The sequence below is a fragment of the Dromiciops gliroides genome, chromosome 2 (assembly GCF_019393635.1).
Source record: "Dromiciops gliroides isolate mDroGli1 chromosome 2, mDroGli1.pri, whole genome shotgun sequence".
NCBI classification, from domain to species: Eukaryota; Metazoa; Chordata; class Mammalia; order Microbiotheria; family Microbiotheriidae; genus Dromiciops; species Dromiciops gliroides.
In genome coordinates this window covers 460,017,480-460,260,033 of record NC_057862.1, presented here as the reverse complement: position 1 = coordinate 460,260,033, position 242,554 = coordinate 460,017,480, and the positions used below count along the sequence as shown (strand labels likewise).

The 242,554-nt window shown below is 43.0% G+C and overlaps 2 protein-coding genes across 3 annotated transcripts; both read right to left on the bottom strand.

Annotated features, from left to right (window-relative positions):
- Window positions 1-28,000: 28,000 nt before the first annotated feature.
- KCNB1 (potassium voltage-gated channel subfamily B member 1) lies at window positions 28,001-163,008 on the bottom strand. 2 transcript variants are annotated; one of them, XM_043984334.1, is made up of 3 exons: window positions 162,528-163,008; window positions 160,125-160,873; window positions 28,001-34,685 (listed from the first exon to the last, which is right to left on the bottom strand). In XM_043984334.1, the coding sequence occupies exons 2-3, from the start codon at window positions 160,689-160,691 to the stop codon at window positions 32,631-32,633; spliced, it is 2,622 nt and encodes an 873-aa protein (XP_043840269.1). In that variant the 5' UTR covers window positions 160,692-160,873; window positions 162,528-163,008; the 3' UTR covers window positions 28,001-32,630. The 2 variants fall into 2 exon arrangements, with proteins under 2 accessions (XP_043840269.1, XP_043840270.1); XM_043984335.1 differs by lacking the exon at window positions 162,528-163,008 and adding an exon at window positions 161,788-161,845.
- An 18,417-nt stretch (window positions 163,009-181,425) lies between these two features.
- On the bottom strand, window positions 181,426-241,800 carry PTGIS (prostaglandin I2 synthase). Its single transcript, XM_043980864.1, has 10 exons — window positions 241,641-241,800; window positions 233,015-233,138; window positions 228,629-228,807; window positions 228,021-228,164; window positions 227,032-227,177; window positions 217,536-217,717; window positions 196,828-196,996; window positions 193,342-193,523; window positions 190,502-190,653; window positions 181,426-185,924 (listed from the first exon to the last, which is right to left on the bottom strand). The coding sequence occupies exons 1-10, from the start codon at window positions 241,712-241,714 to the stop codon at window positions 185,720-185,722; spliced, it is 1,557 nt and encodes a 518-aa protein (XP_043836799.1). The 5' UTR covers window positions 241,715-241,800; the 3' UTR covers window positions 181,426-185,719.
- Window positions 241,801-242,554: the final 754 nt, after the last annotated feature.

Genomic DNA, 242,554 nt, shown 5'->3' with positions numbered 1-242,554 from the left:
GTTCTAGGACTTCTTGTTCTTACCTTCTCTATTCTAATTCTAAGGTTCCTCCTAGCTCTGCCATTCTCCATTTGAAGGTCCCTTCATTCTCTATTCTCAGGTCCCTTCTAGCTCTGACCATCTTTGATTCAACCCATGAATGCATATTGATTCAGTCTAGCCAGTCCTACTCAGGTTTGTAGGGTCAGAGTTCCTTGTGATGGATCTGCTACTTTTGCAAATTTCTGAGCTAGCTGTCAGACAGCAGACCGTCCCTCCCTGCCTCACGTACAGTACAGCATGTGATGAGAGATCAGGACCTGATGGCTTCCTTGTACATTACAAGCATGCACAGTCTATAATTGGCTCCAAGTGAAATGATCTCATCTCTGAGTACCAAAGAGGGAGTGGCAGGGCTGGGGGGATGGTGCCTTGTAGCTTGCCTTGCTGCATCTAACATAATTTGTGACTAACATATCTTTGAGAGAGAGAGAGAGAGAGAGAGAGAGAGAGAGAGAGAGAGAGAGAGAGAGAGAGAGAGAGAGAGAGAGAGAGAGAGAGTCAGCTCTCTGGAAGACAGCTTCAAAGTTCCAAGAATGGCCTATTAATAAGTAACGAGGCTCCAGTGTCTTGGGTTTGGGAAGGAGGCATTCTGGCAGGGTCCAAGGCCCTTTGGATTCTTCAGGGACTCGGAACGTGGTCCCACCACATCTTAAAACTTGCAACCCTAACCCCAAATGATTAATTCTCCCAAACCCCACTGTCAAACCCAGCAGAGGGAGATGAGTGTTTGACCAATCCTTCAGGAGGTTGGCCATTTATGGATTCTTGATCAAGTTATGTGGTCAGCTCCTGCTCTGCCAGCGACCAGCTCAGCTCTGCTAAATGCCCATACATTAATTTTACACTATATCTCCTAATCATCTCCAAAAAGCTTGTCACGGCACCATCTGTGCAGCATTCGTCACTGCTGCATTACATAAGAGTCAAGACATTTTTAAAGAATGCAGCTACATTTAGGAATTGGAGCGCAGGAGATATTGGAGACTGTCACTCATAGGGTTCTTGAGTTCTGGGAGATCACTGTTCATTCCTGTGGGGCTGGATTCCCAGGCATCTTTGGAAGGGATCCAAGAGTCAGAGTTCCCTGGTGGGTCCTATATAGGGGTGTGCTCACCCTCTTGGCTTTCTCTCCCTCTTTCAGCCTCCCCCTCTTTTCTTCCCTTGCCCCCATTGCCTGCTTCCCTTCTTTTATTTTTATTTTCTTTCTTTGCACTTCCCTCTATTGCCCTTTGATTTTCTCCTGTCTGTTTTCTTCTCCTATTACTCCCCTCTCAATTTCCTCTTCAACCTTTCACCCATCTTTTTTTTTTTTTTTTTTTTTGGTGAGGCAATTGGGGTTAAGTGACTTGCCCAGGGTCACACAGCTAGTAAGTATTAAGTGTCTGAGGCTGGATTTGAACTCAGGTCCTCTTGACTCTATCCACTGCGCCACCTAGCTGCCCCCAGCCATCTCCTTTTTAACTTCTTATCCTTTTCTTCTTTTTAACTCCTTGTTCTTCCTCCCCTGATTTGCTTTCTAGCTCTAGTCCCTCTCTCTGTTATCTCCCATCACCCTTCTTCCTTCTCCCTTTAAACACAGATTCATAGAATATCCCATCTGGAAGGGGGTTTTGAATATAGAAAGAGCTAGAAGCGACTTTGGAACATAGAAAGTCACAGAGAGAAGGGACCTTAGACCATAGAATGTCAGAACAACAAACGGACTCCGTATTATTGCATCCAGCTACTTCATTTTTTTTTTTTTTTTTTTTTTTTTTTTAGTGAGGCAATTGGGGTTAAGTGACTTGCCCAGGGTCACACAGCTAGTAAGTGTTAAGTGTCTGAGGCCGGATTTGAACTCAGGTACTCCTGACTCCAGGGCCGGTGCTCTATCCACTGCGCCACCTAGCTGCCCCCAGCTACTTCATTTTTAAAAATGAGGGGACTGTGACCCAAAGAAAGGAAAATGACTTGTCTAAGGTTGCATAGCTAGCAAGTAGATGACCTGGGACTGGATTCCATGTCTCATAACTTCCAGTTTAGTGGGCATGTATTTAATCATCCTTGTTACCTTGTCTCCCTCTTTCTTCCTCTTAATAATTTTCTTTTCTCCATCCTGTCTCCCTTCTTCCATTCCCTTTCCCCTCTCCTTTCTGTTCCTTTTCCCTGTTCTTTTGTCTTCCACTGTCTTCCCTCTATCTTGTTGATTCTCCATCTCTCTACTCCCACATTCTGTCCTACCTCTCTCCCCTTTTTCCCTTTCTCTGGAAGATGAAGAGGTTCAATAATTTGAGATCCAGGTCCAAGGGTTGTGACAGTGAGACTTATAGTCTCTTCTGGGCCTAAGAATCTGGACTAGCAGAAATTATCTGGGCAGCTGTTTTCTCATACTTTCTGCCAATCTCAGATATTTCAGAACAGAGTTAAATGACTGTCTCTCTCCTGCACTCTTAGCCTTTCCATCTGTAGCCTCTACCTTCAGGACAGAACTTGAGCCTTCTTGCTAGTTACAGGAATCAAAATGGACAAAGCTCTTTGCCCTCCAACTTGGGTAAAACTCACTTGAATAAACATGAGGCAGCAGGAGCCAGCTGCCTTTAGGCACGGATATTCTCTTTTAAACATCCATTCCAGCTTTCAGAACTCTGTATTTTGTGCTCCAAGGCTACTTCTGGGTCCAACATTCTATGTTCTATGTTCCGAGGACCTTTGAAGATCTGATGTTCTATACTGTATGTTCTAAAATCCCTTTTGCCTCCAATATTCTATGTTCTAAGAACCTTTCTAGTTCTGACATTCTATGTTCTAAGGTCCCTTCCAGTTTTGGCAATTAATGTTTCTTCAGATGGATTCAGTTTGGCTGTTTAGGCTTATAGGATCAGAGCCATTTTTATGTTTTTGTTTTTGTTTTTGTTTTTTTTTTGGTGAGGCAATTGGGGTTAAGTGACTTGCCCAGGTTGACACAGCTAGTAAGTGTCAAGTTTCTGAGGCTGGAATTGAACTCAGGTCCTCCTGAATCCAGGGCTGTTGCTCTATCCACTGCGCCACCTAGCTGCCCCTCATTTTTATGGATCTACACATTTTTGACTAGGTGTCAAATACCAAGCAATCCTTTTCTATCTCCTGGGGGAAAACAGTTGCCTCCAGACCTGTTGGTCTCCTCTTGTTGTTGTTGTTGTTGTTGTTTTTTTGTTACTTTGGTCTCCTCTTGACCATACAAGTTGACTCCACAAAAAAATGATCACCCCAATCACCACTTTCCTTCATTTCTGTGGGCACTATCCTCTGAACACATCTCCTGCGGACAGTGGTCTTTTTCCATGCCATGAAGGAGAACATACCGTTTTCTTGTCTTCTCCAGGGCCTTCATTGGATTCCTATTACTTGGAATACAACTTCCTTTGAGTGAGCTCTTCGTTTATATTGTTGTAAGCATTGTGCGTATTGCTCTCTTGGTTCTGCTTACTTCTTCCTGCATCAGTTCATACAAATCTTCCTATATTTCTCCAAGGTAGCTGTCACTTCTTATTTCATTTTTCAGTTCTTCCTCAATTGATGGGTACCTACTTTGTTTTTAGTTTTTCCTACTATAAAGAGTATTGCTACGAACATGTTGCTATATATTTGACCTTTGTTTCTAACTCTGACTTCATGTCCTTTCTTTTGAATGGAATTCCTCCCTTCTTCTCACTGAAATCCTCTCTATCCTGCAAGGTCGAGCTCAGCGTCTGCATCTTTCAGGAAACCCTCACTGGTCCCCACTAGCCCATGCTGATCTTTTCTTTCTTTGAATTTCTCTAACTCTTGTTTCTATCATTCCTTAGAGCACGTGGATTTTATCATGTTATTTTTTCATGCTCGTGTGTCTTATCTCCTTAAGAAGGCCAAGCTTCCTGGAGGTCAGAGATATTTTATGTTTCTCTGTCTCTTCCTCTGGACTTAGCACACCCCTTGAAAATAGTGGATAGGGGCAGCTAGGTGGCGCAGTGGATAGAGCACTGGCCCTGGATTCAGGAGGACCTGAGTTCAAATCCAGCCTCAGACACTTAATACTTACTAGCTGTGTGACCCTGGGCAAGTCACTTAACCCCAATTGCCTCACCAAAAAAAAAAAAAAGAAAAGAAAATAGTAGATGCTTGGTGATTGTTCATGGATTGACTGAGGCATGGAATTTTATAACCTTGGATGCTAATATATGGGGGTGAAGTCAGTGGTGTGCTGGTAAATGTTTAGCAACTGGCTCTTTAAAATTATTAACTTTTTCTTGATCACTTTCTTAAGTCTGGACAACAAATGATGTGTAGTGTTTGCCAGGGTAAGTGCATACTGATAATTTAACAACTGACTCTCTAGAGCCAATATGAGCTGGCTCTAGCACACCCCTGGATAGACTAGAAGCAGCTGGTGGTATAGTGGATAGAGCACCGGGCCTGGAGTCAGGAAGATCTGAGTTCAAATCCAGCCTCTGACACTTAGCTGTGTGACCCTGTGTAGCACTTATCTCCCAGGGTTGTTGGGAGGATCAAGAGAGATAATATTCATAAAACCCTTAGTCCAGTGCCTGGCACATAGTAGATACTGTATAAATGCTTCCCCCCTCCCCTGTGAGATGATAGCGTTGGAGGGGAAGGAACTAGCTATTCATAGAGGAATAGAATGTCACAGATAGAAGAGGCTGTAAAACACAGAGTGTCAGAGTTGGAAGGGGCTTTAGAATGTAGAATATCAGAGCTGAAAGAGACCTCTGAATATAGAAGGTCAAAGCTGGGAAATTACTTCAGGAATTATCCAGTTTGCTCCTTTTCCATCTCATTTTTGAAGTGAAATGACCTATCCAAGGTCAAACAATGATTTGGTGGCAGAGCGGGGATTAAAAGCCTGGGTCTCAGGACACCTGGCCGGGTTCTCCTTAGAGGATGCCTTTCCTTTTGTTCCCTCTGCTCACTGAAGCTCCTCTGATACGAACAAAGGCCACCCTCTCCAGGTGAGGGGGAACGGAACCTGGAATCCATACCACTGTCTAGAACAGGTTCTTGTAGGAGCCCCAGGGCTCATCTTGGGGTGAGCACAGGAGGAGTTGAGCTGAAAGGAGGCCTGGGACTGTAAACAAGCCAGCCAGCTGGGTGCTATGGCCCTGAACCAGGGACTGTTTACGAGAGATGACAGCTGTTCCCATGGCAACCTTCTGGGCCTTTCACCAGCCAATGTCAACACGAGGAACAGCTGCCTTCCTGGACCGGGGCAGCCAGAGCCGTGGGGTATCTTGGGAGTTACTCTGTCAGAGCAAGTCCCTTCCTCTTACCCCAAGGGCCTCGTGGGCTCTACTATGTGGGGAGTGGTCTTCTGGAAAGCTAGCCTTGAGGGGGAGAGGGCCACAGGCCTCTAAATACCCAGACTCAAAGGTCAAATCTCAGCTGGAGGTCACCAAGAGAAGGAGATAAATGAAGTTCTAGGCAGCGGTTGTCCCTGTGGGTGGTCTTGGGATGGCGGGGGGCGGGGGCAAGAAGGGGCGTGCTGTCATTTAGCCTGGTGTGTTGGGAGGGGGAGGGGATTTGTCTGGGCCACTGGCATAGATCATGTTACTGTGAGCTGCCTGAAATCTTGATGTATGTGTATTTCTGCAAATCTGTGCGTGTATGTATGTATACAACACTTTATCCACTGTATCACTTAGTTGCCTCATTATATAGCTCTATGACCTTCAGTTTCCTCATCTGTAAAATGGGCATATCAATACTTATTCTATATTATAGTGTGATAGAAATGAGCTATTGTTGTAATTATATATATGTATGTGAGTATACACAGACACAGACACACACACACACACAGACATGCACACAGAGTTAGGTGGCCCAGTGGATAGAGGGTTGGGTCTGGAGTCAGGTGGTTCAAATTTGACCTCAGGCTCTTCCTAGTTGTGTGACTTGGGCAAGCTGTTTAGACTCTGTTTGCCTTAGTTTCCTCATCTATAAGATGGGAGTAATAATAGCACCTACCTCCTAGGATTGTTGTGGGGATCAAATAAGATAATCATTGCTTAGCACAATGCCTTGCACATACTAAGGGTTATACAAATGTTTTATTATTATTATTATTGTTAATTATATGTTCAAGGAAATGTATGTTCATGACTGCCAGTAGGAAGGATAGCCTCCTGAGTAGGCTAGTCATTTTCCCAGGATGCCAAGCGCTTGATCATTTTCAGGGGCTCAGGATCCATCAGCTTCTTCCCTCAGGACTTGGGGCAGACAGTCCAGGCTTCTCTGAGCTAGCCCCAGGCTAGTATTTTTTAATATTATTTTATTTTTCTCAATGATATGAAAAAAACCTATTTTTAACATTTTTCTTATTTATTTTTATTTTATTTTTACTTTTTGTAGGGCAATGAGGGTTAAATGACTTGCCCAGGGTCACTCAGCTAGTATGTGTCAAGTGTCTGAGGTCAGATTTGAACTCACGTCCTCCTGAATCCAGGGCTAGTGCTTTATCCACTGCACCACCCAGCTGCCCTCTAATTTTTAACATTTTAAAAAATGTTGAGTTCTAAATCCTCTTTCTCTTTCCTCTCCTTGTGAAGGCAAGCAGTTTGATATAGATTATACATATGCAGTTATGCAAAACATATTTCCATATTAGCCATGTTGCAAAAGAAAACACAGACCAAAAAAAAAACCCCAAGAAAAATATAGTTTAAAAAAGTATGCTTCGATTTGCATTCAGACTCCATCAGTTCTTTTTCTGGGGGTGGATAGCCCTGGCTAATATCTTGAATGAGTCAGGACCTTGAGAAGCGAGCTGGAGAGAACTGGTACCTGACCTCCTCCCTGTCCTAGAGAGATGGGCCCAACTGGCCCCCTCTCTCATTTGACTTTTCTACTGTCGTCCTCTAACACGTCATCCCAGCCTGGGTTCTGGCTGGCGTCTAGCTCCCCTCCCTCCAAGATTCCCCTCTGAAACGGAATGGAGGGGAAAGTTATTTTGTATGTGCCAGAAGATAAGGTCTCCTTCAGCTAGAATTGAGGAGACACAGGGATCCAAGTGGGTGCTGGCCAGCTGAGAGTGATGGGCTGTTTCTGTCTCAGGGACACAACCTCATGCTGGAGAACTGGGTTGGACTTCTGCCATATCCAGGATCTTCTTTTGTCCTTCCTAACCCAGCTGCTAAGGCTTAATGCACAGAAGGCAGAAGGGACCTCAGTTTCTCTATCTATAAAATGATGACATTGGATTAGGTTGTGTAAACAAAAATTAACTATATCTACTAATCTAAAAAATTATATAACTGGGCTTGTATTAAAATTATATCTTTATGAAAAATTATAAATTTAGCTGAAACATTATAACTATAGAAAAATTATAATTGGGTCACAAGTCCCTTCGTGGTTGCCATTCAAATGTGAGAATATATTTTTTTTAACTGACTAGGGGGGACTAATCTGAATGGGGGCTTTTGACTGGCTGGCTATCTGACTGCTATTGATTTCCTAAGCCAATCTGTTAGGGCCGTTTAAAACTTTCTCCACACTGCTCCACTCCCAAATTGATAGGCAAATGATTAAGAAGCCTTTTTTTTTTTTTCGGGCCAATGGGGGTTAAGTGATTTGCCCAGGGTCACACAGCTAGTAAGTGCCAAGTGTCTGAGGGCAGATTTGAACTCAGGTACTCCTGAATCCAAAGCCAGTGCTTTATCCACTACGCCACCTAGCCGCTCCCCCCCCCTTTTTTTTTTTTTTTGTGAAGAAGCCTCTTAATTAAATAATCAAAGTAGGGTTTATTTATAAAAATAAATGTAAGAGATAAGAAATGCAAAGTTATACTAGACCTGACTGCTTTTAATAAAATAAGAGCCATTGCTGCCTCTTGCCTGAGGGTATGCTGCTTGGACCGGTTTGCCTCCAATCCTTTCACTCTTTTTCACCTTCACTCCAGCTCCCCTGCTTTGCTTTCACTGCTCCACTCCTTTCTTCTAACTCCAAGCCCTTTGCTTCACTCTTTAACTTCTCTCTCACTACCGTAGCCTCAGTCTCCTTAGCAAACCCCCTTTCTGTACTGTCGTGATGAACCCCCAAGTACTTCTTCTCTCACTGACCTCCTTGTGTCCTCTTAGTCCTCTGGTGTCCTGCTTCCTAACCCACTAAAAAAAGCCCTTTCTCCATACTGCTCTTTGTCTGTCCATCCTTTTTCTGTCTGTCCTCTCTTACTGTCTTCTCCATCCCCCTTCACTGTCTAGCTCCCCAGTATATATCTTCCTTCTTTCCCCTCAAACCTCAGGCTCCCTGAGCCCCTGCACATGCCAAGCTAATCCCCTGGCCATGCTAGGGCTGTCACCAGGGGGGCTCTAGTGTCCTGTGCATACCACACCCAGGGCTCGAGGGGACCATGCCCCATGCTGCTCGCCCAGGGCCTGGCAGGACAAGCCTGGGATCTCCTGGCAAGCTCCCCTCAGGGTAGAGGTAGCTGGGGCTTTACCCAGCTGTCCACCTAGCCGGCGTTCTCTAAGGTCCATGGGGCTTTTCAGCTCGGCTGAAGTGGAGGGGGATGGGCCCCAGCCCCTCTTACACAGAAAAAACCTCTGAGGGTCAAAACTTTTTAATCTCAGTACAAAGACAGGGTCCCCAAATCACAATAAATTCCCACGAGGTAATAATAATAGCTGATATTTACATAGTACTTGGCTACATGTCAGGCATTGTGCTAAGCACTTTATAATTATTGTGTTATTTTACCCATACAACACCCCTGGGAAGTAGGTGATATTATCACCCCCATTTTACAGATGGGGAAACTGAGGTTAAGTGACTTCCCCAGGGTCACCCAGTTAGTGAGTGTCTGAGGCTGGATTTGAACTCAAGTTTTCTTGACTCTATCCACTTCACTACCTAGCTGCCCAGGTACCTTAGATGCCCCCTAAGATTCCTTCCAGTTCTGATAATCAGCATTTTATGCTTTAAGATCCCTTCTAGCTGTGAAATTCTATGTTCTTCATGACAGTCCTTCATTACTCTCATTTCTCTTTCCATTTTTCCTTCTACCTCTTTTACCTTATCTTCAAAGTCCCTTTTGAGAGCTTCTATGGCCTGAGACCAATTCATATTTTTCTTGGAAGTTTTGGATGTAGGAGCCCTTATGTTGCTGTCCTTTTCTGAGGGTATACCTTGATCTTCCTTGTCACTAAAGAAACTTTCCATGGTCTTCATCTTTCTCTGTCTACTCATCTTGCCCCTCTTTTACTTGACTTTTAACTCCTTCTGAAAGTGGGGCACTATTTCCAGGATGTATTGTCCCAAGCTTCAGGGGGTCCCAGGTGGTATGATTTAAGGAAGGGCAGGTTCTTCACTCACCTGGACTATTCTCTGGTCCATAGATAACCCCAGGCCAACTTGCTAATTAACCAGGCAGCGAAACTTTGTGTGCTGTGGCTGTTAGCTTCGATGAGCCTGCTCTCCTTCCCCACCTGGGCCACTGCCACTCAAGACTACTTCCTGGTTCCCAGCATGGGTGAAACACCCAAGTTTCACCTCAGCACCAGCAGAGACCCCTGTAATCTCCCCATAGCTAACTGCTCAGCTTTCTCACCAGACTATGAGTTTAGTTCCAGACAACACTGGAACTGCTGATTCAGAGGCTCTGGGGGTCTCTTTCTCTGTTGAGGCCTGCCTGTGATTGGATCTGTGTCAGTATGACCTTGGAGTTGGTTCCACTCCCATCTGGGCACAGCAGTTCCCTCCTGCTGACCTTCTAAGCTGTCTTTGGTTGGAAAATTATCTCAGCCCATTCTTCTGTGGGTTCTGCTGCTCCAGGAATTGTCCTTTGGCATTATTTGGAGTTTTTTTGGAGTGATTTTGTCATGAGTTCTGAGAGCTTACTGCCTTTTCTCCCCCATCATGGCTCCGCCCAAAATTCTATGTTCTAAGCCCCTTCTAGCTCTGAAATTCTATGTTCTAATTTCTTTTCTTGTTCTGACATTCAATGTTTTGTTACTGTTTCACAAACTCCTTGCCTTCAAGAGTTCCTTACTGTTTAGAATTTCAAAATGGAGGTTGAAATGAAATAGCTCTGGAAATAGTAGTGAGACAGCTTAGTTTAGTGGGAAGAATGGAGGAGTTGGAGCTAGAAATCCTGAGTTAGTAACCTTTGCTGGCTGTGTGACTATGGGCAAGCCACTTTAATAATAATAATAACTAGTATTTAAATAGAGCTATACAATATTAAATAATGAGCAGGAGGATTTCAGAAAAACCTGGAAAGACTTATAGGAACTGATGCTGAGTGAAGGGAGCAGAACCAGGAGAACATTGTACACAATAACAGAAACATTGTATGATAAACTGTGAATGACAGCTCTTCTCAGCAACACAGTGATCCAAGACAACTCCAAAGGACTCGTGATGGAAAATGCTCTCCACATCCAGAGAAAGAACTATGGAGTTTGAATGTAGATCAAAGCATAGTATCTTCATTTTTGTTGTTTTTCTCTTTTGTTCTGATTCTTCTTTTGAAAAATGACTAATGTGGAAACATGCTTAACATGATTGTACATGTATAACCTATATCGGATCGCTTGCTGTGTTGGGGGGAAGGGAGGGAGCAAAATTTGGAACTGAAAATTGTACAAAAGTGAATGTGTAAAACTATATGTGTAATTGGAAAAAATATTATTAAGGGAAAATCCCCAATATTAATTTCATTTTAACTTCACAAAAATCTTGGGAAGTAGGTGATAATATTGTTCCCATTTTATAGATGAGGAAATTAAGGCAGATAGCAGTTAAGAAACTTGCCCAGGCTTACACAGAGTGTCTGAGTTAAAGATTTGAACTCAGGTCTTCCTGATGCCAGGTCCAGCAGCTCTATCCACTGCACCACAATTATTAGCTCTGTGACCTTCAGTTTCCTCATTTGTAAATTGGGGGTATTAACACTTGCTCTACCTTATAAAGTATGACAGAAACATGAGCTGCTGTTGGGATCATTATTCTTAGTAGTACAAGTAATAGTGTTCCCAGTGGGGCTGAGTGATAAGGTTTTCTGCCTAGAAGCTACTGTGGTTCCTTCCCAGAGCCTTCATGGTAAGGAGGATATAGGAAAAAAAGTCTTTAACTCTGCTTTGGGCCTTGCTGACTTTCCTTTCTCCAGGTGCCCTTTTAAGGCTACCACAGGAGTGTGTTGGAACCAGCTCAGTCCAGGTCTGGAGATCCAATTGTTAAATTTTCAGTGTGGGCATTTATATCTTGGAAATCAGCAGATGCTACAAATCAAGGCTTAATTTATTGTTTTGTTGATTGTCTAGACTTAAGAAAGTGATGTAGAAAATGTCAATGATGTATATTGAACTTAAAAGTGTGTCAGGCAGACTTTTTTTTTTTTTTACCATAGAACTGGTTGTTAAATATTTATCAGCACCCCACTGCACCTGTCCCATTTCCATGGCTCCTATTCTCAAGTGGAAGACTCTATTCTGCATCTGGAGAGACCCCTCTCAAGTTTGGGGCTTCAGCTGCTACATTCCCAGCATGTCCAGGCTGTCTGCGTCCCCCAGCTGCTATCTCTGTCTCATCTTGCAGCCCTCAATGTCTGCTTTGTTTAGATTCCAGGGCAATGGTGAAGCATGGGTTACCATTGTTAATCAGGTAAATGCTAGAAGCAGGAGAGTCAGGTGATAGTAAGGAAGCCTACATTTTCCAGAGCTCAGAAGAGGAAGGAAGTCAGGAATCCATATATAAAGCCAAGTTTCAGGGAAAAGCAGGTTATTAGAGCTAAGGATGGAAAAAATCTGAAATCTGAGTTAGCGAGGCACCAGGTCTGGTTAGACCAATAATTTTTTTTTTTTTTGCAGGGCAATGAAGGTTAAGTGACTTGCCCAGGGTCACACAGCTAGTAAGTGTCAAGTGTCTGAGGCCAGATTTGAACTTAGGTCCTCCTGAATCCAAGGCCAGTGCTTTATCCACCGTACCACCTAGCTGCCCCTAGACCAATAATTTTGATGCTGGGGATATGAACCTCACTTTGAGGTCAAATCAGGCTATAAGTTGAGGTTTCTTATATATTTCCTGTCAGGACAGGACCCTGACCATGGACCACTGATTGAGGATGTGGTTGGACCTGGCTAGAGAGGGGTTACCAGGTGGTTGATTGGAAGTAAGGGCTAATCAGTGGAGGTGATGGCCTGTGCCAGAGACTGAGGTATTGGCAGTCCTTGAGAGAGCGAAGGGCCAAAGACTGAAGAATGTCAATAGTAAATAAAAAGATGCATTGCTTGTGAACTAGAAAGGTAAAGTGATTTCCCTAACACCACATAGCCAAGTAGTATCAGAGAGAACTGGAATGTGAGTCTTCAGACTGTCATACTTCTCTACAGGGGAATGGGAGAGAAGATAAATCTTAGAATCCTAGATCTAGAAATAACCTCCAAGGTTATTTAATCCAATCCTCCCTCCCTCCCTCCCTCAATAATATCCTTTCTGGCATCTCAGGCAAGTGGTTGTCAAATCTTTGAATATTTCCAGTGATGGTGAACTCATTATTCCTCCAGGTCATCCACTGCATTCTTTGTTGCTGTTATTTGCCCTTCATTTTTTAAAAAAACTTTTTTTTAATGGGGCAATGAGGGTTAAGTGACTTGCCCAGGGTCACACAGCTAGTAAGTGTCAAGTGTCTGAGGCTGGATTTGAACTCAGGTCCTCCTGAATCCAGGGCCAGTGCTTTATCCACTGCGCTACCTAGTTGTCCCCTGTTTGCCCTTCATTCTTTTTTTTTTTTTAGTGAGGCAATTGGGGTCAAGTGACTTGCCCAGGGTCACACAGCTAGTAAGTGTTAAGTGTCTGAGGCTGGATTTGAACTCAGGTACTCCTGAATCCAGGGCCAGTGCTCCATCCACTGTGCCACCTAGCTGCCCCTGTCCTTCATTCTTGAAGAGGACCATGACATCGGGTGATACCATGACTTGCAGAGAATTGGAATTAAGTGAGGGAGGGCTATGCAAGGTCATCAGCCTCACTCTTTCAGAGCCATCTGGGTCCAGTGGCAAGCTATAAATCAGGATGATTGGAGATGGTCCCAGATGTTTGAGGTAAGTGACTTGCCCAGGGCCACATAGTGTCTGAGGTGAGATTTGAACTCAGATCCTTCCAACTACAGGGCCAGTGCTCTATCCACTGTGTCACTAACTGCCTTTCTTTTCTGCATTCTTTGACAGTTTTAATTGTTATTCTTATTCTTGCTACTCCTAGGATCGTTGAATTCAGAACTAAAAGGGACCTTGGGAGTCTCTTAGCCAAAGTCCTTCATTTTATAGATAAGAATACTAAGGGGGCAGCTAGGTGGTGTAGTGGATAGAGCACCGGCCCCGGATTCAGGAGGACCTGAGTTCAAATCTGACCTCAGACACTTGACACTTACTAGCTGTGTGACCCTGGGCAAGTCATTTAACCCCAACTGCCTCACCAAAACAAAACAAAACAAACAGAATACTAAGATCCAGAGAAAAGACAGTCACACAGGTAGTCTAGTTGAGGAGCTTGAGATTCTAATCCAGGTCCTCGGACTCGTTCTAATACCAATAGTATTTTATATTCCCATACTATTTTACTCACAACAGCCCAATTAGAGTATTATTTTACCCATTTGATAGATGAGGAAATTGAGGTACAGAGAGGGAATTGCAGCTACCTAGTCAGAACAGGAACTGGGGCTTGTACCCAGGTCTTCCATTTCCTGGTTGATGTTTTTTCCCCTCCAGCAGTTAAGACAACCCTTTACATTCAATTATGATAAACCAAAAAATAGGACTGCCTCTCTTAGAGGAGAAGGGTGAGGACAGATCTAAGGCTGTAGACAAGGCAGTAGGCCTTGTTCTAGCCCCAGCCAAGTCAAAAGGGCTGTGCCTCTGGTCAGACACCAGCTCACTGTGGTCCTGAGTGAAGATACCTGTCACAACTCATTCATTTTCTGGAGACAGAATGGCTTAAATGTTTCCAAAGAAAGCACCATTGTTTATCAGAGCAGGCAGCATTGGCTGCCTAAGATATACAGTTCAAGGGGGACTTGACAGGAGACCAAACAGAGATGGGGCCCAGGAATCTCCTCTAGCTTGGGAGGGAGGGAAGATGGAGTGAGTCCTTAGTGAGTGGAAGAGAACATGGGGCTGGGTTTCTAGGAAGGCTGATTTTTCAGCTTGTGAGCTCAGCTATAAGCTGTTTAGCTCCTCCAGTGGCCTGGTGACCTCTGGAAATTCCCTTGGGAGAGGAAGGGTATCCTGGAAGAGGAAAAGGGTCCAGTTAGGCAAAAACCACCATTAGAATTCAGTAAACATGAGGTTTTTTTTTTTTGTTGTTGTTGTTGTTGCTTTGCATTTTCCAGTTTTTCCCATCCATATTAATTACTACCTTACGTACCTAATGGGGAGCTGGACCCTTTGATACTTACCTTTGAGGAAAGCTAGAGAAACCTAAATTTTATTTTGGAGATTTTTTTTCCTGGAATAACTCCCGGTGGAGGCAATGAACCAAGAGAGAAAGTAATCCTTTGGGACCAGTCCCAGGCTCCAACCTGGTCTGTGTATGGAGTCAGGAAGACCTGAGATCAAATCCCTCCTTCGGACACTTATCAGAGTTATTTTGCAGGGTTATTGTGAGGATCAAATGAGTTAATATTTGTAAGGGTGCTTGGCAAGTAGCAGGTACTTATGAAATTTTTGTTTCCTGGCCCTGAGAAAAATCACTTAACCTCCATAGGCCTTTGTTTCTTCGTTTGTAAAATAAGGATGTTAGACCTGATGGCTTCTATAAGGTCCCTTCCAGCTCTAAATCTAGGATTCCATAATCCTAGGCCCTCAGATGAGGTGGGCCCCTGGGCTACAGATCACATCTATCATCTATCTATCTATCTATCTATCTATCTATCTATCTATCTATCTATCTATCTATCTATCTATCTATCTATCCATCTATCTATCTATCTCCATTCATTAATCTATTTATTTATTTATTCATTTATTTTTGCGGGGCAATGAGGGTTAAGTGACTTGCCCAGGGTCACACAGCTAGTTAAGTGTCAAGTGTCTGAGGCCCCATTTGAACTCAGGTTGTCCTGAATCCAGGGCCGGTGCCCTGTCCACTGGGCCACCTAGCTGCCCCCCTACAGATTACATGTAAAGAGAAACTTCACATCCATTAACTCACTGGAGCCTGTGAGGTAAATGGATAAAGGTCATTAGTCTCATTTTTACAGATAAGGAATCTGAGGCTCAGCAGTCCAGCAGGTAAATGGTAAAGTAAGGGTTTGAACCTAGGCTTTTGGCCTGGCTCCTTCTCCAGGACATTTTTTTATAATGCCATGCCTCTGTGGTCACTGGATCTGCTGTCTGGTGATTGTCTCTCCAGGCCCTTGCTCACACCCTCATTTGTCTTCCATGCCATCTGGAGACCTAGAGCACTTAGCTAGAAATTGGGCACTTATGATTTCCTTCCCCCATTTTCCTTTTAATTTTTGTTACATAAATTTCATCTTTCCAGAAGTGGAGACTTTGAACTGCCGAACTCATTTGGAAATCAAGCCAGTGCCAGCCCCTCATCTATATTAATACGGACTTGATTCTCTCTCACATTAGAAGGCGGAGATGGGGATGGATGACTTTAGATTCAGTCCTTGCTCCTTAGCTTTTTTTTTTTTTTTGAATCACCTCATCACTTTGGTGTGTTCTGCCACAAATGGACACCTCAAAGGGACAACAGGAACACCATGGCAGAGAGACATCATGGTAGCCCAGTCTACTAACCTCAAAGTCTGGTAGGCCTGGGTTCTAGTCTTCCTCTAACTAACCACTACTTAGCTGAGTGATTTGGGCTAAGTTGATGCTCCTCTCTCAGCCTCAGTCTTCTTTTCTGTAAAATTAGAACCTTTCTGCCTGGCCCCAGAGAACAGGTGAGAAAATGTATCTCCCTCCTTCCTTTGCAGAGCTGGGGGACTATGGGTGTGGAATGTTGCATTTACTGTCAGATTTGAATGATATGTTGGTAGTTAATTTTGCCGAATTTTTTTTTCTTAAAAAAAGTTCTTTCTTATAAGGGATGGGGAGGAATAGATGAGAAGGAAGGAAACAAACATTTATAAATACCTACTATTTGTGTTAAGTGCTTTACAAATAACCCTACAATATAGGTGCTATTATTATCTCCACTTTTACAAATGAGGAAACTGAGAAAGATAGAAGTGAAGTGACTTGCCCAGGGTTACACAGCTGGTAAGTTGATAAGCAGGATCTTCCTAAAATCATCAGCAAAGATTATTATGTAATGGGTATAAGTTAGAGGCATTCCCAATAATATCAGGGGTGAAACAGGGATGTCCATTATCACCTCTATTATTTAATATTGTACTAGAAATGTTAGCTTTAGCAATAAGAGAAGAAAAAGGAACTGAAGGAATTAGAATAGGTGAGGAGGAAACAAAACTATCACTCTTTGCAGATGATATGATGGTACACTTAGACAATCCTAGAGAATCAACAAAAAACTATTTCAAACAGTTAACAACTTTAGCAAAGTTGCAGGATATAAAATAAATCCATATACACAGCTAGTAAGTATCTGAAGTCATATTTGAATTCAGGTCTTCCTAATTCAAGCCCCAAAGCTCTATCCACTGATCTTCCTTAGCTGCCAAGGGAGGAGAAATATATTTGGAGATTAAGGTGATTAAAAAAAACAGATATTAATATAAAACCTTAAAAGAGGGGTTTGGACCCTAAGGTTACAGCATGGAGATCCACAGATTTCTTTCTAAGCTTTGATGTTTTATGTCCTAATGGTCCTTCCAGCTTCTGTTTCTAACATTCTGAGTTTGCTTCTGACTTTAAAAGAACAGGAGGGCACGAGTTGATTGAGTTCATCTAGTCTCCTTCATTTGTTAAATTGCCCTGTGTGGGTAGCTCAGCCCTTGGCAAACAGATGAGAAGGGCTTGGTAATAACAAACCAAAGAGACCACATAAGTGCAATGGGGGCAGCGGGAAGGGCCAATTACAGAAGGGAGCCGTCTGGCTTCACTACCTGCTTCATGCTCATTAGCACAAAGCTAATTTCAAATGCTTCTGCTGATTAAGTGATTGGCTCCCTCCCTGTGTTTTCATGGTACCAATTACAGGGCCACTTGGGAGCCCAGAGTGTGCTTTATTGTAGAATATTTCTCTCCCTGCAACTCAACCCAGAGCCCCAAAGGGGGATATTTTGAACCCTCTCTTTCAATTTCCAGAATGGGGCTAGAGAAATCAGAATAACTCTCTTTTTGACTTTTTTTTTTTTTGTGTGGGGGGCAATGAGGGTTAAGTGACTTGCCCAGGATCACACAGCTAGTAAGTATCAAGTGTCTGAGGCTGGATTTGAACTCAGGTCCTCCTGACTCCAGGGCCAGTGCTCTATCCACTGTACCATCTAGCTGCCCCCTTTTTGACTTTTTTTCTTATATTCCTTGGAGATGAGGTAAAAGAAAGAGACCTGAGATGGAAGAGAGAAGGGTTGAATTTAAGTCTTAGCTCTGCTACTCACTCTGGGGGAAGTCACTTCTCTCAAGATCTCAGGTTTCACATCTATAAATCTATAGGGATAAGTAGTGCAATGGAGACTTTGAGTCAGGAAGACCTGTGTTCAAATCCTGAATTAGATACTTACTAGCTATGTGACCTTTGGCAAGTCACTTGACTGCTGTCTGATTCACTTTCTTCATCCATAAAATGATAATAATAACAATAGCATTTACCTCCCAAATATTCTCATTTGATTAAAATTTGTTTATAATAACACCACCTATCTCCCAAATATGATCTCATTTGATCTTCACAATTTGATAGACCTTAAAATGCTATACAAATACTAGCTATTATTATTTATTATAAGCATTTATAATTTATTATTATTATTATTATTAGCATGGAGGTAATGCAGTATAATGGCTATTTGTCTATCTGATCTTCCCCCCATTTATACTGTAAGATCATTGAGAGCAGTGACTATGTCATCTTTGCATCCCCAGGACAAAGCACAAGACCTTGTACATGGATGTTAGTTGGATTGATTGGACTGGAAGGTACCGGATTTGGAGTTCTAAGACCTAATTTTGAGCCTTAACTCATGAAAAATTTATATGATTGAATTAAAAAAGGAGTCTTGCCATTGGCTGAACAAAAGATTAGCCACCTCCCAGTTGGCCCTTAAGACAGTCAAGAGTTGAACAGTTTGAGAGTTTGTCTGTTTAGAGAGAATTTGAGGCATAATTGAGACGTATTCAGCCAGAAGGAAAGACACACATGCCATATGGAGACCCAGACCCAGTGAGGGGAAGTATTGTAGGCAGGAAACAGACTCAGTGAGTGAAACCTCTGGCAGCAGGGAAAGGAGATGACTATGGATCCATGAGAGAACTGGTTCTGTTAGTCAAGAGTTTAGCTACGCACAGGAACAGATCAAGGGAACCCACCTGATTGAGCTACTTAGTGGTAATGCTGCCCCTAAAGAAGAACAATGTGAGAACTCCATGCAGAAAGAAAGGATAACAAACCCTATAGTACCAGTGGTGTAAACTGCCATCTGCATTGGCACATGCATGGCCACATGCTTTTCTTACATATATACTTACATAGATGCTCTACTACCACATCACCCTAAGTTTATGGTCACTTTTCCCATGAATTCTATGTATGTTTATGGAAAAGTGCAACTCAAGTTTATGTGAGGAATGTTTTGTATAAGTTAATCAGCAAACAATAAGTGTCTACTAAATGTCAGATACTGTGTAGTCACTCTTCATATTATACCATTTTAGTAAGTGCTTCTGCTTTGAGCCAGATGTATCTATTGGCTGACTATTATGGCGAAGCTCACCAGTGGGGGCTTGTGAGTTATGCTTTTAAGACTGTAGACACACAGGGTACCCTAGTATCTGGGAGCAGCAGCCTCACACTAGGGACCCAAAATGTGAATGTGAGTGCTGAGTTGGGAAGCTAATATAGAGAAAATGCTACAGATATAATTTATTTTTTGTTTTGTTTTGTGGGGCAATGGGGTTTAAATGACTTGCCCAGGGTCACACAGCTAGTAAGTGTCAAGTGTCTGAGGCCGGATTTGAACTCAGGGCCTCCTGAATCCAGGGCCGGTGCTTTATCCACTGTGCTACCTTCTCCCCCGATATAATTTATTATATGCCTATGAGCTAGTTTTATAATCAAGATGACCATAGTCCCCTCAAGCTCTAAAATCTTCTGTTTTTTAATCCAATCCAGTACAATCCAGCAAGAATTTATGAAATGCTTATTATATGCAAGGTAAAAGAGAAAATTAGACAATCCTTGCCTCCAAGGAGTTTGCATTCTCCTGTAGGAGAGTGGGGGGGTGGGGTGGGGGAATGGATTTTCTTATTGGTGGTAGTTTGATTAGCCATGAACCTGATTCACTAAGATTAAATGCTGTTATTACCCCTCTTTACTTACTGAGTGCCTATTTATCCTTTAAAGTCCATCTCAATGCTACTTCCTCCAGGAAACTTTAAGTGATCTGTAAAGACCTGTCTCCTCTAAGATAAGTGAGGACCTCACCTATCACCATCCCTCTTGTGTGTCAACTTGCATATTAGAGCTGTCTGTGTTTGTGTCTTATAGCTCTACTAGAGTATAAGGTCCCTGAAGGCAGAGGCCGTGTCTTATGCAAGCTCTGAACTCCCTTCTGCACTTTGAGTAGCCCCTCGCACACAGTAAGTGTTCTCTAAATGTCGGTTATTTGAATGAATGAACCTTAGCATTGAGTAGCTACCGAGTTGACTGGTGCTGGCTGTTCAAATACTCGATATCCTAATATGTGTAGTGGGGGATTGAGATGAGAGGCCGTACGGCCAGCAGGAGAGAAGGAAATACAAAGATAGACCATGAGCTACAGAGTACATCTATTTGTACACCTGCTCTTCTCTGCTTAGATCCACTGGAGAGGGAGAGACAGCTGTGCAGGCCACTCCAGGGGCCTGACGGCATGGCCCCTTTTAGACCTTCAACTCTGTTCATGTAATTGAGAAGGGACCAGAAGCAGGCAATGGGAGGATCATGACAGGCCAGACAGATGAGTGTTGGGCAGGGGGATGGAACCAGGGCAGTAAAATGGAATTTTAAAAGTCATATTAAAAACAGATCCTATTTCTACAGGCCTTTAAGATTTACAAAGAGCTCTCCTCATGATAGTCCCAAGGGAGTATAGTGTTATTAAACCCATTTTATAGATGAAGAAATTGAGGTTCAGACTGTTTAAGGGGCTCTCTCAAGGTCATGTACATAGCTACTAAGTGTTAGAGCTGGGATTAGAATGCAGGTTTCCTGACTGTAAGCCTAGCATTCTTTTTTTTTTTTTTTTGGTGGGGCAATTGGGGTTAAGTGACTTGCCCAGGGTCACACAGCTAGTAAGTGTTAAGTGTCTGAGGCCAGATTTGAACTCAGGTCCTCCTGAATCCAGGACCAGTGCTCTATCCACTGCGCCACCTAGCTGCCCCAAAGGTCCAACTAACTCTCTTTTTTTTTTTGGTAGGGCAATGGGGGTAAAGCGACTTGCCCAGGTCACACAGCTAGTAAGTGTCAAGTGTCTGAGGCTGGATTTGAATTCAGGTACTCTTGACTCCAAGGCCAGTGCCTTATCCACTGTGTCACCTAGCTGCCCCAAGCCTAGCATTCTTTTCACTGTGCCATGCTGTCTAGTGAATCTGTAAAAAAATAGTTATATGCAAAAATCCAGAACTCCAGAACTCTTCTGTCCTTTTGAGGCTCCGATGATTCTAAGTAGCACCCCACCTTGGTGGTCTTTCCTGGAGGGTGATGGATCTTGTCCCTCCATGGATGGGATCAGGTAGTCTATGAAGGAATCCAGTAGGACCTTTGGGGGGGGCAGGGTAGGCAGCTGAAAGAGCTCCAACACATTCCCCTGTGACCTTCTAGGGTTTGACCTTGCCAGCTTTGGAGAAATAACCTTACCCTAGTGGGGAGGGGGGAGGGTATATCCTTGCTTAACATTCTCAGGCCTCACTCCAGAGTAAGAGCTCTCAACCTGGCATCTGTGAAACTTCTGTTTTAAAATATCTATTTGTAACTATTTCAATATAATTGATTTCCTTTCTAACCTGATGTAGTTTATTGTATCCACATAGAAACCTTGTTCTGAGAAGGGATCCATAGACTGCCAGAGGCATTTCTCTCTCTCTCTCTCTCTCTCTCTCTCTCTCTCTCTCTCTCTCTCTCTCTCTCTCTCTCTCTCTCTCTTTCTCTCTCTCTCTTTCACACACACACACACACACACACAGAAAAGTTGACAATTCCTGGGCTAAATTTTGGAACCATCTTTGTCTCTCTTGGGAAGATGGACATGGGTCCAGGTTAAGCAGGTGTGCAGGTTGGGGCTGTTCAGTTTCTCAGAAGTATAAGGCCGAGAGCCTTCCATGAGTGAAACAGGAAATCTGGGTTTAAATCCTGTCCCCACCAGTTGCTGGTTGGTATGATTTTGGGCAAATGATATCTCTATTTAGAGCCTCAATTTGTCTTCTATAAAATGAGAAAAATTATCTTTGCTCTGACTATATGACAAGGTTATTATGGGGAATTGTGAGAATCAGAGGAGATAATGAATGGAAGAGCCCTTTCAATAAATGTATTGTTTTTGATGTTATATCCCCAACCCAATTCAGGGGGAGGTTGGCCTCACTGACCATTTGCCCTCCTACGGACTGCAAGCAGCTGGGCTGAATGGCACAGTGAATCAGAGGACGATGGAAGCCAGGGCAGACACAGAGCAGGCTATCCATTACAGGGATTTCTCAGCTTCAACATCAGGCAAGAAATACCATGCCAAGGGGAGGGGCAGGATGACCTCGACCACGGGTTCAGCATAATGATAACGTTAGAATAGAAAGAGGGACAGAACTTGAGATTTTACTGCTATAGGGAACTCTCTTGTGAGGAAACTCCTCCAGTTCAGCACCTTCTTTTCAACTTAGTTTTAGAGAATTGCCTGGAGCACCTAGAGGTGAAGTGACTTCCTGAAGAACACAGCCAGGATGTCTCCAAGTGGCACCTGAACTCACTCTGAGGCTGACCCTCTATCCACCAAGCCAGACCATCCCTGCTACACATGAAGTACTATCTAAATGTACTAGAATTGCATTGATTGACTGAACAGAGGCCCTGCCCTGTTTCCTGCACCTTGTCTCTGACATATACTTCCACCCCTCATATTGTGGATTTCCCTAATGCTGTTTGTCTTATAGGTGCATGTACCAAAGATGCCCCAGACTCCCCTCATCTCTTGCTTCCAAATTTCCATGACCTCTCTTTTCTTTCTTTCTTTCTTTCTTTCTTTCTTTCTTTCTTTCTTTCTTTCTTTCTTTCTTTCTTTCTTTCTTTCTTTCTAGTGAGGCAATTGGGGTTAAGTGACTTGCCCAGGGTCACACAGCTAGTAAGTGTTAAAGTGTCTGAGGCCGGATTTGAACTCAGGTACTCCTGTCTCCAGGGCCGGTGCTCTATCCACTGCACCATCTAGCTGCCCCCATGACCTCTCTTTAATGAGAGGCAATGACATATAGGGGTTAGCCCATGGACTTCAGTGTCTGAGTCCAGATCTCCTATCCATGTGACTGTGCAAGTTACTTAAAGGCCTTTATGAGCATTGCTTTTCAATAGTGCATTAAGGTTTGTTTAAATAATATTTTATTTTTTCCTAATAAAGAAAAATTTTAGTACTTCTTTTCTGACTCACTGTGGCTATATCCCCAAGGTTTTCTCCTGGTCCCTTTTCTCTTTCTTTCTTTATACCCTCTCACTTGGTGATCTCACCAGCTCTTGTTTGTTTGTTTGTTTTTTAGTGAGGCAATTGGGGTTAAGTGACTTGCCCAGGGTCACACAGCTAGTAAGTGTTAAGTGTCTGAGGTCGGATTTGAACTCAGTTCCTCCTGACTCCAGGGCCGGTGCTCTATCCACTGCGCCACCTAGCTGCCCCTTAGTACTTTTTTTCACATCAAGGTTTTGAGGTCTTGCTTCACAACCCTGTGAGACAGGTTGAATAAATATTCTTGTACTGATCCTCAGTTTCCCTGTCTATGAAATGGGGGATAATAACATTGTACTGAGCCTCAGAAGTGGGGGATAATAACATCACTCAGCTCATCAGGTTGTTCTGAGGATCCAGTGAGATAACATATAAACCTTGAAGTGCCATACCTATGTGGACTTCCACTGTTTATATGAGAGGGGCCGTGATATCCTATCTCCAGCCCTTGGTTTGGTCAGTATATTTCCAGTCCAGAAATGTTTCATGGCGAAAGGAATTTGGGAAACCGTGCCTTAAAGCTTGCTAATTTCTGTGCCATCAAGAACAAAGCAAAGGAGATCGAAATCATTTTCTCCATTCCTTTTTATTTAATTCCGCGGATTGCAGTAAGGGACCATTGCTTGAAAACCCTTAGACGTTTGGACACAATTTACAAGACAATAAGTACAGTATCTGAATGTCACACAATGATCACAGTTTCATCTCACTACATGCATATAAAGACATCGAGTTTCTTTTCCTCTGTGTGTGAGTGTGTGTGACATTTGTTTTTCTCTTTACGGAAATGATTGGAGAGGTCAGTAAACTTGGAACAAAGAAGGACTAGATGAATGTTACCCAAAGAAAACAGACACCAAATGCTCTCATCAATATGGCTAATGTTGGTGGCTCACTCCCTGTCCCAGTCAGAGTGGCATCGGATGGCTTAGGAGGCAAAAGTAACACAGTAGCCCACAGGGGAGAGATAGGAAGCTGAGGAGCACTTGCCCAGTGGAGGAGAGAGCCTCATGCTGCAGTGTTAGCAGGGGATGGGAAGAAGGACCACTCATTCCATGGGGAGGGACAGGGCAGTTGGCCTACAAGCTAGGGGTCCTGCTCCTGCCTGGGCCTCCCATCCATGCAAACAGGTTTTCCAGTTTGGGGCTCAGAGCTTCCCTCTTTCCTTTGCTCTTGGTTTTTTTTTGGGGGGGGTTGGTGGGTGGGTTGCAAAGAAGAGTTACAAGAAAGAGCACTAGCCTGGGATACAGGGGTCCTGGGTTTGAGTCTCAGTTCTGCCAATTCTCATCTCTGACCTTCCTTTTCCTCATCTATAAAATGGGGACCAGGAGACTCCAACTCATTACTTGTATGTACAACATGAAGAAAGAACTTTGTGATCTGTGAAACCATGATTTTAACGGTTTTCTTCAGTGGGTCTCTTGAGAACAGGGTGATGGGCGGGGGGAGTCTTAAAATGCTGGTTTTCCCTTATTTGAAGACTCTCTCCCTTGGGGGATAGGGTGCACTTCTGGGTGTGTGTAGTATGTGTGCTTGCCCATAAAGTAGGAGGCCAGAGAGAAAGGTTGAGACAATCCATCTTTGGCCTCCCAGTAAGTGCAGCTCTGATTCTGGATTTGGAAGGAGCACTCACTTCCCCGACAGCAGCTGGTTGCTGCCACTCCTGGTTCCTCTGCTAGAAGGTCCTGCATTGCCCTGGCTCCAATTTGAGTCTGGGCTAAAGCCCTCCTGCAGATAATTTGGCTCAAGGGCATCAGGGAGTGACACAGTCCACCACCCCCATCCTCCGTGCCCTTTCCTGGTGGTCACTGGCTCAACTAAGGTCAAGTTTCATTTGTTTGATCCCCAGAATATTTTGAGTATCTAATGAGAAAAGCAGACTCTGGGGAGGGGGGAGGGAGGCTGGTGAATGCTGCAGGGGGAGGGGAATGCTCACCATTGAGTTCCCAGCATGGTTTTGGTGCTGAGCAAATTCACCTGGGGTCAGAGGTCCCCTGCTGCTAACCCAACTCAGAGTCCTTCTGAATAGGCTGGTTAATGATGAAGATAATTTTCATGTTAGCAGAGACTCCTTCTGGAATGAGTGTCTAGAACTTGGGGTGGTCTTCCTCTCGTTCCTCATGAACCAATATTTACAAGGACTTCAGTGTTACCTGCTCCATTCCAAAGAAGCCTTTAGAACTTTGAGTAACAACTGGAAACCCAATGCCAAATTTTGGGTTTCTGGGAAAGTTCTAGGGCTGTGTACTAAGGTTTCTAACAAGAAGCCCAGTGACTCTAGGGACACTGTACTTCTCTTCCACCTGTGTTCCCTTTAATGATTCTCTTTTCCTGTGCTGCCAAACATGCCGGGTCCTCGGGGTGAAAGATACTCGTAGGTTCCTAATACAGACATGAGTGGCTCTGAGAGCACTGACAACATGGAAAGGATGCTGGACCTGGCGTCAGAATAAACCTGTTTGAATACTGGCTCTCTCTGATTTACTAACTCTGTGATTCTAGACAAGTGACTCTACGTCAGCTTCCTCATCTGGGCCTGAGGGTGTGCTATGTTCTATAGCCCAAAGGGAGGAAGGAACAGAGGTGTCTGGTGCCCCGACTCATCCTCTCTCCATCCTCAAGCTGCCCACTAGGGACATAAGATAAGAGGAAGTATTAGATGTGCAAGGTCCCTTTAAACACAGAATATGAGAGATGGAAGAGACTTGAGAGGCCATCTCTACTGAGGCCCAGAAGCAGCAAGCCTCTTGGACAGTGTTAATAGAAGGAGTCAGATTCAAACCTTTTGACTCCAGTTGACTCCAGATACAGGCCTCTTCCCACTATTCCAAGTCTCTTTAATGAGGCTTTGAGCTCTGGGAGGGCCGGGAACAAGATCTTTTCCTGTCTCCTACAATACCTCACACAGCTAGAACATATGCTTGAAAATATGAACTAGAGTATGACCAATCCCCAGGATGTAAGTTCTACCCCCTAAATAAGACCCTACAATTTTGAATCAGAACTTGGAACCAAATAAAAGATGTTGGAATGGAAAAGTTCTAAAGCTTGGTTCTAAGTCATTTCCAGGCAACTAAGGGGAAGTCCCTTGACCGTCCATTAATAACTTTGGCTACCCTCCTTGGAAGGGAGAAGACACTGTGTGTGTGTGTAGTCATATTACAATGGGACTGTTCCAAAAACCAATCCTGGTTCAAACTGGTATTTGGGGAGCTTTGGGGAAATTTCTCAAGCAAGTAGTGTCTGGGACTAAAACCAAGCCTTTATGTAGGTATTTGTATGTAAAGCTGGATGGCTCAATTCCTGCGAGAAAAGGTTTTGGATGTCTCTGTGTTGTAATGGTTCAATAGTCTTAGACTCAAAGGAAGTCAGAGCTGGAAGAGATTTTAGAACAGAAAATGTCAGAGTTAGAAGGGATCTCGGAACATAGAATGCCGGAGTGTGAGGGATCTCAGAACATAATTGATGATTGTCATTGCTGGAAAGGAACTTAGGACACAAGAACATAGAATGTCAGAGCTGGAAGGGAACTTTAAACATAGAATACAAAATTTCAGAGCTGAAAAAGAACCTTAGTGAATAGAACATAGAATTTCAAAGCTGGAAGCAACCTTAGAACACAGAATACCAGAGCTGGAAGGAAACTTACAGATAACTGAGTCAAATCCCCTCATTTTACAAAGGAGGAAACTGAGGCCCAGGGAAGGGAAGAGACACACTTTGAATCAACCTGGGAAGTTGGTGGCAGAATTTTGTTCTCCTGGTTTCTACCACATCGTAACAGACAATGCATTTGGCTCTCTTAGAACTAGTTGACTAGAATTTGCATGGGAAAGATCTTTGGTTCAGTTCACTATTCACTATGGAAACTGAAATTTAGCTATTGTTCCATTCAGGGTCCAGAATTATTATTATTATCACTATTATTATTTTTTAGGGTACAGAATTATTAATGTGTTCCATTCCAGTTTCCCATTCACAGTTTGGTTCCAGTCCCTACATATATACATCCATGTACAGTGTAGAGTATTACATATTGCCATTGATAGAAACCAGGTAAGAAAATTCAGATAGTCTGGAGATGCTCTCAAAAAAGAGAAGGGCCAGAGAAAGCTTTTGCCCCTAAGGACTGACCCCCAAGGACCCTCTCCCCATCCCCTCCCTTGGTTGTTACTAAGACATAGTGTGATACACTATGGCATAGAGGCAGAAGACCAGGGTTCAGTTCTTCTACCAAATACCTTTATGACTGTGGTCAAGTCACTTTGGTTTTCCAAGACTTAGTTTCCTCATTGGTAAATTGTGGAAAATAATTTTCAAATCACATGCCTCTTAGGGTTATTGTGGATAGAGTTCCTTATAAAGTGCTATGGAAATGTGATCTCTGATTTGAATTGTTCCACAGAGAGAAGCTTGCTGCCCTGAGGGAGATGAAGTGCCCTTGGACAAGCTCAGCAGAAAAATCAAGGGGGCCACAAGATATGGACAGGTGAGGGCTGTATAGACACAGTTATACCGTCTCTCCATCCATTTTGCTACATATCTGGGCAGCCTTCAAGGAAAGGAAGTTTGGACAGTACACCCTGGGAAGTAGTTTCTCTTTCCAGGTGTGGGTGAGGCATGCTGGTCTTGGGTGATGTTTCTAGAAATAGGCTAGTGGAAGGCCTTCGGTCTGGAAACATTGATAACTTTCCATTTTGTTTGGTAATGTCATGGGGCTGGGTGATAGGGTTTCAGACTGACTGAGAACAGCCAATTTGGAGTTAATAGGAATCTTAGAACATAAAAGATTGATTGAATTTTGAATGGGAAGAGAATTTTGGTTCCAAAAATTCTTGGTAAATACAGGATGTCTAGAAGGACAGTTCTGGTCAGGTCAACCTTTCCAGATTTCCATGTTGGGTAAATTGCATTTGACAGATCACACCTTTCTCCCTCCTTCTCTTCCTCCCTCTCTTCTGCTTTCGGTCCCTGCTTTATGAGCACTAAACAGGAACAACAGAGACAGGTTATGTGAAATGACAATACCAGACAGTTGGCAGACATTTCCACAAAGGAATCAGACATCGAAACTTTGGATGGGATTTTCTGTGCCCCTCCCTACCCCCACCCCCCACCCCTACTCCCCTAGGAGCAACAAAAACCAAGGAAGGGAGGAATAAAATAAAAAGACCAGAAGAAATCAGATATAGAAATGACCATAAATAAGTCTCCTAATATATTATTCTGTAATACAAAAGAAGAAATTTGACTCAATTTCCCTATTATAAATTTGCTAAAAATACATATATATATTTTTTATCTGAACAGAAAAATAGACTATTCTGAGATGCACGAAAGTCTTGTGACATTTCCATACATCAGATACTTAAAGGGCCAGCGCAAAGGTAAACACCGAGGTAATTCCAACTTTTGTACCTTTTCAGGAACTAATTAAAGCCATCTTCTCCCTGACTGAGGGTAACCCAAAACATTCTGTGGTTGTATGAGGTTAGTTTTGGTTTCCTTAGCACAAGGACTTGAGAGGCTATGCAACTTCTAAAGAAGGGAAACCTCTGGTTCTACTTGGTCAGTTCTGGAAGGGTGGCTATGGATGGTGGCTCCTCCTCCTCCCACTTGTGTGGCCACTTGTAGCCATTGACCAAAGTGCTTCAGCACAGCGGTCCTGCTGGTCCAGGCCTAGATTCCAGAGTTTGGTTATTTTCTCAAGTTCTTGGTTAGATGTCTTGGATAATGTGATGTGAGACTTGGTGGCAGAGAGAGAACCTGGCTTTAGCAACCTGGTTGGTTTTAAGTCTTAAATTACCCCCTGTTCATCAATTAGAAACTGTACCAGCCATAATTCAGTCAAGACAGAAATATACAATAGATACAAATATTAACAGTACATTACAATTTTACAGAAGAGAATACTGTTTTGTTTTGCTCCTTATAAACAGGTACCTTATTAGCTGCAAGGGAAGAGAAGGCTTAGAGTCACCAGATACTCATAGGATGTGTTGATAGTTCAAAGAAGTTTGCATCGCCTGTGATTCCCAGGGGTTGGGCTGCACCAGTCAAAAGGGAATCTTTTTTTTTTTCTTCTGAATTCTTTATTCCCTAACTCTTCTAGGAAAGTGGGAGTCACAGGAATAGATGTATCTTTTTTTCTTCCTCCTTCTTTTGTGTCCCTTTTCCCCTTTAAGTGTGCTTAGATGAAATTCCTAAGAGAGAAAGGCACTGAGAAATCTACTGCCGGGAAGTACTGTTACTCTTCTTTGTTCAAAGTTTAAAAGTTCAAGAAACCGTCTCCTCCCAGGGTTAGCACTCCACCCACAACTGGCCACAGTTTTGTCTCTGGAGTGTGGCACTGGGGTGGCCAACCGGCCAGTATTTGACTGGCTTGGCCAGAGTTTTGTCACAGAATCCAGTTGTTGGTTTGGGATCCATGAGTGGATTAAAATGAATTAGTCATTGGGATATGTCATCGTTACAACAAATTGGTTAGGGATTGGCAATGGGAATGACATGGAGATGCTCTTATTGATGTGATCTGTTCTGATCCTTTGGGGAAGAAATGGATTTTGTTGTCCCTAAACTGTAGCGAGGCAGCATAGAAGTTGCCCCTACTTGCTTTCTTAGGGAGGAGCTGTGGAAGTTTGGGTCTATTCTCTGTTGAGATCCAGTTGACAGGCGGGTTTTGCTGAATTGATTGCCCAAAGAGAAGGGAACCCTGGGGTCACCTCTAATCCCTCTCTGCCAACCTCCATTCATAGCTGTACAAACCACTGCCTGTGGGTTTGTATGTGTCTATTTTTCTTCCACTTGCTTTTTGTTGACTCCTGGACAAAAACACAATGGGAACTTTTGAATGGCCTTCTTCTTCAGATACCTGTGGGATTGGGGCAGGGTGGAGAGGGGAGGGGTGGCAGCACTCTATGGATCCAAATAAGTGCTCTTCTCTACCAAGGACATTTGAGTCTCACCGTTTAGTAACACCTAAGTAGATTTCCCAGTGTATATGTACATATGTGTACCTATGTACAAGACTGCATGTGCATGCACATAACATCCACTTGTAAAAATTTGGATTCATTATGTTTTTATTTGGAACTGGGCACACGGTAAGAGCTACATTTCCCATAATACATACACACAAAAGTGAAAAATAAAAAAAAGAAATCAAAACATCCTTCAAGCATAGTATATGCTGGGTCTCCGTGATTCTGTTTCTATAAGAAATCTATAGGGTTTGGGCTTTGATGCCACAAAAGGTAGGTTTTTAAGGATACTTCTGAATTCATCCTTCAAAAGTGACTCAAAATGCTACTTTAAAGTGAGACAAAATAGGCGAGCTAAGGGTTGAGTCCTAAGTGACCACACAAGGCAGACAGGGCCTTTGGTTACAAGGAGAGTTGCACCAATTGATTTCAGTTTTAAAAACCAAACCAAAACATGACATGTTACTGATCTAGACACCTCTTATCAACATAACCTGCAAATAAGATGCATCGATTTAAAGTAGGGTTGGTGAGTTCCCTTGGTATATGGCTATATTTAAATGTGTTCACTTTCCTGATATGTAAAATATGCAATGTCATTTTTTTAAACATAATAGATTAGCATCAGCTCTAAAAATTTCTCAATTGGAAATCACTATTATTTACTTTTATATATATAATATATATGTAAAAAAAGCTATTTTTCCCTGAATTTTCACATTTGTGCTGATGACGGACATGAATGGCGACCCAAACAAAGAGAAGATGCTAAGAACGGCGGACGTTGTGTTGGACTACCTCCCGTTGCCTCCCACAGGCAGATAGGCCACCCCAGATGGCTTGCCAGAGAAAGCCTCCTTGATAGATAGTTGCCATCAAGTGTCTACACTCCCAGGCTGACACAAGGATCCCGGGAATACTCTGCAGCAAGTCCTCTAAGTACACTTGCATCTGCTGCACACGCACTGTGAATAGACCTTGGCAAATACTTCCAGTTGCTATTTTTCTCTGTCACAGGGGCCAAGGACAGAGCCCACCCAGGGCCCACCCTGACTCAGTGTATATTCATCTCCCCCAGCATGCTGAGGTGGGAGGAGAGCCAGGTGTATATGCAGCATAGAAGTCATTGGACTGAGGACGGAAGAACCAACCATGGAGTTACAGACCACAACCACTGACGATGTACATGTGAACTTATTGCTCTTGTCCGTACAGGCTGCTCTAATATGAGAGGACAGCATTATGTACAGACAGTTACACCGAAAACAAACCCAAGACTAGTTTACAAGAAAGGAACGGAGACACCTGACTCCAGACTCTTGACTGTCTTCCTCAGCGGTGCAGGCATGGTGTCCCTTGGACAGGTTGATCATGAATTGCCCAGGTCACCTACACTGTCATTGGGGTGCTAGAAGCCTTTTCTTTGAAGACTTATGGGGATTAAGAGGTTAGCTTCATGGGGATGGGGGTGGGGAAGGGGAGCCCACAGACATAGACACAACACAGAGTGGTAACAGCAAGCAGGTCACATGACCCACCTTGGCCACTGACTGATGTCTTAATGACAACCTTGCCAGTCACAATAGGTGGCCCCCATGAATATAGTGCTTGTTTTAAAGTGCTAGATGTTTATGCTGTCCTTGGTAGATCCCACCTTTGAGAGACCATAAAGTGCTTTTTGTTTATAGCATTTTGTTTGCTTTTTTTTAGCGTGAAAATATCGCAGAAACAAGTTAATCCCTTTACAGTTGCTATAACCTGTCATGGAAGGATGTATTGAAGAGTCTAAACTGGGTGTTGCAAGTGGGGCTCGGTTTCCTTTTGAATTTCGCAGTTTTTTTTTCCTGTTTTAAACCAATTAGGTTTCGTTGTGGCTCACTCGTGGTCTCTGATCATAGTATTTCTTTTGCATATCTAACACTTGCATATCATTTGATTCTATGCTAATTAAGTCTCCAAAAATATTCTTGTTTTCTCCCACAACATTCTATTGGTGTCCGAGTTCATTGCATTGGGTAAATGTCAGAGTTACCAACCCCTCCCCAGGAGGTAAGGAGTCAATTTAAATCAGATACAAGTGGTGCAACTCACCCTGCTTTGACCTCAACACATAAGCTCAGGTTTCTACGAAATACTGAAGTAGGTGAAGGGTCTGCAATCAGTTTTTCAGGCCAGAACCTTGGCCTGTACAAGTGCTCACATTTCCATGGTGTAAGCATCCCCTGCTACCTTGAAACACCGTCTCCATCCAGGAGGCAGAGGACAAGGGTGCCCCATGGTCGCGATGCAGGGCCCCAGACTGGGCTTCTCCTCCCCCCATCCCTTCCTTTCCCATGTTTGCTCCTGTCCCCTGCTCTGTTCTTCCCTGGGAGGGATGGAGGCATCCCCATCCAAGGCTGGAGCATTTGAGGTTGGAGTGTCCTGACGGAGGTATGGGGCACAAGGATGTGGGGAGAGGAGAGTGTGTCGGAGGGAGGGGGGAACGTGGACTTCTGTGAACATCGTTCCCAGCCCCTCCAGAGAAGGATGCTAGGAGAGATCCAAGGAGATACCGTAGCCTGGCCAACCTCACTCTGATGGGTGGTTTTCTGGACTGGGAAGTATGATCCTTCCAGAGCAGGGCTTGTGGGGCCGCTCTGGGCATTTCCTTGGATATCCTTCATTCTGTATTTTATTTAGAAACAAGTGGCTTGTTTCATTTGTAAAGTTCATGCAGAAAAGCTCGGTGGTGGGGGAGCGGACAGCATCCCTGGGAACGTGCCAACGGGTCTCCTGCCTAGGGCTTTTCAGATGCTTGGATCCTTTGTGCTTCCCTGTCCTCCGCCCCCTGGCAGCACGTGGACCTCTGGGGATATGTGATTATCTAGTTTGCCCTTTTCTTGACCTCTCTGATTCTTTCCAGTCAATGCTTCCATGGAATAAACACAGTTCTGCCCTAGAAACTTGGGCGAGGTGGGGCAGGGGGAGAGCTCCTGGTGGTTCTTGTCCGTCCTGTGCACACTGTCTCTCTGCCTGAGGAACCCGCTGTTGGTGATGCTGTACTTTGGACTGGTGTTGCTGTGAAGGCTCTTCGGGGGGCTGGAGTCCACACTGTAGAGCAGCTGCCCTTCGTCGTCGGTGTCTGCGTCGATGTATTGATGGATGCTGGCGTCGTGGAAGTTGAATGCTATTGCTGCGTGCTTCTCTGGGGACTTGGGCGGCGTCCTGGCGCTTGCCGTGGTGTAGACGGAGGACTCCGGGCTCAGCAAAGACCGATCTGGGAGCACAGCGCTCTCGAGGCCCGTGATGGTGGCACCGCCCCGGCTTCTGAGAGGATCTGAATATAGCCCCAGGAGGCTGCCCATGGGTAACGGCGAGCCTTGGTCCCCCCCCTCCATGAAGTTGACTTTCAGCGACCGAAGTTTCAAGGGGTTGTTCGTCTTCATGGAACTCTTGGGACTCTCAATGAAGAAGCTGGAGCGTTGGCTGCCATCTGGGGTCGGGTTGGAGTCTGACATCCTACTCCCCCCCGAGTCTGGAGGACCCCGCCAGCCGAGTTCTTGGGCCACGGGGCCACTTGTCTTGCTAGAGAGGGATGCCAGCGGGCTGTGGGAGAACCTGCTGGATTCCGGAAAGTCTGTCGCACAGCTGATGAAACTATCGATGCTGGACATGCTGCGCATGTCGATCACCCCTTCTGTGCGCGTGGGCAGGAGGGGCACCACGGGACCGGGGACGCTGTCCATTTCAAGTTCTTCCTGGTGTTTGCCCTGCTGAGCCGACTCCTTGGTGTTAAGGTTTGGCTGAGACTGAGTCTTGGCCATTTTGTTGTACATGTCTTCCAGCTGCTGAACATTCAGGTGCTGGGGGCTACAGGACGATCGGGCCTTTTCTGGAGACCCCTGCTCTTTTGTTTCAAAGGACTTGCTGGAGCTAGTTTCAGACAGAGTCCTCTTCGTCCACTTCCACTTGCTAGGAGACAAGTGGTTATCTTGGACCTTGTCTTTCTTCCCAAGGGTCTCCCCGTTCTTTTCCACAACAATGTCCATCATTTCTATGCTTCGGGCAAAAGCATCCTTCATGTTCATGGAAACGATGCTGCCATTTCTCTTGGCTCTCTCCAGGGCTTCCCGGCGCTTGATGGCCTTCTCTTGTCTCTTCTGCTCCTTGTAGAACTCAGAGAAGTTGTTGACGATGATGGGGATGGGAAGAGCGATCACCAGGACACCAGCGATGCAGCACAACCCCCCTACGATTTTACCCAAGAGGGTTTTGGGGTAGATGTCTCCGTAGCCCACGGTAGTCATGGTGATTGTAGCCCACCAGAAAGAGGCTGGGATGCTCTTGAACTTGGTATCATCCTCATCCTTCTCAGCAAAGAAAACCAGGCTGGAGAAGATCATGATGCCCATGGCTAGGAAGAGAATGAGTAGGCCAAGCTCATTGTAGCTCCGCCTGAGGGTGAACCCCAAAGACTGCAGGCCGGTTGAGTGCCGGGCAAGTTTGAGAATCCTAAGGATTCTCATGATTCGGAAAATTTGCACGACCCTGCGCACGTTTTGAAACTGTAGCACGCTCTTGTTGGACTCGGTTAGGAATATGGTGACATAGTAGGGCAAGATGGCCAGCAAGTCAATAGCATTGAGCGGGCCCTTGAAGAACTTCCACTTCTTCGGGGAGGACAGGAATCGGAGGAGGTATTCCATGGTGAACCAGGCGATGCACACAGCCTCCACATGGGCCAGCTGCGGGTTATCAGTGCTCTGTCCAAACTCATCAAGGCTTTGAAGCTCAGGAAGTGTATTGAGCGACAAGGCAATGGTAGAGAGGACAATGAACATGATGGAGATAATGGCCAGGATCTGTGAAGAGAAGAGAGCTGGATTTAGTCAACAATAATAATAGTAACAGGATAATTATTTTATATTTTTATATTTATTTTGAGAGGGAATGTGGTATTGCAGAATATAATTAGAATAGCTAGAATTCATATAGAACTTTAAGGCTTGCAAAGTGCTTTACGTATGTTATCTCATTTGGTATTATTCCTATTTTATAGATGAAGAAAAACTGAGTCCGAAAGAAGTTAAATGACTTGCATAGTGTTCCATGCTAGTAGAATAAGGCAAGATTTGAACTTAGGTCTCCTATCTCTGTCTCTCTCTCTCTCTCTGTGTTTCTCTATCTCTCTCTCATGCTGGAGCCAGCTAGATGGCTCAGTGGATAGAATGCTGGGCCTCGAGTCAGGAAGACCTGAATTCAAATCCAGCCTCAGACATGGATTAGCTGTGTGACCCTGGGGAAGTCACTGTTAAGAGAAAGAAAGGGCAAACCACTTCAGTATCTTTGCCAAGAAAACCCCACAGACTATATGGTCCATTCGATAGCGGAGAGCTGACCTGGAAGACTTGTCTAAGAGTTCTGCTTCTGACACATGCTGACTGTATGATCTAGCCAAGTCACTTAATCTCTCTTATGATTCTGAATTTCAGAGAAGGTGCCATCTGGTGTTAATGGAGGAAATTTCCTCACCCAAGGTGTTCCTCATACCAATGAGATCACAGGCCTAGTCCCTATCCCTAGGAACTAGATCTTTATATCTTACTTCATAATCTTCAGGTTACTTTCACTTTAGAAATCAGGTGTGGTATAGGGGAAAGAATTCTGGATTTGGAATCAGGAAGTTTGGTTTGTAATCTTTTTTTTTTTTTAAATTAAATTAAATTTTTTTTTGTGGGGCAATTGGGGTTCAGTGACTTGCCCAGGGTCACACAGCTAGTAAGTGTTAAGTGTCTGAGGCCAGATTTGAACTCAGGTTCTCCTGAATCCAGGGCCAGTGTTCTATCCACTGTGCCACCTAGCTGCCCCCTTTTTTTTTTAATTTAAAAAAATTTTTAAATTTTTTTAGTGAGGCAATTGGGGCCACGTGACTTGCCCAGGGTCACACAGCTAGTTAGTGTTAAGTGTCTGAGGTCGGATCTGAACTCAGGTACTCCTGAATCCAGGGCTGGTGCTCCATCCACTGCGCGACCTAGCTGCCCCCTGGTTTGTAATCTAACGTGACTCTCACTAGCCCTGTGACTGTAGCCAAGTCATTGAACCTAACAAGGAGTAAATCTTCTAATCTGTGAAATGGGGACAACAGTGCATTAACTCACCACATTGTGTGAAGAGAGGACTTTTTAAACCTTAAATAGCCGTAGAAAAGTGAGCTGTCCATTAGTATGAGCTCGTTTTACTCTGGGTTTGCAGAATGCTAGAACTGGAAACAACAGGGATGTCAGGAGGCTCAAATGAGAGAATTTTGGCAATTTTGCAAACCTCGAAGGACTATATAAATGCTGGTTATTTATTATTATTGATGTGGTTATTGTTATTATTACTATTAGCCTTGAGTCACCGGGTCTCAAAGCAAATGACTTCATTCTCTCAGCCTTCTACTGGGCTCCTGCTGAGCTGAGCCAGTATTTATAGAAGTATTGAGGGCTGTGCGGGTAAATGTTTAACAATCAAGTTCTCAAAAAAAAAATATAAGGTTGCAATCCACTTTTTTTTTTTTTTTGTGGGGCAATGGGGGTTAAGTGACTTGCCCAGGGTCACACAGCTAGTAAGTGTTAAGTGTCTGAGGCCGGATTTGAACTCAGGTACTCCTGACTCCAGGGCCGGTGCTCTATCCACTCCACCACCTAGCTGCCCCCCTGCAATCCACTTTTAAGTTTATTCTGCATTATTAACACTAAGGTCTAGACAATCAACAAAACAGTAACTTGACCATTGAACCGCAGTGATTGCCGATTTTGGAGGTGGAAGTGCTCGCTGGAAATTTAACAATGGGTTTTGCAAGCTGGTTAGAACTAGCTCCAGCACACTCCCGGCTGAGAGGGACCTTAGAACACAGCATGTTAGTTTAGCAGTAAGCATTTATTATTAATTAATATCACATATTGACCACATGTTTCCCTGACTTCCCCATTAGTCACAGGCTTACAGGACTAAACAATTACATACCCAGCTTGTAGAGTAAGTCCCAGGAAGAAGGGCTAAATTCTATTTTTTTTTTTCATTTTTGCTAACAATTTGATTTTTCTTTTTTTCCCCTTTTTTCTTTCTTTCTTTTTTTTGTGGGGCAATGAGGGTTAAGTGACTTGCCCAGGGTCACACAGCTAGTAAGTCTCAAGTGTCTGAGGTCGAATTTGAACTCAGGTCCTCCTGAACCCAGGGCCAGTGCTTTATCCACTGTGCCACTTAGCTGCTCCTGAACACCAGCATATTATAACCCAGAACACATAGGAAAGTTGGCACATAGGCATAAAATACTAGAGCTGAAAAGGTTGTTATATAGAGATTATCTTGTCCAACCATCTCATTTTGCTGAGTAATAAACCAAGGCCCAGAGCGGGGAGGTGACTTGTCCCAGAGGAACAAAGTAAGTTAGGAGCAGCTTTGGGACTGTACCTCAGGTCTTCTGACTATGGGTCCAATGTTCTTATCATCCAGGATACTACCACCATGTAATAGTACCATGAATCCCATGGGACAGATGGGGAAGTTGTAGTATCGTGAGAATAATGGGTTTGGAATTAGTAGACCCAGGCTCAAATCTCAGCTCTGCAGTTTACTACCTGTGTGACTCTGGGCAATTCACCTAGCCTTTCTAAGCCTCTTTTCTCATGGGCAAAATGACAAGAGTTGGACTTTCTCCCTAAGGCTCCTTCTAGGTTTGTGTTCTCTGGTCCTAACTACACACACACACGATTATATTTTGTTATATTGATTATATATGATAGAACATATGTTATATATCACACACATTACACACAACATGTATTATACAGCACACATCACATGTTATATATAATAGATGTGCTGGTATATGTCTATGTATACACACATGTGTATTTACACAGATACATACATTTATACATATGTTGTTAAAAATTTACCAGCACACCCTGAGTCTGTATGTATGTGTGCATGTGTGTGTGCATGTATATATATGTGTGTGTGTGTGTGTGTGTGTGTGTGTGATTTTCAGTGTTAGGGAATGAGTATTCTCAAAGCAATGGGGGATAATGCAAACACTTCACTGGGAGAGTGCTTCTTGGAGTTTTGATCCATATACCGTATTTTCAACCTGCAGAAAACCCAGGCCTTATCAAAGTGTGTGGAATACTCATAATTGATGTGTTGCAGAGGCAGACACATAAATTATGCACCAGCTATTGTCTGTTTAACCTTGGTGGTTGTTTAGGTGGCTCTCCCCTTTGCACCTGGGAATGTGCCCTTGCAGAGAGGAGGAAAGAAATATCCTTCTCATAGGAAGGAGAGAACATCATCTCCCTTCCTCCTCTATTTTCCCAAAGTGGTGTAAGGGAACTTCTGGTGGGCACCGTGTAGCAATCAATCAGTCCATCAATAAGCATTTACAAAGCACCTACTGTGTGTTAGGTACTGTGCTGGACACTGAGGATACAAAGATAAAAACCAGTTCTTGCTTTTCAGGATGTTATGTTCTATCAGGAGAAGCAACATGCGCTAAGAAGATAAAGAATAAGTACAAATTAGATACTAAGAAATATGGGAGTCCTAGACTCAGTCGAGGCTAGATTTGAGTTCTGCCTTAATTGATGGTGTGACTTTGGGCAACATGCCCATCTCCTCTTTGGGCCTTGGATTTCTTCCTTTAATTATAAATAATAATAATAATAATAGCCAGAATTTATATACTAGCTATTAGCTAACAGTTATATAGCACCTACTATGTACCAGGCACTATGCTTTACACATATTGTTTCATTTGATCCTCACAGACAACCTGGGCAGGTAGGTATTGTCATTATCTTTACTTTTTTTTGATGGGGCAATGAGGGTTAAGTGAAGATATTGTCATTATTACTCCCATTTTACAGTTGAGGAAACGGAGGCAGGCAGAGGTGAACTGACTTGCCCAGGGTCACACAGCTAGGAAGTATCTGAGACCAGATTTGAACACAGGTTCTTCTGACTCCAGGCCCAGCACTGAACCACCTGGTGCCTCCTATAAAATGAGGTGCTTGGACTGGGTGGTCTAACAAGTCCCTTCCATCTCTAACATTCCATGTTCTAAGGTATTTTTTACTTCTTATGTTTATCTGAGTAGATAAAGGCTTCTTGAGTAGGGATCCTAACTTCCATCTCCTCTCATTCTGTCTTCCTACATTCCATAAACCTGTCTCATAGACTCTCAGAGCTGGAAAAGATCTTAAATTAATTTTTAAATAATAAGAAAGATGAAAAATTTAAATTTTTTAAAGAAGAAAGGATCTCAAAGTTCATTTGGCCTCTAACCTAATCTTCTGAATAATGCAAGAATTCTAGGAGTTCCAGCATCCTTGGTATGTGACCATTCAGCTTCTGCCTTAAGACTTTAGTGACAGGGAACTCACTACCTCTCAAAGCAGCCCTCTCCATTGTTGGATACTTCTTACTGCTGGGAAGCATTTTCTAAAACTGTAACTTCCACCCAAGTAGTCATCCAGGTTGTGCAATGGATGAAGTGTCAGACCTGGAGGCAGTAAGACCTGAGTCCAAATCTGCCTTCAGACACTCCCTAGCTGTGTGAACCTGGTCAAGTCAATGTAACTAACCTCTGTCTGCCTCAGTTTCCTTAACTGTAAAATGGGAATGATAAATAATAGCACCTACCTCTCTGAGTTGTTGTGAGGATCCAATGAGATAATTGCGAAGTGCTTAGCATAGGTCTTGGCACATAGTAAATACTATATAAAATTCATTATTATTAGTGCTATTAGTTTTGCCCTCTGGATCAAAAAACGTCTTATCCCTATTCCACAGGACAGCTCTTCAGAAACTGAGGACAGTGTTCATGTACACAATGAATCTCCTCTACTCAAGGCTCGATTTCCTCAACTCTACTCTAGGCCAGTTTCCTCATAGATCATGGTTTTTGAACGTCTTCCCATTCTTCTCTAATACACTTCAGCTTTTCTAAGTCCTTCCCATGATCCAATCCCCATAATTGGACAAAATGTCTCAGATGGGACTTGATCACCCTCCTCTCCTTGTTTTGAATATTCTACCCTAGATGGGGTCGGACAAGATAGCATATTCCAGATGTGAACTCAGAGAGAAGGAAGCTGGGAGCTGCATCTTCACATTCTTTTATATCCCTGAGGCTTAGCACAATGCCTGGCACATAGTAAGAGCTTGATAAAGGCTTTTTGATTGACTAATTGCAGATCACTCACTGGGTTTAGAGTCCAAAGACCTGGTTTATTTCTGCAATTTAGCTGTAAGTCACTTCCCCTTTCAGGGTCTTAATTTTTACCTTAATAAAATGGAGAATACTTGGCCTGCCTCCTTTATGGCAACATGGGGAGGAAATGCTGTGTCACCTGTATTAAACTCTTATAGACATATGTTCTGTGGTGATTATTTTTTTAATAAAGTATTTTATTTTTTTCCTGTTACATGTAAAGATAGTTCTCAACTTTTGTTTATACAAGCTTTCCAATTTCAGATTTTTTTCCCTCCCTCCCCCCTCCCCTAGATATTGGTTTTATATATATATATATATATATATGTATATATATTTATCTATCTATCTATCTATATCTGTGGTGATTATTACAGAAACCATGGTCTCTTCCCATTTCACCAGAGGAAGGACTTTTTCAGGAAATGTCCCAGAATGAACCCTTGGTCCTTAGTGGGAGGAGCCCTTAGTTGACCCTTAGGAATGAATGGGACCATTTGGCTTACCCAGCCTTGTCCTTTCTCACAGAGTTGAGAGCTGGAAGGGGTCTTTGTACAATTTTGATTGTACAGGATAACGGAGCAAGAGCTAGAAGGGGTATTGGAGGCCATTTTGTCTAATCCCCTCATTTTTTTTTTAATTTTAGTGAGGCAATTGGGGTCAAGTGATTTGCCCAGGGTCACACAGCCAGCAAGTGTCAAGTGTCTGAGGTTGGATCCGAACTCAGGCCCCCCTGACTCCAGGGCCGGCACTCCATCCACTGAGCCACCTAGCTGCCTCTAATCCCCTCATTTTATGGATGGAGAAATTAAGACGACAAAAGCTCAGGTCCTTTATCTCCAGAACTGATGCTACTGATGCTCTTTCCACTGTACCAGGTCTTGTGACCTTGAAGAAGTGATTGAATTTCACAGAAAAGGAAAGTGAGTTCTAGAGAGGGACCCAAGGTCACAAGTCACAATAAATGCCAGATATGGATATAGATCTTGGGACTCTTTCTATTTTGCTTCAGTGTTTCCTCCAAGTCCTATTTAGAGGGGGACTTAGATCCTGTCACCAAGATAAGATTTGGGGGTGGGGATTGGATATCTGGACTTTGGTTATTAGAGTCTTTGTAGGACATTCTTTGGGATACGTGATCCTTTTCTGGAATTGGTTTCCTCTAAGAATCAGTGGTTTTTAGAGGAAAGCAGGCAAAGACTGGGCATGATGGTACATGCCTGTAATCTCAGCTCCTGGGGAGCATGGGGCTTTTGAGCTGTGGTGGGCTAAGCTGAGTGGGGGCTGAACTGAGTCCAGAAGCAATATGCTGAGCCAGAGCCATAGGGTCATTAGGTTGCCTAAAGAGGCATGAACCAGCCTAGGTCAGGGATGGAGCAGGTCAACGCTCCTGTACCAATTAGTAATGTGATAGAGTCTCTGAGTAGCCCATGCATTTCTAGCCTGGGAGAGAAGGAAGAAGAAAGAAAAAAAGAAAGAAAGAAAGAAAGAAAGAAAGAAAGAAAGAAAGAAAGAAAGAAAGAAAGAAAGAAAGAAAGAAAGAAAGAAAGGAAGGAAGGAAGGAAGGAAGGAAGGAAGGAAGGAAGGAAGGAAGGAAGGAAGGAAGGAAGGAAAAAAAGAAGAAAGGGAGGGAGGGAGAGAGGGAAAGAAAGGAAGACAGAAAGTTATGAAGGAAGATAGAAAAAAAAGGATGGAAAGAAAGAAAAGAAAGCATTTATAGCTATCTGAAAATGGCCACTACTGACCCAGGCCCTAAAGGAATAACCTCTTTCTAGTTCTCCTTTAAATCAGATCAACCAACTGTGAGATGGTCCAGCCATTCTACAAAATAATTTTGAATTATTTGAGAAAAATGCCTAAACTTTTCATATTCTATGGCGTATATATGTGTATATTTCAGGGCCACAGAATATGAAAAGTTTAGGCATTTTTCTCAAATAATTCAAAATTACACATATATGTGTGTGTGTGTATATGGGACCTTTCTGTCTTTGATCTCTTTGTATATGACTAACATACCATCCTCCATAGTATATCTGTATGTATACTCCATATATACAATACATACATGTATTTCATATATATATATATATATATATATGTACACACACACTAAGATATTGGTAGTAATACTTTTTGTAGCAGAAAAATCACCGGAGTAAAGTGGATGCTTATTTCCTGGGAAATGGCTGAACAAACTGTGATATATGAATACAATAGAATATTATTAGGCAGGTGATTGTGAGGTAAGAAATTACTTATATGATGAATTTTACAAAGATATGGGAAGACTTGTGTGGACTGATGCAGAGTGAAGTGAGCAGAACCAGGAAAACAATGAATAGCAAAATGTGAATGAATGATAACACAAAGATGACCATTTGGTCATTATAACAAGCAATCTTGGCTGCGGGGAAGAGATAAGTACATGTACTTCCTTCCTTTCATTGGAGAGGTGGGGTAGGGGAGTTTTTGGCTGTGGAATGTTGCATATGTTTCAGACATAGTACATGTTGGTTAGTTTTGTTTAAAGGTTTTTGTCATTGTTATAAAGGAGGGCTCAGTGGGAGAAGGGACCGAAGAACAGTATAGCAAAATTACTGTGAGGCCAAAACAAAAGGTATCAAACCCACCCTCCCCAATAAAATGAAGTGAGAGCCACCAATTTTATTCACAGATTTAGACTTAGAAGAGATCTCAGAGGCCCTCCAGGCCAACTCCTCCATTTTACAGTCAAGGAAATCGAGGTAATGAGGTGACTCACTCTAAGTCACTCACATGAAAAGTGGTAAAGCCAAGATTCAAATCCAAGTCTCTTTACTCCAAATGTAGGAGTCTTTCTACTGTTGTTTCTCAATTCCATTTATGGAGTCACTGGATCTCAGTGCCAGGAGGGAGCTCCCAGGTCTCTAGCCCAACTTGTACCTGACAGGTGTACCTTTTCTTAGAGACTTCTGGTTAATGGAATCTGCTCATTACCTTCCATGTCAACTTGCTCACTTTTAAATAACTCTACTGGGTAGGATGTTTTTTCCTTATATTGAGCTGAAGTTTAAAAAATTATCATTTACTGTGCTCATGGCCTTTTGCTAGGCCATTGGGAAGACAGAATGTTAGGCAATATACATGTTTTCTAGTTTCATGGACTTTATAGTCTAGTAGGACCAATTATGAGTCTACAGAATGATTCCCTATTGCACTCTCCATAGCCCCACCCACAGGGACTCACATGTAGAAGTTGCTCAGTCAGTGCTGTTTTCTGAGTTGCTTTGTAAAAAACATGGGGAATCAAGCTGGTGATTTGGCCTTTGTTGGAGTCTTTGTGTCTGATGGGTTTTAATATGCCAGAGGTGACTGGGGACAGTCCTCTTTGGAGGGGAGATGGCATAAGGGCAAGGAGAAGGGTAGAAGGATAAATATTCAATGTGTCTTTTAAATGTGAAATTAGCATTGGAAAGTAGAAAGAATAGTAGACTTGGAATCAGGGAACCTGGGTTTGAATCCTGCCCATTGCTTTCTAGTTGTATGACTTTAAGTAATTTACTTAGTTTTTCTAGGTGTCAGTTTCCTTTTCTGTAAAATTAGAGGTGGGGTTAAACTAGATCCTAGCTTTTTTTTTTTTACTTATTTAAAATTTGTTTTTAGATCCTAGCTTCTTAAACTGTGGGTTGTGACCCCATATAGGGTCGCATAACTGAATGTGAGGGTTGAGAAAAATTTGGTAAAAGTAAAAGGTTATGTATACTTACTTTATACAGCTATATACCTAGGGTTGCCTAAAAATTGCTGGGGCAAAAAGGGGTCACAAGTGGAAAAAGTTTAAGAAGCCCTAGGCTAGATGATCTCTAGAGTCCCCTTCCAGCTCTAAATTTTATGATTAAGGAGGCATTGTCAGGGTTCTCATCCAGTTTCAAGCCCAGGAAAGAACTGTCCCCAGCTGAATTTCCAGAAGTTTTTTCTCACTTGAAAAGAAGAATTAATAATAATAGGGATAGGACCCATGATTTCATAGATATAGGGAGGAGGAAATTCCTTCTACCAATGCAGGTTGGTAAGTCCTCTGCAACTTAGAGTCATAGAGTTGCTTCTAGTATTGAGAGGTGAAGTGACTCGCTAGTATCTGTCAGAGGGAGGACATGAATTCTTTCCTCCTTCAGAAGCCAGCTTTCTAGCCAGCATCCTATAGGTGCTGATTAAAAACCGGTGAATTATTTAACATGAAAATTATAACTATTTGATAGGTGAGAAAAGAGACTTGTAGAAATGAAATGATTTGCCTAGGGTCACACAGCTATTAAGTGTGGTGCTGAGAGTCGGACCCCGCTCTACCCATCCACAAGCACACATTAGGCGCTCACTGTATGCCGTGCATTGTGCCTGGCAAAAATGAAACACTTCCTGTCCTTAAGGAGCTTATATTCCTGACTTTAAGCATGCTCCTATTCTTTCCACTGCATTATGCTATCTCAAGAAAATGTGATTTGCCTTTCCCCCTCCTCTTCCCTCCCCACCGCCCCTTTAAAATACAGAAGGTATGTGCGGGAGCTGTCCAGCTATTTCCAGAGCATCCGTTCGTCTCTATTTCCAACTACTCAGGTGTCCCTGGCCTCTGGGGAATTAGTGTTCCCCGGTTTTAATCAGATGAATCATGGGAGCCAATCTGGTTAAGAGGATTGGGGGCAGTCTGTTGGCCTCAAGGGATTTTATTACACTCTTCCAACTTTCAGGTGGGAGGGAGATGACTGGGTTGGGGTAATGAGAGGGGAAACTCGGGGTCATTTGGATTCAATTAAGTTCAATTTAGAAAACAGCTCCTAGCTCCAAAGAGACCAATGGGAAATAATAGCCAAATGTCTTCTGTTTTCAGAGACATTAGGTGGCCCAGGCTAAGGAAGGGGGGGAGTTATTGGGGGAAGGAGAGGGGAGGGAAAGTAAAAATAGAAGGAAAGGAAAGGGATCGGGTATAAAGAGTGGGTAGGCTGTGGCCACCAGACACCAGTGAGAACCACAGTCATAATCTTTGGAGTAGAGTCTTTGTGCCTCTATCTGGGTAGGTGATTAATGAAGGGGAGAAAATGTGGTGAGATTGAGTTAAGTTTGGGGGATCCCATTAGCTATGCATCAGAAATTGTCTAAATGTTGCCTTGAGCAGTTGCTGTGTAAGCTAAAACAGGACTGGGGATAGCAAGACAGAACTGTGGGTTCCAGTCACTGCTCAGCCCCTTGTCTCACTTTCAGGCAGCATGGTTCAGTGGGAAGAGCTCTAGTTTGGGACTAGGAAAACTTGGTTCTAGTCCTGGACCCATGACTAATTTATTGCCTGACCCTAGGCAAATCATTTCTTTCTCTAGGCTTTATTTTTCTCATCTGTAAAATGAAGGGGGTCCATGGAGGGCAATGTCTGTGAATACATTTCAGGGAGTCTATAAATGTTTTTTTTAATTATTTTGCACTTTTCTATTTTAATTCATTGCATATTTTGCATACTTTGTATTTTTAGTTTACAATATTGACTATATTTTAATAAGCTTCTCTTTTGTTATCCTTTGAATTTTACTTTATGTTTTAAAAAATATTATTCTTTAATGACAAGCAGGATGATTTCAGAAAAACCTGGAAAGACTTACATGAACTGATACAAAGTGAAGTGAGCACAACCAGGAGAATGTTGTACACAGTAACAGCAACATTGTACAATGATCGACTTTGTTCACTATTCTCAGCAATACAATGGTCCAAGAAAATCTCAAAGGACTAATGATGAAGCAAACTATTCACCTCCAAAGAAAGAACTGATATTGAATGAACACAGACTGAAGCATTCTATTTTTTACTTTCTTTCATTTTTTCTTTAATTCAAGTCTTCTTGTGCAAAATAACTAATATAGAAATGTTTTACATAATTGCATGTTGTGAGATTTAAAATTGGATACTAGAGCATTAACCTCTCGTTTCTAACCTTTCCCTTCTTTATCTCCCAGACTAGTAAATGGAAGAAGCCTCTGGTCTCTAGATGAGCTTTAAGTTCCCTCCCAGATCTGGCCAATGTTCTCTGATATAAGGTTGGCCACCCCCACTTCCCCAACCTTATTTGGACCCAGGTACAAATCTCACCACCTTCTACTAAACTCCGTTATAGTCAAACTACTTTCCTCCCAACTCAGCATTCCACTTTCCACCTTCCTGCATTTGTACAAACCCATGCCTACAATGCGCTTCCTCCTTATCTTCACTTCTCACAAAACTTCTCTTCAAGGCTTCCATCTCAACCACTTGCCATTCCTCCAACATGACACTCCATTTTCTGCCTTCGTGCCTGGAATTCTCTCCCTCCTCGCTTTTTGCTTCTTCAGGAGGGTCTCCCCTTCCTGATCCCTCCTCCCCAGCTGTTAGAACCTTTCTTTCCAAGGGCCCATACATGGTATTAGAAGCAGGAGTAAGTCTTTCTGACTCCAAGGCCAGTTCTCTACCTAGGTCAGGTATCCACTAGGATCTGGCCTCCTGATGTATGTGTTATATTACCCCAAAGAGCTCCTTAACTGCAGGGATTGTATCTTTTTTTGGTCTCAATTCCCTAGCACTTAGCTCAGAGTAGATGCTTAATGAATGTTTGGTGAATTGAACTTGTTAGATTAGAAATTTATTGGATTGTTGGAAGGTCACTGGGAGTCCTGAGCTGAGAAGACCAGTCCCTGGGTGTGAAGGCAACTCTGCTACACCCTGAGACTCTTGCTATGTGTCTGGGATTGGACTACCCCTGTGTGATCAGGGAGGCACATTCTGGGGATGCCTAGCTCCAAAGTAAAGCCTCCAAGGACAGAGATTTCAGGTCCAGAGATGTCATTAAGGGAGAAGACTGGGACCTCAATCCCATCTGTTAAATGTAGGCACTTATAGACCAGTGTGGGAGTTCTTAACCAGGAGTCCGTGGCCTTGTTTATATTTTGTTGTCCTTCAATATAATTGATCTCCTTTATAATCTCATGTATTTTCAAATGCATCTTTTAAATTTTATTTAAATTTAATTTTTTTTGGTGGGACAATGAGGGTTAAGTGACTTGCCCAGGGTCACACAGCCAGTAAGTAAGTGTCAAGTGTCTGAGGCCAGATCTGAACTCAGGTCCTCCTGAATCCAGGGCTGATGCTTTATCCACTGAGCCACCTAGCTGCCCCCTCAAATGCATTTGAAAATACATTTGAAAACATTATTATGAGAAAGGGTCCATAGGTTTTACCAGATTCCCAAAAGGGTCCATGTAACTTGGGGAATGTAACATCTTTGGGCCTCAGCTTCCTCCTCTATAAAATGAGCTGTTTGTATTAGCCTAGCTATAAATCTCAGGATCTTTTGGTGCTATAGTGATTAGGATACCCCTCAATACTCGAATTTGCTCATTCCTTAACGCATTGAGGACAAGGTAAGCCTTGGGAGGGAGTGTCAGGCTGCTTTTGGTGATTGATGTCCTCAAGGCCTTCCTCTGACCATAACCAGAAGGAGTTGGAGGCAAAGGGCTGTCCAGAAGATATAAATAATGGAAAGCAAATATAAAAGTTTTGGAGACAAGCAGTCTCCTGCCCCTGTGTAAAGGTGCCTGGAGCATTCCCTCAGTGGGTCAATGGGCAGAGAGTCAGGAAGAGAGCAGAGTTCTGGGTTCTAATCCTCCCTTCCAGAGCACTGAGTTACTGTGAGACCTTGGACAAGTGGAGGTTGGACTAAATGATCTCTCAGGAATCTTCTAAACCTGACCTCTGTTGTTGTTGTAAGGTCATTCCCAATTCTGACAGTCTATGTTCTAGTACTCTTTCCATTTGTGAAACAGTAAATGTTGTCATTGAAGGTCCTTTCTAGCACTAATATTCTGTGACCTAAAGATGCTTTGTGTGTAAAAATGGCCATTTTTCATCTGAACCTTGGCTAATGCTGAGATGAGCCAGTTATCACCAATCTCATTTTAGTTGATTAATCTTCAACATATGATCAGAAAGTGAGCATTTTAATGGCTCAGGAATAGATCTTTTCCCTATAGTCTTTTAGTTTGAGACTGCTCTGCTCTGATCTCCCCTCTGAGACCCAGTGTCAAGAACACTGAGATGTGAGTCCTGGTTCTTCCCAGACTTGCTTTGGGACTTCAGACAAGTCACTTTCTTACCCTAGGCTTCACTTTCCTTGTTTGTAAGGCAAGGTGGACAATGCTCTCCTTGTTTCCTTCCCAGGACTATTGTATGTATTAAGTGAGAGTTCTCTCTCTCCAATCATATCTCACTCTCCTCGTAAATGGGGGTAAGGATCCTAGCATCGGAAATCTTGCAGGATCGTTGTGACAAAGGGCTTTGCAAATGTCATAGTGTGATAGATTTTATTATTGTTATTACTAACAACAAAATATATTATTCGTGTTGTTGCTAGTAAGGATAGGGACTAGACTTGTGATTTGGTGGGCGTAGGAAACTCCTGGATAAGGCTAGGTAGTGGATTAGTTATAGTACTGGACCGGACAACAAAAAGACCTGAGTTTGAATCTTGCCTCAGATAGACACTTGGTAGCTGTGTGACCCTGGGTAAGTCTCTTTATTACTCAATTTCCACTATAAAATGAGAATTATAATAGCACCTACCTCCCAGGGTTATTGCAAGAGTCAAATAAGAGTATTTGTAAAGCACGTTGTAAACCTTTACAATGCTATATAAATAGTAGCTACTATTATTACTACCAATCAATGCAAGTCAGCATTTCCTTTCCAATGCATAGTTGTTTTTTAAGCAACCTGGGTTAAGTGATTTGCCCAGGGTCACACAAGCTAGTAAGTATCTGAGGTCAAATTTGAACTTGGGTCCTCTTGACCTCAGGGCCTGTGCTCTATCCACTGCACCACCTAGCTATCTAAGAGGATAGTCTTAGAGCCTTTCTTAGAGAACTGAGAGAGATTAAATGACTTGCCTGGGGTCAAACAACCAGTATGTATGGGGCTGGGGGGGGGGCAGGCAGGCTGGGGAATTTGTGCTCAGGTCTTCCCAACTCCAAAGCTGGCTTGTTATCATGCTGCTTCTAATTATTTTGTAATTAATTCTAATAATATTTTTTCCTTAACTCCATTATTATCACCAATGCTGGAATACCAAGGTACAGTATTTTCATCCTTAGCTGACTGAGATTGACATCAGGCACTTTCAGACTTTGAGGCATATCTGCACTCACTGAGGTTCTACTTCCTGGTCAGTCTGTCTTGGGTAAAGGGGACAGCTGTTCCAGGCTTGTCAGATGTCTGTCAGTCCCATGAGAACCGCTCAACAAGGCTATGGAAATCAGAGGCTCTCAGCTCAGTTGCTGAACCAGGTTCTACCTTATGAATATGCAAGAGACCAATAGATATTAATTGCCGGGAATACAAGAGTATGTCAGTCAGGAGCTTTGGGACCCTGTCATTTTCTAGGGGAGTTTGGAGCTGATGAGAAGAGTTGTGCTTTTGTTCTATGGCCAATGGGGAACTCCCAAACTTATTCCTGAAGACACAAAGTATAGCCTTTGTACAACCAATGGCCTATGGATGAATCCCTTTAAAACCCAGGGGATTGGTTTAGTAGAGGGGGTCAGTGGAGGAAGTCTTGGGTTTCTTCTATAGTCTAGTCTCCAACTCTGGCTATATGACCTGGGGTAAGTCATTTACCTTCTTTGTGTCTCTTCTTTTTCATCTACTTTCTTCTCTGACAGAAGAAGAAAGAGTACTGAACTTGGACTCTGGAGGAGCTGGTTTCAAATCCTGCTCTTGATACTCACTAGCTGTGACCCTAGTCAAATTACTTAACCTCTCTGAGCCTCAGTTTCTTTATCTGTAAAACAGGAATAATCATCATCATTTCTACCTCACAAGGTTGTTGTGACAAATCAAAGACCAATGATGACAATGTATATGATGCACTTTGCCGATCTTAAAGTGCTGCATGAATGTTAGCAATTATTATTATTTTATTATTATTCCCATGCTTTCTATAGAGGTAAAAAAAACTAATAGGAGTGGGGTCAGGCCCTATAAACTGATAATAATCCTTACTCTTAACATTGTAGGGTTTAGAATTAGAATGTATCTTTGAGGCATGTAAACCAACTTCCTCATTTTATAGATGTGGAAAGTGAGAGCCAGAGAAATTAATTAAGTTGAAGGTCACAACAGTAGTTAAAAAGTAAAGCTGGGAATTGAATTCAAGCCTCCTGACTCTAAATCTAGTGCTTGGTTAATTACACTAAGCTGCCTGTGGACTGTTAGCCCATTTCTCAGATAGAGACACTAAGGTAGGGAGGCGACTTGCCCATCCTCGCCTAGCAGCGGGCTTGGAAATTTGATGTTGTGATCCCAGCTCAGCTAACTCAGGAAACAGGAAAATGAAAATGCTAATAGCCTCTGATATTTCTATAGACCTTCCTGGTTTACATAGTGTTTTCCTAGAGGCTATTTTATTTGGTTCTGGCTAAACTTTGCTTGCGCTTTAAGGAAGTTTCTAGGTTTGACCCTGGGGTTTAGAAAGGAGAAATGACTTTCCTAAAGCCATACAGCCAGCTAATGGCAGAGTGGAGACTAGAGATCGGGTCTTCTGGTCCCCCCCATCTAAGGCTCTTTCTATTATACCTATTTTTCCCATGGCATGATTTGACTAAGACTACATATACCAAGATCTGCTGGGGAACCCTTAAATCCTCACAAATAGCTTGTCTCCCAGCTTTCTTTCCCTCTCTAGTGCCCTATCTCCGATGCTTAGCAGGCTCTCCATTTCCTTTTGGGGAAGCAAAATGGAGGCAGTTGAGTTTGAGAAGGCTGGGCTGGGCCTCCACTGGTCTAGCTCTTTGGGATAATCTTATAGACAAAGGACTTAGAGGGACAAACCTTACAGGCAAAGCTCCTCCCTCCTGGGTGAAGTTATTGAGACTGGAGCTTTTGTGGGGCCTTCATTTGTAAATGCACATGACAGGGCTGGAAGAGGGGTGTCTAGGGTGTCCAACTTGGTTAGGCTACTAATAAATCCCTGTGGATGGAGTGACTGATCATGATATATGAGATTTGTTTGATGGAAATGGGGAGTTAGCACAGTGGACAGAGATCTGGGCCTGGAGTTAAAATCTAGCATCAGGGGGGCAACTAGGTGGTGTAGTGGATAAAGCACTGGCCTTGGATTCAGGAGTACCCGAGTTCAAATCCAGCCTCAGACATTTACTATCTGTGTGACTCTGGGCAAGTCACTTAACCCCCATTGCCCGCCTCCCCTGCCCCCCCCCAAAAATCTAGCATCAGACACACACTATTAGTTGTGTGACCTTGGGCACTTAACTAACCTCAGTTTGCCTCATTTTCCTCAACTGTAAAATGGGGATAAGAATAGTGCCTACTGGGGCAGCTAGGTGGCGCAGTGGATAGAGCACTGACCCTGGAGTCAGGAGGACCTGAGTTCAAATCCGGTCTCAGACACTTAACACCTACTAGCTGTGTGACCCTAGGCAAGTCACAACCCCAATTGCCTCACTAAAAAAAAAATAATAAAAAAAAAAGAATAGTGCCTACTTCACAGAGTTGTGAGGATCAAATGAGGATAATATTTGTAAAGTACTTTGCAAAAACCATTACACGGATGCTATTATTGTTGTTGTTATTATCCAGAGGGGAGAAAAGGGAAAGATTTTTAATGTTTTCGGCAGCTAATTAGCTAGGAAACGATGATCTTCTATTGAAAAAGCCCAGTTCCTGGCTAAGTTTCCAGTCCCATGTTGTTCCCCAGGGCTGAGGTAGCAGCCTTGGCCCAGGGTCAGATAAATTGTTTTAACTGCAGGTGACCCTGGGGTTGACCGTGAAGAGTCCCAAGAGGAGGGCCAAGCTGAGCTGAAGTCCAGTCTCCTAGCCTAGGGTGGCCCCCCAGACTCCAACAGACTTCAAGTTCATTTACTATCAGTCAGGGAGCTAAGGGTGTGCTTATAGGCCCCCTAAACATAAATTATATCTCTGAAGCCATAGAGGGCCCTGAAACTAGGGTATAGGTTTCCTTTCTGGAGATAGCACATTCTGTTCCGTACATACACATAAATGCTCTGGTAGAGGTTCAGCTAAAGAGGCAACAAGACAACGAGGTGGCGCAGTGGATAGAGCTCTGGGCTAGGAATCAGGAAGACTCATCTTCCAGAGTTCAAATCTGACCTCAGACATTTACTAGTTGTGTGTGACCCTGTTTGCCTCAGTTTCCTCACGTGTAAAATGAGCTGGAGAAGGAAATGGCAAACCACTCCAGTATCTCTGCCAAGAAGACCAAAAAATGGGGTCACAATGAGTGGGATGTGAATGAAACAACGTAATGACAACAACAGGGCTTCAAAGCATTTGTGGTGTACAAAACTCCACATATGCGGTACACTGGAATAGATACAAAGTTTAGGCAAGACACAGTCCTTAAAATCTCAAAGCCCCTAACCTAGTAGGGGGATATGAAATAAACCTAGATACTGATAACATAAAATATGACATGAGACGTACTTCAGAGAGCTACAAGAAAAAGTTATATAGGAGGTGTCTGGGGATCCAGAAACCATTTCCAGAGAACTTGAGCTGGGCTTTCAAGGGTGGAAAAGAACTCCACAGTTGAAGGGAGGAAAAGAAGACATGTCAGGTTCACACATGGAACGGTCTAAGCAAAGACCCAGGCAAGGGGCACGGCTGGAAGACTGAGGAGTCCTCCTAGGCTTGGGCATAGAGAAGAATCCTAAGAAGCAGGGCTAAAAAGGGATGGAGGCAGATGGCTGTGGAGGGTCTCTCCGGGTGGGAGAGGGGAGAGGAAAGGAGCAGCAGATATGTATGTAGTTCACTCTGCCCATGGTACCTCTGCGCGCGCGCGCGCGCGCGTGTGTGTGTGTGTGTGTGTGTGTGTGTGTGTAAGGGGAGTGATTTAATCAGTGTTTTGTAGAGCTAGGCCAGACCCCTTCCTTTACCTCTGTGGGGTATTCCCCACCCAGCTGTTGCCTACCTACTGATACACCTTGTCTCTAGGCTTTGATTCTCTGTCATCACCAATTGTGAGCCCCAGAGGTAAAAGAGACTTGGAAAGATCATCTTGGAATCATAGACTTTTTTTTTTTTTAAGGCAATGGGGGTTAAGTGACTTGCCCAGGGTCACACAGCTAGTAAGTGTCAAGTGTCTGAGGCCGGATTTGAACTCAGGTACTCCTGAATCCAGGGCCAGTGCTTTAACTGCTGCGCCATCTAGCTACCCGGAATCATAGACTTTTAGAGCTTGGAGGTACTTTAGAGATTCTCCAGTCCAGCCCCCTTATTTTATAGATGGGGAAACTGAGGCAGGGAGGGGGGGGCTGGGCTTGTGAGTACAGAGTCAGATCTATGGCCCAGATCCCCTGGCATGGGTTCTCACCACATTGCTTCCCTTTATCCAATCTCTTCCACCTGTTGACAGATTAATCCTTCTAAAATGGTGTTTTCTTTGCATTGTCCTACTCAAAAACTTTACATGACTGTTTTGTCTTATGGCCAGACTTTTGCCTTTGACCTTCAAGGCCCTCCACCACCTGGTGCCACCCAACCTCAGGTCCTGCCAGTCCCTATTCTCAGTTTTCTCATTGCTCTGCTCACTGATCAGACTTATTCCTTGCCCTGACCCTACACCCCTGCCATGTCCCCCTTTTCAAATACTGTTGTTGTTCAGTCATTCAGTCATATCCAATTCCTCCTGACCCTGTGGGCCACAGCATGCCAATATTGTCCATGGAGTTTTCTTGGCAAAGATACCGGAGTGGTTTGCTATTTCCTTCTCCAGTGAATTAAGGCAAAAAGAGGTTAATGACTTACCCGGGGGTCACACAGCTAGGAAGTATCTGAGGTCAGATTTGAACTCAGGTCTTCCTGAGGTCAGGCCCAGTGCTCTATTCTCTGAGCCATCTAGCTGTCTCTTCCAAATACTACTCATCCTTGAATGTCCAACTTAAGCACCATCACCCCTTCCAAGAAGTCTTCTCTGATCACATCCAGCCCACATCCTTTCTCTTCTCCAAACTCCCATAGTCTTGAGTATACACACAAACTACTGCCTGATATTGTTATTGAACTCCTTTTTAAGGGTAGTGGGAAGGACAGATTAATTACAAAACAAAAGATATTAAATTTGTAAAAAATACCAATCAGAAGGAAATATATTTAGAGATAATAGGGGGTTTTAGGGGGTCACCTCGTCTGGAGGTATCAAACTCCCAGGCTGCAAAACTCCCAAGTGCAGCTGCAGCTAGCTTAAAACGTAATTGGAGGGGCAGCTAGATGGCGCAGTGGCTAGAGCACCGGCCCTGGAGTCAGGAGTACCTGAGTTCAAATCCGGCCTCAGATACTTAACACTTACTAGCTGTGTGACCCTGGGCAAGTCACTTAACTCCAATTGCCTCACTAAAAGGAAAAGGAAAAAAAAATGTAATTGGAAAATGTTTAATGAACAAAAATACAGTACAACATAGACAATATATTAATTTGTGGTTTTCTAAGTCACTGTGCTGCTTACAGGGATATTTCTATTTGAATTTGACATAACTGTGGACTAAATTCTAGACCAACTTTCTCATTTTACAGATAAAGAAATATGACCCAATGAGGTGAGACTTGAACTTTGGTCTTCTGACCTCAAATTCAGGGTTCTTTCCACCAACTGCTTCCCCTTTATTGAACTGAAGTGACTTATATGGTCTGTCTCTCTTAAGAGTGTAAACCCCTTGAAGGCAGGATGTAGATCTTCTCTTTTCTTTCCTACAATGCCTAGCGGATACTCAGTGAAGGCTTGTTGATCTGAATGCAAAAATGACCTGAATTGAAATGTGTCTTGGAGATATAGATGCAGATGCAGATACAGTTGCAGATATAGATGATATAGAAATAGGTATAGATATAGATAGATAGGATATATAGATGTAGAGGTAGAGATAGAGATATAGTAGGAGTTTAATCAAGCACAGGCCATACTGTACATCTCTTTGGCTGGGCTCCTCCCTCCTAGCCCACCCATAGTACTATCTCCCCAACCCTTCTGTCTCTGTCTTTCTGCTGCTCTTGGCCTGGGGCCTTTTGGTAGCATTTGAGCTTGGGCAGCAGAGGGAAGGCTGCAGCTCCAGTGGAGGGGCCCTCCTGATGGATGGATTGACTTTTACGTCTTCAATAAATAATAACCAAAAGGCAACACCAGGAATCTTCCTGAGTCCCTCGCTTGCCTGCCTCAGCAGAGAGGGGGGAGACAGGCCCATTCACCAAAATCCAGCACTGCTGAGTCCAGGGTACAGGGGGCTGTAGGCAAACCAACTTTTTGGTCATCATGATATAGAAAACACATCTGATTGACAAACCAAAATTCTAGAAAAAATGTTTTGACTGACATGTGATTTCATCAGTACAGGGGGCTCTTGGAGAAGAACTCCTACCCATGCAGCTTAGCTTTGTAGCCTTAGAAGCTTCCTGTGGCACCACAGAGGTTGCCGTTTACCTGGGGTCACACAGCCAGTACGTGTGCTTAAACCTTCTTGACTCACGGCAGCTTTCTATCCATCACATCAAGCTGCCTTTGGAAGTATCAAAAGTCAAAAAAAATCTGTGGGGAGGTGAGTTCAAAGCAGATCTGAAACAGATCCCCAAGTCCCAAGACTTCAGATCAAGGATTTTACAACTGAAAGGGCCCTCCCTCAGAACATCACAGAATGTGAGAGGCCAGCTAGGCGGCATCATGGATAGCCTTTTGGTCTCCATTGCATTTCACAACTCATTCCTTAGATCTACCATGTGACTCTGGGTGGGGTCCACGTAACTTTTTCTTAGTCTGGTTCCTCAGCTGTAAAATGGCGATGATAATAGCACCTACCTCCCCAGGGTTGTAGTGAGACCAATGAAGATGACATATGGTAAAGCTCTTTTGTGTGAATATAACAATTGCTAGCTATCATTATTGTGGTCATCCTTGTTGTTAGGGATGAGCAGAGCCGGAAGTGGGGCTCAAAACCATCTATCTAATGCTCTCATTATTATAGAGAGGTCTAGTGACTTGACAATGTCTGGCACACAGTAGGCGCTTAATAAATTCCTATAATAATAAATCACAATTATATAGCACTTTAAAGTTTACAAAGCACTTTGCAACTGAGGCACAGAGTTAAATGACTTGCCTAGGTCACACAGCTAGTGAGTAAGATGAGTCCAAATTTGAACTCCGGTCTTCTAGGTTAGGTCTTCTAACCATTGTACTCTGTGAAAGAACCACAACAGATAGTGACAGAGCTGGGACTATCAGTACTCTTGTATTGTTCCCTTGACTCCTAGGCTCAATTTCTTTTGTGACCTCTCCTTCCTTTTTTTCTTCTCCCTCCAGACTGTTCTCCATGTTTCTTTCTTTCTTTCTTTTTCTTTTCTTTTTTCTTTTTTTTTGCAGGGCAATGAGGGTTAAGTGACTTGCCCAGGGTCACACAGCTAGTAAGTGTCAAGTGTCTGAGGTTGGATTTGAACTCAGGTCCCCCTGAATCCAGGGCTAGTGCTTTATCCACTTTGCCACCTAGCTGCCCCATCCCCCATGTTTCTTTTTCAGCTCATTTCACCTGGAATTTCTTGGTGCATGTAGAGGGGACACACTGGGTGCTGCTGGGGTCTCTCTGCCACCCATGGGCCTGCTTTGCCTTTAGTCATCATTGGCTACTCTGAGGTGGAGGAGGTGCTCTTAATATGGAGGGTGAGGAGAAAGGGGGATGGCAGGTGAGGAAGGCCGCTGGCTTCCAGTCACATTTTAAGCTTGCTATAATCGGGGGGGCGGGGTGGGTGGGGGGAGCTAGGTGGCACAGTGGATAGAGCACCGGCCCTGGATTCAGGAGGATCTGAGTTCAAATCTGGCCTCGGACCCCTGACACTTACTAGCTGTGTGAACCTGAGCAAGTCACTTAACCCCAATTGCCTCACCAAAAAAAAAAAAAAAATCATCATCATGATCATGATCGGGAGACCCAGAGAAAAAATAATCCTGTTAGCAGAATTCAGAGCAGTTCCCAGTTTTCCTGAAGGAATTTCTTCAGCTGGCATAATGGGATTTCTTTGGTCAGTATCCATCCGGCACAAATTTAGTTTAAGAAATTTAGCATTCCCTCCACCTAGAAACATTTTCACTTGGGATTCCCTTGAGAAACTATCTCTAAGCTTCACAGGGTCATGGTGTTAGTTAGAAAGAGACCTTAGAGGTCACAGAACCACAGGATTTGAGAGCTGGAAGAGACTTGAGTGCCCAGCCAGCCTCATCCATACATGAAAAGAACTGTAAAGAGAGGGAACTGCTCTCCTCCACCACCACCCCCCACCCCAACTGGAGGTAGCTCATTCTACTTCTGTTGTTGTCTGACTCTTTGTCACACCATGTTACTCTGTCCATGGGTTTTCTTGCAAAGATACTGGCATGGGTTTGCCTTTTCCTTCTCTGGTGGATTAAGGCAAGCGGTGGTTAAGTGACCCGCCCAGGGTCACACAGCTAAGTGAATGTCTGAGGCCAGATTTGAACTCAGGCCTTCCTGCTTTCAGGCCTGGTGTACTATCCACTGAACCATACGGCTGCCTCTTCATTCTACTTTGGGACAGCTCTAATTGTCCAGAAGTTTTTCTGATGGTGAGTCTCAATTGGTCTTTTTGCAACTGCTGCCCATCCATTGCTTCTGGTTCTGCTCTCTAGGTCAGAGAGAAGTCAGATTCTTTTTCCACAATAACAAATGCTTGAACATGGCCATCAGTTCTTCCCTGAGTCCTCTGGAACTGGAAGAACCTTAGAACCCATTTAAAAGATGAGGAGACTGAGGCACGGAGATGCACCTGACTAGTGCATGGAGAGCCACGATTTGGGCCCAAGTTCTCTGGACTTCAAATCCAGCCCTCTTTCCACCCATGCTGTGTGTTCCCAAGTATTCATATCCTCATTTTGCAGATGAGGAAACTGGGTCTCAGAGAGCCTGGAAAACTTGCCCACTAGTCCCAAACTAGGAAGTGGAAGGTTTGTACAAATTCTCCAGCCCTTTGGGAGCTCAGCAGTGACCTGCTCAATGTCCTCATCCTGGATCAACTGTTAGGCCTTGGATTGCATTCTATTTCCCCACAGTTACTGACGAGTCCATTTCCCTCTCTACTTCCGCTAGAAGGGTCTCTGTAGGCTTTGGGGTAATTTCTTCTTCTCTCCCTCTTACCATAGGCCTCATCCCAGTGGTTCTGGTCCTTGGCCATGCTAGCAAAGTAAAGGAGGTGGGTGATGGGGAGGATAGGAAGCTGAGGCATGGGCATGTGCCAAGTTTCATCCTATCAAAGATAGAGTTTGGTGTCTCTGGGACTTAGGGAGCTACCTCTAACCAAGGAAGCCTGAGCCCAGGCACAGTGTGACCTGGCCATGTGCTCTAGCCCCAGGCATTTCTATCAGGGTCTCCCTTCTCTTCCTGGAGAGGAAGGCAGCTCTTTAAGCCTTCTTGCTTTCATCTACAGGCCCTTTCTTTGCTGGTGAAAACTGCCAAGTTCCAAATTAGACCCATGGGACTAGAGTAGGGGACCTTTCAATTTAGTGAGAGCTAGGAGAGATCTTGGAGTACAAAGAACAGCCCCTTAGAGCTGTTAAAGACCTTAGGACATAGAATGTGAGAGTCAGAAAGGACCCTTTTGTTGTTCAGTTGTTTCAGTCATGTCCAATTCTCTGTGACCCCATTTGGGTTTTTTTTTTTTTGGCAAAGATACTGGAATGGTTTGCCATTTCCTTTTCCAGTTTATTTTACAGATGAGGAAACTGAGGCTAACAGGATTAAGTGACTTGCCCAAGGTCACACAGCGAGTAAGTATCTGAGACCAGATTTGAATTCAGGTCTTCCTGATTCCAGACCCAGCATTCTATCCACTAGCTAGCTGCCCCCAAAAGGGTCTTGGAACACACCATATGAGAGCTGGAAAGGACCTTAGACAATACAATGTGAGAGCTGGAAGAGATGTTAGAATATAGACTAGGAAATATTTTAGATGGGGGAGGCAGTGTTACCTAATGACTAGAGCACTGCCTTTGACATCAAGAAGAACTGGTTTCAAGACTGCCTTAGATATTTGCTATCTGTGTGATCCTGGGCAAGTCACTTAACCTCTTTCTCAGCTTCAGTTTCTCCAGCTTTGAAATTGGGATAATAATAGCACCTACCTCATAGCGCTGTGTAAGGTTCAAATGAGATAACATATGTAAACTGCTTTGCGAACCTGAAAGCTCTATATGTTATTATTCCTATATCAAGTAATGAGCAATCTCTAAATTTCCTTTTAACTTCATATTCTGTGGTTTAGTCCTTTGAACCAAAAGAGACTTCAGAACATATGACGTTACAGCCTCAAGGCCCTAGGCGATCATTCTACCTCAACTCTCTCATTTTGCTTCGGAGGAAACTGAAGCCAGGAAAAGGGAAGTGACACTGTAAGTTAGCTGATGGAGCTGCCTCTAAATGTAGGTCTCCTCAGGCCAAAGGCACAAGCTCTTTCCACTTTACGGTCCTTCAACTCAAGGGAAGCAGGATGTGCCAGGAGGAGCGAGGAGGACTTTTTTTTTGCTGGCTCTGGCCTCCTGTGGGAGCCTGGACAACAGAGGGGCCTGGCCTGAAGGGTCATCGCTGGGTTTATTAGCTTAAATCTGGGAGGGTGCAGGTCAGGGGAGAATCATAGCGCCCATGGCACAAGCAATCCCAGGCAAGGTCAGGCCAAAGCCACCTGTGAGGGCAGATTAAGAACAGACTCCCATCAGACTGAATTAGGTCTAATGACAAGAGACAACCATTTCCTTCTCCGCTCAGGCCAATATGTTTGGCTCAGGGCAAGATACTCTCCCTAAGCTGGGAGGGCTTGTCCTACATAATTCTAGGCTTGGGACACAGGGTCCTGCCTCGGCCCCTGGTCCTCCTTTTCCTTAGGGCATGGGGGCCATGGGGTGGGGTTCCCTCATATTCCCCCCAATCTGGCTCCTCTAGGGGAATTTCCATCTGCTCCCAAGAGCATGGGGTATAATAGGAAAGAATATTAATATTAACATTTTAGATCACTGTGGGGATGGGGATGGGGTTGGGAATTGGGATGGGAATGGGGAGGGGGATGGAGATGGAGATGAGGATGGAAATGGGGAGGGGGAGGGGATTGGGATGGGGATAAGGATGGGGATGGGGATCTATGGGGAGGGGCAGGGGGATGGGATCAGGCTGGTTGAATCCATCCCACCTCCTCATCTCTTCATTCCTGGATTCCTGCATTGATTTTCTGTCCTCTACTCTCTGCTCTCCCATTCATCCTGGGCACTTGGGCCTCTTCACCAACCTCGAGAACAGCTCCAAGTTGAATTTGTCCCTGTCTAACTGCTTTCCATGGCTCCTCATTACCTACAGGGCAAATGTGAAACTCTTTTGCCTGACATTCCTGGTCCTCCACAGTCTGACGGGGAGACACTGTTCTAGATGTGTGTAAAATCTCCCCTCCAACCAGACTGATGTGTCTCCTAAACATTTCATATGCCTCCCCACCCATGTATCTTTGCTTACACTGCTACCTTAGTTACCCCATCCTATCCAGAATGTCCCCTGGCTTCTCTGCCCCACCTAATAATATAAGCTTGCCCATTCATAAAGCCAATCTATGTCTTGTTTCAGTTAGTAAGATGCCCGCATTGAGCTCTCCCTCCTCCTAGCTCCCACGTTACTGACTGTATCCTCACAGTATACACTCACTGAGATTGTTAGGAACTTGTTTTTCTCTGTTTCATGTCTCCAGTTAGACTGGAAGCCCCCTGGGGGCAAGAATCATGTCCTGTCATAATCCCCTCCAAATTCTAGCATCCTCGATGCTCAAGAAATACTTTTCAATCAATCATTTATCATTTATTAAGCACCTACTATGTGCCAGGCACTGGACCAGGCAATGGAAATCCAAAGACAAAAATGACAGTCTTTACTTTCAAGGATCTTATGTTCTTCAGGGAAGACAACGTGTACAACTATGAGTGCATACGGAATAAAAAACACCAAGTGAATGCAAAGTAAGTTAGGGAGGGCAGGCTCTGATAGCTGGGGGATTGGGAAAGGTTTCATTCAGAAGGTAATGCTTGGGCTTGATCCAACATAGCCTCCCTGCCCGAATTCCATCTCTCTTCTCCCTTTCTGGCTGATCTCCTAGAGAAGGCTGTCTATAATAGGTGCCTTGACTTCTCTCACTCTCTTCTTAATTCTCTGTAGTTTGGCTTCTGACCTCATCATACAGCTAAACCTGCTCTCATTAAAGGTACCAATGATCTTTTTTTTTTTTTTTTGGCAGGGCAATGAGGGTTAAGTGACTTGCCCAGGGTCACAGAGCTAGTAAGTGTCAAGTGTCTGAGGTTGGATTTGAACTCAGGTCCTCCTGAATCCAGGGCCAGTGCTTTGTTCACTGTGCCACCTAACTGCCCCCACCAATGATCTCTTAGTTGCCAAGTCTAAAACCCTTTCTCAAGCCCGATTCCTCTTGGCTCCTCGTGGCTTTTGATATTGCTGATAGCCCTCTTCTTCTGGATACTCTGCTTTCTATTTGGTCACACAGTTCTCTCCTGATTCTCCTTCCAACCGTCTCATTGCCCCTTCCAGTTTCCTTGGTTGGCTCATTTCCCAGGTCAAGACGACTAAGAGTAGGTATCCCCGATGCTGTATCCTGGGTCCTATTCTCTTCTCCCTTTTTATGTTATTTTGCCTGATGATGTCATCAGCTCCTGTGGATTCAATGATCATGTCTAAGCAGATGAATTTCAAATCTATCCATCCAGCTTTAATCTGGATAATTTAAGGCTTTGATCTCTCTGAATTCCAGTCTTGCATCACTATCTATTGGACATCTCAAACTGAACCCTTTATAGACTTCTTAAACTCAACATGTTGATTTCACACAACAAATTATGTTTTCCTCTAAACCCTCTCCTCCTCTGAACACTATCCTCCCAGTCACTGATGCTTGAAATTCAGATGTCATCTTCAGCTCTTCACTCAGATTTGCCCAAGATATCCAATCTGTTGCCAAGTCCTGTTGTTTTGGTCTTCCAACATCTGCCACCACCTGGTTACAGGCCCTGGTCACATCTTGCCTAGGCTATTGCAATAGGCTGCTGGTTGCTCTCCCTGCCTCTTCTTACTTCCATTCATCCTCCCCTTAGCTATCAAAGTGATTTTCCTAAACTGCAGGTCTGACCGCATCACTCCCCTACTTATAATTTCCAGTGACTCCCTATTATCTCTAAGATCACATATAAAATCCTCTGTTTGGTTTTGAAGGCCCTTCATCTTCTTTCGCCCTATCCCTCCTCAAGTATTTTCCTTCTGACTGCCCCATCCCCCAATCTGCCCTCCCTTCCTTCAGCCCTCCCCCCTTAACCCCTTCCCCTCCCACTTTCCCACAGGGCAAGATATATTACTCTGCCCAATTGAGTGTATATGTTATTTTTTAAGGCCCTTCATGACCTGGACCTTTTAATCTTTCCAGTCTTATACTTCACTCAAAAGGGCATCGCCTCAGACAAACTGAGGCCTGGGAAAGATCTTAATTTAGAAAGGCCACTGTCATCTACTACATCCTGGGCCATCACTAGTCCTCTTGACTTTTGCCTTCCCACTAGACTCTGATGACTCTGGAGGAGGGAGTGAGGCTGACTACTGCAAAGCTCAATTGACTGGCAAGTCAAGACATCACCTTCATGATATCATTGGTCCTCTTTGAGAATGAAGGACGAACAACAACTTGACTGACCTCCACATATTCTAAAATCCTGTGACAGTGGCTTTCTTATTGTTCCTTGCATAAGACTTGGCATCTCCTGGCCCTGTTTTTTTTCCACTGGTCGTCCCCCAAGCCTGGGACACTCTCCCTTCTTCCTTTTCTCTTTTAGCTTCCCTGACTTACTTTAAGACAAAGCTTAAAACGAACCTTCCACAAGAGGACTTTTCTGCCTCCTCCTTCCCACTACTGATGCTTTTCCTCTGAAATTCTCTTCTATATACTCTGTATAACCTGTTTCCACATGAAAATGATTCCTAAGATTTCCAAAATTCATCCAGTCGAGCAGGACTTTAAAAATGTGGGATGCATATATAAAAAAATCTTGTATGCATAGTAAGCAATTAATAAGTACTTGCTGATTAACTGAAAACAGAAGTGAAGATTTCTATTTGGTGATTATGGGAGGAGCAACTAGGTGTTGCAACGGATACAGCACTGGGATGGAAGTCAGGAAGAGGTGAGTTCAAATCCGACTTCAGACACTTACTAGCTATGTGACCCTGGGCAATTCACTCAATCCTGTTTGTCTCACTTTCCTTATCTATAAAATGAGTGGGGGGAAAATGGTAAACCATTCTAATATCCTTGCCAGGAAAACCCCGAATGGGGTCATAAAGAGTCAGACACAAGTGAACAACAGAAAAACCAAGCATTAAGCCTTGGTTATTCTTTGTTTTGTTTCCATTCCACTCCATGATTTTTACTGGTTTTTACCGATTGCTTTGTTATCTGTCCCCGTACCTGAGCGCTTCTGGGGATATAAATATGACTAGCTTTTGAATCATCCCGGGGTTACCAAAATCATAACAATAGCAATAAAACTAGTAAGTGATGTCAAATTTGAACCTGGGTCTTCCTGACTCCAGGTCCAGTGCTCTATCCCTTGTGTTGTACAGCTGTCTATTTGGTGTGACCAGGGGTATCTGTACCCTTGTTCTGGACATTTGCTTCTATTACTGTAGTCTAAGATCATCTCACATATTTTTTTTTTTTGCTTACTGTATTATACTTTAAACTCATGCTGAACTTGTGGTCTACTAAAATCCTTGGATTATTTTCTTTTAATGGTTTTATTGATGTATTCTATTTTAAGGCCACAATAATTTCTGATTATATCCACTCCTTTCTCCTCTTTCTTCTTCTCCTATAGAGTATGGACCTTAGAACTTACTTAGTTTAACTCACTCATTTTACAAAAGAGGAAACTGAAGTGCAGGGAGGAAGAAAAAATTTGTCTAAAAGCACATAATGATATAGAACCAGGACTAGAATCTAGGTCTTTTGACTTCTAGGTCAGTGCTTTCTACTTTCTCTAAAGCTGTCTCCCCTTATTGAATTGAAAATGATCAGTCAATAAAACCAAGAAGATTAAATACCCCTACTCTCCCTTGGTTTTGATGCAACTTGTTAAATTATAGACCCGGGAAAGTCAGCATTTGTAAAGGGGAAGTCTGACATGTTCTTTTTTTTTTTTTTTTTAGTGAGGCAATTGGGGTTAAGTGACTAGCCCAGGGTCACACAGCTAGTAAGTGTTAATTGCCTGAGGTCGGATCTGAACTCAGGTACTCCTGAATCCAGGGCCGGTGCTTTACCACTGCGCCATCTAGCTGCCCCTGACATGTTCTTAATCACAGCCAGGCTGGTGGGTGGCTGGCTAATACTAGGTTCCTTAATAAATTCTGTATTTTAAAATTCCTGCTTGATTGGATAAATTTTGGAGATTTTCTTGGGAATCCTTTTCCTATGGAAACAGGTTAAACAGCTTTTTGTAACCTGAGCAGAAAAACCCACATTTCACCTGATGACTATGGCCCCAAAACTCAAGGTCAGTTCATGTCTTCCCAGTGGTCCCCGGCATACTTAATCTTGGTCTAGATAAGTCAGAAAGCATGTTTGACTCTCCCATCTCTGGAGGAGAGAATGAGGCTGACAAGGGCAGCTCTGTCAAGATATTACCCTCATAATGTCATTGGTCCTTTTTGAGAAAAAAAGGAAGAACAACAAAAACAACAAACACCCAGCAGCTATGCCTGTGTTACATAGAATGTCCATAAACCAGTAGATTGAGTCTGTGGTGACAACTCTGTCCTCCAATTATTTGACTGAGGGCTGCCGTTCTTATACACTGTTAGCATATCATATCAGTGCCAACTGAGACTGACACAGATAATTTGTCCTTGTGTTTACTCTTTTATTTCCTAGGTTAATCGCTACTTAATTGCAATTACTGGGGAGAAAACATAAACACTACCAACCTTTGGATGTGCTAAGAATCCCTAACAAGGATTAATAAATAAGCAAATAAATCATTAGGTTGGGAATAGAAATGTCAATGTAGACATAATCTCTTCGTTTGCTGATTGCTGATGGATATTAGCTGGTGTTGGCTGGATGTCAGCTGTAATATATTTGTAATATATTTTCAATGCAGAGAGGCCCCATGACTTAATGAACAGAGAGCCAGCCTCCAAGTCAGGAAGACCTGAATTTCAGTCTGATCTCTGTCCTGTGTGGCCAGTGTCACTGTGGCAATTTACTTAACCTTTCAGTGTCATAGGGAATTTCTTCAAACTATAAATTGTAACAGGGGCAGCTAGGTGGCGCAGTGGATAGAGCACTGACCTGGGAGTCAGGAAGACCTAAGTTCAAATCTGGCCTCAGACACTTGATACTTACTAGCTGTGTGACCCTGGGCAAATCACTTAACCCCAATTGCCTCACCAAAAACAATCCAACAAAATAAATAAATTAAAAAAATAAAATCGTAACAGTTGACTATTCACATTGGTAGGGTGAGTGTTTATGTATGTATATACATGCACACACATGTATATATCTGTGTAATACATACATGTATATTTACATGTGCATACACTATGTATATATGTTCATAATGGGTGTGTATATATGATTTCATCATTCACCTATGATTTCATCCATGTAGGAAATTCTTCTATAAGAAAAAAAAGTATGTATACATACATATATGATGCACCCCCATATATATATGTGTGTGTATGTGTGTGTATATATATATATATGTATGTATGTATGTACACATATATATGTACTTTTTAACTAATGAAAAACTCAGTCATCTTAGTTTGGGCTCATGGTCCAAATTTATAATCCCACAGTTCCCTGGGGACATAGAGATTCTAGCTGCTGAGTTAGTAGAGAGAACACTAGGCTTCCATTAGCATGATGGGAAGAAGAAGAGAGGGGCTTATTTTATTCATCTACAAAATGAATGATTTGGTCTAAATTATCTCAGGGGGCCCTTTCAACTCTGACATTCTCCATTCTATGTTCTATGGTCTGTTGCCCCACGATCATTCGACATCCTGCATTTTAAGGTCCTTAGCCAACTCTAACATTCTATAATTCATTGTGGAAAGACGAGCATGCGTGTGTGTATGTGTGGGTGGCCTGTGACAGTTTTAGCTAGGAAGCAGAAGAAGCCGCCCCAACGAGGCAGAATGTAGCCACTTGTTCTGGATTGGGACTTTGAGGGGGAGAAGTCTCTGGCGGGCTTTTGCAGGATCATTTCCGGGAGATGTCAGGTGATGTCTTTGAGGGTGTTGTTCCCCGCCCCCCCCCACGCCTCCTCCTGCTGGTGATACCATGGGGGGCTGGGGAACATGGATAAGATAATAATAACTATATATAAATGTACATAAATGAAAATACACATGCTTATACAAATAAATATAAATGTAAACTATTATTAGGTAGGCTTTATAGTTTACAAAGTACTTTCACATCTGGGAAAGAGATGTAATATGCTGTACCAGATGGAGAGCTAGCCTTAGAGCCGGGTTCAAGCCCTCACTTTGACACCTATTAGCTGTATGACCTTGGACAAGTCACTTAAACTCTTAGTTACTCAAATAGAAATATAACACTGCAGGCTGCAAATTAACTTAGAAAACCACAAATTAACATTATCTGTGCTGTGTTGTATTGTATCTTTATTTATTTTGTCAAACATTTCCTAATTTATCTATATCTATATATCTATCTCTATATTTTGCAGGGCAATGAGGGTTAAGTGACTTGCCCAGGGTCACACACCTAGTAAGTGTCAAGTGTCTGAGGCTGGATTTGGACTCAGGTCCTCCTGAATCCAGGGCCAGTGCTTTATCCACTGTGCCACCTCCTAATTACATTTTAACCTGATTCTTGCCTTACTCAGGAGCTGGCTGGACATTGGAGGAGGACTGACCTCCCTGAGAGTGTGACACTTCTGTATAGGCAGCTCTCTCTGTTGTAGAGATGCCCACCTGCATTAGTAGAGGATGTTTCCTCACTGGAAATACGCTATATTGATGAAATCACATGTCTAGTCTCTGCCCCATATCCCTCCACATTAATTATATTTTATTTGATTCCCACAGTGGTCCTGTGGGGTAGTTACAATATTGTTATCTTCACTTTACAGATGGGGAAATTGTCTCTGAGAAGTAGAGTATTACCCAACATCATATAGTTTGTTGTGGTTTAGTTGTGTCTGACTCTTTGTGACCCCATTTGGGGTTTTCTTGGCAAAGACACTGGAGTGGTTTGCCATTTTCTTCTCCAGCTCTTTTTACAGATGAGGAAACTGAGGCAAACAGGGTTAAGTGACTTGCCCAGGGTCACAGAGCTAGTGTCTGAGGTCTGATTAGAACTCAGAAAGGTGAGTCTTCTTGACTCTAGGCCCAGTACTCTATCCACTGGGCCACCTACTTGCCTGTATATGATGATAACCTGTAAGGCGCTAAAATCCTAGGTAGTCTGTCTAAAATATCTAATAAGTGGTCGCCAATAAATTATAAGCTTTAGCAAGAATATTTAAGTATTTAAATATTTATTAAAGAGCATTAGGATCTAATGATCAGAGAGAAAGGTAAAAATTTAACTATTTCTAAGAGACCCCAGCATCCGACCCACCATGGCAAGATCAGGAACCAAAAAGGAAGAACCCCTCCGCCAGCGTCTGCTTCCTACTGTGAGATTTAAAATTGGATACTAGAGCATTAACCTCCCCTTTTAACCTTTCCCTTATTTATCTCCCAGACTAGTAAGTGGAAGAAACCTCTGGTCTCTAGTTAGAGCTTTTATTGTTTGGAAATTACAAGGTGATGTTGATTAGAGGGATAGGAAAGTAGAAATATAAAACAACTAGTCTTAAGTCTAAGCTTAGTCTATATTCCATATAAAACTCACCAAAAACTCATAGGGCTCACCAAAAAACCCAAGACCACCTCTGAAGCTGAGAGCCGCATCAAGCACGTGCTGTTACGGCAAACCGGCTGAGTCACACTTCAGTCAGCGTCTATGTGTGCAGCGCAAACAGCGGACAAGGAGAGCGGACAAGAGAGCCCACTTCCATTCTCTCCTTGCCTTTTAAGCTTGCACCCCGGAAGTGGAGTGCTTAGCAGACGGACCTGGCGGTTCATCACGATCTCCTCCCCGAAAGGGTGGTCCTTCAGTTTTCGCTAACCAACAGTTAAAAACTTTCACTTTTTTACCACACTACTTTGTGTCCTCCTCCCAGAAATGGGAGGCTCCTCAAGTTGATTGGCTGGTAGCTTTGATAGACAGTACCTACGAGCAAACGTTACTTCCTGACGCCAAGGAACTGACCACATGGCTTGCCCTCAGATGCCTTCTCTTCATGGTGGAGCTTTCCTACAGTAGTTCTCCAGCAGGTGGCGTCATTCCAATCGTTACAAAACTAATAAGTGGCATAATTAGAATTCAAAACCAGGTCTCCTGAATCTCAGGCCAGGGTACTTTCCACCATAGCACCTGACCTCTAATCCTTATAAAATCTTAGATAGGGGGCCTTAGAGGTCACGCCTCAGCTTAGCTCACATTCCATCTCAAAGGCCACCGGGCATGAGGCCTTTCCTAATTACTCCAGCTGGTAGGATTTCCCCCCTCAGATGACCAATTATTTATTTTATATAAATCCTATATATGCTTTTACAGGGCATTCCAGAGTCATAGTGCAGTTTAAAGTTTTAGTAGTTCATATAGGGTATATTTGCCCCCACAGGCTCCTTTAGTAGAATGTAAGTTCCTTGAGGTCAGGGACCTTCATTTTTGTTTTTGAATCCCTAGCACAGTCCTTTGTTCATAGTATGTGCTTAACAAGCACTAACTCATCCATGTATCTCATCCACATCTCCACCTCTATCCTATACCCAGTGCCCTCTTGTACTTTAATTATTAGCTCCTTCTTAGGTCTGATCCTCTCCTCGAGTGCACTCTGGACTCCAAAGGGCATCATTGCCTCCTCCCCTTATAGTCACATCGTTATTATTTTTGTCCTTCATTTTTGAAGAGGACCAATGACATCACAGGGTGATGTCTTTACTTGTGGGCAAACTGGATTTAAGTAAGGCAGACTTGGATAGTCATCAGCCTCACTCTCTCTTCCAGAGTTGTCAAAGTCTAGTGGCAAGACAAAAGTCAAGATGACTGGAGATGCCATCATGCATTTTCTCTAGCAGGGCCTCCATGCCTGGAATGTGTTCCCCGATGTCCCTCCCTTTTCAAGTTACCTTATCTTTTTTTTTTTTAATTTTTTTTAATATTTTTTTTTTTTTTGCTGGGCAATGGGGGTTAAGTGACTTGCCCAGGGTCACACAGCTAGTAAGTCAAGTGTCTGAGGCCAGATTTGAACTCAGGTACTCCTGAATCCAAGGCCGGTGCTTTATCCACTACGCCACCTAGCCGCCCCTGAGTTACCTTATCTTTTTACTTATTTATGTGCACATTATATTCCTGTATCCCGTTGCCCTACCTTCAAAGTAGAGTGCAATCTCATTTAGGGCAGGGAACATTTCCTTTTTGCCTTGGTATTCCCAACACCTACCACAAGGCCCCAGACATAAGGGAAAGGGAATGGTTCTATGGTTTTATTGATGCAGGTTGCTTCTGGTGAGGAGCTTCCTCTATTAATGCAGGTTTAGTGTGTTACCTCAAGAACTTAGAGAGTAAGAGACTTGCTCAGGGTCACACAACCAGTATATGTCAGAGGTGAGTCTTAAACCCAGGTGTTCTAGACTGCAAGGCTGCCTCGGTTAGAACATAGGTTTTCTGATTCCAAACCCAATTCTGGTACCCCTTGTCTTAAATTTACATTTATTCTACTTATATTTATTTTCTATCTATTCAGCTCTAGGTAGATAGATAGACAAACAGATAGAGACAGATAGATGAATGGATATGGAGAGATAATAGATAGAAACCTCCATAAATCTCCTTATTGTCACCCTGATAAAAATGCAAGTTGATTGCAAATAGGCATTGTTTCATTCTTTTTATTTGCATTCCTAGCATCTAACACAGTGCCAGGCACAAAGTAGGCACTTAATCGATGCTTGCTGATTGACTGATTGATTGATAGAGTGTCAGAGCTGGACAAGGCCTAGGAACAACATTCCATTTGGTTTGTTTAGGTCTGTCCGAAGTGCCCTTGGGACAGAATCTTTCTGCTTCTGGCCAGCTGCCTTTTGCATCACTTGCCAAGCAGGGGGAGGTCCCTTGACAAGACCATCCGGTGGCCTGAAGGCCCATGAGTAGGCTTAGACAGCTGTATATAGCAGCAGTTGATCCTATTATCCCGATCCCCAACTGTCCTTCAGCAGCCCCAGAGCAAGGAGGTAGGAAGAGATGAACTCTGTAGAACTTGGTAAGATTAATTAATTAAGTCCCTTGGCCCCGTGGAAGGGGGAGTGGGGCACTGGTCTTTCAGGATCAGGCTACACAGCATGCAAGTTGAAGGGGTAGGGAGGGAAATGGTGGAATGGAAAGAGTTCCCGATGGGAAGTCAGGAGTCTTGGGGTCAAGTCCCTTGACCTTGATTGGCAGGGTGACCTTGGACGATCAGATACTTGATGCTCTCTGGGCCTCAGTTTTCTCATGTGTAGAATGAGTCCATTAGACTACATGACCTCTAAGGCCCCTTCCAATGTTAGTGTACTAGTATTTCCTCATTCGCCTCTTTGTTATCTCTGCGCAAGGAAAATGGGTATTTTTAGTCAGAGACAGTACAATGCAGAGAAGTGAGGACAGAGGAAGGAATGATCCTAAGGTAACCCAGATAGCCACCCTGAGAAAGCAACTGGGTCACCCAAAAGAATTTTGCACATTTGCCCCATTTGAGAGCAGTCGACTAGGTAGGTACTGGTTGGGGGAGCAGGGGGATTGTTTGGAACTGAGCAGGATTCAGTGGGGCTGGCTTACTCATAGCTCTGGGGAGGATGAGAAGGCATATAATTAGAAGAATATAAAGGCTGGAAGGGCTATGAGAACATAGGATATTAGAGCACTTTAGAATATAGAACATGGATTATTAGTGCTAAAAGGTACATTAGGATCATTGATTTAGAGCTGAAAGGGATATTAAAGGTCCCAGCATCCAGGAGTATACAGGTAAATGTTTTATAACTGGTTCAGCCAAAAAAAAAAAGTATCCACAACACTTTGTTAACATTTTCTCCAGCACTTACTTAAGTCAAGGCAATCAACAGAACTATAAATCAAGTCTTGATTTGTAGTATTTGCCAATTCTGGAGGGATAAATGCTCACACTTGAAATTTAACCATTGATCGGTTGGAGCTGGCTTGAGCACACCCCTGACCAAGTCCAACCTCTCATTTTACAGATGAAGAAATTGGGGCACAAATAGGTTAAGTGACTTGTCCAAGGTCATATAGCTAATTACTGTCTGGGCTGAAATTCAAACCTAGGTTTTTCTGACTGCAATGTCAGTGTTTTAACCATCATTCACTAGCCTGTGCTGCCCCTCACTAGAGTATGTGTGTTTAACACTCTCATTTTGAAGGTAAGGAAACTGACACTCAGAGAAATTAACCCCAAATCATATTGGCTTCCTAGAAGAAGAGGTAGAATTCGAACTCATGTCTTCTTACTCTAGACCCTTTTCCACAATGCTCTTTGACTCTTCCAATGACATTTGTTATAAACTCTAAGGGATGGAGGTTAGCTAGGTGTTGCAATGGGTAAAGCACTAGGCCTGGAGTCAGGAAGATTTGAGTGCAAATCCAACCACAGACACTTCCTAGCTATGTGTCTCTGGACAAGTCACTTAACCCCGTTTGCCTCAGTTTCCTCATCTGTAAGGTGAGGTGGAGAAGGAAATGGCAAACCACTCTAGTATCTCTGCCAAGAAAACCCCAGATGGGGTCATGAAAAGTCAGTCACAGCTGAAACGACTGAACAGCAACAATAAAAGTCTTCATTTCCTACCCTCCCACCCCCAGCACTTAGCCTATATAGGGTCATTGCCACAACAGCCACACCCTTAATAGCTCTGATTTTAAATCCCTGCTTCGAAGGAAGCCAAATTTAGCTCAGGACCCAGTAGAAAAGTATGCTCTTTGGTATACTCTGTCTTTCGGGCATGGCTTCCTCAGTCTCTTGTCATAAAGGGGGAGAGAGAGCAGCTTCCAGGAAGGAACTGAGAATCTTTACGGATGAAAGAGGTTAGAGTTTAGTGAAGATCAGACACTGGGGACTTGGGCCAAGCACTGGTGCTGAGCCAGCTTCCAGCCCTGCCAAAGCCTGTGGAAGCCTGCAGAGTTGCCTCCAGCAACTGACTGACAGATTCTGTGGCTGCCCAGTTCCTGTGAGCCCTCATTATCCTATTACCAATGGGGTGTTTATCTACCATGTCAATTTTCCAATGTTAGAATCACAGGCTGCCCAGGCTGGAGGGGGGCCTCTGGCCCAGGGTGAGGAGGGGTAGAGGTTGAGGAGGGGGTGGTATTCCTTAGGGCAGACATCCAAACGAGTGACCTTGAAATAAGTGGACTAGATTTGAAAGAAATTATGATGAAATATAGGAAGGATCTTTATCCAAGAGGGTTTTTTAATTACGACATGGTATAGTGAGATGAACACCTGATTTGGAAGCAGAAGATCTGGGTTCAAATCTCAGATCTGTTTTTTACTACTTGTATGACTGAGTAAGTCATTTAACTTTCTGGGTCTCAGGGTCCTCCTTTGTAAGATGAGAGGGTCACACCAGATGACTTTTAAATTTTCTTCTGACTAAAATTATAAATTATAAAAATTATAAATTATAAAGCTCATGCTTTATTATCTCTAAACTTTTCTGGGCCTTAGTTTCCTCTTCTTTCAAAAGAGGAGGGTGGGGGCAGCTAGGTGGCGCAGTGGATAGAGCACCGGCCCTAGAGTCAGGAGTACCTGAGTTCAAATCCGGCCTCAGACACTTAACACTTACTAGCTGTGTGACCCTGGGCAAGTCACTTAACCCCAATTGCCTCACAAAAAAAAAAAAAAAGAGGAGGGTGGACTGGATGATCTTTATGGTCACTTTCAGGTCTAAATACTATCCCTAAATACAACTTCCTCTGATATGTTCAGTGAGGGGTAGGAGGAGAATAAAACACTGGTCTTCCAGGACCATCAACACTCCAGTGTGGTTCAACTCTTCATTGTAGAGCTGAGGAAACTACCATCCAGAAAGGGAAGACATATGCCCAAGTTCACACAGTAGGATTAGAACCCAGGTCCCCCACTTCCCAATTTAATACTCTTTGTGTTTTTGTGCCTACTATCGCAGGGCCTGGTATGACTCCAAGTCACTCTTTCCCCAAGAGCTTCCAGTGCCTTGGAGAACTGGAGCCATTACCTGGACAAATCAGTAAGTCTACAAACCCGAGTGACGGACTCAGGGAGAACTCCTGTGGAAATCCTCACTATGATACACTCAACAAGTGCTTGTCCAGCTGGAACTTCTCCAACGAGGGGGGAAAGCTGCATTCTTTCTAGGTAGCCCATTTCACTTTTGGATAGCATTTAATTGGTAGAAAGTTTTTTTCTTGACAGCAAGTTGAAAATTTACCTCTTTGCCGGTTCCACCCCTTGCCCCTAAATCTTTCCTTTGTGTCCAGATAGAACAAATCGAATCCCTCTTCCATATGACAGACCTTCAGATAGTTGAAGATAATGATCATGTTCCCTCCCCTCCACCCCCATCCCCAGTCTTCTCTTCTCCAGGCAAAACATGTCCCATCCTTCCCCACCCCCAAAACTGTCCTCATTTAACACAGAAATAAGGCTCTTGACCATACAGATTGTCCTCCTCTGGAAACTCCTCAGCTCATTAATATCCTTTTTAAACTGTGGCACTCAGAATGGAATAATGCACTCCAGATATGGTCTGTTCAGGGTATCATCCAATGGGACTAACACCTTCTTATTTCTGGAAGCTATGCTTCTCTTAATGCAGCCCCAAAATCACATCAGCTTTTTGGCGACTGTAACACTCCACTGACTCATGCTCAACTTTTAGTTGGAAACTGAAACTTGTAGTTGAAAACCTGCAGGCTTTATTTAGATGAGCCATGTGCCCCTTACTCTGAACTTGTAAAATTGATTCTTGAACCTGTGTCAGAGTTTACATTTATTCCTATTGAATTTCATCTTACTACATTCAGAACGTTGCTCCTAGTTGTCAAAAACTTTTTGGATCCCGGCCCTATCAACAAGAGGAAGAGCTCACCCTCCCAGCTTTGTGTCATCTTCAAATGATAAGCCCGGCATCTCTCCTTTTACCCAATCCATTGATACAAATGTTAATGAGCACCCTGGGGTAAGCACAGATACATGAGACACCTCATTGGAAACCTGCCAAGTTGACTGAACCATTAATGACTACTCTGTGAGTAGGGTCATTCAACCAGTTCCAAATCCATTTAGCTGTATTATGGTTAAGCCCACATCTCTCCATCTTTCCCACAAAAGTAGTAGGAGATACTTTATTAAGTGCTTCGATAAAATTTAGCAAACCAAATTATCTAAATTTTTTCCTGATTTACTAATTTAGGGTTTTTTGTTTTTTAAGACAGAACTGCTGATTTAATTGCTATAGGAAGCTCATGGTAAGGAACTTTATAATGGCAGGTTGGTCTATTTTTAGACTTCTATTTTTAGTTTTCTGAGGCCCAGAGAGGTAAGTGACTTGCCCCGGGTCAAATAGACAGCAGGTATCAAAGGCAGGGCTTGAACTTTGAGTCTTCCTGACTGAGGCTAACATTCAATCTAAACTGTGTCTTCCTGTATGTAATCTCCCTGAGGGCAAAAATTCTTTTCTTTTCTTTCTTTCTTTTTTTGGGGGGTATCCCTAGCATTTAACACAGTGTCAGGCACATGGTAAGTGCTTAACACAAGAAGGCCCAGGGAGATTAATTTTATCAGTTGACACTAAAATTTTAAAAATAATTAAAAATAATTTATTATAATTTCTCCTGTCTGTGCAAATGAACTTTAAATAGAAATCATTAATAAAAATATATAAATATACAACATATAAATATATAATCATAAATCAAGCAGATATTATCATTTTATTTTGAAATAAAAATTTTCTCCTGCTTCCTCTAGTATATACAAATGCATTGCATAGATATACAAATGCATTGCATAGATGTGATTCAGCTTGGTCCTTCCAGGTATTCCTAAATTCTGGTCATTTTTAAATGCTTGTTAACTAATTGATCTATCCATTACACCATACTTCCAATAGGAAGGAATAAGGTCTATTCTTGAGGAAGCTTGATGAAGCCATGTTGTTGTTTCTGTAATCATCACTTCCTTTTTCTTGATGTTCTAGAATTTTCTTAGTAATCTAAATCATGCTCATTGGCCTATAGTTTGTGAGTTTTCAAACTCTATTCTCGGGGCAGCTAAGTGGTGCAGTGGATAGAGCACTGGCCCTGGAGTCAGGAGGACCTGAGTTCAAATCCAGCCTCAGACACGGGACACTAGCTGTATGACCCTGGGCAAGTCACTTACCCTCAATTGCCTCACCACAAACAAACTCTGTTCTTTTTCCTTTTTTTCTAGAAACTGGGATGACACATGCCCTTCTCCTGCATTACATCTTTCTCTTTCCATGACCTTTCAAATACCATTGACATTGGCTCTGCCATCATACTTGCCAGTCCTTTCAGTTCTTGAGGATGTGATTCACAGGGGCCAAGTGATTTGAATTTATCTAGGGCGGGGAGGGACCTCTCTAACTACCCTCTTCCTTATCTTGGGTATCAATACCTCATTAGCCATTTCTGTTCTGACCTTTCCAGAGAAAAGATTGTTCATCTTGGAGAACACAGACAAAACAAAAATTGAGCATCTTCTCTTTGTTGTGAGTTAATACCTTTTTATTTACCCCAAGCAGAGCACCTATGCTTTCTTCATAGCTAGGTGACTCAATGGAAAGAGGCCTGGACCTGGAGTCAGGAAGACCTGAGTTCAAATGTGACCTTAGACACTTAGTAGCTGTGTGATCCTGGGCAAGTCAAGTATTCTCTCAGAGCCTCAGGATCTTCATCTGTAAAATGCACATACTAATGCCAACCCTGGACAGTCACTTAACTGCTCTCTGCCTTATTTTCCTCATCTGCAAGATGAGAATAATAATGGCACTTATTTCACCAGGTTGTCTGGAGGGTCAAATGAGATATTTGTGAATCACTCTGCAAACCTTAAAGCTCTTTTTAAGTGCTAGCTAACCTCCTCTTTCTCCTCCTTCTCCTCCTCCTCCTTCCCCATTCCTCCTCTTTCTCCCCCCTCCTTTTCCTCCTTCTCCTCCTCCTCTTCCTCTTTCTCACATGCCATTTTGTGGTTCTTGGCTTTCCGCTTGCCTCAGCTCATTTTCAACTTTATTGCTCCTGCCACTGCTTTTCTAGGGCCCTGCCAAGTGAGGGGATTTGACTGCATTGTCTCTGTGGCCCCTTCCAGCTCTGATAATCAATGAAAGGTTCATCAGTGTCCTAAGGCTCCTTCTAGGACAACTGGAATATGGTAGAAAGAATACTGGGGGGCGGCTAGGTGGCGCAGTGGATAAAGCACCGGCCCTGAATTCAGGAGTACCTGAGTTCAAATCCGGCCTCAGACACTTGACACTTACTAGCTGTGTGACCCTGGGCAAGTCACTTAACCCCCATTGCCCTGCCAAAAAAAAAAAAAAAAAAGAATACTGGATTAGTAGTCAGGAGCCCCAGGTTTGAATCCTTCCTCCACCGTTAATTAAGTGTAAACTTGAGCAAGTCATGTGCTCCAACACTTGGGCTCTACATCTGCAAAATTCACATAATAATGGCTGCCCCCTAAAATGCAGGGTTGTGATGACAAAATGAAATAACTTATAATAAAGCACTTTGAAAACCTTAAAGTGATACATAAATGACGACTATTATAATTAAGACCAATAGTCTATGGTCTAGGCGCCTTTCAGTGGACATTCATTGTTCTGGCCTCTTCCAGGGCTGACAGCCTCCCATCCTGTGGTTTCTTACAGAGTGGTTCCCTGAGGGCTCCCAAGGTTTATCTGTAGAGGTGCTTAGGGGTAACTTGGCTGATTTTTCAACACTCTCCGTTTGCCACCCCTAGTGATCCCCAACATGTCCCTGAGATAGTTCTGGCACTGCCCTAGAGTAGCCTGTCCAAAACAGGGGTCCTGAGCAATCCACTCATCAAGACCCTCCACTTACTAGCAATGAAAGTTCAGTCCAGTTACTTTCTTTTTCTGAGCCTCAGTTTTCCTTGCTGTTAAATGGAGGTCATGACAACTGCCTTGCTTCCCACATGAAACTGTTATGAGGCTTAAAAGAGATACAGATATGAAAGGGCTTTGGAAAGTTCAGTGCAATGGAAGAATATAAAGGGTAATTATATCTCTGCTTTCCTGCCCAGAAGGCCTGGTTGGGGCCAAGGGCATAAAATGGGGGCCTTTGGGGAATTGGAAGCAGATATTTTAGTCCTAACCCACCTCAGTTCCAGAATTTTCCCATCCTCCTTAAAATAATTTTGGCCTCTGGCATCTTTGGCTCTCTGAAGAGCTGAAGCCTGAATAAAATGAAGCTATTAGGTAATTTTTTCATCCCATAATGGGAAATGCTGCCCAAGAAGGTTGTCTCCTCACTCTTTTCCCTATATTCAGAGGGAGGAAGCCACCCTCTTGAAAAGTCTACAGAACTCCCTAAAGAAAATATAGTCCATCCTTCTAAGAGGTAGAAGAGATGAGGCTGTCTCTGCCTTCAGGATTTCATAATTTATTGGTTTCAAAATAGCCTGAGGTAGACTAACATTGTTTATCCACCAAACTAAAACAATCAGCTAAATTCTTTTCCTATACCAAGTGAGGATTTCCCAAAGTTCTAGAATCTTCCCTCTAGAAGCATCTCTCCTTGTTTCTTCTCTCCTGCTTAGCAGTGTCAGGGTTAAAGACCAAACAAATGAAAGATAACAGGGAACAAGCAGCCAATTAATTAACCGGTGTCTGCTTTACTCTTCTGTCACAGTTAATCATCTGGCTTTCATTTATTGGTATTTGTGTATGCAAATAAATAAAAGTGTGTTTGTATTTCCACAAGTATGTTTGAATTTCATACATTTTTGGATTTCACAACAGGGATTTGGGCTCTGATAGAACTTATCTTCCTTCTCTTTTCTCTTTTTTTTTTCCCCGTCTCTCCTTTTCTTCAAAAATATATTAAACATTTCTTATGTTCCAAACATTGCTAGACACTGGAGCAGATTCAAAGACAGAAAAGAAACAATTCCTGACCTCTAACGTCTTTCTTGTATTGATACAGGGTCAATGCTTAACTTTAATTGACAAATGATTATCTTTCACAATAGAAGTGCATAGAGATCCCTGGTTCATTAATTTGTCAACTTGTCTCTACCATGGATATTAACCATTGCCATATTAATCATAACAAACTTCACAATTGATCTTCTTCATTATGATTCCTCTTCTCTTTCTCTCTGTTTCCTTCCATTGCCTCTTAGTGGTCTTGAGTGCTAGTATTCTCCAATAAATCCCACATGTTTTTAAAAAATATTTTTGATCTTTGACATATCATGGAAGTAAACTTATGTTCATGTATTGTTCTGAAAAGCATTACCCAAGTAGATGGACTGACTCTATGGTATTAAGGGTAATACTATACATGTTTTTTGGTAGCACTTTCTAATTTACAAACTATTTTCCTTATAAGAGTCCTATGGGGTAAGTAGTTCAAGAGTGATTATCTTCATTTTCCAGAGAGAGAAACTGAAGCACAAAAGGGATAATTGTATTTAGTGTTAGAAAGGACCTTATTGATCATTTGCCCAAGCAGCTCCTCCTGGGTATTGTGCTCTTCTTTTTATATATATATATATATATATATATATATATATATATAAATTTTTTTTGCTGGCCTATTTGCTGTTACTCACACACAACGCTCCATGCCTTTGCATGGGCTGTCTCCCATAATGACTCTCCCTTCCTCTTTACCTCTGTCCTCTGGCTACCCTGCTTTCTTTCAAGGTTTAGCTGAAATGCCACCTTCTTCAGGGGGTCTTTCCTGGTCTCTCTTCTCTCTTTCAACCCCTCCCCCGCAAGTGCTTTTACTCTGTGATTCGCTCCAAATTATCCTGTATATGTACTCATACGTATAATGTGACTGTCTCAATGTGGCTTAAGAGAGGCAAGAATAAATATCTCTGCTGTCTCCTCTCCTTACCCTTTTCCAAGGGCCACTTTTATTCTTGCCTGGAAGGGAAGCAGGAGGTTGGATCCAGAAGTTGGGCCACTCTTCTCTGTTCTCCTCAGAGGAGGTGCTTAGATAGAATTATATCTATTTGTTTCCTTAAATATTATGAGTATAGGAAAAGCAGTTTTAGGTCCACTCCTGATTATTATTCCACTATGGGAAATGAGAACCCTAGGCTCTATATCTAAGGCTTCTCACCTGACCTCCCAAATACCAGTTCTGCAATGACCACATGTATCAAGTAACAAAGAAGCCCATTTATATAGGTTGATAGGAAAGCAGAAAGCAGAGAAAGTAGACATATGAGAATATATACCAAACAATATAGATTGAAAGATTCTCCCATTGGGAGAGAGAGAGAGAGAGAGAGAGAGAGAGAGAGAGAGAGAGAGAGTGTGAGTGCATGATCGCCAGATTTCATCCAAGGGGAAAATTCCCCAAAGTCTTTAATGTAACAAGCTGAGGCTAGGGACATGATGGAGACTACCAGTTCCTCTCATTTCAGCTTCTTCCTTCAGCAACCTTAAGAAAGATTGGCATTGTTCATATTCTCTTTCAAAGCTGGCAGGAAGAAAAACCTAGGATCTTTCTTTCCTATTGCTCTCAAAAATTCATCTGCCCCTCATTCAGGCACAGGGGACTGAATAATCTCTGCCAAATAGGAGAGAGTCCCATACCAATGGACTCTGAGGCTCAGGTTTCATATGCTCATATTTATTAACATTGTCTCCCCCATTAGAATATGAACACCTTGGGGGCAGGGGCCATATTTTAGCTTTTTTGGTATACCCAGTGCCTGGTACATAGTAGGTGCTTAATAAATTCTTGTTGACTCATTTGTTGACAAAGGTAGTGAGTAGGAGAATCAGGCTTAGTTCCTCTAACTTTGAATCCAAGAGCAGAAGATCTGGAATTCAAACCCAGATCTTCTGACTCTAAGTCTGATGTTTTTTCTACCATACTAGACAGGTCAAGTGGTTTGCTTGGTGGGGTGTGGGACTAAGGTGGTGGTGGTATGATTATACAGGTAGGAAGTGTTAATGCTGGGTCTGGGATCTAGGTCTTCTGATTCCAAAGGCTTAGCACATGGTGGGCACTAAATAAATGCTTGTTCCCTCTTTCCTAAGTCCAGTGCTCTTCCCATTGTACCACATTACTTCTCTTGAATACTTGTGCAAGTATGTGCATGTGCATATATGTACAGAGGTGGCCCAGAAGGTCAGATAATGGACTCTCTCCAGGGACCTGAGGGAGTAATTCCTGAGGGTTCTAGTCAATCCTGAGCCTGCTTCTCTCTTCCCCAGTCCAGCCTCCACACATGTTCCTTCAGCCTCAATAGGAACACAGGTTGTACCCTGTGCTGCCCTTGCTGGCTGGGAATTCCTTCTAATTCAAGTTCACAAAGAACCATGTTCCACAGTAAAAACAACTTGCTCTCTGCCCAGGGAACTTCTCTGGCCCATCCCAGGGGAAGATTAAATATTGAGGCTTTGAGCAACTGGCCTTGGCTAATAAATAGGCTTAGCTGTTGAGATCATGCATGGGGTTGTGATGGAAAGAGACCCAAGTCTTTTCCCATACTGGTTCATTCTCCCCTCAAGCTGTCAAAGTGATTTTTCTAAATCACAGAGCTGACCAAGGCAGCTCTTCCCTGCCTCTGCCCACACTCAATATACTCCAGTGACTCCCTGTTACCTCTGGGATCAAATCTAAGATCCTCTGTTGAGCTTTTGAAGCTCTTCCTAAGGCGGCCCCTTTCTACCTTTCCAGCTTCTCATTTTCTGATATTTTATTCCCTTTCATGTACTGTAAGATCCAGCTCCACCGGCCTCCTGACAAGACAGCCTCTCTCCTGACGCTGAGCCTTTTTATGGGCTGTCCCCCATGCTTGGAATAATCTCCCTTCTCATCTTCACTTCATGGCTTTCCCAGCCTCTTTCAAAACCCAGCTCCAGACTCACCTTCTGCAGACCTTTCCCATCTCCGCTTAATGTTGGTGCCTGTTCTCTGAGGTTGCCTCCAGTTTCTATCATCTATATTTTGTTCAGAGATATCTCCCCCATTAGAACGTAGGTTCCTTAAGGGCAAAGACTCTTATCTTTGTCTTTCTTTGGATCCTCAGAACTTAGCACAAAGGCTGGCACACAGTAGGCCCTTGATAAATGCTTATTGACTTGGCTTAAGGGGAGAGGCCCTAGCTTTAAATAAAGGTTCTTCCACTGACTGGCTGTGTGACCCTAGATATGTCATGTCCCCTTATGAGTCTCAGTTTCCTCATCTGCAAAATGGCAATAATGACACTTGCTCTGACCGAAATTAACTAGATTGTTGTAAGGAAAGCACTTTGAAGGGCACCATTGGCACATTAGCTGTCATTACCACTATCCTGTTCCTTCATTCTTTTTTTTTTTTTTTAGTGAGGCAATTGGGGTTAAGTGACTTGCCCAGGGTCACACAGCTAGTAAGTGTTAAGTGTCTGAGGCCAGATTTGAACTCAGGTACTACTGACTCCAGGGCTGGTGCTCTATCCACTGCGCCATCTAACTGCCCCATTCCTTCATTCTTATAGAGGGCAGTTCTGAGCAGGGAGGTGGGCCTGCTGAGGGGCTGTTACTGAGATCTTCCTGGTTTGCTTCTCCAAGGAGATTTGAGAATTCTGTTGTTTGCTATCACTATTTCAAGGGTCTGTGATTTCATGCAGCATCAATCATTCCTCCCAAGGACAAAATGGGTAGCTAGGTGGTAAAGTGGATAGAGTGCTGGGTCTGGAGTTAGAAAGACTCCTTAAATTCAAATCTAGCCTCAGACACTTAGCAGCTGTGTGACCCTGGGCGAGTCACTTAACTTGTTTGCCTTAGTTTCCTCACCTGCCAAATGAGCTGGAGAAGGAAACAGCAAACCACTCCAGTATCTTTGTTTGTTTATGGGTTTTTTTGGGGGGGGGGCAGGGCAATGAGGGTTAAGTGACTTGCCCAGGGTCACACAGCTAGTAAGTGTCAAGTGTCTAAGGCCAGATTTGAACTCAGGTCCTCCTGAATCCAGGGCTGGTGCTTTATCTACTGCACCACCTTGCTGCCCCCACCACTCCAGTATCTTTGCCAAGAAAACTCCAAATGAGGTCATGGAGAATCAGATATGAATGAAATGCCTCAACAACAACAACAAGAAGGAGAAGGTGCTCATGAACTACTACTATGGCCAAAAAGCCCTAAGCCCCTGCATCCAAGCAGTACTCAGAGGATAGATTTATGGGTGGGAAGCAAAAGGAATTAAAAGCATAAAAAGTCTATGACCCGAGTCATAGGATTTTAGAATTGGAAGGGACTGAGGACCTGATTTCAAATCTGGCCTTAGACATTTACTAGCTGTGTGACCTTGGGCAAGTCAAGCTTCTTTGCCTCAGTTTCCTCATCCTTAAAATGAGCTGGAGAAGGACAGGGCAAATCACTCCAGTAACTTTGTCAAGAAAACCCCAAATCAGGTCATGGAGAGTCAGGCACAATTGAAACAAGTCAACAACAACAACAACAACAACAAAAAGATTATCTAGTTCAACTGTCTCATTTTATAGATGGGTAAAACTGAGGCACAGAGAGGAGTAATTTGCCCAAGATCACATAGGTAGGATATAGTGGACCTGAAGATCAAACTCAAGAAGCAGGATCGTAGATCTAGAGCTGAAAGAGACCTCAGAGGTCATCCAGTCCAACCCCTTCATTTTACAGATGAAGAAACTGAAGCCTAGGAAGGTTGCCCAAGATCTCACAGGTGGGAAGAGGTGGGACCTGAACCCAGGTCCTCTGACTTCAGGACTAGTGCTCCTCGCTGGTGCTCTACCACACTCTACTCATTCCGTTACAACCTGCTGCTTTATTTCTCTTCTCTCTTTCTGGCTCCCTGCTCTAGACCAGGTCCCTCTCTGCTTTCCCACCTCTACCCCTTTGTTCAGGCCATGCACCCTGACCCCAGTGAGGACCTGCTTACATATTCCTGGGCTGGCTCCTCCTCCCTGTGGCCCCCCGACTTTCAAGTTAACCACTTTATGTCAGCACCTTCAGCCCACCTGCTTCCCCCAGGGCCTGGACTGGGATACGATTGAAAGCCAAAATATAGCTTGGCAGCCATGTCTGGCAAATAGGAAGCTGGTGATGGCTCGCTCTGGATTCATTTACAGATGATAAGTAAGAAGTATGGCATAGTTGTATGTACCCTGGACTTGGAGCCAGGAGATCTGTGTTTGAATTCTATTTCTAACAAATGAATGAACAAGGGATACAGGGAACAAAAGAATAGGGGGACACAACACACATGGAAGGGGGGGCAGCTAGGTGGCGCAGTGGATAGAGCACCGGCCCTAGAGTCAAGAGGACCTGGGTTCAAATCTGACCTCAGACACTTAACACTTACTAGCTGTGTGACCCTGGGCAAGTCACTTAACCCCAATTGCCTCACTAAAACAAAACAAAACAAAACAAAACAAAACAAACAACACACATGGAAGGTTTCTGCAGCAAGTCAGATACAAAGGTCCCATGATCCTCAGGGTGCAGCAGCAAAGCAGATGGGAATGCATCCCCTTCAATGCCAGTTCTACCAATGATACCATATCCATTTCAGATATTGAACCATTTGACAGTGTCAAGGATTTGGAGGTGAGAACTTTCTTTTCTGAATCTTCAGTAGCTGTGGCTGTGGGGCAGGGGAGGCCTTCCACCTATAGAGCAGTTAACAGGTTGCTCCCCTGGGCAAATAATTTAATTTCTCTTAGTGCCAGTTTCCTCATCTATAAAATGAGCCTTCTAATATGTGCATTTGAGGGAAGAACTTTGAAAATTGTAAATCTCTATAGACAAGTGTTTTTGTCGTTATGGGTTTCCTAGTATCTCTCACAATGCCTGGTAAGAAGTAGGTGCTTAAAAATGCTTATTGATTGATTGATTAGGACTCTTTGTATGCACCTGCCTGCAAATGATTTTATGATGTAATATAATCAGTGGAAATGACATGAAATCAGAGCATTATCACCTACTTTGCCCCTGTACCCTAAAGGCCATGAGATCTTTCCAACTGAGTTGCAGCATTAGAATATGGGCTCCTTAAAAGCAAGAACTGTCTTACTTTCCTGCCTATATCCTCAGCACTTAACACAGTGCTTTGTATACAGTAAGAACTTAAAAATGCTTTATTCACTCCACCCATCCATTCATTCATCTGCTCCTCCTCCTTGGGTGGGTGCGGTAGGATTATTGCAGCATGGATTTCTTCCAGGACTCTCTTTCCCACAACACGAGAGCCTCAGATCCCATTCTCTGGGCAGATTCCAGAACTGAGTTGTTCCAAATCTATCCAACAATATTTCAAGGATTCATGATTTCATTGGCATAGGGCCTCCCTCCAGTACCTGAGATTGCAACCCCTCCACATCTTGTTAAGAGTTGCATCATGCCATTGTGACCAGCCTTCTTGTTCTGTTGAAACCCTCTGCTCTTAGGCCGATCCCTAGAAGATGGACTAACTTCCTTCCTTCCCAACTTCTCCCCACAGATTACCTTCCATTTGCGCCATATCTATCTTGTACGTACCTAGTATCCCACATCAGAATGTGAGCTCCTTGAGGGCAGGGACCATATTTGCTTTTCTTTGGATTCCCAGCACTTAATGTGGTCAGTGTCTGGCACAAAGTAAATGTTTAATAAATGCTTGTTAACTCAAAATCCTTCCAGTTTGGTAAGAACTGATTTGCCTGGCAAATGACTGTTTATCCAGAGGCCAAGCAACCAGAGAGTTTCCAGACTCAGTCCAGATCCCACAGCCTGCTGGAAATCTTTCTTGACCAATAGCCCATAGGGGTCTATCACCCCCCCACCCCCCACTGATCTCCCAAAGCCCCCACTCTCTGCCACTCACATGACATTTAGCAGAAACTGTCTTACATTCGTCTTTAATGACTTTCTAAATCTTTTCTCCTCACAAGACAGTGAGCCCTGTGAGATCAAAGATCAGGTCTTGCCCCTCCTTCTATCCTTCTCCCTAGCAATACCCAGTACAAGATACAAAGCACAATATAATGAATCCAATGAAGAAAGCACTTTATAACTCCAGGACTAAAGAGATGCTGGTCATGCAAAAGGCAGATACCACCGGCTAATCTATGGATTCCTGGTGATACAAGGTCAGCAGAGCAGCAAACCAGGCCAGTGTCCTTGACAATCAAACCAACTAGATCAGGTTGATTTCAAGCTCACAGATCAATTCCTAAAGTAAAATTCTACAGACTCCTGGCTCTCAGGCCATGAGATCATAAAACCATAGAGTCTCAGCACTAGAAAGGACCTCAGAAGACAAGGAGCATGGCTCCTACCAGAGTAAGAATACACTCTATGCCATTCCCAACAAGAGGCCATTCAGCCTCCCCTTAAAGACACCTATTACTGTCTTTGGAAAGAAACAAGGGCAAAGAAATTTATGTACAAGTGTTAAGGATACAAAACAAAAACAAGTCCTGCCCAGGAAGAGCTTACATTTGCCTGGATAGCTAGTTCTATTTTGGTCAGCTCTGGGCCTTGGGAAGTTTTATTTACATGGAGCCTAGATCTGCCTCTCTACAACCTGCTCTCACTGCTCCTTACTCTGCCTTCTGAAGTCAGGCAGAACAAAGTTAATCCCCTTTCCAGGGGATGACTTTTTTTTTTTGGGTGGGGCAATGGGGGTTAAGTGACTTGCCCAGGGTCACATAGCCAGTAAGTGTCAAGTGTCTGAGGCTGGATTTGAACTCAGGTACTCCTGAATCCAGGGCCGGTGCTTTATCCACTGCACCACCTAGCTGCCCCCTTAGGTGATGACTTTTTAAATACTTAAAGAGAGTTATCAAGTTCCTCTATGCCTTCTTCAACTAATTTTTACATGACATGGTCTCTGAAACCTTCCCCATGTCCCAGAGGACCCAGGTCAGATGTATGCTATACAGGTCTGCCTAGCCAGGTCTTTTTGCCCTTTGCCCTCAATCATAAGCCCTCTCACATATGGACTTGCATGTTCTTTTGCAGTCTTGCATCCTGCATCTTGACTTGCATGCTTTCCATTATGCCAACCTCTTCTCAAATGATGCACAGTCACAGGATGTTCAATACTCTCATTTTACAACTAAGCTGTAAAACTAAGTGGAAAGTAAAGGTTTATTTGCCCAAGGTCACAAAATGAGCTAATAATAATAATAATGAATCATTTATTTGGATAGTACTTTAAAGGGTTCAAAGTGCTTTCTCATCAGTTCTCTCATTAGATTCTCATAGTAACCCCATAACCTGGGCTGGGGAGTCTTGACTCAGATAGGTTAAGTAATCTGTCCAAGTGTACACAGCAAGTCCATGGAGTAGCTGGGACTGGGATCTGGCTCTTCACATTTTGTTCTATGCTCCCCAAGCAAAGGAAATAAAAAATGTCTTAGCCAAGATCTCCAAAGGGTCCTAGCTTGTTAAGGCAGCTGACCACACAGATAAACACAGGTCCACAATTCTGCCACTGGAGAGGCAGAAAGCTGGATCATGATGGGCATTTCTGTGCTAGACAACAGTCAACAGTTGGTGACAGCCAGCAGTGGTGACCTGTGGGGGAGACTTGTGCCATGCTTGTGGATCACAGCTATGTCTCATTTCACATGGTCAATGTGTTCCTTCTTGGAAGGTCTCCAGACCTTGAGGCCTGCATTCTTGGGCTCTCGTAAAAACAGAAGTCTCAAAGGCTTGTGAACCTTTGCCTGAGCTGTGCACAAATGAATCATGCCAGGCTCCCTTGAGACTAGGAAGTGGGCTTTTCGAGGAAACCACTCTCTCAAAGAAATTGGTGGCTTTGGTTATGACACATGACTTATGTGGCCAACAACTAACTGGGGAATGGTAATGGCATACCAACATTATGGAACATTATCATGTTGCAAGAAATGGTAAGAGGCAGTAAGGTATAGTGGATAGAGAGCTGGTCTTACAGCCAGGAAAACCTGGGTTCAAGTACAGTCTCTGACACATGTTGGTTATGTGACCCTAGACAAGTCACTTAACCTCTTAGGGCTCTAGGCAACTTCTAGGACTAAAGATTCTGTAGAGAGGGTATCAGCCTGCATTGATAGAGGAAGATTCCTCATTGGGGAGTTCCCTTTACCGATGATATCAAAGGTCTAATCACTATCTCCATCCCTAGCAAATGACAAATATGAGGACTACAAAGAAAGAAGGAAAGTCATATGATAGGATTCCGAGCTGGAATAGACTTTAGAAGCCACTCAGTCTTTGTACAATTGAGGAAACTGAGGCCCCAAAAGGGGGTGATTTGGCCAAATCACAGAGGTAGTTAATAGCAAGGCCAGGATTTGAGCCTAGTTTTTCTGACTATAAAGCGTTCCTCCTACTTCACTATGGGGATTCAGAGAGTACTTTAAATATAAGGGAGCTCATATAAAAGAAGGGGAAACCCTTAGGTGATATGCGTGTGTATGTATGTGTGACTGCAGGCATGTACATATGTATGTATGTATACAACTCAACATTCCATTGGATCTAAGTAAGGTGGGTATTCCCTCCAACAATGCAGATAGCAATTCGTCCTTGTTTACTGCTACCCTGTAGCACCGCTCCGTATCTTCCCATAGATTCATAAGAGAGGTCCACGTGATATGTTGGAGGCCTTCTTTTCATGCTTTTGATATTGTGTGGATAACATTGAAGCATGTGGGCTACCCCATGGTTACCCCCTCGCTTTCATCACATGACAGGTCCATTTAAAAACATTATATATCTCCTCCCAGCAAACTATAAATGGTTTATAGTTTATGGCCTTATGTGTGATTTTCTTTCTTTTAATTGATTGCTTCTGTTGAGATGATTAAATTTACGATAGAAATCATTTAAAAAACACACCAGTGACTTTTAGAGAATACTTTTCCAGTCATTCCCATGCTCAAGGTCCTTCATTGGCCCAGTGGATAAAGTCCAAACTCCTCAACCAAGCAGTTAAGACTCTCTACAATCTTGGGCCACCTTACCTTTCTAACCTTATCTCAAATCCAGATTGTACGAGTTATCATTCCTTAGCTACTCCTCTATTAACCTCTGCTTCTTATAATCCAAAGTAGGCCCTCATGTCTTAGCTCATTCATTATTTATGCTTGGCTTCTTACCAACCCCTATTGAAATTCTACTCATCCTTCAAGGCTCAACTCCAATAGCAGCTCTTTCAGGAAGTCTTTCTGGGTCCTCTTCATAGGAAACGACCTTTCTTTTCTTTTTTCTTTTCTTTTTTTTTTTTTTAGTGAGGCAATTGGGGTTAAGTGACTTGCCCAGGGTCACACAGCTAGTAAGTGTGTGTTAAGTGTCTGAGGCCGGATTTGAACTCAGGTACTCCTGACTCCAGGGCCGGTGCTCTATCCACTGTGCCACCTAGCTGCCCCACGACCTTTCTTTTCTTGGACTCCTCATAAATATTTGGTAGCTCTTGTGCCTTTACCATAGTCTATTTTTCATTATGGTTATTTGTGTATATATTGTCTTCTTCCAACCAGATTGTGAGCTCCAGACCAGGGCAGGTGCTGAGTCTCATACTTCACTGTATCTTACCCATAGCCAAATGTGGGCCTTGGCACGTGGTAGGTGACTCATAGAATTATAGACCCAGACCTGGAAGGAATCTCAGAGGGCACCGAGTCCAACCTACTCATTTGGTAAAGTAGGAAACTGAAGCTAAACAATGTTAAGTGACTTGCCCAGGCTCATATAGCTAGTACATATCTACGGTAGGGTGCTCTATTTCTTGTACCACCCATTTGCCTCGCTGGTGCTTAATAAATGCTTGGTAAACTGAAAATCACTGATCTTGTTGGAAATTTTTCTTTGAAATCTTTCCAACCCTGAAGGATCTTTGGAGTGGGTCAGGGACCTGGCTCTGCCAATGACTTCTTGTATGAGCAGTATTGGTGTTAGTCATAGCTATGGCCACAAGCAGATTACATTTCTATGGTGCCTTAAGGTTTGCAAAGTGCTTTCCCCCTGTGAGGTGCATAGTGAATGGAACGTGGAGTTGGTTTTTTAAAGATGGGACTTTGTGTAGGGGGCTCCTGGTGAGGAATTTTGTACACCAATGCAGGTTAGTATCTTTTCAGCAGTCTATAGTCTTAGAGAGCTGCATGAGGCACCAAAAAGTTAGGTGACTTGCCCAGAGTCTCATAACCAGAATGTATCACAAACAAGACTTGAACCCTATTCTACTTGACTTGAGGCTGGCTCTCTATTGACAACCTTTTGGGTGAATATTATTTTATTACCATTTTACACATGAAGAAGCTGAGGCAGAGAGGGCTTAAATGACTTGACAGGGTTTCATAGCTAATAAGTATTAGGGCCGGAAATGAAACTGAGATCTCCTAACTCTTAATTCCAGAGACCCATACTTTCTCTCTTCTACCATGTTACTTTGTGTGTGTGTGTGTGTGTGTGTGTGTGTGTGTGAGAGAGAGAGAGAGAGAGAGAGAGAGGCATTTGGGGTTAAGTGACTTGCCCAGGGTCACACAGCTAGTAATTGTTAAGTGTCTGAGGCTGGATTTGAACTCAGGTCCTCCTGACTCCAGGGCTAGTGCTCTATCCACTGTGCCACCTAGCTGCTCCCTTACCATGTTACTTCTGAAAGTAGTCTTTGGGCAAGTCACTTGCTTTCTTTGGACTCTTGTAGTTGCCTCATCTGTAAAATGAAGGGGTTGGACCACCAGTGTTAATGAACCTCTTTGTGTGGTCTGAGATTTAAAATTGTCTTGGTAGGCTCTGCCCTCAAAGGATCTTGCAGTCTCACAAGGAAACATACACTTGGTAAAGGCAGGTCTGACCTGAAGGGGCTTGGAGCAGAAAGTGACCACTGTAGGCTGGAATGATGTGGAATTAGGATTCTTGGAAAAGATGGAAAGATCTCTTTGATCTGTGCCTTGACAAGGGGGTGGGAGTGGGAGGTTTGATCTGAGCCTTGATGAGGGGGTGGGAGGGAACCATAAGTTTCCTTGGCCAGGGATGTCCCATCTCCTAATTCAGTCCAGGACCCCTTTTCTCCACTCATAAGGCCCCCACATTAATTCAGGGATCTCTTCCCTAGGCCCCTAATTGGTCTCCCTGCCTCAAGTCTCTCTCCATGTAGTCTGTCCTCCACATAGCTGCCACAGTGATTTTCCAAAAACATAGGTCTGACCACCTCACTGCCCTACTCACTCAACTCCTGTAGCTTTCTGTTGCCTCTAAAATCAAGTATACATTCTGGTGGTTAAAGCCCTTCACAATGTAACCCCCAAGCTGTCTTTCCAGATTCGTTACACCATACTCCATACCCTACACTTTGTGATCCAAGCTGGCCCCTCCTCTGTGCCCCCATCTCCTTCCTCCACAGCTTTGCTCTAGTTGTTCCCCATCATCCCATCCAACACATTCCTTCCTCACCTCTACCTCTGGATCCTTTATTCCCTTCAAGATAAAGCTCAACCATAGTCTTCTACATGAAATCTTTCTTGTTCTCCCAACTACTGACACCCTCCCTCCCTAACCCCCTTGTGTTTATTCTTTATATACTCACTGCACCTAGTTGTTGTTGTTGTTCAGTCCAGTCCAACTCTTCATGACCCCATTTTGGGGTTTTCTTGGCAAACATACTGGAGTGATGTGCAACTTCCTTCTCCAGCTCATTTTACAGATGAGGAAACTGAAGCAAATAGGGGTTAAGTGATTTGCCCAGGGTCACCCAGCTAGTAAGTATCTGAGGCCAAATTTGAACTCAGATCTTCCTCACTCCAGGTGTGGTGCTCTATCTGATGTGCCACCTACTTGTTCCTATTGCACCTAGTAGGCACTTAATAAACACTTATTGATTGATTGATTTTATAGGCAGGGAAACTGAGGCCTAAGAAGTGGTAAATTGTCCAAAGTCACATTTGTGGTGAATAGCAAAAGTAAGATTTGAACCCAGATCCTCTGACTCTCTCTGGATCCAGTGTTCCTTCCATCACACCACAGTGCATTCCTTCTTCTTCTCTGCTCCAGAGGGCAGGACTAACACCAACGGGTAAGCCTAGCTGAGAGGCAGATATCAGCTTAGCATGATTTAGAAATTTTGATCAATCAGAGCCATCCAACAATGGAACCCAGGTAATGATAACAGAGAATGGTAACAAGGATAATAATAACAAATTGCATTTCCAACATGGTCTAAAGATTAGAAATCACTTTCTTTATAACAACTCTGTGATTGGGGAGAATATATGTTCTGCTCCCAGGGACCTTGTCTGAGCAGACCATGTAGCAGACTGCAGCTGTTTTATAACCTCTGAATTATGGTGGGTCTCACCTTCCTGTGATATCCCCAGGACTGTTTGCATAAGTAATGGTGCCAGATTCCCTAGCTACGATTAGCTGAGACTTCATCTATGCTGCAGTTCTTATTAGATTAGACTATTCTCAGGTATTGGGAGTCTGAGAGAAAACTCAGACCAGTAATCACTCCCCCTTTGGCAACCGAGTCAGCCAAGCCTCATGGTCTGGGTCCCAAGTGATGCCCTAAGGGAACAAGCATTTATTAAATACCTATTCTATGCCAGGCACTGTACTAAATGCTTTACAATTACCTTGTTTGATCCTCACAAGTATCCTGAGAAGTAGGTACTATTATTATTCCCATTTTATAGTTGAACAAACTGAGGCAGTCTGAGGTTGAATGACTTGCCCAGGGTCACATAACTAAGAGGTGTCTGAGGCTGGGTTTGAACTTGGGTCTTCCTGTTTCTAGGCCCAGCATTCTATCCACTGTGTCACCCAGCTTCCTACCTGGGTGATTTTTTGGTTGGCATAAACTCCAATAATACATGTGTCATCGTGTACGTCATATTTTAGGAGTGTTGGGACTTTGGGGTTAGGGTGAGGGTTACTTTGGGCAAAAAGTGGCATATTTGTTCCTGTGTATATACATTACCCAATAAAACAGCTGGTTTTAACTGTTCTCACGTGAGCATTCCCTGTTAGCATGTTGGTCAGCTCTACTCCCTGGACACAGAGAGGCCTAGTGAGTTAGTTGATACTATTGCTTAGCATAGTCTGCAGGCTACTGATTCAGACAGACCACTGGTTCAGAGGACATCAAAGAAAGCATTATCGCCATTTCACAGATAGACCAACTGAGGCTCCATTAAGTTATTCCCCCAAGTTCATACAACAAATCAACCAAAGGAATTAATTGGCTTTGAAAGGGAGATGGGGGACAATAGTTTGGGGGATTGTAGTGTCAGATGAGGAGTTTTTCAAGGAACGGGGTCACCTAGAGAGGTTTATAGATAGCAGAGTGGGAGCCAGTGGAGATAGAAGATTAGTAAGAGAGACGAGATGACTGTGGGAGCAGTCAATCAAGGATAGGTGTAGAGAGATCGACTCTGGCAGAGAAAGGTTACCTCTTCATCTGAGGCTAAAATAAAGACGTAAATAAGAAGAGGATAGGGGATGATATCTAGAGGTTTGGAGATGTGGAGAAGAGAAGCAGTGGGAGCTCATGAAAACTACCTCCATTTCCTCAGTAAACTATGAGGCAAGGGCCTCAGCTGAGAGGGATGGATGGGGGTGGGTAGTGTGGGAGGTTGGAAGGGAAAAGAAAGTTTGAAACAGCCACTGTGGGAAGTGCAAATAGAGAATCAATTAGGGAGGAGAAAAAGGATTACCTTGCTGTAGTGACAACTGGGTTGAGATTAGATAACATACATTTGTAGTGAATCCAGTCTGCAGATGATTACGTGACTTCCTCTAGCTAAGTTCAGCAGCATGGGAGTAGGAGTAGCGGAGGCAGATGGTAGGAGTAATCTGGGTTGGGATTTGGTAAAGCATGAATGGCAATGGGACAAAGGGGTAAGAGATTAAAGGGGTAAGAGAATAAAGGGCATCTCAGAGCTGAATTGATTAGCTGTAGGGTCAAGATTAAGGGGCAGGTAGGTGGTTCAGTGGATAGAGCTTGGAATAGTGCTTGGAATCAGGAGACTCATCTTCCTGAGTTCAAATCACATCTACTGTGTGACCCTGGGCAAGTCACTTAACTCCATTTGCCTCAGTTTCCTCATCCGTAAAGAGAGCTGGAGAAGGAAATAGCAAACCATTTCAGTATTTCTGTCTAGAACACCACAAAGGGGTCATGAAGAATCAGCCATGACTGAACAAGAAAAGGGGTTGAGATGGGAAGAAATGTGAAGCCAGAGAAGGGGTGATGGCCTGGGAGAATACTGAAGGATGAAGGGACTGGAAACCATGGTGAGGACTGAGAATAGGGTTAGGAGTAAGGCATGGGGAGAAATGGAATGGTAAGAATCTATGGTGAGGGGCAACTAGATGGCACAGTGGATAGAGCACCGGCCCTGGAGTTAGGAGTACTTGAGTTCAAATCCGGCCTCAGACACTTAACACTTACTGGCTGTGTGACCCTGGGCAAATCACTTAACCCCAATTGCCTAACCAAAAAAAAAGAAGAAAAAAGAATCTATGGTGAGATAGGGGTATTTCAGAATTCTTGATCTTAGAAGTGGGACATTTGTGGGCAATGTTGAGATCAAGGGTGTGACCAATCCTATGTCTTACCCGAGGTAGAGCAGCTGAGGACACCAAGGAACTGGGAAGCTACGGTATGTGATGGAACATCTACAGGTATGTTGAAATCCCCTAGAACAGTGTTTCTTAAACTTTTTGGTCTCAGGACCCATTTATACTCTTAAAAACTGTTAAGGACCTACTCCAAAATGCTTTTGTTTATGCAGGTTATAGCTATCAATATTTACCAAATTAGAAATTGGGAAAATCACTTACCATATTAGAAATTTGCCCAAGTAGAGGTTAGAAAATCTAATTAGAAATTCCAATCGGAAATCAGAAACACCTTGCTATTATTGTGAGAATAATTTTGACTCTCTAGATGACGCTTTGAGAACCTTTGCCCTAGGATGAGGGCGGTGCTCAAGGGAGGGGAGAAAGACCGTGAGCCAAGGACTGAAGCCCTTGAGGAAGGAAGGAGAAGGACCTGAGTCGTGGCAAATAACTGCTCCCCGAATCTGGACTGAGTCATAAGTAAACAACCAATGAAAGAGGCTGAGCCAGGTCTTTGGCCCCCAGGATCAGAGCTCTTACCTCTATAGCTCTTTAGGAGGGTTTCAAGCAGAGACTGAGTATACATGTGCAAGGATTATAATCATGAGCGTTCACCATTTTAGAAAGCGTCAAGGCTTACAAAATGCTTTGATCACAACCCTGTGAGGTAAGGGGTGCAAATATCCTTATTACCAAATTCCTGTTGGATATTACAACATGGGTAGACATCTCAAGCTCAATAAATCCAAAGTGGAACCTGTTATATTCCTGTCCCCCTTCCAAACCATTCCGCCATCAAATGGGCCCACCTTCATCGAGGGTATTGTCATCCTTCTAGTCACCGGGGAAATCATCACCCTCACTTACCCCCCCCCATTTGATCAGATGACAAGTCTTATTGATTCTACTTCTTTTTAAAAATTTTTTTGCAGGGCAATGAGGGTTAAGTGACTTGCCCAGGGTCACACAGCTAGTAAGTATCAAGTGTCTGAGGCCGGATTTGAACTCAGGTCCTCCTGAATCCAGAGCTGGTGCTCTGTCCATTGCGCTACCCATCTGCCCTGATTCTACTTCCACAAAATCTCTTACAACTGCTCCCTTCTCTCTATTCATATGGCCGCTATCCCAGAGAAGGCCTTCATTGCCTTTTGACCATACTACTTCAATAGCCTCCCTACTGGTCTGACTGCCTCCAGTTTCTGCTCTCTCCAAGCCATTCTCTACCAAGCTGCCAAAATGATATTCCTAAACCCCAGACCTGTTCCCGTCACTCCCTACTCAAAAATCTTCTTGGCTCCCTGTTACCTCTAGAACAAAATTTAAAAAATTCTCAGCCTGGATTGAACGCTGACTTCTACCTCACTAGCCTGACTTAGTTTGCATCATTCCTTTTCATGTATTCGCTCTTTCCCACACATGACATCTCATTTCCTGCCTTGGTGCCTTTGCATAGTTGGTACTATATGCCGGCAATGTACTTTCTCTTTACCTCTGCCTCTCAGAAGTGCCATCTTCCTCCAGAGCACAGCTCAGGCAGCTCCTCTTGCATGAGACTTTTCCAGATCCCTCATTTGTTCATCCTTGCCTTCTTTACTTTGTATTGTCCAACTTTTCATGATCCCATTGGTTAACTGTCCATGGGGTTTTCTTGGCAAGGAGTCTGGAGTGGTTTGCCATTTCCTTCTCCAGTGAATGAAGGGGTCCAGGTTCCCACCGCTAATTAGTGTCTGAGGCTGGATTTGAATTCAGGTCTTCCTGACTCCAGGCCTAGCATTCTATCCACTGAGCCACCTCACTGCCCCTTGGTACTTATTTATCTGTATGTGTGCTGTATCTCCCAGCAAAACATAAATCTCCTTGAAAGAAGGCACTGCCTTGTTTGGGTCATTGTATGCAGCACCTAGCAAAGTACCTGGCATACAACAGGTGTTTTATAAATATCCAGTAAATTGTCTTCAAGGCTTCAAAGCTAAGCATCCTCACAGAGATTCCTGCTCAGGGGTCTTTTGAGATCCCTTTCAGTTTCAAGATTATATAACTCCATAATCAGGATCCTAGGATCACAGATTTAGGTCTAGAAGGACCCTTAGAGGCCACATAGCTCAATCTCTTTATTTTACAGATGAGGAAACTGAGGAAAGGCACTGAGAGTTGTGATTCACCCAAGGTCACGCTAATGATAGTTAATGAACAGCCAAGGAGGCATTAATTCAATCCACGCCAAAGCTTGGGATCCTGTTGATTTGGGAGACCCAGAGCCAGCCCTCCTGCAGAAGGCCAAAGGGAAAGTGATGAGACATTTGAAGCTTTGGGCCCCAAGACCCCCCCCCCAAAGTTTCCCCCATATCCATGTCCTGCTGCTGGGGAACAGCAAACATTTTGGGAGGCCAGGCGATATATTTAACGATGAGTCACTCTTTTAGGAGGATCAGCTGGGAAAGGCTTGCGCTCCACCAGGGATAATGCAGGGATGTGTCTTGGGGAATCAGTGTCCGGGTCTCACCATGGCAACCCCAACCTAGCAGTTTTCCTGCAGCTGGGGTGATGGAGCCTAAGACAGTGGCAGAAAATAGCCCGGCGTGCTGAATTCCGGGTGATTCACACAGGCGTGTGGCCTCCAGTGGGTCTGAATGGCATGTTTTGAGACTTTGTCTGAATATAGCTATCAGCCATAAAGCCCTATGCCCCTGTTCCCCTGTTCCCAGTGATGGTTTCTTTGTCACTAGAGGCCAAGGGACAGAGCAGGCCTCATTCGTCTAGGTTTCAAAAGGCAAATGAGGGGCCTATTCATCCAAACTGGTAGGCTGGCCCTGCGGGGAGGGGGGAAATCCAGTTCCTGAGAACCCTTCATCCAGCACATCTCCATTATTATTGAGCCAATGGTACCTGGTGTCCCTGGGCTCACTGGTACCCTTGGCCTCACCAGAGTGCTGAATGTCAATTTGCTGAGAGTTCTAGCCTTGGGTAGATTCTTCTAAATAGCTCCAGAATTCATACAAACACACATGCAAAATACACACCCACACAGGTACGTATAAACACAATACACAATTAAACATATGTGTAACGCACACCGTATAATGCAAACATGTCACATATAATCACGTGTCCATATATGATATGTATGTGCATGTATATAATCATATACATACTCTCCTGTAACTGTATATTCATATGTACAGTTACATTCACAAAGTAGGGTGGTATAATGGAAAAGAATGCTGGATTTGGAGCCAGGAGGACTGAGGTCAAGTTTTGGCTCTGTCCCTTAGTGCCTTTGTGATGATTATTTAGCCTCTCTGGCCTCAGGCTCCTCATCTTTATTTTATTTTAAAATTTTTTTTATTTTTATTGTGGGACAATGGGGGTTAAGTGACTTGCCCAGGGTCACACAGCTAGTAAGTGTTAAGTGTCTGAGGCCGGATTTGAACTCAGGTCCTCCTGACTCCAGGGCCGGGTGCTCTATCTACTGCGCCACCTAGCTGTCCCTTGGCTCCTCATCTTTAAAATGAAAGGTTTAGACTTGGTGACCTCTGAAGTCCCTAACATCTCTAAAAAACATCTCTTAAAAAAACCACTGACACTACATATACACAGACAAGTAGGTGGTGCAGTAGGTAGAGTACCAGCCCTGTAGTCAGGAGGACCTGAGTTCAAATATGACCTTGGAGCCTTACTTGCTCTGTGACTTTGGGCAAGTCACTTAACCCTGTTTGTCTCAGTTTCCTCATCTATAAAATGAGCTGGGGAAGGAAATGGCAAACCACTCCAGTATCTCTGCCAAGAAAACTCCCAATGGGGTCCCAAGGAGTCAGACATGACTGAAATGACTCAACATTTCTCATGTATGTAATGGATTTTTATTTTTACTGGACCTGCAGTTCAATTAGTATAGGGCACTCCCAGTGAGGAAGCTCTACCGGGGTGATCGGCATGTACCCTGCAGTACTGATCTTACAGTCTTTAGGAGAATGCCTGGGCAACTGAGAGGTTAAGTGACGGAAGCTCACACAACCATATTCATCTGAGGCAGAGCTTAAATTCAGGCCTCCTGAGCCCGAAGCCAGCTCCCTATCCACTCTAGCATGTTGCCTTTCATATACAATATCTTGATATCCATGTGCATATATATATACACATGCACACAGAGTTGCATCTAACCAGGGGCTCATATGTACATACTCATACCCACGTGCCCTTTGTAGCCCAGTACTAAATGCAGTCAGAGATGTCTGAGGTGGTGTGATCTCTGGCTCTTTTTTTTTTTTTTTTTTGGTGAGGCAATTGGGGTTAAGTGACTTACCCAGGGTCACACAGCTAGTAAGTGTTAAGTGTCTGAGGTCAAATTTGAACTCAGGTCCTCCTGACTCCAGGGCTGGTGCTCTATCCACTGTACCACCTAGCTGCCCTGTGATGTCTGGCTCTTAACCATGTAACCAATAGCCAATGCCATCCCAGAGGGTTTGGTCCTTGATGTGTACATGTCTTCCTTGTCTAGACTCATTAGATTTCTCCTCCTAAGGGTTTGTGGGGGTGGAAGGGGGTGTCTAAATTTGACAAGTTAGAGATGGAAAAACCAAGTTAGAACAAAGTGTCATGGAGGAAATGTATCAAGGGTGTAGGTAGGGGTGGGCATAGAAAATTTGCCTTAGGAACTCTTTCCTGGAAAGTAGGGAGAGGGTGAGTCAGAGGCCTGGGCCTTTGTCCCATGGCCTGGACACTGTGGCCTATGGGACCCCAGGATCTTCAGGTTATGAACCACCAATCCCAGCTGTCTGGATGAGACTGGGAGGGGTGGTGCTCCAGCCAGCCTCCTCAGTTCCTTTCCCAGCCTCTTCCTTCACTTAGCCATCTCCCTACCTCTTAATCATAGCTTATCAATAAAGACAGTCCTGGCCCCCTACTGAGGATCACTCAGCCACCCTTCCCAAGGAAACAAAAAAGAGGTGTTTTTCCACTTCTATTTTTGCCTCCTGCCTACAGTTTCATTCTCTGGGAACACACCCTCCCAAAAAGGCCCTCTCAGATGCTCTGCCTCCCCAGAGAGGTCCTACCAGTTGGCTGGGTTTGGTTATGTTAATAGCATCAAAGAAATTGAATCTTTCCAATTAGAAAAGCAGGATTTCGTGGGGCCAGATTTCAATTTGTCTCCCCAAAACATGTATAATGAGGTTGGTTAAACTGGAATGCCTATTAGCATGTGCTAACCCCAAATGATGGATATGTTGACATCCTCAGAACCATTCTGATAACCATGAAGGGAACTTGGACCTTACATAGGACATAAGACATGGAAGGGACTTAAGAACCTGGAATGTCAGAACTGGAAGGGATCTTAGCTGACATAGAATAGAATCAGACCTAGAAGAGAGCTTAGAACATGGCTCTGGAAAAAAAACACCTTCAAACGTGTAACATTAGAAAGTTAAAAGTGGAGGAAATCTTAAAACATAAAAGATAGCTCGTCACGGGTTAGAAGGAACAGTAGAACCCAATTGAATGTCAAGGATAGAAAGGCCCTTGGCACATCTGACAGCTAGAGGGGAGTTTAAAACATGGAATAACAGCCCTGAAAAAAGACCCTAAAACACAGAAAATCATATTAGAACTATATAGTTGTTTTTCAGTTGTGTCTGATTATTTGTGATCCCATTTGGGGTTTTCTTGGCAAAGATGCTAGAGTGGTCTGTCATTTCCTTCTCCAGCTCATTTGACAGATGAGGAAATTGAGACAAACAGAGTTAAGTGACTTGTCCAGGGTCACACAACTAGTAAGTGTCTGAGGCTGGATTTGAACTCAGGAAGATAAGTCTTCCTGACTCCAGACCTAACATTCTATGCACTGCACCACTAGTACTAGAAGAAATCATTTAGTCCAACCTCCCAGTTTTACAGATGGGGAAACAAATGCTGATAGAAAAATGCTTTGCCTAAGGTACCTTGTAAAATAAGATTATAAAAGAAATATGAGGGGCAGTTAGGTGGTGCAGTGATAGAGCACCAGCCCTGGATTCAGGAGGACCTGAGTTCAAATCCGGCCTCAGACACTTGACACTAGCTGTGTGACCCTGGGCAAGTCACTTAACCCCAATTGCCTCACCTCCTCCCCCAAGTGAGACAAAGTCCCTGCTCTTTGGAGTTTACTTACTGGTCGGGGATATAAGATCAACAGACAATGAACAATTAGAGAACAGCAAGATGGTATGATGGAAATTGTGAGGAACTGAGAAAAGACCAAGATGAGGGCATTTTCCTTCATGTGGAACCAAGGTGAAGTAGTCTTCAGTCATGAGCCAGGGCCAGATAGAGCTCTTAGTGGTGGAGGGGGATAGGAAGCCAGGAAGAAGGCTGATCCCTAGGGACAAAGAGCTTATCCAAAAATAATTGAACAGATGTTCTCATATCAGATGAATATCGAGGTCTGTATAACCAAGTGCAGGGGGTCTGAATGAATAGATCTCCTAGGAAAGCATAGATTTATTGAATCTTGTTCTTTGAAAATCCAACTTCCTCTATTTCTAAAGAATATATGATCTTGGGGCAGCTAGATGGCGCAGTGGATAGAGCACCGGCCCTGGAGTCAGGAGTACCTGAGTTCAAATCTGGCCTCAGACACTTAACACTTACTAGCTGTGTGACCCTGGGCAAGTCACTTAACCCCAATTGCCTCACTAAAAAAAAAAGAATATATGATCTTGAAAATTTCACTGATCTACAGAGTCAGGAATTGAGTAATTCATCCTTCTATAATGCTTTAAGGTGTCAGGATATAGAGATAATTGGCAGTTATTTAGTTCTGTAAGGTTCGCAAAGTGCTTTAAATATGATACCCCAAAATATATACATGAATGAATGAATGAATAAACAAATAAACAAACAAACAAATAAATAAATAAATAAATATGTTATCTCACTTGGTCCTCACAACAGTCCTGAGAGGTAGTTGCTATTATTATCTTTATTTTACAGGTGAGGAAACTGAGGCTCAGAGAGATTAAATGACTTGTCCAGAGTCACATAGCTGGTGAATATCTGAGGTAGAATTTGAACCTAAGTCTTCCTCACTTTAGGTATAGCACTCTATCTACTACACCATGCTGAATGTATGAGTGGCACTTAAAAGAATACATAAATGTTAATTATAATTGTCAGAGCTAGGGGGTACCTTGGAGATCATAGTACAGTCCCTTCATTTTACAGATGAGGAAGCTGATGCCAAAGACAGGGAAATGACTTGTCCAAGATCATTCAGTAAGGAGCAGGTATTCAAACTCAGATCCCTTGGACTCCAAAATCTAGCATTCTTTCTCCTTTACCACAGAGCCTTCTCACAAAACGCTTTCCTTACAAAAGCTCTGTTAGCTGTAGGTAAGTAGTAATTATTCCCCAGGTTATAGATGGGTAGCTGAGGCTCAGAGAGTTTAAGTGATATCCCTAAGGTCACAGTAATAGTTAATTAGAGGGGCAGCTAGGTGGCGCAGTGCATAGAGCACCGGCCCTGCAGTCAGGAGGACCCGAGTTCAAATCCAGTCTCAGACACTTAACACTTACTAGCTGTGTGACCCTGGGCAAGTCACAACCCCAATTGCCTCACTAAAAAAAAAAAAAGTTAATTAGATCTGGGGCCAGGATTTAAACTTAGATTTTCTGTTTCCATGCTTGGATCTATTTTGACTTACCAGCAGGGAATGTGAGATCATATACCACAATGAGTACCTGAAGGTGATTCCTTTTCTTGAATCTTTTCTGGAGTGACCTGGCCCTTTCTTCAAATCAGTCTCAGATCTATCCTTTTCCCACCTTGGACTTGGATCATGAATGAATGAATGAATGAATGAATGAATGAATGAAATTTATTAAACACGAATTTTGTTCCAAGCATTGTGCTAGGTTACAGGGATACAAATTGAGCAAACGAGACAGCCTTGTCCTCAAGGACCTTACATTCTAACAGGAGAGGGCCATATATAAAGGGGAGGTATAAAGGGGCGGGGGTAGAGGCATGTTTTGGAAATTGTTAGAAGTTGGTGTTGTGGCCTGGTTCTGGGCAAGGTGAAGCAAAGGTGATCTTATCAGAACCCTAAATCTGAGGGGGAAGTCTGATTTCCAGCGGGAGAGGAATAGGATGGACAGAGCATAGGCATGGGTTGGAAATGGACAGGAATTTTATAATGATATAGCAGCTAGGTTTGGTGACAGGAGGGGACAAGGTTGCTCATGCTATTGGGGAACTTGGTCCCAGACCCTTCTTATATGATAGGTCTGTGACCCTTTGTCCTCTAAGAATCTCCTTGAAAGAATAGTTGTGAGATCAATGTGGTTTCTGTCCACAGGGATAACACCGTCTTGTCTTTTCAGCAAGGAAGCCCCAAGGAGGAGCCTATTAACTTCATTCCAGAAAAGAGATGGCGAAGAGTTTCCATGACAACAAGAGGCTTTCAGATCCAAGATGCAAGCATGTAGGGCCTGAGCCAGGACAGCTAAGAGTATCCATGCCCAGAAAATGAGGGAGTATTCCTGGTGACCAGAACAGGGGAAAAAAAAAAACCTCTGCTCCTAGTCCTGATTTACTAGGATTCAAGTGAGGACGTGTTCCTAGAGAACTGAAATCCTAAAAGACACATCCTCCGAGAAGCCTTCCCAGATTAATCTAGCTTATTCGTAAACAAACTTGGACGTCTTGTTTCCTCTTGAGTGCCAGAGTTCATGGGAAAAAGTGAGTTGGAGCCAAAGGGAATGGAGGGTCGGATTCACTCAGGGGATGTGTCTGGGCCCGGGAAAGGCTAACTAGCTGTGTAACCTTGGGAAGATCCCTTCTCTGGATTTGTTTCCATCTAGATAAAGTAAGAGAGATTTGGACGAGATAACTTCAAGGTTCCTCCAACTCAGAGATTCTATGTTATATAATTTGCGATCCTGCCAAATTGCTCAGGCCCCCTCTTTTCCCCCGCCTCGGTAGAGTTTTGTATTGTCTAACTTCCCAGAGTTTCTTTTTGGCATGGGGACTTATTTTTCCCCAGCCTGCTGTTGAGAGAGGTCAGCCTTCTGTCCTGAGTCCCTTCCCCACAGTCTACAAAGGGCTCTGAGTTGAGCTCAACTCACAGTTGCTATTTGGGGTCCTGTTCTCTTCTGGGATGGGCCAGGGCTCTGTCCTCAGCAGGCCCTCAGGTCATAGGGAATAGCCTGTCAGAGGTGGTACCCAGTGGGACCAGAAGCGGCTTCTGCGGCAGCGAGTGTGAGTGTCAGGGCAGCAGGCACCAAGGCCCAGCCGGGATGCCTGGGCTGCTCCAAAGCTCCACGGTTACCATGGCAACAAGCTGCCGGGTTGTAACACATTCTAAATCTGAAGTGGGGAGGGGGAAGGGAGGGAAGAGAAAGGATGAAAGCATCTCTCTGCAGCAACAGCCCCTCCAGCAATTCTATGGAGACCTTGGGAGAAGACAGGAGAAAAGACTAAAATTGTCTCCTCATATATCAGGGGGCCCCAGTCCTTTCCCAAAGGAAATAAAAGAGATAAATCAAAATATTCTATTTCATGACACTAGGGGTGTTCAGTTTAGATTTAAACTCATCTTTAAAAAAAAAAGGTTAGCTATTGCAGAAGGCGTGGGCGTCTCAAACTTGTCTCCATTTCTGTGCAAACGTGGAAATCCACCACTGCCTCCCTTCCCCCTCCTCTTGTGGTGGGAGGCTGTCACTGCCTGATTCCTGTTCAACTGAATCCCAATTGGCAATTGGCATTCTTCTCCTATTCTCTCCAAAGATACTGACCCCCCAGCAGCTGAGCTCTGCTAGGAAAAACTAGTCCTAAAACATAAGGATAGTTTGCATACAGGGTGTCCCAAAAGTCTTAGTGCAGTTTTTAGGGCCATCCTGTGTTATTTCCTCATCAGCGTATTATTATTACAACCAATGACCTTTGAAGTCCCTTCCAACTCTGACATTCTATGATTCACAGATCATTGCACTGTAGGATTCCAACATTCTGTGATTCTAATATTTTATCTTTCTATGATTCTAGCACTCTGTGATTTTTTTTTTGGTGGGTGAGGCAATTGGGGTTAAGTGACTTGCCCAGGGTCACACAGCTAGTAAGTGTCAAGTGTCTGAGGCTAGACTTGAACTCAGATCCTCCTGACTCCAGGGTTGGTACTCTATCCACCTAAGCTGTCCCTCTGATTTTTAAAAAACATTTCTGACCAATGTTCCATGATCCTAACTTCTTTATGCCAACATTCTAGGATTCTAACATTCTCTGTTCTATGATTTTAATGTCCTTTCTGTGATTTCAACATTCTCTTTACCCTAAGATAATAATTTTAATGGGTGGCTTTAAAAAAATGAAGGGAAACAGAGTCACCATCTTCCTTTATAACCATCAGATCTAGAGCAGAGATAGAGGCAGAAAGATTTATCCAGCCAGTTTTCACCAGTTCTGAATATTAATTAGCACCCAGGGTCTCTTGGTGTAAACCTGGCTATAAATATTAATGGAGTAATCATCAGGCATTAGTAATAATGTTTTGCAAATTAAGGTCACTTTACTCAGGAGTAAATAGTAGCACTAATGGGGGAATATCAGACTATAGTAGCAAGGCTGGTCCCATGCCACAGGAGAACCTGTGAAGGTGAAGATATAAATCAGAAGATAATACAATCCAAACTCCAAGTCATTGGGATCATAAACCGCACAAGTGTGGCTGGGTCTATGTGGATGGGTAGCTAAGATTCTCACGACCACAAACACGTCATCAGGCAAGGCCTGGATTCCTCTTCCAGCTGCTTCCTCTCCCAACTGCATCACATGTTCATCCAGGTGAATTCTGATTAAGAGGAACACCAAGGGCAGCCTTGATCATGGGGCTTAGATGGTAACATTGGGATCAGTAGCCAGGAGGCAGAGGTGGAGTCATTTAATCAGCCAGTCAACTAGCATTTGTTAAGGGACTCCTAGGTGCCAGAGAATATACTAGTTGGGGACATCCAGTTCCTACCCTCAAGAGGTTCACATTCTAATGGACACTCATATTGTAATAGGAAAGACATAAAAATAACAAGATACAGAGAAGATATATATGTGTATATATACAGGTATATATATGTATATATGTTCATATATATACACACACATAAATGTATATGACTTTCTAAAGAAAGTGGGATTTGGGCTAAGACTGGAAAGAAGCCAGGGAGTGAGAGCCACAGAATGTTAGACAGCAAAATAATCTAGAATATAGAACACAGAATGTTAGAGGTGGTAGAAGGGACCTTAGAACAAAGAGTATTAGAGGTGGTGGAAGAGACTTTAGAACATAGAATGTTAGAGGTGGTGGAAGGGATCTTAGAACATAGAATATTAGATGTAGTGAAAGGGCCCATAGAACATAGAATGTTAGAGGTGGTGGAAGGGACTTTAGAACATAGAATGTTAGAGGTGGCAGAAGGGATCTTAGAACATGGAATGTTAGAGGTGATAAAAGGGACCTTAGAACATATAATGATAGAGGAAGTAGAAGGATCTTAGAACATAGAATATTAGAGGTAGTAAAAGGGCCCATAGAACATAGAATGTTAGAAGTGGTTGAAGGGACCTTAGAACATAGATTGTCAGAGCTAGAAGGGTTCTTAAGAGATTATCAACCCTAAATATCTCATTTTATAGATCCAGAGATGTGAAGTAACCACCAAAGTCACACGTTTGTCCAAAATCACATAGAAAGTTAACTGGCATAACTGAGACCTGAACAAGAACTCTTGGCTCTCTGCAATACCACCTTAACAAAGTCCAGTTGGATATGGGGCTTTAGCCCAAAGGAGAGACTGCAATAGCAGAACTTTGAAGGAAGGATGCAAGTATCTAGGGAGCAGAGGCTGGAAGATTGGGATATCTTTGGGCAGGGAGACCTTTGGTAAACATCTCCCTCGTACCTTTTTGGGTACTTGTGTCCTTACCTTTTTCAGGGATCATTCCTAGATTTTGTATGTGTGTGTGTGTGTGTGTGTGTATTTTATAATCAAATCCACATGATGGGGAGAAGCAAGGTTAGGGACCGCACTCTTCTCTCAAAGCCTCACTTGGAAAACTGGTCTGTGGACAACAGGGTCAGGCCTTGGCTATGTGTGGAAAGAAAACTCAAGAAACCCCAAAGTCCTCTCTCCTGGAAAGCAGGAAAGAGCCTGCCCTGTTATATCCCACCATCCCCTCTGAAAGAGAAATACTTCCATTTTTCCTTTGAGGAAACTTGAAACGATGAAACATCCAGACTAATTAGACCAAATAATACCTCTTATCCCAAATAGAAAGAATGCATCTGTTATGTCTGGCTCCCCCGAGGAGAGAGAGAACATTGTCATTCTCCCATCAGAATTTGTTTCCTTGATGCCCAGCTATGCTTCTGAAACTTCCACCTGGGCTGTGGCAGTCAAATGACCCCTCCAGTCAAGTGCCAAGGGCAGCCATCATTCCTATTCAACAAACACTCGCTTAACACCTATATTCTGGGCCCTGAAGAAGGTTTTACAGAGGAGTAAACTGAGGCTCAGAGAGGGGTTATATGGTCTTGGCTTAAATAACCCCAAATGAGGGGGGTAGGGCTTGGAGGGAGCCTACTTCTACCTCTGGAGGTGGCTCATTCTGCTTTGGGGAAGCTTTAATTGTTAATTATTTCTGGCTTCCTTAAAGACTCAGTTCTGGCTTTCTCTTCTACAGGAAGCCTTTCCTGATTCTCCTTAGTTGTAACTGCTCTCTTTTGGCTCCATTTACTTTTTTTTTTTTTTTTGTGGGGCAATGGGGGTTAAGTGACTTGCCCAGGATCACACAGCTAGTAAGTGTCCAGTGTCTGAGGCTGGATTTGAACTCAGGTACTCCTGAATCCAGGGCCGGTGCTTTATCCACTGCGCCACCTAGCGGCCCCCTCCATTTACTTTTTAATTAACAACAACAACAACAACGATATCTAGATTTGCAAAATGCTTTACAAATATTACCTCATTTGATCCTCACAATATTCCCCACTTTTACAGATGAGGAATCTGAGGCAGATAGAGGTTAAGTGACTTGCCCAAGGTCACACACCTAGTAAGCATCCGAGTTTGGATCTGAACTCTGGTCTTTCCTGACTCCAGGCCTAGCACTCTACTCACTCCCTAGAACAATTCAAGGGCTGTTTCTACACAAAGGAGCATAGAATCATAGAGTTGGAGCTGGAAGGGACCTTAGGTCATCTAATCCAATTCTCTCATTTTTACAGATGAGGAAACTGATGTCCAGGGAGGTGAAGCAACTTGTCCAATATCACAAAATGGCAGGATTTGAATTCAGGTCCTCTGACTTCAAGTCCATTGCCTCTTTTTTTTTTTTTCTTGGCTACATTATCTTCTTTTTTGTGGAGTGGTTTGAGGCAAAGATGGAATAATATCATAGACTTACAGAACCTCACAGGTCATATGGTCCAAACTGCACCTGAATGGGAACCCTTTCTTATACCATTCCCATCAAGTGGTCAAAGTGGCCATCCAGTCTCTTATTAAAGGTCCCCATGATGGAGAATCAAAATAATAATACTATTAAAACTTGTATTTCCATCACAGTAAAGGTTTACACAATATTTTGCTCCAAATAGTCCTGAAGGTCACATAAACTCTACTCATTTTACAGATGAGGAAACTGAGAGTCTCATCACATAGGCAGGAGGTGTGAATGCCAAGATCCAGCAGGTCCTGGTCTGCCTCCTCAGGCATCCTCCTGAAGTGACCTATCACGCTTCTGAACAGCTCTAATGGTTACAAAATTCTTCTATGAAGCCCAAATCTCTTTCTCTCTGCCTTTTCTTTTCTGGTCCTAGCTTGGTCCTCTAGGGCCAGACAGAAAAAGCCTAGTTCCTCTTTCCCCACGACAGCCAAACTTTAGATGAAGATGCAGGAGAAGGTGGGAGGAGGATATGGGGCGTCTGAGCAGATAGCAGTTTGTCAGAATGAAGTGGGAAGAACCCTCACATGGGAATCAGGCATTCTAATATGGATGCTGCCCACTGATTCCCTCAGTGATCTTGGACAATCTTTGACCTCTCAGGCCTCAGGTGTTTTTTTAAAATCTGTAATATGGGGATAGTTGTTCCTATGTGACAAAAGGTACCATGGTGTGGAAGAAGAGATTGATCTGGAATCACAGGATCTATTCCTTACCAGTGGTGAGATCCCCTCTCTGGCATCGAGTTTTCCTGATTGGTAGAATAAGTGAATTGGAAGAAATTATTTTTAGGGTCCTTCCTAGTTCTCGATCTATGATCTAATGACAACCTTTCTGGCCTACTTCTCAGAGGGTGCTTAGAGATGGTCACTGCTTTGTAAAGTACGGCAACCCATCCAAAGATAAAGGGAGGCTGGATGTGCCAGGATTTTGGATTCCAACCAGGAGAAGAGAATGGGGAGATCAGGGATGACCACAGAGATTTCTCCCAAAGCTAGGGTTTAATTACTTAGCCAAACACCTGAGTTCTTAACACCTCATTAACCTGCCCAGCTAATGTAGCTTCAGGGACCTGACAGAGCCAGAGTGAAACTGTTTACCCACCAGGCAGGTCTGAGAGCAAGGGGAGGTCAAGGGTCCATGATCCTGGCCTGTTTTAGCCCCATGCTGTGATATTCAAAGAGATATAGGATGCTGCCTGGCATAGTGGACAGGGCACCGGGCTTAGAGCCAGGAAGCCTAGCTTTCAGTCTTGGCTCTCCACATGCTAGCTATGTGTGACCTTTAGCAAATAGCTTCTCTTCCCTCCCCCGCCCCCTTCAGGTTTTTTTCATCTACAACACGAGGGAGCCGGCCTGATTGATCTCAAAGGTCTCTTACGTTCTAAATCCCATATTCTTTGTTCCCAGGTCCTCTCTAGCTCCAACAATCTGTGATTCTCAGGTTCACTCCATGATTCATCAGAAAGCCTCTCTGATGGTACTTTTCAGTCTTTCCCCGCCCCAGAAATGGAAACAGGCATCTGGTGCTATTTTTCCTCCTTCCCTATACTGAACGAGGGTCAGAAGAATCCTAGGGATTCTATTTCTGTCTTCCCCATGGGAGGGGCGGATCCCACAACCTCAGCTGTACAGATGGGGGATGGCCTTGTCCTCTGGCTCTCTTTTCAAAACCTCCCACCTCCCTTGGGCAGGCTGGATTCTCAGGCCAAGGACTACGAGTCCCAATGGGTGAGCTTTATTCTACACCGGTCATCAAGGTCAGCTTATTTGCCCAGTGGGGGACCTTCCCTAAGCTAGCTGGCCCCGTCCCCAAGAGACCAGACCAAAGGCCAGAATGACATAGGAGGCTCATTCCTCTTATGTGATCCTCCCACCTTGGCGCTCCTCTTCTAGACCGGGCCTGGGGCAATAGGCTCAGGCTCATTTTGCTTCTGGTCCCAGCCTACCTTAATAATGAAACCTAACCATGAAACCATTAATTTTTAGAGCTGGGATGGACCTTAGAATATGGAATGGCAGAGACAGAAGCAACATGAGAATAGACTATTTGAACTGGAAGAGGCTTGAAAAGATAGAGTGTCATAGCTGGAAAGGATCTTAGAACATAGATGATCAGAGTTGTAAGAGACCTTAAAATAACACCACCAACAATGGTAATCGACATTGGATCTGGCACTTAACAATTTGCAAAGTATTTCACATCCCTTATCTGATCCTAGGTATAGGAGAGGTTATTGCCATCATTTCACAGATGAGGAAACTGAAGAAAGATTAAGTGACTTGCTCACAGTGGTGGCATACTTGGAAAAAATCTAGAACATAATATGTCCAAGCTGGAAGGGATTCTAGACATGCATCTAACTCTACCCTCTAATTGGACTGAAGAAGGAAATAGTTGCATTAATAGCTAGATTTTGGGGTCTGTGAAACACTTTACAAATATTATCTCATTTGATTGTCTCAACAGCCCTGGAAGGTAGGTGCTATTGTTATCCCCATTTAACAGATAGAAAGCTGAGGCAGACAGAGGTTAAGGTCACACAGCTAATAAGTATCTGAAGTCTGATTTGAACCCAGGTATTTCTGATTCCAGGCCTAGCGCTCTATTCACTGTGCCTCCTTTGCCCCAGAGAGGGGAAGGGACTTCAAGTCCTTCAATATTAACTTTTCTTTTCTTTTCTTTTTTTTTTTTGGCCAGGCAATGGGGGTTAAGTGACTTGCCCAGGGTCACACAGCTAGGAAGTGTCAAGTCTCTGAGGCTGGATTTGAATGCAGGTCCTCCTGAATTCAGGGCCGGTACTTTATACACTGAGCAATCTATCTGCCCCTTTCAATAGTAACTTAATGAAAAATCTGGAAACTGAACCAGGTCCCCTAACTCCCAGTGCAAGGGTTTTGTCCCCACTGGGCCATGTGTCATTGCACCCTTAGTGTCTGTAAGAGCTTTTGTATAATTGAAGTCTGGGTTCTGGATGAGGACAAGCCATCTTTCCCTACTTGGAAAAGGACCAGACTTTCTGACTGCCCATGTATGTCCCCAAGGGAGACGCTATCAGCTGCCCACATCAGCTTTGCACAACTCTAGTCACAAAGTGTCTCTGAGCAATTGGATCTCTTTGTTCCAGCCAGGAACCAAAGCTTGGGACCTGAACCCACCCCCTCTCCTTTGAGAGCCTGGAAGGAACCTGATCTTAGCTAGTTGGGAAATCAAACAGATGAGGCAGCTGGATGAGGCATGGGGGCAGGAGGGCAGGTTGTTAACATGATCATAATTTTTATTATTATCACCATTATTATTATTATTACCTTTCAGTTTCTGAAATTCTTGTCCTATACATTATCTCATCCAGTGCTCACTATGGTCCCCAGGGGGAAGCAAGGCAGGAATATTTTTCCCCATATGTGGAAACCCAGGCCTAGAGGATGGGAAATGACTTGCCCAAAGTCACCCAACAAGGAAGCAGTGGAGCCGAGTTTAGTATCCTAGGAAAAAACAGTACAAGGTAGGGAATATTTTCCCCTTCTTGCAGATTAGGAACACTGAGGCCCAGGAAGAGGGAAACATAGGTTAGGAAGACAAGGTTAGGAAGTTATTCTCCTGACATCCCACTAGGCTTCCATTCCCCTTCAGGTTGTGACATCTCTCACACATATTATTTGCTGGGGGCTTCTAGGAAGGCAAAGGAGGAAGCTTCAGTATTTTTCCCCAGATTGCTCAAGATCCAATAGAAAAATTCCCACCCATTCTTCATGTGGAATTAATTGTCGGAGAATGGGACTAAATTCCCTTGCCAGTCTGATGGATTTGCAGTAGTGTGAACCAATAAATATCGAGGATGAATGGTGAAGTCCCCCCAGCAGACGTTTCCAGCTTATTACCATCATCACTTATCTTCTTCAGCTACTGGCAAAATCAGCTGACTTCAGAGCCAAGATGCTGGGGGAGCCTGCCCAGAGTGCCTTCTGCCTACGTCAGAAGTGGAGACCCTGCCATGGCTCCTTCTTGTAAAACCTAGCTCTTTTATTGTTCAGCCATTTTCAGTCACATCTGACTCTTTGTGACCCCATTTGGGGTTTTCTTGGCACAGATACTGGAGTGGTTTGTCATTTTCTTCTCCAGCTCATTTGACAGATGAGGAAACTGAGGCAAATAGTGTTAAGTGACCTGTCCAGGGTCACACAACTAGTAAGTATCGATTTGATTTGAACTCAGGGAAGATGAGTCTTCCTGACTTCGGGCCTGGCACTCTATCCACTGTATCACCTGAGTACCCTCCACAAAGATCCAAGGGGATTGGTAGAATGAGATAATGAGATAATGGATGCTGAAATACTTTGGAAACTTTAAAATGCTATGTGAGCCTAATACGTGAGCCACTTTTAAATGTGGAAAAAAAAGGTCCTCACTGCAGAAATTCATCACCAGCTTGTGGAAATTTATGGAGAGGTTGCTTTTTTTTTTTAAACTGGATGGGCACCTTCTGGGGACATTGTAGAGGGAATTCCTCTATATTGGGGGGTGGGGTGCAGCTTGCCTTCCTTTCTAACTCTGAAATTCTAAGATTCAAGGGGTTTGGTATCCTAAATGAGCATAGAACAGTGTCAGGATAGGCCATTTGTTCCTGTGGTGACTGATTAGATTCAACTACTTCTTGTCTCCCTCTTAGAACCTCAAGGAAATAGCCCACCCCGAATATAAGGGGAAGGGATGTGCTATTTTTAGCCTCCGTGATGGGTGTTGGGAGGATGAATGAAGGATGTTAGCCTGACCCTGGTGACGGTGAAGGATCCCCAGCAATCAGTGTCTAACTGGAGGCATGCTGAGCTAGCGTCACTGGTTCACAGAGAGGCTGACAGGCCAAGAGGCGTCACTGAGTAACTGCCGTCGCTTCCCCTCCACTGGGGGTGGGGGGGTCACTAACATCACAGATGCTCTGCATGCACCATCTCCCTATACTTAGTTCTCACACAAGACCAGGTCTGGAAAATGACACAGTAAGTGGTCAAAGGATCATCAGAGAGATAGCTGGCAGGGAGGATTGATGGAGGGTTTAAATCCTGGGCATTTCCCCTCATGCAGGATTTCCAGAGTAATTCTCTTTCCTCTCCAGCCTCCTCCTTCTCCTCTTGCCCCTTCCTCCCTCTCTCCCTCCCTCTCCTTTCTTCTTCTCTTTCTCTACCTCCCTTTGCCCCATTCTCTCTCTCCTTCCCTCTCCTTCCCTTCCTCCCACTCTCTCCCTCCCTCTCTCCTTCATCTCTCTCTTAATGTCTCCCCCCTAATACCCAGATACTGGCACACCAAAGCTAGCCCTGGGAGGGACACTAGATTTGGAGTTTTAGCAACTCTTGGCTACCAACGGATTGTTGACTAGATCTACAGAGGATCACGGGAATGATAGGAAGAAGAGACTTTAAAGTTCATTTAGTCTACATCTCTCCACTTTTTTCAGAGAAATAAATTGAGGCCTAGAGAGGGAGGGAAATTATACTATCTTAGAATTTCAAAATTGAGCAGGTACTCAGAGGTTGCCTAGCCCTCTCTGTCAACTTGCCCAAGGTCCTTAGTAAAGCAACCGGGCAGAGGTTTCAGTCCAGGTTTTTTGACCTGACAGGCTAAGATATGTCCCTGATTTATTACTGTCACTCTCTCTCTCCTGATGATGGGGTCAATAGCATCATATCAGCTTTGCACGCCAGGACTGAATGTATTAGGTAACAATCTGGTGTGCTCTCCACTGGGCCACACAGTCTTCTCTCTGTGTCAGAATCCTAGTTCTGCCACTTACTGCCCATGTGACCTTGAATTAAACACTTCCCTTCTCTGGTGTCTGTTTCTTTCTCTGAAAATGGGAGAAGGGGAGGGAGGGGAGAGAAAGATGAATTAGATCAGTGGTATCAAACACAAATAGAAACTGATCCTTATGGGCTGCATAGTGACTTAGAAAACCACAAATTAGCATTATCTAGGCTGAGTTGTATTTTTATATCATCTGTTAAACATTTCCCAATGACATTTTTTGATCTGGTTCAAGCCTTACTTGGCAGCCTTTCATCCAGTGATTCTAACACCTCTGGATTTGATGATCCCTAAATTTTCTCTTCTGGGTCTAGATCCGGTGATGATGACAACAACTGACATTTATATAGTGCTTTAAGGTTTGAAAACACCTTTTCTTGCAACAGCTCTCCCAGGTAGGTAGTACCACATTTTATAGAAGAGGAAGCCAAGGCTGTGGGAATTCATTCACCTCATTATCACACAACTAGCTGGTGTCTGAGGTGCTGCTATTCAATACCAGACCTCCTGACTGCAGAGTCTTCCTAGGCCACACTTTGCTTTTCCTGAATGGGAGATCAGACTGTGGCCTAAATGGACTATATTATTGGGAGGAAGCATCTCCCAATCAATCAGCAGAGATTTAATGTTCCTCTTCCATCCTGGCCAAGTGTAATGACAACTCTAGCTGAGCCCGGCAGAGCTCAGCTGGTGTGATGGGAAATTAACCTACCTTTGCCCATTTGACCAGCTGGAATCATCGGTTCCACTGGACTGGCTGAGAGGGTAGGGTGTATGTGTTCAGTCATTTCATTTGCGTCCGACTCTTCATGACCCCGTTTTGGGGTTTTGTTGGTAAAGATACTGTAGTGGTTTGCCATTTCCTTTTCTAGCTCATTTTATAGATGAGGAAACTGAGGCAAACAGGGTTAAGTGAGTTGCCCAGGGTCACACAGCTAGTAAGTTTCTGAGGCCAGATTTGAACTCAGGTCCTCCCAACTCTAGGCCTGGGGCACTATCCACTGCATATATGTATGCTGTACCAGTATGTCACAATAGTGACCCTTGTATGAGTTGACTTTGAGAAACGATCTAGAACTGATAGTTATGAATATAGTAATAAGGGTAGTGCCCATTTCTATATGGCATTTTACCAGTCCTTTAGGTCCATTATCCTATTTGAGCCTCATAATAGTGAATACTTCATGGTCACCATCTGGATAGTTGCTGTCTGTGAGGTGGCTAAAATCCTAGATATACTGTCTAAAAATCTAATGAGCGGGAGCCAATGAATTAGAAGCTTTAGCAAGAGTTTAGACTTTTAAGCATTTTTTAAGGAGCATAAGAATTTGGTGAGGAGAGAGAAAGAGGCCAAGGTGCCTACATCTATCTATCTCAGGGAGCCAGCATCTCCAGCCCCATTCCCCACAAAGTCCTAGCAAAAGAGCAAGAGAGCGAGAGGGAGAGAGAGAGAGAGAGAGAGAGAGAGAGAGAGAGAGAGAGAGAGAGAGAGAGAGAGAGAGAGAGACCCTCGCCCCTTCTTCATCCCACAAGCCTCCTCTGGAAACCAGAAACATCCCATTCACACGTGCACGCGTGCGCACACACACACACACACACACCCCTCCAAGCTAATTGGCTGGTAGCTTTGATCGATAGTACCCACGAGCAAATGTCACTTCCTGATGCCAAGGAACTGACCTTCCAAGCCACATGGCTTGCCCTCAGACGCCTTCTCCTCATGGCGGAGCTTTCCTACAGTATCTCTCCAGCAGGGGGCGTCACTCCAATTGTCACAATAGGTCAGTGTAGTAGGAAATCTTATAGAGGGAAAAACTGGGGAGTAGGGAGAAGTACATTGCTTAAGAGTTTACTGGGCAGTTAGACAGATCTGAGTTCAAATGTGGCCTGAAACATGTATTAACTGTGTGATCCTGGATGAGTCACTTAACCTTTGTTTGCCTCAGTTTCTTCATCTGTAAAATAGATAACAATAGCACCTACCTCCTAGGGCTGTTGTGAGAGTCAAATAAGGTAATAATTGTTAAGTGCTCAGCACAGTGTCTGGCACATAGTAAGTGATGTATAGATGTTAACTAGATCAGAATTTTTTAACCTGGGGTCTAGGGACTTAAAAAAATACAGAGAGATAGACTGATAGATAATTGTATTTCTATATAATCAGTTTCATTTTTAATCCTATGTAGTTTATTTTATGCCTTTAAAATCTGGATCTGAGGAGTCCACAGGCTGCATCAGACTGTCCAAGAGGCCCATCACACACAAGAAGATTAAGAAGCCTCCACCTAGATGTCCTCCAAGCTGGCATTCAACCCCAGACCTAATTTTCTTTTGTTCAGCTCTTATTTGCTAATTAATTATAGAGGCAATGTGCTGTAGAGGAAAGAAAATCAGAAGATATGTGTTCCAGTCGGCCACTTCCCAGCTAACTCCTATATTTTCTATGGTGAAGAAGCTGAGGCCCAGAAAAGGGAAGCAATTTGCCTAAAGTCATAGACTACATGACTAGTGGAATTGAGATTCAAAGCTAGGTCCTCCAAGTCCAAATCCAGCACTCTTTCTAATGCGCTATGAATTTTCAAGGAGCACCTACTACGCGCCAGTTTCTGTGGAGACAAAAAGAAAAACTCCTCCCTCAGCAGTGAGTGGGAGAGGCCCAACTCACACTTGGAAGCACCCAATATATATAGGACAATATAGGGACTTTGAGGGCAGAGGCTGTGTCTCATTCATCTTTCTCCCCTCCTAGTCTCAAATGCCAGCCTGGACCCATATTGGGCATTCAGGAAATGTTTGTTGAATTGAATTGTTATTAAATTATTAAGTTCTAGAAGAATTACATAATCAGCAATACAGGAGAACAGAGAAGAGATGGGTGTGGGCTGCAATAGTTCAAAGATGCTTCTCAGGAGAGGCGGGGCTTCGGCTGGACCTTGAAGAGAGGGTAAGATTTGCATAAATTGAGTAGGGAGATGGATAAGTAGGAGGCAGCCTAATAGAGTGGAAAGAACAAAGGGCTGATTGTCGGGAGAATTGGGTTCTAGTCTTGGCCTCACCTTTTACTGGCTTTAAAATCTTGAGCGAGTCATTTAATCTCTGTGGGCCCCAGTTCCTCTATTTGTCAAGTGTGGGAATTGGACTAGATGACTTCTTCTTTTTTTTTTTTAAAGTGAGGCAATTGGGGTTAAGTGACTTGCCCAGGGTCACACAGCTAGTAAGTGTTAAGTGTCTGCGGCCAGATTTGAACTCAGGTACTCCTGACTCCAGGGCCGGTGCTCTATCCACTGCGCCACCTAGCCGCCCCGACTAAAGTCCTTTCCATGATCCACAACCTATAATCTGACCTCAGTGGGTCTCAGTTTCTTCATCTGTCAAGGTAGGAGTTGGGCTAGATTATCTCTAGGGGAGGGAGGAGCCTGTAATGAATTGAAATGGACTTTCCCTTCCCCCATTTCTCAGGGCATTATCAGGAAAAAGGAGATGCCAGACCCCTAATGGCTCACTTTGGCACTGACTGTTGCCAAAGCCTGTCTAGTGAAATCTGTTCCTTCCCCTTCTTCCTCCCAGGCCAAAAGGCATTGCACAATGTACTGAATCAAGGACAAAATCTCCTGAGAGAAGTATAACCAAATCTTGTTTCCTCCGACCTGCTCCTGAGGCCCTTGGCCTTTGGGGTCTAAGTGGGTGTCTGGGCCAGTGTGAGTGAGAGGCTGTTCACGCCATTATAGTTTGGGGATAGAGAGAGGAGAGGAGAAATTTGCCTATTATTGGCATAGTGAACATGGCTTGTAGGTTTCAACCTACATCTCACAGCGTCCAAGAGCTCAGGAGTTAGGTAAAAAAGGACATTTTATCTGTGAACGACTGACTGGAGGGGCCAGGAAGAGAGAGAAAAGGAGCCCAAAGGAAAACGTTTGCTTATGCTATTCACTACACCCACCACACTCTCCAGCCCATCTCTGCCTGTTTACATCCTATCCATCCTTCAAGGCCAAGCTCAAGTATTAACTCTGCCTTGATACTTTACCCTAGTCAGAAATAATTATAGTTCACATTTATAGCGGAAAGTTTTACAAAGAACTCTCTTCACAACAACCCCATCAGGAGGTAGGTTCTCATTTTATACATGAGGAAATGGAGGTGAGGTGACTCACCCAGGGTCACACAGTTAGTCTAGGATCTGGGCCTTGGACATGAGTCCTTCCATTACCCTAGCCTGCCATCCTCTATACTCCCAGAGTCTGTAATGTACACTTTGCTTATCCACATATCATATTCTAACTACATTGTGGTACAGCTGCTATAACTCTCCAAGATACATCAGATAGAGTACTAGACCTGGAGTCAGGAAGACCTGAATTCAAATCTGTCCTCAGACACTTACTAGCTGTGTAACTATGGGCAAAACCACTTAACTTCTGAATTTTCTCATCTGCAAAATGGGGACAATTAACAACTCTTACTTAATCCCCTGTGTTGTTATGAGCATAAAATGAGATATTTGTAAAGAGCTTTGTAAACCTCAAAGTGCTATACGAATTCTAGTTAATACTGTTATTATTATTAAACTCAGGGTTTTGTGAGGGCAGAGAAATCGTCATGAATCTCTGCTTCTCTCTCAGCAACCAGCCCAGGGCCCTGCACATAGTAGTTGCCTACATGGTATTGGTTGAATTGAACGGACAGAGGAGATAACATGTGTAATACACTTGGCAAACCTTAAAACACTCTATAAAGGCTGTTGTAGGATAATAGATTTCAGAGCTGGAAGAGGTCTTAGGGGTTGTCTAATCCAACTCCCTCCTTTTACAGCTGAGTCAAATGAAGCCCAGAGAAGTTAAGTGCCTGCCCTTGGTCACACAGGGAGCAAGCACCAGAGCCAGGATTTGATCTCTGCTCTTCCATCCGTCTCTGGAGCCCAGGAGCATTCCCCTGAATCATCATGTCTCCAAGCCCTAGGGGTGAAGCCTTAGCAAGTCCACCGTCTACTTGTGTCTAGTCTAGTGGAAACTATTAGAGCCAGGAGGAAGCAAGTTTGGTTTCGAGGCTAGCTAGTTCAATATCGTTTTATCAAGGAGCAGACTCTGTAAATGCCCAAAGAGGTAGGGCAGAGGAGGAAAATCTCGGGCTTCGGAGTCAAGAGATGAGAGTCCCTTCTTTGCCGCTACTTTTTGGTATGACTTTGGGCAAGTCTCTCGGCCACCTTTGGAAAATAATGGGGTTAAAGGATCTCTAAGTCCCCGTCTGGCTCAGACATTGCTATATAGTGGCTTGTGCCATGTCACATGGACAATTAGTGGCAGAAGTGGGACTATAACCCAGATCTCTGGGACTCCTAGCCCAGTGCTCTTTACATTCTAGTAGCTACTTCCTTACTAGTTTTTGTTTTGTTTTGGTTTGTTTGTTTAGTGAGGCAATTGGGGTTAAGTGACTTGCCCAGGGTCACACAGCTAGTAAGTGTTAAGTGTCTGAGGCCGGATTTGAACTCAGGTACTCCTGACTCCAGGGCCAGTGCTCTATCCACTGGCCACCGAGCTGCCCCCTCCTTTCTAGTTTTAAAGTAGACTTGCAAATTTGACAGGAAAGAAATTAACTCAGACTCTTGGTGTCTCCAATCTCTTTCTCTCTGTAGTCCCTCAAATCTGCTATTCTTTTCCCCTGGCAACAGAGTTCTGTGGATTAAGTACAGCTGCCTTCACAAGTGGTCATGAATTTGAGTGAGTATCCTTTTGACCCAGAGTGAAGAGTTACATTTCCCATTATGTCTGGTCTCAGTCTTTAAAAAAAAAATCAGATGGTAGATTGGGATCTTGGTCTAGGCAAGAGATGGGGGAGATAGATGGAAGAGACTGGGGAGGTCTAGGAAGGATAATGGGGAAAGGAAAGGAGGAGGGGCAAGAAAGGAGAAAGGGTACAAGGAGGGAGGAACCTGAGGCAGAACATTGGGAGGTTTTTTTCCCTCCTCAGATCCTAAGCATTTGAAGACAAAGAAATCTCTGCAGCAGCCAGGGTATCCTGCCTTGACCTCAGCATCCTCTGGATGGAAAAACACCCTTGTTATTCTAGGCAAGCAAATGATACTAACGAAAGGCAACAAGCAGTGTAGGAGGCTCTCAAAAGTCCCAAGAAACCCTCCAGTTCTGGCCTCTTCCAACTTTGTCACTTTATGTTTTGTGATCCCTTCCAACCTCGAGACTCTCTATTCTCTGTTCTAAGGTTCTTTTCAACTCTCCATGTTATATTCTATGGTCTAAAGTCTCTTCCACTGTTGACATTCTGTGTGTTAAGATGCTTCCAACCAGTGACCAAATGAGATAATATTTGTAAAGCACTTAGTACAATGCCTGGCACATAGTAGGTGCTATATAAATATAATTAGCAGTGGTAGCTCTGGATTTGCTATTCTAAGGTCTCTTCTAGGTAGACGACACTTCCAACTTTGACATTCTTTGTTCTCTGTCCTAAGGTCCTTTCCAACTCAGAAATGAGCGCTTCTGTATGTTGAGGTTCCTTCCATCTCTGGCATTGTGTGAACCCATCATTTTATGAAATGATAAGGGGCCAGCAGGGTCCCTGCTGGGGGTGGGGCAAACTCAGTTTCCTCATCAGTCGGTCATTCAGAAAGCCCAACAGTCAGATTCATCCCCTGAACTCGGCATTCTTTTTTTCCCCCCTTTCATATAATATCAGATCTGGAGGGACTTTGGAGATAATTTAGCCCAACTTTCTCATTTAAAAGATGGGAAAAGAGAGGCATAGAGATACTAAGTACCTTTTTTCAATATCACATAGGTAGCAGAGCCAGAATTTCAACCCAGACCTTCTCATTCCAAATCTAGTGCTCTTTCCACTGAACGAGAGGCAGGCTTGAGTGGATGATAGAATACTATATACAGAGTCAGGAAGATATGTGTTTGAATATTGCTTCTTATACTTGTTGTCTCTGTGACAATGGTAAATCACAACTTCTCTGAACTTCAGATTCTTAATCTGTAAAATAGGTGTATGAATAGGGTTGTTGGGAAGATCAGATGAAGTCATTTGTGCAAAGCACTATACAAATGTCAGTCATTATGATCATACAAAGCTTCCTCTTCTGATAAAGGGGACACGAGGACAACTTGTTCCTGAGCTTACAGTCTAATGGGACCCATTAGACAAGCTCATAACTGCCTGAAAAATGCATGGGCTTAGAGGATCATAGATTTAGACCTGGAAGGGACTTGGGGAACATTGAGTCCAACCTTGTCATTTTACAGATGAAGAAACTCAGGTGCAGAGATAGTAAGTGATGTGCTAACTGCGCAGCTGGCACATTTCTGAGGCAGGATTTGAACCCAGATCTTCCTGACTCTACGATTCTCCAGGGTCTTGTATTTGAAAGTCAAATTTTCTATTCAGTTCAGTTCTTTTCATCACAAATGCCTGAAAGTTCTCTTTTTCATTGAAGTCCCATTTTTTCTTCTGAAAGATTATACCCAGTTTTGCTGGGTATGTGATTCTTGGCTGTAGTCCTAGTTCCTTTGCCTTCTGGAATACCATATCCCATGCCCTCTGGTCCTATAATGTAGATGCTGCTAGATCTTGTTTTATCCTTATTGGAGCTCCACTCTTCCTGACTCTAAAAGCATCATTCTATCCCCCACTCCACAAGATGAAAAAAAATATTTTTCCCCCCATTTGTTTTTTGTTTTTTGTTTTTGTTTTTTTTAGTGAGGCAATTGGAGTTAAGTGACTTGCCCAGGGTCACACAGCTAGTAAGTGTTAAGTGTCTGAGGCCAGATTTGAACTCAGGTACTCCTGACTCCAGGGCCGGTGCTCTATCCACTGCACCACCTAGCTGCCCCCCCCCCATTTTGTTTTGAAGGAATAGAGAGGGACATGAGATCACTGAATGTCAAGATTGGAAGAGACTTCAGGACATAGAATATCAGAACTGCAAGCAACCTTAGAGATCACGGGCTCCAACCCCTTGATTTTTCAGATGAGAAAAATGAGGCCCAGAGAGGGTAGTAGTAAGTGGAAGAGGAAGGAAGGACACAAACATTTATCAAGTGTCTATTGTGTGTTAGACATTGTGCCAACTTCTTCACAAATATTTTCTCATTTGATCCTCACGACAACCCTGGGAAGTAAGTGGCTATTATTATCTCCATTTCGAAGATGAGGAAAATAGAAATGAAATGGTTCACTAAGGGTTACAAAACTAAGTGTCAGATCAGATTTGAACTTGGGCCCAGTGCTCTAGCTACTTCACCACCTACCCCCTTTTCAGACTCCCTTCCTCTGACTTCAAATGCAGCCTGCTTTGTTTGCACCATCCCACCCTCTACGCTCCCTTCCTCCTTTCAGTCTAGACTTGACAATAACCTTTCCCCTTAACACAGGGGCTCTTAACATCGGGTCTTTAGAACTTGTTTTCTTACTATGTGGATAACTATATTTCAATAGAATTTGTTTCTTTTGTAATCCTGTGCAGTTTGTTTTATGCATTTAAAAACATTGCTCTAGAATGGGTTGGTTCATGGGCTTTGCCAGGCTGCCCGAGGGGAGCCCCTACACAAAGAAGGTTAAGAACCCTGGCCTTATAGGGTAAATTCCTTCTGCCAGAGCCAGTCAGGTCTCTCTCCCACCATCCTGACTTTTAGGGACTCAGGGTCTCTTGAACTGATCCCAAAGTCTGTGAACCTGGCCCCATCCTGCTCCTCTCACCAATCTAAGCCCAGAGATGGAGGGGTAGACAGAATCAGGGAAAAGGTTGTTGGGGGGACAAGAGAAAGTACATTCGTTTTAGGAACCTCTGGATTGTTGTTATTGTTTTTTTCTTTTCTCTTTCTTATATATGCTCCTTAGCCTCTCCCCAGTCTCTGGTGGAACTGCTGGGGGTTGGGTCTGTCCGAAGCTTTACCCTGCCCCCCCCCTTTAGATCTCCCAGGGCTCAGCCACTGTTTCCCATTTTGGGCATCAAGGTTCAGAACTATGCATGAGACAGAAATAATTCCTTTTTGGAGCTAGCCAGGCTCTGAGGGCGGGCTCGTCTGGGCCCCTGCCAGCAAAAAAAAAAAAAAAAAAAAAAAAGGCAAGCTTTGCTTGGGGCTGACTGTGGCTGCAGGGAGTGAGGGGGAAGGAAGAGGAGGAGAGCTCAAGGTGATGAAGGGATTATTGTCTTCTAAGGGGATTCCTTCCTTCCTCCCTCCCTCCCTCCGCCCCTCCCCAGGCCCTTTGGATACAGTGGATGGGAAGGGGAAGAGAAGCCCAGGGCCTATCTCCTGGTGCTGTGAGGAGCAAGGAGGCCCCTTTACTGGAATGGAAATTATAAGGGAAAGACCCATGGTTGGCATGGGCAGCCACTTCCCAGTGGGAGAAAGGGCAAGGATGACTGCAATGCCTGAGGAACACTAATACTACTCAGCAGGTACATGTGAACAGCCATTCACGGACTGCAAAGGTCCTTAAATTACCAGAGACTACAAAGTGCTTTCAAAATGACTCTGTGGGCCAGGAAGGGTAAATATAACCTCCCTGGCTTCCTTTAAATCCCAACTAAAATCCCACCTTCTACAGGAAGCCTTCTCAAACCTCTCTTTTTTTCTGGTGAGGCAATGAGGGTTAAGTGACTTACCCAGGGTCACACAGCTAGTACGGGTCAAGTGTCTGAGGCTGGATTTGAACTCAGGTCCTCCTGAATTCAGGGCCAGTGCTTTATTCACTGCGCCACCTAGCTGCCCCTTCCAACCTCTCTTAATCCCAGTGTTTTCCCTCTTTTAATGATTTCCTACTTGTCCTTTACATATTTTGCCTTGTATACATTTATTTGCTTGTTGTCTTCCCCATTAGACTGTAAGCTCCTTGAGGGCAGGGACTGTCTTTTTCTTCTTTTTGTATAATCAGCACTTAACACAGTGTCAGGCACATGGCAGACGATTAATAGATATTTATTGAATGAATGAATCCTCACAAGGGATTGATGCATGGGGTGCCCTGGCCTGCCGCCTGGAGGGCAGGTGTTCAATCCACTGGACCACACTGGCTGTCTTACTCTCCTATATTGTATCTCCCCTGACCTTCACACTAGGCAGGCAGAACAGGGATTTTTATTCTCATTGGACATAGAAAGCAACTGGGGGGAGTTGACTTGTCCAAGGGCATGCATCTAGTGTCCAGCGGAGTTGTGACAGGAGACCAAATAACTCCCTTATATTCCCCCCCTTCTTTTTGGTGGGGCAATAAGGGTTAAGTGACTTGCCCAGGGTCACACAGCTACTAAGTGTCAAATATCTGAGGTCAGATCTGAACTCAGGTCCTCTTGAATCCAGGGCCAGTGCTTTATCCACTGCGCCACCTAACTGCCCCTGTAAGCTGAGTTTTAAAGGGAAATGAGGCATAAGGGGGAGAGTTGGGGAACAAGTGAAGAGAGGCTCATCACTAGAGGTTTTGCCACTATGTGATGAAATTACATTGTTGATAGCAAACTCATAAAGTATCTCTAGTGCTTGGCACATAGTAGAAATTTAATGCATGTTGATAGACTGATTAATCAAAACTATTTCTAGATTATCTACTTTGGAGGTTACTAGGTGGCTCAGGGGATGAAGCACTGAATCTGGAGTGAAGTTAAAATCCTACCTCAGATACCAACTGTGTGAGCCTGGGCAAGTCAATCCAATGCTGCTTGCCTCAGTTTCCCATCTGTAAAATGGGATAATAATAGCAACTACCTCACAGGGTTGTTGCGAGGCCCAAGTAAAATAATATTTGTAAGGCATTTGCAAACCTAAAAGCGCTATATATAAATGGTAACAATTATTAGTAAAAGGCCTGAAGGAGTTGTGATCCTAGTCCTTGGAAGTGCCCATGTGCAAAAACTCATAAAACCCTGAGGTGTCACAGCAAGGAATGTGATTATACTTTTTGGAGATTTATGCAGCCCTTTTTGGCTTACCAAGTATTTTACATTCAGGGTCTCGTTTAATCCTCACAACAACCTCGTAAGGTAGAGTCTACAGGTATAACTATGCCCATTTTATTCTTTGATATTTTCCATTTAATTTTATTTTTATATTGAACTTAGCAAACACCACCCAAACTGAACATTTCCATATACATAGTAGAAGAGGAATGATTTGTACGTGAAATTGTGAAGCTATGCTTCTTACTATTGCTATACTATTGTAACTATATAATTATTATAATAATATAATGGAGACAGTTAGGTGGCAAAGTGGAGAGAGTGTTGGACTGGGAGTCAGGAAGGCCTGAGTTCAAATGCAGCCTCAGACACTTACTAGCTATGTGACCCTAGGCAAGTCACTTAACTTTGGTCAACTACAGTTTGTTCATCTGTAAAATGAGGGTAGTAATAGTACCTGCCTCTCAGGGTTATTGTGAAGATCAAATGAGATGCTTGGAAAGCACTTTGCAAACCTTAAATTGATGTATGTAAATTCTAACTATTCTTATTATTAATGCTTATGTTGAAAGTGGTGTTGATGTTAATAAATTGTAGCTGGGGAGTTTTGGCTAAGGGAGACTCCAAGTCAAATCAACAAGTGTTTATTAAGCATCCACTATGTGACAGGCACCATAAGTTCTGGGCATACAAAGAAAGGCGGAAACAGAGTCCCTCATCTCAAGAAGGTCACAATCAATCAAGGGAAACAAAAAGTTAACATCTATGTACAAACAAGGTATATACAAGATAAATTGGAGCTAATCACCAAAGGGAAACCATGAAGATGGAAGACTGGGAAAGGCTTCTTGCAAAAGCTAGGATTTTATCTGGGACTTGGAGGAAACCAGCGAGGCCTGGAGGTAGAGATGAGAAGGGAGAGACGACCAGACATAGTGCAGGACTTCTTAAACTTTTTCCACTCGTGACCCCTTTTTGCCAGAGAAATTTTTACGTGACCTCAGGTATCTAGGTATGCAAAATAGGCATGTACAACCTTTAACTGTTGCCAAATTTTTTGCAATCCCCACATTCAGTTACACGACCCCATATGGGATTGGGACACACCATTTAAGAAGCGAGGGCACATGGGAATGTCCAGGAAAAACTTTCTGATCCTGAGAGTTGTGAGGGATCCAGCAATCCATTAGAGGGAATGATTGCCCTTATCCAACATTCTTAGAGGGGAGCAAGGTGGGACAGTAGATAGAGTACCAGGCCTGAAATCATAAGACTCATCTTCCTGAGTTCAAATCTGGCCTTAGACCCTTACGAGCTATGTGACCCTGAGCAAGTCACTTAACCCTGTTTGCCTCACTTTCCTCATCTGTAAAATGAGCTGGACAAGGAAATGGCAAACCACTCTAGTATCTTTGCCAAGAAAATCCCAAATAGGATCAAGAAGAGTTGGACATGACTGAAAAATGACTGGGGAAAAAAGAAAAACATTCTTAGAAGTAGGGCAGACACCCTACCTGGATTGGGGATGTCTGTTGCAATTCTCTTAAGCTAACAGGGGTAAAGAGAGGCTTTTTCTAGCCCAAGCTTTCTGAAGTGACAAAGCAGAGCCAGTTGAGTGGGTGAAAACAGAGAATAGGATCATAGATTTAGAAGTGGGAAAGGATCTTTATTTTTCATAAGGTAACTGAGGTCCAGAGAGGTTAAGTGACTTATCAGGGTTGCCCAGGTACTAAGTGTCTGAAGGAGGATTCAAATCTAAAACCTCGGACTCCAAAATGAGTTCTCTATCCATGCTGCCCCTCTTGCCCCAAAGCTAATCAATGTCTCCAAAGCCCAATGGTAGAAACAGGTAAATATCTTGCTCTTCTACACCCAAAAGATGATAGCTATCATTTATATAGCAACACACACTGCTGCTAAATGCTTTACAGATATTATCTCATTTTATCTTCACAATAACCCTGGAAAGTTGGTGCTGTTATAATCCTCATTTTACAAATAAGGAAACTGAGGCAAATAGAAGTTAAGTGACTTGCCCAGGGTCACACAGCTCTATTCACTGAGTCATTTAGCTGCCCCTAATACCAGCACATAGAGGCAAATAATATATAGTCTTTTTTTTTTGTTTTGTTTTGTTTTTTTGCAAGGCAATGAGGGGTTAAGTGACTTGCCCAGGGTCACACAGCCAGTAAGTGTCAAGTGTCCAAGGCCGGATTTGAACTCAGGTACTCCTGAATTCAGGGCTGGTGCTTTATCCACTGCACCACCTAGCTGCCCCTTATAGTCTCTTTTTTAAGGGGATAGAAATCTCTAGATCCCATCTCGTGCTCACCCAAATTCTTTTCCCTTTTTTCAGAATGGAGGAGTTTTGGATGAGGAATCAGGAGACCAAGCTTTTTTATTTTTATTTTTATTTTTAGTGAGGCAATTGGGGTTAAGTGACTTGCCCAGGGTCACACAGCTAGTAAGTGTTAAGTGTCTGAGGCTGGATTTGAACTCAGGTACTCCTGACTCCAGGGCGGGTGCTCCATCCACTGCACCACATAGCTGCCCTGAGACCAAGCTTTTTGAACAGGCCCTGCTTCTGACCAGCTACATGACTTTGAACAAGTAACTTTCCTTCTCTGGCTACTGTTTCCTCATCTGTAAAATGAGAAGCTTGAGTGAGATGATCCTCAAGGTCCTTCCCAGCTCTGACATTCTATGATTATGTGAAATCACCTCTCTTTGAACCTCCCCAAAGGCTCCCACATCCAAGGCCAAGAGCAGACTGGAGCTGTCATTTGAGTTCTTCCATCTCTACTGCCCTCTCGCACATCCCTCCCCTCTGAACCTTGTCTTCAGACTCTATTTTGTTCCTTTTGTGTAGTTTGGACAAGAGACACAGCATCATCCAGGGGACAAGTGCTCCAAAGTTCAGAGGTTCAGGCATTTCAGTCACGTCTGACTCCTTGTGACCCCATTTGGGGTTTTCTTGGCAGAGATACCGAAATGGTTTGCCATTTCCTTCTCCAGCTCATCTGGCAGATAAGGAAATCGAGGCCAACAGGGCTAAGTGACTTTGTCCAGGGTTACACAGCTAGTAAGTGTCTGAGGTCAGATTTGAACTCAGGTCTTCTTCACTCTGGGCCTAGTGCTCCATCCACTGCACCATCTGACTGCCCTGAAGTTCCGAAGGCAGGGTTCTAATTCTGCCACAGTAGCTGATTTTCTGGGTGACTTTGGGCACATCACCTAACATCTCTGAGCCTTTCTTCTCCCTCCAGTCTGGGAGTGACAACCTACTGCTTTTCTCAGAGAGATTGTATGAAGATCAACAAAACAAGGATAGCTTTGAGCAAACACTTTTGAGCACTGAACCAGTTTTATTTTCTGTCCTGCAGGAAACAGAACTGGGCCTAGTAAGCTGGGGCAGCCCCTGTCCCCTCTGGCTTGGTTGGCTTTTGTTGCACTCAGCTAACCTACTGCTAATCATTGCCAGTTAAGCACCATCCAATAGGGATGCCATTTATGGGTGGTCATTGCAGGTGCTGAGCCATTCCTCACCTCCTTTGCAAAGTCCTGAGTGTCAATCACCCCAGACCTTGTTGTAAGATAACAACACTTAATTTATCTGCCCAGAAGAGGGGCCCCTTCCTCTATGCTGTTAACAGCCAATTACTAGTGCCAGAGTAGATTCATCAGCATGCACATGCCCAACTGGGGCACACATGTGCTTAACAAGCACTTATTAAGTGCTTACTATTTAGGAGACATTTCTCCATGTTGGGGACGTTAAGACAACAAACAAATTAATCCTTGCCCTCGTGGAATTATAGTCTAGTAGGGAAGACAGGATATGGTATCTAGACATCTACATGTACAGGCATAACCCATATAAGTGTAATATTAATAACTGAAATTTGTATAGTACCTATTATGTGCCAGACACTGTGCAGAGTGTTTTACAATTATTATCTCATTGGATCCTGGAAACAACCTTGGGAGGTAGGTGCTATTATCATCCCCAATTTACAGATGAGGGAACTGGGGTTGAATGACTTGCCCAGGGTCACACAGCTAATAAGTGTCTGAGGCTAGATTTGAATTCAGGTCATCCTGACTCCAGGCCTGGTGCTTTATCCACTGTGCCACCTCACTTCCCTACCCAATATCTGTTCAGGTAAATACATATAAACATACATATGCTTAGTCATATGCATACTCACACATATAAAAACATGCACATAAAAACATATGCAATCAATACAAATGCACACACAACTAACACAGACAATGATAAAATTGCAGAGAAACTGAGCTATAAAGAACCTTGCAACATAAAATGTCAGAGTTGGGAGGAGCCCCAGAATATGGAACATAGACTGTTGTAACTGGAAAGCACCCAGCAAACAAAAACAACTACAAATGACCTTAGAATATATAAAGTAAGGGGAAGCTAGGTGGCGCAGTGGATAGAGCACCGGCCCTGGAGTCAGGAGTACCTGAGTTCAAATCCGGCCTCAGACACTTAACACTTACTAGCTGTGTGACCCTGGGCAAGTCACTTAACCCCAATTGCCTCACTAAAAAAAAAAAAAAGAATATATAAAGTAGAATGTTAAACCTGGAAGTGGCCTTAAATAGAACATTAAAATGTTAGCTTTGGAATTGAACATCAGAACCAAAGGACATCAGAGCCAGAAAGGACCTCAGAGGCCACCAAATCCAGTGCCCTTATTTTAGGCAGCTAGGAGGCAAAGTGGATGGAGCGCTGTGCCCTCTAACATCTCCCAGCTGTGTGATCTTGGTCAAGTCACTTAACCTCTGTCTGCCTCAGTTTCCTCATTTGTAAGATGGGGATATTAACAATATTTCTCTCCCAGGGCTGCTATGAGGATCAAGTGAGATAAAACATGTAAAATGAGTTAGATTGTGAGCCCTTGAGAATGGGGACTATCTTTTGTCTCTTTTTGTATCCTGAGCACTTAGCACAGTGCCTGCTACATAGTAGATAGATACTTAACGTTTGTTGAATGACTAAGTATTTTGCAGATACTTAAAGTGCTAAATGAATGCTTGCTCTAATTATTTTTTACAAATAAGGAAATTGAGGCCCAGAGATAGGAAGCGACTTGCTTCAGACCACATAGAAAGAAAGGTCTGTCTAACCTCTCTCTGCCTGGCCCTCTCTCCCCTTCCTTCTTGTGGCTCCCTTTAGTACTGTGGAGGCCCCCATGCTCTTTCAAAGCTCTGAGTTAATGGGGCCCTGGCATCTTTTCCCTTTTAACTCTATTAAGTCATAAGCCATCCAAGGTCCGGCTCACACTCCACTCAATCAACAGCAAGGAACACGGCCAAGCTAAACTTCAGAAAAAAAAGAAAGCAAAACAGAAACACAGGCCAGGACTAGAGCTTTCCGAATGCAGATGGGGAGCTGTCTGCAACAAAAGGCAAAAGGCAGAAAGGGTGTGGGAGAAAGGGGGGGACACCCAGGAACGACCTATCAACGCCTGTCACAGAGCAAACACTTGCGCTGTGGGCCTCCTCAGCTCCAGTCTGGCTGACTCAAGGCACAGCTTCTCAGCCTTCCATAATGCAAGCAGAACATGCCAGCCAGAGCACTGGCCTTCCAGGGCCCTGCCTGAGGGGAGGAGACGACTGGCCGCCACTCTGGAGGCCAAATGATGGTTTATGTTTCTTTAATGCTTTATACTTTACAGATCCCTTTCTTCCCAACAGCCCTGTGAGGAAAAGAAGGGGAGAACTGTTGCCTCTTTTTTTTATAGGCAGGGGCCTAGAGAGTGATTTACCCAAGGTCTCATAGCAAGTAAAAGACAGAGATGAAACTTGAACCCAGGGGCTCGGATGCCTAGCCCATTGCTCTTTCTACTCCTTGTGAAGGTCTCCCTCTTTCCTCCTCTCTCCTGCCATCACAGATGGAAGCCCTCCCTTCCTTTTCCATATACTGGGGAACTCTCCTACCCAAGAAGCCTAATGTCCCATTAGGCTACCAAAAATTGGCCAAGCTAAGGCTGACTCTCGGCTCATCACTCCTTGGCATCCTCCAGCACCACTATGTAGATGGCTAAGATGCTTAAGCACGCATCTCTCTATCTCCTGAATTTTTGTAATACTTTATCCATCATTGCCAATGGAATGCCAAATCAGGTTTTTTGGGGGTTTTTTTGGTTTTTTTTTTGTTTTATTTTTTGCGGGGCAATGAGGGTTAAGTGACTTGCCCAGGGTCACACAGCTAGTAAGTGTCAAGTGTCTGAGATCAGATTTGAACTCAGGCCCTCCTGAATCCAGGGCCAGTGCTTTATCCACTGTGCCACCTAGCTGCCCCCAAATCAGTTTTTTTTCCCAGTGAGGCAATTGGGGTTAAGTGACTTGCCCAGGGTCACACAGCTAGTAAGTATTAAGTGTCTGAGGCCGGATTTGAACTCAGGTACTCCTGACTCCAGGGCCGGTGCTCTATCCACTGCGCCACCTAGCCATCCCCCCAAATCAGTTTTGATAGAGAATTTCCAGTCCAAGTGTCATGTCATCTACTCTCTTAGGACCTCAGAGCTAGATGGGACTTTAGTGGTCATCTACATCAACTTTAGGGCAGCTAGGTGTCACAGTGCATAGAGTGTCAGGCCTAGAGTCAGGAAGACCTGAGTTCAAATCTGGCCTCAGACACATGTGACCCTGGGCAAATCACTTAATCCTGTTTGCTTCAGTTTCTTCAACTGTAAAATGATCTGAAGAAGGAAACAGCAAACCACTTCAGTATCTCTGCCAAGAAAACCCCATAAAAAGAGGTCATGAAGAGTCGGACATGACTGAAATGACTAAACAACAAGCTTATCTTTCTTTCCAATATTGGGACCCCTTGAATGACATCATTCCTTCCTTTAGTTAGGCATGCATACATCAGCAAATATTGAGTTCCTACTGCATATGAGGCTTTGAGATAGGTGTTGACAGATGGTACCACCATTCAGCTCCTGTAAGAAGAGGCTCTGATTTGGGAAGCTTACTATCTTCTGAGTTCATTTGTTCCATTACACCACAACTATCAAACTATCATCATTAAGATGTCCTCCTTTATTCTGAGCCTAAATCTGTCATTTTGCAACTTCTCCTTCTCCCCCAACAATCTCTCTCTCTCTCTCTCTCTCTCTCTCTCTCTCTCTCTCTCTCTCTCTCTCTCTCTCTCTCTCTCTCTCTCTCTCTCTCTCTCCCCTTCCTGGTTCTAACATCTGGGGCCAAGGAGAACAATCCCAATGCAGTTTCCTTCTGACGGCCCTTCAGCTGCTGCTCAGTTAGCTATCACATCACCCCAAGTCTTCTCTGTGCTGACCATCCCTGGCTCCTGCAAGAGATCCTCTATCAACTGTGATGTGGTTTTGAGCCCTTTCCCATCCTCAGTGGTGGCCTAGATGGGTCTCTAAGGTAGGTGACTTAAGTGCTAACATTCTAACATCCTTCTAGGTTTGATCTGTCTTTTCCAGCTCTGCCATTAATGGGGCAATTGGGTATTTCAGTGGTTAGAGCACAGGGTCTGATGTCAGGAAGACCTGAGTTCAACTAGATGCATGACCCTGGGAAAGTCAACCTCAGTTTCCTCAACTGTAAAATGGGGATAATAATAGCACCTACTTCACACAGTTCTTGTGAGGATCAAATGAGATAATTGTAAAGTGCTTAGCACAGTGCCTGGTGCATAGTGAGTTTTTAAGAAATGCTATTATTAATATGAATAATTAACAATATCATTAATTATATCAAATAGTGCAGCTGACTTGTTTAATTAATCATTCCTATTGGAGAATATTAATAATAATTAATAAAGCTGGATGAATATATCCATGTTCTCAGAGTTCCCCATTAAGACCACATCTGTGGGGCAGCTAGATGGCGCAGTGGATAGAGCACCAGCACTGGATTCAGGAATACCTGAGTTCGAATCCGGCCTCAGACATTTAACACTAGCTGTGTGACCCTGGGCAAGTCACTTAACCCCAATTGCCTCACCCAAAAAAAAAAAAAGACCACATCTGTAAGATTCCTGACCCATCCGAGTCTGTGGTGTACTCCTGAGAATCATCCCCATGCCCAGAACACTTTCCTGTCTTCTACTGAACAACAGTGATTAAAAAGTATTCCCCAGATGCCCCAAATCTCCATGCTCATTTCATTTGTTAAGGACCAGACACCAGAGAGGAATTTGCCAGGAATTTCCTATTGTCAGAGTTGAAAGCTTATACCTGGGTCCAGCTGGGGTAGGAGTGGGAATGGGAAGGGAAGGCAAGGCAAGGCTGTAGGATCCAGCTCAGCTGAAAATAGGCTGATTTTCCCCAGTCCCAGACCTTACCTTACTCACACAGGAAGGTGGAGACAGTATAATTTAAACCAGTTTGGGGTGTGTCCGAGCCAAGCCCCCTGTTACTGACTTGCACTTTCCCAGGCTGCCCAGGCAGAGACCTTTGGTGCAGAGAGGTTGAGAGACAGACAGAAGGGTGGATCAGAACCAGCTGATGCCTTTGGAAAGGGGCTTGGCTCAAGATGCAGAGTATGAGGCATGTATTTTTATAGAGGGTCAATGTGGGAAATTGCTTGAATGTGCATATTTGTTACAAGGGTTCTGCTTTTGTTTTTCCTTTCTTTTTTCAGGGGGAGATGGGAAGGAGAGAAAACAAATGCTAATTTAAAAAAATTTAAAGAAAAAAGATAAAGCGACCTGGCTAAGAATTCCCTGTGGGGTGATGGCAGAAGAGGCTACTCAGTCTTTTCTGTAGGGACCTATGACCAGGATCTCCTCTGCCTCACATTTTCCTGTGTCTCTCTTAGCCAGCAAACTCTCAGGCATCAGCTAAGCCTAAATGAGTGCACACAGCGCTCAACAATGTAGGCTGGTATGTTAATAAAGGCTTTGGGAACAGGGTCATAGCCAAACTCTGTGGAATCAGGGACTATTCGACTTGGAAGGGGCCTCAGAACATAGACTATTGAATCTTAGATCTGGAAGGCACCTGAGAATGTAAGGTGACAGACAAGCCCATATGGAGCATGGGTCCTGGTACCTTGGAAGAGGGCCCTGAATTTCTTCCCATGCAGCCTTTTAAGCCTAACTCCAATGTCACACCCTCCACGGAACATACCTAGATGCCCTCTGCCCCCTTGTTAGTAATGATCTTCCTCCTTGGACTTCGTAGAGCATATTGTTCAGTGCCTTTCTAGTGTCGCTTACATAAAATTGGGCATTAAAATTATATCTGTTGGTAGCCTATTCTACTGAGACTACAAATTCCACAAAGAAAATGACCTTTTTATAAACTTTGTTATCTTCCCCAGAGTCTAGCACCATGTCCTACACATACCAGATACTTAACAAATATTTCTTTCTTTCTTTCTTTCTTTTTTTTTTTTTTGGTGCGGGCAATGAGGGTTAAGTGACTTGCCCAGGGTCACCCAGTAAGTACGTGTCAAGTGTCTGAGGCCAGATTTGAACTCAGGTCCCCCTGAATCCAGGGCCGGTGCTCTATCCACTGTGCCACCTAGCTGCCCCCACAAATTTTTCTTAATATTATTGGAGAGATGTAAGAAGACAGACCATAGAGCTATAGGGGACCTTAGAGAACATCTTCACTTTACAGAAGATGAAAGTAAAGCCCAAAGAGGGAAAATGACTTTGCCCCAAATTATATGACAAGTTAATGGTAGTGTCAGGACCACTTAGAAACCACCAAACTACCTCAAAGACTGTTACCCTAACCGCACATTGCAGTCTGGAGTGATTTTCTCATTTCTCTATTCTCATTCCCCCCTCTGATCTAGAGGAACGTTAGTTTGGGAAAGGTGATATCTTCTTTGTCCAAGTACAATGGAGTGTGTGCACTCAGATGCCTGGGAGTGGAGTCAAGCTTGGGAGTGAGAGAAAGTGTGGGTTTAGGAGGAGTAGGAGCCTAGGGAGAGATGGAAGTGCTCTGCTCATGGTCCTGGCTTCCCACTGACAGGACCAGTTTACTTAGAGAAGAATGTATCACTCTGGTGAGTGGTGGATGCTCTGCTAAGGAGAAACATCTCTCTTCTCTCTCCCCTCACTCTTTCTCATACATACATACACATGTCACATACATACATCATACATATGTACATACATACATACATGACATCCAATCAACAACCGGATAGAACTCTCTCCACACTGCCTCCAACAATACTGTAACCACCCCAACTCCTAGGCATAAATTAAGCTTCTCCAGATTTCCCAGTCCCTTCTAAACATAACCTAATCCAACTAATCTCATCTGATTTTCATACACACCAATCTAGTCCCACCCAATTCCAGCTCTAGTCCAATCCCAGCTCAACTAGGAACCAACCCAAATCTAATCCAAGCCAACCCATGTCCAATATTCCCTAACATTATATAGTATAATAGAAAGAAAGTTGGATTTGGAGTAAAAATACCTTGAGTTTGATCTCACCTCTGCCACTTAATGCCTGTATGACTTAGAACAAATCAACTCCTCTGTGTCTTAGTTTCAGATGGACTAGACCAGTGGTGTCTAACTCACATAGAAACAGGCCACTTACCCATAATTAAGGATCCCTGAAGGGCATATGTTGACTTAGAAAACCACATTCTAACATTATCTCTGTTCTATTATATTTTTCTAAATGTTTTCCAATTACATTTTAGTCTAGTACTTAGGGGTATTGCTGGTAATATGTAACTCTCAGTTGATACCTCTGGACTAGATCATTTTTTAAGTCATAAAAGTATTTTATTATTTTCCAGTTACATATGTAATTTTCAACATTTGTTTTCTTTTTTTCTTTCTTTCTTTTTTGGTGGGGCAATGAGGGTTAAGTGATTTGCCCAGGGTCACACAGCTAGTAAATGTCAAGTATCTGAGGCCAGATTTGAACTCAGGTCCTCCTGAATCCAGGACCGGTGCTTTATCCACTGCACCACCTAGCTGCCCCCAACATTTCTTTTCATAAGATTTTTAGTTCCAAATTTTTCTCCCTCCCTCCTTCCCTTCCCTCTCCCCTCCCCAAGACAGAAAGCAATCTGATATAGGTTATATATGTACAATCACATTAAACATATTTCTGCATTAGTCATGTTGTGAAAGAAGAATCAGAGCAAAAGGGAAAAACCTCAAAAAAGAAAAAACAAAAGTAGAAACAGTATGGTTTAATCTGCATTCAGAATCCACAGTTCTTTTTTCTGGATGTGGAGAGCATTTTCCATCATGAGTTCTTTGGAATTGTCTTGGATCATTGTATTGCTGAGAAGAGCTAAGTCTATCACAGTTGATCATCACACATTGTTGCTGTTACTGTGTACAATGTTCTCCTAGTTCTGCTCAACTCACTCAGCATCTGGACTAGATCATCTTAAAATCTCTCTTCAAGCTCTAGATCTGTGGTCCTCTGACCCATTCACAACAACCCAGATAAACTCAACCCAACTTTATCCCAATCCAAACCCATCCTTTCCCACTCCCAATCTCAACCACAAAGCAAATCCTAATTCCACTGAAATAAAACCCCCTGATCTCAATTCAACCACTTCTCCTATATGGTGCTTTCTACTTACATAGGGCCTTCATCAGGAATACTCACTAAACTTTCTATGTTCCCTCATAGCTCTTCCCAAGGTAGGCAGAGGTGTTGCCTCCTCTTCTCAGGAGAATGTAAGTTCTTGAGAATAGGAACCATTACCTTTTTTGTCTCTCTCACCAGAGCCTAGCCCAGGATTCTGCACACACGTGCTTAATAAATATTTGTTCAATGGAATTATATTCATTTGACAGGCCCAGAGAGAAGAGGAAAGGGGACATCCAAGGTTCTCCAGAAAGCAGGAACAGAGTTCAAGAGAGCCCCCAGTGGTCCTGCCTCCCCATTGAGCTCGCTTGGGACTAGATCACAGTATTCTCATTCAGCCCAGCTACTCCTATCCTAAGAGAAATAAAAGCAATTTCTCTTTACTCTGCTAATTGAGAATCAGTGTGAGCAGTTATGTTAAAACGCACAGCAATTCATCCTTACCCACCCCCCACCAACTGTTGGGGAAGGAATGACTGTACTCCAAGGGTCCCCTGCGGAGGGTTGGCAATTAAAAGATCAGGATTAAGTGAGACCACTTAAGCCACTTAACCTTCTATGCCTTAGTTTTCTCATCTGCAAAATGGGCACAATAAGATATACTGTATCTACTTAACAGGGTTTCTTTATAAACAAAACACACCAAGTTTTGGGGCTTCAGACCCAAAGAAGCCAGAGCCCCAGCTTCCTTGATAGAAGATCAAGGGGATGGGGTGAGACAAAGACACTTAGGGGGATCTATAAGGTCAGAGTGAGAGGGCTGATCTAGCCAATCTCTATAAAGTCCTTTCCAGCTATAAATCTTACATGAAGAGCTGGAAGTTTCATATAAACGTGAGGCCTTATTATGACTAGGTACACTTCCCTCCTCGGCCTGACCTTGCTTATGGCTTTCCCAGAATCCTCTAATTAAACCTGGGGGGGTACAGAGAGCCTGCTTTGGCTACATCTTGATATTCACGACCCGACTGTCACCTTCCTCAAGGTTGCCCCATGCACGGTGTCCATTGCTCTCTCCCCACCCTCCCTACCATGTCCTCTTCCTTCGGGATCACATCTCCCCATCCCCTTGTCTCTCCAGAGGCCTGGCCCAGCAGAGTTGTCTTTCTTCACCTTGTAACTTCATCTGTGCCGCATGGTGCTCCTGATATCTGCTATCCGCCCCTCCCTGGTTTAGAGACTTCTGCTGGGATATCACAGCTCACAGATGTGGCCTCCCCCAGCAGAAGGGATTTGGGAAATGGGTCTACATCCCAGCTCCTCAGCCCTTTAGTCCATCTTCCAGCTGCAGTTGGTGAAGCATGGCCCACAAGACTATTCCCCTGTAAAGGTGTCCTCATCCTACGAGGCCAATAGCCACCCAAGGAGGCGATGAGGAGCTTTGTTCCCCGTCCCTACCTTTCACCCCCAAACTCCTCTAGATTAGCTTTCACCATCTATAAATTCAATCTATGGTTAACTTCTTCCAGGGAGTCTTTGATACACCACCCCTAGTCAATCCATTGATCAACAGGAATTTATTTGGAAAGGAAACGAATATTTATTAAATGCCTACTATATATGCCAGGTAGTATACCAAGCACTTTATAAATGTAATCTCCTTTAATCCTCACCAACAACCCTGGGAAGTAGGTGCTATTCCCACTTCATAGTTAAGGAAACTGAGGCAGACAGATCCTAAGTGACTTGCCTATGGTTACATGGCTAGTAAGTATCTGAGGTCAGATTTGATCTCAGGACTTCCTGACTTTAAGTCCACTCCTTTTTTTCACTATGCTACCTGGTTGTCTCTCAAGTACTGTGCAGCCCATGAGAATACAAAAACATATGAAATAACCCTTGCCATCAAAGTTCTTATATCCTAAAGGAGATACTACATGCTCCTATATTTCGTTGTTTAGTTGTTTTTCAGTTGTGTCTTACTTTTGGGGAACCCATTTGGTTTTGTTTGTTCGTTTTTCAGGGCAATGAGGGTTAAGTGACTTGCCCAGGTTCTCACAGCTAGAAAGTATCATGTGTCTGAGTCTGGATTTGAACTCAGGTCCTCCTGAATCCAGGACTGGTGCTTTATCCACTGTGCCATCTAGCTGCCCCCTGGGTTTTTCTTGGCAAACTACCCCAGTACCTCTGCCAAGTACACCCCAAATGGGGTCCCAAAGGGTCAGACACAACTGAAGCGACTAAACAACAACAGCAAAAACACACACAAAACAGACAAGGTAATATCAAGAGGAATCTTGGTTTTGGCTTTGCCCTGGCCCATAAGGCAAACTCCAGAAATAAGGCTAAGGTCATTTATTAGCACATCAAGGCAGCAAGCAGTTGTAATCAGCCGGGCCCTTCCAAAATGCACACAACTTTTATAGATGTGACTACATGACTTCCATATAAGGGCAGGAAAATGTTCATTGGTACCTGTATGAGGAAATGGGTTTTATGCCATCTTGGCTTCCCCAGCCCTTTAAGTATACATGTTCAAGGGGATCCCATATCGCCCTTTCCTGCAGTCCGGTTGTGCATGTACCCAGGGGTCAAGCAAGGTTTCGACATGGAGTTAGGCTAACTTTGCCCAGTAACCTCTGACCTCATAGGACTCCATACCCGTCATGTACACCTACTATAATTTAATTTGTATTATGTTTATCTGTATTTACTTTGCTCTCTCCCTCATTCCCCCTCTCCAGGAACTTCATTCAGTCCATTGACTCAGTTAAGCAGCCTTGGAGACAGGAGGCAAAACTGTCTAGCCGGCAAGATTCCCCTTCAACTCTTCTTCTTCTAAATATAGTTGGTCTGAATCATGCAGAGCAGCAACCAAATGGAATCCTACTGGCCCAGTCTCAGCAATTCCTAGCTTCAGATTTGTGGCCATCTTCAATAGAGTAAATTCCCCAGTCCTGACAGTAAACCTTTAAATATCATAGGTTCATAGATTAAAAGCTAGGAAGGACCTTAAAAGCTAGCCTTGGGGGCAACTAGGTGGCACAGTAGATAGAACACTGGCTCCGGAGTCAGAAGGACCTGAGTTCAAATCTGGCCTCAGACATTTGACTCTTACTACCTGTGTGACCCTGGGCAAGTCACTTAACCCTCATTGCCCAGCCAAACAAAAACAAAAGCTAACCTCATTTTATAGACAATCACTGGGTTTTAGCTCTTCCTTTGGGGTTTCTTTCCTTCTACAAGCTTGTACTGTGTGCCTACTGTGTGCCAGGTACTGTGGTAAGTACTAGAGATGATACCTTAAGGGAACATTCATTCTATTGGGGGAAATAGCATGTATGTAGAAAATTAAATGTAAAATAATCACAAAGTAGTTGGTCAACATTTATTAAGGGCTTCCTATGTGCCAGGCACTGTATGGAGCAGGGGTTTTTAACATGTGGTTCATGGACCATCGTGGAGAGATTTCAAGGGGTTTATAAATTTGGTTGGGGAAAATTTTTCATCTTTATTTTTACTTACCTCTAACCTGAAATTTAGCACGTCCTTCTATTATAAATTGTAAAAACATTATTCTTTTTTGGGGGAGGGCAGGGCAATTGGGGTTAAGTGACTTGCCCAGGGTCACACAGCCAGTAAGTGTTAAGCGCCTGAGGCCGGATTTGAACTCAGGTCCTCCTGAATCCAGGGCCAGTGCTTTATCCACTGCGCCACCTAGCTGCCCAAAAAACTTTATTCTTAAAGGGAGGGGATCCTTAGGCTTCAGCAGACTGCCCAAGATGGCCCATGACACAAAAAGGGCTAAGCACCCCTGGTGTGGAGGGAATTTTCTCACCTGGGAGTTCCTTATACCAAAAAAAGCAAAAAAAGTATGAGTCTAGTCCCCATTCCAATACAAACTAATTTCAGTAGGAGGATACTACCAACTTGGGGGGATCATGATGGGCTTCCCAAAGAATGTGGCACTTACTGGGGGCAGGTAGGTGGCACAGTGGATAAAGCACTGGCCTTGGATTCAGGAGGACCTGAATTCAAATCTGACCTCAGACACTTGACACTTACTTGCTGTGCGACCCTGGGCAAGTCACTTAACCCTCATTGCCCTGTCAAAACAAAACAAAACAAAACAAAACAAAACAAAAGAATGTGTCACTTACTTAAGCTGAGATTCTAGGAGGAGGGGGTGAGGAAGGATTGCATTTTAGCTGTGAGGAAAGAATCTTTGTAAAGGCAAAGAGATGGGAGGTGGAATGTGTTTGTATGTACACACACATATGTATATGTATGTATGCATATATACACATATACTTGTACATATACACATCCACATATATACATATACATATATATATATATATGAAAAATAGTAAGCAGGTCAGTATGGCTGGAATGTAGGAAATCTTGGTCTCAGAGTGCTTATAATAAATTTAACAGAGGGGAAAACCCATTGCTAAATAATCCATAAGGAAGAATGAGGTAAATGGGAAAGACAGGGCTAAGCAAAGTGTTAGAAGATATTTGAAGGAGAGATCCCTTTCAGCTAGGGGAGTCAGGGAAGGCTTCATGGAGGAGGTGGCATATGACTTGGGCCTTGTAGGAAGGGAAAGACTTCAACAGATAAAAATAGATAATAATGGACCTAATGGAAGGATCCATTCCAGGAATGAGAGCCACCTTGAGTAAAGGCTTATCTCTTCTCTTTCCCTGCTTGTACATATACATATCCACATATATATATATATATATATATATATATATATATATATATATGTGAAAAATAGTAAGCAGGTCAGTATGGCTGGAATGTAGGAAATCTTGGTCTCAGAGTGCTTATAATAAATTTAACAGAGGGGAAAACCCGTCACTAAATAATCCATAAGGAAGAGTGAGGTAAATGGGAAAGACAGGGCTAAGCAAAGTGTTAGAAGATATTTGAGGGAGAGAACCCTTTCAGCTAGGGGAGTCAGGGAAGGCTTCATGGAGGAGGTGGCATATGACTTGGGCCTTGTAGGAAGGGAAAGACTTCAACAGATAAAAATAAATAATAAGAGTAGATGACGATGAAAATGCAAGGATGGATAGGTGATCTGGTTCCCAATTCTGGTCCACTCTCAGTTATGCTTGCAAGAGTCAGTGATCAAGATGGGAAATTTGTTATTCATAATCCATGGGGTAAATAAATCATGAAAGGAAAATTAAGAACTGAGAACACTAAGCTGCGATTTAAATGAACATTCTTTCTCACCTCTGCTTCATTTCTTCAGGGACCCCCTGCTTCCACCTCATTTCCTTGTTTGGCACCTTCCTGGAGTTGCTGGCTTTAGCCAGTAAATGCCTCTGGCTTTCTAGGGATGGTCCTCTTCTTTAACCGGAGCTATTCATTCCAATGCTGTTCTCAGGAGTTTTAAAATTTTCCAGTTGAATTATAGGCTATAAAAGTGAGGCACTGGGTTGAGAAATATTTGTGGATTCTCAGGCTCTGGGGGAGTGTGATAGGAGGAAAGTAGGGGACACATCAAGAGACTGGCCCTGATTGGCAGAGCCCCAGCCTGAAGGGGCTAGAAAGGCACTGGGAAAACCAGGTTGCCACAGGGAGAAAGGCCCTCACCAGCCAGCCATGGGCAGCATGTAGATCCTGGGGTTCATCTCATGGACACAGAGAGATGCTCTGTCCCTCCTAACTAAAGGGTAGAGCCAGCCTGGGTGTATGAAAGTGGGCCCTAGGACCCATGCTCTGTGGGAGCTCCCCCAGCACCAGTATGAGAACACAGTAAGCTGGGAGAGCAAGAAACGTGGGGAGGATGTAGTCTCCCCCCATTCCCCCTTGGGCACGAGATGGACTCAGGCAAGGTGGATGGAGATGGCTGACTGGTAACAGCATCTCTTCTTTCCCCTTCAGGCTACTTCCTCAGGCTGCTGTTGATGTTTATTCTAACCCTGATCTATAACTTTAGAGCCTGAGAGAGCCCTTAGAACACAACAAAGGATGTCAGAGCTGGAAAGGGGCCTTAGAACATAGACTGTCAAGCTGGAAGGGTTTCATGCCATGTTTGATCTGGCTCTTGAAGGCAGAGAGAAATTCTATCAGGTGGAGGTGAGAAGGGAGTGCATTGTGGGTATGGGAGACAGTCACACGAAGACATATTAATGAGATGGATTGTCATGTGTAAGAAACAGAGAAGCCAGTTTGGCTGAATTGAGGAATTACAGGATGGGGAGTGATGTTTAATGAGACTGGAAAGATTGCTAGGGGTATTTGAGCTAGACCCTGAAGGATTTCAGTAAACATTAAATGTGTGTGTGTGTGTGTGTGTGTGTGTGTGTGTGTGTGTGTGTGTGTACACTATGAAGGAACATATTCATTTTGACCTTGGAGGCAGAGGGATGGACTAAATGACTGCTGGTAGCTCAGAGTGGTTTACTAGAAAGCACTGGCTCTAGTCTTCTTTGTTGGATTTTCATACATATCCCACCCACTAATCATATCCCCTCCCCTACCTTTCCCACCCAGGTTCTTCCCAGAGCCCTCTTCTCTTTTTGCTCTATTCCATGATCTCATTGGCTCTCACAAGTTCAGTGATCATCCCGCAACACATGATTCCCAGACAGTTGTATCCAGCTCTGGCCTCTTTGCTCTGGTCCCACTTTTTCAGCCACCTCTTCGACTTCAGGAACTAGACGTCCCACAGACATCTCGAACTCAACATGTCCAAGACAGAACTCATTCTTTTTCCCTCCATACCCTTTCCCCCACCTTCTGAACGGTGACAGTCACTTCTATGTTACCTCCCTGTTCAATGGCTTCCAGTGGCTCTCTGCTTCCCTCCAGGATCAAAGGGAAACTCCTTTGTTTGGCATTTAGACTCCTTCATAAGCTGGTCCCTTCTGACCTTTTCACCCCGCTGCTAAAGTGACTTGAATTGCCTTGAAAACCCATTTCTGGACCCTTGAACTCCATATCCCTCCAACACGATGCCTGGAATACTCTGCTTTCTCACCTCTGGCTCTTAGTCTCCCTGTCTTCCTTCTAGACTCAGCTCAAATCCTACCATCTGTAGGCCTTTTCAGGTCTCACAGCTGCTGATACCTTCTCCCATCGGATCACCCTCTTCTAATCGGTTTTTTTTTTTGGACGGGCAATGAGGGTTAAGTGACTTGCTCAAGGTCACACAGCTAAGTAAGTGTCAAGTGTCTGAGGCCAGATTTGAACTCAGGTCTTCCTGAATCCAGGGCCAGTGCTTTATCCACTGCACCACCTCGCTGCCCCACCCTCGTCTAATCTGTATAGATCTTATATGTACCTAGTTATTTCTATGGTGTCTCCCCCATTAGAATGTAAGCTCTTTGAGAGCAGGGACTGACTTTTCCCCCTTTGTCTGTTTCCTCAGGGCTCAGCAGGTTGTCTGTTCCCTAAATGCTTGTTGACCAGTCTCAGAAGACTTGGGTTCAAATCTTGTCTCTACCTGTGTAACTTTGGGCAAGTCACTTAACTCTCCCAGGCCTCAATTTCCTCCTATATAAAAATGAGTATAGCTGCTCTGTCTTCTTAATCCTAGTCAGTAGATCTTCAGAAGGAGCCTTCTGTAACATGACTTTGACCCAGCATTATGATGATTCTTTAACTGGAGATGCTAGGTGAGTACAGTGGCCTCAGATTCAGAATTCCTGGGTTCAGACCCCAGATCTTTCACAAGCCTGTGACCATGGCAAGTTCCTTTATCTCTCTAAGCCACAGTCTCTTCATCTGTAAAATGGGAGAATAATTCTCATACTACTGACCTCAGAGGTAAGTGGTAATGGTGAGGTGGAGTGGGGTGTTGTAAGAATCAAATGAAATAAGGTATGTAAAAGTATGTGACAAACCTTAAAGTGGGATAGAAACATCAACTATTATTATTTTACAGAGAAGGGGGCTTAGTCTGAATAATGGGTTCCAGTGTGTAATACTCATAGATTCTTGGCTCAGCAGTCTTTTTTCCTGGTAAAATGTGAGGTATTTTATTTTTAAGGCTTTAATGCGGCTATAGAATCGATAAATACCAGTTGGGACTGAGCAGTCTTATGGTGAGAATGTAGGTTCCCTATTTCAGAGTATTTTACTCATTACCTTGACTATAGGAAAGATTACTTCAACTATAAGATTCAGAGCTACAAGTGATCTTAGAGATTTTTTAAAATAAATTTTGTCATCTTAAAAAAGTTTTTTAGTTAAATATTCTTTTTCTCTCCCCCTTGGACCCATTGGAAAAAAGAAAAGAAAAACAAAACTCATAAACAAAGGTATATAGTCAAGCAAAATAAACGCCCATATTAGTCACGTCCAAGAAATGTTTGTCTCACTCTGCATCTTGAGTCCATCTTTCTATCAAGAGGTGGGTAGCATATTCCATCATTTGTCCTCTGAATTTAGGGCTGGTCATTGCATTGATCAGAGTTCTGAAGTCTTTCCTGCAGCCCCTCCATCATTGGTCATTTTCCTGGCTTGTCAATTTTGCCAGTCTAATATAAACCCCTCTCCTCTCTCTCTCTCTCTCTCTCTCTCTCTCTCTCTCTCTCTCTCTCTCTCTCTCTCTCTCTCTCTCTCACACACACACACACACACACACACACACACACACACACACACACACACACACTGAGAACACAAGAAAAACAAAGCCCATTTTAAACATGTAGACTCAGGCAAAACAAATGTTCCCATTGTTGGCTCAGCATTCTTGTGTTTAGCTCCCTCCACCTTCCTTTCTCACATTTAAAACCTTGTCTGACTTCCACCTTCTCCATCCCTTAGGGACACTTAAATGCCTCCAGTTAAGTGACTAGGTGATCAGAGAGAAAAGCTACCCCCATACCTACTGTTAAAACAAACCTCAGGTACCTTTTAAAGCATCCAACTCCCTTCTGGCCTACAGCCAAGAGCTGACTCAATTTGCTATTTCCTTGCCCTTCGGCTCTGCCACTTCCTTCTCAGTATACAGAACATTGGAGAATTGAATCAAATCAGGGGGAGGCTTCCTGGAGGCAGGGGGTTGGGCTCTTTGATCGCCTGGAAGTCCTTTCTTGTCAGAGTTATCTCAATAATGATGCTTCCCAGTTTAGGGCCAAATCTCACCGATCTATTTTGTTGATGGATAAACCAAGACATAGAAGAGTCAAGTAGGCAATATATGGGCTTTAGATTAGTCAGAGCTGACAGCAGAACAAAGGACCTAGAGACCTGGTCAGGTCATCTACTGAAGCCAGAGTGGGATGAGCAGATGCCCCAATCTGTTCAGTGGTGACTCCGTGACCAGATACATGTTAGAATCAGAGAAACACAAGGCGGGGGTAGGGTCCTACTCACACTATTACAGGTGATGCTTTGAATAGTGGGGTCTTCCATATGGAGAGAGAGGTCCCAAGCCCTGCCCTAGACATTAACTAGGTAGTGGGTCCCCCAGCTTTTCATTAGGATTCCATTTGGGGTACTGCCTTTCCTTCTTTGTAGAGGTAGGGAAGTCTGGTTATGGAACAAGGCACACACTGTTACACTAAGTTGATTGTTGATCTGTTGATCATTGTTGCTGAATTGTTTGTCTTTTCTCTTTATTTTAAAAAATGTTTTGTTACAAGAGATGGTTCTATCAACCCCCTAACTGGATGCCTTCTAACCTTAATCCAATCAATTACACATGCATAACTCCTCCTGTAGGACCCCTAAAATTTTCCATCAGACCTCCAATTCTATTTCTCTACATTTGTCTCCGAGACCAAAATGAGGAGAGAAAACACACTTAAAAATCAAGGAAATTTTGAAACAAAAGCTGTGAATAAAAATTAAGAAAATAAAAAACCCAACCCCTATCCAAAGATTCCCCCCCCCAAAAAAAAGATCCCACTTATATGTTGGCTTTTCTAGTGTGTTCCAGGAGCCCTTACTTTGGTGTCTGTGAATTTTTAAAATAACTATGTCAATATAATTGATTTACTTTATAATGCTCTATATTTTATTTTATGTGTTTAAACACATTTTGAGAAGGGGTCCACGGGCTTCACCAGATTGCCAAAGGAGTTCATGAACCACAAAAGGTTAAGGATCCCTGATTTATTTCCAACTTTCTCATTTAAAAATGAGGAAACTGAAGCCTAGAGAAGAAGGGAAAGTCACCAAGGTCACACAGAAGAGCCAGGATTTGAACAATTTATTTCAACACTTATTAGCTGCTTACTGTGTTCAGAGCTCTGTGCTAGGCACTGATGGAGATCTTCAAAAAAAAAAAAAGGTGAATAAAATCTCATCTTTGTCCACATGGACTTTACTATTTCATTCATGTCTGTGAAACCCCGGTTTCTAGAACAGTGCTTCATACACACAAGGTGCTTAATAAATGCTTGTTGACTGATTATAGCAACCTTAGAGTGATGATGCTATAAAGTGGCAAAAGGCCCAGATTTCAAGTCAGGAGACCTGAGTTTGAGTAATGACCCTTTCCTTATTAACTGTGTGAGCATAGATGAGTTATTGCCCTTCTCTGGGCCTGTTTCCTTTTATGTAAAATGAAGGGGTCTGAATAACCAACCTTTAGGTTTCTTTCTCTCCTTAATTCCAGGGATTTGATCATTAGCCCAAAACTACCCAGCTAAGAGCTGGAGCTAGAACTGGCTTCTTCAACTGATTGATAAGCAGATCAAATCCAAGCCTCCTGCTCCCTAACCCAGTGCTCCTTCCCCTATACCACATGATTTCCCTGATGTTCTAGAGTTCCTTCAGAAGACAGCAAACTCTTAGGGGTGATGGCAGCTGGTCCCTGCACAGGGGAAATCTGTGTCCATCTTCTGAAGTCCTTTCTGTCCTAGGAATGTAGCTAAAGGTAGGGACGGTGCTAGTTACTATCTGGGCACAGCTCTAGAGAAAATCACAGGACTGGAATCATGAACTCAGAATCTCTTCACAGTAGTAGCAATAATAATAGCTCTTATTTCTAACACTTTAAGGTTTATGAGGCACTTCCTTCACAACAGCATAATAAATTGGGAAGTCTGGGTATCATTTTTCTCATTGTATAGACAAGAGAATAGCAATATAGGGAAACTGAGGCCCAGAGATAACTTGTACAGTGCTTTGCAAATCTTAAAGCACTATATAAATTTTGGGACAGGGAAGGGAGGTAGGCCATTTTGGTTTTCTATGTTTTTGGAATCATCGAGTAAAACAGGAGACTAGACCTCTTGGGACAAAGGGTCAAAACAAACCTTATCCACCTCCAGCAGATGATCTTTCTATTATTTTCATTTCTTTCTTTCTATTGTTTTTCTCTGGGCTGTCTTGTATAGTAGGGAGTTCTCTATCATTGGAAGTCTTTAAGTAGAGGCTAAATGACCACTTATTAGGGATAATGTAGAGGGGATCCTTGACAAGTAGGGGCTGGGCAGGATGACCTCTGAGTTCTCTTTCAACTCTGAGATCCTGTGACTCTGTGGGATGTTGTTGGGCTTCCTATACCATTTACTGGTTGGCTTCATTGAAGGCAATGAAAGAGCAGGGATATGATGGCATGAATAGCCTTCCCTGCGAAGCTTCAGTGACATTTATCCCACAAACCAGGTAAAGCCAGAAGTCCCTAGGGGCTCTGCCATTGAATTTATTAGCCTTTAGAAGACTCTCCGGATGGGGAAACATCTAAGAATAAGAAATTAGCTTCATTAGCAAGGGGAAATGGTTCCTGCCACCACAGGCTTATTAATTGACTATCATTGACTTTGGGCACTGCATCATAGCATCACAGAATTTCAGGACTGCAAAGGATTTCAGAGGACAGGTAGTCTGACCTGTAGATCTAAGCAGGACCTCACCAGACAACATCTCCAGCAAGTGGTCAGCCAGAGGAACTCCCAAACCACTACGGAGGCAGCCCAGTTCCATTTGGGAGAGCCTTTCTTGGTAGAAAGCTTAAGTGTTATTTCTGTGCCCTTCCCCAATTAGCCATCTCAATTGGCACAAATATTACATACATTCATAGCAACCAGCCACATGCTCCTCCCTCTACCCCCAATATGTCACCGGCAGCTACCCTGAATTCTGCATAAATTACTCAAACTGGGATCATAGGAGCTAGAACAATCATTTATGACCTTTATTTGACTGAATTTGCCATTTTTGTAATCAACTCTTTCACAGGGCAATAAGACAATGAAATGATAAGTCTACCACCTCCCTTCACCCCACCCATGGGATCCTGAAAGAAGTAAAATTGAATAACCTCATTTATCCCTTAGCACAGGGCTTTAAGTATTCCTGTGGGCAAAGAGGGATAACAGAAAGACTTTCTGGAGTAAGGGCCAGAAGACCTGGGTTCCAGTCATGACTGACACTAACTTTCTGTGTAACCTTGGAAAAGTTCTTTTCTCTCTCTGGGCTACAATTTCCCCATCTGAAAAATGAGGGTTGGTTGAATGAGATGGAGATTGAAGGTTCCTTCTAGCTTTAAAATATTATGATTCAACTCAGTTATCTAGGAGCTCAGTTTTTGGCTTATCCTTTCTGTAGTATGTGGGTGGGTCATTTACTGGCATTTAGAATACTGTCCATGGAAAAGGCAGGAATAGGCAGCTCTCCACAGAGGTTGAGCTAATAATAATGATGATAGTTATAATAGTACCTGAGAGGCAGTGAGCTTTGGACCAGTCTTGGAGACAGGAAAACATGGGTTCAAGTCCTGTCTTTGACACATACTATTTTGGTGACCCTGGCTAAGTCATCAACCTGTCCGTGCCTCAGACAACGGTATAATTATATGTTACAGAAGCCGCTCAACAGTGGAGGGTGTTTTCACACTAAAGTCCCTTATATTAATAAAATCATAGGACCAGACCCCCTCTAAAAACCCCTCACATTTACATAGTGTTTTAAGATTTTTAATGCATTTTCCTGCCAATAACCTCATGAGTTAAGTAGTGGAAGTGTTATTGACTTCATTTTACAGATGAGGAAATGAAACCACATTGAATTTAAATGACTTACTTTGGACTCAAGTGGCCCGTAAGTATCAGAGCCTGGTCCTGAACATCACAATACTATAACAGCTCCCATTTCTATAGAGCTTCTGCAGTTTACAAAGTGCTCTCCTCACAACAGTCCCATTAGAAAGGTAGCACAGGTATTTTTATCCCCGTTTCATAAATAAAGAAACTGAAGGTCAGAGAGGATAATGAGATTAGAACCATTAGCTAGAGGGTCAAAAGGATACACATGATGACTAAACTCATCTTAAGATAGCTGAGGAGAGGAAAGGCCTGTCCCAGGTTGTCCCCTCTCTAATGGGGAGTCCCAACTTCTGGCTCTATATATTCTTTGGTTTCCCATTCTGTTCTCCAAAAGCGACTCAGTTGCTTCTTTTTTTTTTTTGGTGAGGCAATTGGGGTTCAGTGACTTGCCTAGGGTCACACAGCTAGTAATTGTTACCTGTCTGAGGTCAGATTTGAATTCAGGTCCTCCTGAATCCAGGGCTGGTGCTCTATCCACTGTGCCACCTAGCTGCCCCAACTCAGTTGCTTCTTGATCCAGATCTATCTTTTTTTGGTGTGTTCTTTGTGGCCTTAGGGGAAATAGATGGAGGCAAAGGGTGGTAGATTTGAGTTCAAATGTAGGCAGAATTTTCTGATGAGCAGAACTTTCCCAATAAGTAAACAGGCTGCCTTGGCAAGAATTGAGCTACCTGTCACCAGAAGAGTACAAAAGGAGGTTGGCTGGCCGTTCATTGGGGATGCCATAGAAGGAATTTGTGCTTCAGGTGGTTGGAGGAGATGAGCTCAGCAGACATCCCATCTGGTTCTGATATGCAATGATTCTTTAATTCTCACTGCCAATCCCTTCCCTGTGTGTGTGTGTGTGTGTGTGTGTGTGTGTGTGTGTGTGTGTAGCCAAAGCAAGTTTCACAGAAGTTTGTTTACAAGGAAAAATAATGAATTCACAAATTAAAATTAGGTTATGAGTTAATCAAAATACCTACTACATAACTAGATGACTTCAGGCGTCATAAATATACCCTGGTCTGGCGCGTGCTCTCATTTTCTTACATTGCTCCTGCCTGTTGCCATCAGTCATTTCCCTCCTGGGCCCAATGGCCCTAGAGAGTACACAGAGCCTCCCTCTGGAATGGCATCTTCCCATTCCATTCTCCCCTTCGTAATGGACTTAGTCCCACCCACCTTCTGGGGCCTGGATTGTAGGATCATGGATTTAGAATGGAAAGGGACTTTAGTCCAATCCCCTTCATTTTACCATGAGGAACTGAGGGCCAGAGAGATTAAGTAACTTGCCTAGGGTCCTATTGCTTGTACTATTTGTTTAAAAATTCATACTATAACCTGAATCTATCTGGCAAGCTATAACAATAATTCACTGGCCTCTGGCATTTCCCTGATGCAATAACTAGGTTTTTCCACCTTAAGGACTATGCCATATCCCCCTCTTTCAACCAAGAAGACAACACAGAATATATGAGCATTAAAAACAATGTGGACAACAGCCCAGGGTGTGCAGGAGCCAGTTCATTCTGGCTCTTGAAAGCTGATTGTTAAATTTTCAGTGTGAGCTTTTATATGTCAGAAATCAGCTAACACTACAAATCAGGGCTTGATTGGCTGTTTTCTTAATTCTTTGGACTTGAAGAGGTGAGGGAGGAAATGCAAAGGACTCAGATTCGCCAGAAAAGTGTGTCTGGCATTTTCAGAGATCCAGTTGTTAAATGCTTGCCAACATACTCCTGACTACAACCCACTGGCTATAACCCCCTTAAAAATTTACAAAGACCACCTGTTTCTTCCCAGAGAGGTTTTAGAATGATCTGTGCATTTCATTCATCCAGGCTATTTCCAACACAGCAAGGAGCCTGATCATCGTGACTTGTCTGTTAACGCTGTAGATGGGCCAAGATTCATGACTTGACTAGAAAAATCAAAATGTTGACCTCAAATGCCAAAGCTGAGTTCCAACCTTAAATATCATTATTTCTGTCTTAGTGTAATAGAAAGTCACCTGGATATGGAAACAGAGGATTTGAGGTAAAATCTAGGCTTTCCTCTTTTATTATCCATGAGATCGCAAGCTAGTGACTATGTGAGGCTGAATTTGAATTTGGGTTTTCCTGACTCCAGGTCAGCATTCTATCCAGTGTGCTACCTAATCATCTCAACTAATAAGTGTCCAGTTCAAGACTTGAACCTGGAACCTTCCTAATTCCAAGCCCAGAGCTCCATTCACTCCTCTGTGTTGCCTCAGAAACCATCTAGTTCACCCCTAATTGAATAGGAATGAACTATGTTCTAGAAAATGCTCATTCAGCCTTCACTTCCAGTGAGGATTCCCCCTACCTCTGAAAGCAGCTGATTCCACTTCAGGAGAACAATAACTGTTAGGAAGATTTCCTCCAAATGGAGCTAAATCTGTCTCTGCAAATTCCATCCTTTGCTCCATAGTTCTGCCTTCTGGGCCAAGCTGCACAATCCCTCATGCATACGATAGCCCTTCAAACATTTGAAGACAGGCCACATAAAATGAAAGGCTTGGCCTAACTGGTTTGTGTGGTTGATCCTATGCCCCCTCCCCACAGAATTTGTTCTGATTAAATATTCCCAGTTTCTTCATCAGGTCTTCATGTGGCATGAGCACAAGGAAGGCCCTTTGCCATCTGGATCATTCTCTTCTGGATGCCCTCCAGCTTATCAACGTGTTCTCCTAAAACATGGTGCCCAGAAATGAATATGCTGGTCCAGATGTCTCCTGACAAGGGCAGAATACATAAAAACCATTGCTTCCCTTGTTGTGACTCAACCACGGTTATAGGTAAATTGATTGTAAAGTCAATGGGTTAAGTAGAAAGTTAAATGATTTGGCCAAGTTCACACAGCTAATGAGTAGTAGAGCTACAAATCTAAGCCAGGTCTCCTGACTCCAGGTATGGTGCTCTCTCTCTCCTACCTACACTGCCCCACAGCCTCCCTTTCTCATAACAGAATATATAAGTAGTGGGCTTTATCATTAAAAAATGGAAGACTTAAAAGAAATTCAATTCAACAAACATCTATTAAGTTATGTGCTACAGAAGCAGCCTGGTGTAGTAGCCCTTGGAGCCAGGAATATCTGGGTTCAAGTATTACGTCCGACACATCCTGGCCAAGTGACTCAGGGCAAGTCAGTGTTCTAGGCAGCTTTCTGAGACTAGAACTTGGTGAGAAGTTCTAGTCTCAGATGGAAACAAGCATTTATAAAGCGCCTACTACGTGCGAGGCACTATGCTTAGCACTTTACAAATACAATTTCTTTGAAGTTCCTCACTAGGAGCTCCTGGCCCCAGTAAAATCACAGGCCCAGGCTCTATCCCTATGTGCTCCATACTAGGGATACCAAAAATAGATATGGCATTGGCCCTGCTTTTCAGGAGCCCAGTTCTAACTATCTAACCATCTAAAGGGGGAAGGAAAAGTACACAAATAATTTAGACATAAGACAAAACAAGATAAGAAAAGTCCAGGCAATGTGAGAAATTTCATCAGAGAGAGAAGAAATCACTTTCACTGGAGGAGGGAGAGGAGGAAAGAATCAGTGAAATCCATGACTACCTGGTCAACTCCCTTCTGCTCAGGGAATTTGGTTCATGGCATGTAGCCCGTGTTAGGGACTACCCTAGCCACCTCCTCTGGGCATAGACTTTGGGAAAACATAGAACTTTAGATTTGGAAGGGCCCTTAGAGGCAATAATGCTATTTATTATTAAGCCAGGTATTTATAGAGCCCTTCAAGGTTGATAAATCTCCCAATACCCCTATGAAACAGGTGCTACCACTATGCTTGCTCCTATTTTATAGATAAGGAAAGTGAAATTCAGAGAGGTTCATTGATTTGCTCTCAGTCACACAGCCAGTAAGAGGCAGAACCAAGATTGGAACTCTGGGCTCCGGACTTCAGTGAAGTCTTCCCCGAGATAAGCTGCTTTTGCTACAATTTTTAACTAAAGCACAAATCTCTGGAGCATCCTTGACAAGGGGTTATAGAGCATGGCACAGAAGGAGAGCTGGCGTTGGAACCAGAAGACCTCGCCTTGCTGCTTGATCCTTGTGTGACTCTAGATGAGTCCCTTCCCCTCCCTGGGGCTCAGCTTCCCCATCTGCAAAGTGAGAGGGTTGGATTACATGGTCTGTGATGTTCTTTTTACTTCAATTCTATAGTCCTATGTACTTCAAGTGACAGAGAACTCACTACCTTCCAAGGTAGCATATTCCATTATCAACTGCCTCTAATTGTTGGAAGTTTCTTTAACTGAGCTAAAGTCCTTTTCCTTGATTGTCAGCAGCTTCCTGGGAACAAAAAAATGCCCTCCATGACACACCTGTTTCCAGGAGTTATGTCTGAGTCATCTCCAGCCCAACTAAAAACTAAGTAATTAAAATGCCCTTGTTGACATCTTCAGCTCATCCATGGGCAATCCATCACATCTGTTGTATCTTCCACCTTGGAAGGTTTAGAGATTGGTCATTCAATTGCCTGGTTATTAAAAGGGTAGTAGCAGAAGGGAATACAGACAGAGGTGAGACTGGGTTAGGAATTTGGATGCATAACTCTCAACTAAGAACAGTCTTCAGTTGAGCACCTATCTCCTCTTGGTTTTCTAGTTCCCAAGAACGTCACCTTCCCCTATGAACTGGTCCTGTGATGTCTTCAGCTAGTAGGTGGATCCTTTCTTCTTGAAGGGCTCACCCTGAAGGAGGCCACTCCCCCATGGCACAGTAGAAATAATCATTCACATCCATTGTGCTTTAAAGTCTTTGGAGAGGGGTCAGCTAGGTGGCGCAGTGGATAAAGCACCAGCCTTGGATTCAGTAGTACCTGAGTTCGAATCCAGCCTCAGACACTAGACACTTACTAGCTGTGTGACCCTGGGCAAGTCACTTAACCCCAATTGCCCCGGCAAAAAAAGGTCTTTGGAGAGCTTTCTTTACAACACCCAAGTGGGTATATAATACAAATATTAACACTCCCATTCTGTAGTTGGGGAAATGATGACTCAGAGAGGTTAAGGGACTTACCTAGGGTCAAACCACCAGCCAGTGTTAGAACTGGGCTTGAAATAAAGGTCTCTAACTCCAAAAAGAATGCTTTCTCCACTACACCATGCTGAACAAGACCCAGTATTAGAAGAACAGCCCTACCTTTGTCACCAATATATGATGGAATGTAGGAGGATCCTCTAGGTCAGGGGCTATTTCATTTTTATCTTTATAGCTCCAGTACCTGGCACAGAGTAGGTACCTAATAATTGCTCATGGATTGATTGGTTGATGAAGGAATGGAGGGGCTATGAGCTGTATTGGTGAAGGAAATACCCACAACAACTAAAATCATAATTTTTTGAAGAACAATGATATTCACTGGTGGATCACACCCAAGACTGCAGCAGATCTCTAGGAAAATTGAATACCTAAGTGGATACTGCAATTTCTTGCAGCCTCTTCCCTGTATAATACACAGACACTCACTGGCTCATTCTCCTGTCATCTCTGAAAAAACATTCCAGCCATGTGATTTCTGTCCACCATCTCTAATTTCCAGAAGGAATGACTGAATAATCCGCTAGTCTCCAACTAGTAAGCCAACATCTAGTAGTGGACCTCAAAATGTTACTTTTTGGGATAGAGCACCGGCCCTGGAGTCAGGAGTACCTGAGTTCAAATCCGGCCTCAGACACTTAACACTTACTAGCTGTGTGACCCTGGGCAAGTCACTTAACCCCAATTGCCTCACTAAAAAAAATGTTACTTGTTAGCTAGCCATGCCAGCTGCCATTGTCTGCCCCCTCACTGCTAGCATGCTTCCAACTTTTGCTGAGGTTTCTTGTTAGACAGGGAATCACCCCACCCCTCTCTGCTCAGGGTCTTCATTGTCATCACACTCTTCCCCTGCATCCCACCGTAACACCTGTGGTAATGTTAAAGCTTCTGAAAACGACAAGTATTCCCTTTAGGACACCAGGAAGGGATGAGAGCCAATGATATTTGGGTCCTTAGAGAGTAGGTGATTTAGAGGAAGGCCCATAGAACACTGAATGTTAGAAAAGGACCTTAGAATCCAAAATGTCTGAAATAAGAGGAAAGACTTTTAAGGTTCCAAAACAACCAATGATCTCTTAGTTGTCAAAGTCAATGGCCTTTTCTCAGTCCTCATTCTCCTTGGCCTCTCTTCAGTCTTTGACCCTGTGGCTCACTCTCTCCTCCTTGAAGCTCTCTTCTCTCTCGGTTTTCAGGACAATACTCACTCCTGGCTCTCCTCCTACTCATCTGACCACTCCCCCTGTCTCCTTGGCTGGATCCTTCTCCGGATCATGCCCTCTAACCATAGGTGTCCTTCAGGGTTCCATCTTGGGCCCTCTTCTCTTGTCCCACTGTGGTACTTCACTTAGTGATCTTTTTAGTTCTCATGAATGTAATGACCATCCCTGTGCTAATGATTTTCCAATATACCTATCTTGCCCTAGATTTTTTGGTGACCTCCTAGTATCACATCTGCAACTACCTTTCAGATATCTCAACCTGGATGTCCAGTAGACATTTTAAATTAAACTGGAATCATTATCTTTTCTCCTTTCTCCTACCTTCCATATTACTGTAGAGGGTAAGACGGTCCTCCTGGTCTGCCAGGCTTGCTACCTAGGAGTCATCCTTGACTCCTCATTATCTCTGCCTCCCCGCTTCCCATGTCCAATCTGTTGCTAGGTCTATACATTTCGCTTTTGCAACATCTCTCAAATATGCCCCATTCTTCCCTCTGCCACTGCTCTCCACTTGAGGCAGGCGATCCAGCTATGCAATCAAGTCTCTCCCTATTCCAACCCATTCTCAATTCAGTCTCCAAAATGATTTTCCTAAAGTATAAATCCAACCATGTTACTCTACCTTCCCTGCTCAAAAAACTCCAGTGGCTTCCTATTACCTGCAGGATCAAATGCTAAATGTTCTGTTTGGAATTCAAAACCCTTCATAACCTAGTCACCTCCTACCTTTCCAGTCTTCTTACCCTTTCCTCCCTGACATAGACTTTTTTATTTTTAAATTTTTTTGGTGAGGCAATTGGGGTTAAGTGACTTGCCCAGGGTCACACGGCTAGTAAATGTTAAGTGTCTGCGGCGGGATTTGAACTCAGGTCCTCCTGACTCCAGGGCCGGTGCTCTATCCACTGTGCCACCTAGCTGCCCCCGACATAGACTTTTTGATTCAGTGACCCTGGCTTCCTGTTTGTTCCACAAACAAGATATCTATCACTTAGTTCAGGCACTTTCTCTGGCTCTCCCACTATGCTTGGAACACTCCCCCTCCTTAACTCTCTCTACAGACTTCAATGGCTTCCTTTAAGTTCCAAATTCAATCTCATCTTTTATAGGAAGCCTTTTCTAACTCCTAATTCTAGTGCCTTTCTTCTTTTAATTTCCTATTTATCCTGCATATGGCTTGCTTTGTATATATTTGTTTGAGTGTTGTCTCCCCCATTAGATTGTAATTCCTTGAGGGCAGGGACTGTCCTTTTCCTCTTTTTTGAATCTCTAGCACTTAGCAAAGTGCTTGGCATATAGTAGGCATGGAATTAATGTTTATTGATTGAAAATATTTATTGATTATCATTGAGTCTAATTGTTTCATTTTACAGAGGCTCAAATTAGGGGAGATGACTTGCCAAAGGTCACACAGCTATTTAATGACTGGCATAGATATGTAACTCAGGAGTCTTGACTCTCAGGACAGTGCTGAAGACTTCAGCTACTTCCATTGAAAAGAAAAGATCCCAGAGTGAACAGGGAGTTATATCTGTTGGTTCAAAAGATGACCCCAAACAAGAGCTGGAGCTACAGTATCAACACGCACACACTCCCATGACTGGAGGGATTGGTAATCCAAGGAATAAGTAGACATAGGAGCCAAAAGAAAAATTGCAGAAGCAGGAGGGAAATGGTGAATAAAAATTACAGCGAATATTTCAAGGAACAGAAAAAAGATGTGCAAATATATTCATAACCAACAGTAGATAAAAGAGAAAACTGATCCATTACAAGAGGTAATGGGAATTAGAGATAAGTGATAAAAGAGAGGTTTGTCAAATAGTCTTCTCCTTTCTTTTTATTTTTACTTCTGCTGTGTTATGGGAAAGGAGTTCAGAACAGCCCACTTCCATAGCAATCGTGTCTGACAACAAGGGGAAACAAGGCTGGATTGGCAGTGGCTAAGAATGGGGAAAGTGGGGAGAAAACCAGACAGTCACAGGGATGGGACCCAAGTAACCTAGTACCTCATGTTCTTCAAGGAGGACAGGAAGAGAGCAATTAGTGAAATATTACCCGGTATTTTTAGAAGCTCTTTGATAACAGGTCAAATACCTCAAAGATGTGAGACACCGAGAAATTGGCAAACACAGCATCATTATCCCAAAGACAACGGCAGTCAGTAAGGCAGCAGTGAGTAATGACGGCAGGAATCAGCCTCGACACTGCCTAAGGACCAGCCTGAGATGGGCAAGGGAACACCTTGAGGACTCTAATTTAATTGGGCCTGCCAGTTGCTGACTGATCACAGAATTTTAGAGCTGGAAGGGACCTTAGAGATGACTGAGTCCAATCCCCTTGTTTTACATAGGAGGAAACTGATATCTGAGGAGAAGTGGGAGATTGTCCAAGGTCACACAGGAAGTTGGCAGAAGGAGATGGGACCACTGCCTTAGATTGGAAAGCAAGATGAACTGTCGTGTTGGCCTGATAAGGCTAAGAAATCATGGAGAATCATGAGAAATCAGACATCTTTATAATGAAAACCATGATGATGTAGAGAAAAGAGCACCGGACCGTGAGTCAGGAGATATGAGTTCTTGTCTCTGCTATACCATTAGCTCACATATGGGTATGTATGTGTGTATAATGTGTCTTTGAACAAGGTCTTTCTCCTCGCTGAGACTCAGTTTTCTCAGCTATAAAATGGGGGAGTTGGACTAATGATCATTGAAGTTTTTTCCAATTCTTCCTTCCTGAATTTCTATTATTCCCATAGATTATTCATAGATTAGGAAGATGCTCCTGACTAGTGGACTTGAAATTATATCTGAAGCATTCTTCAAAACAATCCTGTGGTAGGTGGTAAGAGTATTATTGTCTTCATTTTACAGATGAGGAAATCCAAGCCCAGAGAGATGAAGTGACTTGACTACAATTACATTAGATATCCAAGGTAACTCATCTCCTTTCCCCTCTTACTTCAGGATGGCCCAAATACCAGATATTTATTGGTATTATAAACTTTTAAAAGAACAAAGTGGAATGGTTTGTCAGAGTTTTAAAAATTGAATTCCCTATGTGGTTATTAGCATGAGAGGGGAGATCATGCTATATGAAGATTGGTCAAAGTTACTAGGGAATTTTATCCTGGGAAAAAGAAGATTTAGGGTGTACATGAGAGCTATTTTATATATGTTTGAAGGTCTGTCACATGGGAAATGAATTGCACTTGTTCTGTTTAGCTGAAGAGGGCCGAACTAGGGAGATCGGAAGTTGTAAAGAGGCCAAATTAGGCTTGATGTCAGGAAAAAAAAACTTCCTGACAATCAATCAGAGCTCTTCAGAAGTAGGCTGGGCTGCCTTGGGAAGTAGTGGTCCCCCAACTCCACTGAAGAGCTTTAAGCTTCTGTTTGACTAACTACCTATCCAATATTTGGTAATGGGGACTCTTGTTGAGGCACTGATTGAACAACATAATCTCTGAGACCCTTTCCAGCTCTGAGATTCCGTGGTTCTTCCGAAAGCAAGATCCTGCTGTAGTTGTGGCTACTTACAAACTCCAAATAGCACTGGCTCAGTGGGACTGACCCTGTTGGTGGAAATCATCAGCAGTTGTCACCTCTAATGGATTTGACAGCAAGGAGGTTTCTGCTTCAGTTCACCTCCATGATAATAAAATATCCCTGAGCCCCTTCCTGATCAACTATGGACAGTTCTAGCTGCTCAACAAAAGGGGAGAATTTAGCTTAACATCAGGAAGGAACCTTAGTAACTTCATCAGATCCACTTCCCTCTCAATGGCACAAGGCTAGGTTCTCTTGTTTCTTCCCACCATGCAGTTTCCCAGAACTTCCACTAGATTTCTGAAACCCTCAAAGACTGGATTAGGGAATAAAGGATAGAGGAGGAGGAGGAAAGGAAAACTGGGCTGGATAGGGGTGGGCAGAAGTAGGGGGCAGAGGGGGAGAGAGAGAGAGAGAGAGAGAGAGAGAGAGAGAGAGAGAGAGAGAGAGAGAGAGAGAGAGAGAGAGACTATAGGGGGTGGGGATTCTCATATCTGGTAGGTCAACCCAGTAACAGCCTTAACATTCTACTTCTTCCGATTCTTTCCAGCCTAACCCTGGCTAAAGAAAATTCCACAACACAAATTTGTCAGGAATGAAGATAACCAGTTCTCTCCCAGGAACACATAGAGGTCACAAGAGGATTAACCCAAGATGCCTCTTGTAAACCCACATGCTCAATGACCTCTTGACAGATACTGACCCTTACCAAGATAGGAAGGTACCTCTCCTCTCCCCTCCCTCATTCTGAGAATGGGGAAGCACAAAATGATAAGACATTTAAAGATTTATTAGCAAGTCAGAATCTAAAGGAAACCCCCTACCTCACACCTTGAAATAGCAAGATAAATCCACTGAGCCGAAGTAAGCATCTTACTGGAGGCTTTTTGGGCACGAACTTCCCAAGACCTGTTACTGGATTATAGTCACGGCCTCAGAAATAAATAAAGAGGACAGTGCATAAGAGCAAGAAATGAAAATAAGAACTAACCCTAAGATGGGCTAGTTCTTCTTTGGGACAAGAAATCCCATGGGAGTAAACCATTTTAGGCAATTCTTCACTCCCTACCCCACCTCCTTTACTTTCCCCATCAAATTTTAGTGGGAAAGAGAACATTCTTTTTCATATCTGGACTAGAGAACCAATGTTGTGACTGATCTGGGGGAGTGTGGAGAAGCCCCCCCCCCCATGGGTCATTGAAGAAAAGCTCAGCCTCTTAAAGTAGAGGAGGAAAATGAAGAGGGTGAGGCTGTTGTTTCTGCTGCTCATTCCCACCCTAGAGTTCACAACCTGCTTCTCAAGTATCTCTCTCTTTTTCTCTTTCTGTCCCTCATTACCACGAAGTTCCCAAAGACAGTCTCTGAGGCTGCTCTCCTCCTCCCCTTTTGGTCACGGCTTTTCCCCAGGAGAAAAGAGACTTTCCCTGGCCCAGACTTACCTTGGCAGCCACAGAAGAGTTGGGCTTCTCCAGTAGGTCCCATAGCTTCTTCCTCTTCTCAGCGCAGCATGTATTGTCAAATTCCTCTCCCTCTCGCTCCCGAAGGGTCTCTGCTTCCCTCTTCAACTCCTCATTCATTTGCTCCTTTTTCTGGTGGTACCTAGCCTGGCAGCAGGACTCTAGGTAAATCTCATCGATGCCCCAGTAGTCCAGTTCTTGGCTGAACGAGAGCGCACACATCTCTTCCATCATGTGCAGCTTGCCAGTGCGGTAGAAGTTCAGAATAGATGTGAAGGCTCCCGGGTGACGGTCGAAGAAGTATTCGTTGCCGTCCAGGCTGTAATCGTCGCAGACGTCCATGAGCGAGTCGTGAGTGTTACAGTCTCTTAGTCGACCCAGCCGTGTGCGGGGCAGGCGGTCCAGGGTCCGCCACAGGACCTCGTGGGCCAGTCCCCCGACGTTCAGTTTGACTCGACGGGAGCATGCCTTGCTCCGGATGATCTCCATGGGGTCCGGCGGCAGGGAGGTGGTGGAACGGGAGCCATGCTTCGTCATGCCCGACGGCATCGCGGGTCTGGCCGCCGCCACTCGCCCTCCCTCCCGCCCCCCCTTGGCCCAAGTGAATAGATCAGTAAGTCCGACCTGCGACCGGGAGGGGGGCTGGGAGAGCTGGAGCCAGCCCCCTGGAGGGAGGTCTTTGTCAGCGGTGGCTCCTCCTCATGAGTCCCCCTTCACCTCCATCCCGACAGCTGCAAGACAGGAACAGAGGTCGAATTCATTGCGCCTGGGCAGGGGCGGCCTGGACCCCCAGCCCAGCCAGAGACGCCCCCCTCCCTCCCTCCCACTGTCTGTTGGTCTGGAGGCCGCTCTGTCCACCCAGTCGGCAGCACGCCTGAGCCTCAGGGCTAAGAGGCTCTGGGCTGAAGGCGGAGCGACCAGAGCGCTGTCCCTCCTGTTAGTGCTGAAGCCCGCCTCCTTCCATCTATCCCTACCCAGAGGTGAGGGGGAGGGGGGGATTGAGGCGGTACACTCAGCCTCCAGTCTGTGGCCTGGATCCCGAAGAAGAGGGGGTGGAGGAGGTTCGGGTAAGTGCCCCTGAGCTCCGAAAGAAACCCTTCCAGCTCAGGATGAAGGCGCTAGTTGAGCCCAGGGGCGCTGTCCGCCCCGTCGAAGTGCTGAACCTAATGACTTTGGGGCCTTCCATCAGAGCCTGAGAAAGGCGTCAGGGGCCCTGTTAAAGGAAAAACTTTGTGTTTTAAAAAAGATAGTTTCCATTTTTGCTCCAGAAAGCACTATATGATGAGAGGGTAAATTGCTTTGGGGCTTTCTCCCCTCCTTCCCAATTTGCCTAGAGATAAGGTAGAGACAGAGGCGAGAAGAAAGTAAATGGGGCCTGGGACCAGATAGGGTGTCCAGACAGTGGTTTTCTTAGGTCTCTGGTCCCCAGATTTTCCTCGAAGGGAACACGCCCCACACCCTCCGAGACCCCTAAGGTCTCTGAATCTCGTACTCTCCCCATCCTCAGTGACCTCTAAACCCCGGGGCGCGCCGCCCCAGCCTAACAGTGACCTGGCCAGAGGGGAATGAGAGTCAAAGGACCTGGGACCTGTGATATCTACAGATAGAGACGCACAGATACACACAGACAAACACACAGACACACATGGGGGTGGGGGAGAGGGAGCAGGAGTCCTCCCAGGCCAGCCTCATTTCTCTTCCTTTTTCTTTCCCTCCCACCTCCGCGGATCACTCCTCCTCCTCTTTTTCCCTCCTGCAGATGCTTTTTATAACTCCGGTTCTGCGCGTTTCCCCGAGCTTGGGGGGGGGGGGGGAAGAGGGGGGAAAGAGAGGGGGGGGAAGAAGAAGGCGGGGAATTGGGCTGCATTTTCTGATCTTTCAAATGTTTTTCTCCTCCTCTCTGTCCTCTTTCTTCCCGCGCACCCTGGGGAAGGGGAAGTCTCTGACCCCGACTGCCTCGACCCATCCGTGCCCCGTGCTCCCAGCTGTTTGGGAATGGTGGTGTTCCCCTCCCCCCTGCTCCCCAGCTCTCGTAGGTTTCTTCCTTTCCTTCTCTACCCCCACCCCCCGCTCCCCATCGCCCTCCACGTCCAGAGAGGAGCTGGGTACTCCAGGTTAATCAGCAAGTCAGCTCCTCCCCGCCCCCCGCCCCTGTCCCCCTGTCCCTGGCCAGTGCCCGGGAGCCGCGGCCCGGGAAGGCTGCGCTGGACTAGGGACCAGAGGGGAAGGAAAGCGTCTCCCTCTTCACACACACACTCCACCCCCACCCCGCCGCCCCGCAGCGTCCTGGCCTCCAGCAGATCTTTCCCCCCACCTCCGACACCCCCCCACCCCAACCTTCCATCCTTGCTCAGCCTCAGCCTCAGCCTCAGCTCGGTCCCCTACCTCTTCAGCGGCAGCCTCCGGTCGCCAGGGCCTTGGCATAGCCCCTGCCGGCCCCCCGCGCGGGTGGGAGCCGGGCGGGCGGAGCTCGCCCCCAGCCCGGGGGCCAGGGCTGTGCCAGGCCTCCTTCCCTCCGCTGGGCAGCCGCTTGCTGCTTTCCCCTCCGCCCAATCCCGGCTGCAAACGCGTCTTTAATCTTCAATATTCGAGTGCTGGGTCTGGTGAGTGTGTGAATGTTTGAGTGTGTGTGTATGTGTGTCTGGGTTTGTGTATGTAGCTATAAGAGGAAATGCAATTGAGGGGGAAAGGCAAGAGAAAAAACGAAGCTGCAGGCTTGCTGGGGGGACTCAATCCGGGCTGCTCGACTTCCTCTCTCGGCTTTCCTCCTGCCGCCTCTTCGCGGAGATCAACAAGTCTGGTCTGAGCCTCGGCTATTGCCTGCAATTCTGTCCCGCACTTGTTTGGAAAAGCCTTGGAAGTTGAGCAGGCAAGAGAGGCCAAACAGCGCCATCTCCAGGATGGAAGAAAGACTGAGGGCCGCATTAACTCTTGACTGGCCGGACAGAAAGAAGAGCGCATGGTGGTTTTTTTTTTTTCTGCAGGGATGGGGGTGGGGGATGAGCTCGATTCCATTCACAGAAATCACAGAATGGAAGAGATGGAAAGGATGTTGGATGTTATTTCATGTAATTTTCTCACTTCATAGTTGAGGAGACTAAGTTATGAGGGAATGTAACTTGCCCAGTAAGTGGCAGAGATGAAACTTCAGTCCAGGTCCAGACTCCAAGTGTAGGGATTTCCCACTACACGGTGCTTTCTTTCAACTGGGTTAACCTGCCAGTTGCTCTTTCTCTCCAAAGCTACCCTGAAAAATAATAAAATAAAAGGCAATAAGTCAGATTCCAAACCCATTAGCATTCAGTTTGGCCCTATTCTATCTTTGTATTCTGCCCTCCTTTCCATACTTGATGCTTCGGGTAAACTGGAAAATTCACTGTATCCCAAATGTGTGGAAGACTTTCCTCTCTCTGACCTTTTGTTTATGCCCCTTTTTATATAACTGAAATGTTTTTTCCTATGCCTACCATGCCCATCCCAGCCTGCTGAAATTCAATTCAACCTTTGAGGACCTAGTTCAAATACCATCAGCTCTGCCAAGCCTCCTCTGATCAACCTCTCCTCTTCACCCCAGGTCCCAACATGAAAAGTGACTCTTCTCTTCTCTGTGCTCTTACATAGTTTGAATCATCTCCTCTATAAAATTAGGAAAATAGATGATTTCAAATGCCCCTCCTAGCTCTGACATTCTATGTTCCAAGGACCTTCCAATTCTGGCATTTACCAACAAAATAAAACAGTTTATTTTTTGGCAGGGCAATGAGGGTTAAGTGACTTGCCCAGGGTCACACAGCTAGTAAGTATCAAGGGTCTGAGGCCAAACTTGAACTCAGGTCCTCCTGAATCCAGGGCAAGTGCTTTATCCACTGCACCACCTAGCTGCCCCATAAAACAGTTTTTAAAAGTATTCTCTTTAATGAGACCATTATCACAGGTTTGATACTTAGCATCACAAAATGAAAAGTTCTTCCACAGTCACAGATTGCATGGCTAATTCTAGCCAGTTTCATCACTGTAATATACATGGGAAAGCATTTGCCCTTTTTGTGCCACATTAAACCAATGCTTATATACAGATGCTCAATAAAAGCTTTTTTATATTAACCGCTTCAATTCCTTGGTCATGAAAGTTCTTGATTTAGGCTCAATTAAAGGAAAAAAAACTTCTTAACCATTAGAACTTTCCAGGAGTAGAATGTATTGTTTTCAGGATGTAGTGGGTTTCCCATCACTGGAGGTGAAGACCTCACAAGTGGAGATTGATGGACACATGCCAGGGATGTTGTAGAGAGTTTTTCTGTTAAAGCTGGACTAGATGTCCTCTAAGATCCCTTCTAGCTCTGAAATTTTATGATTCCATATTTTCACCTGTTCACTTGCTCCCCTTATGCTTTGTCCAAAAGCTTATACCACCTGGGAAGTGCCTAAGAACACTGGTGTCAAACTCAGATCGAGACTTCCCTAATCTGTACATAAGGATCCCTACAGGCTGTATGCTGACTTATTTTAAAATGTAATGTTACCTATCTTTTATTGTATTTTTTAATTACATTTTTTTTTGTGGGGCAATGGGGATTAAGTGACTTGCCCAGGGTCACACAGCTGGTAAGTGTCAAGTGTCTGAGGTCGGATTTGAACTCAAGTACTACTAAATCCAGGGCCGGTGCTTTATTCACTGCGCCACTTAGCAGCCCCTCTAATTAGATTAATCTGGTTCAGGCAATACTTGGGAGTGTTGTCTGCATGGGGTCCATGGGCTGCCTGTTTGACACTTCTGCCTTAGAGAGTCTTGGGCCAAGGAGAATATCTGACAATATTCTTTTCTGGGCTTCAAGGCTAGACAAGTGGTTAGGGGTTTCTAAATGGTCTATCAGTCCATCTAAGCCTTTGGGAACTGAGAAACATCACTTCCCCAAACATAAACCTTTAAATCCAGCAGAGGCAGATGGTTTTTGTTTTTAATCTCTCAATTTGCAAGCATGTTTCCCAGCTTGAAAACACCCTTCCCAAAGTCTATAATAGCACTGTTATGTTCTGACTGTAAGGGAAGCAATGAGACCTGTGGAAGACCAGTACTGAAACTATATCAGCCATTTTCATTCAAATTCTTATGTCCAGATTTGCAGATTTTTTTAGACTATGTTTAGTTCCTCAGGGTGAATATATACAGTTTGAAAAACATACTGTATATTTCTTTCTTCTATCAAATGATGTTGGACTATGTGACTTCTAAAGTCCCAGTCAGCTCTGATAGTCTCTTTTGTATACTAAGGCTTCTTCTAGATCTCATAACATTTGTTCTTTGTTCCAGTTTTGATATTTTATGTTCTAAGGTCCCTAACATGTCTGACGTTTTATGTGCTGTGGGTCCTTTCTAACTTTTAATGTTCCACATTCTATATTTTAAGGTCATTTCTGGCTCTTACCTTCATTCTATACTCTATATTCTAAAGTTACTTCTTGTTCTGATGGTCTGCATTCTAAGTCCCTTAAGATATCTGTCAATCCTTCTTTATATTTCTAGAAGACAAGAACTATATTCATCTGTATGTCCCTCAGCAAGGTTTAGCAAAGAGTCAGTGCTTAATAAATATTCGTGGAACTTGTTGACTTTAGTCAAACAGTCGGTTATTTCGGGGAATGCCTGAAGCAAAAAAAAAAAAGCATTATTTATTATATTTGCATTCCCACTCCTCCCTGCTGCCTCCTCCCTGCCCTTCCTGGGCATGCCTTGCCAGTCCTTCCACAGTGCCAGCCCAATCCAGCCCAGTTCATCTTGGTTCATGGTTCAGTGCCCAGCCCAATGGAACAGTTCAATAGCCCCCAGAGCAATGATGTTGCGGAGCCTTAACACCCCTTGGGGCACTCAGAGGCAAGATAATGTGGTTTTTAGGGATGTTTACAAAACTGGCTAATGGCTGCCCCTGGGCAGAGGAACCAACTCAAATAAGAAATGATTTGGGGGCAATAGCCCAGGGCCCTGAATGTTAATAAATGTGCCATTAATTTTGACTGAAATGAAATTTCATTCTGTGGCTTTGGAATGTTCCCTGCCAATGTGTTTGTTACTTGTACATGTTCAATATTTAATTATGTTCCCTTCAATTACCAATGAGTCAAATAATAGCAAAAATAGCTCATGTTTATTGAAGATCATTTTGCAAACATTATTAAGCACCTACTATGCACAAATACCTATACTAATTGCTGCAAATGCAAAGTTGAAAAATGACACAGTCCCATGCTCTTTATGATCTTATATTCAACTTTGGGTTGGGGAGCAGGAATGCAAAATACAGAAATATTTATTATACAAGGAAGAATGTGATGAGGGTAAAGAAGAACTCCTGACTAAGGGCTAAAGGAGAATTGGAGTTGAAATAAATCACTTTGGGCTGGGGAGCCAGGAAAAGATTTCACATGGGTAATGATATCTGGGATGACCTTGAAAGAAAGATTTTAACAGCAGAGGTGATGAGAGAGTGCTGCATTCTAGGTCTGGGGGTCAACCTGTGTGACTGAAAAAAGGCTGAAGAGGGCAGTAGAGTAAAAGAAGACAAGAATGGTCGCTTAGAGTCAAATTGCGTAGGGCCTAGAATGCCAGAATGCATAGTTTGGCTCTCGTTCTATAGGAAGCACAAGTGTGTGTGCATAGTGTGGCAAGCTTGCCTATGCATAACCTAACGTCTCCAAAAATTGGTATTTCATGTCTCATTTTTTGCTTCTATTTTAAAAACAAAGTTCAGTTGTTAATTTTTAAATTGTTTTTCTTTAGGTTGTTTAGAATAAAAGTAATGTCCCTTATGAAGGAAATAAGCATTTATTAAATACCTACTATGTGCCAGACACTGTACTAAGCATTTTATGAATATTATCTCATTTATAACAACCCCAGCAGGTAGGTGCTATTATTATCCCCATTTTTACAAGTGAGGAAACTAAGGCAGACAGAGGCTAAGTTAATTGCCCAGGGTTGCATACCTGGGAAATGTCTGAGGGCAGAATTGAACTTAGGTCTTCCTGATTCTATGCTTACCATTTTATCCACTGTGCCCTCTAATTGTCTTTAGCTTTTTATGATTAAGCACTCGAGTAATGTTTATCTTAAAAATCTTTTTTTTTGGAGGGCAGCTAGGTGGTACAATGGATAAGGGACCGGCTCTGGATTCAGGAGGACCTGAGTTCAAATCCGGCCTCAGACACTTGACACTTACTAGCTGTGTGACCCTGGGCAAGTCACTTAACCCTCATTGCCCTGCTTAAAAAAAAAAAACCCTTAAAAAAAATTCCCTGTATAGACTCCCTAATGAAATTGGCTTTATATCCTTGTGATAGCAGTGGGGAGTGTCTAAATGTTTCTGGGTTGGGAAGTTAAACAGTCAAATTGATATATCAGGAGGATTCTTTTGGTAACGCTGTGAAGTATGAATTGGAGAGACAAGAGAAGTAGAGAAACTGGAGTCAATAGACCATTGTGGTAGTCCAGGCAAGAGGTAGTATTTGCATATCACTTTTTGGCTACAAAGATTTTTACATATATAATTACATTTAATTTCAATCTTGCCATTACTCTATATCATTACCTCTCGATTTATACATAAATAAACTGAGACTAATAGATGTGAAGTGAGGGCAGTTAGGTGATGCAGTGGATAGAGCGCTGGCCCTGGATTCACTTACTCTGGGCAAGTCACTTAACCCTCATTGCTCCACCAAAAAAAAAAATAGATGTGAAGCAACATTGTCACACACAGGAGATCAATGATAAAGACAAAATTTGGAAACATCATCAGACTCTATACACAGGACACTGTGCTACACTAAAGCACACTCTATATATTATATGTTATGATTAAAGAACCAAACTAGGGTTAATGATCATTAACACAACCACTAACCAATGCACACATTTCTATACTCCCCCTTTTTCTAATGTGAAAGTTAATAAAACTAATTGTTTACTTGAGTTAGAACCATTTATGGGCACAGTGGATTACAGCAAATGTTTCCCTTTGCTAATAAATAGTTCCTCTCACCTCTGGAACCTTGCAACTATCCATACTGAGGTCCTTACCGGGAGCCTGATCTCTAAAGAAAGGATTTTGTTGTTCAGTTGTTTCAGTTGAGTCTGACTCTTCATGATTCCCTATGTGAATAGAAGAAGAGGAGGAGGGAAAGAAGGGAGGGAAAGGAGGGAAGAAAGGAAGGAGGGAGGGAAGGAGAGGAGGAAGGAGGTACTCAATATATGCTCTAGATCAAATATATTTCCTACACTAAAAAGAAATGCCAAAATTCACAAAAAATTCAGCACACATTGATAGAAAGACTTGAATTGGATTTAATAAAAACTTATAATGACAATTATTCTCTCTTGGGAAGATGATACTTAAGCCTTATTTGAACATAAAGCAGTTTTTAAGATTGCTGAATAATAGGCATTGCTATATTTCACCTTGTTTCTGAATTGTCCAAAATGATTCTCATTCCAAATCTTTTGGTAAAGTGAGTCAGGCTTGGATCCAATTATCTTGTTGGTGTTCATCTTCTTCAAGAGTACTTGAATGCTCTTGAGTTGTCAAGAGATGCCTGCTCATGCCACCAATAGGATCCAGGACCTATATACCTCTTGAACTCACTAGGTCTCCTCCAAACCTGGGCACATCCAGCTTGGGATATAGACTCACTCAGGTTGGGAAAGAACAAACACCAAAAAAAGGCAGCACCAAAACCAGGCTCAGCCTTAGGGCCTAGGCAATACGTGTGCTTTAGATAACCATGTGTTCATGGATGCATAGAGGATAAATGAGCCACCCTTCTCCAATCCCTCACAGGGAGGTACTCAAAATAGTCTTGCAATGATCCATAGCCAGAAGGGAAGAGATTGGGGTTACTTCCTTTTAAACATCTACTGAATCAAAGTTCATCCTGCTCAGCTGCCAAGAAAGGGACTTCCTCAACAGCTAAAAGTACTAAGTCTTTTCATTGCTTTAATACCCTATGACCAGAAGCACCCAGGAAATCTGTCATCATTAAAAGGCCCAAATGCTGAGTCACTATATACTTGGAATCTTCTGAATGTTCTACTAGAGATCTAGGTACACATTTCTAGGTATTACCCCAATAGGTCAATTCAACCCCCACTACAATAGGAAATGCAAGTGATAGAAGTCATACATACATACAAACATACATACATACATACATGGTATAGTAGAGTTCTGGACTTGGAGTCGGAAAGCTCTGGATTCAAATCCTACCTCTGTCACTCACTAGCTGGTTAACCACAGACAAATTGCTTAATCTCATCAAGCTTCAGTTTCTTTGCCTATAAAATGAGGGGGTCAGACTCACTGATCTCTAAATTGTCTTATAGCTTTAAATCTATGATACCATGATCTTTTACTCACAGGTGGTGATTAATCAACTATGGAGACTTCAGTCAAACAAATGCTTATAGTTGACAACTTAAGTGAAAACAGTGCTCTTAAGGAAAGTGCTAATACTAGGACATTAGCCAAGGCTAGGTTTTTGAAAAATACAAAGTCAGAACATTATTTTAATCAAATAAAGGGCAACCCCCAAACAGGAATCAAATCTCTTATTAAAGTCTGAAAATACAAATATCTGGAGACAGGCTTCCTAGAAAAGAGAAGGAAGTCTTTGTCAAGGGCAGAAGTCAAACTAAAGCTGTCCTATTTCCTTCCTTTGCTTTAGACAGATGAGAAGATGACTAGCTCTGGCAAGTCCAAGGAGGAAGAAGTCACTTGTCTTCAGTTCAATTCGACAAGTATTTCAATATTTTTAGTTCATCCATGATCCTGTTGATGTGGGTACCTGACTGTGGCAACCCATGAAACAAATAATTAGAATATAACAAATATAGCAAACATTTACTAAGGGCTTACTGTGTGCAGAACATTCTGTTAGATGCTAAGAAAGGCATAAAATACAGTCCTTTTCCTTAAGGAATTCATAGTTGGTAGAAGAATAAGTCAAAAAGATATCATACAACTTACTCGATTGGTTCTTTAGGCAATTACAATAAAAAATACTATATAGGAAATATAAAGGAGAATGTCATTACTGAAGGGTGAATCAAAGAAGGCTTCCTAGAGGTGTCGACATTTACTCTGGGCTTTAAAAGATGAGTAAGGGCTACAGGAAAGAGGCACATTAATGCATTGTTGGTGGGGCCATGAATTGGTACAGTCATTCTTGAAAGCAATTTGGAACTATGCTCTCAAAGGCTCACATCCATTTATGGCAGCTCTTTTGTAGTGGCAAAGAACTGGAAACAAAGGGGATACTCTTCAATTAGAGAATAACTGAACAAATTATGTCATATGAATATAATTGAATCTAGTATGGTATAAGAAATGATAAAAGTGGGACATCTAGGTGGTGCATTGAATAAAGCACCAGCCCTGGATTCAGGAGGACCTGAGTTCAAATCTGGCCTCAGACACTTGACACTTACTAGCTGCGTGACCCTGGGCAAGTCACTTAATCCTCATTGCCCCATCCCCCCCCCAAAAAAAAAAGACAAAAGTGATGGTTTCAGAGAAACCTGGGAAGACTCATATGAACTGATGCAGAGTGAGGGGAACAGAACCAGAAAAATTTAAACAATAGCAACAACTTTGTAAAGACAAACAACTTTGAAAGACTTGAGAACTACAGTTGATGAAATGACCTATCATAATTCTGGAGGACTAATGATGAAACATGTTTCCTCACAAAGAGGTAGTAGTCTCAAGGGGCAGAAAGAGATATAGATTTTTGGATATGACCAATGCAGGAATTTATTTTAACTGCAATTTGTTACAAGGGCTTTCTTTTTCTTTTTTAAACTGAGGGTATGAAGGTGGCAGGGATTTTTTAAAGCCTGTTAATTGAAAAAAAAGAGAAATTGGGGCAGCTAGGTGGTGCAGTGGTTAGAGTGCTGGCCCTGGAGTCAGGAGGACCTGAGTTCAAATGCAGCCTCAGACACTTGACACTTACTAGCTATGTGACCCTGGGCAAGTCACTTAACCCTCATTGCCCCACAAAAAAAAAAAAGAAAAGAAAAGAGAAATTTAAAAGAAAATAAAAGGTGAATAAGAAAAAAGTAAAGGAGAGTGAGGTGTTGTTCAGCCATCATGAGCAAACCATGGATGCCTAATAGCAGGGTGCCTGTTTAGGAATAGAAAATAGAGCATGTGAAGGGGAATAACATGAGACCAAGCCAAAAAGATGCAAGGATACATATTGTGGAGGGACCTATTGTATACCTGGTCTTCTTCTGATCTTTCAAGAAGATAGAAGAGAAATAAGAGACTTTCCCTGTCTATGACCTCCCAGTTTCATTGGGAAGGTAAGACTCGCACATACTTTTGGCAAGTTCCCATCTCTCTCTATGCCTCAATTTTTCCTATCTGTAAAAAGAAAGGAATAGATTAGATGATCTCTATGGTCCTTTCCATATTGATTTTTCTGTTCTCAGATTCATTTAATTTGGACATTTTTGTTCAAATTCCCATTGCAGATCTAATACTCTTTGCTGTTCTGTGGTAAGGGTAACTCACCAGGAGCCCTATCTCATTTTTATGACAATAGCTCATAAGAACATCTAACTCACTTTCTTTTGACTCTGATAAAGCAATGTCCTGACTATAATTTCATTTCCCAAGGATCTATCATTGTGAGGAAGGAAACATACACACCAGCAAGACTGTTCACGGTTATTTAGCAAGTAGAGTTCTTGTCAACTAACAAATGAACATTCTGGTTTATATACTGGTCTCCTGTGAGGGTGGTTGGTGTAAATCAATTCCCTAGAGTCTAATCAGGAGAGGAACTCATTGTGTAATATGAAGTGCATTGGATTGGGGGGGGGGGCGTGCCAAGAAACCTGGGTTTAAACTTTCACTCTGCTACTAAATCTCTGTGTGACTTTGAATAAATCAATTCCTGTCTTTGGGCCTCAATTTCTCTTTCTTTAAGATGAAGGAATTGGTCTAGTAGAATGAAAAAAGCAATGAATTTAGAGTCACAGAACCTGGGTTCAATTCTTGGCTTGTTGCCTGTGTAAGCTTGGGCAAATCATTCAGTTTCCCCATCTGTAAAAATGAGAAGATTGAACTCAATGACCTCTAAAGTCCCTTTCAACTCTAAATCTACCATCCTATAATCTTATGACTGGAGGACTGGTAACATCCCTCCCAGCTCTTATTCTGTTCCCTAACCATGATGGGAAAGATTCCTATAGATCCTGACCAGCCTATGCACAGTATGTCAGTTCTTGTAGCTTCAAGTGCAGGGGATGAGGCCTGGGTGTGCCACACTTTCCCTGACCATTTATTTGATAATGTTCTGTCCCAAAACTAGGAGTCCATCTAACTGTGAGTCCCATAGCCTCGTGTCCCTTGATTCTCCTTTAGTCTTCCTCCCTTCCTCCACTGGAGAGGAGTGTTCCCAGTCCCCAGAGCTGGCTGGCTGCCCTCACCCACTGCTGAAAATACCAGTGCCTACTCTGCTTTCTAGCTGAGTGCTCCGTACTCCTATCTTCCAAGTTCGATACTCCCTGGTGTGCCCTGGAAGCTAATGGAGATGTCAGCAATTCAAACCTAGGGAGAGAGAGGTTCAAATCAATTGGCCCTTTGCAATTGACCGAGGGCAAGGCTGTAAAAGGGACTAGTCTGAAAAACAGGTGTGAACAAGTGGTTGGCTTTCTGGGGATGTCTGGGCTCATACTCAAGTACTGTGGGCTCCAGCAAAGCCTTGCAGATAGATTCCCAATATCAGTTGTTTCATTTTTTTCCAGCTTCAAAACTCTTCATCAGGGGGCAGCTGGGTGGTGCAGTGGATAAAGCACTGGCCCTGGATTCAGGATAATCTGAGCTCAAATCCAGCCTCAAACACTACTTGACACTTACTAGCAGTGTGACCTTGGGCAAGTCACTTAACCCTCATTGCCCCCCCCCAAAAAAAACCCCAAAAAACCAAAACTTTCCATCAGGCCTTCCCTTACATTCCCAAAGCCACCCTCTTCCCTTGCGTGTCTGAAAAAAAGATGTCAAAGGAAGGAGGATCCTAGAGAAAGATATAGGAAGTAGAATGTGGGACTTTGAAGGGACCTTAGAACACAGAACAAAGAATGTCAAGACTGGAAGGAACCTTAGAACACAGACTACAAGTACTTATAGCAGTCAGGTGCCTCATAAGAGAATTGCCTTTAAGGACAACTAGGTTGTGTTAGAAGCTTGGAGAACTGAAGAAATAGCGGGAGAAAGCCACATGGATCTATCCTAAGGAGGGCAGGCTCCTTATCCCTCCCCATAAAAGGACCTATAAAGGAGGATTTCCTGTACTACCACTCTCTTCAGGGGCATGCTTCATTGTGCACTTTTCTGTTTCTCTTTCAACAAGCAATAAGCATTTATTAAGTGCCTGTTATGTGTCAGGTACTGTGCTAAGAACTAGGGAGACAAGGAAAAGTAAAAAAACAACAACAATCCCTGCTTTCAAGTCTAATGAAGGAAGCACCATGCAAACAATCATGGATGAACAAGATATATTCAGGATAAATTGGAAAGAATCAGTAGAAGCAAGGCACTAGAATTAAGGAGGATTGGGAAAGACTTCTTTTTAAAAAACGCTATTTACTTATCTTAAAATTCAATTTTATTTTCAGCTCCAAATTCTCTTCCTTACACTGCCAAGAAAGCAAGAAAAACAAAACTGGTTAAAATATGTATAGTCAAACAAAGCAAATTCTACTAACTTTGTCCAAAAAACAGAGAAGGAAGGAAGGAAGGGAGGAAGGAAGGAAGGAAAATGGATTTGATAAATGTACTCTACACTGCTAAGTGCTTTATAAACATTATCAAAAAAGAGAAACACAAAAGATCAATGTTATAAAAACTCAGGAAGCAGACAGTATTCAGAAGAATGGAGTAGTTAACAATAGCCAGGAAACTATATGGCTTCCAGTTCCATCATCAATAAGCTATGAGACTTTGGTCCAGTCATGTTGTCAAGTGTTATTTTTTTGTTTTAGTATCTCCAGTGCTATGAATATAAGAAGCTTAATAAGTGTTTGTTAATAAGAATGGTATGTTGAATTGAATTGTCAATTAGAATACCCTTTAGTCAAGGACAGACGGCTAGATAGCATACTGGTTAGAGTGGTTGATTTGGAAACAGAAGGAGCTGAGTTCAAACCTGGCCTCGGACATTTACTAGCTGTGGGATCCTAGCACCTGCTGAACCTTTCTCAACATCAGTTTCCTCATAACACTTTTTTTGTCTAGACCAATCATCTGCCTCATTTGTCTAGATAAATCAAATACTTGTTTATAGTATTATTAACAGCATTTCAACTAGACTGTAAGTTCCTTTGGGGCAGAGATGGTATAATTTACTTCTTCTGATTCCCCCCCCCCCCAGTCTAGTGCAGGGCTGGGCATACAATAAAGCACTCAACAGTTAGATAAATAAATCAATAAGTGTAAAAACTCAGATGTAATGAAATAACCTCTGTGATTTTCTCCTTCTAGCAGTACGGTTTGGATAAGATAAAACCCCAAAGCATCTTTCTGTAAAACCAGGAAACTACCCTCTCTAGGCCTCAGTTTACTCATCTGAAAAATGTGGGGGTTGGATTAGATGTACTCTGACGTTGGTCTAACACTGAATTTTTACATTCCGTATTCTAAGACCTCTTCCAGCTTTCATACTCTTTGTTCTCTGTTGCACGGACCCTTTTAACACCTGCTATTCTGTGCAATACAATTCTATGAAATTTATTAATATCAAACTGTGCACATCTCTACTGAAAAACACAAGTCAGATAATCAGAGGAATTATAAATGATAACTAGTATTATGAAGCCTGACTCCCCCCCCCCAATATGGATACTTCTGTTGCTGACTCAATTCTAAAGAGGATTACAGCTGCTCAGCTTTCATAAATCTTGATATGAACAAATTATGCTAAACTGGCCTCCCTTGACTTCGGCAAGTTTGTCTCATGGCTTCCTGATGAATCAAGGGTGCTCTGGAAACTAACCCTGACCAGGGAGTGGGAACTATTTTGTCTCTGTCATTTCTCATCCTTAGAAAGCAACTATACTCAGGTCAGTCACATACAAATAAATGGTGTCAGACTGGATCCCACAACAGTAGGTACCCCTTGGGTCTCATTTGCATTGTTAAACAAATACTTATTAAGTGTCTTTCTGCCGGCACGCCACTGTGATAGTTGGCTCTTGTTACCTCTTTGTTCTTTGGACTTGATTGTTCCAAAATACCAGATAGTAATTTGTTTGATCTGTGCAATAGTCCTGTGAGATTCAGGTAGGTGAGACCAAGATCTCCATTTTATAGATGAAGAAACTGAGATTCAGAGTGGTCAAATGACCTTGCCCAACTTCACACACAGAAGCAAAACTAGAATCCAGCTTTCATGAATTGCAGCCCAGGCTTCTTTCTACTACACAGCAATGGTCCAAACAATCTTAGAGGTGTAAAAGAGGGCTGAGATCTCTCAAGTGCTCCCTCTTTGGTTTGATTCCTAAAAGAGAAATATGGTAGGTAGAAGTATCCCTAAGAAACCAAAGGACAGTGAATCTAAACTGTTAGAGCTGGAAGGGACTTCACACATCAGCCAGATATTTTACAAACAAGGAAACTGAGGCACACAAAGGAGAAGGACTTAGACTTCGCAGAATGGAATTCTGTCTGTGTGAACGTTTCACTTGAAGATTTCTGGAGAGGGGCAGTTAGGTGGCACAGTGGATAGAGCACTGGCCCTGGAGTCAGGAGTACCTGAGTTCAAATCCAGCCTCAGACACTTAACACTTACTAGCTGTGTGACCCTGGCCAAGTCACTTAACCCCAATTGCCTCACTAAAAAAAAAAAAAAAAGACTTCTGGAGGATAGGCAGCAGCCCCACCACCAGAGCAGGAGAATGGCAGGGGTCCTTTTACTTCCCTGATTGTAGCCTGTCAACTCCTCAATTCCTCTCCTCCTGCTTTACCTTTTTTTCCTGTAGTTTCTATGACACCCATCTTGATCTGGTATCAGGCCTGTAGGCTTTTCCTGCTAAGATGGTAGCTCATATTTCTATAATGCTTTAAGGTTTATGAGTACTTCCAAAGGTTTTTAAGCCTTCCCCCACAACAATGTTGAGAGGGAGACAGTGTTATTACCCCCATTTTACAGGGGGTAACAATATCATTTTACAGATAGGAAAGCTAAGAGAGAGAGGAAACAATCTGTGTTTTCATAACCCTAACTATCAGTACTTCTTACCTATCTCATTTCCAACTCTCAGCTGACATGTCTGGAGCAGCTAGGTGGCTAGAGTGACCAGCCTAGAGTCAGGAAGATTCATCTTCCTGAGCTCAAACCTGGCTTTTGGATTCATGTCACCAAACCCCCAACTCTGATGGACCTCTCCCTCTCCTCCTCATCCTCAGATTGCCAAGCCAGTTGGTCATATCCTGGTGCTAACAGCTGATATTAATCCACAAAGCTTTGGGGCCCAACCTCTCTGTAAGCAAATGTAGGCCTTTCTCAAGACACCAGAACTGATAATTATGCTAATAGTTTAGAGGGAGACAAGTGGCAAAAATTGTCTTGTCTAGCCTCTTTGGCAGGTACCAAGAGGGGAATTCTCTCAGTTCGAGGCTGGGCTGAGGCTGGCAACTACCAGGAACGATGCCCAAATGATGATGAAAACAAGAGTTGGGATATGATTCTAAGATATATAATTCTAGAGGAGCAATTAGATGTAAGATAATATACAATCCCAGATGAGAAAATCAATAATTCTAGGATGTGTCAGGGAGCGGACAAGGCAGAGAAAGCTCCTTGGTAAGAAGAAATCAAAGCTACGTAGATCATTCTGCCTAATAATGATTTAATTAACTGCTGTCTCTTTTAACCAAAGAAAAGGTTCATTAAAAACTGGGGTAGTTGCCTTTCAGGAAGGGGTAACGATTAAGTTTCTGTTGTCCCCTGTCCTTGCCCCAGGTCCTCGACTCTACAGTCACATTCCATGATAGGAAGGGATCTTACAACATAGAACATTGGATCTGGAAGGGAACTTAGTTCAAAGGATTCCAGAGTCAAGGCAGACCTTTGAACACAGTAATAATAGCTAGCAATTATATAATGCTTTGATGTTTGCAAAGCACTTTACATGTTTTTTGATCCTCACAACAACCCTGGGAAGTAGACACTATTATTATTATTATTATTCCCATTTTACTGATGAGGAAACTGAGGTTGAGAAGGTAAGTGACATGCCTAACATCACACAGGGTTTAAGGCAGGATTTGAATTCAGGTCTTCCTGACTTCTAAGTCTAGAACTTTTTTTTTGAGGGACAAAGAGGGTTAAGTGACTTGCCCAGGGTCACACAACTAGTAAATATCAAGTGTCTGAGGCTGGATTTGAACTCAGGTCCTCCTGAATCCAGGACCGGTGCTTTATCCACTTTGCCACCAAGCTACCCCCAAGTCTGGAACTCTTAATACATTGTGTTACCTAGTTATCTAACTACCTCTTCAGTAAAACCTCCCAATCTTTAGAAAGGCCAATGTCACCCACTGCATCTTGACTTTTGCCTTGACACTGGATTCCGATGACTGTGGAGGAGAGAGTGAGGCATAGCTGAGCAAAGTGGGGCTGATGACTTTGGGAAGGTCTGCCTCACTTAAATCTAATTCACAAGGAAGTCAAGGCATAACCTTCGTGAGGTCATTGGTCCTTTCTGAGGATGAAGGATGAACAACAACATTACTTAACTGCGTTTAACAACTGTTTGCTTCGGTTTTCTCATCTGTAAAGTAGGGATAATTATAGCACCTACCTCTTGGGGTTGTTGTGAAGACAAAATGAAACAATATTTATTACTCACTTTACAAACTTTAAGGAGCTATAAAAATGCTAGTTGTCATCAGTCATTGTTGTTATTATTATTACATAGAGAAAGGTTTAGAAAAAGCCAAAATATCTTCACCAAATTTTATTTAATACGCTTAATACTGGATAGCAACGTTATCCTCAGGAGAGCATTACAGATGAGATAGAACTGAAGGGAGTGGTCCCTAGAATGCGAACCAGCGGACTCTGGTTCTAGTCCCAGCCCTGGAAATAAGTGGCTGTAATTTGTCCTGTCACTTCTTAGGTTATCTGGTTGTTTTTTTCTCCTGTATAATGAGAGTTTCTACTCTTCCTTTTGCCCTTACAGATGTCAAAGAACTGTTAAAAACACTTTACAATGTAGAGTAGAGGCTAAGGCACTAGCCTGGGGATCAAGAGACCTGGGCTCACTGAATCACCTTGAGCATGTCACTTATCACTTCCTAAAGGAAGAGGTTAGACTAAATAGCGACCAAGGTCCTTTCCAGTCCTAAGGTCCCTTTTAACCTTATTTTTCTAAATATTATTTATTGATGGGTTTTACCTTTATATCAAAGTCATTCCCTACCCACTCCCTCCAGATTGAAATTTCCTTCCAGACAAAGAAAACAATCCAGCACAGGGAAGCATGCACTTTCACATACAGATCTTTTCTGACAATGTATATAATATTGAGTCCTAGTGGTATCCCACCTCTGTACCATGGCAGGGGCAGGGGGGAGGGTATTTCATTATCTCTTCTCCAGGATCTTTATTTTTATATAATATTTTATTTTCCCCCAATTACATGTTAAAACATTTTTTAACATTTTTTTTGAGTTTTGAGTTTTGAGTTCCAATTTCTATCCCTCCCTCCTTCCCTCCCCTACCCCCTTCCTGAGATGGTAAACAATCAGATACAGGTTATACATGTGCAATCATGTAAAACATTTCAATATTTGTCATTCCTCAGGATTTTTATTTGTTCATCCATTACTCAGAGTTAACTTTTAAGTGACTTTTTCATTTACATTGTTGTACATGTTGTCTTTGTTCTACTAATTTCTCTCCAACAGTTCATATAAAAATACCACAATCTTCTGAATTCCTCATAATCATCATTTATTATTGTACAATAATATTCCATTTCAATCCTTATACCAATTTTTTCAACCCTTTCCCAATCAATGGATACTCACTCACTTTGCTTCCAGTTCCTTGCTACCTCAAAGAGTACTGTTATGAATATTTTGATAAACATTGGACTTTTGTTCCTAATTTTCACTTCCTTGGAGTAAATGTCCATTTGTGGAATCAAAGAGTATTAATCACTTTTCTTGAATTATTTGAAATTGAAATCCAGAATGATTGGACCACTTTACAGCACCAGTCTTCCCACAATCCCTCTGACATTGACTACTTGTATCTCTTTTCATCTTTGTACATTTACATAGAGTGAGGTAAAATTATTTTACTTGAGAAAGTTAATGAGTTTTTAAAATTTTCATTTCTCTTACTATAGTATTGATTTTGAAACATATTTCATTCTTAGCAATATTCCCTCTTAGTGATATTTAATCCTTAGTGATTTAGAATATGTCTTCATTTATAGTTGGTAAATCTTTTGAAAGCTGTTCATATCTTTTGACCATATATCTACTGAGAGAATGTTATATGGCTGTGTTTGTTATTTGCATATTTTGTATGTTGGACTTTTACAGATCGTGTTTGATGTAAACATCTTTCCCTCTCTACTCTTTTCCTTCCTACATTCTGCTGTTGTATGTTCTAGTGTCAGCCCTTTCATTCTATCATCCTTTGGCCTAAGGCTAATTCTAATTCTGTCATTCAATGTTCTAAAATTCCCTGTAGTTCTAACATTCTTATGTTCTCAGTGTCTGCTCTTTAAACTCTGAAATCTATTCTATCAACTGCAGCAAAGTCATAACTGTTATCAATCCATTTCATTGCCTCCCTCTCTGTGGGGAAGTTGGAGGGAAATAATAACAGGTGGTCAAACCTTAGGATCAGGCATATAGACCAAGAACTCACTGAGTGTCATGTTCTCAATACTAGAGCAGAAGACACTGTCCCTGCCTGCTGAGCTAAGGTACAGAACATACAAGATTTCAGAGCAAACCAGGTGGAGTTTTAAAACTTTAATCAGGGGGCAGCTAGGTGGCACAATGGATAAAGCACCAGCCTTGGATTCAGGAGGACCTGAGTTCAAATCCAGCCTCAGACACTTAACACTTACTAGCTGTGTGACCCTGGGCAAGTCACTTAACCCTCATTGCCCCAGGAAAAACCCCAAAACAAAACAAAACTTTAATAGCTCATCCCATCTAACTGGGTACCCTAAGCAGATTTGAGGGTGAGAGAAGTCACTTCAATTTCAAGAGTCATATTCTAAGAAAAACAATTTGGAGCAGGGTTTGGGGGCAAACTAAATTCTAGGGTCATGTTAGTCCCCATCCAGCCTAACCTCCTCCACCTCGTCCACCCCCACTCCATCCTGGGAAGGATCATTGTCATCAACACCAATATCATAGCAACTGACATTGATTATAGAGCATTTTAAGGTCTTGCCATGCTTTGTCTTCTTTGCTCTCAAATCTTCATAATAATGACCCTGAGGCTCAGTAGGAACCTCCTTCAATAAACAAAAATTCCATTATTGTGCTTATCAACGAATTTACCAAGACAGGAAAATGGATGGGAGAAACATTTTCCAACAATAAATGCTTATGGGACCTATTCTATCCTTACTAAACTGGAAAATGAAATTATCTAGAACACATTATTCTTTCCCAACTATAGGCATCCCACTAATTGAGGTATGAGGCACTGTGCTGAAGTGTCAGAAGCTCAAGAATCAGTCAGAAGACCTGGATGTTAGTCCTACCTCTCCCTTACTGACTATGCAAGGAGCCCTCTCTGTCCTCTCCCCTTCCCCCCACCTCAATTTCCTAAAATGAAATGGTTGAAATAAATGATCTCTAGTGTCCCAAGTTTCTATGTCCTACAGACCCTGACAACTCTGGTGGTCACTATGTGAAAAATATAATTCTATGCTTTTTTTCTATAAAAATATAACTTTATACTAAAACAACAAAGCATGAAACTTAGAAACTACACTTATAGTTCCATGAAGTAATAGCCAGCTAACACCAGATTTAATACAAACTGCTGAGATACACTCTGGTACCCTTCTCACTATTCTTTAGCATTAAAAATGTGAATCCTTTTTTGAGGTTTTTCCTTTTTGCTCTGATTCTTCTTTCACAGCATGACTAATGCAGAAATACATTTAATGTGATTGTACATATATAACCTATATCAGATGGCTTGCTGTCTCAGGGAGAGGCGAGGGAGGGAGAAAAATTTCAAACTAGAAATCTTATAAAAACAAATGTTGAAAACTATCTCTACATGTAACTGCAAAATACTAAAATGCTTTGATGAAAAAAAAAAAGTGAATCCTTTCCCTAAAGCTTTAAAGTGAGATCCTTCCACTCTTCTAGCTCTCACCCATGTGACTTCCAAGTCCCAGGCACCCAGAGGTTAAATCTTCCCGAAACTTCTCATTCTCTAGGAAATGTCTGCCATCCTTAGCCTTTCCCTCATGTAGCTAGAGAAGTAGCTGCCCTTGCAGCTCTGCATTGAAAGGGACCATGCCCTTTTCCTAGGACATACATATAAAGAGAACAGAACACAGTTTTAGAAGAAAGATATAAAGTACTCTCTGTTTTTGCTTATTCTCCAGATCTCTTGCTTCTAATCCAGGCTCAGGAAGAAGACAGCTAAACAGTTGCTATGGCAACCTAGTCCACCCTGATTTCAGATGGTCCAGAGATCTGGAGGCTAGGATGGTCAGCCAGGCATGGAGATAGGTTTCCCCAGTACCAGGAGGGAAAGCCCGCTCCCTCCCTCCTCCCCTGAAGTTGTCATTGACCGCAGCTGCTGCCTCCGACCTCAGGGACCAGGGAGAGCAGCGTCAGAGAAGGAGGGGCCTGCTGCTATTCTCCAGATTAGCTCACATGTCCAAGGGATCTTCCTTAACCTATTATACTTAGCCCAGAGGTCTAAGCTAAGAGGGAATTGGGGTTGACCATGTAAGAGAATTCACGTGTGTGTATTTTTGTTTGTATCTCTGACTGTAAGTTCAAGGTAAAATAAGAATTTGGAAGAATCATCCATTCTTCTGGTTTTTATTCTGCCTTTCTCTCTCAGTTCTGCTTTGAGCTTTATCACCACGTCTCAGCAGTCTCATAACGCTGGAACATCCCTCTGTCCATTGTCCCATTGGTGAGTTCCTCCCAGAACCTCTATTTGGAGGAAGGATCCAGGCTGCTATCCATCATTCCTCTCCCACCTCTGGTTTCTGATTATTCCCTTTAGAATGTAAGCTCCTTGAGGGCAGACCCTGTCTCTTTTTTTGCTTACATGTATACCCTTATCATATAGCAGTGCCTGGCATATGTAAGCACTTAATAAATTCTAATAAATTGATGCTAGTTCATCTAGCCCCTACATCCAAGCCAGCAAATGAAAGATATTTACTATAATAATGTAATTCTCAACCACACACATACTTCTCTTTCATCCATTCCTTTTTCTTTCTTTCTTTCTTTCTTTTTTTTTTTGGTGAGGCAATTGGAGTTAAGTGACTTGCCCAGGGTCACACAGCTAGCAAGTGTTAATTGTCTGAGGTCGAATTTGAACTCAGGTCCTCCTGAATCCAGGGCCAGTGCTCTATCCACTGTGCCACCTAGTTGCCCCCCATTCCTTTTTCTTATCCCTTGGCTATATCTCTAATTTGTCAGGTTACCTATTCACCTCCCATCCCTCAGTTCTACGAGGAACACCTGGACCTTAAAGGGATCATTTCCCCTAGTAATGAAAGGAACTGTCATTTGTAAATTTGATGTCAGGGTGAATTATACCCCCCCCAGAGGTATAATATTATCTTGTGCAGAAGTTTTTCTCCCTTCTCCTTCCACCTTTTTGGGAAGAGGAAAAAAATGATTACTTAATGATGATGTAGGAATGTGAATGGGCCAGCAGAAATCAGGAGGTGATCTGAGTGACTGACAGTGAGCCCTGGGCTTGTAGGCAGATGAATGTGTCAGAATATGAGGATGCCAGCAAAGGAGGAACAGCTGTGCCCCTGAGGCTGCTGGGGTTTCTAGCTGTCTGAATTTGTCAATCATTCCACAAGCCTATTTAAGGGCATTAAACAAGAGCCTCAGGATTAGAATTGGTGCTAGTCTTGGAGTAGTTGGAAAGTTGCCTGCATATGATCAAAGAAAGACCACAGAATCCAAAAAAGCATGGAAAGACTTTACATGAACTGATGCAAAGTGAAGTAAGGATAGCTGAGAAATACAAAAATACAATAATGTGATGGAAAGAACAACAATCCAAATGAATGTCACACAATTACAAGGAACGAGCGTGGCCTCAAAGTGGAGACATGAGAAAACATCTCCTCCCTGTCCTTTGCAAAGATGGAGGGGTCCAGAGCTGTGGAACACTGCATGGAATGCCAGGGTTTGTTGTTTTTGTTTTTGTTTTTGAACATAGTGATTGGTTTTGTTGGATTTTTTCTCCTTTTAAAAAAAAATCTTTGTTATAATGGATGTTTCTGGAGAAGGGGGAGGAACACAGAGGAAAACCTAAGCAATGTAAAAAGAAAGGATATCAATAACAATCAACTTTTTAAAAAGGACGAAGGATACAAGGCTGGAAAGGGGTTAGAATAATCTTGAAGAGTTTACATGGCTGAGAGCATTTATGTTGAATACTTAGGGGTTTTTGGGGAGGTGTGTCTATTGGAAGCGAGGGTGGACAGTGAGCATACTGCACATAGCGGCACTTACGTAGCTATTCATTTTGGGTGAGTCTATGTGGCATGGAAGAAATGACTGACTAAGTAGAAGAGTAGATTCAAGAGTATTACAGGATGTAACCAACTGATCAGTCACAGTTGATCCCTGGCCTGCGCTGCAGAGTATTTAGAGATCTGGGTCCTAATATCCCCCTCTCCACTATGTATCAATATATGTGAGTATGGAAGAATCCTGATGATGTGTACTCACCAGATTGGATCTTTTTTTTAAAAAATTTTTTAAATTTAAAAACATTTAAAATTTTTTTCCAGATTTGATCTTAGGTCACTTATCTCAATTAGGCACTTTCTGAATTCTTCCTAGCTTGTCTTGGTAAAACAATGCCCAAGTGAGGGACACAGGGCACCCCAAAGCATGGAGCATGGGGCATGCATAACAGTGAGGAAGGAACTGGTGCAGCATACTCATGTGGGCTAATCCCAATTTGGCATTTAGCTTCTAGGGTATAAATTGCCATTGTCTTTGTAGATCCACAGCAGAATAATAAGTAGTTGTGTTGGTTCCTGGACTGGAAGGGAATTATGTTGTCTGTGAACTCAGCCAGGCAAACTTTTTTTTTGGGGGGGGGGTGAGGCAATTGGGGTTAAGTGACTTTCTCAGGGTCACACAGCTAGTACATGTCAAGTATCTGAGGCTGGATTTGAACTCAGGTCCTCCTGAATCCAGGGCCAGTGCTCTATCCACTGCGCCATCTAGCTGCCCCACCAGGCAAACTTTTGGGAGCTAGGACAGCTACTGAGCAAGGCAGGTTCTAGCACCCAAGTGAGTGGGTCCCAGAACTGTACAGCAAGAGACAGTGTAGCTGTGTGATCCTGGGCAAGGCACTTAATCCCAACTGGCTCACCAAAAAAAGACAGAGACAGTGGTAGCTATAGAATATGAAAAGCAACTTGGAATGTGGGGTGCTTGTTTTCTAACCTAGGGAGGCAAGGCTTTTCAGAAACCAAGAAAATTGAGAAGGGTCTAGGCCCTCTCAGGCAAGGGTTAGGGATTAGGAAAGTTTGGAAAGTGTTATGAATAGCTTTACATGGGTTATGGATTCTCCACTTGTGCTTCAGAGTGAGTGTTGAGGACTGGGAGGGAATCATTGCTGTGAATAGCACTGTTGTACAGCCATCAAATCAGCTAACATTTGGCTGGTCGTTTTGTACTGATAGGGATAAAAGTCATTAATGGTGCAGGGAAGGCTGAAGGAAGTAGAGCCTAGAAGTTCTACATTTCCCTTTGTGTTATATATGGCCCTAAGCTGCCAACTCTTTGGGATAGGCAGGCAATCCAGTAATGTGGTAGGTCTATGCTCCCTGGGCATCTGTGTGTAGGTCCACAATTAACTTATCCTTGCTCCAATGTCCAGACAGACTGTATTAAAATGATGATACACATCATATGTGTGGCTTAGAGCTACAGATATGATCCTTGGTGACTGGACTCTGTCCTCTGCCCCTGCAGAAGGGAATGCTAGCTGTAGACAGAAAACAGTGAAAGGAGGACTCTTTGGGCCAAACCCAACATCCTTTGTATTAGTTCTAGGAAGGGGGCCCCCAGGAAGTTGATATGATCCAGCAAGACTTATGGACCAGAAGAGGAACCATTCTATGCCCTGTCCTAGAAAAGAATATGAATTACATGACTTCAGAAATATAATCTTTCTTCCAAATAGGAAGGTTCTTGGAGGAAGAAAGGAAGAAGTTGGGCAGAGAAAAGCCAAACCTTTCATTTAATGAGAGAGGAGAGGGAGATGAGCGTTCAGATGAATATGTTCTTATCATTAGCTTTTCAGGCTTCTGTAATTCCACCAGGTGCTGGGAAAGAGAGTCCTGTGGAGGCTGGTGTCCCTTTGGGTTTGAGTCTATAGCAAATGGTGATATCGTGCTCTGGCTGCATCAGTCCAAACCCATACCTACTGGAATCAAAGCTGGGAATCTTTTCCTCTGGATTTTTCAATTTCAGGTCAAACTGCATCAACAAAATAATAACAAACCTGTGGAGAGATGGACAATCAATGGCAAAATTGGCAACTTCAGTTTCCTCATCTGTAAAATAGAAACCATTACCCTTATCACCTACTTCACAGTGCTTTTGTGGTGCACGTCTGTACCCAGGGAAACCCAGGTCCTTGGTGGCAGGGACTTGCCTAGTGCAATGTACAACATGCAGTAGGAGCTTAATAAATACGTGTTGATTAACTTGAATGATTAAATAAGGTAGGATTATCCTGGGGTTTGGAGTAAGGACAGATAGAATTGGAAAGGCTTGGATAACTACTAGCTGTGTGATTGTGGATGGGTAAATCACTTAATCTCTTTGAGCTTCAGCCTTCTCATCTGGAAAATGGGAATGATAAATACTGCTCTACCTCCCTCACACTGTTGGAGTAAGGAAGGACTTCTGTAAGTCTTAAGAGTACACTGCCTATCTTTACATGTAACGGAAAAATAAATTAACTTTGGTGTAAAAAAAAAAAAAAAAAAGAGTACACTGCAAGGGTGGCTAGGTGGCGCAGTGGATAGAGCACCAGCCCTGGAGTCAGGAGGACCTGGGTTCAAATCCGGACTCAGACACTTAACACTTACTAGCTTTGTGACCCTGGGCAAGTCACTTAACCCCAATTGCCTCACTAAAAAAAAAAAAGTTATTAAAAGAGTACACTGCAGGGGGCAGCTAGGTGGTGTAGTGGATGGAGCACCAGCCCTAGATTCAGGAGTACCTGAATTCAAATCCAGCCTCAGACACTTGACACTTACTAGCTGTGTGACCTTGGGCAAATCACTTAATCTCCATTGCCCCACCAAAAAAAAAAAAGTACACTGCAAATGTGTGTTTTCATTATTATAATAGAACTAAAGGATTTCATGGAATTTGAGTTGTAAAGGACCCCAGAGGCTGTCTTCCCCTTCTCATCCACCATATTGGTCTTGGGGCATGTAGGAGGAAGGAGACAAGAGAGCAGAAAGGAGAGAGGCAGGAAAACTGACAGGAAAGGAAAAGGGAGGGAAGCCAGTTCATTGTGCTCTCTCCTCTCTCCTCTATCTCCCCATCTCTGTCCATATCATTCGCCAGGTTCTTAACCAACCATGTAAGTTATTCTACATGCCCTACCCCTTCTGAACCTTAGTTGGCTCCCCTGTAAAATGAGGGGCTGGAATTAGGAGGTCCCTTTTAGCTTGGATCATTCTGTAGAGCAGCATAATCACATAATGCAAAGAGTCCTGGATCTGGAGTAGAGAGGCCCACATTCAAAGCTCAGGTTTGATTCTTGTTGTTTCCTTGCTTTTCAGTTGTATCTCACTCTCTGTGACCCCATCTGGAGTTTTCTTGGCAGAATGGTTTGCCATTTCCTTCTTCATCTCGTTTTACAGATGAAGAAACTGAGGCAAACAGGGTGAAGTGACTTGCCCTGGGTCACACAGCTAGTAAGTATCTGACGCCAGATTTGAACTCAGGACTCCAGGCCCAACACTCCATCCACTGTGCCATCCAACTGCCCCAATTTCTTACTGTATGACTATGAGCAAATCTGAGTCTCACTTTCCTCACCTGTAAAATGTTCATAATGCCAATCTCAGCACTGTGAGGATAGCTCTTTAGGAACCTCATGGTGTTACAAAAACGGAAGACGTTATTCTAAAGTACCTCCTAGTTGCAGTTGCAAGAGTACAGGATTAGAATCAGAGGTTCAAACCCCAACTCTGCCACTTCCTACCTACCCAAGCTCTCCCGGGGTGGGGATCATGTCTTGTTCTTCTGTGTCCCCCACCATCCCAAAGACAGGACTGGGCACATAGGATTTGCTACGTTGAAAGTTTGCCACCTTGTTCTCAGGCCAGCCTGGGTGCCTCAGAAATCTGGTGCCAAAGTACACGGAAACAGGAATCAAGGCTTATTAGGTTTGAAGTATCCCTGAGCTCATCTTTTGTAATAGTTTAAACATGGCAATAAATCAGCTTGAGTAAAAAGGTTCAAAATGTGCAAAAGCAGCTGCCCTAGGGAAAGCTGAACAGTGTGTCCAGTGCCTTCGCCAGGGAGGTTTCAGATGAGGAGTTATTCCTGCCACGGCATTCTTAGTGAGGAAAGGGAGCGGAAGCTCCCAAATGCCCCATCAGCCCTGAGACGTCAGATACATTATTTAGAAAGGCATCATGGTCAAAGCAAAGAGGTTTGTGCAGAGAGCCCTGAGGCCTGGATTCTAATTCTGGTTCTGCACCAACTTGAGTGACCTTGGACAGGTTATGTCCCTTCTCTGGACCTCAGCTTGACCCTCTGTCCAAGAAGGGGCTTATTTGGATGCTGTTGGGGTTTCTAGGCTGGAGAAACCCTTCCCATTATAATGAAAGAGGTATTCTTTGCAAACTTGGTGGAGGAAGGAATCATCTGTAGGTTAAGTCAAATCCTGAGCTTTCTGACGTGGTAGAAATCTATTTTGTACCTGTTTTCAAGTCCACAAAAATCAAGGATTTCGGGGGCAGCTAGGTGGTGCAGTGGATAAAGCACTGGCCCTGGATTCAGGAGGACCTGAGTTCAAATCCAGCCTCAGACACTTGACACTTACTAGCTGTGTGACCCTGGGCACTTAACCCTCATTGCCCCCCCCCTCAAAATAAATAAAATAATCTACTTATTAAAAAAATCAAGGGTTTCTATATAGAGGCCTCTCTGATAGGTGCTGGGGACACAAAACCAAAAATGAAATGGTTCTTGCCCTCAAGAAGCTTACATTCTACTGAGGGGTCAACACGTACACATGTAACTAAGTAAGAAATATATTCAAGGTAATTTCAAGAGGGAGAGAACACTTATAACCAAGGATTTTGCATTGTCGTTCTTTCCTTGCCAAGGGGAAGAGAAAATTAGCTAAGGTATTATATTTTGTAGAAAAAAATATATAATAACAATACACATAATCTAGTAATATGGATAGCATGTGAAACATCCAGGAGTAGTGGATATAGGGAGCTGGCTCCCATGTCAGGAAGTTAAGGGCCTTCTCTGACATATACTAGTTATGTGACCCTGGGAAAGGTACTAGATCTTTCAGTGTCCCGAGCAACTCACTAAAACCATACAGTGCAAAACAGATAGCTATCTACATTAGTTGAGAGAGTTTCCTCACTAGGGGTGCCCTACAGCAATGAAATCACAATTCTAGACCAAGAAAAAGAAAAGGCTGAAATACCATCAGATTCTCTCCCATTCAAGCAGAATGTTTCGAGATTTGGTCCTTCTCCATCTGAGATTCACTCTCATCCAATGACCTAAATTTAGTGCATCCAAATGGGCAGATAAGGACGTCTAGGGCCACAAGAAAGAGGGAGTTCATGGCCTGCACTACTGGCCTAGAAGGGGCAATAGGCCAGGCTAGACTGTAGGAGTTTTAGTTAAGGAGTACATTGGAAAGGTTTGCTGTTCAGAACCAGGAGAACATTGTACACAGTATCAATAACATCATGTGTTGATCAGCTGTGATAGACTTGACTCTTCTCAGCAATACAATGGTCCAAGATAGTTCCAAAGGACTCATGAGAAAAATGGCTCTCCACATCCAGAAAAAAAGAACTGTGGCATCTGGATGCAGATTGAACTATACTGTTTCTATTTTTTTGTTTTTCTTTTTTGAGGTTTGTCCCTTTTGCCCTAATTTTTCTTTCACAGCATGACTAATGAAGAAATATGTTTAATGTGATTGTACGTATATAAGCTATATCAGATTGCTTGCTGTCTTGGGGAGAGGGGAGGGAGAAAAATTTGAAACTAAAAATTTTATAAAAAAGAATGTTGAAAACTATCTCTACATGTAACTAGAAAATAACAAAATACTTTTATGATTAAAAAAAGAAAGAAAGGTTTGCTGTTCAGTCACGTTTGACTCTTCATGACCCCATATGGGGGTTTTCTTGGCAAAGATACTAGAATGATTTTGCCACTTTCTTCTCCAGTGAATTAACAGAGAGGTTAAGTGACTTACCCTGGGTGACACAGTTAGTAAGTGTCTGAGGCTGGATTTGAACTCAGGTCTTCCTGACTCTAGGCCCAGCACTCTATCCACTGAGTCATCTAGGTGCCTCTTAGGAAATTTAGCTACAGCTTAGTCTGAGACTGAGTCAATATCTTGTAGGATATGAATGGACTATTGTAACATGAGAAAAAAGCAGCTGGACTTAAGAGTCAGGAAGACCTGAGTTCAAATCCAGCCTCAAACTCTTCCTAGCTGGGTAGCCTTGGGCAAGTTACTTAAACTCTCTGGGCCTCATCTTCCTCCTCTGTAAAGGGTCTGGACTACATTATCTCTAAGGTAACTGTCATCTCTGAATCTTATGGGCTCACCAAGTCTCTGAACACAATTAGCTCAGTCAGTTCAAGGGCCTGCAAAATTTAGGGGCACAGTGGCTTTGAGTTGGGTTTAGAAGTTAGGAGGTTTAGTGTGTGGTAAAAAGGTGAAAATCCCTGGTGGATGAACAGTGTCCCCTAGACAAGCCCTGAGAGGAAGACCCAGTGGCCCACAAAGCTGACCCCAGGTCAGGGAGGCCTGAGGCCCAGGACAGGATCCTTTACTATACTTACTGCTTTATGCTGCTGATGGCATGACTCCTGCCCAGACACATGTTGGTCCCAGCTCCCCAAGGCAGGTTGTAATTCTTGAGCCTCTTCCCACCCTTGTAGAAATCTCGTTTCTCGCTCCCATCTGGGTTCAGGAATCGGTTGTACTTGAACTCCTGAAATATAATGAGTTTGTTTTCTGTTATCTTCAGGAATATGGTAAATGGGGAAACAAGAACTTATATTTTTCAATCCCCAAGATGCCTCAAAGCCTCAAACTCTTGGGATGTAGTTTCAATTCTCTTCTTTTCATAGTCTGTGAAAACCCGGCTGAGTGTGTGTATGTGTGTGTGTGTGTGTGTGTGTATCTATAGATACACACTCAGCTGGGTTTTCACACATGTATGTTTGTATGTACGTATATATGTGTGTGTGTGTGTATGCATATATTCATTAGATTGTGAGCTTCTTGAGAGCAGAAACTATCTTTTGCCTTTCTTTGTGACCCCAGCATAGGGTATGGCTTAAAAAAATACTTTTTGACTAGATTTGTATAGGGAAGAAGTATAGGATAGTGGAAGGGGCCTGGATTTGAATCTCCTTTCTAACATTTAGTATCTGTAAGCACATTTAGTACTGGTAAGACCTTGTATAATCACTTAACCCCTCCAGGCCCTATTTTCCTCCTCTGTAAAGTGAGGGCTGTGGACCAGCTGAATGGATCTATGATCCTGTGTCTATGCATGTGTGCACATAAATATGCATAAATAAATAAATAAAAATGGATGTGTATGTTAGGACTAGAAACTCACCATCATAAATCATCAGACCTAATATTAACACCTACTCCCCAACAGTTATCCTAAAGAGAAGGAAACTGAACACCAGAGAGGTAAAAATTATTTTCTTTGAGGTCATAAAGCTAATAAATAGTAAAGTCAGCATACATACTCAAGTCTTCTGGCCCCAAATTCAGTTCCTTAAAAAAAAACCCAACTAGACCATGCTGCCTCTTGTCAGGTACATCTGTATGTTGTATGCGTGTATGTGCATGTATGTGTTTGGGAGTACATATGTGCATGCAATGATTTTTGTGTGTGAGTTTATAAGTATACCTGTGTTGAACTCTGGACATGTCAAATGAATCTCACAAAATGCTACATTATTAGTTGGAATTGACTCTTTCAACCTGCTAGAAAGTCAGAGAGTTGCCTTGACTGGATTAAGGGAGATTCTAGATACCAGCGCAGGGAAGGGAAGGGAAGGAAAAACAATAAGATTTATTGAGTTCCTCCTATGTGCCAGGTACTGTGCTATGCACTTTACAAATATTATTTTTTTTAAATTATCGCATTGGATCTTCACAACAGTCCTGTGAGAGAGGTGCTCTTAATATCCCTATTTTAAAGTTGAAGAAACTGAGGCAAACATAGGTTAAGTGACTTGCCCAGGGTCACACAGCTAGTAAGTATTTGAGACCAGAATTGAACTCATGAAGATGAGTCTTCCTGACTTCAGACCTGGCATTCTATTAATTGTACCACCTACTTTCCCAACCTAGTAAAAGTAACCCAGATCTTCCTGACTCCAGGCCAAGTGCTTGTATCCACTGAGTCATCTAGCTGCTGCTACTCTTGTTCATTTGCCAGGGGCAGCACAGGGTCCACTGGGACCACCTGGTTAATGAAGGGCTTAGCTAATACAATGGCATTATGACCCAGGGTCTTAGGCTGAGTAGCATATCAGCCTCCAATAAAAGGAGGAAACAGGAGGCAAAGCCAACTTGACTAGGGAGAAAATGGTGTGGGAGAGAGAGCCCGAGCTTCCAGTAGGAAAAATACAACTGCTCTCATTACTTCTTGCCTAGAATACTTCAATAGCTTCCTAATTGCTTCCAATCTTTCTTCCTGCTCTAATCTATCTGCAGTAAGTGCTTGCTGGATGGACAGATGGATGAATGAGTGAATGAATGAATGAACAGGTCATGGTGGCAACTGGAAATCAGCACATCCCAGTAAATTAGGGTTTGACTAAGAGATGGTATCTTCCTAAGTCATTTTTGGAGATCATTCATTGATTTTTTTTTTGGTGAGGCAATTGGGGTTAAGTGACTTGCCCAGGATCACACAGCTAGTGTCAATCGTCTGAGGCTGGATTTTGAACTCAGGTCCTCCTGACTCCAGGGCTAGTGCTCTATCCACTGCACCACCTAGCTGCCCCTGTTGTGGTTTTCAATGAATGATCTTGGGGCAGCTAGGTGGCTCAGTGGATAGAGCACCAGCCCTGGATTCAGGAGGACCTGAGTTCAAATCTGGCCTCAGACACTTGACACTTACTAGTTGTGTGACCCTGGGCAAGTCACTTAACCCTCATTGCCTCACCAAAAAAACAAAACAAAAAACAAAACAAAAAAAAGAAAACCACAACAATTTTAGCTTGTATTGTACTTTATGGTTACAAGGTATTTCGTGTCTTATTGGAAGCAATCATGGTAACAAACCTTATTGGAATCAGATCTGGGCTTAAAACTCCATTCTAACATTTACTAATTATGTGGCCTTGGGTAATTTTATGTTTCTGGGCCTTCAGCATCTGTAAAATGGGCACTGCTGTGCTGAGGAAAAAAAGACTTTTTATAGCATTAAAAAGAGATGAATGAATGATGTCATCTCCATTTTACAGATGAGCAGACTGAGGCTGAGAGAAATTGAAGTGACTCATCAAAGTCACACAATTGGTTAATGGTAGTCAGGATTCAAACCCAGGTCTTCTGAATCCAAGCCTTGGGATCTCTGTGTAAGAAAAAACTCACCCCTATTTTGATTTCCAGAGAGAGTTAAGCCAGAAGGATGGCCTTTTGTTACCTCTGGGTTCTCGTAGATTTCTGGGTCCCTCTGAGGTCTGAGGAAGGGGAAGAGAAGGAGACGGTCGCCTTGCCGGAGGCTGTACTCGCGTCCATCTGCCAGGGGCAGCACCAGATCCACCAGTACCTCTCGGGTGATGAAGGGGGCGGCAGTCAGTCTCAGGCTCTCACTTAATACACTGTCTGTAAGGAACAGGAAAGAAAGATGAGACAGCAGCAAGCTGGGGTGGCAGGGAGGGGCACTTTGGGGTTTAGGCTGAGTAGTGTTCAGTCATTTCAGTCACGTCTGACTCTTTGTGACCTCATTTGGGGTTTTCTTGGCAGAGATATTGGGGTGGTTTGCCATTTCCTTCTCCAGCTTATTTTACACATGAGGAAACTGACTTGCCCAGCATCACACAGCTAGCAAATGTCTGGAGCCAGATTTGAACTCAGGAAGATGAGTCCTCCAAGTCCAATGTTCTATCCATTTTACTACCTGGTTGCCTCTTAGGCTGAACAGGAGGTACCTAAATAGCCCTAGGTTCAAGAGCCTCAGGGGCAGCTAGGTGGTGCAGTGGATAAAGTACTGGTTCAGATTCAAGAAGACCTGAGTTCAAATCTGGCCTCAGACACTTGACACTTACTAGCTGTGTGACCCTGGACAAGTCACTTAACCCTTATTGCCCCATCCAAAAAAAACCACCCCCAAACCAGAGCCTCAAATGATTTTTCCCACTGACCAACTGTAAAATGCCAGTGTTTCTCCAGGGCTGCCTGGGGTACAGGGTTTTTTGAATCAGGTGTTAGGAGTCCTAGACTCAAGTCCTGGATCTGGTACTTCTTATTTTTTTTTTGCAGGGCAATGAGGGTTAAGGGACTTGCCCAGGGTCACACAGCTAGTAAGTGTCAAATGTCTGAGGCCAAATTTGAACTCAGGTCCTCCTGACTCCAGGGACGGTGCTCTATGCACTGCACCACCTAGCTGTCCTTTTTTTTTCTTTTTTTTTTTTTTGGATCTGACACTTATTAGCTGCGTGACTGAGAAAATCACATCACCTTTCTGAGCTTCACTTACTTCACTTGTAAAATGGAGATAACAATACTTGCCCTACCTCTCTCTTTTAAAGGTCTCTGAAAGCTTTGAAGGAAAACAAAAGGGTGGGCTGTTATTAATTTTTTTATGTTCAATTTTAATTTTTCTCAATTACAAGTAAAAAAAAACACTTTTAACATTCATTTAATTTTTTTTTTGGTGGGGCAACGGGGGTTAAGTGACTTGCCCAGGGTCACACAGCTAGTAAGTGTCTAAGGCTGGATTTGAACTTAGGTACTACTGAATCCAGGGCCGGTATTAACATTCATTTAAAAAATTTTTTGAATTCCACATTCTTTACCTCCTTCCCCTCCCCTTAGCTATTACCATTCTTTTTTTTTTTTTTTTGCAGGGCAATGAGGGTTAAGTGACTTGCCCAGGGTCACACAGCTAGTAAGTGTCAAGTGTCTGAGGCCGGATTGGAACTCAGGTACTTCTGAATCGAGGACCGGTGCTTTACCACTGCACCATCTAGCTGCCCCCAGCTATTATCATTCTTAATGATAGAGAGGAACTGTAGCCTGGTGGATAGAGAGCAGGTCTTCCAGCAAGGAAGACCTGAGTTCAAGTCCCACCTTTGAAATAGACTGACAGTGTGACTTTGGGCAATTCACTTAACTTCACACTACTCTAGGCTGCTCTCTAAACCATCAGTTGCAGAGAAGGTACCTGCATTGGTAGAGGAAGCTACCTCACCTGGGAATTCCCTATGCTAGTGAAATCTCAGGTCCAGTCCCCATCAACTGAGATAATATCTGAATAGAATTTACAACAGCTCTAGGTATACAGTAAGTGCTTAATAAATGCTTATTCCACCCCGCATCCCTATCCCTGATTTTCTAGACAGAAACTTCAATAGAATAGGAGAAGGCAGTGAACCAAGCTGCCCAGGTTGAAAGGAAATACCCCAGGGGCAACTAGGTGGCGCAGTGGATAGAGCACTGGCCCTGGATTCAGGAGTACCTGAGTTCAAATCTGGCCTCAGACACTTAACACGTACTAGCTGTGTGACCCTGGGCAAGTCACTTAATCCCAATTGCCTCACTAAAAAAAAAAAAAGAAAGAAAGGAAATGCCCCTTAAGAACGTCCAACTTCCTTTACTTTGATGTTATGTTCACCAAGAGCTTCTCATCTAACCAATACCAATCACCCCACCACTGTTGTTGCAATAAAATAAAAATCATGATGATAATGACAACTTCCACTGCTATAGCAGATTAGAATCTGTAAACACTACCCTCACAGCAGTCGCTTATACAATGACTGGCACATAGTAGGTGCTTAGCAAACACTTGTTAACTAACTACTGACTGTTACATTAAAAGCAATATACACAATGACTATAAGTTTTTTTCATTTTCTTTCTTTTATTAGAATTTTTTTATTTTCCCCCAAAGTTTTTATCTAAAAGCAAACAAACAAAAAAGAGAAAACCAGAAAAAAAACACTAGAAACTTAGAAACCAAGAATCTAGGGAGGTAGGAAATTAGATCAAAGGTTGTCCTCCTTACCCCACCCCCCACCCCTACACCTCTGCCTAGGACAGAACAGACTATAACAGCTTAAATGAAAAGAACAGCAAAGTGAATCTGTGAGAAAGGTAGAGTAAGTATTCCTAGACCCATCTTACAGATGAAGAAACTAAGGCCCAAAGGAGCACAATTTTGCTCCAAGGACAAGCTAATAAACGATGGCATAGAACTTGAGCCTGGGTCCCTTGCTTGCTCAAAGGAAGAAAGAGGCCTGATGGTTCATAAATCAGACTCCGAATTTAGATAACTTAACTCCCTCATGTGGAGCCTGAAAACCCAAGGGGAATAAACTGAGATCACAGAGTAAAAGGACAGACACTGGCATCTCCAGTGCCCCCCAATGGGTATCAAAGCCCAGTGAGGCTCAGCCTTTATCTCTCTTGGACCCTTCCCTTATTATTATGGCAGATGGAGCCATTCTAGGAGGGAAGATTCAGATGGCTCACAATGCTCTGAGAATTGACAAGCCCAAAGTGTGTGTGTGGGGGGGGGGTTCTTAGGGAAAGAACCTGGCCTAACATTTAGGGAAGGACAGTAAGAGAATTCAGAGGGCTCTTCTTGAGGCAATGGGATGACTGGCAGACGGTGAGCCAAGCCCATGATAAAACCCAGGATTCTGCTATAGCTCCCTATTCCCCTGGTGGTGAGAGAGGGAAAGAAGCTGGGCTAGGGCTTTAACAACTGATGCCCTTCCCGGAGCCAGCTTCCTTCATGGTACCCAAATGGCCAAGGACACCAAGAATGAGCTTCACCTGCTTTCCTGATTTGCTGCGTGTTAGGACTGCCTTTAACTCCTTACTCTGGTCTTTCCCAAGGCTAACCACTGGGAATGGAGGCCCCAAGGAGGAGGGACAGACTGAAGGAATGGGGATCACTTACCAAAAGTAGGCATGCTATCCAGGACTTCCTGAGGAATACTGGCCATGTCGGTCAGCACCTGTCCTTCCTTCTGAAGGGCGCTTTCTAACTCTCCAAGGACAGCAGCAAGAGCAATGGGAGTCTTCAGGAGGAATAATAGGAGCCAGAATACAGCAGGACCAGCATTGCCCTAGAAGGGATGATCCATCCAGAAAAGAAAATCTAGTTACCCACCACTATTAATAGCAATGGTAACCATCTTGATGCCTATTGATATCATATTTCAAAAGTCCTTTGAGGTTGAGTATAATTATTATTATTCTTCCCATTTTATAAATGAGGAAACTGAGTCAAATCAAGATGGCATCTAAGCTATTCTTTATATAATGGAAACAAACCCTAGACTTGGAATCCAAAGCTAGGTTCACATTTCCCTGCTTCTATCCCCAAAACAAACATTTCTTAAAGTACTTAGAAAAGTGTAAAGCACTATACTAGCCACTGGAGAGATATAAAGTTTGGAAAAGACATAGACCCTGCCCTCTTGGGCAAATTATTTTGCTGAGTCTTCTCAGCAGTAAACTAGGGATCAGCAAAATCCCCCCCAAAAAATAAGTAAAATAACCCACTTTCCAAAATTACTATGAAGGAAGCCCCAATATTTAAATTTAATTAAAAACTAATAGAGAGGAGGCAGCTAGGTGGCGCAGTGGATAGAGCACCGGCCCTGGAGTCAGGAGGAACTGAGTTCAAATCCAGCCTCAGACACTTAACACTTACTAGCTGTGTGACCCTGGGCAAGTCACTTAACCCCAGTTGCCTTAAAAAAAAAAAAACTAATAGAGAGGGCAGCTAGTGGATAAAGTACAGGCCCTGGATTCAGGAGGACCTGAATTCAAATCCAGCCTCAGACATTTAGATACTCACTAGCTGTGTGACCCTGGGCAAGTCACTTAACCCTCATTGCCCCACAAAAAACAACAAACCAAAACCAAAACAAAACAGACAAACAAAAAACCAATAGAAGGAGATTGTGGGAGAATGGCAGAATAAGGCAGGAAATGACCTGGCTCTCCCAAACTCCCCTCTAAATAACTTAAAACAATACTTCAAATTGAATTGTAGAGTGGCAGAAATAAGAAGTCAGGATAAAGCAGTTGCCCAGCCTAAGACAACTTAGGAGGATGTTAGGAAAGACTTGACCTACTGAGATAGTAGTCTGATGGGGAATGAAGTGCAGATACCAATGCGTCAATAAATATCAAGCACTGAGGGCAGCTGTGTCAGTGGCAGCTTTGGGAACTTTCACCCCCTGGATGGTAGTGGGGTTGGTGGCTGATCAAGTGAAAGTTGTGATGGCCTTCTACTTGCACTGAACATAGAGCTGAGGCAAGGTGACCAGACATGGTCCCAAGCTGTGGCTACTGGCAAGGAGAAGTGAGCATATGCCAGTAAGAGAGGTCTCAGAGGGGAAGAACAGAGAGGACAGATTGTGGTCAATCTCAAGAGAGTGAAGTTCTGGGTTTCAGTTTCAGGTCAGAGGGGTGAACTGATGCTTACTGACCATGGGAGAACTGTGGTGCATTTCCAGGACATCAGGGGGTGAGAAGCTTTGCCACAGCAGTGGTAGGGAGTGGGGATGGAGCCTGGTAGAACTTAGGGGTGGAGAGGAGTATTTGAGATCACTTATAAACCAAGGTATAAACTGGAAAAGCAGTGACCACACCTGGCCTTGGATCAGAACACATTAAAAGAACCAAAAAAGTCAAAGACTTTCTCCCCCCCATAGAGTTCTGAACACAACAATACAAATAACCTGAAACCTGAAATATTATCCCCCACTCACCAGGAGCAGAGCCTGACCCTAATATAAAGTTAACAACAAGGAAATGGGTCATTAAAAACAACAACAACAACAGAAAAAAAATAACCTGACGTAGTTACTATGGTAATAGAGTAGTTCAAGGTTCAAACTCAGAAGAAGACAATGAAGTCAGAACAGCTACTTGTAAAGCTTCAAAAAGATATGTAAGCTGGTCACAAGCCAAAAAAAAATTATTGGAAGAGCTTCAAAAGGACTTTAGAAATCAAATAAGAAACCTAGAGGAAAAATTGGGAAAATAAATAAGAGCAAAGCAAAAATATTTTGAAGAAAAAGTTAACCAATTAAAAAAAGAAGTCCAAAAACTTACTGAAGAAAGTAACTCTTTAAAAATTAAAATTTGGCAAGGGGAAGCTAATGACTTCATAAGACATCAAGAAATAATAAAACAAAATAAAAAGAATAAAAAATAGAATTCTAAGAACATGAAATATCTCATTGGAACAACAGCTCACCTGGAGGACAGATTGAAGAGAACTATTGGACTAACTGAAAATCATTATCAAAACAAATATAAATATTATACTTCAATAAATTATCAAGGAAAATTTCCCTGAAGTTTTAAAACCAGAGGGTAAAAAAGATATTGAAAAAAATCCACCCATTACCTCCTGAAAGAGATCTCAAAATGAAAGCTCAGAGGAACTATAATTATAGTTAGGTTTCAAAGTTCCTGGGTCAAGTAGAAAATATTACAAGCAACTAGAAAGAAACAATTCAAATACTGTGGAGCTATAGACAGGATAACACAAGATTTAGCAGCTTCTACATTAAAAGACTAAAAGGAATGGAATATGATATTCTAAAGAGCAAAGGAGCTGGGCTTGCAATCAAGAATAACCTACCTAGCAAAGGTGAATATAATCCTGCAAGGAAAAAATGGATATTTAATGATTTAAAGGAATTTCAGAAGACCAGAACTGAACAGATATTTTACTTTTAAGTACAAGAATCAGAAGAAACATAAGAAGGTAAACATAAAAGATTAAATCCCTTAATAAGGTTAAACTATTTACTGTCTTCCATGGGCAAATAATATGTGTAACTCTTTAAAATGTTATGATTATTAGGGTAGTTAAAGTATCCATAGATAAAAGGGCTTGGGTTTGAGTTGATTATAATGGGATAATCCTAAAAAATAAAATTGGATGGGCAAAGGTAAAATGGAACAAATTATCTCATACATATCTCATAAAAGTGGCACGAATGGAAGAGTTTTTACTTTGGGGGAGGATAGTGCAGGAATCTTATTTTCATTAGAACTGCATTGAAGAAAGAATAACATACATCTAATTGGGTATGAAAAGTCTTCTTACCTTATAAATAGGAGAATAAATAAGGAACTCTCAGAAGGGTGTGTAGATAAGGGAGGTAGTGTTCATAAGTAAAGAAGAGTTCTGAGGAAGGATAGGAGATAGAGAGACAGAGACAGTCAGGGAAAATAGAATGGAGAGAAATATACAACTAGTAATTATAATTTTAAATGTTAATGGGATGAATTCACCCATAAAATGGAAAAAGATAGTGGAATGTATCAAAATCTAGAACCTGAATATGTTGTTTACAAGAAACATGTTTAGGGGGCAGCTAGGTGGCACAGTGGATAAAGCACTGGCCCTGGACTCAAGAGGACCTGAGTTCAAAATCCGGCTTCAGACACTTGACACTTACTAACTGTGTGACCCTGGGCAAGTCACTTAACCCTCATTGCTCTGCAAAACAAAACAAAACAAAAGAAATATGTTTTAAAATAACAAACACACATTGAGAGATGGAGTAGAATTTATTATGCTTCAGCTGATATTAAAAAAGCAGGGGTGGTAATCATGATCTCAAAGTTAAGGCTAAAATAGTTTTAATTTTAAAAAGATAAGCAGGGAAACTATATTATGCTAAAAGGTACCATAGATAATGAAATAAATATCAATACTAACCATATATGCACCAAATGCTATAGCATCCAGATTTATAAAGGAATTAATGGTGGAAATAAATAGCAAAACCATAATGGTGAGAAACTTCAACTTTTTCTTCCCAGAACTAGATAAACCTAACCAAAAATTAAATAATTAAGAAGTCAAGAAGATGAATAGAATTTTAGATGATATTTAGATATGATAGACATCTGTAGAGAATTGAATGGGAATAGAAAGAAAATCTTTTTCTCAGTGATACATGGCACCTTTATAAAAATTGACCATATTTTAGGGAATAAAAACTTTATAGTTAAATTCAGAAAAGCAGAACTATTAACTGCATCCTTTTCAGCTCATAATGCAATAAAATTCCATTTAATAAAGAACCATGGAAAGACAGATTAAAAATTAATTGAGGGCAGCAAGGTGGTAGAGTGGATAGAGCACTGGCCCTGGATTCAGGAGGACCTGAGTTCAAATCTGACCTCAGACACTTAACACTTACTAGCTGTGTGACCCTGGGCAAGTCACTTAACCCCAACTCACAAAAAAAACAAAACCAAAAAAAAAATTAATTGGAAACTAAATAATCCAATCTTAAAAAATGAGTGGATCAAAGAACAATCGTGGAAACAAAAAATAATTTTATAAAAGATGATAATACTGAAACAACATACCAAAACATATGGGAGGCAGCAAAAGCAGTAATCAGAGGAAAAATTGTATCTTTAAATGTTCACATCAATATGGTATAGAAAGAACAGATTAATGAATTGGGTATGCAATTTAAAAAACTAGAAAAAGAACAAATTAAAAATCCTCAATTAAATCCCAAATTGGAAATCATGAAAATTAAAGGTAAGATTAATAAAACTGAATGTAAGAAAACCATTGCATTAATGAATAAAACAAGGAGCTTGTTGTTTTATGAAAAAAACAATAAAATAGATAAGCCATTAATTAATGTGATTTTTTAAAAAGAGAAGAAAACCAAATAAACTAGTATAAAAATGGTAAATATACCACTAATGAAGGGGAAATTAAAGCAATTATTGGGAGTGATTTTGCCCAATTATATGCCAATAAACTTAGCAATCTAAATGAAATAGAAGAATACTTACAAATATATAACCTACCCAGATTAACAAAAGAGGAAATAGACTATCTAAATAAGCCTAAATAGAAAAAGAAATTGAACAGACCATAAATGGGTTTCCTTAAACACACACACACACACACACACACACACACACACACACACACACACACACACACACCCCAGGACCAGATGGATTTACAAGTGAATTGACCAAACATTTAAAGATAAACTAATTCCAATACTAAATAAATTATTTGGAATAAAAGGCAAAGAAGGAGTCATACCAAATTCCTCTTATTGTGAGAACCAGGGGCCCCACCCTCTGCCAAGAAAGCATGAGATGACCTTTCTGAGGTTCCTAAGGCTGAATTGGCATCCTGGAAGTTCATGGATCTCTTTTAAGTCATGTCAATCAATGGACTTGAATTCGACCAGCCAATTAGCTTGGAGCGGTGTGTGTGGACCTCCCCACTTCCTGTTCCTCAGAGAGCTTCCGGTCTAGCTGACTGGGATTCAGTCTCTTGGGAAGCATGAGCAGCTAGATGAAGGAGCTCTCTCTCTCTCTCATAGGTCTGAGCTAGGGTTTTTTCCATTCTTTCAGAGACATGTGATCTCTCTCTCTCTTTACTAACTTCTAATATACTTTAATAAATGCTTTAAAAGCCTAAATTGTTGCTGAATTTATAAGTATCGAGTTCTCCCCCCACACTGGGGGGCAGGTAAGGACACACACATTAGATTTTAAATGTCACATTATGAAACAAATCTGGTGCTGATACCTAAATCAGGAAAAGCAAAAACTGGAAGAAAATTACAGACTAATTTCACTAATGAATATTGATGAAAAAATCCTCAATAAAATACTAGTTAAAAGACTACAACAATATATCACAAAGATTATACATTGGGACAAAACAGGATTTGTATAAGGAATGCAGGGCTGGTTTAATATAAGGAATACAATATAATTGATTATATTAATAGCAAAATAAACAAAAATCATGATTGTATCAATAGATTCAGAAAAAGCTTTTGGCAAAATACAACACTCATTCCCTTTAAAAAAAAACAAACAACGGGGCAGCTAGGGGGCACAGTGGATAGAGCACTGGCCCTGGAGTCAGGAGGACCTGAGTTCAAATCTGGTCTCAGACACTTGACACTTACTAGCTGTGTGACCCTGGGCAAGTCACAACTCCAATTGCCTCACCAAAAAAACAAAAAACAAAAAACAAAACCCAACACTTGGACACATAGGTATAAATGGATTTTTCCTTAAAGTGATAAGAAATATCTACCTTATACCATCAGCAAGCATTATCTGTAATGGGGATAAGCTAGAAGCCTTTCCAATAAGATCAGAAGTGAAGCAAGGATGCCCATCATCACCATCATCCAATATTGTACTAGAAATGCTAGCAATAGCAATAAAAGGAGATGGAATGGAAGGAATAAGAATGGATAATGGGGAAATAAAAACTATCCTTTTACAGACCATATGATGGAATAATTGGAAAATCCTGGACAGTCAACTAAAAAATTAGGTGAAACAATTATAATTTTAGCAAAGTAGCAGGATATAAAATAAACCCACATAAATCATCAGCATTTTTATTTATTACCAACAAAGTCCAGAAGCAACAGCTAGAAAGAGAAATTCCATTTAAAATAACTGTATACAATATAAAATATTTGGAAATCTACCTGCCAAATCAAACCTAGCAACTATATGAACACAACTATATAACACTTCCCACACAAATAAAGTCAGATCTAAGCAATTGGAAAACTATTATTTGCTCATGGATAGGCCAAGCCAATATAATAAAAATGACAATCCTACCTAAATTAAGCTGTTTACTTGGTGCCATACCAATCAAACTATCAAAAATTATTTTATAGATCTAGAAAAAATAACAAAATTCATCTGGAAGAACAAAAGCTCAAGGATATCAAGGGAATCAATGAAAAAAAATATGAAAGAAGGTAGTCTAGCCAGTCCAGATCTCAAACTATATTTATAAAGTGGTAATTATCTTTTTCTATCCACTGTGCCCCCTAGCTGCCCTGGTTTTTTTTAAAGGGAATGAGTGTTGTATCAAAGCTATCTATAATCATATGAAAAGTGCTCTAAATCATTATTGATTAGGGAAATGCAAATTAAAACAAAACTGAGATACTATCTTATCTATCAGATTGGCCAAAATTATAGAAGGGGACAATGACAAATGCTGGAGGGGCCGTGGAAAAATTGGGGCAATACACTGTTGGTGGAATTGTGATCTAATCCAACCACTAGAAGTTACTGAGAAGGTGATAACCTACTTTTTTGGAAGGTGTTTCCTCCCCTGGGAGTTCCTTATCTCAGTGAAAGCACACATCCAGTCGAAATCCCCTATTAAATTTAATATGGGGGCAGCTAGGTGGCACAGTGGATAGAGCACTGGCCCTGGAGTCAGGAGGACCTGAGTTCAAATCCGGCCTCAGACACTTAACACTTACTAGCTGTGTGACCCTGGGCAAGTCACTTAACCCCAATGGCCTCACCAAAAAAAGAAAAAAAAATTTAATATGGCTTTGATGACAAAGCAGCCCCGTTTATCTACATCCTTTCTGACTGTTCTTCTGTGTGTCTATAAAATGTCTCATGGATGTAATTTTCTTTTTTACGTCATTGTCAGGCCGTTATGACCTGTTATGATCTGCCTTGCTTTCCTTTCCCCTTGTGAAAACTGTCAAGATTTGTCTAGAAGCTCATGGGCTCCCAAACCCCCCTCCAAAGATATGGGTTACAGCCCCTCCTCAGCTCCCGTTGAGTTGGTTTTCCTGAACCAATCAAATGGCCCTGGCCAGCAGGCTGAGAAAGAACACTGTTCTGGGCAGCAGCTTGGAGAATTCCCCAGAGAGGTTTCTGGGAGGCTGGGCTTTCCAGAGCTAGGCAGCATCTATCACGGCAGACCCTGAATTATTGATGCCTTCCCAGAACTATACTTCGAAGGACGTTAGAGGCAATGGGTGGTAGGAACAGAAACAAGACAATCGACAGGGCCTTCATGCTTGAAGCAGGGGGCAGGGAAAGAGACACTGGGAAGGACAGCCATTGCCCACACAGGGGCATTGGCCCCTAGCTGTTAAGCAGCTGATGGAAAGATTCCTGTCCTTGCCTCTCTGGTTGCTTTCATCCAAAGAGAGCTAAGAGAATCAGTCCAGAGAAAAGAGCTCTGGAATGATACTAATCATTTGTGTAACCATTCAGGGGCAAATTACTTCTTTTCTATGGTCCTCAGCTTTGTCATCTATATAATGGGCATAATAAAAAATGTTGCCAAAGTCTATAGGGGTGCTATAAGAAGTGATTTAGATAACATTAGAGAATGACAGTATGGTATAGTAGAAAAACAGTGGACCTGGACTCAGGAGAGCTAGGTTTAAATCTTGACTCAGTTAACTAGTTATGTAGGATGTTGAACAAGTCACTTTATTCAGAGCCTCAGTTTCTTCATCTGCAAAATAAAGATAATAATATTTTCACTTCCTACTTCACAGGATTCTTTGGGGGGGAAGCGTTTTGTAAACCTTTTTAAAAACTATGTAAATGTGAGTTTTTGCTATTATAACATGTTTGAAAGCACTCAGCCTAAAATGCTATACAAATGCAAAGGTGTTTCTTATTAACATTTTTTCCCTTTCACTGGCACTTGGTATTGAGAAAAGGGGAGGGGGGCTTTGTCCATGAGAGCAGCCTTCAGAGATGTGAAGGGCCTGCAGGGGCTATAGGGAGCCCTGTGTAACAACCAGAGCTGTTTAACCTTAGAAAGGGCAATCTCAGAAAGGAGTGAGTTTCCCATCCCTGGGGGTGTTCAAGCAGGGTCTGAATGGTTTGTAAGTGATGTCCATAGGATGTCAAAACTGGAAGAAGGCTGGAAACACTGAAAGTTAGAGCTGAAAGTGAACTTGGGGCATAGAATTAGATCTAAGAACATTAAAGGAATAGATAATGAAAAAGACAAGTGAGACCTTAGAGTTAAGAGGGCAACAAAACAGGAATTAGCAAAATCCCTAAAAAAACAAAAACAAAAACCTTCAAAAGCTGCTATGAAGAAAGCACTTTGTGACCTTTTAACAAAAAAAGGTTAAGAACCCCTGACTGGTGGGCAGCTAGGTGGCGCAGTGAATAAGGCACTGGCCCTGGATTCAGGAGGACCTGAGTTCAAATCCGGCCTCAGACACTTGACACTTACTAGCTGTGTGACCCTGGGCAAGTCACTTAACCCTCATTGCCCTGCACAAAACAAACAAACAAACAAAAAAACAAAAAAACCTGAGTCTAACTCCCTCATTTTACAGAAGAGTAAACTGAGGATCACAGTGACTTGTCCAAGGTCATTGATCAAATATCAGAACTGGGACTATGATCCAGGTCTCCTGCATGAACATATTTATTGAATCATCTTTCCTGGAAGGGAGGAATAGAGGACATAGAGAAGGGACCAAAAAGAGAAGAGACAACTAGACAACCCCAGCAATGTTGCCAAGGGCTCACCCATGAGGAAGAGGAGGGAAGAAGGCCTGGTGAATACCAAGCTTGTCCCAGACTCAGAAATTCCACCTATACCAAGAATTGGACAAAACAAACTTGACAGCCCCTTGTCTGCCCACCTGTCCAAGCTCCATCCCCAACTCTGCTTGGAGGGGCTATGGAAAAATTGGGGCAATACACTGTTGGTGGAATTGTGATCTAATCTAACCACTAGAAGTTACTGAGAAGGTGATAACCTACTTTTTTGGAAGGTGTTTCCTCCCCTGGGAGTTCCTTATCTCAGTGAAAGCACACATCCAGTCAAAATCCCCTATTAAATTTAATATGGGGGCATATTAGAAAGAATGCAAGGTATACTGTTTATCATACAATAGACAGTTAATAAATGCTTTTTTTTCATTCATTCAGTAGTGAAAGTATCCCTGGCTTTGAAACCAGGAGATCTCTGGGTCTGGGTCTGCATGCCTGCATCTGCATGGGCCCATGGAAGTGATGGAAAGGAGTATTTCCCTGCAGCTCTGGCCCTCACTGGCTGGCTTCCTTCTCCAACCTTGCCTACAGAGCTTTCTTTATCAGATAAGGATGAGAAATCAATAACTTACTGTCTGCTTAAGCTATTTGTGATGTCTTTTGATTGCCCCAAATTTTCAAGCAGAGTAGTTGCTTTAAACAAATTTTTTTTTTTTAGTTAGAATAGTATTAGAGAGAGGCACCTAGGTGGCGCAATGGATAGAGTACCAGCCCTGGATTCAGGAGGACCTGAGTTCAAATCCAGCCTCAGACACTTGATACTTACTAGCTGTGTGACCCTGGGCAAGTCACTTAACCCTCACTGCCCCCCCCCACACACAAAAAGAATAGTATTAGAGAATAATCCTTCCCCTCTCCCCTCCCCAAAGCAGTAAACAATCTCATATGGGCCATACATGTATGATCATGCAAAACATCACCATACTTGTCACTCTGTACAAATTTTTTTTATTTTATTATTTTTTTTTTAGTGAGGCAATTGGGGTTAAGTGACTTGCCCAGGGTCACACAGCTAGTAAGTGTTAAGTGTCTGAGGCCGGACTTGAACTCAGGTCCTCCTGACTCCAGGGCCAGTGCTCTATCCACTGCACCACCTAGCTGCCCCTACAAACAAATTTAATCATAAAAAAAAAGCATGCTTCAGTGTGTTCCATCAATATCAATTCTTTCTTTGGAGGTGGATCGTATGTTTCATCAATAGTCCTTTGAGGGTGGTTGTTTTTTTCATTAAAAAATCAGAGATGGGGGGCAGCTAGGTGGTGCAGTGGATAAAGCACTAGTCCTGAATTCAGGAGGACCTGACTTCAAATCCAGCTTCAGACATTTGGCACTTACTAGCTGTGTGACCCTGGGCAAGTCACTTAACCCTCATTGCCCCACCAAAAAAAAAAAAGTCAGAGACGGTGCCAAGCTCACTTGTTTGTTTCCAGGGAAAGGCCATGAGCCATGGGAGGGAAAGGGGGGAGGGAAAGGAATAGAGCCTGGAATCTCACCCCGCTCAGCTTATGTATGTCCATACATATACAGGGGCCCATGTGAGGAAGGGTATGACCTGGTGACATTTACCTGGGGAGGGTATCTTTAACCAGATTGATCATAGCCTGAGCTTAAGCCCTATTAACCCATTTCTCAGTTTGGTCCTCAACTGAGAGAAAGAATGCAAGGTATACTGTTTATCATACAATAGACAGTTAATAAATGCTTTTTTTTTTCATTCATTCAGTAGTGAAAGTAGCCCTGGCTTTGAAACCAAGAGATCTCTGAAATCAGCAAGTGGCTTCTTCCTTAGGTTGTACAAGATGATCTCAAGGTCCCTCCAGCATTGAGATTTATCTTAGTTTCATTATCTGTAAAATGGGGATAATAATAGCACCTACCTCTCAGAGTTATTGTGAGGATAAAAGGAGATAATAACTATAAAGCACTTAGCACTGCACCTGGCATACTGTAAGTGCCATATACATGTTTACTACTACTACTACTACTACTACTACTACTATAAGATTTATGTTCCATGGACCCTCCAGCACTGACATTCTATATTCAGAGGAGCAGAGGGTCCTAGATCTAGGGACTAAAAGGGATTTCGATGGCTAGGTACTCCAACTGCCTCACTTTATAGGTGCAAAAACTGAGATTCAAGGATATTAAATAGGCTTCCCAAGGTCAAAAAGGTAGTAAGTCTCAGAGTCTGGGTTTGAAGCCACACTCTCTGGTCCTTTGACCAGAAATTGTTGCACCTTCTTCTAAGTTCCTATTGATGTCTAATGACCTATGCCCTCCCAAAAAAATAGGTAATGAATGATTTCAGGTGCTGGCTAACCCCTCCCTTTGATTTCTTCAAACTCATGGGGACATCCATCAAGGACTTGAGCCATGTAATATCCGATTTCTGAGGCAAGTGACATAAGGCTAAAGGCTAAAAAACATCTGGCAAAGAATGAGAAAAATGAAAGCTGATGGATGTGACGGAGGGAACTGGATATCTCTCTTTGAGTCTTCATCATTAATGACACCAGCTACAACATAATGATCACCCAGACCTACTGTCACTGCCAAGGGTTCTCAGTGCTGGATCTGCAGATTTCTGCCCAAGTGAGAGCCAAATGGACCAATCTTCTGAAGATGGAGATGGAAATAGCCTGCTTCCCATGTACTCCTCATTATTTCAGGACTAATTGGCCCTTTCTATGGATTCGACTGCTCTGACCCTGCTTGTCTCCTCCAACTTCCTAAGCCTATCATTGACTTTTTTAAAAAGTATTTTATTATTTTCCAGTTACACATAAGGATAGTTTTCAACATTTGTTTTCATAGGATTTTTAGTTCCAAATTTTTTTCTCCCTCCCTCCTCCCCACCCAAGATGGAAAGCAGTCTGATATAGGTTGTATATGTACAATCACATTAAACATATTTCTACATTAGTCATCTTGTGAAAGAAGAATCAGAGCACAAGAGGAAAACCTCAAAAAAGAAGGGGGAAAAAAACAGTCCAAAAGTAGGAACAGTATGGTTCAGTCTGTATTCATAATTCACAGTTCTTTTTTTCTGGATGTTGAGAACATTTTCTATCATGAGTTCTTTGAAACTGTTTTGGATCGTTGCACTGCTGAGAAGAGCCAAGTCTATCCACATTGTTCATCACACAATGTTGCTGTTACTGTGTACAATGTTCTCCTGGTTCTGCTCCTCTCAGTCAGCATCAGTTCATGTAAGTCCTTCCCAGTTTTCTGAATTCCTCCTGTTCATTGTTTCTTACAGCACAATAGTATTCCATTACATTCATATACCACAACTTGTTTAGCCATTCCCCAATTTATAGGCATTCCCTCGATTTCCAATTCTTTGCCAATACAAAGAGAACTGCTATAAATATTTTTGTACATGTAGGTCCTTTTCCCTTTTCTCTGGTCTCTTTGGAATACAGACCTAGCAGTGGTACCACTGGGTCAAAGGGTATGAATAGTCCCATGGCCCTTTGGGCATAGTTCTAAATTGCTCTTCAGAATGGTTGGATCAGTTCACAGCTCCACCAACAATGCATTAGTGTTCCAATTTTTCCACAGCTTCTCCAACATTTATTATTTTCCTTTTTTTTCATATTAGCCAATATGATAGGTGTGAGGTGTTTTAATTTGCATTTCTCTAATCAGTAGTGAGTTACAGTGTTTTTTCATATGGCAGTAGATAGCTTTTATGTGTTCATCAGAAAACTGCCTGTTTATATCCTTTAACCATTTCTCAATTGGGGAATGATTTGGATTCTCATAAATTTAATTTAGTTCCTGATATATTTTTAGAAATGAGGTCTTCATCAGAAATGTTGGCTGTAAAAATTATTTCCCAGTTTTCTGCCTCCCTTCTAATTTTGGCTTCATTGCTTCTGTTTGTACAAAAACTTTTTAATGTAATCAAAATCTTCCATCTTGAATTTCATAATATTCTCTATCTCTTGTTTGGACATAAATTGTTTTCCTCTCCATAGATCTGAAAGGTAAACTATTCCTTCTTCTCCTAATTTATCTATGGTATCACCCTTTATGTCTAAATCTTGAATCCATTTTGACCTTATTTGTGTATAAGGTGTAAGATTTTGGTCCATGCCTAGTTTCTGCCATACTATCTTCCAGTTTTCCCTGCAGTTTTTGTCAAATACTGAGTTCCTATCCTAGAAACTGGAGTCTTTCGGTTTATCAAACAGTCATTTACTACTGTGTCTCCTGTGTCTCCTATGCCTAACCTATTCCATTGATCTACCACTCTATTTCTTAGCCAGTACCAAATAGTTTTGATGACTGCTGCTTTATAGTATAGCTTCAAATTTGGTATGGCTGGCCCACCTTCCTTTGCATTTTTTTCATTACTTCCCTTGATATTCTTGACTTTTTGTTTTTCCAGATGAATTTTGTTATTATTTTTTCTAACTCTATAAAATAATTTTTAGGTAGTCTGATTGGTATGGCACAGAATAGGTAAATTAATTTAGGCAGAATTGTCGTTTTTATTATATTAGCTTGGCCTATCCATGAGCAATTGATATTTTTCCAATTACACAGATCTGATCTGATTTGTGTGAAAAGTGTTTTGTAATTGTGTTCATAGTGTTCCTGGGTTTGTCTTGGCAGGTAGACTCCCAAGTATTTTATATTGTCTACCATTACTTTAAATGGAATTTCTCTTTCTATCTCTTGCTGCTGAGGTTAAAAATGCTGATGATTTATGTGGGTTTATTTTATATCCCCCAACTTTGCTGAAGATGTTAATTGTTTCAAGCAGTTTTTTAGTTGATCCTTTAGGATTCTCTAAGTATAACATCATATCATCTGCAAAGAGTAAAGGTTTTGTTTCCTCCTTGCCTATTCTAATTCCTTTAATTCCTTTTTCTTCTCTTATTGCTATAGCTAACATTTCTAGTACAATATTAAATAATAGAGGTAATAATGGACATCCCTGTTTCACCCCTGATCTTATTGGGAAGGCCTCTAACTTATCTCCAGTACATATAATACTTGCTGATGGTTTTAGGTAGATACTGCTTATTATTTTAAGGAAAGCTCCACCTATTCCTATGCTCTCTAGCGTTTTTAATAGGAATGAGTGCTGTATTTTATCAAAAGCTTTCTCTGCATCTATTGAGATAATCATATGATTTTGGTTAGTTTTGTTATTGATGTGGTTGATTATATTAATAGTTTTTCTAATGTTGAACCAGCCCTGCATTCCTGGTATAAATCCCACCTGGTCACAGCATATTATCCTGGTGATCACTTGCCTTAATCTCCTTGTTAATATTTTATTTAGGATTTTTGCATGTATATTCATTAGGGAAATTTGTCTGTAATTTTCTTTCTCTGTTGTGGCTCTGCATGGTTTAGGTATCAACACCATATTTGTGTCATAAAAGGAATTTGGTAGAACTCCTTCTTCACCTATTTTTCCAAATAGTTTGCATAGTATTAGAATTAATTGTTCTTTAAATGTTTGATAGAATTCACTTGTAAACCCATCTGGCCCTGGAGATTTTTTCTTAGGGAGTTCATGAATGGCTTCTTCAATTTCTTTTTCTAAAATGGGCCTATTTAACAATTTTATTTCCTCTTCAGTTAGCCTGGGCAATTTGTATTTTTGTAAATATTCATCCATTTCATTTAGATTGTCAAATTTATTGGCATACAGTTGGGTAAAATAGCTCCTAATTATGGCTTTAATTTCTACTTCATTGGTGGTGAAATCACCCCTTTCATTTTTGATACTGGTAATTTTGGGTTTTTTTCTTTTTTTAATCAGATTAACCAAAGGTTTTTATATTTATTGTTTTTTTCATAAAACCAGCTCTTAGTTTTATCGATTAATTCTATAGTTTTCTTGCTTTCAATTTTATTAATTTCTCCTTTGATTTTCAGGATTTCTAATTTAGTATTTAGTTGGGGATTTTTAATTTGTTCTTTTTCTAGCTTTTTTAGTTGCATGCCCAATTCATTGATCTCCTCTTTCTCTTTTTTATTCATGTAAGCATTTAGAGCTATAAAATTTCCTCCAAGCATTGCTTTGGCTGCATTCCATAGGTTTTGGTATGTTGTCTCATTATTGTCATTCTCTTGGATGAAGATTCTGTGATTTGTTGTTTGACCCACTCATTCTTTAGGATGAGATTGTTTAGTTTCCAATTAATTTTGGGTCTACCTTTCCATGGTTCTTTATTACATGTCATTTTTTTTTGCATCATGATCTGAGAAGGATGAATTTACTATTTCTGGCTTTCTACATTTGACTATGAGGTTTTTGTGTCCTAATACATGGTCAATTTTTGAGCATGTGCCATGTACCACTGAAAAAAAGGTATATTCCTTTCTATCCCCATTCAGTTTTCTCCAGATATCTGTTATATCTAACTTTTCTAATATTCTATTCACCTCTTTAACTTCTTTCTTATTTATCTTGTGGTTAGATTTATCTAATTCTGAAAGGGGAAGGTTCAGATCCCCCAATAGTATAGTTTTGCTGTCTATTTCCTCTTTTAACTCATTTAACTTCTCCCCTAAAAATCTGGATGCTATACCACTTGGTGCATACATATTTAGTATTGATATTATTTCATTATCTATCATACCTTTTAGCAAGATGCAGTTTCCTTCCTTATCTCTTCTAATTGGATCTATTTTTGCTTTTGCTTTGTCTGAGATAAGAATTGCTACTGCTTAATAAAGATTCAACTGCTCCAACTCTGCTTGTCTCTTCCAACTTCCTAACCCTATCACTGACTTTTTGTTTTGTTTTGCTAGGAAATGAGGGTTAAGTGACTTGCCCACGGTCACACAGCTAGTAAGTATCAAGTGTCTGATGCCAGATTTGAACTTAGGGCCTCCTGAATCCAGGGCTAGTGCTTTATCCACTGCACCACCTAGCTGCCCGTATAATTAACTTTTTTTTTTAGTGAGGCAATTGGGGTTAAGTGACTTGCCCAGGGTCACACAGCTAGTAAGTCTTACATGTCTGAGGCCAGATTTGAACTCAGGTACTCCTGACTCCAGGGTCAGTGCTCTATCCACCTAGCTTCCCCCCCCCCATCATTAACTTTTTTTTTTTTTGGTTGGGCAATGGGGGTTAAGTGACTTGCCCAGGGTCACATAGCTAGTAAGTCAAGTGTCTGAGGCCGGATTTGAACTCAGGTACTCCTGAATCCAAGGCCGGTTCTTTATCCACTGTGCCACCTAGCTGCCCCCTATCATTAACTTTTAACCCATGGAAGGAGTAGGGTTGTTGAACAAGGGAGGGTGAGCTTTGGTTAAAGAGGGACAATGCTGGACTTGGAGTCAGGAAGACCTGAATCCAAATCCTGCCTTAGACATTTACTAGCTATGTGATTCTGAGCAAGTCACTTAACTTCCTTTAGCCCCAGTTTCCTCATCTGTAAACTGGGGATAATAACAGAACCTACCTCCCAGGGTTGTTGTGAAGATCAAATGAGAGAATATTTATAAAGCCCTTTACAAATCTTAAAGAGTTGCAAAAATACTACCTATTATTTTTATAATATAATATATCGTTATTTTATATTAATGTATATTGAGTATATCCTCTGGCACGCCCCCCCCCCACCCACCCACCCAAGATCCTCTCCCTGACCTCTGGAGTAAATTTATGATTAAGTGCTTCCCCATCTTCTTCCCTGCCCTGCCCCACCCCCCAAATCATGAATGATGCCCTTACTCCTATAGGTTTAGGATTGTTCATTTCATAGGAAACTTCCTGTCTCTGTAAGGTGTCTATAAGAAACCCCTGTCTGCTAGTAGAAAGAACATGAGTCAAAAATCCTGGATTAGAATTCTGCCACTGGGGTTGACCAACTATGTAACTTGAGTTATTCCACCTCTCTGAGTCTTAGTTACTCTATCTGTGGAATGGGAATAATATTTGTACTACTCATCTCACAGAATTATAATGAGAGAAATTATTTGTAAACCAGAAATGTAAATTTCAATAGTCCAACTATTTGAAAAGTTTCATAAGAGGTGGGTACTCCCTTTGCCAATGCAGATAGTAACCAGTCCACAGTTAAATGGATTGCTGGGGGGGGGGGTGTTGGGGGGGTGGAAATGGATCCCCTAGTGGCCAACCCTTTGGTAATGAGCCTTTCCCCACTGAGTTAGGGTGATCCTGGGATGACAGGCTCATAGTCCTTTATCAAACCCAAACTTGAAGCCTTCTCAGCTTCGAAAGACCTGTCAGAGCTTGTGGTCTTTGAGCATGGTTGCTAGAGACCCTAGGTCACCTCCATGCCACAATGAGGCATCAATGGAGAATCCTAGGAGAAAAAAACCCATTTGTTATAATTATTCTCATAGCATTATGACTGTGTTTGGCTCACTTGACCTTTGAATGGAGGCTGAGTCATATAGTGACAAGAACACTAGACTTGAAAGACCTGGGTTAAAATCTTAATCCTGCTACTCACTACCTCTGAGACCCTGGGAAAATCACTTTACCTTCCTAAGGCCCCAGTTTCTTCATGTGTAAAATGAGGAGGTTGGACTCAATGAATGATCTCTAATACTATAAGCCTCTGTGCCTTTTGATTCCCTCCACTGTAAAAAATAAATGAATTGGGCAGCTCCTGGTATCCCCACTCCACTTTCCTGCCTCATCTTGTGTGCTGTTTCCCACCCCCCCCCATCCCCATTAGATTGTAAACTCCTTGAAAGCATGGACTGTCTTTTTATTTATTATATCTCCAGCGCTTAGTACTGTGCCTGGCACATAGTAGGTACTTAATAAATGTTTATTGGATTAGATTGGCTTGGACCGACAATCTCTAAAGTGCCCCTGACTCCAGGTTCAATAGGCCCATGAATTTGCCTGCCACTCCCTGGCATCCTGTGGTGAATGAGACCAAAGGAATGAGAGAGAGAAATTTGCTGAGTTTTCACATTCTTTAGCACAGTCTTCCCTCATAGGGATCTTTGATCAGACACAAGATACTAAAGTCAGACATTGAAATGGAACAACTTAAAGGGTGATTTGATTATCACATCAGGATTTCATCATTTCAACTGCGTAGGGCTGTTGTAGATCTGAGGTGTTCCATTTCTGAATTTCAATATATAACATACTTTTTTTTTCCCTCTCTTTTAACAAGCCACTACTACTCTGGGTTTTTTTTTTAATTTTACATCCACAAAGTGTAACTTGACTAAATGTAACTTCCTTCCTTCCTTCCTTCTTTCTTTCTTCTTTTTTTTCTATCTCACCCAGGCTGGAAATACAGAGGTCTACTCCCACTCTCATCAGCAAAAAAACTTTGACTTGTTCAGTTTCTGGCCTGCACAGGTTTGGCCCTCCTTAGGCAGCCTGGTGGCCTTCCATTCTTCCTGGAGGCTTCACCATATTAAGGTCAGACACAAATGAGGACACCTGATCAGCTTGGCCCACTGGAGCTTAGAACTCCTGAGTTCAGAGACTCCCCAGCCTCAGCCTCCTCAGGAGGGATTATAAGCCTGGGCTACCACAATTTATTTATTTCCTTGTTTGCCAAAAAAGATTTTATTAAAACAAAACAAAAAACACTGAACTATACCCAGCATATGGGTAGATGATCTTGAAAGTATTCCTTGTAGAAGGAATGCTTTGTTTTTAACTTCCTGATGTGGTTTCAGAATTTAATATGACCACAGCTACTTAAAAGTTCTTTTGAGTTATTGTGGCTATAGTGGGTTTTTTGAATGAAGTTATTCTACCATCCTGTTCAAAGGACTGTAATGATTTCTTTCTTTCTTTCTTTCTTTTTTTGGTGAGCAATTGGGGTTAAGTGACTTGCCCAGGGTCACACTGCAAGTAAGTGTCAAGGGTCTGAGGCCTCCTGAATCCAGGGCCGGTGCTCTATCCACTGCGCCACCTAGCTGCCCCAACTGTAATGATTTCTAAAAGAAAATTATATTAGAGATTTCAGTGGTAGGATTATAGCCTGACTATAGCTATCCCTATGAAGTACCAGCCTTAGAAAATAATCCAGAGATAGATGAGCCACTGTAGAACAGTTAATTAGACACAAATAGGAGACTTGATTGCATCTGCCAGGGATCCAATTAAACATAGCCCCTCACTCCCCCACTCCCCTTCGCTTACAGCAAAACCCTGTCCCCTTGCCAGCCCCTACCTGCATTAATTGTCACAGAAGAAACTTTAAAATATTCTACCCTAGCAGGGAATAACCTATCAGGGATACAATGGAACATTCTCTGCCTCTTCTTAAGAGAAGGGGAGGTGGAGGGGGAAGGGGAAAGGGGAAGAAAAAGGAGGGGCAGAGAGAAGGAGGGAGGGCTGGCCCCAAAGACTAGGGGAGGAATCATTTCTGGACTCTCTTTCCCCTCAGGGACTGAGCTACAGCCAACAGCAGACAGCCTCACCCATACTTAGAGGCCCCTCTGATACAGGATTGGAAGGGTGGGGCAATGACTTGTAGTCATTCTCTCTATGTCAGGGTTTCTGGAGGGGCCCACTTCTCTAGTTCTTGGGATCAAAGGATTTATAGATGGATGGGCACTTAAAGACATCTCTAAGTGTGGTCTGCGGACACCTGGAGACCCCTTTAAGGGGTCCTTGAAGTTAAAACTATTTTCGTAATAATTTGAAGATTATTTGTCTATTAAAATCCTCCTACCTTTTCACACAACAAATCAGTAGGAGAGATAACAACACTTCTCATTACTCATTCAGGTAGCTTTCTATTCCCTCTAGAATAAAATGTAAATTCCTCTGTTTAGCTTTTAGAGCCTCATTCTACCCAACCCTGCTTTCTAGCCCCACTGGACATTACAGGCCTTCCTGAACTGTGAAATCTGGTGGAAGGGGCCTTCTCTTTGATCCTCAATCATGATGCTTTTTCTGCCATCTTGGTCTTTGCACCGCTTGTCCCCCAGGCCTCCTTATCCTCCCGGCAGGGCGATGCAGCCCAAGCACCAACTTCTGCATGAATCGTTTCCCGATTCTACAAACTGCTAGTGCCCTCCCCACAAACTACCCTATATTTAGCTATTTCACACATATTCGTTTCATGTTTATGCTGTTTATATTTCTGTGCTTGTCTCCCCTATTAGAATATAAGCTCAGGAAAAAAAAAAAGAATATAAGTTCATTACAAGCAGGGATCATTTCATAATCTCACTTGTGCCCCTAGTGACTAGTAAGTTATCCAGCATGTAGAAGGCACCTAATAAATACTCTCAATTGATTGTTGGAGCGATTATCCGTGTGTGCAAACTCACCTGAGTAGCCCAGAGTTGGAGCAGCATGGTCCTAGCCTGCATCTCCTCCCCAGCTCCCAATTCCTCCAGATACTGCTGGTAGCTGTCCAGCCAGGCACTTCGGTGGGCCCTGCCCACCAGCCTTTGAGGGGAGAGAAGCTTCCAAAGATGGGCTTTTATGCGGGAAGCTTCTTTCTTCTCTTCTGCAGGGAATACAGCACAAAGTCAGATCCTGTATCAAGCCCTTCTGGGCACACAGGGGGGAGGAAACACTTGTAGGAATGTTAGACTTAGCCCAGGATTTCCACTCCCCTGGTGAAGGCAGGTTCCCTATGTGAGAAGACTTCCTTCGTGGTAGCTGGCTCTGTACAAAGAGCCAACCCTGGGGTCTGGCAAACCTATCCCAGGCTTCATGCTTCAGGAAGCCCACGAGGCTCAGACCAGAACTCAGGGAAAGAAAGGACTATAGCCATGCCCCCTGATTGGGCTCCTTTCTCACAATCACTCCCCTCTCCAATCCATCCTTTCGGTTGCTAAATTGAGAGTCCTCGAGTATACATATCCCTGCTCAAGAGACTTGAATGTCTTCTTTAGTGTTCTGGGATAAAATACAAACTCCTTTGGCATTTAAAGCCCTTCACAATTTGGATTCACCTATCTTTCCAGATAATTTCCCATTACTCCCTCTCCCCTACTTAGCATTCCAGACAAACTAGCCAGCTTGCTATTTCCCAGACACATCTCATCTCTTGCCTCCTGACCAACAGAGGCTAATGTTTGCAGGCAAGCAGCTAAAAGATGACTGCACCCCATTTAACAACAACGTCCAGAAAGAATCCACTCTCCATCTGGTCCTGTGTCTTACAGGTGGCATGTAGATCTTTGTGAAGACCCTAACAAGCAAGACTATCACCTGGAAATAGAGCCCAGTGACCCTATTGAGAATGTAAAAGCCACAATCCCAGACAAAGAGGTTTGTGGCTGCTGGCAAGTGGCTGGAAGGTGGCCACACCCTGACTGACCACAACATCCAGAAAGAATCCACCCTCCATCTGGTCTTGTGGCTTAGGGATGCCTGTTAATCGTTCATTTAATTACGAAAGCATAAATTGCCAATGACAGCACCATTTTGCATTTGTAGCTCTTTAAAATCCTAATATTAAATTTTGAGATTATCAGGCTCAGTAACAGCTAATAAAGGTTTTTGCTACACATTGGAAAGAAAGGAAGGAGGGAGGGAGAGAGGAAGGGAAGGAAGAAGGAAGGAAGGAACAGAGGGAGGGAGGGAGGGAGGGAGGAAGGAAGGAAGGAAGGAAGGAAGGAAGGAGGAAGGAAGGAAGGAAGGAAGGAAGGAAGGAAGGAAGGAAGGAAGGAAGGAAGGAAGGAAGGAAGGAAGGAAGGAAGGAAGGAAGGAAGGAAGGAACAGAGGGAGAGAGGGAAGGAGGAAGGAAGGAAGGAAGGAAGGAAGGAAGGAAGGAAGGAAGGAAGGAAGGAAGGAAGGAAGGAAGGAAGGAAGGAAGAAACCAAGAGACTTGGTTTCAAGTGCTAACTCTGCCACTATTAACTATGTGACCTCAGGAAAATTGTTTCACTTCTCCAAGTCTCAGTTTCCTCATTTGTTAAGTAAGATGGTTGGATAATATGGTCTCAAACATTCAGGGGTATATTGGTAAATGTTTAACAAACTGGCTCACCTTTAAAAAAAATAACATTTTAAAGTTTAATCTGCATTATTTTTAAATGTTAAAAAATAATTTATTTGTTACATTTTGAGTTCTGAGTTGACTTTCTCCCTCTCTCCCTCCCACCCAACCCTACGTTAGAGGCCAACATTTTATATACGTGTGTGTGTGTGTGTGTGTGTGTGTGTGTGTATATATATATATATATATATATATATATATATATATACACATTTAGGGTTAGGGTTAGGGTTAGGGTCCGGTTAGGGTTAGGGTCCTTCTTTTACATTTTAAAAATTAATTCCTTTGATATTCTTAACCTTTTGTTCTTCCAAATGAATTTTGTTGTTATTTTTTTCTCACTCAATAAAATTATTTTTGATAGCTTAATTGGGGTGAAACTGAATAAATAAATTCATTTAGGTAGTGTGGTAAGATAATGGAATTTGGCAGACTGATTGGGATGGGCCACACTTGGCCTGTCCTGAGTGACCTATGCTGCTGGTGTCAGGAGGAGAAACCACTCTCCAATGGAATTTGAAGGACCTCCCCTTTTGGGGGAGGAAGCTATAGACCCCAGGGGCTGAGTTAATATACAAGCCCTGTTCTTTTGAATTAGCTGAACTGGAAGCGAGTTTGGGGATTATATAGACTTAGGTTAGAGTTAGGGGGATTATCCATATTTCCTTTTCCCTATTCCCTTGTCTGATTTTGTTAATTTCACCTTTGCTGTTTATTTTATTCCCATTGATAAAACCTGATTAGTTTGTGGAAAAGAAGCTGTTAGGCTCCTTTCTTATTGGCCTGGGAGAAATATCTAAAAAGGCAGTTCGGAGGGGAGGGAGCTTTGGACCTAGAGGTCCCTCATTAATTCTGGGACCCCAATATTATGGCAAGCCACTCAATTAACTCTCCCTATATCAAATTTGGCCCCCACAGTTGAATTGTCATTCTTATTATATTGGTTCAGCCCACTCATAAACAATTAATATTTCTTCAATTATTTAAACCTGATTTTATTTGTATAAAAAGTGATTTATGGGGCAGCTAGGTGGTGCAGTGGATAGAGCACCGGCCCTGGAGTCAGGAGTACCTGAGTTCAAATCTGGCCTCAGACACTTAACACTTACTAGCTGTGTGACCCTGGGCAAGTCACTTAACCCCAATTGCCTCACTAAAAAAAAAAAAGTGATTTATAATTATATTCCTGTAATCCCTGGTTTGTCTTGGCAGGACTTCTCCCAGGTCTTATCCTGTACTCATGCCCTCCTATTTTTGTCAGTTAAGAACACTTTTAACACAAATTGATGTATATGTTATTCTCTCTTCAACCCATTTCCAATAAAAATAAGGTTGTCACACTGTCTGTTCTCCACTCCATCCTCTTCTCTCATGTAAAACCTCTTCCATTCACACCTTTTTATGTATGAGATAGTTTACTCCCTTTTACCTCTCCCTATCCAATTATCTTTTTTTATGATTGTCCCATCATAATCAACTCAAACCAAGCCTTCTCTCTATGAATACTTTTTCAAACTATCCTGATAAGGATAACATTCTTAAGATTTACAGATATTACTTTCCCATATAAGACAGTAAACAGTTAACCCTTATTAAGGGATTTCATCTTTTATGTTTACCTTCTTATGTTTCTTCTGACTCTTGTATTTGAAAGTCAAATTTTCTGTTCAGTTTTGGTCTTTTCCTAAAGAATGTCTGAAAGTCCTTTAATTCATAAAATATCAATTTTTTCCCTTACATGAGCATACTCAGCTTTGCTAGGTAGACTATTTTTTATTGCAAACCCAGCTCCTTTGCTCTTCAGAATATCATATTCCACACCTTACAGTCTTTTAATGTAGAAGCTGATAAATCTTATGTTATTCTGACTGTTGCTCCACAATATTTGAATTGTCTCTTCCTAGTTATTTGTAATATTTCCTCCTTGACCTGAAAGTTTTAAAACTTAGCTATATGTGAGTTTTCATTTTGGGATCTCTTTCAGGTAGTGACAGATGGATTTTTTAAAATTCCCATTTTACCCTCTAGTTTTAAAGCTTCAAGGCACTTCTCCTTGATAATTTCTTGATGTATAATTTCTAGACATTTTTTGTTATGACTTTAAGGCAGTCCAACAATTCTTATATTATCTCTCCTTGATCTGTTTTCCAGGTCAGTTGTTTTTTTCTAAGGGAATATTTCATGTTCTCTTCTATTCTTCCATTCTTTTAATTTTGTTTTATTATTTCTTGATATCTTGTAAAGTCATTACCTTCCCCTTGCCCAATTCTAATTTTTAAGGAACTATTTTCTCTAGTAAGTATTCAGACCTCTTTTTTCCAATTGGTTGTCTTTTTCATAACTTCTTATTTCTTTTCCCAATTTTTCCTCTACCTCTCCGATTTCTAAAATCTATTTTATGCTTTTTCTAAGAACTCTTTCTGGGTTTGTGACCATTTTACATTTTTCTTTGAAGCTATACAAGTAGCTGTCATCTTCTGAGTTTGAACTCCGATCTTCTCCATCACCATAGTAACTATCTATGGTCAAGTTCTTTTTCTGCTATCTATTCATTTTTTAAACAGCCTATTTCTTGGTTGTTAACTTTATATTAGGGGTCAGGCTCTGCTCCTGAGGAATGTGGGATAATGTTTTAGGCTTCAGGTTATTTGTAATGTTGTTTTCAGAGCTCTCTCTGTGTTTTGCATTTGTTTGTTACTTTTTGGTTCTTCCAATATGCTGTTATCCAGGGCTAGGTGTGGTCATTGCTTTTCCAGCTTATGTCTTGGTTTGTGAGTGATCTCAAGTACTCTTCTCCAGCCCTGAGTCATGACCAGGGCTCCCACACTGCCTCTCCAAATGTTTTCACTCCCTGAGGTCCTGGAAATGTAACACTGGCATCCATGCAACCACAAGTGTCAGTTTACCCCTTTGCTCTGGAATCAAAATCAGGGACTACACTCTGATACAAGTGACCCCAACCAGTCTTCTCCCTCCCAGAACCAGAGTAGGGACTCTACCTTTCTGTGACTGCACTCACCAGCTATGCTCATTCCTCTTTGCCTACAGTCACAGCCTGGGATTGGGTCAGGTCATCACTCAAGGGCCCCATTCAATGCCAGCAGAGGGACCCCGCATTTGCCTGTCAGTCACCTGACTCCCACACTCTATAAAGGGTAAAAGTTTTCAAAGCTGCAACTACCACTAGCATAGTTGCCCACCCAAGACTTGCTGTTCGTTGATGCAGTAGTATCTGTACTTCACTCCTAGTCCAACCACCACCCCAGTAGGTGAGGTCTTTCCTAACATTTCCCTAAGTTGTCTTAGGTTGGATGACTGCTTTAACCCAACTTTTTACTACTTTTGCCACTCAAACATTCAATTTGAAGAATTGTTTTAAGTTTTTTAGAGATGAATTTGGGAGAACCAGGTAATTTCCTGCCTTATTCCACTACATTCCCACAATGCCAGGTCCTTTATCCTGTATTATTAACAGTTTCTCCCTCACTTTCTTAAGTCCAGGCAATCAGCAAAAAATAAATCAAACTCTACTTTACAGTCTTTATCAATTTATGAAGCATAAATTCTCACACTGAAAATTTAGCAATCAACTCTTGGGAGCTGGTACTAGAAGAAGGCTCCATCACATGCCTGCCATCCTTTTCCTGCTTATAGCCTGTTCTATGAGTGTTTCAATGGCCAGAAAAACCTTTCCCAACATTGCCACCTGCTGACCATGGTTGGAATTCCTTCTTTACTCTACATGGAGGCTAGATTCAATTTAATTCACAAAAATATAAGTATCTACTATGTGTAGGGTATTTAGGTAACAAGGTATTTAGGAAACAAGGAAAAAATGAAACACTCCCTTCTCTCAAGGAGTCCCCATCCAAAAGTGAGATAGAAGAAAAGAATATAACACATTCATAAATAACTCAATTCAATTCAACACAGACACAAATTAAAAACTGACTATATGTCAGGCATTGGAAACACAAAGGAAAAAAAAAAGACACAGTCCCTGCCCTTAATGAGCTTATGTTTTACTGGTGGAAAACAACATGGATGTGTTCTCTGCTTGTGCCCATTAATAAAGTATAGACTGAATGAATACAAAGTAATTGGCGGGGGGAGTCGGGGAGTGGCGAGCAGTAACAGTTGGGTAGATTTGAGAAGGTACCCAAGTTGTTCTCTGAAGGAAGTTGGGGAATCTACAAGGCTGAAGTGAGGATGCAGAGCATTCTGGTCATGAAGGAATGACCATACAAAGACACAAAGCTAGGAGATGGATATCGTGTACTAAGTACAGAAAGTAGGCCAATTTGGCTAGAATGCAAATACATTTCAGGAGAGGAAAAAGCATTAAAACTTGGGAAGATCAAGAACGGATTCCTGTAAGGAGTCTGAGTGAACCATGAGAAAAGACAGGGATTCTAAGAGGTAAATATAAGAAAAGAGGCATGAGAGATGGTCTATGCATAAGCACAGAGGAAAATAACAACAACAACAACAACTAGGATTTTAAGGTAAGCAAAACATTTTACAAATATTTTGTTTGATCTTTACAACAACCCTGGGAGGTGAGTGCTATTATTATTTCCATTTTACAGATGAGGCTGAGAGAGGGCAAATGACTTGTCCAGGATCACACAGCCAGTATATATCTGAGGTAATATTTTAATTCAGATCTTTCTGACTAAGTCCTACACTCTTCACATGGTGCCACATGGCTGCCTATAAGATAAGAGATAGAATGCAGAGTTGGAGATTAGCATGAGGACCAATTGGGCTCTAATGTAGGGAACATGAAGGAAACTAGCACAAAATAAAACTGGGAGGTGGGTGGGAGATTGAGAATAGAAGGCTTTAAGTGCCAGGCCAAGAAGTCTATATCTTAAACAAAAGAAAAACACTGGGGCAGCTAGATGGCACAGTGGATAGAGTACTGGCCCTGGAGTCAGGAGTACCTGAGTTCAAATCCAGCCTCAGCACTTAACACTTACTAGCTGTGTGACCCTGGGCAAGTCACTTAACCCCAATTGCCTCACTTAAAAAAAAAAAGAAAGAAAGAAAAACACTGAAGAATTTGAGCAGGAGTGCGATATGGTGAGACCTGTGTCTTAGGAATTTTAATTCCAAAGCTGCAGGGGGTTGGACTGGAGAGAGGAAGTATGGAACCTGGAATACCAATTAGGAAGCCACTGCAATAGCCCAGGCTTAAAGTGATAAAGACCTGAATCATAGTAGTGTCTGTGTGAGTAGAAAGAAGGGGTTGGATGCAGGAAATATTGTAGGAAGAAAGGACAAGTTTTGGCAAATAATTAGATATAAGGGAGGACAAAGGAAGAAGGAAAAGTCAAGGATGGCCCTGGGATTGGGAACCTGGGTGACAGGAAGGATGATGGGACAGCTAACAGAAATAGGGAAGTTTGAAGGAAGGATGGGTTTCAGGGGAAATGTGAGCTCCATTTTTTACATACTGAACTTGAAATGTCCATGAGACATCTAGGTGGAAATGGTAATAATAAAAATTTTGGAGAGAGATTAAAGATGAATATGTAGATTTGGGAGTTATCTACAGAGAGATGACAACCCAAGGGGACTGGTAAGATCCTCAAGAGAGTTTCCATAGAGTGAGAAGAGGGTCCAGCATAGAGCCCTGGGACATACTACACTTTAGGGGTGACATATGGATGATAACCTGGCAAAGGAGACTGAGAAGGATCTGTCAAAAGGTAGGAAGAAAACTGGGACATAGCTGTGTAACAAAAGCCAAGGGAGGAGAAAATATCTGGGAGCAAGAGGTCAACTAGAATGAAAACTGGGAAACATCCATTAGGTTAATAGTTAATAAATTATTGATAACCTTGAAGAGGGCAGTTTCATTAGAGTGGTGGCACTGGAAGGCAGATTGCAAAGGGGTGAGAAGTAAGTGGTAGGTAAGGAAATGAAGGCAATGAGGATAAATGGCCCTTTCTGGGAGTTTGGCTGTGAAAGGACATGGAGATATAGAATGAAAGCATGAGATTGTCAGGGTCAAATAAGGATTTTTTTTTTTAAGGATGGGAGAGGCATGGGCAGAGTTGTAGGTAGCAGGGAAAGAGTCAGCGGATAAGGATATATTGAAGGGGCAGCTAGAAGGAGCAGTGGATAAAGCACCGCCCCTGGATTCAGGAGTACCTGAGTTCAAATCCGGCCTCAGACACTTAACACTTACTAGCTGTGTGACCCTGGGCAAGTCACTTAACCCCAATTGCCTCACAAAAACAAAAAAAAGCAACCAAAAAAAAAAGGATATGTTGAAGAAAAGAAATAAAAGGGGAAGCTCTCAGAGGAGAGCTTGGGAAGTGGATTGAAAGCACAAGTGGAGAGGACGAGGCTAACTCTTTCTTAGAGACTTTAGAGACTGGAACGAAGGAGGAGAAACTGGAGGATGATGCAGAAGGGCCTTCAGGAGTGACAGAGGGGAGAAAAAGAGCTCTTGGATGATGGCTTCTATTTTCTCAATAAAACAAGAACCCAAGTTCTCTACTAAAGTGAAGGGGCTAAAGGGGGCAAAGTGAGCTTGCAGAGAGAAGCTTTGGGATAACCAGTGTGGAAAGCACAATAGAGGGTCAGTCATGGAAGATCAAAAAGGATTGCCATGAAACCAGCAGAGCCAATAACATAAACGTGTAGCAGACACTGTTGGCAGTTATGTTTTTCACCGAATGGCAGCATGTAAGTAGGAGTAGAGGAAAATGGCAGGAGGAGCACCCAGGGCTAGGGTGTGACAAGACATTGCATGTGATAGGATGATCGGGGACAGGAGATGCAAGAGTAGAGGATAGTGTATGATTGGAATGGCTCACCATCAGGTCAAGAGTGTGAAGAGAAGAAAGTGAGGCCAGAGCTGTGGTGATGGACTGGGAAAACAGGGAGGAGTCAAAGAACTGGAGGTCATGAGGAAGATGAAGAATAGATATAGGAGGAGTGAGAAAGACATGAAAGGGTAGGGGCTTGTGGTTTCAAAGAAGAATTTCAGAGCTATGGATCAGGGTAGTAGCACTGGGACAGGTGATGGTGAGATCAAGGGCATGACTGACCTACCTAGGGCCAACTGAGTTCACAAAGTAAAGCTATAGTTCATAGAAATTGGAGACTGATGAACTGAGAAGCTTAAGTGTCCTAGGGGCCACCCTCATGTGTGTTTAATTCTCTAAACTTGTTAGAGTGTTAGGAAGACTATGATCCAGGTACTAACTTCTTAAGAAATGAAGGGAAATTACAAGGAGGTCAGCAAATGACTTTGACAAAGATTGGGTGATATGGATGGGTTGAGTGAATCTCAAAAGAGAGGTTGTTAAGTGATGGCAGCAGAGGAAGGGTCTAGAGGAGGCAGTAGAGAGTAAGAAATATATTTGAGAGGAGGAATACCCAATAGTGGGGAGCACTGCCAGGGATGCAAGGTCTTCCAAGAAGGAGGGAGAGAGAGAGAAGTCTCACTCCAAACTCACAGCTCAACAATGCCATGGATCCAATGCCTGGTCAGATGCCTCTCACCTTTAGCTACATGGCCTCGATGTGGGGTTTTCAGGGAGTGGAGGGGGGCGGAAAAAGAGACTGACACAGCTGTGGCGATGGATGGGGAGAAAGCTGAGGGGACTCTGCCCTTGGGAGCCATAGCCTCAGGACAGCTGAAATCAGAGCTCTAGACTCTTTGCCCAGGTTGCTTAGGGAGGGCACCTTCCCTGAGCCAGGACTGCAGTTGCGTCCAAAGGCTATTTTCCCCTGTGTTTCTCCATCTACTTGGGGCTCAGTTCTTTCTCCTACTTTAGGGACCCCACAGTGCTCACCTGCTGACAGAGAGCTACGGGCGAGTTTCATCAGAAGCTGGTCCAGTTGACGGAAACTCTGGAAAACCTCTGCAGAGTGGGACCGATCTCGGGCCTGGCTCACTGGATCATCACCCTCAGTGCCATACAGCGTCAGGTAGCCGGCTCTGGTTGGCAAGGCAGCATCATAATTAGTATGAACCAAACCTCACCTTCACTCTGGGTCAACATTCAACTCTAAAGCCCTTTGGCATATCAGGAATCAAACACTTCACCATGTCCTAACGCTCTATGTTCTAGACTGCTCTGGCAGTCTATGTTCAATGTCCTAAAGTCCCTTCTACCTCGAAAATTCTGTTTTTTATGCTAGGTTCTCTTCTAGCTCTAACACTCTATCTTCTTTCTTCTAGTGTCCCTTTCGGATATGACATTTGATGTTTTCGGTTTTAAGGTCCCTTCCAACTCTAACATTCTGCGTTCTATGTTCTAAGCTCTATTTCCAACTCTGGAATTCTATGTTCTAAGGTTCCTTCCAGTGATAACATTTTATAGAAAAATCACAGAATTCACAGTTGCAAGAGACCTCAGAGATTATCTAGCCCAACCATCTCATTTTATTGGAAACCGAGGTTGAGGGAAAGGAAGTGATTTACTAAAATCCCTTCTGGCTCTAAGAATCCATCCCTTACATAGATATGGTGACTTCAGTTTTTCATAGAGTTTCCACATCTACCTTCTCATTTGATTAATATACAAGCTTTACCTTCCATTCCCCTTCCCAACTGCCCATGCTGTCAAGTTGCCCTTGTCCACCACAACAAGGATAGGGATGCATTAAAAAGAAACTCACCTGGGGGCAGCTAGGTAGCGCAGTGGATAAAGCACTGGCCCTGGATTCAGGAGGACCAGAGTTCAAATCCAGCCTCAGACGCTTGACACTTACTACCTGTGTGACGCTGGACAAGTCACTTAACCCTCACTGACCTGCAAAAACAAATAAACAAACTCACCTGAGCATAATGTCATAGGAAAACTGGAACAGTCCTGTTTCCTGCCAGTCTGTGCCCATGTCCTCAGCATCCTTCAGTAGGACATTGCAGAGGTTCTTAAACATGGCTCCAGTGAGGGCCTGCAGGTTCTTGTGGAGCAGGGTCCTGGAGAAGTGGAGAAGTGGGGAATCACAGGATGGGACTTGGCTCCAGTAACCCACTGATGACAACCCTAAGAATGATCATGGCCTACTTTATGCTGCTTTCTAGTTTAAAAGCTTTTTCACAGCCTGTATCTCACTTATACCCCACAATAGCCCAGGGAGGGGGGCAAAATAGGGACCATTCTTCCCATTTTACAGATGATGAAACTGAAGTTGAGAAAAGGGAAGTGACTTCCTGATAGTCACACAGCTAATAAGTGGCAGAATGAGACTTGAACTCAGATCTCCTGATTCCAGGTCCAGTGCTTTTCTGGGAGGGGAGGGAACAGTAATCAATCATTCAGCAATTATCTATCATGAATGGTACTGGGAATACAAAGACACACAGGCGACAGCAAATGTTGAGTGGCTAAAAGAATTCTCTCCCTTTCCCAATCCCAAACTGATCATTCCTCAGACACTCACGGTTTCATCTTCGCTTTCTCCAAACCAGGATCATAGTTGGTCAGCTGGATATCAAAAATCTTCTCCATGAGGAAGATGGCATATTTGTGGAAGTCCAACTTGGAGCTGGACTCCCAGACAACTGTGTCATATGAGTGAGGGTCCAGGAGGACTGTGATAAACCTTCCTGCCACGAGCACCTGTGGAAGTCAGTGCAGTCAGAGATCAGGGGAGCACAGGATTTAGAGTTAGAAGACAGGCTTGGAGACCATCAAGCCCAACCTACTCATTTTACAGGTGAGGAAACCAAGAGTGAGAGATGGGGGTGGGATGGGGATGACAAGGCAGAGGCAAAATTCAAACCCAGCTCTTCTGACTTCAAATGCAGTGCTTCCTCTCCTGGGTTAGTTCCTCTCCTCTGTCAGTATTCAGTGAGACATACGGAGATAGTGAAAGAGGCAGAAGGGAACTGGGCCCTCATTGGACATATCAGGATGCTCATGACAGCAGCCATCCCACATGTTCTTTTCTCTCCTTAAGCCTCCCCTATTACCCTCTGCTTCATGCTTTTAGCCAAGGGAGGAACAAACCTCATAATATACTGAGAAAATAGAAGCCATTCTAGGCATGGCTAGGTGGTGAATTGGCTAGAGGATGGAACATGGAGTCAGAAAGACCTGAGTTCAAATCCAGCTCCAGGCACTTATTAACTACATGACCCTGGACAAGTCACTTAACTTCTTTGTGCCTCAATTTCCTGATCTGTCAAATGAAGATAATAATAACACCTTCCTCCCATGGTTGTTGTGAGGATAAAATGAGATGTTAGTAAAGCATCATATATAAAAAAGCACTATATAAATGCTAGCTATTCTTACCATCAGTTCCCTCTTCTCCCCTCTGTAGATCTCAGAACTCCTTGACCTCATCCCTTCTTCTATCCCCCTTCATACTAGTCTTTGATAAAAAGGTAGCCCTTCTTTCTAAGACCAACTCTTCAACTCTTCTACATGTACCCTTGATCCTATCCCCTCCCTTCTTTTCCTCTCTCTCTCTGTCTCCTTCTCCATTTTTTCTCTTCTCTCTAATATTTTTGGGTCCCTCCCCCCATCTATTAGTTCCTTCTCTGCTGCTTACAAATATGTCTTTCTCTCCGATCCTTAAAAAGTCTTCACTTGGGCAGCTAGGTCGCACAGTGGATAAAGCACTGGCCCTGGATTCAGGAAGACCTGAGTTCAAATTCAGCCTCAGACACTTACACTTACTAGCTGTGTGACCCTGTGCAAGTCAATAACCCCTGTTGCCCCACAAAAAAAAAAAAGTCTTCACTTGACTTTACCATCTCCTCAAGCAATTAGCATCCTATATCTCTCCTCCCATTCACAACCAAACTCCTAGAAAATGCTGTCACCTTGGTGGCCTCTACTTTCTTCTCACTTCTTAACCCTTAGCAATTTGGATCCTGACTTCAATGCTCAACTGAAATTCCCCTCTCTTGAGTTATCAATGATCTTTTTCCTTTTTGCGGGGACAATGAGGGTTAAGTGACTTGTCCAAGGTCACACAGCTAATAAGTGTCAAGTGTCTGAGGCCGGATTTAAGCTCAGGACCTCCTGAATCCAGGGCCAGTGCTTTATCCACTGTGCCACCTAGCTGCCCCATCAATGATCTTTTAATTTCCCACTCCAAGGACCTTTTCACAGTCCTTATTCTTAATCTCTGTCCTACCTGCATTTGACACTGTGTACTACCTGTCAACTACTCCTGGAAAAGTCTTCTCTCTGGGTTTTTGTTATGCTCTTCTCTCTTGGTTCTCCTGCTGCCTGTCTGACCACTTCTGTTCAGGCACTTTTCTGAGACATCATCCCTATCATATCCTCTTACAGTGGGTATTCTCTAAGGATCAATCCTGGGCTCTCTTCTCTTTCTAGATTCTTGATTACTTCTTCAGTTCCCATGAGTTTAATTTTATCACCTCAATGCAAATGGCCCTCAAGAGAGAGTCCAAATAACCTCATATCCAGTCCCATTTCATATTTTGAAATCAATATCTGATAGACGTCTCAAGCTCAATATATCCAAAATAGATCTCATTATCTTTCTCCCCAAACACAATCCAATTCTATTCTATTTCTGTCAAAAATGGGAGAGGGATGTTCTTCCAGTCACCCTTGACTCCTCTCTCTCCCTCCCTCTTCCTCACCCACACCCATATCGCCAAATCAGTTGCCAAATCTTGCTGTTTTTTTCTCACATCTGTCCCCTTCTCTCTACTCACACAACCAACCACCTGAATTCAGGTCATCATCACTATTCCTGGATTATTTCAATAGCCTCTTACTTAGTCTTCCTGGCTCAAGTTTCTCCCTTCCCCCATCTATCTTCTACACAACCTCCATGTTGACTTTCCTAAAGCACAAGTCTGATGATGTTACTCCCCTAAATGCCAGCAACTTCCTATTAACTCTAGGATCAAACACAAAACTTGTCTGTTTGGTATTTAAAGACTTTTACAACTTGGCCTCAACCTACCTTTTATTGTTGTTTTGTCATTTTCAATCGTACTACTCTTTGTGACCCCATTTAGGTTTTCTTGACAGAAATACTGGAGGGGTTTGTCATTTCCTTCTCCAGCTCATTTTACAGATGACGAAACTGAGGCACACAGGGTTAAGTGATTTACCCAGGGTCACACAACAAGTAAGTGCCTGAGGCTAGATTAAAACTCAGGAAGATGAGTTTTCCTGACTGCAAGGCTGACACTTTTTACACACTGCACCACCTCGCTGCCCCAACCAACCTTTACAGCCTTATTATATATTATTCTCCTCATACACTCTATGGTCCAGTCATATTAACCTTGATGCTCCTCAAACTCAACACCTTATCTCCCACCTCAGTGCCCTGGTTATTCCCCATGCCTTAAACACACTCCTTCCTCTTTTTCACATCTTAGATTCTATTTTCCTCCAAAGCTCAGCTCAAACTCCACCTTCTAAGGGAGACTTTTCTTGATCCCTGTAAGTGCTAGTCTCTAAAGCATTACATTGTACTAATTTTGTATATACTTATTTCAACACATGTTATTTCTCCAGATATAAAGTAAGTTTCATTTTTGTTTTTGTAACCCTAGTGCCTGGTATTGTGGGAGGCATTGAATAAATGCTTGTTGATTAATTGATCTCATGGTGAGACCCTAGGTAAGCCACTCCTTCTCTCTATCTTTAGTTTCCTCATTAATAAAATGGAGAGGAGACTGTGAGCCCTTGCAGCCCCCTCCAGCTTTAACATTCTATGATTCTATGAAAGAAAGGCTTAAGCCATGACCACTCAAAGTCAGGTGAAGGTCAGTGGGAAGTTCCTGGGGTGGAGATAACACAGGCATTGAGAAACAGGACAGCCCCCTGGAGCTCAAATCAGGAAGACCTTGGCTTGACTCCTGCTTCAGACACTTACTAGCAGTGTGACCCTGGGTAAGTTATTTAACACCTTTGGGCCTTAGTTCCCTCATCTGTGAGATTGGGGAGGTTGGACTTGACTTCAAATGTCCCTTCCAACTCTAAAACTATGATCATACAAGTCTACAGAGTCTACAATTTGACACCGATGATGGTGAGCTCCTGGCAGCATGAGTTCGATGAAGCCACCTCTCCTGCTCCTCCCAGAAAAACAGACTTGGAAAGGTTAGTTCAACTACCACCTCAGGCAAGAATTTCTCTACAGAAAGCAGCCTTCTCTTGGATTCTTCCCATGACGAAGATCTTAGTCTCTTACTCCTCAATCCAACCTGACTTTGAACCTCCTAGATTCCTCGTTCCTTCCCCATCTTGGCTTTTATGATGCTAAGAAAGAAAAAAAAATCCGTCGCTTCCTTCTTGGGGAGGAGGTTTTTGTGGCAAAGAGGGTTTGCAAGAAGAAAGGTTGTGAAAGTTGAAATAAGAAAGCCACTTGAAAACACTGATTTGAAAGGCCTTGGTTAAGGACTCTCAGGTTATTCAATAATTACCATCCAGAGCAGTCCTAGGAAAAGACCTTGTGAACTAAACTGGTTTGCAGAGGCTGGCTCCTTGGCTAATTATAATAATAATGTCCTACATTTGTGGAACACGTTAGAATTTCCCATGCCCTTTTATAGCCATGATCTTCACAACAGCCCTAAAAAGACAGGACAGAGACTGTTTCCATCTGACAAATGAGTAAACTGAGGACCAGAGAAGTGACTTATCCACTGTCACTCTATGAGTCAGTGGCAGAAGCTGATAACACCCCAAGTCTTGTGACTCACCATCCTTCAGAGGAAACAGTATTGTGTGAGGGAGTCCTGAAGATACCCAGCAGGAGGGCCCAACCTCACAGAGAAAAAAAACCAGTCCTACTCCTTCCCTCCCTTCCCAAAGGCATACTCACAGTAAAGATGTCCCCGTGTTTCCGCTCCATCCTGGAGAGGAATTGAGCTGCATCTTTGCCAAACTCTGAGGCATGGCCCAGCCAGGGAATGAGGCCTGGATCCAGAGGGGGCTCACCAGGTTTCCTGGAAAACCCAGAATATAATAAGCATCCAGTGAAAGGGAACAGACAGTGGGACAACTCCACAAATATTTGTTAAGAGCCCACCATTGACAAGGCCCTGGAGACATAAAAATAAGAAAGGACTGGGGGGCAGCTAGATTAACATTACGGTGGATAGGGCACCAGCCCCGGATTCAGGAGGACCTGAGTTCAAATCCGACCTTAGACGCTTGACACTTACTAGCTGTGTGACCCTGGGCAAGTCGCTTAACCCTCATTTCCCTGCCAAATAGAGAGAGAGAGAGAGAGAGAGAGAGAGAGAGGAAGGGAGGGAGGACGGGCATAGTTCTTGCTTATAGTCTAAAATAGGCACCATGGGGTAGTGCTGGGTTCAAATCCCAGATACACAGCTTGCTACCTGTGTGACCTAAAACAAGTCACTTCACCTTTCCCAGTCTTAATTTCTTCAACTTCAAAATAACAAGGTTAGAGTAGGGCTTTAAGCTCTGAATCCTCTGATCCTAACAGAATCCTGAGGAGAGGAAGGGGCTAAGACATTAGAGCCATAATGTAAATAGAGCAAGTCAACCAAAACACGTTCTAAAGAGAGAAAGGGGTTATGACCCTAAGACACCAATAAGGAGACCACCTTCAGTAGGGAGTGGTGGTGACAGGGACTGCTGTATGGGCAGACAAGGGAATCTCATCTGGTGTGTGGTCACTGGAGCAAGGAAATGGACCCTCTGATAGCTTCCTATTTTAATTCATTCTTCTTGCTAACTAGATGCTAATCTCTGCTGGTTTTACTGTGATGAAGGCTTGAGAATTCTTTCAGTGCCCCCTGAATTCAGTGTGCCCTTGGGCAAAGTCATAGTCACTCTACCTTAGTTATGACATGAACACAAATAAGTAAGATATGAGGTTGAATGTGATGAAGGCAAAGGAGAAGCCCAGGCAAAATGCTAGGAGAAATGTGAGAAAAAAGAAATTATTTTCACCTAGAAAGGAGTAGGGAGTAGAAAAGGCCTCATAAAGGAAATGGCGTACTATCTGCTTTGGATCTCAAAAGAAGGAACTTCAAATGACAGATATGAGGAAAGAATCTATTCCAAGGATTCCAAGGAGATAGTGTTTGCAACAGGATGGAGGTCAACAGGATGTGAGCAAGGGATGCATGCAGAGTGAATGAAGGGAGAAGCACAAAATCATGCTGAACTGGTAGCTCAGAAGCAGATTGTGAAGGGAAGAGTCAGTTTATATTCAATTCAATAGACACTGGGGAGCCAGTGAAGATTTTTGATCACAGGAGGAGCATAACCATAGCTGCACACTGGAACAATTGCTTAGGCATCAATGTGAAGGACGGACTAAAGAAAGTAGACTGAAAGCGGGAAGAATATGCTATACTTGTTAAGGAGGAAAGAGATGAGGGTCCAAACTAGGACTCAGAAGAAACAAAAAAGGGGCAGCTAGGTGGTGCAGTGGATAAAGCACCTGAGTTCAAATCCAGCCTCAGACACTTGACACTTACTAGCTGTGTGACTCTGGGCAAGTCACTTAACCTCAATTGCCTCACCAAAAAAAAAAGGAAGCAAAAAAAAAAAAAATAACCAGATGTGGCTGGATGTGGAAGATGAGGGAAGAGTCAAAGATATCTCCAAGGTCACAAGACTGGCTGACAGAGTTGATGATATCTAGGGTCCCTTCCAACTAAGAGGGTGCTAGTAAATGTTTAACAAGTGGCTCTCTAGAAAAAGAAATATGCAACACACTTTTAAGTTTAATCAGCATCATTAAATTAGTCATTTAATTTCCATCCCTTTCTTAAGACTAGATAATCAACAAAACAATAAATCAATCCCTGAGTTGTAGTATTTGCCAATTTCCAAGAATGCTCACACTGAAAATTTAACAGTTGGCTCTTGGGAACCCATGTGAACCTGCCCCAGCAAATACCTACTTTCAAATCACTATTCTATGAGTCTGTGACTCTGTGACTCTAAAAGTTATGTCATAGAGGCATCATGGAGTAGTGGGTAGAGAGCAAGCCTCAGAGCCAAGAAGAACTGGGTCCCACTTCTATCAATTACTGACTGTAATCCTGGACAAATGGTTTAACCTCTCAATTTTCTAGGCCACTCTCTAAGATACCTCTGCAGAGGTGTCACAGCCTGCATGGACGGAGGGAATTTCACCATGTAGGAGTTCCCTATACCAATGAAATCACAGGTCCAGTTTCCATCCCTAGCCTAAGAGCCCCAAGAGATCAGAGTTTTTTTAAAATCCCTGTGAATTGGGAGTGGTCAGAAAAGACTTCCCAGAGAAACCGGAATTTGAGCCGAGCCTTGAAGGATGACTAGAACTTCCATAAGTTCCATCAATAAGGAGGGAGGAGAGGAGAATGGCAGGTACACCCCATGTACAATGTACACCAGAGCAGAGTGAACCCCAAATAGAGCTGCCCCAGCAGGGGAGGTGTGGTCATGGTGAGGCAGCAATCATCTTTCCACTCCCTGTTCCTTATACCCTAGCCCATCCCAAAACTACAAAGACAGGATTAAAGCCCAAGTTTGAGTCTCCATAGACTCCTATGACAGGGGATGGTAGAGATACTGACAGGCTCAAAGTAGAGCAGCAGGAAGACAATGAAGCTTGCACTGCCTTCATCTGCAAGCTTCCAGTTGTCTAAGATGGATACAGCTCCTCTGTGATGAGTAATGGGAACTGGTGAAAATGCTTTGGAGCAAGACTGACAGGTTCTATGACTGATTATGTGAATCACTCCATTCACCTCTGAGAATCCTAGAACATTAGCGACATACAATGATACTAGAAGGCACTTTAAAACACAGAACAAGGGGTGGCTAGGTGGCGCAGTGGATAAAGCACCGGCCCTGGATTCAGGAGTACCTGAGTTCAAATCCGGCCTCAGACACTTGACACTTACTAGCTGTGTGACCCTGGGCAAGTCACTTAACCCCCATTGCCCCGCAAAAAATTAAAAAATTAAAAAAAAAAAAAACCACAGAACACAAAATGTTAGGACTGAGAGAGATCTGAGAAAATAGAACATAAAATATTGCTCCTGAGAGGGTGCTTAGAACCTAAAACATAGAGTTGAAAGGGACCTTAGAACATAAAATATAAAATGTTAAAACTGGAAACAAAATGAATGTCCATCAATTGGGAAATGGTGGAACAAATTATGGTATAGGAAGAAATGGAGAAGCAGTTAGGTGGCTCAGTGGATAGAGTACTGCCTCTAGAGTCAGAAGGACCTGAGTTCAAACAGGATCTTAGATACTTACTAGCTGTGTGATCCTGGGCAAATCACTTAACCCTGACTGCCTCAAAACAAAACAAAAGAAGAAAAGGAATAAATGGAATACTGGTACCCATGTGTCTTCTACATGGGGAAAACCCAAGTGGATAAAGAATGCCTATGGTCCAGAATGTGCAGCCCAAAGAAAGACTTGGTCCTTCAGGACATACACAAATACTCAAAATAGATGACAAGCAGGGCACAGAGTTGAATGGGAAGAGAAGAGTGGATTTGATCTTAGTATCTTAGACTTAAAAGAACCCTCAGAAGTCATCCATCCCAACTCCCTCATTATCCATTGGAGAAAATTGAGGCCCATAGACATGAAATTAATTGCTTGAGGTCACCCTCTTAATAAGTATGGGAGGCAGAATTTGAACCCAGGCTTTCTGATTCCACAGTGAGGGCTCTTCCCTCTGTCCCACATTGGATTGTCTTTGAAAAATTAACCAATGCTTTTGATGATTATCTCCCCCCTCCAAGCTTCTCCCTGAAACAAAGGCCCATTCAAATCCGGCCTCAGACACTTGACACTTACTAGCTGTGTGACCCTGGGCAAGTCACTTAACCCTCATTGCCCTGCAAAAAAAAAACACAACAAACAAATCAACAACCTTCAAATAATGCCATAGGAAACAAAGACCCATCTTTTAAAAAATATGTTCTTCCAATGTTGTTATATTGCTGCTAGTCATGAAATACCACAGTCTCTGAAGAATTTAAACTGAAGGTCACCAAAAGGATAATGGGAAGGCACATGGTGGGTATAAGCTGGTTGCAACACATTACCAATGAAGGATTGTGTAGGAGAAAAGATATCGGAGAGACAACAGCAAAGGATATCATTAAGGAGGTATGTGCCTGGAAAAAGAGATGGGCCAGTCACTTGGCAAGAACAAAGTGGGTAGCCCACATATTCTACTAGGAGCTATACAATGTCAAAAGAATGAGAGGAAGGCCCCTAGTGAATAAAGTGGAGGGAGGATTGACAGGAGACTATGGATGAGAAATCTACAGGATGGACACACAGTGATCTGTCTCACTGGAGGGGGAACTCACATCCATGAGATAACAGATCTGTTGAAGTGTCACAAAAGAAATGTGTATACAGAAAACAGATGTGTGGGAACTAGTAAACACAAAGCAAAGGAAGAGGATAATAACATCCACCACAACTACAATAATATAGATGAAGATACAGAATTAAATACATCAGAAATCCCATTAGTTGTAATGGTCCTATGACCAGCCTTGTTTCCAGAGGCCTAACAATGAAATACATTTCTCTCCTCTCTGTAGAGATGTGGCAGGCAATGGGCACAGGATGCTGTGTTCACTTAGACACGGTTGTGTCTGTTGGTTTTACTTTATTGTTTCTGTTTGTTATAAAGGAGGATTCTGTTTGGTATTTAAAAAAAACATCAATGAAACATTTTGAAAGAAAAGAGTAAAAATACACAAACTATTCTATTTGGAAAGATCTTTAGGACGTGGAACACAATGTCCGAACAGGAAAGGAGATTAGAACATGGAATACATAAAGTTAGGGCTAAAATAGAACTTGAAGATCACCAGTCTAATTCCCTCATTCTACAATAGGGAAACAGGCCTGGAGAAGGAAAGGAGACGCAGCTCTGAACTGCTGGAGTTGCTCACCCTATGGCTTGCTTCTGAAAGCCATATTTTCATGGAACTATAAGCTTGGAATGCCTTAGGACAATGTTCTTAAACTGTAACTGACTCTGGGGGTACTGAAAAATTTGAGAACAGTAAACAAGAGAGCTAATTGTGTATGTCCAGCCCTTTTCCTTTAAAACTTCAGTTCTGATGATAATAACCTCCATATGAGGAAACTGAGGCCAAGAGAAGGGGAGTAATTTGCTGAGGGTCCCACAATTAGCTAGAGGCAGAGGCAGGACTAAAAGACCGTTATGGTTTCCAATGGAGGGGGAAAGTGTTTATCCCCCCACACACACTCAACACAGCTTAGAAAGGGGCTTTCACATCTTTCCATCTGGTTGGCACCCAGAGTGTTAACTTCCTTCTTGATATGGGTTGGCCCCTTAGGAGAGCTGGAAGCCTCCAGTGGAGACAAGGTATTATTTCTGGCTGAGACTATTTCCTATTCCTAAAAAAATGTGGAAAATGCAACCCAAATGCCAAGGCTAACTTATTGACAAAGGTAGGAAGTATTGCCAGCCATGGGCAGATCCAAGCTGGCAGCCTAAGCTCAAACGTTGGGAGGAAGGGGCCCCCACTCCCTGCCACCTTGAGAGCCCTAGTCCAGGCCTCTGACACATCTAAGCAGTGAACTCAATTTCCAGCCCTGGGTGTGGTGAGCGGTGAAAGCCAATTCTATTTTAGGGCCTGTGGTTTGTGGCTGGCCTGTCACTTTCCCTTACTTGCATTGGGAATCAAGAAGCAAATAAATCCCCAGACACAGGAAAACAATCTCCTGTCCCCAAAGAGTAAAGAAAACAGTCAACAAGAGAGAACTGCCCCCAACTTGGCCTCTCCCATGTGTTAGACTTAAAAGGGCCCTTAGAGATCTTCCACTCCAACTTCTCTCAATTTACAGGTAAGGAAATGGAGGCCCAAACGAGTGAATTGACTTGCCCAAGGTCACAGAGCAAGTCAGTCTCAGAACCAGGATTCAAACTCCCGTTTCCCAAATGGAGATCCAAATGATCCAAAATGCTTTCTACAACACTCCCCTGTGTGGCCCCTCCCCCCTGGCAGTTAGTGGGTTTTAGGGTACAGTCCTCAATGTAACACTCTTGTGACTCAAGCAACACTATCTGTGGCACTCTTCAACCTAGAATACCCTCTTTTTTAAGCTTTGCCTACTCATATTGACCTATTTTTCAGAGCCCAGCTCAATCCCACCCACGGGAAAGCTCTAGGAAGCTTTCCCTGATTCCCCTTAGCCCCAGGGATTATTCCCTGCTCTGACTGCTTCATTTAATGTCAGTGTCATACAGTTTGACCCAGATTGTCGGAATTGTGTCTGTTCAGATTGAATGCTGCCCCACCCCGCAACTGTGAACTCAAGTGAAAGGCAAGTATTTTCTGTGCCATATTCCTCTTTGCATACCCCCTGCCCAGGGGAAGAACACAAAGCTGGGCAGAGGGAGGGCCCTGTGAATAATAATAATAACTCACATTTATAACTAAAGTTTGAAGAATACTTTACCTACATAATCTCACTGGAACCTTAGAGCAGCAACCCTACAAAGTAGGTGCAATTATTAATCCACTTTACAAAACATAAAACTGAGGGTCAGAGAGGTTCAGTGACTTGATCTGGGTCATACAGCTAGTAAGTGCCTGCTGTAGGATTCAAATCCACAACCCGTGTCCTGAACCCGTGTCCATTATGCAACACTGCCTCCTGTATTGTGGGATAGGGAAAAAAACAAAACAAAAAGGATCAGCCACCTACTTTTAAGACTTGCTGATAATCTGAATCTCTTCAGCTAAAACACAGTGGTCTCGGAATCTGAAGACCTCTATTGGTATCTCGGCTCTGCCACTCTAACCAAGGCAGATAACTTGGGCCTCAATTTCCTTATCTGTACAACGATATTAGCACTACCTACTTCCCACGACAGTTATGAGAAGAGTGCTTTGTGAGCCATACCATCTTACTGAAATTATCATCCGACCAGAGTTTTAAAGGAAAAGTGCTGGATGTACACAATTAGCTCTCAGTTTCCCATGCCAAGGACACTAAAGACGGACATGACTCAAAAGAGAAAAATATGTAAAAATGTTTCGAACTAGATAGAAATAGAACTTGTCACTAGTATGGAAAGGAATCCCCAGGAAGGAGTTGGATTGTTGGGGGAGTTTACACTTTGCCATTAGACAATCCACCAACAGATAACAAGAGCTAACTTGTTTGATAATGGGACCCTGGGTAACAACAGGGTGTGACTGTCCCATAGGGAATGGAGGCACTCAGGAGGATAAAGGAGGTGTTTTGTGTTGCGTCATTTAAAAGAAAGATCTGGGTTCCTGAGACATCCTGGGACAGATTTTGGTCAATGCAGCAGGAACTTGAAAGTCTGGAATAAAAAGTGTGTTGAATTGCTGAACCCAAGTAGGATAAGAGAACACATAGGAAAGTTACAGGTTCAACTTAATCTCTTTCCGAGATCATAGGAGAGTACATTTAGACTTGGAAGGAACCGTACAGGTCATTTAGTCCAAACTCCTCATTTTTTTTTAACAGATGTTAAAACAGATTGTTATAGTTGGAAGAACCGCAAGAACGTCCAATATAAGGGGGCCCAAGCTGAAAGGGGCCTTAGAACATAGACTGTTAGAAATGGAGGGAGCCTTAGAGAGCATTTAGCTCCGCTCTCTCATTCTATAAATGAAAAAACTAAGGCCTAAAGAAGGTAAGGGCTAAGTGGCAGAACCAAGCTTAGAACGTAGATCTCCTGACTCCTGGTCTATTGTTCTCTGCCCTCTGGTTTTCCTGGGCCTGGTGCCTCAGCCCCAGCAGCCCCTGAAATGTCTTTCCATTCCTGATCTTTCGGCTTGCTCTACCTGGTATACCAAGAAAGGGCGTCTCGTATTTTCTTTCCACTTGGAGCTCCCCAAGCACTGGTAACTCCTGAAGAATCTTTGATTGACAGAACAGTAAGGGAGCCTGGAGGCCATTTAGCTCACCCCCCCCTACCCCCACCCCATATTCCAGACGTGGAAACTTGAGTCCTTTCTACGAAGTTCTCTCCAATGACCAAAGTCACACAGATATTAAGTAAGAAAATAGAATTTGGAGCTAAGTCCTCCCCACTCCAGATATGGGGCTCTCTCCACATCAGCAGACTTAAGGCCAGGAGTCTCTCTAAAGACTGCTGGCGTGGGACTGTGGGTTCTCCAGTCATGGTCTCCTTTCCTAGGGGTGCATGGGTCCCCTTTCCCAGGGATCCAGGGTTCCCCTAGGGCCTAGTCAGTATTCCCCTCCCCTTACTAAAAAGCTGACCCTCCTTTTCGGGGAACTCTCAGCATCTTCCCCTGGGAGACAATTCCGGCTTTGGCGCCTGGGTATCCCGCATCAGACTTGGTATCCTGGGATCCCGGGCTCCGTGGCGCGGAGCAGGAATCTCGCGGGGTAAGCGACGGAGCGGGGAAGCGGTTGCACTCAGGGTGCAGGCAGTGAGGCCGTAGATGTCTTTGGGTCGGTGCACTCACCTCATTCGCCGGCGGGACAGGAGCAGCAGCACAAGCAGCGCAGCCAGCAGCGCGGCCAGAAAGAACCACGGCATGGTTGGGACCGGACGAAGACAGTGCCTGACGGCAGGTGAGAGCTGGGGCTGCGGCAGCCCGGAGTCTCTTCCGCCCGCTCCTTGCCCCGGACCCTCCCGTCTCTCCTTGAGCTGAGACGGTCGGCCCTGCGCCACGCGCCGCCCCCTCCCCGCCCCAAGGAGGTGCGTGCCTCCGAGGGGCGCAGGGCGGCAGGGTTTCCTTCCCGAGCGGGGCCCCAGCCCCTATCCCACTGGGAGGAACTGAATAGTCCAGCTCAATTCCACCAACACTTATTAGGCACCTGCGGTGTGCCAGGTTCGGCGCTTAATAGCTCTGAGGTTACACAAAGAGATACCACAGTCCCTGCCTTCAAAGAGCTTACTAATAGCGTTGAAGCCACCGGTTTCCTCATTTCCAAAACAGGTTTTTGAGAGGGTCCCTGGAGGAAAGGGTAGGATTTGGGGGTGCAACTTTTAGGAGACTTCCATTCTCATGCTATTTCCTTGGAGGCAAGAACCTCTGTGCTTATTACAGCAGCCCCACTCCCCACCGTCGCAATTTCCAGTTTTACGATGGTCTTCCATCCGCAAATAGAAGCTAGGATCTAGCTGCTCTCCCAGCCTGCAGAAGAAAGTGCATTTGCTACCGTAATATGAGCTTTTAGCTCCCCCGCCCCCCACCCAGCCAACCACTCTTCTGTAGTCAGCAAAAAAAAACACAAACAAAAACAAAATAACGGTGGAAGGAGTAATGGACTTGAGGTCGAGAAACCAGTGCTTGCATCATAGCTCCAAAACTTACTAACTAGGTTAGACAGTCGGTCAACAAATATTTATGAAGTGCTCCCTATGGGCCAGGTA

Bases quoted from the DNA above. Each gene is read 5' to 3' on its own strand.
- KCNB1 (XM_043984334.1), bottom strand. From the start codon at position 160,691: ATGCCGTCGGGCATGACGAAGCATGGCTCCCGTTCCACCACCTCCCTG. The intron at 34,686-160,124 runs GTAAGTCTGGGC...TTCTCTTCACAG, and splicing joins ACTCTTCTGTGGCTGCCAAG to ATCCTGGCCATTATCTCCAT.
- PTGIS (XM_043980864.1), bottom strand. From the start codon at position 241,714: ATGCCGTGGTTCTTTCTGGCCGCGCTGCTGGCTGCGCTGCTTGTGCTG. The intron at 228,808-233,014 runs GTGAGTATGCCT...TGACTTCCACAG, and splicing joins AACACGGGGACATCTTTACT to GTGCTCGTGGCAGGAAGGTT. The intron at 217,718-227,031 runs GTGAGCACTGTG...TATTCCCTGCAG, and splicing joins CCGTAGCTCTCTGTCAGCAG to AAGAGAAGAAAGAAGCTTCC.